General features: G+C 41.1%; 94 protein-coding genes across 94 annotated transcripts in view; 45 read left to right on the top strand and 49 right to left on the bottom strand. All coding sequences in view use genetic code 12, as the record gives it.

The window, feature by feature from the left end:
• Positions 1-1,114, top strand: part of ANP1 (Mannan polymerase II complex ANP1 subunit (M-Pol II subunit ANP1) (Aminonitrophenyl propanediol resistance protein)) — a 2,459-nt gene extending 1,345 nt beyond the window's left edge. Inside the window, exon 1 of the mRNA XM_001384513.1 lies at positions 1-1,114. This exon is cut by the window's left edge and continues 1,345 nt beyond it. Within this exon, the coding sequence (XP_001384550.2) occupies positions 1-733 (733 nt within the window). The 3' untranslated portion in view covers positions 734-1,114.
• Positions 1,115-5,643: 4,529 nt separating this feature from the next.
• Positions 5,644-7,325, top strand: YWP1 (Fasciclin and related adhesion glycoproteins). Its single transcript, XM_001384512.1, has one exon. The coding sequence runs from the start codon at positions 5,677-5,679 to the stop codon at positions 6,856-6,858; it is 1,182 nt and encodes a 393-aa protein (XP_001384549.1). The 5' UTR covers positions 5,644-5,676; the 3' UTR covers positions 6,859-7,325.
• A 1,346-nt stretch (positions 7,326-8,671) lies between these two features.
• On the top strand, positions 8,672-9,463 carry RBT12 (repressed by TUP1 protein 1; the record flags this gene model as incomplete). Its single annotated transcript, XM_001384511.1, has 1 exon — positions 8,672-9,463. The coding sequence occupies one exon, from the start codon at positions 8,672-8,674 to the stop codon at positions 9,461-9,463; it is 792 nt and encodes a 263-aa protein (XP_001384548.1).
• Positions 9,464-11,860: 2,397 nt separating this feature from the next.
• Positions 11,861-13,591, bottom strand: PICST_59093 (signalosome complex subunit 2; the record flags this gene model as incomplete). Its single annotated transcript, XM_001384168.1, has 2 exons — positions 11,861-11,955; positions 12,436-13,591. Coding segments are annotated over 2 exons (1,251 nt in total), but the record flags the coding sequence as incomplete, so codon positions are not given.
• A 3,188-nt stretch (positions 13,592-16,779) lies between these two features.
• Positions 16,780-17,274, bottom strand: CYB4 (outer mitochondrial membrane isoform; the record flags this gene model as incomplete). Its single annotated transcript, XM_001384167.1, has 1 exon — positions 16,780-17,274. The coding sequence occupies one exon, from the start codon at positions 17,272-17,274 to the stop codon at positions 16,780-16,782; it is 495 nt and encodes a 164-aa protein (XP_001384204.1).
• Positions 17,275-18,795: 1,521 nt separating this feature from the next.
• Positions 18,796-20,133, top strand: AGE2 (zinc finger protein; the record flags this gene model as incomplete). The annotated part of the gene is made up of 3 exons (XM_001384510.1): positions 18,796-19,335; positions 19,363-19,747; positions 19,826-20,133. 3 exons carry the CDS (start codon positions 18,796-18,798, stop codon positions 20,011-20,013), a joined length of 1,113 nt encoding a protein of 370 aa, XP_001384547.2.
• Positions 20,134-20,405: 272 nt separating this feature from the next.
• Positions 20,406-21,326, bottom strand: PIC2 (the record flags this gene model as incomplete). Its single annotated transcript, XM_001384166.1, has 1 exon — positions 20,406-21,326. The coding sequence occupies one exon, from the start codon at positions 21,324-21,326 to the stop codon at positions 20,406-20,408; it is 921 nt and encodes a 306-aa protein (XP_001384203.2).
• A 960-nt stretch (positions 21,327-22,286) lies between these two features.
• Positions 22,287-22,772, bottom strand: PICST_31629 (predicted protein; the record flags this gene model as incomplete). Its single annotated transcript, XM_001384165.1, has 1 exon — positions 22,287-22,772. The coding sequence occupies one exon, from the start codon at positions 22,770-22,772 to the stop codon at positions 22,287-22,289; it is 486 nt and encodes a 161-aa protein (XP_001384202.1).
• Positions 22,773-23,353: 581 nt separating this feature from the next.
• PICST_36010 (predicted protein) lies at positions 23,354-23,839 on the bottom strand (the record flags this gene model as incomplete). Its single annotated transcript, XM_001384164.1, has 1 exon — positions 23,354-23,839. The coding sequence occupies one exon, from the start codon at positions 23,837-23,839 to the stop codon at positions 23,354-23,356; it is 486 nt and encodes a 161-aa protein (XP_001384201.2).
• Positions 23,840-24,502: 663 nt separating this feature from the next.
• On the top strand, positions 24,503-25,630 carry FLX2 (mitochondrial carrier protein; the record flags this gene model as incomplete). The annotated part of the gene is made up of 1 exon (XM_001384509.1): positions 24,503-25,630. The coding sequence occupies one exon, from the start codon at positions 24,503-24,505 to the stop codon at positions 25,628-25,630; it is 1,128 nt and encodes a 375-aa protein (XP_001384546.2).
• An 886-nt stretch (positions 25,631-26,516) lies between these two features.
• On the top strand, positions 26,517-29,016 carry PICST_67636 (predicted protein). Its single transcript, XM_001384508.1, has one exon. It carries the CDS (start codon positions 26,555-26,557, stop codon positions 28,862-28,864), a length of 2,310 nt encoding a protein of 769 aa, XP_001384545.2. The 5' UTR covers positions 26,517-26,554; the 3' UTR covers positions 28,865-29,016.
• DCT25 (dynactin subunit P25) lies at positions 29,015-29,572 on the bottom strand (the record flags this gene model as incomplete). Its single annotated transcript, XM_001384163.1, has 1 exon — positions 29,015-29,572. One exon carries the CDS (start codon positions 29,570-29,572, stop codon positions 29,015-29,017), a length of 558 nt encoding a protein of 185 aa, XP_001384200.2.
• A 603-nt stretch (positions 29,573-30,175) lies between these two features.
• PMI1 (mannose-6-phosphate isomerase) lies at positions 30,176-31,587 on the top strand. The gene has a single exon (XM_001384507.1). It carries the CDS (start codon positions 30,204-30,206, stop codon positions 31,521-31,523), a length of 1,320 nt encoding a protein of 439 aa, XP_001384544.2. The 5' UTR covers positions 30,176-30,203; the 3' UTR covers positions 31,524-31,587.
• Positions 31,588-32,436: 849 nt separating this feature from the next.
• Positions 32,437-32,901, top strand: PICST_45495 (predicted protein; the record flags this gene model as incomplete). The annotated part of the gene is made up of 1 exon (XM_001384506.1): positions 32,437-32,901. A coding segment is annotated over one exon (465 nt), but the record flags the coding sequence as incomplete, so codon positions are not given.
• A 1,349-nt stretch (positions 32,902-34,250) lies between these two features.
• Positions 34,251-34,947, top strand: PICST_77674 (predicted protein; the record flags this gene model as incomplete). The annotated part of the gene is made up of 1 exon (XM_001384505.1): positions 34,251-34,947. One exon carries the CDS (start codon positions 34,251-34,253, stop codon positions 34,890-34,892), a length of 642 nt encoding a protein of 213 aa, XP_001384542.2.
• Positions 34,948-35,127: 180 nt separating this feature from the next.
• PICST_36005 (predicted protein) lies at positions 35,128-36,018 on the bottom strand (the record flags this gene model as incomplete). Its single annotated transcript, XM_001384162.1, has 1 exon — positions 35,128-36,018. The coding sequence occupies one exon, from the start codon at positions 36,016-36,018 to the stop codon at positions 35,128-35,130; it is 891 nt and encodes a 296-aa protein (XP_001384199.2).
• Positions 36,019-36,587: 569 nt separating this feature from the next.
• Positions 36,588-37,019, top strand: PICST_44918 (predicted protein; the record flags this gene model as incomplete). The annotated part of the gene is made up of 1 exon (XM_001384504.1): positions 36,588-37,019. One exon carries the CDS (start codon positions 36,588-36,590, stop codon positions 37,017-37,019), a length of 432 nt encoding a protein of 143 aa, XP_001384541.2.
• A 2,070-nt stretch (positions 37,020-39,089) lies between these two features.
• Positions 39,090-39,677, bottom strand: PICST_45674 (predicted protein; the record flags this gene model as incomplete). The annotated part of the gene is made up of 1 exon (XM_001384161.1): positions 39,090-39,677. A coding segment is annotated over one exon (588 nt), but the record flags the coding sequence as incomplete, so codon positions are not given.
• A 2,202-nt stretch (positions 39,678-41,879) lies between these two features.
• Positions 41,880-42,959, top strand: YEA4 (golgi uridine diphosphate-N- acetylglucosamine transporter; the record flags this gene model as incomplete). Its single annotated transcript, XM_001384503.1, has 2 exons — positions 41,880-42,347; positions 42,423-42,959. The coding sequence occupies 2 exons, from the start codon at positions 41,880-41,882 to the stop codon at positions 42,957-42,959; spliced, it is 1,005 nt and encodes a 334-aa protein (XP_001384540.2).
• Positions 42,960-43,108: 149 nt separating this feature from the next.
• On the bottom strand, positions 43,109-44,611 carry PICST_45928 (predicted protein; the record flags this gene model as incomplete). Its single annotated transcript, XM_001384160.1, has 2 exons — positions 43,109-43,966; positions 44,156-44,611. The coding sequence occupies 2 exons, from the start codon at positions 44,609-44,611 to the stop codon at positions 43,109-43,111; spliced, it is 1,314 nt and encodes a 437-aa protein (XP_001384197.2).
• A 782-nt stretch (positions 44,612-45,393) lies between these two features.
• Positions 45,394-48,911, top strand: ERF2 (elongation release factor; the record flags this gene model as incomplete). Its single annotated transcript, XM_001384502.1, has 2 exons — positions 45,394-45,589; positions 45,656-48,911. 2 exons carry the CDS (start codon positions 45,394-45,396, stop codon positions 47,581-47,583), a joined length of 2,124 nt encoding a protein of 707 aa, XP_001384539.2.
• Positions 48,912-50,465: 1,554 nt separating this feature from the next.
• Positions 50,466-51,350, top strand: PICST_45972 (predicted protein; the record flags this gene model as incomplete). Its single annotated transcript, XM_001384501.1, has 1 exon — positions 50,466-51,350. One exon carries the CDS (start codon positions 50,466-50,468, stop codon positions 51,348-51,350), a length of 885 nt encoding a protein of 294 aa, XP_001384538.1.
• Positions 51,351-53,909: 2,559 nt separating this feature from the next.
• On the top strand, positions 53,910-54,965 carry AAD3 (aryl-alcohol dehydrogenases; the record flags this gene model as incomplete). Its single annotated transcript, XM_001384500.1, has 1 exon — positions 53,910-54,965. One exon carries the CDS (start codon positions 53,910-53,912, stop codon positions 54,963-54,965), a length of 1,056 nt encoding a protein of 351 aa, XP_001384537.1.
• Positions 54,966-56,013: 1,048 nt separating this feature from the next.
• LEU6 (Alpha-isopropylmalate synthase/homocitrate synthase (LEU4)) lies at positions 56,014-57,949 on the top strand. The gene has a single exon (XM_001384499.1). The coding sequence runs from the start codon at positions 56,128-56,130 to the stop codon at positions 57,853-57,855; it is 1,728 nt and encodes a 575-aa protein (XP_001384536.2). The 5' UTR covers positions 56,014-56,127; the 3' UTR covers positions 57,856-57,949.
• A 196-nt stretch (positions 57,950-58,145) lies between these two features.
• On the top strand, positions 58,146-58,352 carry PICST_58235 (predicted protein; the record flags this gene model as incomplete). Its single annotated transcript, XM_001384498.1, has 1 exon — positions 58,146-58,352. A coding segment is annotated over one exon (207 nt), but the record flags the coding sequence as incomplete, so codon positions are not given.
• Positions 58,353-58,672: 320 nt separating this feature from the next.
• INP51 (Inositol-1,4,5-triphosphate 5-phosphatase) lies at positions 58,673-61,804 on the bottom strand (the record flags this gene model as incomplete). The annotated part of the gene is made up of 2 exons (XM_001384159.1): positions 58,673-61,300; positions 61,355-61,804. The coding sequence occupies 2 exons, from the start codon at positions 61,802-61,804 to the stop codon at positions 58,673-58,675; spliced, it is 3,078 nt and encodes a 1,025-aa protein (XP_001384196.2).
• A 636-nt stretch (positions 61,805-62,440) lies between these two features.
• Positions 62,441-63,265, bottom strand: PICST_83260 (predicted protein). The gene has a single exon (XM_001384158.1). It carries the CDS (start codon positions 63,251-63,253, stop codon positions 62,549-62,551), a length of 705 nt encoding a protein of 234 aa, XP_001384195.1. The 5' UTR covers positions 63,254-63,265; the 3' UTR covers positions 62,441-62,548.
• A 760-nt stretch (positions 63,266-64,025) lies between these two features.
• PICST_59274 (predicted protein) lies at positions 64,026-65,657 on the top strand (the record flags this gene model as incomplete). The annotated part of the gene is made up of 4 exons (XM_001384497.1): positions 64,026-64,167; positions 64,204-64,377; positions 64,543-65,351; positions 65,394-65,657. Coding segments are annotated over 4 exons (1,389 nt in total), but the record flags the coding sequence as incomplete, so codon positions are not given.
• A 111-nt stretch (positions 65,658-65,768) lies between these two features.
• Positions 65,769-67,640, bottom strand: PICST_72073 (purine-cytosine permease). The gene has a single exon (XM_001384157.1). It carries the CDS (start codon positions 67,445-67,447, stop codon positions 65,912-65,914), a length of 1,536 nt encoding a protein of 511 aa, XP_001384194.1. The 5' UTR covers positions 67,448-67,640; the 3' UTR covers positions 65,769-65,911.
• A 2,752-nt stretch (positions 67,641-70,392) lies between these two features.
• PICST_89256 (transcriptional activator of amino acid biosynthetic genes) lies at positions 70,393-71,742 on the bottom strand (the record flags this gene model as incomplete). The annotated part of the gene is made up of 2 exons (XM_001384156.1): positions 70,876-71,742; positions 70,393-70,758 (listed from the first exon to the last, which is right to left on the bottom strand). Exons 1-2 carry the CDS (start codon positions 71,341-71,343, stop codon positions 70,393-70,395), a joined length of 834 nt encoding a protein of 277 aa, XP_001384193.2. The 5' UTR covers positions 71,344-71,742.
• Positions 71,743-73,004: 1,262 nt separating this feature from the next.
• On the bottom strand, positions 73,005-74,447 carry PICST_31606 (predicted protein; the record flags this gene model as incomplete). The annotated part of the gene is made up of 1 exon (XM_001384155.1): positions 73,005-74,447. The coding sequence occupies one exon, from the start codon at positions 74,445-74,447 to the stop codon at positions 73,005-73,007; it is 1,443 nt and encodes a 480-aa protein (XP_001384192.1).
• Positions 74,448-75,133: 686 nt separating this feature from the next.
• Positions 75,134-75,568, top strand: PICST_45467 (predicted protein; the record flags this gene model as incomplete). Its single annotated transcript, XM_001384496.1, has 1 exon — positions 75,134-75,568. The coding sequence occupies one exon, from the start codon at positions 75,134-75,136 to the stop codon at positions 75,566-75,568; it is 435 nt and encodes a 144-aa protein (XP_001384533.1).
• Positions 75,569-76,504: 936 nt separating this feature from the next.
• On the top strand, positions 76,505-77,917 carry PICST_44442 (predicted protein; the record flags this gene model as incomplete). The annotated part of the gene is made up of 2 exons (XM_001384495.1): positions 76,505-77,467; positions 77,549-77,917. 2 exons carry the CDS (start codon positions 76,505-76,507, stop codon positions 77,915-77,917), a joined length of 1,332 nt encoding a protein of 443 aa, XP_001384532.2.
• Positions 77,918-77,926: 9 nt separating this feature from the next.
• Positions 77,927-80,659, bottom strand: PICST_59113 (predicted protein; the record flags this gene model as incomplete). Its single annotated transcript, XM_001384154.1, has 1 exon — positions 77,927-80,659. A coding segment is annotated over one exon (2,733 nt), but the record flags the coding sequence as incomplete, so codon positions are not given.
• Positions 80,660-81,314: 655 nt separating this feature from the next.
• Positions 81,315-83,686, bottom strand: AVO2 (TOR2 binding protein). The gene is made up of 4 exons (XM_001384153.1): positions 82,343-83,686; positions 81,900-82,300; positions 81,815-81,819; positions 81,315-81,705 (listed from the first exon to the last, which is right to left on the bottom strand). Exons 1-4 carry the CDS (start codon positions 83,219-83,221, stop codon positions 81,359-81,361), a joined length of 1,632 nt encoding a protein of 543 aa, XP_001384190.2. The 5' UTR covers positions 83,222-83,686; the 3' UTR covers positions 81,315-81,358.
• A 981-nt stretch (positions 83,687-84,667) lies between these two features.
• On the top strand, positions 84,668-86,500 carry PICST_59682 (predicted protein; the record flags this gene model as incomplete). The annotated part of the gene is made up of 5 exons (XM_001384494.1): positions 84,668-84,911; positions 84,970-85,019; positions 85,046-86,147; positions 86,190-86,390; positions 86,430-86,500. 5 exons carry the CDS (start codon positions 84,668-84,670, stop codon positions 86,498-86,500), a joined length of 1,668 nt encoding a protein of 555 aa, XP_001384531.2.
• A 624-nt stretch (positions 86,501-87,124) lies between these two features.
• Positions 87,125-87,301, bottom strand: PICST_59544 (predicted protein; the record flags this gene model as incomplete). The annotated part of the gene is made up of 1 exon (XM_001384152.1): positions 87,125-87,301. The coding sequence occupies one exon, from the start codon at positions 87,299-87,301 to the stop codon at positions 87,125-87,127; it is 177 nt and encodes a 58-aa protein (XP_001384189.1).
• A 4,720-nt stretch (positions 87,302-92,021) lies between these two features.
• BED1.1 (zinc finger protein) lies at positions 92,022-94,473 on the bottom strand. Its single transcript, XM_001384151.1, has one exon. It carries the CDS (start codon positions 93,943-93,945, stop codon positions 92,314-92,316), a length of 1,632 nt encoding a protein of 543 aa, XP_001384188.2. The 5' UTR covers positions 93,946-94,473; the 3' UTR covers positions 92,022-92,313.
• Positions 94,474-100,020: 5,547 nt separating this feature from the next.
• Positions 100,021-100,974, top strand: PICST_35989 (predicted protein; the record flags this gene model as incomplete). Its single annotated transcript, XM_001384493.1, has 3 exons — positions 100,021-100,485; positions 100,541-100,542; positions 100,590-100,974. The coding sequence occupies 3 exons, from the start codon at positions 100,021-100,023 to the stop codon at positions 100,972-100,974; spliced, it is 852 nt and encodes a 283-aa protein (XP_001384530.1).
• A 360-nt stretch (positions 100,975-101,334) lies between these two features.
• PICST_77777 (predicted protein) lies at positions 101,335-104,665 on the bottom strand. The gene is given in 3 exon segments (XM_001384150.1): positions 101,335-103,001; positions 103,044-103,380; positions 103,396-104,665. 3 exon segments carry the CDS (start codon positions 104,111-104,113, stop codon positions 101,432-101,434), a joined length of 2,625 nt encoding a protein of 874 aa, XP_001384187.2. The 5' UTR covers positions 104,114-104,665; the 3' UTR covers positions 101,335-101,431.
• A 762-nt stretch (positions 104,666-105,427) lies between these two features.
• On the bottom strand, positions 105,428-105,817 carry PICST_44648 (predicted protein; the record flags this gene model as incomplete). Its single annotated transcript, XM_001384149.1, has 1 exon — positions 105,428-105,817. One exon carries the CDS (start codon positions 105,815-105,817, stop codon positions 105,428-105,430), a length of 390 nt encoding a protein of 129 aa, XP_001384186.1.
• A 513-nt stretch (positions 105,818-106,330) lies between these two features.
• On the top strand, positions 106,331-107,378 carry PICST_83198 (predicted protein). The gene has a single exon (XM_001384492.1). The coding sequence runs from the start codon at positions 106,524-106,526 to the stop codon at positions 107,355-107,357; it is 834 nt and encodes a 277-aa protein (XP_001384529.2). The 5' UTR covers positions 106,331-106,523; the 3' UTR covers positions 107,358-107,378.
• Positions 107,379-107,576: 198 nt separating this feature from the next.
• Positions 107,577-108,413, bottom strand: PICST_59512 (predicted protein; the record flags this gene model as incomplete). The annotated part of the gene is made up of 2 exons (XM_001384148.1): positions 107,577-108,110; positions 108,147-108,413. The coding sequence occupies 2 exons, from the start codon at positions 108,411-108,413 to the stop codon at positions 107,577-107,579; spliced, it is 801 nt and encodes a 266-aa protein (XP_001384185.2).
• Positions 108,414-109,529: 1,116 nt separating this feature from the next.
• ADA1 (probable zinc finger) lies at positions 109,530-110,021 on the top strand (the record flags this gene model as incomplete). The annotated part of the gene is made up of 1 exon (XM_001384491.1): positions 109,530-110,021. A coding segment is annotated over one exon (492 nt), but the record flags the coding sequence as incomplete, so codon positions are not given.
• Positions 110,022-110,504: 483 nt separating this feature from the next.
• PICST_58324 (predicted protein) lies at positions 110,505-112,023 on the bottom strand (the record flags this gene model as incomplete). The annotated part of the gene is made up of 3 exons (XM_001384147.1): positions 110,505-110,957; positions 110,982-111,794; positions 111,931-112,023. 3 exons carry the CDS (start codon positions 112,021-112,023, stop codon positions 110,505-110,507), a joined length of 1,359 nt encoding a protein of 452 aa, XP_001384184.2.
• Positions 112,024-112,640: 617 nt separating this feature from the next.
• On the bottom strand, positions 112,641-113,558 carry DFG10 (possible roles in filamentous growth, cell polarity, and cellular elongation; the record flags this gene model as incomplete). Its single annotated transcript, XM_001384146.1, has 1 exon — positions 112,641-113,558. The coding sequence occupies one exon, from the start codon at positions 113,556-113,558 to the stop codon at positions 112,641-112,643; it is 918 nt and encodes a 305-aa protein (XP_001384183.2).
• A 991-nt stretch (positions 113,559-114,549) lies between these two features.
• Positions 114,550-116,419, top strand: ASN1 (asparagine synthetase). The gene has a single exon (XM_001384490.1). It carries the CDS (start codon positions 114,640-114,642, stop codon positions 116,359-116,361), a length of 1,722 nt encoding a protein of 573 aa, XP_001384527.1. The 5' UTR covers positions 114,550-114,639; the 3' UTR covers positions 116,362-116,419.
• Positions 116,420-116,506: 87 nt separating this feature from the next.
• Positions 116,507-119,490, bottom strand: AAP1 (arginine/alanine aminopeptidase). The gene has a single exon (XM_001384145.1). It carries the CDS (start codon positions 119,219-119,221, stop codon positions 116,549-116,551), a length of 2,673 nt encoding a protein of 890 aa, XP_001384182.2. The 5' UTR covers positions 119,222-119,490; the 3' UTR covers positions 116,507-116,548.
• A 1,153-nt stretch (positions 119,491-120,643) lies between these two features.
• Positions 120,644-122,344, top strand: PICST_31589 (predicted protein; the record flags this gene model as incomplete). The annotated part of the gene is made up of 1 exon (XM_001384489.1): positions 120,644-122,344. The coding sequence occupies one exon, from the start codon at positions 120,644-120,646 to the stop codon at positions 122,342-122,344; it is 1,701 nt and encodes a 566-aa protein (XP_001384526.2).
• A 424-nt stretch (positions 122,345-122,768) lies between these two features.
• Positions 122,769-123,227, bottom strand: PICST_22536 (predicted protein; the record flags this gene model as incomplete). Its single annotated transcript, XM_001384144.1, has 2 exons — positions 122,769-122,948; positions 122,976-123,227. Coding segments are annotated over 2 exons (432 nt in total), but the record flags the coding sequence as incomplete, so codon positions are not given.
• Positions 123,228-123,650: 423 nt separating this feature from the next.
• Positions 123,651-124,022, bottom strand: PICST_59170 (predicted protein; the record flags this gene model as incomplete). The annotated part of the gene is made up of 2 exons (XM_001384143.1): positions 123,651-123,890; positions 123,912-124,022. 2 exons carry the CDS (start codon positions 124,020-124,022, stop codon positions 123,651-123,653), a joined length of 351 nt encoding a protein of 116 aa, XP_001384180.1.
• An 886-nt stretch (positions 124,023-124,908) lies between these two features.
• On the bottom strand, positions 124,909-127,964 carry MCM7 (DNA helicase and DNA replication licensing factor (CDC47)). Its single transcript, XM_001384142.1, has one exon. It carries the CDS (start codon positions 127,344-127,346, stop codon positions 124,959-124,961), a length of 2,388 nt encoding a protein of 795 aa, XP_001384179.1. The 5' UTR covers positions 127,347-127,964; the 3' UTR covers positions 124,909-124,958.
• A 277-nt stretch (positions 127,965-128,241) lies between these two features.
• Positions 128,242-129,891, bottom strand: STB3 (DNA-binding proteins Bright/BRCAA1/RBP1 and related proteins containing BRIGHT domain; the record flags this gene model as incomplete). Its single annotated transcript, XM_001384141.1, has 4 exons — positions 128,242-128,335; positions 128,462-128,663; positions 128,685-129,522; positions 129,577-129,891. Coding segments are annotated over 4 exons (1,449 nt in total), but the record flags the coding sequence as incomplete, so codon positions are not given.
• Positions 129,892-132,900: 3,009 nt separating this feature from the next.
• PICST_83457 (sulfite reductase [NADPH] flavo protein component) lies at positions 132,901-136,396 on the bottom strand. Its single transcript, XM_001384140.1, has 2 exons — positions 134,414-136,396; positions 132,901-134,368 (listed from the first exon to the last, which is right to left on the bottom strand). Exons 1-2 carry the CDS (start codon positions 136,343-136,345, stop codon positions 132,974-132,976), a joined length of 3,327 nt encoding a protein of 1,108 aa, XP_001384177.2. The 5' UTR covers positions 136,346-136,396; the 3' UTR covers positions 132,901-132,973.
• Positions 136,397-137,413: 1,017 nt separating this feature from the next.
• Positions 137,414-139,252, top strand: DLD3 (mitochondrial D-lactate ferricytochrome c oxidoreductase; the record flags this gene model as incomplete). Its single annotated transcript, XM_001384488.1, has 1 exon — positions 137,414-139,252. One exon carries the CDS (start codon positions 137,414-137,416, stop codon positions 139,250-139,252), a length of 1,839 nt encoding a protein of 612 aa, XP_001384525.2.
• A 1,497-nt stretch (positions 139,253-140,749) lies between these two features.
• Positions 140,750-143,200, top strand: PICST_59314 (glycerol-3-phosphate acyltransferase; the record flags this gene model as incomplete). The annotated part of the gene is given in 2 exon segments (XM_001384487.1): positions 140,750-142,624; positions 142,640-143,200. 2 exon segments carry the CDS (start codon positions 140,750-140,752, stop codon positions 143,198-143,200), a joined length of 2,436 nt encoding a protein of 811 aa, XP_001384524.2.
• Positions 143,201-145,804: 2,604 nt separating this feature from the next.
• On the top strand, positions 145,805-147,756 carry PICST_83423 (predicted protein). Its single transcript, XM_001384486.1, has 2 exons — positions 145,805-147,282; positions 147,367-147,756. Exons 1-2 carry the CDS (start codon positions 146,329-146,331, stop codon positions 147,628-147,630), a joined length of 1,218 nt encoding a protein of 405 aa, XP_001384523.2. The 5' UTR covers positions 145,805-146,328; the 3' UTR covers positions 147,631-147,756.
• A 125-nt stretch (positions 147,757-147,881) lies between these two features.
• PICST_59559 (predicted protein) lies at positions 147,882-148,805 on the bottom strand (the record flags this gene model as incomplete). Its single annotated transcript, XM_001384139.1, has 1 exon — positions 147,882-148,805. The coding sequence occupies one exon, from the start codon at positions 148,803-148,805 to the stop codon at positions 147,882-147,884; it is 924 nt and encodes a 307-aa protein (XP_001384176.2).
• Positions 148,806-149,171: 366 nt separating this feature from the next.
• STM2 (stomatin family protein) lies at positions 149,172-150,564 on the top strand. Its single transcript, XM_001384485.1, has one exon. The coding sequence runs from the start codon at positions 149,420-149,422 to the stop codon at positions 150,521-150,523; it is 1,104 nt and encodes a 367-aa protein (XP_001384522.2). The 5' UTR covers positions 149,172-149,419; the 3' UTR covers positions 150,524-150,564.
• Positions 150,565-150,587: 23 nt separating this feature from the next.
• On the bottom strand, positions 150,588-151,740 carry PICST_65617 (predicted protein; the record flags this gene model as incomplete). Its single annotated transcript, XM_001384138.1, has 1 exon — positions 150,588-151,740. The coding sequence occupies one exon, from the start codon at positions 151,738-151,740 to the stop codon at positions 150,766-150,768; it is 975 nt and encodes a 324-aa protein (XP_001384175.2). The 3' UTR covers positions 150,588-150,765.
• Positions 151,741-151,888: 148 nt separating this feature from the next.
• On the bottom strand, positions 151,889-154,006 carry PICST_67615 (predicted protein; the record flags this gene model as incomplete). Its single annotated transcript, XM_001384137.1, has 1 exon — positions 151,889-154,006. The coding sequence occupies one exon, from the start codon at positions 154,004-154,006 to the stop codon at positions 151,889-151,891; it is 2,118 nt and encodes a 705-aa protein (XP_001384174.2).
• An 845-nt stretch (positions 154,007-154,851) lies between these two features.
• On the bottom strand, positions 154,852-155,241 carry NUO13 (NADH-ubiquinone oxidoreductase; the record flags this gene model as incomplete). The annotated part of the gene is made up of 1 exon (XM_001384136.1): positions 154,852-155,241. A coding segment is annotated over one exon (390 nt), but the record flags the coding sequence as incomplete, so codon positions are not given.
• An 864-nt stretch (positions 155,242-156,105) lies between these two features.
• Positions 156,106-157,104, top strand: PICST_35975 (predicted protein; the record flags this gene model as incomplete). Its single annotated transcript, XM_001384484.1, has 2 exons — positions 156,106-156,783; positions 156,904-157,104. 2 exons carry the CDS (start codon positions 156,106-156,108, stop codon positions 157,102-157,104), a joined length of 879 nt encoding a protein of 292 aa, XP_001384521.2.
• Positions 157,105-157,140: 36 nt separating this feature from the next.
• Positions 157,141-161,262, bottom strand: SKY2 (serine kinase that phosphoryates SR family splicing factors). The gene is made up of 5 exons (XM_001384135.1): positions 159,835-161,262; positions 159,780-159,807; positions 158,835-159,629; positions 158,097-158,708; positions 157,141-158,063 (listed from the first exon to the last, which is right to left on the bottom strand). The coding sequence occupies exons 1-5, from the start codon at positions 160,984-160,986 to the stop codon at positions 157,333-157,335; spliced, it is 3,318 nt and encodes a 1,105-aa protein (XP_001384172.2). The 5' UTR covers positions 160,987-161,262; the 3' UTR covers positions 157,141-157,332.
• Positions 161,263-165,133: 3,871 nt separating this feature from the next.
• Positions 165,134-166,660, top strand: GIT1 (permease involved in the uptake of glycerophosphoinositol (GroPIns); the record flags this gene model as incomplete). Its single annotated transcript, XM_001384483.1, has 1 exon — positions 165,134-166,660. The coding sequence occupies one exon, from the start codon at positions 165,134-165,136 to the stop codon at positions 166,658-166,660; it is 1,527 nt and encodes a 508-aa protein (XP_001384520.1).
• An 800-nt stretch (positions 166,661-167,460) lies between these two features.
• Positions 167,461-168,246, top strand: PICST_26415 (predicted protein; the record flags this gene model as incomplete). The annotated part of the gene is made up of 1 exon (XM_001384482.1): positions 167,461-168,246. A coding segment is annotated over one exon (786 nt), but the record flags the coding sequence as incomplete, so codon positions are not given.
• A 427-nt stretch (positions 168,247-168,673) lies between these two features.
• Positions 168,674-169,828, top strand: PICST_72128 (predicted protein). Its single transcript, XM_001384481.1, has one exon. The coding sequence runs from the start codon at positions 168,769-168,771 to the stop codon at positions 169,777-169,779; it is 1,011 nt and encodes a 336-aa protein (XP_001384518.2). The 5' UTR covers positions 168,674-168,768; the 3' UTR covers positions 169,780-169,828.
• Positions 169,829-174,931: 5,103 nt separating this feature from the next.
• Positions 174,932-177,913, bottom strand: PICST_67610 (predicted protein; the record flags this gene model as incomplete). Its single annotated transcript, XM_001384134.1, has 1 exon — positions 174,932-177,913. The coding sequence occupies one exon, from the start codon at positions 177,911-177,913 to the stop codon at positions 174,932-174,934; it is 2,982 nt and encodes a 993-aa protein (XP_001384171.2).
• Positions 177,914-178,231: 318 nt separating this feature from the next.
• On the bottom strand, positions 178,232-180,182 carry KRE30 (ABC transporter). The gene has a single exon (XM_001384133.1). The coding sequence runs from the start codon at positions 180,162-180,164 to the stop codon at positions 178,335-178,337; it is 1,830 nt and encodes a 609-aa protein (XP_001384170.1). The 5' UTR covers positions 180,165-180,182; the 3' UTR covers positions 178,232-178,334.
• A 1,427-nt stretch (positions 180,183-181,609) lies between these two features.
• Positions 181,610-188,062, top strand: PICST_44887 (predicted protein; the record flags this gene model as incomplete). The annotated part of the gene is made up of 2 exons (XM_001384480.1): positions 181,610-184,616; positions 184,836-188,062. The coding sequence occupies 2 exons, from the start codon at positions 181,610-181,612 to the stop codon at positions 188,060-188,062; spliced, it is 6,234 nt and encodes a 2,077-aa protein (XP_001384517.2).
• Positions 188,063-189,443: 1,381 nt separating this feature from the next.
• On the top strand, positions 189,444-191,510 carry ARN1 (iron-siderophore transporter). Its single transcript, XM_001384479.1, has one exon. It carries the CDS (start codon positions 189,578-189,580, stop codon positions 191,423-191,425), a length of 1,848 nt encoding a protein of 615 aa, XP_001384516.1. The 5' UTR covers positions 189,444-189,577; the 3' UTR covers positions 191,426-191,510.
• Positions 191,511-192,120: 610 nt separating this feature from the next.
• Positions 192,121-193,012, top strand: PICST_31565 (40S ribosomal protein S10; the record flags this gene model as incomplete). Its single annotated transcript, XM_001384478.1, has 2 exons — positions 192,121-192,172; positions 192,699-193,012. The coding sequence occupies 2 exons, from the start codon at positions 192,121-192,123 to the stop codon at positions 193,010-193,012; spliced, it is 366 nt and encodes a 121-aa protein (XP_001384515.1).
• Positions 193,013-193,861: 849 nt separating this feature from the next.
• PICST_31564 (calcium ion binding protein) lies at positions 193,862-195,082 on the top strand (the record flags this gene model as incomplete). Its single annotated transcript, XM_001384477.1, has 2 exons — positions 193,862-194,358; positions 194,443-195,082. The coding sequence occupies 2 exons, from the start codon at positions 193,862-193,864 to the stop codon at positions 195,080-195,082; spliced, it is 1,137 nt and encodes a 378-aa protein (XP_001384514.2).
• A 1,532-nt stretch (positions 195,083-196,614) lies between these two features.
• Positions 196,615-198,266, bottom strand: MRS4 (RNA splicing protein and member of the mitochondrial carrier family (MCF)). Its single transcript, XM_001384132.1, has one exon. The coding sequence runs from the start codon at positions 198,084-198,086 to the stop codon at positions 197,115-197,117; it is 972 nt and encodes a 323-aa protein (XP_001384169.2). The 5' UTR covers positions 198,087-198,266; the 3' UTR covers positions 196,615-197,114.
• Positions 198,267-200,178: 1,912 nt separating this feature from the next.
• Positions 200,179-201,240, bottom strand: MDH97 (alpha-ketoisocaproate reductase or hydroxyisocaproate dehydrogenase; the record flags this gene model as incomplete). The annotated part of the gene is made up of 1 exon (XM_001384131.1): positions 200,179-201,240. The coding sequence occupies one exon, from the start codon at positions 201,238-201,240 to the stop codon at positions 200,179-200,181; it is 1,062 nt and encodes a 353-aa protein (XP_001384168.1).
• A 735-nt stretch (positions 201,241-201,975) lies between these two features.
• On the bottom strand, positions 201,976-204,092 carry APE3.1 (Aminopeptidase yscIII Transferrin receptor). The gene has a single exon (XM_001384130.1). The coding sequence runs from the start codon at positions 203,778-203,780 to the stop codon at positions 202,179-202,181; it is 1,602 nt and encodes a 533-aa protein (XP_001384167.2). The 5' UTR covers positions 203,781-204,092; the 3' UTR covers positions 201,976-202,178.
• Positions 204,093-204,518: 426 nt separating this feature from the next.
• On the bottom strand, positions 204,519-206,594 carry JEM1 (Molecular chaperone (DnaJ superfamily)). Its single transcript, XM_001384129.1, has one exon. It carries the CDS (start codon positions 206,522-206,524, stop codon positions 204,590-204,592), a length of 1,935 nt encoding a protein of 644 aa, XP_001384166.2. The 5' UTR covers positions 206,525-206,594; the 3' UTR covers positions 204,519-204,589.
• Positions 206,595-206,934: 340 nt separating this feature from the next.
• Positions 206,935-208,209, bottom strand: RPT6 (protease regulatory subunit 8 homolog (SUG1 protein) (CIM3 protein) (TAT-binding protein TBY1)). The gene has a single exon (XM_001384128.1). It carries the CDS (start codon positions 208,167-208,169, stop codon positions 206,961-206,963), a length of 1,209 nt encoding a protein of 402 aa, XP_001384165.1. The 5' UTR covers positions 208,170-208,209; the 3' UTR covers positions 206,935-206,960.
• Positions 208,210-214,760: 6,551 nt separating this feature from the next.
• On the top strand, positions 214,761-215,102 carry PICST_58749 (predicted protein; the record flags this gene model as incomplete). The annotated part of the gene is made up of 1 exon (XM_001384476.1): positions 214,761-215,102. One exon carries the CDS (start codon positions 214,761-214,763, stop codon positions 215,100-215,102), a length of 342 nt encoding a protein of 113 aa, XP_001384513.2.
• Positions 215,103-216,416: 1,314 nt separating this feature from the next.
• Positions 216,417-218,076, top strand: TIF4631 (mRNA cap binding protein eIF 4F; the record flags this gene model as incomplete). The annotated part of the gene is made up of 1 exon (XM_001384475.1): positions 216,417-218,076. A coding segment is annotated over one exon (1,611 nt), but the record flags the coding sequence as incomplete, so codon positions are not given.
• A 168-nt stretch (positions 218,077-218,244) lies between these two features.
• On the top strand, positions 218,245-219,339 carry IF4F1 (Eukaryotic initiation factor 4F subunit p150 (eIF4F p150) (eIF-4F p150) (mRNA cap-binding protein complex subunit p150); the record flags this gene model as incomplete). The annotated part of the gene is made up of 1 exon (XM_001384474.1): positions 218,245-219,339. A coding segment is annotated over one exon (1,095 nt), but the record flags the coding sequence as incomplete, so codon positions are not given.
• Positions 219,340-219,820: 481 nt separating this feature from the next.
• Positions 219,821-222,317, bottom strand: MGS2 (replication factor ATPase; the record flags this gene model as incomplete). Its single annotated transcript, XM_001384127.1, has 3 exons — positions 219,821-220,240; positions 220,286-220,539; positions 220,631-222,317. The coding sequence occupies 3 exons, from the start codon at positions 222,315-222,317 to the stop codon at positions 219,821-219,823; spliced, it is 2,361 nt and encodes a 786-aa protein (XP_001384164.2).
• A 518-nt stretch (positions 222,318-222,835) lies between these two features.
• On the bottom strand, positions 222,836-224,689 carry PICST_11238 (predicted protein; the record flags this gene model as incomplete). Its single annotated transcript, XM_001384126.1, has 3 exons — positions 222,836-223,728; positions 223,804-224,290; positions 224,561-224,689. Coding segments are annotated over 3 exons (1,509 nt in total), but the record flags the coding sequence as incomplete, so codon positions are not given.
• Positions 224,690-225,724: 1,035 nt separating this feature from the next.
• PICST_31552 (predicted protein) lies at positions 225,725-226,912 on the bottom strand (the record flags this gene model as incomplete). The annotated part of the gene is made up of 1 exon (XM_001384125.1): positions 225,725-226,912. One exon carries the CDS (start codon positions 226,910-226,912, stop codon positions 225,725-225,727), a length of 1,188 nt encoding a protein of 395 aa, XP_001384162.2.
• A 363-nt stretch (positions 226,913-227,275) lies between these two features.
• On the bottom strand, positions 227,276-227,971 carry PICST_44738 (predicted protein; the record flags this gene model as incomplete). Its single annotated transcript, XM_001384124.1, has 1 exon — positions 227,276-227,971. The coding sequence occupies one exon, from the start codon at positions 227,969-227,971 to the stop codon at positions 227,276-227,278; it is 696 nt and encodes a 231-aa protein (XP_001384161.2).
• Positions 227,972-228,492: 521 nt separating this feature from the next.
• Positions 228,493-229,161, bottom strand: PICST_31550 (predicted protein; the record flags this gene model as incomplete). Its single annotated transcript, XM_001384123.1, has 1 exon — positions 228,493-229,161. The coding sequence occupies one exon, from the start codon at positions 229,159-229,161 to the stop codon at positions 228,493-228,495; it is 669 nt and encodes a 222-aa protein (XP_001384160.2).
• Positions 229,162-231,376: 2,215 nt separating this feature from the next.
• On the top strand, positions 231,377-232,177 carry GAL83 (Glucose repression protein GAL83 (SPM1 protein); the record flags this gene model as incomplete). The annotated part of the gene is made up of 2 exons (XM_001384473.1): positions 231,377-231,676; positions 231,731-232,177. Coding segments are annotated over 2 exons (747 nt in total), but the record flags the coding sequence as incomplete, so codon positions are not given.
• Positions 232,178-232,610: 433 nt separating this feature from the next.
• DDR48 (tress protein (DNA damage-responsive protein 48) (DDRP 48) (YP 75) (Flocculent specific protein)) lies at positions 232,611-233,186 on the bottom strand (the record flags this gene model as incomplete). Its single annotated transcript, XM_001384122.1, has 1 exon — positions 232,611-233,186. One exon carries the CDS (start codon positions 233,184-233,186, stop codon positions 232,611-232,613), a length of 576 nt encoding a protein of 191 aa, XP_001384159.1.
• A 1,178-nt stretch (positions 233,187-234,364) lies between these two features.
• On the bottom strand, positions 234,365-236,000 carry PICST_89309 (predicted protein). Its single transcript, XM_001384121.1, has one exon. It carries the CDS (start codon positions 235,988-235,990, stop codon positions 234,410-234,412), a length of 1,581 nt encoding a protein of 526 aa, XP_001384158.2. The 5' UTR covers positions 235,991-236,000; the 3' UTR covers positions 234,365-234,409.
• An 840-nt stretch (positions 236,001-236,840) lies between these two features.
• PICST_31546 (predicted protein) lies at positions 236,841-238,481 on the top strand (the record flags this gene model as incomplete). The annotated part of the gene is made up of 1 exon (XM_001384472.1): positions 236,841-238,481. The coding sequence occupies one exon, from the start codon at positions 236,841-236,843 to the stop codon at positions 238,479-238,481; it is 1,641 nt and encodes a 546-aa protein (XP_001384509.1).
• A 33-nt stretch (positions 238,482-238,514) lies between these two features.
• Positions 238,515-239,246, bottom strand: PICST_35960 (hypothetical protein; the record flags this gene model as incomplete). The annotated part of the gene is made up of 1 exon (XM_001384120.1): positions 238,515-239,246. The coding sequence occupies one exon, from the start codon at positions 239,244-239,246 to the stop codon at positions 238,515-238,517; it is 732 nt and encodes a 243-aa protein (XP_001384157.2).
• A 105-nt stretch (positions 239,247-239,351) lies between these two features.
• PICST_58454 (predicted protein) lies at positions 239,352-241,781 on the top strand (the record flags this gene model as incomplete). The annotated part of the gene is made up of 1 exon (XM_001384471.1): positions 239,352-241,781. One exon carries the CDS (start codon positions 239,352-239,354, stop codon positions 241,779-241,781), a length of 2,430 nt encoding a protein of 809 aa, XP_001384508.2.
• A 2,048-nt stretch (positions 241,782-243,829) lies between these two features.
• On the top strand, positions 243,830-246,652 carry PICST_10382 (predicted protein; the record flags this gene model as incomplete). The annotated part of the gene is made up of 3 exons (XM_001384470.1): positions 243,830-244,133; positions 244,482-246,428; positions 246,474-246,652. Coding segments are annotated over 3 exons (2,430 nt in total), but the record flags the coding sequence as incomplete, so codon positions are not given.
• A 7,684-nt stretch (positions 246,653-254,336) lies between these two features.
• On the top strand, positions 254,337-255,409 carry PICST_31542 (predicted protein; the record flags this gene model as incomplete). The annotated part of the gene is made up of 5 exons (XM_001384469.1): positions 254,337-254,342; positions 254,446-254,487; positions 254,750-254,792; positions 254,827-255,291; positions 255,348-255,409. The coding sequence occupies 5 exons, from the start codon at positions 254,337-254,339 to the stop codon at positions 255,407-255,409; spliced, it is 618 nt and encodes a 205-aa protein (XP_001384506.2).
• Positions 255,410-275,797: the final 20,388 nt, after the last annotated feature.

The following is a 275,797-nucleotide window of genomic DNA, read 5'->3' as shown; positions in this document are numbered from 1 at the left end:
TGACGCTGACGTCGAAACAGTGCCCCCTACTATTCTAGAAGACTTGATGCACCACGACAAAGACGTAATAGTGCCCAATGTATGGAGACCGTTGCCTGACTGGTTGGGCAACCAGCAGCCATATGACTTGAACTCGTGGCAGGAGTCAGACGGAGGGCTTCTGTTGGCAGAAACGTTGGATGAAGACGCTTGTATTGTAGAAGGCTATGTAGAGTACCAAACCTGGAGACCACATTTGGCCTACTTACGTGACCCCTATGGAGACCCAGAGGTAGAGATGGAATTGGACGGGATTGGAGGTGTTTCCATCTTGACCAAGGCCAAGGTTTTCCGTACCGGAGCTCATTTCCCAGCGTTTTCATTCGAGAAACATGCCGAAACGGAAGCCTTTGGCAAGTTAAGTAAGAGAATGGGCTATTCGGTGATCGGATTACCGCACTATGTGATCTGGCATATCTACGAGCCTTCCTCTGACGACTTGAAGCACATGGAATGGATGGCCCTGGAAGAAATCCGACAGAAGGAAGAGGCCAAGATTAAGAAGGTCTACGACAAAGTATGGAACAAGGCGTTTGAAGATGTCCAAGATGTCTGGAGACTGGAGAAGAATATGTTCCTCAAGAACACAGACATGTCCAACGTTAGACGTATCCAAGTAGACTGGTCAGGTGTAGATGACAATCTCGATAAACAGTCCAATGACAAGAAGTTGGCTGATTTCTCACCAGAGTGATCGATCGTATAGAAACAGAACTTGAACTCTTCCGAGACCAGCATAAACTCTACAGTATAAACTTCTCACACGCAAAGGGTACTCTTTAGCACAGGTAACAGTAAAAAGTTAGTACAGGCATAAGAAAACTTCAAGCTACATAAAAATCAGTAAACCTTCGGTAACTACTACAGTAATCCAGAACCAGCACCCAGCACCAGCACCTAATCAAAAGCTGGATCAGATCCACTGGATTCCAGTCATACAGCCCGATGGCGCCTCACTTTTGACGTGGCAGCCGAATCAGCAGCTACTTATTCCACGCAGCGAAATCATATGACATCACTGCTTCTACCTCTTGTGTATTATACTTGTGTAATAATAAACCAGCTCGTAACCTAGCTTCTTTGCTTGCTTGTACGATTCTGTCAAAACTGGTCATTTCTGAGGCCGCGGCACGCCTCAAGCGCTCATCTGCTGGATCTATCTGTTACAAACGGTAGATAGCAGAGATTGGCATTGTAAGAGGTTGGTATTCTTGTTATCTGCAGCTTACGAAACTAAAACAGGCACCTTAACGCCCGCAGTTCCTAAATAAGTCTGTCGATCCAAAACTCAAGAAAGTACCTTGACTTCGGGGGCGATGACGAACATTACTAATGCTTCCACATGCTTCGAGCAATCAAAATTGGGAAAGAGAGTCAGAATTAGGACTGGCTACGAGAACTAATGGCAGAACTTGAATTAGTAGAGAATAATATGAATTAGATACGAAACCGGAGACGGAATAATATTCCTAAGCACAAGCAGATGGTGGAACAAGAGCCCGCCCGTAGATTTACATGGCCTATTAAGATGTTGAAGGCATTTCTCCACCTCTTGCAATTTTTGCTGGTGTCTACTCATTCAAAATATTGCCATGAAATCTAAACAAGAAACTCCGTTAAATGTTAAACGGTTATGGCCTCGAGGAAAATCCACATTGTTGTGCCTATTCTTGTAGTTTCAGAAAAACGTGGACCTTACAGTAGCCTGAATAATAGAAGCTAGACCACGAGATCGAATGTGGCGTCCGCTATAATATTATTACTGGCGTTTATTGTTCCTCCTGGGCTACATGAGCAAGGAGTGGTTGTTCGGTGAAACTCGCGTTTCTGGCCCTTTCAACATTGAGATTCTCAACACATTGTACATACGCGTGCAATTTAATGCACCAAGATGTCATAATGGAAGAATCAGTTACAAAATAGTGAGAAGAATTAGACGCTATGCACCGGAACGTGAAAATTTCACCAAACATCGATTCTACCTCCATCCTTGGGGTGGCTGATAATCCATGCGATTTGATATTTTCCACAGAGGCATTACGGCAATGACAACAACGCCGCTTCCACGACAACTAACGATACATCCATAAACAATAGTGCAACTCTCGCAAAAACATTGTCCAGTTCCGGCTTGACTTAGCAATCGCTAGGATTGTCTATTTATAATCTGGCGATGAGACAATTTAACTCCTTGTGTGTACATCCGCAAGAAAATTCTATCCGTAGGCTGCACACTTCTACTGGGTCTCCCGCAGTATCTAAGGGCATAAGGACAGAAACGCACCCCAGTTGCGAGTCAATTGAAAAAGGTCATCAGTCCAAGACTCATTCAAGTTCATACGGAAGCCGTACATTCTGCAACGCATGCTACGCCCACCAGTTCGTTGAGCGCGGAGCCCAGATATGAACGGTACTCCAGGAGCTGGTGGATTATACTAAAGAATATTTCGCGATTTAAGGGGGATTTAACCACTTTGGAAAAAAATATAAATTAATATCCTGCACTCGCCATGCGCTTCTATAGACTATAAACAGGAATACATTGAAATTTGAGAATATTATTTACGGACTAAATTGGTTACGAGCACGGAAACTGCACTACAAGATTCATCTTGTGCACTCCGCCTTGTTCAGGACATCTTGTGCCTCCGCTGGTTAAAGCCATGGTCCGTACTTGACGTCGAAGGGGTGGTTTGAGCGAAGAAACCACTAACTAGGTAGAAAAGTCCGATTTCAGTTTCAAATAGGGCACAATGCAAGATATACATGGCATTGACTTCGACATGAAAGTGACGCTGCCAAAAACTGTCCGGCTTGTGCCGCAAGATTTCCTTCGGGCGCGATGAGCTGCTTATCTGAAGCCAGCTCCAGGTACAGGACCAAAATCTCACCATGTTTTTTGAGCCAGCATTACCTGCATAAAGTGGACGTACTTTTCCGTTAACTCATTCTCCCCACTTTGTGCCCATAATCTTCACTTTTTAGTACGATACATTTCTTCGCCCTCCTTGATAAGAATTTTCTAGCTTTCTATCTATAAGGAATTTTCTTACAGTCGGTACATATTTTTTGTAGTGGAGGAGTTCACACTAATTCTGTTTACAATTGTCCCCTAAAAGATTAGCTGTAGACCTCTTTCGTAATTAATTTAGCACCAATTAAGAGGCCAAAGTCACTTATGGGAGCTTTTGCTTGGTCTTTAGTTTTCTGTCTAGTTCTGAGTCTATAATTTTACACCGTAATGTGATCTGGTCGCCCCTCTGTTGAGTCCAATTTGAACGGATTAGTTCAACCACAATTATCTGCTATTATCTAGTTCGATCTCTACGCTTCCTAAAATCCCTAACATATGGCTATTGTATTCTCTACTCGCATTTGCAATTCTAAGCTTACGATTGCTACGTTGTTGTTGTTATCTTCACGCTTGCTCACATGCGTTCAACACATGGGGCCTAATCGAGCCGATAGTTTGTTTTCAGACCCACGTTTGTTTCGGTTAGTCTGGAGAACCAGTACTATTCGGGCCAGAAATAGAGATGGCTCCAACATCTACAACTTTTTAGCACCGTAAGGCGTGTCTAACTACGATTCTGTAGCGATGTCTTAATCGGTAGTTTCACTTTCCTTACCGGTCCTAGTACATCATGAGCACATCATTCGATTCAGCTTATTTTGTCAACCATACCTTGTCAAGTAGGGCTATACTTAGGCTAATGCATTCTTCATTGTCCCACCTTGTCATGGCTTCTGGTAGCTTTACATGTAAGTTTCACTTCGGTAGTCCTCTAAAAGTTCCGTGCCTAACTTCATATATAATAGTCATCAACATATGTATGTGCTTGCTGCGGTCTCGTTATCTCCGTAGCCACCGATTGAACCATTCCTGATCCAATAACAGACAAAGGATGCTCCATTTCATCTTTCGTCAAGTTCCATTTGAGCTTCTGCAAGCCCTAGTTGATGCAAACGTCCCAGTACTGAAACTTCACAAAACTAACTAGCGACAGATCGGAATTTTCACCATCAACTTGTGCAGTTGGGGACAAAGTAGTCACTCATGTTGTGTATGATGTGAACTTTGAGAAATGCCTCTACTCCTTACATACCAAAAAAAATATAGAAGAAAATGGAGTTCTTGCTCTGTGTATCTAGCTTCACTTAGATTACTTGGAAGTCAACCAGGCCGTTGCATTCTCGTATAAATAATCTAGACATGTTGAAATTATATCATTTGTTTTGAATATTCTCGATTTGTCAATGTAAGTAGACTGTAAATAATTTCAAAGTAGTCTAGACAGTTGCAAAAGAAGTTGTTAAACCATCCTGTGTCGTTCTCTCATCATTGATGGAATAGCAAAGTCACTCAAATAATATCGATATTATTGAAGAATACAAACCTATATGGTACCTATGCTTCCTAAAACGAAATATTTTTCGATCTCTTATTATACTATTCGCTCAATTTTGTGGATCACAAAATATTTTGAAAGATCGAAAAAATCGTACTTCCAAATAATTGCTAGATAACCAAGTAGGCCAATATTGTAACCACTACCTAGAAAACATTGCAACTTCTAACACCAAACAAGTACCTGTCAATGACTCAGACCCCGTAAATAACACCAATGGATGCACCTTGTTTCCGCACCGTAATTCTGGTGCTTGAAGCCATCTAATGGCAGTCATCGATGAGATGCCTAATTCATACGTTGTAGATCCCAATTAAGCACAAGAACCTATAAAAGTTAGATCCACCAAGTCTCAGCACTTCACAACGATGGCGCGGAAAACAACCTATGATTAAATTTAGAACTCTTCTAGTTGGATACCAGAGTTATCCCTTCTACGATCCCTTACGAGAACTTGCGATCTTTTGGGAAAGTGCAAGTGGAATAATTATTATTAGAAAATATGTTGAAGCTGTGGGCCTCTCTCTGTAAGTGAACCAAAATTCAATGTCAATTGTGTATCAATGACATTTCGTGATTATTTTTTTTATTGTTCAGGATATGTTCCTCATCCATTGAGCTTTTCCCAACACACTAGTGGGCATCACTTTATTAAGGACCGCTGTGTAAAAATCCACAATGTAAGTGTAATCTTCGTAAATTGATGAACAGGCGGGAACGATACCCAATTAACTAGTCTCTTTATGAGAACGTGGAACTAGTTTCATTTTCTGGGGAGATTTGAAAGTAGATGCTCATGGTATCTATTCTTAGTCCTTCAGCACGCATTGTCAGCTCCGTTCTGTAAACTACCAGCCAGTTTCTTACTAATGAGTTAGCCTTGAAATTTAACTAGAAGTGTACATTAGCTTTTCTCCTGTATGGATATTTTTTATGTATCCTGCAAGTGCGAGTTGCATGTTTCTTGCTGCATCTGATGCAAATGCAGTCTGTCTACCAGGAAAAAGCTGTAGTGTTTCTTTTTGGGATCTTATTGTTGAATTTGAGGAAGGATGCGAAATATTTTTTTTGTACCTTTCTCTCATAGTAGACAAGCTAATCGCAATTCCCATCTACAGCCAATATTTAATGAACGGAATCCCCTGGGTTGTAATTGATTTGTAAAATACTTTTTTCTCTTCTTATAGGCTTTACAATTTAACCTTTACTCTCGCTTATATTAATAAAAATGGTTAGACTCGGATCTATCGCTGCTTTCACAGCCTTGTTGACTGCCCCATTGGCTCTCGCTCAAGACGTTGCTTGTCAAGTTAACGGTGTCACCGTCCAAGTTGTTGACTTGGCTACTGGTGTCTGTACTTTCCCAATTCCAGCTGAATTGCCAACTATCTTCGAATTCAACTCTATCCAAGATTTCAACGTTGAATTCTACTACACCATCGTTAACAACATCAGATACTTCACTGACATTGTCAACGCCGGTAGAACTATCGAAATCCCAGCCATCGAACTTTACGGTGGTGCTAACGCCCCATTGTACCAAGTCCACGTCGAAGAACACCTCGCTTCCAACACCACTCTTTCTATCAGAAAGAGATTGTTGAAGCAAGTTGAACTTAACGAAAGAGATGCTGCTTCTGACTTCGCTGATTCCTTGAAGACTCTTGACGGTACCTTGGTTAGTGACACTACTTTCTCTGTTGTTGACGCTACTGGTGCTTCCTCTTCTTCTGAAGGTACTGGTGCTTCTACTGGTGCTGGTGCTTCTTCCGAAGGTGGTGCTACCACTGTCACTGATGTTGCTACCACTGTTGTCACCATTACTTCTTGTTCTGAAGACAAGTGTTCTTTGGCCACTGTCCCAGCTACTCCAAAGCTCACCACTGAGACCATCAACGGTGTTGTCACTTCTTACACTACTTACTGTCCTCTTACTGAAGTTACTGAACTCTCTACCACCGTTGTCACCATTACCTCTTGTAAGGAAGACAAGTGTGTCTTGACCACTGTCCCAGCTACTCCATCTGAAGCTACCACCACCGTTGAAGGTGTTGAAACCATCTACACCACCTACTGCCCAATTTCTGAAGAAACTCCATACGTCACCGTTTCTGGTACCCCAGTTCCAGCTACCCCAGCCGTTGTTTCTAAGACTACTGAAGGTGTTGTTACCTCTTACACCACTTTGGTTGCTGTTACCGAGACTGTTGCTGCTGCTGAACAAACCCCAGCTGCTCCAGGTGCTCCAGAAGTCACCCCAGCTGCTCCAGCTGCTCCAGGTGTTGAAACTGTTGCCTCCGCTCCAGGTTCCACTGTTGCTCCAATCAACACCTTTGAAGGTGCTGCTGTTTCTAACTACGGTAAGTCTTTGCTTGCCATTGCCTTGATTCCATTGGCTTACTTGATCTAATTTTCGTTGTGAAAATTCTACAAAACTTTAATAAAAGATTATTACATGTTGATTATAAAGGTGTAATTAACGGAATAATCTAATATTAGGCGGTTATGTTTTCCTTCATTGTATCACTTGTTAATTAGTTCCAAATGTTGAGTCCGAACAATCTAACGTCAGGTTCTGGTGAACTCTGAATTTCAGTCCGGGCTACGTTCCAAAATCATCCAGGGTCGGCGTTGGAGTTACTCTCCATTAATTTCACAGGTGTTCTTTCGCACCACATACCTTTAACTTATTTCATCCTCATGATTCATGATTTTGCTGGGTCTTCGCCTACTTTCGTGGCTTGCATATTTTCGGTTAAATTAAAAAGTGCTTACTTTTTACCGGTTGTTTTATACATCTTCACTTCTCCTGTTCACTTAGTGTCTTGGAATATAATTACATGACCATAGTAGATTACATATACGTTTAACTGGTACACACAAATTCTGTAGAGAACTGTAAAGCATATGACATTGTCAGAAATGGCAGGGCGCTGTGGTGCAAAGTTGTGCAAAAATTTTTTGGCGTGCCGTGATTTTAGATTTCGAGAATTTGTGATTGGCGTCTCGGAGAACGTTGCTTGGGCATGCTGGTTAGGGGAAAATGCTGTCAGCCAGCGTCACTTTCTGCTGGGCGGAACGCGAAAATGATCGCACATACAATGAGGCGGGAAAAAGAAGAAGTCAAACGCGATTCACAGACACGGAAAACAAACAATAGTGCACAATGGCGCCCTTGTGAGGTGGACGAGAGTGGTTCCAGCCATTATTGTACGATATCGTATTGTTGGAATTATTGATTTTTTGAAAGGGCTTGTTCTCGCCATGAGCATCGATTGTCTGCGACGCAGATTGTGCCACTTTTCAGTCGTGCTCCCCGTCCAATAAGCAATCAGCACAGATCCAAAGCCGACTTTGGCCCAAAGCCTACAGAGCCCATTGAGCCGACGGATCAAGTGTCGGTACAAGGTGTTTTCCACATACACGACGTTTTAGTTAGACGGTTTTTTTACACGCCCCATTATTTAGTTGGCGGCTACCGTGATTTAAGTTATCGTGCCCGGCAGCCGAGTGTCCATTCCTGTGTCCTGACGTGTAGGAGATAGCGCTTAGGCGAGGACTACAAGGAGCATAGAGGTTTCAGAATTCGACCCCACAGGTCAACACATTAGATCGCAGCTCGCTGCTCTACTGAAGGTTTCCATGGAAAAGCCGTTGGCTGAATTCAGTTTTCGAGACCTGCTCTGCTGGTAGGGAGACCTTCTTGCTATCTTCTGCTGGATCGTTCTCCAAAACAACCTTTTTGTTTGTCTGTAGCTTATTTGGGCGCTCTCCAGACAATGAGGTGACGAAGTGCGCCAAGTTGGTCTGTTTTGGGTACATTTTTCAACTTTAGTAGACGAACCGTAGTGTATGGTTTCGAATCGCTATAGAAATTGCCCAATTGGCATCTGACAAAGGGCCCCAGCTTCCGAATTTGGTGGTGTTGCAGCATTTACCAGACTTCTTTGACCGTGACACCCAGCCTGACGTGCAACTTTACTAGTCTTATTATGTAAATACCGGTTCTGTATTATTGTTTTGTCTCTGGAGAAGGTCAGACGGCTCTGTTTTCTGAATAAACATCGCCCAAACCGTCTGATCTCCGCATGGATCCTTCTGCTTGTTCAGAATATATAAACAAGCTTGCTCCCCTTATGTACTTGTAGCTATTTTCATATCTTTTCTCTCTAACTGTTAGTACTCAAGTCCAACTCTATACATTCTTTAATTCTTTACTCGAGATGGTTAAGTTAACTCCAATCGTAGCCGCTACCGCCATGGCTGCTTCAGCCCAGGCCGCCTATGTCAACTCCACTGTCACTGTCTCAGAAGTTACTGTCATTACTATCACCTCCTGTAGCGATGAAGTCTGCACCTTAACCTCTGTTCCTGTTACTCAGGTCAGCACTGTCACTGTTGAAGTCATCGACACTTCCACCACCACTTACTGTCCAGAATCTGACACTTCTGCTGCTATTCCACCACAAACCGACACTGTCAGCGTAGTTGAAACTCTTACCACCACTACCTGTCCAGAATCTGACACCACCCCAGCTCCAGCTCCAGAGACTCCAGCTCCAGAAGCTCCTGCTGCTCCTGAAACCCCAGCTGCTCCAGTTGAAACCCCAGCTGCTCCTGAAGCTCCTGCCGCTCCTGAAACTCCTGCCGCTCCTGAAGCTCCTGCTGCTCCTGAAACTCCAGCTGCTCCTGAAGCTCCAGCTGCTCCAGAAACTCCTGCTGCTCCAGCTGCTCCAGAAACTCCAGCTGCTCCAGTTGAAGTTGAAACCCCAGCCCCAGCTGCCCCAGCCGAGGGAAGCACCATCACTGTTAACGAATTCCTTACTGTCTACACCACCATCGCATCTGCTCCAGCTCCACCATACGGAAATGCCACCGTTCCTGCTAGCGTTCCAACTGGTATTCCAAGTAACGGCACCCTTTCCACCTTCGAAGGTGCCGCCGCCGGCAACAACGTTGTTGGAAACTCTTTCCTTGCCGTGGTCATTCTCCCATTGGCTGCCCTTTTGTTCTAGGCTGGCAATTTTAAAAGGATAATATAATATCTCTTTTAGTGCAGTTGAGAATAATATCTTTTTTCGCAACCAATAGTTTCTTTTTGGTTGCAACCCTGATACCTACTTATCTTTTAGATACGATACTCTGCTCTCCATTTTTTGTATTAGTATGTATGTCGCCACGTTAGTCTAGCTAGCTTGTTTCGTTGTATAGTTCTACAACTTCTTGCCTGATTATCGAGAACTACAATCACACACCTTTGACACCCTTCTACTGTAACAGCTGATGTGTAGGTACAGGACATATAAACATGATACAGCAGTAAATGGACTCATAAATTAACGGCAAGTCAGCCCCTATCCATGTCAGAACTTAAACAGGGGTCACGTACTAATGGCCATTGGTTTAAGGGGAGATATTTCTTAGTGGGGAAACTTGTTCGGCTTTGGTTTATTGATTTTCTGCGTCTATTTCTAAATATTTTTATCCCTTTCTATAGAGAATGCAGCTTTCTCTAGGGAATGCGTGTTTGTCTTGGACATCAATAAAAAATACAACTGTAATCCATAACTCAACTTAACGAGCATTGAAGTGCATTTCCATGTCCATTCAAGTATAACTGGAATAACTTATGCGGATTGTATGGCCAGCCATTTTTCAGAAAATACGAGCCTGCATTTGGTGAGATCTGCCATTCTGAAATTTCACAAAGTACTCCACCATTATGGGATCAAAACAAAACAAAATGAAACAATTCTTATTGTTCTAAAACATGCAACCAGTTCTGCTGAGTTACTTTGATCTCCCACGTTCTTAAAGACAAGTATCGTCTAACAATCTTTTGAATGTTTGATTTGTACAAGATTGGGCAACCCCCAAAGTATGGCTGCATATGCATTACGATAAAAACGAGTGGGCTACAATTTGTGGCACGTGACTTTGTACATTCAAAAAGTCAAAGTAATGCCATCAGTTGCAAGAATCCCAGCCACAGCCATAACAGCTGACAGATTCCACAGCTTGAAGTCTACCTAGTTGTTGATTGTTATTCTCCGAGTACGGCTTATTCGAATTGATTTCTAGAACATAGGAGGCTGAGTCGTTAGACTTAGTAGATCTTTTCTTGTATAGAATTAAACAATTGACAATCTTTGCAGGAAAACCTTAGTGTGATCAATAAATATTTCTCTGTTCCATACTAGATGTTAGATTAAACCCAAAGGTTAAGTCTTCTAGTTGAGCTAGCACCTTGATGATACTCCTTTTTCTTAACGTAGTGGCATACATTGAAATATATGAAAAAACTAAAGTCACGTGCATATCACGCGTAATTCAGCACGTGATTTTTTGAATTCACATTGATATACAGTATGATGTTCAACAAGAAATGGTTGCGTGGTCTAGTTGGTTATGGCATCTGCTTAACACGCAGAACGTCCCCAGTTCGATCCTGGGCGGAATCATTCCTATTTCTTGTTGCGCAAATGGTTTAGTGGTAAAATCCAACGTTGCCATCGTTGGGCCCCCGGTTCGATTCCGGGTTTGCGCATCTTTTTTGCCATACTAAAATACGTCAGGGTTTGAATAGACTCTCTACTGTCTGGAAGTATTCTTCGTTTTTTTGCTTACGATACTAAGAGTTCAATATCAATGAAGAAGTGAACTCTTTGTTGCGAAGGTTTTTAAGTGAATCGTTATATGCAGAACTCCAAAGAACATTATACAGAAATTTAGGAAGAGGTAAGATCTACAGCAGAAGAGACCGACACTCAATTCTGACAAGTTGAAGATCTTTCCTACCAGTTTGCATCTGCTTCGTCAAGAAGAAGATTGTCAAGTTGCTTCATATCCAATTTTGAAACTACTTTTCTATGGAACAGAGATGGAACAGGAAAATCTTCCTAAGAACAGAGAGTAAAGGCTGTAGATCAGAAGAAAATTCTACAAAATATAACAACTTTGACATGCTATCTTTCATACCTATTGTTGTTAGTAATCCTAGTTCCAATTATCTGAAATATAAATCGAAAAGTGCTTGTCATTTCATGTAGGTGTTAGTTGATTTCAAATTGCGCCCTAAGACATTGTAAACGGACGAATCATGACGATAACGCATGTAAATTTTAATCATATTGACGTAGCACTCTTCTTTTCTGAATCAGCTACATACTTTTAGAAGTATCTATGAAAGTTCAAAGTACTTTTGGAGAATAATGAAAAAGACATGAAAAAATCTAACGCTAAATTTTTTTCAATTTGGTGTCCTCGATGGACGTGCGCTACTCATTTTAGATAAAGTCGGTTAAGATTAGGGCTCTTGATATCAGCAAAAAACCTATGGAATAACAACTATAGACCAGTAACATCATGAAAAAAGACAAATGTAGCCTGTAAACATCCTTTCCGTATATTTACTATTTACTGGCGATGCTATTGTAGTACTTTTGTAGCTCTTTGTACCAACTGGTGAGGAGGTCTACTTTACTTACGTTTTCACAGTATTCGTCGTCTTCACCATCATCAATGTCACCGTTGATTGTAGAACTCAAGATGCCCGCATTTGTACTCTGGTCGGCAACATCGTTTTCGATGTCAGTCTTTGTATTTCCTGGATGGTTGACTGATTTTTCAGCCCTTTGCTCCGAAAAAATCTGATCTTTCTGACTCAATTCAGACTTCACTGCCGGCGGTATAGCACAGACCAAATAACGATACCAGGAGTCAATTGCTTTCAACCAATCTTTGTCGCTCTGATAATCTGAAGCGAACAAAAATTTGGTGAGAATGCTTTGTTTGTTGGCCTCATCTAGAGGTTGCAGGTATTCCCTTTCTCTTTCATTGTCTACATCCATTCTATCTTCGTGTGCACTGTTTGCATCGCCTGGATTTCCAACGCTATTGCTATTGAAGTCCAACATATTGATGGCCTTCAAGTTGTAGTATATATCTTCAGAACGCAAACTCAATGGGAAAATCAGGTTTCTTTCACTCGTAGACTCTACATACCCATTGACGAAATCGATCTTGATATGGGTGAGTTTTCCAGAATTTACTAGTTTCATTATATGTGTTTCAAGGTCTTCCTGGCTCAAATCTACAGCTTGCCTTATCGACTCGAACTTGATAGTTCTGAAGGCGCTGAAGAGGTTCATTATAGCTTTTGATTTCAAATTAAGCAAGATCTTCTCATGGGCATTCAAGAAGATATCGTCGTTCAGCAACTCGTCCTTGGATATTAGGATATGTTCTATAATCTGTTTAGTTCCTTTCAAATCCATATCGTCGTAAGATTGCATTAATAGCAATAAATTGGAAAATTCTGGAAGCTGTGCATATGTTTGTGTTTCTTGAGACTCAAACGGATTGAATTCATTCCCTGTCAATAAGGAGCATAAGGTTAGATACTTTAGTATTTTCTTTTTCTTGGAAGATCCAGCTTCATCATAATTCTTAAAACATTCATAAAACTCAGTTCTAGCTTTTTCGTAGTCTCCTCTGTAAAACGAGACTTTTCCTCCACTCTCTCGTATCGTCCCAAGAATCTTTGGATGTGTTACAGCTGTTGTTATCTTCAAACTCTTTCGGTATAATTGGTTTAATTTGAGGAGGTTGACATTTGACATGTGCGATTCATACTCAATCTCACAAGCAATAGCTTCTAGCACATATGACTTCATCATTGCTTCTGAGACTTGGGCGAGTTTCTCATTGATAGACTTTATTAATGGTGGACATTTAGCATAGTCACCATTTTCAAGAAAGTAGTTGAGTTTGCTAAGAGAAATCTTCAAGAACAATCTATCATTACTTCCAGAACTCGATTCCAGAGTATATTTCGTTATCATATCATACAAAGATGTCACAAACAGATTATCACCCACGATGGAGTAATTCATGACTATCTTGATTAAAGACTCTTCAGAATAAATCCTGCTGACTTTTGGAAGTAGTTCAATCAACTTGCTGAGCTGCTGCAATGCTCCATCGTAATCCTGAATATCTACACTGATCTTCATGATCTGCTTGCATGCTTTAAATCTCCATTCATTGTTCTCTTCATTATCCTCCGATTTATCTACGACCAGCTTCAATTCTCGTATTGCAGCAGCTTTATCGTCATATTTCAATCCCTTAGCAGCATAGTACTTGTTTTCCTACGACCTTTCGTTAGTAACTTGTAGATCATATCAGCTTAAAAGCAGATTCACATACGATTCCAAGGTCCTCATCTTCTTCTCTATCCTGAACTTCGATGCCTTCTTCTCCATCTTCTTCGTCTTCTTCAAATTCAAATTCATATGATTCCTCGGAATAGAATTCTTCGTCTGACATCACCTTTAGTAGTGTCTATCTGGAAGTATCATAGATAGTACTGGAGAAATTGATAAACGCTTAAATCCACTGAATTTTATGTTGTCACGTGCCATATATCACGTGATTTTTTATTTCCAAAATCGCCTATTATCCTTGCTCCAACGTCGACCTCAAGGGTGATGCGGTGGCTCAATGGTAGAGCTTTCGACTCCAGATCGAAGGGTTGCAGGTTCAATTCCTGTCCGTGTCAATTCCTTTCTTTTTGCTTCTTACTGCTCTCAGATGTGTTACAAATAAGACTCTTCTTTATATGGCAGAAATTTCTTTGAAATTGCTTCACCTTCTCGCACAATTTTTTAGTTGCAAAATTTTCTTCTTTGCTTGAGAGTCTTCAAACTCGTTCATTTTTGAAGACTACTGGTCAACTTTTCTATGGCACTATTCTCATCCACATATACTAAAGGTATATAGTATCCTATAATTGTCAAAAATTTTCATATATTTGGAGTGGTTGTCATTCGCCTAAAGTTCTGAAGTGTTGTAGAAACTGAGATTGCAAACCAGTACCAGTTTTCTAACACCAACCAAATAACAAAATAAAGTTCTCCTAATACTATTGCCTAATTGCCTACTATCATAACATCATATGCCTACAACATCAACAAAGTTATGATTATAGGGTCAATAAAAAAATAATTCCGATACCGGGAGTCGAACCCGGGTCTGCTCGGTGAAAGCGAACCGTGCTAGCCGTTACACTATATCGGACTTTGTTGAAGTCTTAGACAACCTGTTTTATATAGAGGTTTGTTTAACACGTGCTATTTATTTCTATTATTTAAAATTGGTGCGCATGCCAACAAGAAATGCCTGGTTAGCTCAATCGGTAGAGCGTTTGACTCTTAAGTTAGACATCAAAAGGTTGCGGGTTCGACCCCCGCATCGGGCTATTTCTCCTGCCTGGTTAGCTCAATCGGTAGAGCGTTTGACTCTTATGTTAGACATCAAAAGGTTGCGGGTTCGACCCCCGCATCGGGCTTATTTTTTGCTTACTGGATACTGTAAGACCATATTGGGCTCCATAGATGGTTCTGTTATTTTTGTTGTGTATTAGTGAGAGTGCAAATCCTCCTAAAACGAATTATGGTTGCGAAAACTTTAGATAATGAAACTCCCTTGCCCTATTCTAATTTTTTTAACAAGCTGTAAATCAAGTTCTATAATAAGCACTAAGAGAGCTGCTGTATCAACAAAAGGATCTCACACAAATAGAGCATTATTGGCTCACAGATCATGGCCCAATTTTGGCATCGAAAGAAGAAATCATAATTACATGAACTTTGCGTATCCAGAAGAGTGCGGATAACATCTATAATCTTTATAAAGGGGAGATGATGTATATTTAAGTGATTTATTGTTGCTGTATTGTCCTCCAAATTCATTCACCAGTGCTACTAAGTGAAACTACTACTGATCTTGTTGAAACTCTCATTGAATAGAGCTTTCTGAAGACAGAACAAAATTCATTCCAAATAACTCAAATTTTTCGTGGTGTATCCTTGCATGCTGAACTTCGCAACTGCAGCTACTTTCGATTATTATAGTGATTTTCGATAGTGGACAATTGGCACGAACATCGCTATTAGAGAGTATTCTTCATCTTGAATCAGTCGTGGACGTAATGCTATTCTCTATCCGTCAGTTAAAATTGGAAGTGTAACTTAAGACACCCAGAATCAAGTGAAACTTCAGCTTCTAAGTACGACATTTAATAAAGAAATATGTCAAATTTTATAATATTTTTCCATCACTTAAAATTTATATATTTTATTTCAATCAAGTTTCTACTTATCTAGATGACGAACCATGTGGATCACGTCATAGTATCGTTTTCAAGCATTTTATAATAGTCATGACTCGGAGAGTAGTTTGCTCCAATTATGTGCTGCGAAATTTGATTTTTACGAGGCATGCATAAAGATTAAAGTAGAATATATTTACAACGAAGTATATAAATCTTTCTTTAATCTATATTAAATGGGGAATAAACCAAAAGTAGATACCTTCTGATGATATTACCAAATACCTAGCTGACATCCTAAAGGAACTATTCCCTTGAAGGCGGTATAAAACAAAAAACGTGGACAAAATCACGTGACACAAAACAAAACTTATGTGAGAGCACTGATTTTCCACACAAGAAATGCCTGGTTAGCTCAATCGGTAGAGCGTTTGACTCTTAAGTTAGACATCAAAAGGTTGCGGGTTCGACCCCCGCATCGGGCTATTTCTCCTGCCTGGTTAGCTCAATCGGTAGAGCGTTTGACTCTTATGTTAGACATCAAAAGGTTGCGGGTTCGACCCCCGCATCGGGCTTACTTTTTGCTGTTTGATACTTTCAATCAAGAGTATCCATTTGGAAGTGTTTTATTTGGTATAGATTGAATTAATTGTATTGATATTTTCGTATTTAATTGCTCATTAATTTTTGAGTGTTAATTTTTTGTACCTACGTTCAGGTATTAATATCGCGAAGCCGTGCCCCGTACTAAGGCCGTCAAGAGCACGTACTCTGAACTAGAATAATGTTGAATGTCAAAGTTGGAAGCTGGAATTACCTTTAATGAGTAGAAATTCTCTAACTCGCAGCCAATTCCATTTTAGTGCAGTGCTTTATTGTACGGAAGTATAATACAGAATATGAAATTTCAATTAAACCATTAGATATATAAAGTTTCAATGAAAGTTATACAACATAGACGATGCAATGAGGCTGAGAGAAATGAAGAATGACAATCAGAAGTGATGACAACAGCAAAAAGTAGCGGTAACAAAAACTAGTCCGTATAGCCTCTAGATTAGATTATGCAACCGGCACTCTCTTATGATAACAACAGCAGCAGCTACAACAACAATAACATAGTAGCAATAAATAATAAATAGTCTATGACAATGACAATGACGATAGAAGTGCGGAGAAGTGAAGCACCACAGTTCAAGAATTGGAAAAGTTGAGCTTTTATGGCGACCACTTAAACTTCTGAAGACTGACATAGAATGCGAACGACAAGACGGCAAGAAAGACCAACAATACCACAGTGAGTTTCTCGACAAAAACTTTGTCAACTTTCTTTTTATTATTGCGCTTTCTTCTAGGAGACGAAGACGGTATAACTTTGCTTTTCATGTACTGTGTGACTGGGTTTCGCTCGTTCGCATATTTGCGATGCTCTTCTGGAACTACATCTCCAATGAAATACGGCGCCAACATGTTAACAGCGTCGTCAGAATGAGCTACATCTTCAAAAGCTTCGGAGGCATCAACTCCTCCACAATCAAAGAGCACTTCTACTCCTCCAGGATGGTCAGCAGCAAATGATGTTACGTCGTAGACTTTATTGTAGAAAATCATCCAAAGATCTTCGGGAGTATCGTGTTTCTTGACTTCAGCTGGGGTGTAAAATCGCGGAGATACTTTCTTCGATATCGAAGGCACCGTTGTGATAGAAGACATGATGCTGAGATGAGTTGAAGATAAGATGAAATAAATTATCTGAAAAGAGCAGATAACAATAGGTATGAATGTCTTTTATGATAGTATAATGGTTTGGTCCGGGTATACTTAAACACGGATATGAACAGAAATAATGAGTTCTGTTCACAAAAGTTTGATTCTGGTGAATTTTCTGGTGTGTTATAAGGTCTGACAATTCTTGCTGGAAATGTTCACCAGTCTTAACAATGCCAAAAAGCCTACCAGACAAAAGGAAATCAACAAGATAAACAAGCTCCAAGCACTGTGTACTAACAAATTCAAATAAATGTACAGCGTTTCACCCAATTTGTCCTTAAACTCGAGACTTGATCATGAAAACTTAGAAGTCAACAGGAGACTGAATCTCAAACAGAAACGGCCAGAAATGAAGCGAATAAACGGACAACTGACCTTCAACAAAGCGGTCGTATAGATACCCAGAAAAAACGAGAAAAAAGGATGTCTACACTTCTCTAACCAGATGTTTTCAGCGGAAGAAGATCTTGAAAAAGACACAATCGATAAATTAGTTTAAGAAGAAATTGCGGAAGTGGAGACTTCACATGACTAGGCACGTGACTAAAATGGAAATGCCAAACACTGAAGAGAGACAATGCACCCAGCTGGAAACTTGCAAAATCCTCACTATAAGTTCAGCTTGATCTACCTCATCGAATTACCAACTCGTTTTCTCGGCCAATTTCTCACTAAAAGAGATACAAGTCGTAGAGCCTGTTGCTGTTTTTTAATCTCTTTAGGATCAAAAGAAACAAATTCCTGTATATGGGTCTACATGAAGGATACGTTGTAGCGATAAAATAGAAGAGTTGGAACCCGTTCTTATCACCGACGACGAAAATTTGAACCGCCTCAGAATTACGCATCCACGATCTACACACATACCACCAATGTTCTATTTGGTTATGAGAATCATAAAAGAATGTGGTTGGTATCTTCTTCTAACTGCACTATTGAATATTATACTGCAAGTGCTATATAATATATCAGATTTCGCTATTCTCAAGCTTTTGCATACATAAAATATACTAAACTTGGTACAATATTATATATGTGCGGCACTACAGAAGCAAGAATATGCTTAAATCCATTGCAGGTTATTCACGTCATGTGACATATAACGTGCCGTATCACGTGCAAGTCTCATCAAATTTCCTCGATTAGTTTTTCTCCAACACCATTAGCGAATGTTGATTTGTGAGGGTATCTTTTCCTGAGAAAGCCATCTTTTCTTTTTAGTGAGACGACATTCGAGGTTACAGATAGCTTCGGTAGACCTACCAGTCGCATCTTAACTATTCGAATTTCTTTGCTACCAAAAACGCGTAGTTTTGGACACATTTGTAACATTTGTAGATTTTGATTCACACTTTTGTTGAACAATTTTTCAGTTGGTTTTTCAGTGATTCCTTTCTTTTTTGAATCAGAGACTTCAGTTTCCATTTTAACTACCAACTTCGTTTCCATAACATTCCATTCGTAATGAGCCACCGATCAAACGCGTTGCCTTCGTCGAAGAAAACTCATTCTGAGAAACATAAGCAGATTTTGAAGCAGTTGTTAAAGGAGACTCCAAATCGCTCGTGTGCGGATTGCAAAACTGCCAAGAACCCACGTTGGGCGTCGTGGTCGTTGGGCTGCTTCATATGTATCAGATGCCTGGGGATTCATAGATCTATGGGTACTCACATCCTGAAGGTTAAATCTGTAGATCTAGATGCCTGGACCGATGACCAGATTGAAAATATGGTCTTGTGGGGGAACGACAAGTGCAATACTTTCTGGGAAGCAAAGTTGCCGGACTCGTACATTCCTGATCTGCTGAAGATCGAGAGCTTCATAAGAACGAAGTATGACATCAAGAAGTGGGCTGCATCATCCCACATACCCGATCCGTTGTCAATAAAGGTATCTAGTGGTACAACTAGTACAACTGCAGTACAGCCACAGGCTTCTAAAATGTCACAACAGTCGAGCCAGACATCGAGCATCTCCGACTCATTTGACTTGTTGTCGCTGTCGGTTTCTACTCCTGTGGTTTCTGCGAAGAACCACTCCGGCTTGCTTGAAGAGGATTTTGGAGCCTTTACCAGTTCTCCTTCTCCAAAGCCTCAACTTCCAGAAAAAGCTAACAACAATGGTAATAACAGTAATAATAGTAACAACTCACTAAAATTCCCAATAGCCACGGTTCAATCAGCACAGTCCACTGGTGGAAGCATAAACGGACGTCCGGATCTTAAGAAGTCCATCTTGTCGTTGTACTCTTCTCCTTCTGCTTCCACCAGTTTCATTCCGCAGCAACCTCGACTTCAAACCCCTGGCCAGATACCATCTTCAATCAACGGCTTGGGAAACTCGCTCCTGGGTTTGAACTTGGGCTCGCGCAGCACGCCGGCATCGCCTCCTCTCAGCTTAAAGTCGGCAAACGTTGGTGCCAGCTCTTCCAGCTCGTTCAATTCTCTTAACAACTTCCAAGGTACTTCCTTTGCGAGCCAGAAATCTGAAAGAGCTTCTGGCAATTCTGGCAACATCGCTGGCGCTGGCTCTGGTGTTTCTGCATCCACCAACGATTGGAAGAACGAATGGAGCGACTCGAACTCGTCTGTGTCCAACAAATGGAACCAACCTGCAACCACGGGATCGTCGTCTTCGGCCAACGACTTGGATAATGAGTTGTTCAAGAATGTTTGGAGCTAGACTTCCACCAGCATTAGCATATTCAGTTCTTCATAGTCTATATCTAAATAGCAGGCATACAGTAAATGCTTATAATAATAAGCAAATCTACAAGACAATAAACTGGAGAAGTAATTAATGAGGTACGTACTGTTTGAGTTTGTACACCAAATGAACATTCATAAGAATATATGCTAAATGAAATAATTGAGTTTATACATTATTTGACACACTATACGAGACAAGAACAATCTAACTAGATGATCTAGATATTATTATGGGCTAACTTAGTCAAATGCTAGATGAGCAATTGGTACTAGATTATTGCAGAATATACATATCCAGTAAATGTGCTTTCCACTCGAAGCAAATGGCGTATACTGAGGAATTTAAATTACATAAAAGACAAAAGGCTAATGGCCAGTTGTGGGCAAACCTACATAGACCTTGAACGAGTCGTAGATCAACCACTGGAAACCCGTCAAAGTACCAATCATGACAATTCTCACAGGCAAACCGTTCCAGACGCCTTTAAATCCGATTTCTCCATAGATTCTGGACAATGCAGCACCTACTGATTCCGATGGCTTCTTACTGGAGTTGATCTTGGACACCATGACATCGGCTGGGTGCGAAATCACGGCACAGAAGATACCGGCAATGTAACCACCGAGGAAAGACACTCCAGTTTGTTGCAAAGGAGAGTAGGAGGTCACTGGCTTACCCAAATACTTGTAGATCTGTTCAACAGTCTTCTCGAAAGTAGCGAACTTGACCATGGTGTATGGAATTTGTCTGAACCACAATGGCACCAAACCCTTGTACAATCCTCCGAAACCTTCAGCCTTGGTGATTTTGGAGTAGCCATCAAACACAGAATTGGCAAAAGGTGGAATTGTCGTTTGGGTCTTGACTTTAATTGTTTCTAAAGGACACAATGCAAGATCGGCCAAGAACTCAGCACTGGCAGAAGCCGACAAGTAGATACCAGTCTTGTACTTGTTGGCGATATCAGGACCGACCAAGTCAGAATAGGTCTTTTTGAAGTATTCATAGAAACCATACTTTCCGGCACCCTGCAAGGAATAACCAATCAATGTGGCACCGAAACCAGTGAGAATGGAATCACCCAGGGTTTTCATGATGGTGGACCAGCCCTGGATGTTGGACTTGTACAATTTGGGATCGACTTGACGACGACATTTGACCAAATCCAAGGGCGTAACAGCAGAATGCGTAGGACCACAGGCTATGATACCGCCGACGGTACAAGCGACGTAGTAGTCTCTCGAGAACAACTCGATCTTCTTGGGGGATTTAAGGGAGTCTGTCATATTTGAAATATTTTATAGCGTACTCGTAAAAATGCTTAAGAGGCTATAGGGGGTAGCTGCACAGGGTAGAACGAGAAAGGCAACCAAGAATACTAGAACGCAACAACAAAGACTCTATCACTCTATAAGAACAGTACAGCTCAGAACGATCAGAAAAGCATTTTCAATTGCAGAATCTCATCCATGGAGCCGATGCCGTTTATTTATACTCCCTGATTCCCTATTTCCTCTAGATAGCGCACAATGGATTTTATTTTTTTTGAGGCTCAACTACGACTTATGGAATTTTCCCCGTAATTGCCGTAGAATAGTCTGACTTTGGATGCTGGCACTTGTAGTCTGGGAGGGGAAAGGCATTGAGGAAAAGTCAATGTGGAAAAGTTGATGTCATCTCGGTAGCAATTTTCGCTGTGATAAACAGTTTGCTCATCGCGAGCGCAGGGCATCGACAATAAACTTCAGCAAAACTACCTAAGCTTCTTCCGTATCTAGACTCATTTCTTTTCTCCGTATCCATTGTTGTGGTATTTCAGTATCGGACTCTTACAGAATTTCGTCACAAGTGACGTCGCTACATCTTATCCCTCAAGTTCCGCTTTTACCACCGACCCCTATGGAGTTGACTGCACAGAGCTCACTTTTATTACCGATGCCAGCGATACCAGCCCATTATAGGAACAGCAGAGACGGAATATGGGACTATGGGATTATCGAGAGTCGGTAGCTACTCGGAACTAATGGTTTTGAATGTGATGGTCAAATCTGCAATTTGCAGTGAGAATTTGAAATCCAATTGTAGGAGAATTGTCCGACGATAAAAGCCAATTCTCTCGGAGCAATTCTCAATTTTCCGTCTGATAACGATTAGGGTGCAAATTTCCTCACTGGTTAGCGATATAGTTAGTTACAATTTCAATTAAATACACTACAACACTTTATTGCTATTCTAAACTTATATCTTCATCTTGATAAAACAATCTCCCACTTGACGTCGTGAATTCCAACGTCGCCATTGCCTTCCTCATCGAAGTCATACCACTCTCCTTCTTCTAGTCCGATTTCTTGGATCACTCTTTGTGAGAGACTGCTCTGGCACTCGAATTGGTCGTCTGGTATAAACTCCAAGAGCTCTATCCCATGAGTGGAAATTTTCAATATTGGTGTTTGACATCCGTCTTGGTCTATTTTGTTGGGGAGTCTAGTAAGCGTAGCATACCTCTCTCTTCTGCATTCACGGCACTTGAATAAGAAGTTGGCTTCTCGACGAAATCCAGTAATTTCAAATTTATCAAAACGATTCATCTCAACAGGGTTATTGTGTTCGGTCTTACAACCAGTACATTTCACAATGAATTTGTAGTCAAAGGGATACGCCATCGTATCCACTGGCTGGAGACCAGTGACGTTTTTCAACACAGCAGAAGCTTGTAGGATGTAGGTTAACATTGAAGTTGATGATGAAATGGAAGACAAAGTATCAGAAAAGAAGTGGATATCTATTCAATTTATAATCTACAATTATCCACAATTATCCATATGTTTGGACAAGCTAAGTGAATTGAAAACTAGTCAGAATAGCTGCGAAATTTTGACACTTTTTCGTTTTTAGTTGCCCAATCGGGACGTAAATCCGCGCTATCAAGAGTCATAGAACCTTGTTAACGAGAAAGGAACCAACTCCGAGTTCAACCCTACGGAAACCCACAAGAGTAATCCTAGTCATCCGGGCGTAAAATCCCAATCGGGACAAGAGTCATACTACCGACACAAGCTACCTTCACACAGCACCATTTTTTAAATCTTTGTAGTAATGAGAATCACTAGATCCAAGATCAAAGTAAAAACTGCCTGGAGTAGTACTGAACATTGAGCCACGAATAGGCTACAATTAAGCTAATTTCTTGGTAAACGTTAAAAGAATTAAAGTAGAAAGAATTATCTCAATTCCTACAGTGAATCTAAAGTAATTACCAAACTAAACTTATACTACACTGAAGCTAACATTACCATTCATTTCTATGCTAAAACTATGAACGTGAAATCTCCCATTTCACATCAGTGATGCTGACTTCAGCACCTGCTTTATCGTCGTAATCGTACCATTCGTCATCACTTAAATCTACGTCTGTGAATTTTGTGCCTGTTTCAGCACCTACAGCTTCATAGCGACCTTCAGGATGAAACTTCTCAAAATCAAGACCTCTGGCATCGATCTCTAAAATAGCCACGGGCTTCTTGTCGTCAACAGTTAACTTGGAAGAAGTTCTCGTGATAGATGCAGAATGCTCAGATTTACATTCCTTACATCTGAACACAAACGAGGCCTCTCCTCTAGATCCCAGAATTTCATGTTGTTCAAACCGGTTGATGTTCACTGGCTTATCATGAGTGGTTCTACACTTTGTACATTGAATAGTAAAGATATACTCTTGGGGAGAGTCGGTGGTATCCACAGGCTCAACGTCGGTTACACCCTCTAAGGTGGCATAAATCTTGAGATAGAATTTGACCATTGATACAGAAAGATAAATATTGATACAGAAATAGAGTAGTTGGTTTAATGAAAAATTCGAGAGGCTATTTAGACAATTTTGATATTGACTCGAGAAGGCACGTGACCAGGCAGACGAAAAGAAGGTTGATAGATGGGGAATACTCGGGAGGAGGGGAGGTGCAGTTTCAAAGAGATAAGTAAGAGAGTTATCTTCCAAATGGCCCCGATGAAATTGTATAGCGAATATGTAAGAATTTTACGTTTTTGGTTATCTTAATTTGCCGGCTGTACTTTTCTCTTTCATCTCTCTTCATCTCTTCTGTTCTCCAGTTGCAATTTAGTTCGGGAAGCGGTAAGCGATCTGTTTTCTCTGCAGGATACACTCACTAATACATCCTGATAGAAGAGAGGGCCAAATTCCCAGAATCATACTCGGATTCTTTCTCGAATCAGCTGGTATCCCTACTTGTACCATATTTATATTGCCTAGAGCACGCCCATAAGAGCCAATTTGACCGTAGATAGTCGTCTGATAGTCAGTGCCGTTTTTGAGCCGAAACTAGCCGGTCTTTTATCACATTTCCCTGAACTCAACATCGTCAAATTTCACATCTTTTTTGTAAAACAGAATTTTCAGGACAGCCAAATTTCCACCACCAGCAACAAATCGACATCTCCCAGCATGGCCGATAGAGGAGAAAAGCACAATCTCGGTCGTCCGGACTTCTCCGATGTAGTACAAGGTGAAGATCTCGAGTTCCGGGGATCGAAAGAAAGGACTTTCGAGATCCACCGTAAGTTTTCCATTCTCAGCTTCAATTCACCACAGCTTCTTCAGCACTGTCTGGCCAATCAGATCGTGACAATGGCAGGAGCAGCATCTGGATTTCTTGCCGGAGTCATTGTGTGTCCTCTCGATGTAGTCAAGACTCGTTTACAAGCACAGGGAGCTATGCTTCGTTCCGACTCCAATACGACCATCAAATATAAGGGATTTTTAGGGGCTTTCAAGACGATTGTACGAGAGGAAGGTATTAGGGGACTTTACCGAGGTCTTGTTCCTATCACCATCGGTTACTTACCGACGTGGACTATCTATTTCACAGTGTATGAGCGCACGAAACAGTTGTATCCATCTATATTGCATCAGTATCTTGGCATTGAGCGAGACTCGGCCACACATTTCTTGTCAGCTTTGACTGCTGGAATAACATCGTCTTGTGCTGTGAATCCGATTTGGGTAGTCAAGACGAGATTGATGATCCAGACAGGAAAGGGCCATACGATCTACGATAGTGTCAAAGCTAAGGCCAGCACTGACAAGGTCAAAAGAACATACTATAAGGGCACAATAGATGCCTTCAGTAAAATGTACCGCGAAGAGGGAATCAAAGTCTTTTATTCTGGACTTGTTCCGTCACTCTTCGGTCTTTTGCATGTGGGAATTCATTTCCCCGTATACGAAAAACTCAAAAAGTTTTTGCATAGTGGTGACATCACCCATTCCAACACACTTTTGGGACGTCTCATAGTAGCGTCGGCTCTCTCCAAGATGATTGCCAGCACCATCACCTATCCCCACGAGATTTTACGTACGAGAATGCAGATACAGACGAAGTCCAATAAGCCAGAAAATGGTAAAGGAAAGTTGGCTGCAGCAATATTCAGAATATACAAGACAGAGGGCTTGAGAGGGTTCTATGCGGGTTACGGAATCAACTTGCTCCGGACGGTGCCCGCGAGCGCTGTGACGTTGGTAAGTTTCGAGTACTTCAAGACGTACTTGTTGGAGATCAGCCATAAGGTGTAACAATAGAGCATCAGCATTGATAGAGCATCCAGCATAGAGGTATTTATTCATTAGAGTGCATTGCACATAGCATACATATTCATTGGGAGACTAGAACGAATATAGAATGGACGTATAGAAAGATTGTGGAGTACTCAGTGTAGAGTGAAATAGAGATGGTGAACTGTAGATAGAATTGAGAGAGGACAGAAATTAGAGTCCGTACCAGAATAAAAAAGGAAGAACGCACAAGATTTACTTCAAATTTAGATATGTTTAGATTCCATGGGAATATATGATAAGATAGTGGATAACGGATACGTTAGTAGGAAATTCACTAATATATTCTATAAAGATTCGGGTTGCGAAGAAAGAATCGTATGAATTTGGGATAAAGAGAATAGACAGAAGTAGAATATACGTGGAGTATGCCAATTGCAAAAAAACAGTATATTATGGAAAGAAATTAGTTCATTAGGATACGTAGGACACTCCACATGTAATGCCAGAGAAAACTATACGTGGCAACCAGATTAAACCAGACGTTCAAATCTACTAACATCCACAAAATAAGGAGCACACACACTTGATGAGCTCTAACTTCACGATTTTGTTGTTCATTTTCATTCTTCAAAATTAATTTACATCAATTCCATACCAATGAATTTTTCTATCTATTCTAAACCCAGCATACCCCAGTCACAATTCACCAATAACTCAATTCGTTACCACTACCACCTCTTTCAATTATGCCCTTTGTCATTTCTCCAGACCTTCACCTAAACTCGTGCGACTATTTCGCCAGGGCACACAACCGAAAATATCTCCAGGCTGTTCTAAAACAATTAGTAGCTCCAGTTTTTCATAACTTTCTTTCTTCTGATTCGATCCTCACCTCGCTTTGTAGGCTAATTGATATTCTGGAGATACACTTGGCATATCAAAATGAGGCTCCTCAAATTGGCCGTGGCTTCACTTGCCTTGCCAGTGGTTCTAGCTTCCCCGGCTACTATACCCAAAATTGAAAACGAAGTACAGAAAGACGACGGAGGAATCAGCGATCCCGCCGAATTGATTGTAGATGCCAAAGCTAATAGCAACGACAACAACATCAACAAAAATGACAGTGGTAATCTGCCAGACTCAGCGATTTCTAACAGCGAAAAACTGCAAGAGGATACGAAGAAAAAGACAGACGAACAGGAAGGAGAAACCAATGATTCAATCCAAATGCCGTCGCAATTGACGATGGCTGATTTCGACTCCTCTACCAGTAAACAATTGTCATTTATTGAGTTTTACTCACCCTACTGCCATCACTGTAAAGCTCTAGCTCCAATCTGGGAGAGGGCATATAAAAGTATCTATCCCGAGTTGGCCAAGTTGAACATCCAGATGAGACAAGTGAACTGTGTAGAAAGTGGAGATTTGTGTGAAAGAGAGGATATTGCTTACTATCCCAACTTGAGATTGTATGCTCCAGCCAGAGATAAGAAGACCGGAGAGTTGATTCCAGGTAAGCTGAAAGACGTAGACGGCTTTCCTCGTTCGCTTACCAGAACATCAGAGAACTTCGTCAAGTACTTGAAAAAGTCTGTTGCAGAGTACAATGCTGGAGAAATTGATATGGACAGTGCTTCGGAGTTAATTTCCACTGATGCTATGCTTGATATCATGGCTGGAGACATTTCTGAACCACACTTCGTCACTTTTTTTCCAGCTACCGATAAGCAATGGACAACAACTGAATCGACGGGAAAGAGCCAGTTCGACAAAGCCTGCTATGACTGCAACGAAGTAAAGCAATTGTGGGACAAGTTGTCCAACCATGTGTTACTGGTAACTAAGACTGGCCATTTCAATTGCCAGTCGAATCCTTCAATCTGTAAGCTGTTGGGTTTCAGTGAGTTGTCCAAAGTAAACTCTAAGTATTTACCAAAGTTTGCTATGTTTTTGCCTAAGAGAACAGGAAAGATCAGATTCGACTACAACGGAGAACTCTCTATTCCCAAGATGAAGTCTTTCGTTACGAGGTTGTTTGAGAACTCTCAATACGAGTCGTTATCTGCTAGAGGGTTGGCTGATGTTATGAGCTACAGAAAATCTTTACCAGCTGAACCTTTGGAATCGTATCCAAAGGATGGCGTAGTTTCTATAGTGTTTTACTACAACGAGAAGACGATAACGGAAGAAGACAGAGCCGTTCTTCCTTATTTGTTGGACTATGTCACCAAGTCCCCATTCAATGTCAAGTTGTATACTTCTAAACAAGACAAGATCGAGTCTAATGTGCTTGTACAAGCAGAAAGTTTGGTTCAATTCATCAACTACGACCATAACGAACCACATAAACAGTTCAACAAGGCTATGCATTTGGCTACTACTTTGACTTCTAAGCCTACCTTGTTGGTATTCAAAGACAATTCGTTGATCACCACTGTTTTTCAGAGCTTTGCGCCAGAAGATATCAGAAATGAAAAGAAGATCAAGGAATTTATTGAGGATAACCAGTATCCTTTATACAACGAATTAACACCAGAGCTTTTGCCATACTACTTCAGTGACAAGACAGAAAAGAGAGCTGATAAGATAGTAGTAACGTTTATAGATTCCAACGACGCAGTAGCCACCAACAAGGCAATTTTCAACATGTCTCTTGCTGCGCACGAATACAACTACTTGAAGAAAACGTTCTACTTTGACGATCTCTTGAAGAATAGATCAGCTAAAGACAAAGTGGTAGCTAAATTGAAACAACTGAATGCTGACAGTCTCAAGATAATCGCTGCTATGAGGAAGGAAATCCCCCACCTTTTCACCAACAGTGAAGTTTTGTTCACTTACGTAGATATTTCTAAGATAGACCAGTTCAAACACTCGGCATTCAAATTCAACCCAGACCACTACAAGCCCGGTGACTCTATTGTCATCAGTAAGGATAACAGATACTACTGGGACGAAAACACCCAGGGAGCCCAGTTGACCAACGATCCACACATGTTGAAGCCGGTTCTTCTTTCTCTATTGGATTCTTCTCGGGGACCCAGTATCAATACCAAGTTGGTGAGTAGTCCATATGGAGGTCCACTTAATTTCATGAACAAGATCCATGACAGAGGCTTCATAGGATACATTGGCTTCTTTGCTTGCATATACTTTATAGCAGTGATAGCGAGAAGAATCGTCAAACAGAGAAGATTTGCTTCCAGACAGAGCCGAGGCATAATAGGAAATAACGTTCCCAAAAAGGATTAATCCAGCGATTACTCACTATAATAATGAATAGCTATTCCCAGTAAGCTCTACCAGCTATCCACTGTGCTCTATAGCCATAGTACTGGAGTAATCTATATAACAAGTTAACTAATATAGTACACATCATGTCCCAATATAACTAATTTAACATCAAGAGCCTAATATCTGTAGCTCTTTGGCTTCTATTTCAATCAATCTCTTGTAGCAGGAATTCAAGCTTGAGATCCTAAAGTCCTTCCCTGGAACTCCACTGACTTCGCTGTACGGAGGAATTATTGTTTTGGGAGGAACAACCGTGCCCTTTCGTATTACGCAACATTCATAGATTATTGAGAGGTTTTCTAGAACGCAGTCGTCTTCAATAAGAACTCTGTTCCCTACATTGGCCAGCTTTACTACAGTATTGCTTCCTATAATAGTGTAAGCTCCTATAGTCACAGGACCATGGTATGTAGTAGAGTCCAGATCTGAGCACTCCTGAAGCACGGGTGGGATGATCTGGCAGTTTGGACGGAGGTAGCAGAACTTGCCTAAAGTAGCAGTGGTAGTATCTGTGCTGCTTTTGTTTGCTAGAAGTTGAACATCACCGTGGATTTGTACGCCAGGATGAATAGTAGCATTTCCATTTATGACGATCCGGTCCGAGCCTGAGATATGAGCGGACCGTGAGATCCGGTTGCCAGAGGACGTTTCTATCCAATCAGCCATTAGAGAGAAAGCTGTGAGGTATACGGTAGCTAGCAATTACCTATTCAATTGATCTGGTAGGCTGAAAAATGGAGATTTTCACGTGATACGACTTTTGTTGGTTTTTGTTCACTTCGAATTTACAATCGAGACGCGAGTCGCGCAGCGAGAAGAGATGAGCCGCACGGGCGTGGGGGAAACTTTCCCTTTAAGGCTGATACCAGCCGCACCGTGCCAGCATGGCATATCTGTCACTTTGAGATGTTCTAGCGAGAGATACTGAGATACTGACAACGAGAATTAGATAGAGATATTTATAGAGGACAGCAAAAAAAGAGTTTCGAAGCCTGCCCTAACAAGTGAACCAGGAACAGGGCCATTGAAGACTTGTACAACAACTCCATCAAAACTCATTAAGTAGTAATTCCCGGTAAATCCACCAAATTCTACTCTATCTGTCAAATTCCATCTCAGCACGTTTTCAGGAACCGCGCTGGCAGCGCGCGAAAAGTTAGGGAGAGCTTCCACGAAAAAATATATTCAGGTGGTTGATATAAATAGTGCCGATGCTCTTGTGTTTTTGTTTTTAGAAAAGTCTGGCTCTATCTTCATCCTAGCAGCCAGTCATACCAGACTATCCGTTCTTTCACCAATGTCACTCTTCAGAATCAACTGCGGCTACCAAAACTACGACTGGGGTAAAATCGGGTCTACCTCAGCAGTAGCCCAGTTTGCTTCCAGCTCCGATGCCTCTGTCTCTATCGACAACTCCAAACCTTATGCTGAATTGTGGATGGGTACACACCCTTCGGTTCCCTCTGTCGCTGTTGATGGAGGTGCAGACGTCGAAGGCAAGACCTTGCGTGACCTTGTCTCTGCGCATCCACAGCAGTTGTTGCACCAGTCGATTATTGACAAGTTTGGCTCCAACAAGGAATTGCCATTTCTCTTCAAGGTTCTTTCCATTGAAAAAGTTTTGTCGATTCAAGCTCACCCCGACAAGAAGTTGGGTGCCATTTTGCATGCAGCAGACCCCAAGAATTACCCTGACGATAACCACAAGCCTGAGATGGCTATTGCTGTGACGGAGTTTGAAGGTTTCTGTGGCTTCAAGCCTTTAGAGCAATTGGTCCAGACGCTAAAGACTATTCCGGAGTTGCATGACATCATCGGGGCCGAGCTCGTTGCTGAGTTTGCTTCTGGAGTGAAGCCTCTGGCCACTGTAGGTTCCGAGGAAGACGCTTCTAACAGAAAGTTACTTCAGAAGGTATTCGGAAAGTTGATGAACACTGACGAATCTACAATCGCTACCAAGGCAGAGTCGCTTGTTGCCCGTACAAAGTCTGAACCAGAACTTTTCACTGCTATTGATTCCAGATTGCCCGAGTTGATTCAGCGTTTGAACGGCCAGTTCCCTAAGGACATTGGCTTATTCTGTGGCTGTCTCTTGTTGAACCACGTAGCCTTAAATGCCGGCGAAGCCATGTTCTTGCAGGCTAAAGACCCTCATGCCTACATTTCGGGAGATATCATCGAATGTATGGCTGCCTCCGACAATGTTGTCAGAGCTGGTTTCACACCAAAGTTTAAGGACGTCAAGAACTTGGTTGAAATGTTGACTTATTCATACGACTCCGTCGAGAAACAGAAGATGCCACTTTTGCCTTTTGCCAAGTCTCACGGTGAAGCTGTCAAGTCTGTCTTGTACGATCCACCTATTGCCGAGTTTGCCGTTTTGCAAACTATTTTTGACAAGAAGGCTGGCAAGGTCCAACACTTTGACGGCTTTGATGGTCCTTCTATCGTCATCGCCACAAAGGGTAACGGTACCATCTCTGTCAAGGGCAGCTCCGACGTCAAGGAAGTCAAGACAGGCTACGTTTTCTTCGTTGCTCCTGGTGTTGAAATCGAGTTGGTCAGTGGTTCTGATGACAACGAGTTCACCACCTACAGAGCCTTTGTGGAAGCCTAAACGTACACTCAAATACAGTAATGTCTACATAACACGAATATATTAATAGATAAGAACAAAACACTACGGTAGTTAAAATCAATAAAAGCTAAAGAATATTACTTTAATGTACTTTTAGTCTACAAAATTCACTCTCATATACTCTCATGTACTCTAAATTGCAATTGCCTTTATCTCCACCTTTTTCTTTTTCTTTATCTGTATCTATCTATTCTTAATCCATTATCTGATTCCATATCGCCTGCATATATCGAATTAATATAATCAAATCACAGACCGTGGATTATTTATCAAGTAACTGATACTACTCAAACTGTGCCTTCAGTCCAGGTTATAAGTCCGAGACCGTAAATGAGCTTATACTGGGGCTCTTGACAATTGGAACTGTCTCCAAAAAAAAAAATACTGACGTCGCAAGTGGACTCGGAAGTTGGCTACAAGCGTGGGGTACAGAGGAAACGAATTCTCGAGTCCATTCAAGAAGATTCATAGAGCAATTTTTAAACACCAGCGAATTATGTCGGAGATTAAGTCGAGGAAACAGAAAATTCATATTCACACCACTACGAAGGAACAATCAAATCAGAGGTCAAACCAATGAAAAATTACTATACAAAAATTACTGTGAGTAAATGGGTAGCAGCACTAATTTCTGTATACCGAGCTGTTTCACAAAATCACATAACTAACATAGTGGGAACGAGAAAAAAAACCACAATGTTGAAATTTTCACCAACATGTTGTTTTAGCCACCCAGCCGAACTAAAGAGCAAAAGCACCAGAAGCAGCCAGTAGCCGTTCCCGTAGGTAGACGAAAACCATGAGTGACGCAATCGAAGAACAACCAGTTGCAGTAGAAGCTGTAGCTGAGCCAGTGGCCGAGGAAGTTGCTGGAGCCCAGTCAGACTCCGTGCAACAGCAACCGGACGAAACCACTGAGGTCACGAGAAGTGCTCCTGAGACCGAGGAAGAACGTGCTGCCAGATTGGCCAAGCAGGAAGAAATCGACGGCCGTTCCATCTATGTGGGCAATGTGGACTACCAATCGACACCTGAACAATTGGAAGAGTTCTTCCATGTCGTGGGAGTCATTGAGAGAGTGACAATTTTATTTGATCGCTACTCGGGATTGCCCAAGGGATACGCCTACGTTGAATTTGAAAAGACAGAGAGTGTAGAACGAGCCATCGAGGATTTGCATGGCAAGGAATTCAGAGGCAGAGAAATAAGAGTCAGTGCCAAGAGAACCAATTTGCCAGGGTTCAAGAAGAGAGGTGGATTCAGAGGAGGATTCAGAGGAGCCTTCAGAGGTAGCCGTGGAAGCAGAGGTCCCAGAGGAGGTTTTAGAGGAGCCAGAGGTACCTTCAGAGGTCGTGGCAGTTTTAGAGGAGGCAGAGGAGGATTCAGAAGAGAAGGAGATGGTGAAGACGGACTTCCAGACTCTGGAGCCGAACCAATAACTTCTTCGGAAGCTGCTTCTGAACCATCACACGAATGAAGGAACTGGATCAAAAAAAGAAGACCATATAGTGAAATATCGGGATTAGGCAAATAGCCGACGCGAAATTTAAATCCAGAAACTTTTCACGGGCTTAACAGACACCGTTACAGGGCTAAGTTCCGGTGTTGCCATTATTTATTTTGAAGTGGTGCAAAAATGCAAAACCAAAAGTACTTGCAATCGTAGCAAATCCAGTTGAGTTTGTGTTGGCCAGGTTGCTGACACAATTCTAGCATTGTTGCAATCTGTTCTTAAATGTTCATTTTGGTATCCATTATTTTTTATATATTTATTTTTCACATTTTTCAATTTTCAAATTTTCACATTTTCAATGATACTATATTACTATGCCTTTAATTTATTGCAATATAAAACAGATAATCATGCCACGTCGTATGTTAGTTGAAGTGTTGGAATGAGACTGAAAGGAAAGATATCCGTTTTGCTAATAATGTGGGCTTATTATCTAGAATATCTAGTGGTCTAATATGAAGAACATGTTCACGAAGGTATACTGAATTGGAGCACTAAAAGTTGAAGCAAATTTCATTTGATTGCAATAAGCTTCTACTTGCTTGTCAAAGTAATCGACTAGCTTTGAGACACTTGAAATTCTTCTGCCTATTGCAAGAATCCAAGGCACCAGTGGGAAATTGGGCTAGTCCCGGTTGAAGGGGTGTACCCCAAACTTTGAAGCGATTAGTGGCTCCTGCAGCGATAAGAGAGGTGGCTGATCTCACGTGCACCTATAAAGTGAATAAGCCCACCGATACCGGCAATTTTTCCGATCTAGAAGATTAAGATCACAGCAAAGATTCAGAGAGCAGGATCATGATGCAGAGCTTCATGATGAAATGGGACTTGGGAAACTATAAAGCAGTTTTTTTACAGACTTGAGGGTTGGGTTGAAGGGAATACAAGATTTAGAACAGGAAAGGTGAATTTTAGCTAGCAGCAACGTCAGTCTAAAACAGTCTGTATCATTTTAAATGAATTCGTCTGTTCCAGAAACTGTTTCATGCCTTGATCTTCTTGGTTTGCTTAACATTCAAATAGTTAAGGTAGTTTGTCAGAAATCTGTGCAGCACATGATGAATCACGTGAAAATATTCACTTCGCAAAAAAAATTGGATCTCATCTCTCTACAATGAAATATTTAGAAGTTTCTCAGCTTAGAAAGACACCTATAGACCACCACCAAATACAGAGAGGCACACATAGCAACCATGACGTCCGTAAGAAAGAGAAAGATGAACCGTTCATCGATAAAGAAAGCCACCAGAAGGTTGAAAGACAGACAGAGAAATATCAATATCCATTCCAATCCCATCATAGCAGCTAACTGGGACAAATCTTTGACATTACAACAGAACTATAAGCGTTTGGGATTGAGGGCCAAGCTCGGATCTATGGCCGGAGGTCAAGAACAGAAAGTTGAGACTTTGACTGAGATAAGAGCCAAAAGAGAAAAAAGTGCTAGTAAAGTCAAGCCCTCAGATATTGAGCAGACCGAAGATCCAGCCCAGATTCCTGAGGGCGAAGCTCGTTTGATCAGAGATGAAGATACAAATGAAGTAGTTAGGGTGATCTATGGTACTATGAAAGTATCAAAAGATAGTGAAGCCAGTGAAGTGGAAAACACTCTGGTCATAAAGCAGTTGGAAGAATATGCTCAAAAGAACTCACAGTTGAAGAGAGAAAGAACTGCTTCAGACAGGGAAAATGAGTGGTTGAAAAGCTTGTACGAGAAACACGGTGATGACTACGACAAGATGAAGTGGGATAAGAAGTTGAACGTGCAGCAACAGAGTGCTGGTGAGTTGAGAAGAAGAATCACAAAATGGAAAAAGGTCAACAGTATTGAATAGGCATATCATATAGCATCAGACATCATTTGCATTTCCTAATGTACACTAGTTTCACTTATATTGTTTTAAATGTAATGTTCATAGTTGTGGTGTATTAATGAAGTTTTAGAAACTTGATACTATAAATTTCTATCTATGACTACCATACCTAAATTGACTATTATACAGTTGCAATATTATTATATGTCCACTATCCTTCTACACGTTATTTCCTTCTTAATTCGTATATCTCGTATCATATTCTTGAAGGTAAATTCTTCTCCAAGACTTTATCAATGATGGAGTTCATTATGGGTTTCAATTCAGAGTCATCGTACAAATGTATCAACTTCTTCTTGCCGTGAATTTCCTCATTATCCTGACTTTCAATCATTTCTACAAACGTGGGATCTATAGGAATATTGCCCAAGAATGTCAAGTCCAACAGTTCACACAACTGCTGCCCCCCTCCACTCAGAAAGATGTTGGTACACTCCGCACAATGAGGACAGATGAAGCCACTCATATTTTCGACTACACCCAAGACATTGAAGTTAACCTTTTTACAAAAGTTTATCTCTTTTCTGACGTCAGCCGTGGCTACCTGCTGAGGTGTTGTGACTATAATGGCTCCATCTATTGGTCCGGCATATCTCAACTCTTCCGCTATGGCTATATGCTCATCTGAAGTCCCTGGAGGTGTATCTATAAGCAAATAGTCCAAGGGGGTCTTTCCATCTCCGCCTGTCCAAACTACATCTTTCAAGAACTGTCTGATCATAGCCGTCTTTTTGGGTCCCCTCCATACAACAGAGTTGTTTCTGTCCCCCAACAAGAAGCCTAGCGACATAAGCAGAAGGGATCCTCGCTGTTTCTTTCCTTCTACTATGGGATCATTGGCATTACTATATACGGAAACGGGAACCCAACCCGCAGTTGACTGATGAACCTGTTTATACTCCACACCGAACATACGTGGTAACGAAGGCCCTGTCAAGTCGATGTCAAGTACTCCGACGTTGTAGCCATGGTTTACTAAAGTAAGTGCAGTTTGGGTGGTGACAGACGATTTTCCAACCCCCCCTTTTCCGGAAAGGATGAGTACGATGTGTCTGACACCGGCAAGCGAACGAGGAGCCTCTTCCATGTGAATATGAATATTAAATGAACGCAGGGATAAAGAGAGATGATGAAATGTAAAATGAAAAATTAAGAACGATTGCGAAATTAGTAATACTATCTTCAGAGAAAGTCACCTGACCACAAACAAAATCGCAGCCCACTATCTGATTCTCAACTTTGATTGTCAAGAGCACTTGTTGAATTCTCTCGCTAATTCTCTCGTTATTTTTCTCGCTAATTCTCTCACTAATCTCTCACTATTCGCTAATATTCCTCACGAGTACTCACCCTAATATCCTCACTAACAAGTCACTAATTTTTTGTACTACTCAAACTCTCTCGCTAATTCACCATTCTGATTCTCACACACTCTGATTTCCATGTTTGACATGAACATCTTTTTTCTGCTGTTAACTATGTGAACACTTCACTAACAGAGTCTATTCATTATTTCAATACCCTGTCTTGTAAGATAAGCAACTATCTCGATCTCAAGAATATACTCGACTTCGATTCAAATCAGAACACTTCCATAATTTGAATCTCTAAGCAATTCAATATCCTTCATTCTTATTTACATCTTCAATTACAATCATGAGCTCCCGTTACTCCGCTGCTGGTGCCCACCAACGAGATCTCCGTACCCAACTCTTTGCCTCGCCCAACGGAAACAGAACGCCACCCTCTAGAACAGCATCACCATATGAGCCATCGGCGCTGGTCTCAGCCAAACACAACGAGTCGTTCTTGCTGACTCTTGAATCTCAGAACAACGACGAAATGGAATCTATGGGCCACAAAGTGGCCATGCTCAAAACGTTGGGTCAGAAAATGGGAGTCGAAATCAATAAGGGAATCAAACTCAACGATGAAATCACAAACACCTTCGAACAAGGGAAGGTCACCTTGAAGAACACATACAACAAGATGGTGGTGATGAGCCAGCGTGCGGGCATCACCTGGCGAATGTGGCTAACGGTGTTTGGACTTGTCTTTGTTTGGTTCTTCTATATCTGGATATTTTGACGAAGAAAGCAGAATAAGACGTAGCAACGTATTACTGAAAGATCATTAGAGAATAACTCATTCTTAGAAACACCATAATAACGACATAATTGATTGTAACAACTACAATATCAGACAATATTACTTCAGTATTAGACTACGTCATCGGTACATTAAAACTATTACGTTGTAATGTTCTTCCTTCCACATCATTACAACAGCACTACAATATAATGAGTTCTACACCATGATTTCAGAGTAGTGATTACAACGTGATAACTACTACACTATGACCGTAATGTCACTTCTTCATTGTATTAGTACTACGCCCTTACAGCGCATCGTAACTTCACATCATATCTTCATTCATTAGACTTTACCACTCATTCAATGTATATAGTTTTTCAAGAGGGATATCAGCCGGATGCTATGTACATCTGAATTATCCTCTGGTGAATGGGTTCCATTGTTATGGCCATTCCATGCTACAACCTCGGCACCTTCGTACTCGTAATTATGGTCAAACTGCTGTTCCTCCTCTGCTTCTTGGGCTATTGGAGAAGTCGGTGATGCGACAGAGATGATGGTTCCACTAACAGAAAAGTCGCTGACCAGATTTTTGCTCTTGGAGTCGTAGGCTTTGTTGATAGCCGACAATGCACTTCTCCCATTGCTGTACTTCTTGTCGAAGTTCTCGGTAGTGAATGCAGCGTTCTTCTTAACAGCAGCATCGTTAGCTGCTGAAGACTTGATGCTGTGTACCGTAGTTTTTAAAATAGACCTCTTAGGCTTCAATATATGATGCGATGGTTTATGCTTAGGTGTAGGTGAGAAGTCTTTAGATTGAAAGCTCCTCGTTCTTCTTCTACTTCTACGATGTCTCAACGTCCCTTTGTCACGGAGTTTCTTCTTTTTCTTCTTCAACTCAGACTTCAAAGTATGGTAGTACTTGTTCGTACTGGCGATGCTGGTTATGTTTGCATTTGACTCTTCTTCAGAAGAATCAGAATCAGAAGTATCTGACGAAACCGCATCACTGTCTTCTTCTTCTTCTTCTTCATCATCTTCTTCTGTTTCCGTATTCAAACCAGAAGAGTACCATATTTCATCGTCACTACTGAGTCGTAAATTGTCTAGCAACGATTCTGTAAGAATCCTACGCGATGGAGACATACCTCCTTCAGCAACATGAGTACACTCACAATTGTCAGTCTTGTTCTTTTTGAACGAGTCTGATGTGATAGGTGAACCATTGATCCGTAACTTCTTAAAGTGAGACGTTTGCAACGTCAGCTTGATCGTGGCAGGCGACTTCACACTTAGTATAGAAGAAAAAGGTGATTCCTGTAAAGGAGTAGCCTCCAAGTAGTTGGGATTGGACAATAAAGAAGAGTACAAAAGATTGATAGGATTACTTGTGACATGGAAAGGCAGACTGTTCATGTTACGCGAGTCGTCATTCTCAAGAGTAAGCATTCCACTTCCGTCCATAGCCTCAGATGTTGACCCCGTCTTGCCTTTGGCAGAAAAGGGATCAGATCCGGAAAACTTTTTATCTTGAAGTTCACGATACTTGGAGATGCTGTTGGACATGAATAGTTCAAATTGTTCCAGGTCCATCTCCTGACTGTCGTTATCATTATTGATTTTGTTGGCGTCATTGTTATTATTTGAAATGTTGTTTCCATCGATATTCTTATTGATGCTGATGTATTTATCACCATTTTTACGGTTATCAATATTGTAGTTGGCATTTTTAATATTGTTAGTATGCTCCCTATGCTGAACAGACCTAGGCAGTTCGGGCAGCGGCAGCATCACAAAAGCAGACTCTGGATGTGTGGCTACACCTTTCGGTATCACACCTAGTGGATCTGGCAGCATTACAAGAACAGGACGGTTAATAACATCGTTGTCCATGTCTTCATCTTCATCTTCATAAGCGTCCTCTTCATCTTCATCTATATCTGCGTCTTCTTCTTCATCTTCGTCATCATTCATGATGCGACTGTTATTTGTATAATCCTCCACGATGTTGATCTCATTCGTAGGACTTATATCCTCGTCCTCATCTGCAAAGTAGCTGCTCGGATCTGTACGGCGAACTATGCGATAAACGTGTGGATACTTGTTCTTACTTTCTGCTCTGGAATTTCCCAATTGATCCAGAGGCAGATTCACGATTTTGTCGATTTTTGCCAACGAGGAAGCGATCCTTGTGATTCTTTCAGAAACGTCTACAGAACTTCTGAGTAAGTCGTTGATCTCAGAGTCGATCATATTGGGCGGTTCATGGCTTCCTTCCAGAGCAACAGAGGTCGATGTCAAAGCCCGCACCAATTTTTTATGTTTATGACTGATGCTCTTGTTTAAACTGTTGGCCAATTTAGCAATCTCTATATTCTTGAACTGGATTCTTTGTTCAATCGAAAGCTTGTGTCTGATTTCTAGACGGAGATCGTTCTGGAAATTGGATGTGACATTGAGAAGCTGAGTGACTACTTGGTGAGCTTCTTCCTTCAAAGGACCTCCAACAATTGAATCTAGCTGAAAAGCTTCTACAGCAGGCAATTGTGGCTGCGCCTTGGCGATACGAGGCTGGTACTTTTTGAAGGACTTGGATTTAGACGAGGATGACTCTTGAGGTGCTGGAGCTGTCGGTAGACTTCCACTAGGCATTATGATATATTATTTATATGATGAATGTGAAGATCAGATATCGCTATCGATTCGTATTGAATGGGAATGGAATGCAGACTTATAGATGATATACTAGAACGTATGGAGTAAAATCGATTTAAGGAAATGGGCTTATAGTGGTATACCAATAATATGATGAGATCTATAATCTATGTTATTAAAATGGGCTGTGATGAGATGAAGTCTCTATGATTTGATAATTTGAAAATTTGAAGATATGATTACAAGCACAATGCAGATGCGGTGGCCCTTGTAGAAATGAAATACTGAAGAAACAGATTTGTTGTTATGAATTGAAGTTGAAATGGTGACCAGGAGTTTGAAAAATTTATCACAGGAAATCAGTAATTAATAATAAGGGAATTTATTTCATGTATGGAGTGCAGACCCAGAACCAGAAATGCCTATCTCCACAGGTCTGGAGAGAAAATAGGGAGATTTTGCGAGCAGGCGCGCAGCGAGGTCTGGAAGTCAGTTCTGTTAGGGAGGAGACCCAGAACGAGAAATGGTGCGAAGAATACCGGAAGCAGCCACCGATACTGCTGATCGTGGGTCTAAAAAGTGGAAACAATGACAAGTTTAGTGAGAAAATATCGATTTACTGGCACCAGAAGCAAAATAATGAGAAATCTGGCTATTTGAGGATCAGGGGCATGGAAGTAGCCCTGTGTGAAAAATAATTCTAGGGACCAGTTCTAGCGAGGCCAAGTAAGGTACCGGAAGTTACCAGAAAGCTTGATGAGAAGTAGTCACAAATCAGCTAGGGCTTAGGCTGAAGTCTCGGCTGTTTAAATATATCCTAGTAAGTGCTTCAGAGTAAGAAATAAGGGGGAGGAACCTGCTGAAATTTGCTGGAGCTAGCGAGACAAACAAAGAGACAAAACAGAGACAAAACGGAGACAAGTGAAATACCGAGAAATAATACCGACAGGAAGCAACATGAATAAGCATGAAGACGCTGGTGTCTGTTCACTAAAATGACAATACAATTGAAACTATACGTGAGCTAGCGGTACTGAAACAACACCAACAAGTTCAACCTGGCCAACTGAAGATATACATGTGATTCAATACAGACTTTACTCTACAGAAATGAACAACTCTTCCGGTGTTTCTACAAACTCATTTACTAGACGCAATTCTCGGTATTCCATTTCTCGCTAGCTATCTCGGGGTTTCCTGCTGCAGATTTATCTGTACTGCGATTAAAATCACATTTTCAGCCAAAGATATCGCTTCTTTCCCACGAGAATCATGGGAGACAATAAGCATTGGCTGATAGAATACTTGTTGTAGCTCTTGCTTATTGCAGTTAGGTTGATATGGTCGTTCGTGAATTGAGCTCAGCGGTCAGTTACTTCGAACCCCTGACTACAATTTCGGTACCTGCTCGTACAAGTCACACGACCGATTTCCCCATTGGTCTCCACTTATGAGCTCTCTCCACGATTTAATCCAACAATACACGAATAAACTCCAGGGCAGAGGCATCTTGGAACTTTTCTCGAGTTCAATGTCACGGTATATTCCAAGCAGTCTAACAATACAAATGAAAGCAAACAGAAATCTACGGGCTGTGGTTCGTAATTTTACCTTTCTCTACTAATAGGATAATTTTTCACTCTGTAATATTATTTCGTCCTAAGGACAGCTGTACCATCTCCAGATGCCTTATGCCATCCACTTGCCATGACACCAGCAAATGTCACAACCTCCAAGTTGATAGCCTTACAGGAATCCATAGCGTATTCGTGGTTTGACGCCAATTATCAGAACGAATCTGTCCTCGCCGCACTGTCAATTGTGCCACATTCAGGTACAATCGGTGATCAAGCCTCAGTTTCCGAACCATAGACTTTTTAGGATTTTTCACCAACTCATTTCTGACAGCACAGACACAAGAAACCCTGCATAAGGACAACACCATAGACTCCATCTAGATGACAGATAGTCCCACAACTTCACTTCTTCTTTCAATTCTTTAATATTGCCATAGCTGGATCAATGAACAGATATCGTCTTTCCAGTATAGTTGATACCAAAGCTTCCTATCTAACATTCAACATCTATTCAGCAATCAGGTACAACAGTTTCATAAATTTCTATTAAATCCAACATAAGTCTTCATCTTTGTATAGCATATCATCCACTGGCAATAATCTTTCAACAATTCGTCAACATATGAACATCCTATTCTTTATCTTACCTCAGGTATTCGGAGGATGCTGCTCCAACGTCTTCGTTCTTGAAAATATTCTTGCCAACAACACCCTGAACCAATCATTGGGGACAATCATCACATTCAGTCAGTTCCTATGTGTTCTGATTTTTGGTTACTATGCCAATATAGACGTTAAGAACTCTCACTGGTACTTCTTGTACCTAAAGAAACCAGCTATTCCACTTCACAAATGGTTCTTCACTGTAGTACTATTTTTCTTCACTTCAGTGCTTAACAATCTTGTGTGGAAATTCAACATCACCGTGCCCTTTCACATCATCTTCAGATCAAGCGGAACTGTAGTAACTATGATAGTGGGCTATTTGTACGGAAACAGGAGATATACCCGAAGCCAAGTTCTCGCTTGTATAATTATAACACTAGGAACATTAATGGCTACTTTGCCAAATACTGGCAAAAACGATAGCGTGGCTAAAGTAACTTCAACAAACACTTCTTTAGTAACGGCGTTTGCCTCAGATCTTCCCAAGAACCAGACAAAGCCAACCATTGTTGTTTCTTCTAGTTCAGACGGAGGTTTCACTACTGGGATCACATTGCTTACTGTCGGCGCTGTACTTGCTTCTTTCATGGGGCTCTATAACGAGCAGCTCTATGTTCAGTATGGAAACCACTGGCAAGAAGGTTTATTTTACTCTCACTTCTTGGGGTTACCATTATTTGTATTTGTGGCTTCTACTATAAAGTCAGAGTATCTCGCTGTATGGAACGACAGAAGTACTATCAGTATTGGTGGTCATTTTACTGTTCCCAGCCAATTGGCTAGTTTAGTCATAAATGTGCTAACTCAGTTTGTCTGTATTAGAGGAGTGAACATGCTAGCAGGAAGAACCACAGCTTTAACAGTTACGGTAGTTCTTCTAGTTCGCAAATTTGTAAGTCTCTTTATCAGCATCTTATGGTTCAAGAATGAACTCACTAAAGAGGGAATGGTTGGAGCAGTGGCAGTTTTTGGTGGAGCAGCCTTCTATAGTATCAGCTCCAACTCCCTTAAGAAGAAAAAAGTGAAAATACAGTAATCACATGTACAAATAACTGCATTGACGTTTTTATAGCCTAGCCTATATGGTTTTACACTTGTGTCCAATCAAATGTTTAATTGTCTAGTAATACACGTTTTGATATCTAGTCAGACACGTTAGTCTATCTAATAGTACAGGATCTTATTCTAATCGTATACAGATCTTGTAACAGCATGTGTATCTCCAAAAGGATCTGCTTCAAGAGTATCGGTAGACTCAGTTTTGGCCAATTGTTTAGGCTTGGAGTGTGGTCTTTGCAACGCTGAAGGTTTAACTGGGCGTGGTGGAGGTGGCGATTTGGCTCTAGAGGAAGGGCCTTCTATCGTAGCCTTTTGCAATCTCCCAGAAATCAGCTCTTCTTCAGGCTCACTCTCTGATTCACTAGAGTAGTAGCTTTCGTCACTAGATTCTGAAACTCCATTATCTATATCTCTTTGGTCGTAGTTGGGTGCTGGATTTGCAGCCGAATACCCACACTTCAAGTCGAACTTCTTAAAAACTTCAACCAACTGCTCGTTGGAGTTAATCAAACTGCCTAAGAACTCTTCATCCAATGCCAAAACTTCCTTCGACTTGTTGCCATCGTCACCAGCACCTACATACTGCAAGTATCGTAACACTTTTCTGCGGATAGATCTACATTTGTCAAACTCCTTCATTGCTTTATCATCATCGTGTGGAGAGATGTCTGCTGGAAGAGTCAACAACGAATTGCTCAATGCAGTGGTGTGAGTGTAGCAATCGGCAATAAGCGTTCTAATCCTTGGAGCCTCGATCTTGTAGTTGATCTGAGGAATCTCAAATTGCTCGTCAGCATAGACGATACCCTTCCTCTTCTTTTTCTTCTTGTCCTTCTTGTCTTTCTTATCTTTTTTGGAATTTGATTCAGAATAAGGAGAAGCAACTCTGGGCCTAGGAGGAGGCGATCTGGGAGTTCTAGGCGACGACGAAAGAGGTGGAGACTGTGGACGAGAATGGGCTCTATTTCTCGAACTACCAGAGTACTCATCACTGTTGTAGTTGTCATCGAAATCATCCTCTTCGTATCTTCTACTACCACGATTACTACCGCGATTCACATTAGAATTACTTCCATTGCTGTCTTCAAACTCATCGTCATTTCTCAGCAGATGGTTGTAATCGGGCGATTTATGGCCAACCGTGTTCCTACGAGATTTCAGCTTCTTGGGAACAAACTGCCAGAGCAGAGCCAAATACTTGTAGCCATCCAATTCAGCCAATTCCAGCTTCCAGCCGATAGCCAAAGCCCGGACTTGGTCGAAAATCTCCTTATCGTAACTAAGACCAGTTCCAGTCTTGCCGTTACCGGACAAAATGCCTTTCAACACATCAATCAACTTGTCGTCTCGAGCCAAGGTGGGACCGACATTTTTCCCTCCGTTCAATACTAACAACTCCAAGATGGAAAGAGCCCGCAATTGCTCCTGAACAGTATCGCCATACTTGATCTTTTTTCTGACGGCACGAGCAGCCTCCACGGCACCAGAATTGGGCTGTAGCTTAATCAATTCGAGCAAGTCCGAGAGGTAGAGCTCGATGGAGTCATCAATGTCGTCGTTTTTGTTCAGGGCCAACTGATTGATTTTGACCGAAATGGAGGTATATGGTTTTTCACCAAAAATGGGCATTTTGAAGTTTGAGTAGCTTTACAAAGAGGTACGATGGATTTGGAATTGAAAATAGTGATGTTTCTTGAAGAGTGGTATAATATCTAGAATCGAGCCCGAGAAAGGAGAAGGGTGAAAAATGTGGATGGGATTGCTTCGATGTCGCGATGTCGAGATCTGGGGGGAGGAGATCTATAGGCAGTGACAGATGGGGACGGGAGATAGCGAGAGATAGTGCGTATCAGAAGATAGCGAGAGGGGGAGATAGCGAGAGCAGGTGACACTGAGAGAGAGCGTGAGAATGCGGACGAAGAACAAAAGTGAGTGCAGAGTTTGGGAAGTTAAGGAAGAGTTAAGGGAAGAGTTAGGGGAAGAGTTAGTGGGAATAGAGATGATATAGGGAGACCTCTAACGTGATAGGGAGAGATTGCGTGAAGACTCCGTGCGATGACCTCTCCCTAGAATCCCCATTCCCCACCACCTCACTACAGCCTTCTCACTACAGCCTTCTCTGCTCCCACGAGCTCTCGCTACTACTTAGCTCACTATTCACCGCTAAACGCCCTATCTCTGTACGCATCTTAGCACACGTGACCCAACGAAGAAAATTTTTCTACCACCGTGATTCGTCTCCAAGTGGAAACCTACTGGACCTACCCTTACGTGTTCTTCTCTTTCTTCTTCTCATCTCCATTGAACTGTAGCCCGTGTGTGTCATTGTAACAGCCAATTTCGACCGTCAAATTTGCACCAAACAGCCAGATAGCTCAGGAAATCAAAACCGTACCAAAATCAAAAGAGAGATGTCTGAAAACTACGACCAGGACAAGTTGGCCCAGGACCTCCAGAACTCCTCCATTGGCGGAAACGACCAGCAGCAACTGAACCAGTACAAGCCTGGTAATGCCCAGGCTTTTGTTCCACAAGGGGGCTACCAACAGTTCGACCAGTATCAACAGCAACAGAACTACTACAACCAACAGCAGAACTACAACCAAGGTGGTTACCAGCAGTACCAGCAGCAGCCCCAGCAGTATCAAAACTACAACAATAACAACCGCGGAGGATACAACCAGCGCGGAGGATACCAGAATACTCGTGGCGGCTACAACAACTATAACAATCGTGGGGGATACCAGAACTACAACAACTATAACAACAGTAGAGGAGGGTACCAAGGCTACAACGCCAACAACTATAACAATAACAGAGGCTATAACCAGTACGACAATGTCGATGTTGACGCTTCTGGTGCTCCTGCAGCCCAGGGGATGTCTTTGGCAGATTTCCAGAAACAGAAGGATGCCCAAGCATCTTCATTGAACAAGCCAGCTGTTAAGAAGACGCTCAAGTTAGCTCCTTCTAGCGGAATCAAATTGGGCAATGCCACCATCAAGGTTGGAGCCAAGAAGGATGATGTTTCTAAGGAATCCTCACCAGCCCCAACTTCTTCTGCTACCACTGCTTCATCTGCTTCTAAGGAATCGACTCCAGTAGCTGAAACCAAGGAAGAAGTAACTACTAACAAGACTGAAACCAAAAAGACCGAGGAAGTCAAGAAGACCGAAGTAGTCAAAAAGGAATCTACTCCTGTAGCTTCTACTGGTTCTGTATCTGCCAGGGAATCGACTCCTATCTCCACTGCTTCTTCTGTAGCTAAGGAACAGGAAGATGATGTTGACGAAGAAGTCGTTAAGGACTTGTTTGGTGGTAAGGACCATGTTTCCATCATCTTCATGGGCCACGTTGATGCTGGTAAGTCTACAATGGGAGGTAATATCTTGTACTTGACTGGTTCTGTCGACAAGAGAACTGTGGAAAAGTACGAAAGAGAGGCCAAAGATGCCGGTAGACAGGGTTGGTACTTGTCGTGGGTGATGGATACCAACAAGGAAGAAAGAAACGACGGTAAGACCATTGAAGTTGGTAAAGCCTACTTCGAAACAGAAAAGAGAAGATACACCATCTTGGATGCACCAGGGCACAAGATGTATGTTTCCGAGATGATTGGTGGTGCTTCTCAAGCCGATGTAGGAATCTTGGTGATTTCTGCCAGAAAGGGTGAATATGAAACTGGTTTTGAGAAGGGTGGTCAAACCAGAGAACACGCTCTTTTGGCTAAGACTCAAGGTGTAAACAAGATCATTGTCGTTGTAAACAAGATGGATGATCCTACTGTAGGCTGGGCTGAAGAACGTTACAACGAATGTATCACCAAGTTGGGTGTGTTCTTAAAGGGTATTGGTTATGCCAAAGAAGACATCGTGTTCATGCCTGTTTCCGGATACACTGGTGCAGGTTTGAAAGACAGAGTTAACCCCAAGGATTGTCCTTGGTACACTGGACCAGCTTTGTTGGAGTACTTAGACAACATGGAGACTGTCAACAGAAAGATCAACGGTCCTTTCATGTTGCCAATTTCTGGAAAGATGAAGGACATGGGTACAGTAGTAGAAGGTAAGATTGAGTCTGGTCATATAAAGAAGGGTGGCTCCTTATTGTTGATGCCTAATAAGGTCAATGTAGAAGTCTTGACAGTCTACAACGAAACAGAACAAGAGTGTGAAACAGCCTACAGTGGAGAACAGGTAAGATTGAGATTGAGAGGTGTCGAAGAAGAAGACTTGCAACCAGGTTATGTATTGACCTCACCCAAGAACCCAGTCAAGACTGTTACCAGGTTTGAGGCTCAGATCGCCATTGTCGAGTTGAAGTCTATCTTATCTAACGGTTTCTCGTGTGTAATGCATTTGCATGCTGCCATTGAAGAAGTTAAGTTCATTCAGTTGAAGCACAAGTTGGAAAAGGGAACCAACAGAAAGTCCAAGAAGCCTCCAGCATTTGCCAAGAAGGGAATGAAGATCATTGCCGTGTTGGAAGTTGCTGAACCAGTCTGTGCCGAGACTTATAATGATTACCAACAATTAGGTAGATTCACCTTGAGAGATCAGGGTACTACCATTGCCATCGGTAAGATCACCAAGTTGTTGTAGAAAGCTTCTACGTGTACATAAGTGCATATTATATACGATTGTAAGACTTTTTATAAGTATTAAATGCATTCCTATTGTCATCTATTAGTAGTTACTATTCTTTTTTATACTATGGTACAATGATTTCCCCTAGCACTAAAATTCATTGCTGGTTTCCTCATCTATTAATGATTCGAATATTTCAATAAGATTCTCTAAACCCTCAAGAATGTTCTCGTCGTGACCCTGGCCATGAACAAACTTGGCATGGGCAAAGTCTATCATCTTCAACGTACTTAATGGTGCTAGAAGCTCTCTTTCTCTTCCTTCATCTTCGCTATCCTCTTCATCTGAATCTTCACCAAGAAGAGGTTCAAAAATGAGTGGATCGGCCTGATAATACGAGTCGTCGTCAAGAACCTTACCATCTCTGTCTAGCCACCTAGTCAAATCGTTTTCGTATATAAACAAGAGAGAACCTGAAAACACCCTGATTTCATAGTCTAGCAAACAATTATAAAGCAATTGCAATCGCTTAAGAGTAGATTCCAAAAGTCTCTGGAGAATCTTTTTACCGTGTGGCTCAATGGTATGGAGGTGGTGGTTGAAAAATAGAAGTAGCCCTTGTTTTATGTTCCTCTTGTCAAGCGATCTGCCGAAGAACTTGTTGAACTCAAGATAATTGGAATTATCGCTATCATGAGAGATGACATTTACTGAAGTCAGGTTCATATTGGGATACAATTCTGTAGTTGGTTTCTTTTCTGAATTTCCACAATAAACCTTCATTCCACATATTCTGAAGCTTAGAGAGCCTGTTGTTGTTGATTCGCTGACTTTCTGTAGTCTGGCAATCTTTTCTGGTGCTGTGACAGAATCGTCCGTAAGTTTCGATCCAAGCTTGATATCCAAGATACTTGGATAGGTGAAGCCATGGTATAAATTCTGAAGCACAATGTACTCTTTGTCTGTATCATTTGTAGTGAGTTCACTAACTGATTTTTGAATCACTAGTGGATCCAGAGGGTTTAAGAAGCCTCCCTTGACATTTTCGCTAGTGGTTTCGGCATGTCCTTGTATGATCGCATTCTGATTGCTTTCATGAAGCTTCCCCATATATACGGGGAGCCAATCAACAAGTTTAGAACCTACTGGCTTTTCTTCTAAATCGGCGCCGTCAGCAGCATCGTTATTGTAGGTATCGGAGTAGAAGTCTAATTCTTGTTGAGAAGTGGGTTTCACAAAGAGAGAGCCCTCCTGAAGAGTCATTGAACCAGCATGGCCTGCTGCTTGGTGTAATGATGGAGTGAGTCCAGAACTGTAAGGAGGACTAGAATGATTTACGCTAGACATTTATGGATGTTGGCAGGAAAGAGCATAGAAAAGTGAAAAATTCAAGGCAAAATAAAGACGTTGATCTGAAAGATGGGGACTTCCGGATTAGGAAACAGAGAAGCAACAGGTACGGGAAGATCTACCAGAAATACTACATGAAACAATACAATTGGCTAGCACAATATTGAGCACTGACTAGACGTAGTTATCGAGAGGGACAATAGGTGTGAATCAAAGAGGATTCTCTCGTTAAAGGTGAACGGATAAAGTGAAAAATTATTTGGTGTGAAAAAAAAAAGTTAACAGTGAACAGCAAAGGCTACTCAAAGAAATGGTAATTCAAGCCATTGAAATCTGAAGCAGGCACTTTCCAGGATCTTCTAGCCCCAACGAGATGCAATTTTGGCTGATATCGAAAGAGTAGATGACCAAATATTCTGTTGTCATCTCGTTCAGGTACAGCCTCTTCTAATTATAACTCTACCTCATTGAGCAGAGATGGCACTCACAACTGTTCAGGTTACAAATCAAGTGTTCCGGCTAGAAAAAAAGCGAAAAGATGCAAATTCTCTAGTAGACGACGAAAGACAACGGTTCCCAGAGATCATAGATGCTGTAGACAAGCCTTGACCCTTACAAACACGGAACTAGAATCATACACGGTAGAAAACCGAAACCTAAACAGTACACGATCTGTCGTGCCTGAGATCTTTCGTGGAATTGTGCGACACCGAGAACAATCTACGGAATTGTGAGAATACACACATTGATTCCAGCGAGGATCTGCGTATCACGCTATAGGGAGAATGTCAGGAAGTGTACACTATGTTATCTACACCGTACAGTAAGAAATAGATACAATATCATACGATCAAAGGTGTTTCTACGCTTTTCTCGTGTAGAATTGTAAAAGTAGTACGAGCTGCCGCAACATTAATGGTAGCATCTTCTCTCCCTGCTTCTCCCTAGCTCTCGCTGACTCTCACTATTTTACTCCCATTTCCTTTTCCACGTTCTCACTAATTTTGCCATTTCCAGCGCCTTGCACTGTGCCCTTTTCCCATTATTTCGCTATTTTCATCAACGATTTTTTCGGCGCACCGCCTGTCGTCTAGGGCCTTTTTTTTCTCACCAACTTGACATTTTCAACTCTTGTTTATCTTCTTTTTACCGCCACACCGTCCATCACCACCGCGTCTAGTGTAGCTCTCGTGTCACCAGTCCGTCGTATCATCTGTCCAGACTCCGTTGTGCAATTCCGCCCGAAAGATTCTGTTCCTAACTCTCCATCGTATCCGATAGGAATAAACACATAGACAATAAGTAGCGATTGTTTGATATATTCTGACTTATATCATTCTCATAAACAAGAATCGTTCTATCAGTATACAATTGTATCATTGTACTGTATCAATCTTCAAATATTGTCATCAATTATACCACCATCAATATCAATTGTCGCCGAATTTGATTTTTCTCATTGGTTTCAGATCTCAATTCTCATTAATTATAATCACTAATTTCACACTTTCTCATACCTCTACCCCTATATCCATAGCATTGTCACCATGAGCAACCCTTACCAGAAAAGCAACACCAACAACAACCCGAACTCGTACGAGATGGGTAACTACAACAAGTACTCGTCTGGCTCCAACGAAGATGACTTTGTCTCGTTCATGAACGAGGTACAAGACATAAATAACTCGTTGGACCAGTACTCAAACTTGATCAACTTGATCTCCAACAAGCAGAGAAACTTCATCCAGGAGTTGGACTTGAACGAGGATGACACTGAATACAGCTCCAAGCAGATTGATACCCTTGTTGCTGAGGCACAGTCGTTACAGTTGGACTTGAAGAAGAGAATCAAAAACATCCAGACCCAAGCTGCGCACGCCAGAGACCAGACCAAGATCGACCAGGCTGAGAACTCGAGAAAGAGATTCTTGGACTTGATCCAGGAATACCGTTTGGTGGAAGTCAACAACAGAGAACAGACCAAGGCTCAGGCCGAGAGACAATATAAGATCATAAAACCAGATGCCAGCGATGCTGAAATCAAGGCTGTGGTTGAAGACGGGTCAGACACACAACAGTACTTCCAACAAGCTCTTTTGCAGTCTAACAGAAGAGGCGAGGCTAGAACCGTTTTGAACGAAGTCCAAGTCAGACACCGTGAATTGTTAAAGTTGGAAAAGACCATGGCCGAATTGACTCAGTTGTTCCACGACATGGAAGAATTGGTCATTGAACAAGACCAACCTATCCAACAGATCGATGAACAAGTCGCCAATGCCCAGCACGATATCGAACAGGGTGTTGGTCACACCAACAAGGCTGTAGCCTCTGCCAGAGCTGCCAGAAAGAAGAAGTTGTGGTGTCTTGCCATCTGTGTTCTTATTGTAATTATTCTTGCTGCTGTTTTGGGTGGATACTTCGGTTCCCGTTAGACATGAGGATATGTTAAGAGTTATCGTATCATTAGAATCATATCGTAAGAGCATTATGTGATTCTTGTGGTACTTTCTATTTTTTCCTGGCAAACATTTCGCAACCACTGTGAAAATGGTTGTTTTTGTTTTTTGTACTATGTTTTACTAAAATTTAGTTTTGCTTCTTTACCTTGGCAAGTGTCTCTAGCATCTAATGGGTACTTTGGTGCCGTTTTTGTCTTGTCTTCTGACTTCTTATTATATATATTTACACAGATTGATATTAATATACTTGTTCCTGGATATAGGCTATGTAGTGAAAGAGGATGAAGTACTTGGTTCTTTTTGAGATGAAGGTTTAGCACTGGAAGAAGCTGTTTCTAGAATTGGCTGAAATAACTTCAACTGAATTTGTGTGGGACTGAATAAATGAACAGAAGAATGGACAAACGGACGAATATGGGCTAGTGATCAAATGAATAAATGGATAAGTGGGTAGATGACTTAAAGAAATATGGGTGCGACTTCAAGTTACATTGAACATGGAAAATACAGTTGGGCTAGAGATATTGAAGTCTCTGGCTTCGATGTTGTCACAATTGAGAAGAATGTTCTTTAGCTTTTACGATTTGCCATAGTAGTCTTCGAGTTTCCAATTGCCATATTTCACATATTTCGCAACTATTCCGGGAATACATTCAGCAGCTCTACAAGATCCTACAATAGTATTGACAATAGAATAAGCTGTCCACACACTTGTCATACTCTTTTAACACCTCTTGCGAGTCTCAACAAGAATGCCCTAGAAAAACGAACACCACCATTTTTTAAAACACAATGGGTATTTCTAGTCATGTCTCCAACTGCCAACAAGACAAATGCAGCTCGAAGATGGAGAACCTTGAGAGCAAGGCTAAACATGACGAAGGTGAAAGTCGCTCAGCACAATTTCAACAATTTGTCGAATCGATGAAAGTGTTAAGTCTTATATATAGTAAAAATTAAAGGTAAGCACTTATCAAATCTGGCGCTAAGCGATAGCAATCTAGACGTCAAAAGTGAACTGCCGAGAAATAAATAAGCCCCCACTAATGCCAGATACATTCTAGTTAAAGCATGTAAATATGAAAATATAACCTGCTGCAAAGAAGGTTCCAAATTTAGTGAAAATAGGAAATTAGGCTAATGATTTTGGAATTTTCAGGAGTTTTGGTTAGTTAAAAGTTGTAGAAAGTCTAAATGCATATCGGGCCTTAATGTGTGAAATAGGAAAGCTTGCAGGGTTTATCAATGGGGCTTAATTGTAATTCATCCAGGAAGAATTCATTTCCATGGAAAGCCTTCAGGTAAAAAGGTATTCAAAATTTTTAGAGACTTGTGTTGAAAGACGTTGCAGTAGTTACCAAAGGAGCCTTCAATTATTCTTTTGCTCTCGAGTCCTTTCTTGGTTGGGCCGCTTGTTCTTCCACTATACGTTTGTCATTTACCCCAGCAATTTAGTTGGTCGGTCCGAACTCCCGTGCAGGCAGGAACTCCATATTTGTGCAGAAGATGGACGGATTTGCAAATGCAAGGAGGATGCAGTGATAAGTTTGCAAGTGACACAGTAGACAGCGGAAATATATTTTATTTTCCGAAAATGAGTTACCCCCACGGAGGAAATCTCTTTGAAGCGGGCAGGTGTTCCTTCGTGTTTTAGGCGAACTGTAAGGAATCCAATCAGGAGTCAGCTGGAGATTCGTGCTTTGTGTCTTGGAAATTCATTGGTCTAACAACTGAAAAACCTAGCACTGGGGAAAGAATAGTGTTAAGATAAATTGTTGTACTTCTAAGCTAACAAATACATGAAACCCTTGAAGAACTGTTCCTTCAATTAATATTTAATTGAAGAATATCGAACGAGTGCAAATAGATATTAACTACCTGAAGGGCGCTAAGAGAGATGTACACATTTGTGAAATCAGTAAGTTACCAGAGCTGTATAACCTACACAGTTTTGGTGTGTGGGGAAATTTTTCAGCATTCGAATTTGTGCCAAATAATTGAAGATGAAATGCAATAGTCGAGGTCAGGAACTTCCCTGACAGTGAGTGGATCCATTCGACTTCAGTAGCAGTTTTACTTCTAGATTTATTAACGTCTGGAATAGAAGTTGCTCACGTGTGCAAGATCTTCAGAATTGATCAAAGTTTGATCTGGTCGGCCCCTGCGGTATTTTTTGGGTTCTTTGGGGGTCTACGATTATCCCTATTTTCAACCAACATTGTACGATTGCCCATCAGCCTCTTAAGTGCTTACTAATCAATTAGTAGAGTTTGGGAATTGTCTGAGAGACCAGTTCTTCTACACGATTTTGGGGGCAAATTGTATAGCTGTGACTCCCCGGTATTAACTCGGTGAAACAGCTTTCGAAGAACTAATTACTTGATTGGGATCGGCCGAGTACCAAATCTGGAGGTTGAAAAATTCGGAAAACTATATAAGGAGCCCACCCCAAAACTCCTGGGAAGTGCCTCTCATTTGACCAAAGCTACTCAATTGTTTAGTATAACTCATTCACAGTAAATTTCATTCAGTATGTCTTCTTCAATTGAATACAAAAAGCTTGGTGCCTCTGGTTTGGCTATTTCTCCTATCATTGTGGGATGCATGTCCTACGGAAAGAAGGTTTGGGCCGACTGGGTTATGGAAGATGAAGAAAAGATCTTCAAAATCTTGAAAAAGTGTTACGACTCTGGTATCAGAACTTTTGACACTGCTGACATGTATTCCAACGGTCAATCGGAAGTTATCTTGGGTAAGTTTTTGAAGAAGTTCAACATCCAAAGAGACAAAGTGGTTATTTTAACCAAGTGCTACAACCTAATTGATACAAATATTCCTACTTTAAACATGGCCAACCAATACGACTACCCATCCTATGAATTTGCTAATAACCAAGGTTTGTCGAGAAAACATATTTTCGATGCTGTCAAGGGTTCAGTTGAAAGATTGGGAACCTATATCGATGTGTTGCAGATCCACAGATTGGACAAGTCTACTCCAAAGGCTGAAATTATGAGAGCCTTGAACGATGTCGTTTCTAATGGCGATGTCAGATATATTGGTGCTTCTTCTATGAGAGCTGCTGATTTCGTTGAATTGCAATTCATAGCTGAAACGAATGGCTGGGCTAAGTTCATCAGTATGCAAAACTTCTACAACTTGATCTACCGTGAGGAAGAAAGAGAAATGATTCCATTCTGTAACGACAACTCCTTAGGTAAGGTTGGTTTGATACCATGGTCACCAATTGCCAGAGGTCTCTTGGCTAGACCTCTTGGTGTAGAGTCCGAACATAACAGATCTGCCAAAACTGATGGAGCAAAAAAGATCTTTGGTTTGGAAAACTTGACCGAAGCCGACAAGGAAATCATCAACAGAGTTGAAGAAGTTGCCAAAAAGCGTGACGTCAGCATGGCTATAATATCCTCTGCTTGGGTTTTGAGCAAAGGTGCTTTCCCTATCATCGGTCTCAACTCTGAAGAAAGAGTTGACGATGCTATTAAGTCTCTCAGTGTCAAGTTAACTGATGAAGAACTTGCGTACTTGGAAGAACCTTACCAGCCTAAGCGAGTATACGGATTTGTTTAGTTTTCATTCAAGGTAAACTGAATTAAGTTGGATACTTCAATGCTTGTAGAGCTATACGTCCCCTGTATTCCGGAAAGTATAATAGTTGCAAGTGAATTGAAATGACTGGTAAAGAGTGATTTCTCATTATGCTAGACACATTGATACTGGGCACGTTGAAATCTACAAAACTAATGAATAAATAAATAAGTATGAATATATGAGTATGAATAAATATGAGTGGAAGTAACTATTACCTTGTTTTCTCTGGTCCTATCAATAAAACAGTAATAAGGGGCGGAAACAGTGTACTCCAACATATTGGCGAGATGTGGGGAGCCAGTCCTCGAAGTCCATGTAACGTCTTACACATTAAAGGCTTCTCCAAATACTAGGAAAAGTAGAGAAGAATCCCATCAATCGGGATTGACAAGATCCACAGACTTTTCTACCAGAATCTCCATCTATTCCGCTCCAATGGTGAACGCAAAGTCAGAAGAGGAACCATCTGTTACCCATTGTATATGACAAAGAACAGAGAAAGTCCCCCAAAAAGGGGCCCCAAAATTCAACAGGATATGACCCAGATAGAAGCAATCTCCAAAAGAGCTGGAGCCACTTCCTATTACGTCTGTAGAACTGATCTCCGAGCCAAATGAATATAGCGATATACACAGCAAAAAAAAAACCAGTTCTCCAGTATGGGTGCAAATATTCTCTACCCGTTGGTCCGCCGATTGCAACCAAATCCTCTAACCGCTCCTAACCGAGACCATCTACGCAGACTGCCAAATTCAGAAGTCTCCCTGAAGGTTCGGTACTTAGCCAACTCCGGTCCGTCGCTGACAGCGGTACAGGAGAGATATACACAGGCGATGGCTTATGTAAGGGTGGGTCCACAGTCCAGCTTAGGAAAACCTGGAGTATTCTAGATGGAAAAAACACCCGTGCCGCAGTAGTTAATAGCATCATTTGCGCATTGTGAAACTTTTCAGTCGGATTTTTTTGGTGTTCGTGGGGTCGAAATTTTTCACTCAATATTCTTCCGCTCTTGACTCATAAGTCTGATCATTCTTACTTTTGCATAAAAAACATATATAAATAGCATTAGTGCCAGTTTTTGACCGAGACTGACTTGAATAATATCATCCTCTTCATCTCGATCACATCTTCACCGCCCATCATGCCTATGTTAGCTGATCCATCCCAAAAGTACAAGCCTTTCCCTCCTGTACATTTACCCAATCGTCAATGGCCATCTCGTACGCTTGAAAAACCACCTAGATGGCTTTCCACCGACTTGAGAGATGGAAACCAGTCCTTACCAGATCCCATGTCAATTGCTGAAAAGAAGGAGTACTTCAAGAAGTTGGTAGATATTGGTTTCAAGGAAATCGAAGTGGCCTTTCCTTCGGCATCGCAGATCGACTTTGACTTCACCAGATTCGCTGTGGAAACAGCTCCAGCAGACGTTGCTGTCCAGGTCTTGTCTCCCTGTAGAGAGGACTTGATCAAGCGTACTGTAGAGTCGTTGACCGGAGCCAAAAAGGCTATTGTGCACATATACTTGGCTACGTCGGACTGCTTCCGTAACGTAGTCTTTGGATTAACCAAGGAAGAGTCGAAGGCTCTTGCCGTAAAATGCGCCAAGTTGGTCAGATCTTTGACTAAAGATGACCCCAAGCAACAAGCAACTGAGTGGGACTTTGAGTTCTCGCCAGAAACCTTTTCAGACACCGATATGGACTACGCTGTAGAGGTCTGCGAAGCCGTCAAGGAGGCCTGGGGCCCTACTGAAGACAGACCTATCATCTTCAACTTGCCAGCTACCGTGGAAATGGCTACTCCAAACATATATGCCGACCAGATCGAGTACTTTGCTACTCACATCTCGGAAAGAGAAAAGATCGCAATTTCGTTACATCCCCACAACGACAGAGGATGTTCTGTTGCTGCCGCTGAGCTCGGCCAGTTAGCTGGTGCTGACAGAGTTGAGGGATGCTTATTTGGAAATGGAGAAAGAACAGGTAACGTTGACTTGGTCACCTTGGCTCTCAACTTGTATACTCAGGGTGTTTCACCTAAGCTTGACTTCTCCGATATCAACTCTGTTATCGACGTAGTAGAAAAGTGTAACAAGATTCCTGTTCATGCAAGAGCTCCTTATGGAGGTGCCCTTGTCGTTTGTGCCTTCAGTGGATCGCACCAAGACGCCATCAAGAAAGGTTTCAATGTGCACGAGAAGAAGGTCGAAGCTGCTGCAGGAAAACATGTCCACTGGCAGTTACCCTACTTGCCATTGGACCCTCAGGATATTGGCAGAACTTACGAGGCCATCATCAGAGTCAACTCGCAGTCTGGTAAGGGTGGTTCCGCTTGGGTCATCTTGAGAAACTTGGAGCTCGACTTGCCCAGAGGATTGCAAGTGGCTTTCTCCAAGGTGGTTCAACAGCGTGCTGAAGTCAAGGGTCAGGAGTTGACCAACGAAGAATTGTGTGACTTGTTCAAGCAAGAATACTACATTGACTACGAGGGTGACAACTTCAACGACCAGACCTACAAGTTGATCGACTACTCCATCCTGACTCCTGCCAAGGGCCAGAAGGAAATTGAAGCCGAAATCCAGATCGATGACAAGATCGTCAAGATCAAGGGCCAGGGTAACGGTCAGCTTTCGGCTTTCAATGCTGCCCTCTCCAAACACCTCAACATCGACTTAAACGTCAAGCACTACCACGAACACTCATTGGGTGTAGACTCGAATTCTCGTGCAGCCACCTACATCGAAGTCTCACTCAAAAACGACAACGTCACCAGATGGGGTGTGGGTATCCATGAAGATGTCTCGCAAGCTTCTTTCTTATCTCTCATCTCCATCTTGAACGGCTTGCACAGAAACAAGGATATTTAGATATCTTAGTTTCCCTGACGATACTATTTATTCAAGTCTTATTGTTACGACACCTCTTTAGTTCACCCAAAAAAAATTATGATGATTACTTGACACGCTGAGTAGATTACTACAAATACGTAATAGTAGAACCGGTAGAGAATTTGTAGAATATCAAGCAGTACTGAAATACTTCATCAAGATTCAAGGAATTCACGTGACCTTATCATCTGTGTTTGGTAGACAACATTACAATTCCATTGTACTTCCACTCTTCTACGCAACAAAACTACAGATTAACATATACTGAAATGACACAAGAAAAGGATGCTCTGAGTATCGCCGAAGCATATAAGCAGATAACTGAGGCCGAAAAACAGGCTTCTCAGTTGGAGAAATTGTTGGATAGTCTTGAAGCCAAAATGGATCTGATTCTACAAGAAGCTGAAAGCATAACCAAGGTTCCAGAAGAGGAACCAAAAGAAGAAGAAACAGAAGAAGAATCAAAAGCAGAAGAAACGGAAGAAAGTACAAAAGAAAAGGAAACTGAAACTAAAGAGAACGATTAAACTTCGAATAAATCATATCACTACTATAATATCCAAAGAAGATACATTCAACCATAAAACACAATACTAGATATATCAAGAGAAATCACAATTGTGAAAATATCATTACACAGTTACAATTGGTTACAATTGATTTCATTTCGCTAATTCAACTTAACTAATATTTCATTCGTAGAGAATTTACTTTAGCCTTTCATCTATTGGTGTATGATATCTATGTATACTACTTCAAAATAGACGATTCCTAACTCACATTAATGTATTTATGACTATGCTTTGCTCAATAATTTCAACAACTCGCTTTTGTGAATGAATTCAGGCTCCGTGGACTCTTCAAATGGGTTCAGTGGTAGCTTTGGGTTGATCACATTGACATCTCCATCTTCCACCTGTTCGTTGTTGAGTTCTGAAATGTTGATTTTGGCAGGTTTTCCTTCCAACCACCATTTCTGTATTTCAGAACTTGGTGGTGGAAGTACCTTGTCTTCTTCAAAGAACTTCATGACGTTACTGTTGTTGCTCAAGATGTCGTTAATATCACCTATGTTCTTTCTGTAGCTGTCGTACAACTCGTTGGCCAAGTTTTTCTTGATTGTCTGATTTACAATGTGAACTTTAATCTTAAAAACAGCAGAAACTGGACGATGATCAGAAAAGATAACATCTTCACACGAATTGTAGTACAATTGCTTGATGATTTTTTCTCTTGACATGTTTAAAATACGATCTGTCCAAGCAGGTATTCTTTGCTTTTCACTAGTATCATAGGTTGTAGTTCCATTATCGAATTTATACGTTGGTGCAAACTTGATTTCCATTTCATCGAAAAAGGGGAAACTCTCACCGTTAGCCATTTGCCTGTTCAACTGATCATACTCAAACAATTTCGTGAACTGTCTCTGTTCTATAAGTGGCTTCACCTGGTCGTTGGGTAAACCAATCCGGAAATTAAAGTCCCCTAACCAGATAACACCATCGTGATTTCTGATTTTTCTATTCTTAGAAAACAACATGCCCTTGATAAGTGTCTTATAGTTATGATGTCTTTCTTCAATGTTGCTCATTCCAGCCGCGAAATGAGAACACACGAAACATAAGTCTGTATTCGAATAGTTGAAGCTTACAGCAACGCCCCCTTTATTAGCTGTCATTCCACCCAAACCAGTCTTCTTGAACGAGCCTTCTACGTTGGAAATGCTTTTGATCTCATCTTCTCTGATAAAGAGGAAGAGAGCTATACCACCAATCTGACCACTCCACAAAGAAACGTACTTGAGACCTTTAGCATTGCTGGTATCCAAAACCTGCTTGATCTTACGTTCCCACATAAACTTGTTGCCTACATTGATATTCACCATCTGGGAGGCATTGAGCTCTACAATTTCTTGCATCCCTATGAATACCAAGTCGTAGGCTTTGTCCACATCTGCATCAGATGGAAATAGCCATTTGTTAATATCTCCATCATTAAACGTGCCGTTAACATTGAACGTAGAAGAGAACACCGAGATATTCTTATACGAGCTGTACTCTTTAGTTCTCTTTGTCAACTCTCTGGCTACGTAGTCATGAATAGGGTTATGTAAGGTAATGCTCACTTGATCTTGTAGTCGTCCAAGTAGCTTTAAGATAGCCATTTCATTGGGTTTTGTATCAACCACCCCACTGAGATACTTCTTTGTGAGATGTGACTTGACGGTACTCTTTGTAGAAGTTGCACTCGACGATTGTAATTTCGAACTGGTAGATACGAAATTAAGCGTGAGTTTGGAAAGAATGTCTTCATTTTCTGACCAAAGCTTTGCATGTTTGATGTATAAGTCAAGATCTATAGTTGAGCCGATATCTCGAAATGCTAACTCAATAACTTCTTGACTGATAATCTTCGAGATATAGTTGGCTTTTCGTAAACTGTCGAAAGAGTTCACTCGAAACACTCCTAACTGTTTTCCCGTATACGTCTTCTTTGAAAGATCAAAAAACAAGGCTCCATAGTCTACGATCGATTCCACCAACAAGGCTACTATGTCATGAGGATTCTGGGCTCCATATCCCAATTTCTTCATCATTGATACAGTTAGTGGTACTCGTGTGTACTCTAGATTGTAACTGAGGGCATTGTAGGCTCCATTGTCTAGATCTGGAGCAGTGCTGTTGAACGATTCTATATGTTCTTCAAATGCCTGATTTAAATCTCCTTTATATGTAGTTTTATCCGTAGAAAGAGCACTTAGTACGTGCACTTCACCATACTGATTGGCCAATCTGTCGAAATGCCTCGTGAAAGCATGTTGAGAAGCTTCAAAAGATCGCAGATATACGATCTTCCGGTTGTTTTTGTTGGGGAGAATGTTCTTTTTTGAGAAATAATTATCTAGTTCCCAATAGATGGGCACATTGCCTCGTACTATCACGTATGCTAGACAGTACTTAGCGGTGTATATCACCACTTCCGTCTCCACAAAGTTGGAAACAGCCCCGTCATCATCACATCCCCAGTCACCAAACAAGGGCCCATTCTTTATGCACGATTGTTTAGAGATAAGTGTCAACAAAGCGTCTTCGTTGTTTACAGTGGCATTTACAGTTTTTGCATAGCCTCTTATCATCGTGATGAGAAAACCAGAGGAATCGAACTGCTGCTGTTCAAAGAGTGATAGACGGTTACGGAATTCTATGAGCTCGGCGTTCATGAACGAGTTCCACATGAATCGCTTGAAATATGGAGAATCTGCCATCAACAGGAACTTCGGATTCGCTGTATCGGGTATTCCTCTTTCCTGGATGTTGGAGCATATATCGAAATTACGGGAGTAGTAGAAAGAGCCACTGGATAGTAACTTGCGAACAGAACTGGCAGGGGACTCAGATCGTAGTTTGTCTCGTTCCTGAGATTGCTGAGAATAGGGAGACATCATCAGCGAGAACTGAGAAGCCATAGCAGCTGCAACATCCGGCTCTTCGTCAAATTGTCTGTTCAAAAGATGGTCGTATTCATCATTATTGAGACAGTAAAAGTCAACTGTTTTAATCTGAGACACCTTTTCGCCTATGGTCGGCAGTGCTATTGTTTCTTCACTGGTGATGAATCCCAAGTAGATGTTACTTTTCATATTGAGCAAACCTATGAATGCCAATATCTGTTTCCGCAGCTTTGTCTTGCTCGGAGTGATGTCTTTGAATTGGCTGAGGTCCAAGTCGTCCTTTCGTACGAATTCTACAAGTACTTTGTTCGAGAAGTTGGCCCCAGATGGATCTTTTTTGTTTGCTCCATTGTGAATATGAAGATGCGAAGCAAGTCCTGAAGAACGATACTTCGGTCTCGGATGTCGGATGATGAGTGCGTAGCTATTGCTGATCACAAGGAACGTTCGCGGCCGCTCGTTGAGATATAGCTTCATATTGATACGTTTGTAGTTCTTTCAAAAGGTATGGTCTATATCAGTGCTGAGTTGTATTTGGAGAGTTTGTTAGGCTAAAAAAAGGCTGTGCAGCAGAACGGCAATTGTAGAGTGTATGGAGCTGCTTTTGATGATCTGAAAAATTGAGTACACAGCCAGATACGAGAATAATGAACTGAACAAGTTACAGTGCAATAGAATGAACAGCAGACGCAATGGCTCTGTCTAGTGGAAAGAGAAGGAAATTACCAATCTTCAGAGAGTCTGGTTTGAGATACTTTTAGCTGGGTACTGCATGAGAGCAATCGTAAAAAAAGGCTGAGAACGGTGCGCACAGAAAATGGTAATTATAGAGATCAAAATTTACTAGCAAATTAGCTTAAACAAAAGACCTGCTAAGGCAGACATTTTAGGAAGAATATACGAGAAGATGAAAAAGTGATATTGTATTCCACAAATAGAAAATGTAGCGTGGCTCCTTTCCAAGTTTCATAAACCGTACTGTCACAAGAATACGCCAACTTCTGAAAACGAGATCTCAGTTCAAGATTTCAAAACCACACTGATTATACTACATATAGATTCTGGTTTTACATTAATGTATTAACAATACTAAAAACAGACAATAGAATTAAAGCACCAGGTGACGTCACCTGACGTAATGATTTCGTCCCACTACCGAAGAATACAGCTCGATAGCCTACCTAGCGTAGATACCTAGTATCCCACACCTTGGTAGCTAACTTAAGCAGCCTTCTTGGTCTTCTTCTGCTTCAAGTGAGCTTCAGGAATCCACGATTCATCGTAAGCCTTACCAGAAGCAGTAGCTGAAGAGGGAGAGGCAGCCCTCTTGACCTTAGCGGCAACAGGAGCAGTGCCCTTGAAGTATTGCTTACCCCAGAATTCGTAGACAAAGTAGCCAAAGCCAGCAAAGGTAGCAAGCAAAACCAATTCCAAGAACAACAATTGTGGGTTGAAGATAGAAACATTAGGTTCGACAACAGTAGCCAATTGGCCCCTGATAGCAACATGCTTCACCTTTTCTTCATGGGCAACATACACTTGTGGAACAAGCAAGTAGTGATCTGGAAGGACGTTCAAAGGAATGTTCTGTTCAAACACGTGAGATTCGCCAGGTGCCACAACAATAGGACCAATAGTAGCAGCAGTCATGTTGACCTTGACATTTCCAGTGGAAGGTTCAATGAAAGTACCGGAAACTCCAATGATAGTGACCTCTTCGGCCTCATTGTTTTGTGCGTGGTATTGCAAAGTGATGGTTTCGCCGTTTGTCCACTCAGCAACATCAGCCTGAGTCAACTCTGGCTGTTGCTTGATCTTGTAGTCAACGATAAATGCGATTTCATGTTGCCTTCCTTCGGCAGGTTCAATGGCAGAAACAGCAGCAATGGAGGCAAAAACAGCAGACAAGATAGCAGAAAACTTCATGGTGGTAGGGTGGGATTTTTCAATGAAGAAGTAATTTTCCAATCTGAAAAAATCGGAGTGGAGACATTTTTCAAGTGAACAACTGGCCGTGTATCACGTGTAATTGCTCATGTGGTAAGATTATAGTGATTTCAGATATCTTGTCTTTTATGTATCTATAGTGCTTTCAAAAATATGAAACTGAGCAACTTGTACTTTCAGAACATTCACAATATCACAATACAGTACAGTATACTGTTATTTATAATACTGGCGCTGGTTTATGAGTTGATTATGTGATTTGGTGTCCGTTACGATAAGAATCACGTGGATGTAGTCACGCGATAATATCAATTTTTCAAACCGAACCACTTTTCATATATTTTCAACTTTTTGCAATTTGATATTGCATGCCGAAACACTCCAGTCTAGTCCAACCCTTGCGGTGATGTTTCTGCTCATAAACTCGGGTACTGTGCGTGCAGTCTCCCGATCGAGCTATCGCAAACTCCACATTCTTCAACGCAATGTGGCTATACGACGAAATTCACCAAGTTTCTGGTCGTCGTTTTCTCACCCCTGGCACTTGCTATTTCTTTCCACGAATGTTGGAATGCTTGTACAATTGAGAATGTACAGTTTGAAGAATTGTAATGAAAACTTGGGGGAGTTCGACTTGGAAAAGGTGGAGAACGACTCTGATCCACAGCCTCAACGGCCTCTTTCTCCCGGCAGAATAGTCTTAAAGAAAGATGCAATAAAAGAACGTAATGACAATAAACGAATTCTTCGAGTACAGAAGCGAAGCGCTGAAAAATCGAAGGAGATGACGGAAAACTACTCATTAGCACATAAATTCTCAGATCACAGGAAGAAAATTGTTCATATCTTTAAAGACGACGATAACATCAATGCCTTGTTCAATGGATATGGAAGTACCAATTCATCAATGGCTAGCGAGAGAACTGTAGAGAGCATAAGTTCGTATGAACAGCTTAAAAAGAAACTTGGAGTTGCTTATTTGAGCTACTACAATGCGCAGATGAAGAATTCGCTTCTTCTCTTGGTTCATTCATTTGTCAACTCAGTTTTGATTGAAATTAACATCAAACACATGCTCTTGCCAAATACTGATAGTACACAGCGTAGAAGCTCATTGTATATCCATTTACTTCGAAACCTAAAGGACAGTCCTGAGAAGATCGAGATCATCAAGCAACTAACGCCTCTCTACAAAACCAATTCTTCTAGTCCTAACAATTACCAGGAGTTCTTCCAGGGCCTCGACTTTGCCAGTGTGACTGATTTAGTTGAGAGTTTGCGTAGTTCAGACAATTTCAATTCCATTGAATCATATAGGGCATTTTTCCAGTACTACAAATCTTCCCAGCATCTCAACTACGACCATTCTGATTTGATCAAATCTGTTTTGGCAACGAACTACTTGCAATTCAACAATCCTCGAGTCAATGATACAGAGTTTCTCAAAGGATTGAAGAGGAATTTTGAGTCTTTCAACAAGAATGACGAGTTGAGACATATCGACTTGATTTTGGGCATTACCCGAACTTTGTTAACAAGCAAGAGTAACATCCCCAGCTACGGTATTTTCAAATTGTTGCTAGACAAGTTAGGCGACCTACAGTTATACCACTACCAAACCCTTGTATATCAGACATTACCCAGATTCTCACACAAATCGACGGTGTTGAACGGCTGCAAACTTTCTGCTTTGCATTTCCAGCATTTGATTGAGCAAACACCTTCGATACTTGATAGTCTACTAAGGTACCAGGTCCCGCGGTCTGATGTAGAAACATTAAAACAGATGCTATCATTCTTTAGGTTAGACGAAGTTGCAAAACACGAGAAGGTCGTAAACCGAAGCTACTTGGCTGATCTCATGTCGAAGTCTCGTTTCTTCCGTCTGCAACTGCGGCAGTTGGGGATCGCCCCTGTGGTGTTTGCTTCTGACTCGCCCATATATGTATCCAAGGAAACGGTGTATCTGGGTATGAGGGCTTGTATCGAGTTGGGCCAGTTTCAGTACCTTGACTCACTCTTCAACAAACTCGTAGTTCACTCTGTAGACGATGCTGAAAACGAAGCCTTGAAGGTGGTTCTTAGCTTCGGAAGCAGACCGGACAAGATCTTGAATCAGTCGCTCATGATAGAAGACAGAGAAGTGGTTGAGTCTCGCATTTTCGACAACGACCTCTTCAAGATACTCATACGAGCGTCACGTAAGTCCGACGACTTGGGCCGGATGATGTGGTTGATGCCACATTTGGATAAGTACCTTACGTCCAATGGAGAACATATTGACTCGTCGCTTAAACGAGAAATCTTCCTTGCATTGACGAAGTTTGGTCTCGAAGGCAAAGTGTTAGCCTATGAGAAGATGTTGAACTTCGGTGACATGTAAATAGTCGAACTAATATGTATATAGCATTATAATGAATATGACACGATGTTAAAGTCTTAGAGTTTAGTGGCATAGATAAAATACTGTATGCTCATGTAGTTACCGTGATATCGATATGAATATTTTGATTAAAATATTGAATGTTCTATAAATACACTGAAGAAGGAAAGATTAAGATAAATCAAGCTGTTGGGGGAATTAAAAACAGATTGAATAAATATCACAAGAGAAGATAAAGTCAAGCAAAGTGAAGCTTAACGTCCAATATATTTCTTTTCGAAAGGTCTGGCGAGGTTGTAGCCGACAAAAGCGAAACCCAAACCCATTTCAAAACCAATATCACCACCAAAGTCTCCGATTCTTCTACCAATGACACCAGCGTACCAAACTTGGTCCATACCGAGAACGACACCAGCGACACCACAGCAGAAACCAAAGGTACCTGCGTAGCCAACTGGGTACACAGTTTTGTCGTTAAAGTGCACGTAGTCGTAAGCAGAGAACTTGCCTCTGTTGTGGATAAAATGTTCAGAGAAAGCGATGGCTTGGTAGATAGCCAAGTAATAGGCAATCAAGTTCATGAAGTTTTCCATGACACTTTCAAAGTGGTAATAAGCTGGAATACAAATAGCCAAGGTGACGAAGTTGGCTGCAACGGTCCAGAAGACACGAGGAATCTTAGAAAATTGAGACCAGGCAGCTTGAGCAGAAAGAGCAAGCGAATACATGTTTGGAATGTTGTTGGCGACAGTGGAAAGAGCCAACAAAACACATAAGAATTGACCAAAGCCGTGCAACGAATCTTCCACCAAGATAGCGTAGACCAAACCACCAATGGATTTTTCCGAGTACAACTCATTCCATCTAGTGTTGGTCAAAGTACCGGTGGCACAGGCTGCACCCAAGATCAAAGTGAATAAGAGAGGAAGCATCAAACCCACGTAGATGTAGAAGAAGATCTTCCATGGGTTAGCGTTTCTTGGTTGGTAGACAGTGTAGTCTGAAGCGTAAGTAGTCCAACCCGTTGCGAAACCATAGATGGCACCACCATAAGATAAGACACCACCTGCAGTGGTTGAACCACCTTCAAAGTGACCGGCGGTGAAAGTACCAGCTTTGGCCATTCTAACGATAATTGCAATGAAGACAACGACGTTAGGAACCCACGACCATTTCTCGTACATGTGAATAACGTTGTAACCAAAGAAGGTAACGAGAATAGTACAGATAACCAAGATCAAACAACCGGCCCATGGAGGACAGGCACCGTTGTTAACAATGTTCAACAATTGGGCAGATGACATAATGTTCACAGCACCCCAACCGACACAAGCAACAACGTTGATGACAGAGAAAATTCTAGTGGCCCAGTCACCAACCAAAAATTTCGACAAAATCATCTGTCTCAATCCCAACTTGGGACCAAAGGTGGAGAAGAAAGCAACAGGGAAGGCACCTAAGAGAGAAAAGAAGATGATGACCAACACACATGTCCAGAACGAAAGTCCAAAGACAGTGACACCAATGGTACCCAAGGAGAAGGTAGCGATGACCAAGTTAGCGGACAACCACATGGTAAAGACATTAGCGACAGAGGTATCAGTCTTTTCTTCATCGGTGACCAATTCAATACCCTTGGTTTCGGCATTTAACTTAGCAGCTAATCTGTTGATGAAGCCCAAGTTTTCGTTGCTGACTTCAGCAGTGCCGGAGCCACCTTCGATGGACTTTTCGAACGAGTCTGTGGACTTCTTGAAGTCGGCAGGGCCCTTTTCTGGATCGTAACTCATTTTACAGCGATTATTGGAGAGTTGTAGGTATTGAAAGAAAGCTCAAAATTTTCAAATTTTCACTTTCCAATATTTCAAAATTATTTTTTTCAGACACAAGATTGGATGCGTTGACAGATGAGACAGCAGTCAGTCAAAAATCAAAAGCACAAACGTGAGGTAGAACACACAAAACGTTCAGAATCAAACTCAGCACTTCGATCAAGCACGGTACCAAAAGTGAAAAAAGATGCAAATGTCCAGATCTTGATATTCTTATATAGACAGAGGACTCCAACGGGTGGAATGCCATCTGAAAAATAAAAAATAATGCACTAATATTAATCAAAAGAAACCCACAAATGGCCGAGTCTAATTACTAGGAAAAGCAGTGCCAAACTGACATGGAAACCTGCAGTAGTGTACGATGCCGTAGTTAACTATGGGTAAAATCGCCTTGCCGCGGAGTGTCCATGACATTTCAGCTCATTTCAGCAGACTGCAGACGACAAAGATAACGATTATTGAGCATTATAGCCGCAACAGAGGTGAATTCGACGATCCATTTGGGGGTGAATTGATAAGCTGGAGAAGGGGTTGGAATTGATTTCGTAGATGGCTTTGGTAGTTTTGTATTTGTACATTTGTACGTTATTGTGATGCGCTTCCATGTTCATTTAGTTCATTGACTATTATCCCAGTGTTCTCGAAGCTCCACGGCGGCTAATTCATTTTTTCATTTTTACCTTTTCGTATTTTGCAAGGAACGAATTCTCACTGTCAAAATCCAATACCAAGACCCATCCGACGCTGGTCCCTGATAGTGGAAGTCTCGTCAGAGCTGCCGAGGCCAAGAAGTGCTGTGATACTGACACACCCGTACCGCAACGCTTGGTCGTCTCCGCCTTGCTAAGACAGTGCCGTTGCCGTTTATACGGTTTGGGCTCGCGCTGGCCAAACTACGAACTGCGATAGATAACGCCCAATCTGGTGTATTTTTATTGGGAGCCGCTTGAGTGGCACAGAAAATTTTCATTGTTCCACTCGCTACTGTGAAAAATTTGTGCCCTACTAGTTTGTCTAAATCCACGCTAACCCAGAGTACTCCACATCACTGTAGAAATGCTCGCGGTATAGACGCTGGAGTCAAAGATCAATTTGTCGGTCATCAATTTCTCTACCTCGCGTTCCTCATTATGTTACTGTAGCAAATTCTTTCAGCAGTTCCATAGGCATTTCTGGTGCGAAGGGGCTTACCGAATTCTGTACTCTGCTGGAGTTTCCCACCCCCCTTACAATACGAACGCTGCGATGCTAGTCTGGGTACAGGACTTGGATATGTACAAGTAGTGTAGTGCCAATTATCCTGGCTTCACTACTGCTTCTTCAGGCTTATCGCTGATGATGGAACGATATTTTCTGGCTAGAGGAGAAATGGGATCTCACCAACAATAACCATATTCTGCATCCCTTCGGCTCGTATATGTCACCAATAACCATAATAGTTTCTCCCAATCGTAGTTCTGCTAGCCATTGGCTCCCCGACGCAATCCCTAGCTTCAGCCTTCGCAGCGGGCATCTCACTCTTCTTTCTGCTCAAATCTGGTGATGCATCGCGTGCATGGAACGAGTCAAAATCTAATTTATCGTGGAAATTACCATCGGACGTTTCTGTCGAAAACCCGCTGTTTCTTGCCTGTTCCAAATGGCATTTATGGCCAATCCAACGGCTATGGGAGTACACTCCCACTGAAGTCAGACAACTCGTGCTACAGCCACGCCTACTTACGCTACTATACCTCTACGACTGCTACTGCTACATCTTAAATTAAACAGCGAACTTTAGTACGTGACGGGCTCACGGTTTCTTTTCTTTTTCGTATTTTGCTTTCGTAAGTGTATGTCAAAAGTGCATCGATCCGACGGGGTCATTGTAATATCGCTCGAAACGGCGGAATGACTATCATGACTTTGCAGAGGCATGGGGTTTTCGATATACTAGTGAGCTGTACTAATCCAATCTCTTCTTCCTAGGCCAATACTCCAGATTCTGGCGCTAAAAATCAACTCTATTATATTATTAGTGCTATTAAAAATATCACGGAAAATATTTAACGCATTTAGATACCGGAAAAGTGAATCTATCAGAAACACCAGCACCGCAACACTAATGGTCTAATTTCCCAATCCCTTCATCCTATTGGCCAGACAAGAAGAGAAGCTGATATTTGGAGGGACCTTATTACTGTCTTGTCCTGTACATGCCTATCAGAGTGTATATTTTCTGTTCAATTTGCCTTAACAGTGATATTTTACACCCTATAGCGTCTCTAATTACAAGCGGAGAACGCTAACTAATTTCCACTCATACAGAATGCTAACGACGTATCCATATAATTATCTTCTACAAACTCGTATGTGCTTGGCAACATCATAAGCTCCGGTATTAAATTTCAGTCCGAGATCCCCTCTCCTGCAGACGATAAAGGCTATCTATATTGGTAGAGTTGTAAGGCTGTGAAAAATCACCAAAGCTTAATTGGCTGCCGTGGAGCTCCGATGGAGAAAGGCACTGAACCATTTGGGTTTTCCAGTTGAAAACCATACTATACTTATGTCACAGCCGACACCAAGCAGTGCACTGTAACGTGCTATAGGAAGAAGATCGCGGAGGTGTCCGAATGGGGTGAAGTCTTTCTTTTCTAGAAGGGTCGCTCCATTGGAACAGTTCCCGAGTGCATTATGTTGAAGGACAAACTCCATTCATGCAGTTTTGTAGTCTTTCTGAAAATCGTTTTGCAGACCGACTACAAGGGTATTTGTGAAACTTTAACTATTACGTATTCCCGATTTTATTATTTTCATATATTAACAATCATTTTTTTTTGGTTTTCAAATATATATGAAATAACTATTTTTTAAAGTTAAAGCAAGACAAGAACTGAAATCAATTAAATTCACAATGCCTATGGCTTAATGCCGTTGGCCAACAACATCTCCTTCAATCTGAGTACCTCCAATTCCAAGGTGGACTTTTCATGGATTAACTCTTCTACCTTGGTCTCCAATTGGTTCATTCTTTCCATCTTTCTAGCACGAGACCTTCTAGCAGCCTCAGTGTTCTTAGCACGCTTGAGAGTGATAGGGTCGGCACTATCGTCGATATCAATAGGAACCAAAGGCTGTGTTCTTTGCTTTTTGGAGTAAGTGACACAACCCAAATGGTCGACCTTCTTTGAAGGAGCACTTGTTCTACTCTTACTATGGGAATCCAAAAGTGGAGTAGGCAAGTTTGAAGAGGGGTTGGGAGTGATTAGCTGCGACTGTTCGGGCTTCTTGTATGAGAACTCGAAAGTATCTTCAACTTCACTGTACAACCTCTTGGTAGCAGCAGTAGTGCTTGTAGCGATTGTGGAAAAGCTAGGAGCAGGACTGCTAGCCTCGGTTACTGGTGCAACCGAAGGAACAGACAAGTCCAAAAGGGCATCGTCCAAATCTTCCTTCTTGACCAAGCTGTCTTCAATGTCTGCATCTAAAGAGATTATCTGTGCATCCGAGTCGGCAGCAGGGCCAAACAAGGACACCCAGTCATCCTTCAGGTTGACCTTGGCTCCATCGACTATGAAGTCGAGTTCGTCAAACATAGGAGTATGGTCTTGGATGTTGTCATGCTCATCCAACACGTTGGAGAACACGGAGTCCAACACGGCTGAATGGATGTTAAATGGAGACGTCTCTGACTGTCTCTCATTTGGCAAGGCCGAACTCAAGTCGAGTTCAGCATTCTTGCGACTGATTGCGGCAACCTCTTCTTCGAAGGGGTTGGCGACTTGCTCGTTGTGGGGAATAAACATATCTGCAGATTCAAACATGGAATCAGCAGACATGATCATAGGAATAGTAGTAGAAGCGGACATTGTTAATGTAACTTGTGTATATGTAGCAGGGGACAATTTTAAAAACTGAAACGTAGTGGGATATTCTGGTGTAACTGGATGTAAACTGGACTTGTAAAAATTCAAATTTTTAGACTAGGGCAGTAGATAAGCTCGTATAAACGGAGACGTCATATTGGACGGTAAAAACTGGTATCACGAATACATGGTGGACAGATTGGATGGAAACAACTCGATTGGTTTTATATCTAAGATTGATAAAACTAATGTAATTTATTTTAATTAACTAATGTAATAAAATAATTTTCAGGGGGTATATAACAAACGCTAGGGGAAATAGGTTTAAGCACACATTTTGAAATTCTTTGGAATCAAAAAACTAGGGGAAGGGATAATAATAAAGGTAAATATGTGTTTGTTATAAAGTTGTTGTTGATAAGAAGAAGAAGAAAAGTGTATCTACAATTTCAGCGGTCGAAGGAATCGCACTACTTTTATAACTGAGAAGGGCAGAATAAAAATTTTCGGTTCTCCTCTTTAGAGGTCCGAGTTTTACGCAGCGGCTTTACTTTCACTTCCATTGCGCTGCAGTACAGGTGCGCTAATTGTTGAAAATAAATTTCACGCGTAAACCTCATACTCTTTATTACTAATGAATCCCAGATCCACCTTCATACAGACAGCCCTTCCCTTCATATAGAGCGTTTTCCCTTCATATAGTGCCATTTCCCTTCATACAAACACCATAGAAGTTCCATTTTTATGACTCATTTCTCACAGGGTTTCCCCCTCTGTGCACCTCTCCAACGTGCTGCTAATAGTGTAGATAGGTAGCATTTTATTGCTCTCAAACACGAAATCACAAACACAGAAGAAGATAAAGATAAGATTGGAATTGTAAACTGAAAAATTCAATTGAAAAAGCAGTCCCAATTTTACCTTCCCAAAACGTATATCGCTATTTCCTCATTCCGCCGTATCGTATATTGGTTGTAGACTGGCAATACCGGAGGGGAGGTCATTGCTTTTGCAGTGGACACCGGTACCGGGCTAGGAGTGTGAACAGTGAGATCACCGCGGCAAAAATTTTCACTGTTGCTGGTTTAGGCAACTGGCCCTAAAGGAACCATGGTAACCATACTAATTGGAGCTTTATCTGTGTCTAGTCCAATTTGTGCCAGCGAATGAGGAATTGCATGGAACCACTTTCCAGTTACGATTAATACAAGCGGAACTCGCCTCCTGCCTATTTGGGCGATTCGAATTGCAAAAAGTTCGTAAATTTCACATTCTCTTGACTTTTCGCTATACACTCTGCTTGGAACCGATTTCTCGTTATGTATTGTTTAGAATTTCTACGGCCTTCTGTGACTGTTTAATGTCAAGGTTACACCGTCAATTCTTTCCTTACGTAGACTCTAGAACGGTACAAGGTAAACTGCACGGCAATATTTCATGATGACTTCAAAACATGCTTCCTGTCGGAGATCAAAGTTTAGACTACATAGTTGGCGTTTATTTGGCGAACGTGAAAGGCATAAGTAACTAGAATGAACATTTCTACAGACTTTCGTTTTCAGCAATTTAACAATTATTGTTATCTTAAGGTTGTTGCGTCGTGTCCTCCTTCTCTCATTATTGATCTGTTCATAAACATTCATTTTACTCTTTTCACTTAAACTTCACTTAAACTTCAACCACTTAGGAACTAGTTTACCCTTACTCTCTGATTTGGCCTCAGATCCTTGTCCAGAAGTTCTTGTTTTAGTATGCGCATCATCAGGTAATTCTCCCCTATGACTTTCAAGAACTACTTCAGGTAAATCCGTTGATGTCTTAACATCCTCAATAAGCTGCTCATTCAAGAACGGTCCATTCTTACTAGGTGCACCGTCCGAGAGCTCCCAGATTAACACGATTCTCTCGCTCTGAAAATCGGGAATATCTACCAAAAACGTATTGTTGTTTTCAAAGTTCAATGGAATCGTTTGTGGGGGGTATCCCGCCTTAATATTATAATGATTGATATATTCTGGTTTCAACAAGCCATCGATTTTCTTAACCAAATGTCCCAACTTTATGGTGTCGACATCATTTACAAAATTAATCTGTAAAATAGACCGATCTGGAAATTTGACTCTAATTAAGAGCCTCACAGGTTTATTGATTTGCTTGGCTTTTCTCTTCTTTCCAGAATTTTGGATTAGCTGCTGGTACGTCTTTGCCTGAGATACCGTCATCTCGTAATCTTCATCTGGATTCTCATATAAGGCAGAATTGGAGTTGCCGGGTACAAAGAGTAGCGGAGTTTCCTCAATTTGTGGAGTCTGAAATTGGTACGATTCTTTTTCTAATATAGAATCAGCATTAATAGTAGAAGAAGGAATTGAAGGCTTCTCTTTTGTTTCTATGATACTTTCAGTAGGTTCCGGAGTCTCTTCCTCTTCCTCCTCTTCCTTCAATGCCTGATCTTGCTCTTGCTGTTTCTGTAATTCTAATTCTTTTTGTGCCTTGGCTCTTTCTTCCTCTCTCTGTCTAGCGATCCTTTCTTGCTGTTGTTTCAATTGCAACTTTACTGATTCCTGCTGTTCCTGCTGTTTCAATTTTGCTGTATCTACACCCATAGTGTAGTTGAATCTGATTACTACATTCGACACATTACCTACAAGCGAACCTAATCTGGTAGAAGAGTAGCTATCAGAAGGATACGTCACACTCAAAATACCCAATTGACTTGGTTTCGTCAACAATTGGATATTTTCGCTCGTTTCAAATTGCTGCAATAACTCAAGAAGAGTTGCATTACTGTCCACTTTATTGATAATCTGTTTTGTACCTTCAGAATCGCTGGAAATCATCAATTTTACATTGATTTGCTGAGCAGATGCAGCCAAATTCGTCGTTTTAAGCGTCAATTTGGAGTTGTTAATCAAATTTGCGAGACGAAGCGATAAAGACGATTCTAGCAATTTATTGTTGTGGTATAATTGGCCCCCATACTTGCCTGAATTGATAGAAAACTTGTCCAAACTCACGGCAATGAGCTGTTGAACAGTATTGGATCTCGGAACAGTCACTTTTTTCGTAATGGAATTGTACGAGACATTGAACGAAAGCGACGACATTACGTAATGGAGATGGAAGCGAACTTTGGCGAACTCTGGCAAAAAAGTGTAGTCGAATCTTGCTTTTGACTTTGATATCGATCTTCAATCTTTTGCCGTCATACTAAAAGTGCATGTGACTAATATCATGCGCAACAAATCATATGACTGTATGACCCAAAGTCAGCTTCAGTTGCGACCGGCGCACCGGTTGTTAAAAAGAAAAAGTGTGATCAACAGAAAATCACTCCTATATAAGAAGAAGAAATCTGCCGGAATTCATTTAATTAGCAGATGATCTCCAGTTTAATTTCATAGACATTCTGAATCTACTATTTATTTGACAATTATAACATCGTCGCTAAGAGAACAAGACCGTCGTTGTTGTCATATCATCATCATTAATTCAAACTAAGACTACTAATTACTACGTAGTCAGTTAATTGTCTTTTCATACGCATATAATTGCCATCTTTGCACAAGCAGAATTAAAAGATCAACATCGTTTTTGATTCTTCTTTATTAATAGTTATAGGCTAATAGCAACTTCAATTGTCGTTCTATAACTCGTCAGTACTAGTATATCGACCACTTATCCCTGCTAGTATCAAACTCATCACTCATATCTACTAGTTGCTAATTACTCATCACTAGTACTTAATTACATAACGTTGCACAACATTTACACCACATCGCATCACTCCACCATGTGCTACTGTATTTCCGACTGTGTGATGATCGTTCTTTCGGTCTTATTCCCTCCCTTGCCGGTATGGATTAGAAGAGGTTTCTGTTCGTCAGATTCGCTCATTAACATCTTATTATGTATCCTAGGCTATTTCCCTGGTTTGATCCACTCGTGGTACATCATCGCCAAATATCCGCCTTACAGCTCTGAAACGAAGGTGTTCTATGTATATAGGAGCGACTTGGAAAACCAGACGCCCAGAGGTTCTGATCACCATGTGCATATTCACCAGCACTGCGAACAGCAACCACAACGCCAGCAAGCCCAAAAGCCAATCGTCAACCAGCCCTTATGTGTAGAAACCCCTCAACCTCAATATGGTGCTGTCACAGAAGGTTCGTCGTCTGGTGCCCCTCCTGCTTACACAGAATTCGACAACAAGAACCAGCATTGATATGATATTCGTGCATTATTCTTGTAGTTTTTGTGTTTGTTGATTTTTCTTTTTATGGGTTTCACTTCTTTTTAATAGACGTCTATAGTGAGTATATAGATCAATCCTAATAATGAATTAATAGTAGTATGTTTTCGGATATCATAGAGGAGTTTTTACTCTCTAGAATTCAAGTAATTGAAACTTCCATCTCATTTATTTTGGGATACTGAGATGGCAAAATCTACCAGATTTGTTTATCCAAAAGCATAATATTCTATTCTTTTTCTTTTACAATTCACTTTGGTTACATTTTTCGAAGTCCAATACTTCATTCGAGGTTCTTCTGAATCTTACACTATTCTTTTTCTAAACACCTCTGCCATTTCTGTTGTCTGATTCGGCTATGTAGCAGCGGCGGAACCTTCTAAGCGAGATTCAGCCGTTGACTCCACAAAGACGGAAGCTACTTCAGAAACTGAAAATTGTCGAAAGAAACCAATTTCAAAAAAAAACAAACGTGTCCAACAAGATCAGTCCCTTCTAATCACTTTCTCGCTATCCACGACTTTGCCAGTTATTCCCACCACACTTCATTCACACCATTCGCTACATCTCTTACTGTTCTTATCTTATTTGATGACCACGTGACTGATAAGGTAACGCTCCGTGATAAGGATTTTGATCCCTGATTTCGTAATACTCGAATTGAATCATTTTGTGCTACTTTTCTTTTCATTTTCTCCATGAAAACTGCTGAAGATGACTTCGTTGATCAAAGATGCAATTTCTACTATGGGGCAGCCTGAGAGCACGAAGCCTAGGTCCATGAGTGCCAGCGAATCGACCAGTGCTTCCAGTTCCATGGAAATCAATTCCATTCCCTTAAGTATGTCCTTTCGTGACTGGTGGTCTTCTTGTTCTCAACTCATGAGACATCTGACATCATGTAGCCAGATGCTGGAAGCTGTTCGAAAGGCACGCTTCAAGAATACTGTCATCGAGTACGATCTTTTTCGGGCCATTCTTCTGGACGACATCTACATAGAAGAGCCTATAGAGGAAAAGAATGCAGAAGAAAAAGGACGACAGCCAGAAAATGAAGTGCAAGATGAGGAACCACATACCAGGAACGTTCCGCTTTATGCTGAACTTCTTGATATTGAAATCGACGAAGATGTCTCCATTCATGAGCTCTATCTAGTTAATAATACAGACCCATCTGTGACGGAAACTCATCTCGTAATTATCCATGGGTATATGGCAGCCTTGGGGTATTTTGTCAAGAATGTCGAACCGTTGCTCAAATCTCAACCAGGGCTTCGTCTACACGTCATCGACTTGCCTGGCTTTGGAAATTCCTCTAGACCTACTTTCCCTAAAGAGTTCTTGACAGAGCCAAAAACTAAAGCAGAAAAGATTAAACAGATTGTAGATATCGAAAACTGGTTTATTGATAAACTAGAGTGCTGGAGAAAGAAACGTGGAATCAAAAAATTCAAACTAGTGGGCCATTCCATGGGTGCGTACTTGTCCTGCTGCTACTTGATGAAATATAATAAGGCACTGGATAAAGTAGTAGACGAATTTATAGCTGTCAGTCCTATGGGCACGGAGTCAAGTTATAATAGTTTGCTTAATAACAAAAAGCACCAGAAGAATTATCATGGAGACGAAATCGATCCTTTCAGAGAAATTGTCGATTTTGACGAAGAAGATGTAGTGACAGATGAACTTAGGTCACTTTGGGAGAGCTTGGGACAGCCTAAGTTTCCCAAAAATTACATTCTCGAGAAGATATGGAAATACAACAAATCACCGTTCCAAATTCTCCAAAATTTCGGACCCTTCTACTCAAAAATATTATCCTATTGGTCCTATAAACGATTTAGAAACCTTAAGACTAATGAGGATGAGGCTGTAGACGAGGATGTCGATACTCTAGTCACTAATGCGAATATAAAACGCTCGTATCTGGAGTCCTCAGCAGCTTCGGTAAAGTCTAATTCTTCCCTAGACTTAATTCTTAAACTTCACAGTTATTCATATTCCATTTTCAACCAATACCAGGGCTCAGGAGAAATAGCCATTACCAAATTCATTAACCATGAGATCTTGGCTCGTTTACCTCTCTGTGATCGTGGTCTAGTCGAGTATTTGAACGAAACATTAGTTAAAAGTTTATGGGTATATGGCGACAAGGATTGGATGAACCAAAAGGGTGGGTTATATATTCATGATAAACTAAAGGAAATAAACCCAGAGATTTCAGACTTTAAAATTATCGAAGATGCGGGGCATCACATTTACTTGGATAATCCTGAAAGTTTTAACAAGACGTGTATAGATTTTTTTCACTTGTGTGCTTAACTAATTAGTTCAGATGTACAGAAATAGATTTTCAAGCTCGAGAATATTGTTGGAGTTTATCTCGTCCTTCTTCAACATCTGTAATATAGAGCCGAACTTCATAGTAAATTGTTCCTTCTGCTGAATCTCTACTTTATACTTGAGCAGCTCGCTGACTCTATGAGCACCAGAAATTACCGATACTGGTAAACCTGCCAATTTCGCTACATTCAACCCATACAGATTATTGATAACTCCTTTGACCAAGTTGTACAAGAATATGATTTCAGGAAAATCGTTATCGTCTTTATGGATTTGTTGAAAGCCCATATGGTAGTTAGTCACGACGGTAGGGAAGGAATCTTCAAGCACATGAAGGGAAGGATAATGTGTAATGAACAATACCAATGGCCGTAGTGGAGATTCTATTAAGTAACGAAGAATTGAATACGCTAAAGCAATCCCGTCACTTGTTCCAGTACCTCTTCCGATTTCGTCAAGAATTACCAACGACTTATTGGATATTCCATGAATGATATTACTACACTCTAACATCTCATTCATGAATGTAGAATTACCCTTCAAGATGTTGTCGCTAGCTCCCATACGAATAAAAATAGAGTCAAATACTCCTAAAGTGGCCCTGTCACAAGGAATATAACAGCCAATCTGCAGCATAATAACAAGTAGGGCAACTTGTTTGACATACGAAGACTTACCTCCCATATTTGGTCCGGTGATGATCAAGACCTTATTGTCATAACATATGTCGATATCATTAGGTACATAGTCGTTCCTGTTGTGCAATGATTCAATAATCGGATTACGACCTTTCTGAACTTCAATTAACTGCTGATCCACCAAAATTGGACGAGTATTCTTGGATGCTAAACTTGCTGCTGTGAGAGATAATAAACAGTCGAAGACAGACAAGTTTTTGACGATCTTACTGAAGAACTCATATTGTTCATCTATTTCCTTCAAGAAATCATTGAATGCTACGTTACAATTGACAAGAAGTTTTTCCTTGTGATATTGCTTCTTGATATACAATTGCGCAGTCCTCTCTGATCTGAATCTAGAAACAGTGGTTGTTCCATTGATACGATGAAAATCTGTTGGTAGCTCATCTACCTGCTTTCCGTTTCTTACCTCAATCAAGTAAGGCTCCTTGTTGTTTGTAATGTATTGTAATTGTGGTCGTTTTAGCACCCGTCTAATATTTAATAATTCTTCTTCAAATAATTTTTCAATCTTATCTAGTTCGGAGAACTCAGATCTTATATCCTCCCAGTTATGATTGTCAAGGTTGAAAAACTGTGTCACTTGTTCCTCGGGATCTTTTGACTCGTTCATTACATAGGAACGGTTTATTTTGTTCAACAAATTGGAAACGACTGTAGTTTTGGACATTTCCAGAAGCTCTAGAAGTATATTCGTCAATAACGGTGACTTTTTGGTTTTGGAAAATTCGGTAATCCCTTTTTCAAATCTATTCATTGATTCGAGTACGCTCTGGAAACAATCTAACATATTGTAGATATCTCTTCTGTTGATCTTGTCTAAATTATATGTTGCTGCATAGTGAGTCTTCATGAGCAACTCCTCTAAATCAAGCGATTTGCCCATTTTATCCAATTGAATCTTGAGGGCATCTACAACGTTGTTAAAATCTCCTGTCAAATCTTCAATTGCAAGCAATCTTTCTTCTATTTTCTCTTTTTCAATTAAAGGTTTTGATACCCATTTGTTGAGCAATCTATTGCCAAACCTCGTTCTCGTATGATTAAGCAACCATATCAATGTTCCCTTTTGGCTTGCGGGATTAGTATAGTTTTGGAAGATTTCCAAGGCATAGAGGGTATTATTTGGCAAAACCATGTATTTTCTTGAGTTTGTAAAGTTGCTAATATTGTCAGGAATGGTGAAAACATTACTCAACTTGAATTCCAGAAGGTAATTAATAAGTTCATAAAAGCACGATTGAATGTGTTTGGAGAAATTAACCGAAAAGTAGTCTCCCAAATGTTTGTACTTGCCGTTATCTATTGAGTCAAAGAACTCAATGAGTCCATTGAATACTTCATCTTCTCCCTTTCTCTTTCTGGGAAGTAATTGGACGTCACTGGCTACAAGCCTTATTGTTTTCAAGGTCTCTACACTCGGCTGTTCGCTACTAAGTACAATAACCTCACTAGGATTGAGATACATGAGCCGTGTTTCCAATTCGTCTCTATTGAGACCGTCTTTAAAAGTGTCTTGTACGATATCTCCTGTCTTTGGTTGAACTGCTACCATAGATAGTTCTTTCTGATTAATCTCATTTATGCAAATGATGTAATACGGAGACTCTGTATCTGCTGAATTACCAGAAGATTGAACATATTCGTCTCCCATATACGTTCCTCTCGTGTAAACTCCTGTAATTTCTCTTTTCATCAAATCAGAAGACTTTGACGACTTTTCTACAGTCTTTACAATGGCGGACTCCAATTGTTTGACTACGCCTATCTTGAGCCCATGGGTAAGAAGCCGCTTGAGATTGATATGCAATTTGAAGTCAGGAAAAGAACAATACGAAAATTCATCTCTGGTTCCATCATCTCCACCTCTGATATACATAATGTCCAATATTTTAGATCCAAGTTTGGCATCATCACCAAACATCTTGTACTTGTACCCTATTTGTATTACTAGCACTTTGTCTTTGTGACTTTCGCGCAATTCACGAATTTGCTTCTCGAGAGGGGTCAAAGTCTTGGATCTCTTTTTTGTCGTTTTCAGCTGTATATCTATGTCAGGCTTTCTTTTCAGAACACTAGAGATTTTTGGATCAATTTCCAGATTGCTATTCACCACTATGGAATCTGAATTAACAACTGAGTTGACTGATTGTCCTGGTAATTCCACATGAGATCCAACTATGTGTGGTCCCTCTGTGTCTTTACCACCTTCAACTACGTTTTCTTTGTTGTTGTATGAAAATTTCAGCATCACCCCTGTCTTCTTCGGGATATGCTGTACGGCAGGCTCATTTTTCGCAGAATTATTCGATTTTGTTGATTTGAAAAACCGACTGATAGAAGCCTGCTTCGAGCGATACGACATCGTATCCGTGATACTAGATTAGGGCTAGCGATCAAGTTGATTAAGGTACGGAAGTAGAGGCTCTTTAGTTTTTCAAATTCTTGATCTGATATGGAAGTACAATAAAGACGCGCTTGCTCATTTTTGTGCCACTTTTTGCGACACTTTTTATGCGACTCTGAACAATTTGCAATCACCATGAAATACCTGGATAATCCGTTTTTACTCAATGATTTTCTGTTCTACCTTTCTTTTGCTTTTCCTCCACTACTACTACTACTACTACTACTACTACTACTACTGCTGCTTCTTCTTCTTTACTGATGGCTAGATTAGATTTATTGCGTTTCCTTACGCTTTCATATTCTATCCTTCCTACCTTATCCTGCTGAAACTAATACTATTGATGTTGGCTCTGCGCCCGCTTTCAAGATTGACCGAAGTCGAGCTGTTGTTGTATGAAGAAGAATCAAGAGACCCTCCCTGCTTTTCCACCGTAGGAGTTAACAGCGCCGAGGGTAGCTTACCCGACGATTTTGTCTTCCGTAAATGATGCGGCGATCTCTCGTCGCTTCCACTTCTGCTTCGACTTTTACTACTAGCACTGGAGTGCATAACGTCATTGGTGGAAATAGAAAGCGAGGGCCGTCTTCGAGGACTGTTCAGCGTTTCTAGCGAACTTCTGCTGCTGTTAAAGGCCAATTTCGCAGCAATAGACGAAGCTGACGACGATCTACGCAGTTTTTCCGGGTGCAGAATCGATGTTGGGGTAGCAGTTCCAGAAATATCAGCAACATATCCAGTTTTGGCTGGTATTATCATCTCTTGTACCGGAACTAGCTTGAGGTCCTGAGGCAGCTGTGATGCTATATTCGATGCGATTATGGGCCATTGGTCGTTTTCTTCAATAGATGACACATTCATTGACGTCAATTGGTATGAACCACTGGGTTTCGAAAACGAATGGCTCTTTTTCCTTGTCCCTCCACCATTACTGTGGTTAATAGGAGAATTATTCGTAGAGGAGTTACTAGAGAGCGCAGATTGTGGCGAAGTGGGAACGTCCTGGTTGTTTCTGATAGAAGGCGATATTGTTACAGATTTCAACGAAGGTGCTTTGCTGACTTTGGGAGTGTTTGGTGGTAGGGCAGTTCTCGGTGATACGACCATGCTATTGGTGTTTATGGGGTTAGGTGGTTTGTAGGTATATGTTGTGTTTGATCTAGATCTGTTTGCTGCAGATTTCTGTTTAGTAGAAGTGAATTCTGGAACTGTTGCAGATCCTGGAAGTGACTGAGAATGAGCTCGAGCACCTACCTTTGTAACTGAAGGCTGTGTAGACGAAATTGTAGGAAACACGGGGTAATCTGAGGTTGTAGGAGTCTCTGGATCCTCTTCTGTTGTCTTTAACAGAGACTGAGAAACAGGAACAATTGGGCTAGATAAGATCTTATTCTCAGTAAGAGACGTTTGTGACCGATTTGGCAAGTTCAAGAATGAAGAGTTGGATGAACTGATATCAGTAAGAGCAATTGACTCCTGAAAATCGAAGTTAAGTGCAAAGAGTTCACGTTTTAGCAGCTTATACTGGCTTAATAAATCGAAACTGGATGAGTAGTCCTGGCCGACCCAGCCTTTTTTGTTTTTCATTTTTTCAAACTCAGTGAGTTTGGCCAGAGACTTTTCTTTATCTTTGTAGTTTAGAACAACAAACTTGTATATGGCACGGATACACTCAAAATGGCCATACTGAAAGCACAAGTGTAGACAAGTATCACCGTTTACGTCCTGTAACTCCCAATTTGCACCGTAATCCATGAGTAAATTAACTCCTTCTGTGAATCCGTGAATGCAGCAGTAATGAAGAGGTGTTTGCTTCAACTTTCCCCCTGCAAAATTGAGCCAGAGCCTGCCTGGAAACTCCTGTAGGAGATAATGAAGCGTTTGTGAATGGTGATTTACGACTGCTAAGTGAAGTACTGTGAGCTCGTCAAATGTGAGCAAATCTAGCAGCGTGTACTGGCTTTGAAGTGAGCCTAAATGGTTGTTGATGTAGGATATCAAATGAAAACAGATAAGATAATTTCCGTTATAGGCCGCGTAATGGAGATTGGACCAGCCATTATGACCAGAATCGACATTTAGCCAGAGCTCGGGAAACCGGCTCATGAGCCTTCGGGCTATGGGTAGATTTCCCTCGATTACGGCATTTCTTAGACGTTGCTGTGGCTCTAGCATATTTGCATTGTGGAATGAGGATAAATAAGTAAACAAATGAAAATGTTACGAAAATGAAAATGAATGTATTCAAATAACGAGGAATACGATGACGATATCGAAGAAATTATGAAGCGATAAGAATCTTTTGCTGGTGATGGGTTGCAATAGTCGTGGAGGAAGATGTGAAGAATACTGGTAGTGACGGCGATGTGAATAGTATGATGAGATCGATAATGTAGAATGAAAAATGTGTCTGGTAAATGAAAAATGGCTATCGCGGGCGAATTGAACTACTTAAACAAGTTGAAATGGAATTGGTATTGCTAATGATACGATAATCTTGAATCTTCGATTCTCTATAATGGCTCTGAGGATTCCGATAGAGAGATATGCCCTGGCAGTGACGAAAGTCAGGTTTCACAAAAAAACGCGTAAATGCTCTTTTGATGGGTATCCTACAAGCCTTTGACACGAACTCCGAAGGACTATCTTCTCGATAAAGCTACTGGTTGCTAAAGGATGCTGGAAAATGGTAAATATGGAATTTCACTCAGGAGACAAAGATTTAGATACTTCGCTGTGGGAGCCATCTGCAGGTATCGAATGTTGTGGGGATATCAGCGTCTGGCAAGACGGGATAGGGGAACTAACGCAGATGTGAGCCGATTTGAAGATGTAAATAGTACGCATCGATAGAATAGGTAGGTAACGTGTTTGTAGAGGTTGTCACGACCGGAATTTTGGCTTTATTTTGGCGGTTTTTTCAACTCATCCGGTGCTGTTTAGGGGACCTAGCTGACTCTGATAGCGAGCCTTCCTTAGTGGAAAAATCCGCGAATCTTGCCCGAGTTAGCGAGATCCTCCAGATCCTGAGAATGGCATGATTTTATGGGTCCCTTAAACCAGTAGCAGTAGTACAAGGGCAAAAGATAGGACCACTTAGTATGATAACTTTATATGTAATGCTCCACTTTATGCTACTTTGCACGAACTGCGCTTATTGTAGAAAGATGTCTTAGTCTGATCTCTTAGCCAGAAATATCTGGTCAGCCTCTCCCTCCCTATTTGCGCGTCCTGATCCTCACTAGATCTTGTTTCTCTCGCTATTTCTCGCGACACCTTTTCTCGCTATTTCTCTCTATCGCCTTTTGTCTCCCCACGACATCTCAAGGTCCTGTTCCTTAACACCACAATAAGCCAATTATGACTCCATAACCAGCTCTTCACGGTATCCCATTCTATTGCGTATCCATACGATTCGGTTGAGAGTCTCCATAGTATCAGTAGCTTGCCATCGTGTAGCTGAGGCCACGAGGATATCTTAACTTCAAGAGTATCGTTTCAGTTTGCTATTCATCCAAGATTACATTTTTCATAGATACTTTTCATTGGTACTTTCAGTATCAACACTTTTGAGTGTTATTATTCAATTACATCAACAGTTCAACTTTAAGCGCCCCTTTGATGACCGATTCGTACCGGATATTGACTATCTCCGATATCCAGGGCAATCTCCATGCCATTCCCGAGCTCTATAACCAGGAGCTCCAGAAAGGGAATCCTATAGATGCTATTATCCACACAGGCAATTTCGGGTTCTGGGACAACGACACCATTGACGAGTATAAAGACCTCAGCTATTTGAAGCAGATTGTGGCGTTTCTGGAAGTGCTAGAGCCAGAAATCGTAGAAGAACTCAACAACATCAGTACCATCTCCAACTCCATCTCCAATTCCAACATCAATTCTACTTCTTATACTTCAAGCAGCAATAACAATTCCAGCACCAACTCCAATGCATATTCCAGCACTAATGGTGCACAAAACGACGAGTTCCACCAGTTTCGGCTGAAGCTCGCTGAATCGCACAACTCCATAAGTCAATTCTCGATGTACTTGAAAGGCGAATTTCGGTTCCCCTGCCCCGTTTACACCATTTTTGGTCCCCTTGATGACCCTAAAATCGTAGAAAAGATCCACAGCAAGGAGTATGTAGTTTCGAACTTGTTCTTGATTGACCATACCCACAACTGGGAGATCGTTACTCCTCTTGAGTCGCAACCTAACATCAGATTGTACGGAATTGGGGGAACTCTCAAGATCCACAGTCTCTTTGACAATGGCAACCTCAATTACGCTTCCTGTAGCGGTAAAGTTGGCGAGTTGTGGATCACGTTGATCCAAGTAGCGGAATTGTACATCAACTTCATGAACACCAGCACTTATGATCCTACATCTAATTCGCCTACATCTTCTGGTACGATCAATATCTTTGTGAGCCATGCTCCCGTAATTAAGATGCCTCTATTGGAGCATTTGGCGATCATTACCGGTGCTGACTTCACCATTAGTCAAGGCTTACATTTCAGGTATCCAGTTATGGGGAACGGTATGAGTTTTGTAGATAGTATGGGAGGTTCAGCTGGGTATATCGAGAACTACCGGTCCAAATTTTCTCGTCTTCGTATGATTCTTGGCGAGTTGTGGCTCATCATAAAAGATGAATTGTTGGAGTTATTGGTATCCAACGAAGTTCCCATCACAGCACAGCGAGAAACGCTTCGAAACCTAATAGAAGTAGGCCTCAGTCTTTTCGACAAAATCCCCATTTCCATCAACGATTCAATTGACAAAATCATTCCGTTAAGTTTACAGCAAGAATTTGAAGAAGACCTTGCAACCAACAAGCGTATATTGAAGAAGATTAACGATTTCTACTTCCAGGCCTACTACAACTTGTGGCACTTCAACCTCTGTGACCATCTCTCGACGCCTCATGCCAGCATTCGTCTGTCTCCCCACGAGTATAATGTAATGATCTTCAAGCTAGATAAGGCTGGGAACTTCAAGCTAGACCATTCAAATAGTCAAGGGTTCAATTTCAACTTCAAGGTTCAGGAAAACAAAAATTCCGCAGGAGAAAGCGACGTACTCGAAGAGGATAGTGGTTACTATGATACTTCACATGATGCTAGCTTCAGCGAAGACCAGTACGACAGGGCCAACTCCAGTTTCTCAGGCATAGAGTACTCGCCCAAAACAGGCATCAAGAAACCATTACTAAGAGCATCTGGCGATTTGGATCCAGACGCTGAACTAGACGAGGACGAACTCAGAGATGAGGATAATATAGAAGACTACGAGAGAACCAAACAGTTTATCAACTCAACAAGGTTCTACAGAGGCAGTTCCAGATCAAGAGGTAAAGGTAACGGCTCGTCTCGAGGAATACGTGGCGGCGGAGGAAGAGGTAATTCGTTCCGCGGGAACAAGTTCCGTGGCCGTGGCAGACCTTAATCAAAGCTTGTACTATAGATGGGATCTCTGCTCTGAATCGAAGAAAATTAATTGTACCATCAATGACGATCACTATCATAAAGAAGAACAGTCTATGGCATTTCAGCATTCAGTCTAATCTTATTGAAGAAGTCTAAACCTACGACATCATTGATAAGAGACTCTTCATGATTTCAAGTTCAGTCTAATCATAGATTAAGTTGAAATTAGGCATAAATTCGATAATTTGAATGAATAGAACTATCAGATTATGAAGATACCTTGTATTATGTTAAAATTCAATTAATATTTGAATGGTATCTGACTTACTATCTGATACCATCAACTTTCTGGTTTATGTCAGATTCTAATTATTTCTTAATCTTATATACTATCTACAGACTACATTCCAAATGGTCCATAGACTCCAATAAAAGAACGTGTATTACCTTTATGATATGAAACGTAATGAAATAGATCGTAGACCCGACAGAGCCAATGTGGCATACAATGCTCAGCTTGATGATAACTATTATGGCTATATTATGCGTACCAGAATTAGAACATTCAAGAAATCTTCTCAAAAGACCAATTCCAGCGATGAGAAAACTCCATAGAGCATTCTTGCTTGTTTTTGTACAATTTCTAATGTTCAAATGGCAACTTTTGGCCAAACATTACAGGTCCATCTTCCTTGATTCTGTAGAAAATGTAAAACCACATGGTACCCCCCAACAACTTGGAAGCCCATTTGATCTTCAAGTCAACGTGGGGTTTGGCTACAGGTGCATGACGGAGATATTTGGCAATGTGTCCAGCCATTTTGGTCCAGTTCTTGTAGGATTTAAATGGTGCAAATCTGCAAGCATATCTATCTGTATTTTGTTAGTCAACAATTTTTACAAAAGACTGGCTGTGGTTGGTTGAGAATCACGTGTATTTTGACGTGTGCCAGATGCAGCGACTACAGAAGTGATATTTGTCACGTGATAGATGACGGACAGGAATTCGAGTCCATATACTGTATACTTCTATTTATCCGTTATTTTCGGCCGTTGGTGCCATAGCCCGACACTCACTAATGACCGAGAGGTTGCAAGTCAGGGTTGACAGCCACAATACAATGAGGGTTCAATCAAAATTGGGAGCGTATTTTCAGCATTGACTAAACTGAACTTTTTAGTTTGCAAATGCGCTGCGAGATCCCATTTGCGCAAATCTATTTGGTTCTGAACAACCTACTTCTGTGGTACAGCTTCGTTATTACTTAACAATGACACCAAGTCTTAAAGGGAAATGTAAAATACATGGCAATTCTCCTAGGCTCTTTCTGACAGATCGAGATTGTTCCGTCCAGTTTCAGTTGCTCCTGAACACAAATCCGTGATAAGCGGCTTTTGATTTTGACAACGGACTTTATCGAAAGGCGCAACGAACAATGCGATTTGTCATGTCTACTACCAAAGAATACTTTGACAAGCGACTCCGTCGAAGTTTGGAAGGTTTCTGTGCTGATACACCAGCGGTTTGTGTCGCAGCCGGTGACGTAATTCTTGGACACCATACCAGACGCTGCTTGGAAGCGGATTTCCAATAAGAGAGGTGCGGAAATAGAAAACTGACAGCGTTCAAAAAGTTTGGTTTGCAAGCAGTTGCCTCAACTCGTATTTGCTCAGGCGACGTTCGCCTTGAACCAGCACCTTCAAACACCTGAAGCCTTCGCTGGCATATACCTTCAGGCCCCTGAAACTAAGTCCGCCTTACGCCACTGCATTGGAGTCTGCACCAGTTACTTCCTGTAAACAGCGGCGCGAATCAACAGTATGCCCTGATGATAATTGAGTGTCAAACACCACTAAGCCCTACTCTCGAGGCGCGTTCGGAATACTGTGCTTGCCAGCGACATTGTTGGAACTTCTGTATTTCCGTGTGTAACAAAAGGGATCGCTAGGTGCATAAAGTTTAATTCGACTTTTTTCTTCCGAAAACGTCAATATGCAACCCCCTAAATGCCGGGATGAACACGAACAGGCGTTCACAATAGGATGTGTAATTAAAAGTAACACATCTGTGAAGTTCCATAATTGAAAACAAAATAGGGCCAGGTAGTGTCTGGCTGCGACACAAATATTGCCAGCCATAATTTAAGGTATAGACCAAGCGTCTGCCTCCCTATTATTATATGCAACATTTTTATTTTCCTTCTTATGCCACTACATATGCCATCCACACCTGCTGGAATTATTCCAATATGTGATTCGCAGATCTTCCACTATTTCAAGATAGTAGTCCCGACGATATTTCTCAAAGTGGAAACCAACAAAACATGCCGCTGTACGCTCGGAACCGCCTATTCCCCCAATTTTTTAAAGTGGTGTCGGGAAGTTCCGTTATCAAACAAGGATGCCATTGGTTTCGTCGACCGACTCTCTCTCTGTCAAGTTTCCAATTCCAATGCATAGAATATTCTAATATATTTTACCAGCACTACACCAAAATCTCCATAGGGCCAGGTATGTGGGTTTGCTTTCTGTAGTTTCCTTCGGTTTCAACCCACTTTCAAAAACTTGCCAATAATGAAACATATTACTAGTAAATAGACCGAACGCTAGTATGACACTCCCATGTCAAACTTCCTTGACATCATGGTACACAAATCGTACTCTGGCAATTCCGTTTTCCTAAATGGCATTCAATGTCAGGTAATTCGAGCTCCATAATTTAGAATATAGAGTTTAAGACTTCTTCAGCCTTCTTGGATTCGTTTACTGGTTGACATTATGAACATTTATTTATTTTTGAATGGTACAACGACGTGTTCAAAAATACCCCAACAGTCACTGAAGACGGAATAATTTCGGTAGAATTCTGTCTGTCTAGAAATTGATGTCGAAGACTTGAATTAATTTGAAATCAATTGCTTGTAATTTTCAAATTCTATTTCTTCTTTGGAAGGTTTTTCTGTATTCCGTTAGGATACAATTCTGTGAATTCAATTGACGATTTAAGTTCAACAATGATGTCTGTTCAATCATGAATACTTTGAAATCACATTTAATTGAAATAATAACCAATGAAGAGTGCTTGTTGATGAGAAGACCATCGCGATAAGAAATTTCAAAAATGAATTATTCAATCATCAAGTCAATCAAAAACAATCACCACCGACGTTGTTTATTTTCATTTGTATGTAATGATATCTTGGTTAATTTGATTGAAGACAACCAATTATTTTTTGGAGAATTATTGGTCCAGTGTATTAGATATGTTAGTAACCAATAGTCTCTTCAATATATCTTGAATTTCTAAATTAATCAATTGGCTCAAGACTCCGGATTGAAGACTTATTAAATTGGTACAGTGTCTAATGATTTCATCTTTGTATCATCATTGTATCTCGTTCGAATACTTTCAAATAAAAATCAGATGGCTATCCAATGGATCACTCTGAAACAATTATAATGATACCGTTTGCAAGAATTTGATATTTTTGATTAATTGTTCTTGATATATTGCTTCACATATATTCCAAAGCAATTCAATGGCACTTAAAGTGACCTAATCTCCTATTTCAAACCAATCAGCTTTTCAAAGGTGAACAAAATAATTATTGGTTGAAGAAACTGGGTTTGATAAATTTATAATTCCCCAATAGTAGCACTTGTATCTGATAGGAAGAATTGGAATTTTGTTTGACGATTGTTCTGTTATAGATGGAAGATCAAAAGCATTCTAATGAAATTGAATGATTTTATTGATAATTGATAGTCGGTATGCTGTGTCTTAATATCTTGAGAACCCACGACATCGATATCAATTGGTTGCATAAAAGAATCGAACAGGCTTTTCTTTTAGGACTCACCTCGTTTGATATGTGTTCCATTATTGAGCACTCTTCTAATGACCAGGCATTGCTGAACAATGTCAATTCATCGAACAAGAACATTCAAATTAGAATTTGACTTATGCTGGTTCTGATAATGTTCAACAGAAGGAATGGCTTAGAACTGCTGATTCTTTTTCTTTCTTCAGCATTATCGCAATGTCAATTTAAAATATGTGTGGTCAATAATGCAACATCAAAGCGACGACTTCAATATTGCAAATACTCTTATATTTAATTAGAAGTTCAAGAAGACTTTCGCTATTTGTTCGTGGCCGTTAAATTGCAATTTTCAATAAAAGACGTTAGAATCAGTTCTCGATATCCGATATTCAAATATTTTATTTTGCCGAAAAAACTCCCTAGCAACAGAATTGAATCACTTCTTGACAGTAGCACAATCCCCAATCTGCAATATTAAGCATATTTCTTTGAACGTTCTACATTCGTTCCTTATAGAACAACGAATTCACGGATAAATGCGGGAACAACGACTTTTCTTCACCTTCTTGTCGCACTTGGAAACTGGAGTGAAGCCTTGATTAGGAGGAGCACCATTATTAGCAATCAGGTTTTTGACGAAGGATGACGGTTATAAGAGGCGATGAGATGGTATGAGCTCCGGACCCAACGATTAATAATAGTATTCTACAAGTTTATATTGCACACTGCAAATTTTATATAGGTTTTTTTAGTTTCTTTTTTGTACGGCGCCCCAGCGGAATTTCAGAGATCTACAGTTGTTTTGAACAACTGCCGAAAGTTCATAACCTCGGAATCTACACAAACTCTTAATTTTCAGCACCAAAATACTTGAAGCTCTGGCCACCAAAAATATAGGGAATGCTAGTGCTGACCGATAATACGAAATGATCATCGTTTGCCACTAGTCTATTTTTGTAAATCTTCATCTATTGGAGAAGTCTAAGACACTTTCCCGATTTCTGCTCTTAAAACGGTTTGTAGAACCTCTGACAGAGAATTAAAGAGAGTTCAAAGGGAATTTCACAAGACATGATTGTTGGGGGATCATCCATTAGCCGGGACAGACGGTAGGTTACGGAAATAGACACACGAGAAAACTCTTGAATGTAACATTTCCAACAGTCTGGAGAGGCGAAGAACTGAAAGTTTCGAAAACATCCAACAAAAATACTGTAAGTTTCCTGAAAGAAAGCGAAAGGAGAGGTCCAAAAGCAGACGAGATGACATCAAAGTATCAACCAAAAATACGGCAACAATCCAAAAATAAACGCAAGGATTAAGAAAAAAATCAATTCTTGGAATACAAAACAAAGAAATAGTGTGATCATCATATGGATTCCTCGAGGATTGTTGAAAAGCGACGATCATTTGACAATACGTGCAAGGTGGTGAAATTCGTGTTTACATTTTAGAAAAAGCTTGCAATGGATTCTGGCATCGTGTGGATGCGTTGATGATTCTTCAAAGGGAAAGAATGTTTCATGTAATAAATTTGATAAACTCCGGAAGAAAATAAGCAGAATAGGAAGGGCGTTCGTTAGCTCCGTAGAATCCAATGTTAAGAGAGAATTCGAAGCCCAAAGAGAATTGACTAGGCTTAGTGTATTGTGAATCTGGGTTAAGCTTAAGTCGAACTCATACGAGACAAAAACAATACTATGTGCTAAGTTGTTTAGGAGAGATAATTCAGGTTATTGTATTATTATACACTAATGATACATACATTTGACCCATGCAGAATGATGCCGGTCGCTATCATCCTAGCTATGGGCTAAGTTCGAGTAGTCGAAAGACTATTCTGTATATTCCCCAGGCGATATGTTTCTGTCTTTACTCTATTTTCCTGTCAGACAGTAAATACCTTTTTTGAGGGAAATAGTTCTATTGGCTAGAAAAATCTCTTCAACACCAGCTCTTTCGTAGTCCTGGGGTTATAAGATGTTGGCAGTAGATTTTTCAATTTTGATTATTCCAGTATTTGTTTTTTAATGTTAGGCTGTTGATAATTGTAGCTGCCCTCCAATGCATTATTATTAGCAGTAGTAGTAGTTGAAGTAGGATTGCTAGAGGACAGGATTTTGGAAGGATATAACTCTAGATCCCGGGGCAAGGTAGTGGGGTTGAGTTCCTTGTCGTTCTGTTTGTTGAAATCTCTTTCGTGAAGTCTGTAGTGTCTCGTCATATTTGACTTGACAGAAAACAATCTCCCACAACCGGGCCAGGGACATTTGAAGATCTTTTCTCCCGTATGTGAGTAGTAATGGGTTTGAAGTGATGAAGGTCTCTTGAACTGTTTGTTGCAAATTCTGCATCGATTTCTCTCGGCTGTCTCTGGAGTCATAATGTGGGAAGACTTGCTGCTTCTTCTCCGACCTTTTTTTGGTATGTCATTGGCTGAAGATGAAGCAGATGTTATAGATCCGTCTACATTGGGCATTACAGAAAAAGAAGATCCTGTAGCACCGCTGAAATCGTAATCCATTTTTACGTAGGGAGGTGCTTGACCAGACATCTGGCCACTTCCAAGACCCAAGACTGGCTGCTGGGCATTTAATGGAAATGACACGGTGGGCTGTTGGCCCAGTTGCAGTGTCTGGTACCTCTGCAGAGGACCCTGTTGGAGATTTCCTGAATAAATATTTCCGTAGGGAGTCAATGGCGGCAACGACGAGTTCATATAATTCAATTGGTCATTAGTCAGTCCGACAGCAGATTGATCTCCAGAAATTGAAGAAACTGAGCTGCCCAATACATTTGGTGTAGAGATCTGTCGTTTCTGAGTCGGTACCAAAAGCAATTGCATGTAATTACTTTGCTGGTATGAACCTTGAGCTGGCGCCTGGTAGGTGGGATTACTAGGAAGCAATGGAGATGGCTGTGCCATTTTTTGCAATTGTTGTTGTTGTTGTTGTTGTTGTTGTTGTTGTTGTTGTTGTTGTTGTAGTTGTTGCTGCTGTTGCTGTTGCTGTTGCAACGTTTGTAATTGCTGGGATTGTGAGGATTGTGAGGATTGTGTGAGCTGTGCTTGTGCTTGTGCTTGTGGCTGCAGCGTCAGCGCTTGCTGCTGTTGCTGGAAAGCGTCGTACTGCTGCGTCGCAACAAGGTACGGTTGAGCTACTGCCGGAGTAGAACCCATGATCTGAACTGCCGAGGGTGCATATGCGTAAGAAGAAAGGTCGTGAAGCGACTGTTGGTAGAACGAGTCTGACGTGTTTGTGGGAGGAGGCGCATAATAATGCTGTTGTACTACAAGAGGCTGGAACTGTACCGGCGGCTGTTGTATTTGTTGTGGCGGTTGCAGCAATTGTTGTACATTCATATTTTGCTGCTGGGGTACCATTTGAAGAGTCGCTCGCTGCTGAAACCCATGGTCAATGTAGTGAACTGGAGGCTGTTGGGTGTTCTGCAGCGACTGGGGGTAGTAGCCAAGTGCTGATGAAGTCTGTTCGTTCGGGGCGCTTGTCGCCTCGGACAGAGCGGTTGGTTGTGGAGCAGCAAAGACATTTGAATCAAGATATTGATTAGCCGTGACCTTGGTTGTGGAATTGGATAGTGTGTTGTTATCGCTGCCAGGATTTTGTTCAGGTACGGAGGACATCCTTCTACTACAAGTACATAGTGAAGTCAATTTTCCAAGGCGATAATAGACACCGTGTGGAGGCTAAAATTGAACAGTTCCACTTAATACTACCACGACAGTGTCTGTGGAAGACGTGTATAATTATTTCACAGAAGGGTAGGGACAATTGCCTCAGACAATAAGGGAAAGACAGGTTGGATCACAATTCCAAGACTTGGGTGTGATCGCTTGCTTGAAATAATGGTGTAGATATCGAGCAAATGCCGAAAATGCCGTTGGTTCTATCAGATGGGCTGTGGAAGAAGGTGCTCGAGGACAAGGGTGTTTCCGTTTGCAACGATGTTAGATGTCAATTGATGTAATCTAGTGAAAAATAAAGATAAAATTGCTGTATAAGGGAAAAAAAGTCGAAAAAGAATGAATAGTAGTTCTGAAGTGAAGATCAATCTATGGATTCTTTAATTAGGGTTGGAACTATGCATAAGTGTAATAATGAACAAAAATCTTTGGAAAAACACAAGAATTAGAATTGAATTGTAAGCTTGTATGGATAGGTGTGTCTTAATATGTCTACATGATATCTTTCAGATATCGGTGGGCACTACCTCTATTAAAAGTATATGTAAGAGCACATAAAGTCAGATTTTTTAGGGATCTGGGACTTGAACTTTTTTATTTTTTTTTTTTGCTTCCAGTAGTTTAATTTTGTTGTTGATACCTTATTTTTCCTATTGTAAGCACAGTCGTGCAACCCTAAATAATCGGCAGTTTTTTTGTATTGTAGCGTGAAATTTCTTTCACGGTTAGGACCGACGCTTGGGCTTGTGACTGGGAATCTGTTCGACAGGACTGTCACAGGTAGCCCTCGACAAACAAAACAAAAAAATTGCGTGTTAGAATAGCCAACGATATTTTCCTTTCTATACATGAACTTTACTCCCAGCGTCAAAATAACAGTCTCAAATAAAAATAATACTGATTCCGCAATATACAGTTACTACAAGGGAACCATTGATCGCCCAAAAATTACTTACAAAAAATCCCCCTCTCAAAAAAAAATTGAATGCCGTATATTACAAAGGGATAAACTTGATTTGGAAATGCCACGCCGAAGTTACGTAGCATGGCGAAAAAGAATCTGATGCGCATAGAGAGCCAAAAATAATGTAATTGCACCTCTCCTATCAGAATGAACCGCCAACGTACAGGATAGGGAAGAAACTCAAAACCTAGTTTCTTCATATAAGGTTGACAACACTTTAGCAAAGCTTATAGGGTTTAGCAATTTTTGGATGTTATAAGCTCGAAATCTGGTCTATTTATGCTAAACGGGCATATGGTGTCTGCTCACAATGTATGTGCTGGAAGCTACCAATACTTGGGAGTTTTCGGGTCGATTTCACAGCAAAAGAGGGAGGTGCAAACATAAGTAAATGCCCAAAAAATAGATGAAATTCAGCTCCACATTTGATACTTACAATTGAGCACTGATCATATGTTGTGCACTCGACGCCAAAGCACACAGGCTTCTATTACAGTACACTATCCATATGATAGTAGCAAAACATAAGCCGAAACTCCGCTTTGCCAGAAAATCTTATCACGAGCAAGGATGCTTGTGTGCATTGACGAGAATGAACGTCAGAAAGGGGATGCTAATTCTCGTATACGAAAATCTCCTCGGAAATCTACCCAGTCAGTAAGCCTATACAAAAGCGCTATCAAGTGTCTATTGTATGCAACACTACTCAACCAACTGGTACAAAATCGCAAACTACTGATCATACAAGGAAATAATTTGAATACCAATTTCATACGACATCAACTTATCAGGTTGAATTTTAGTATGATTCATGTGAATAATCTACAATTCCGCTTTCCTACTTGTGTCAGTGACATCGCTGAGTTTCTTCAAATCTACGTTTTTTACAAATAGGCTCATTGCATTGTTCCAACTGAGGACGATAGTTGTCTCATTTGCTACTTATAGCCCACAAGAAAAGAGGCATATCAGGAGTTTGCAACCGGATACACTATTTTTTTATTCCACATAATTTGCTTTGTTTGAAATTCCGCGAGGTCCAAAGTACAAACCGACCAGTTTTATTAATCTCGGCCTTACAAAGTATTTTTTTGCCCTGTATGGCTCTGATCTACCGTTATTGTCACTGGCTGGCGTCTATTTTCGGAATAAAGAGGTGTATTCAGATTGATAACCAACAGAGCAACTTATGTTCCATTAAGAGAGGTGTTTCCGTATATTCCTGTAACTTAAAAGTTACAGCTGCGAAGATCATCAGTACACACTCTTGCATGGGTCGAGCGAAAAATTAGAAAATGGTAATATGCACTATGTGGAAAATAGTTTAACCATAACGTTTCCTTAGAAAATTATTGCGACTTTCAATGTTGCATTTTGAGCTCGAAACTATTGTCAAGGACAGGGACAATATTGACATTTTAAAGTGAGCACACAACTTTTTCTTGTATTGTCTATTTAGTTTGAACCTGGATCAAAATAGTTTTCGCCGTTGTTTCTGATGTAAAGGCAATGTAAACGAATGATTAAGCATCTGGACCTACATTTGTCTTTAATGGATTTACAAGTGTTGCGATTGTTCACAAGTTCTGTAACTCCCAGAACTTGTGTGTATTTTTTTTTTTTGTGACTGCAGACGTGTGTTACCGACTAAGCAAATTGTCGTCACATTGTTAGGTGAACGTAGACTGTGCTCGGAGTTATCATGGACTCGAAGAAGATGGTGCCAGTCTTCTGCAAAACGTGTAGTGAAGGTGCCGAGGAAATGAAAAGTTGGTATTGTACATATCCACTGGAAACATTCACAAACTGAGAACGAAGAAAATATCCTCAGCAATATTGATATCTGCGAGACCCTAAATCTATGAAGCCATTACATGTGCGGATGACTCCGTCGCCTCCAAATTTATGAATAATACCCCAAGACTCATAACAGAATATGAACCCTTGTGTCATTATTAGTGTGCAATCTTATTCTATTTCGAAAAAAAAACTTCTTGACAGCGGTTTAGATGCAAATGCATGTTGAACCTACAAATTCCCTTGTCTGGTCCTTTTCACCTCGCCTTTATTCTGTACGTTTTGTTGGTATACTCTTTAGCGAAGTCAGCTCAGTATCTGTAAAAAAGCTATTCCGGCGTTTTGCCGTGTACATAATTTGATAGCACAAATTTGGGGTAATAAAGGCGCTTAAAAATATGAAAACCCAAAATTAAGTTTTAGAGTGTAGTGAAGGTCGATTCAATGATGTAACCACGTCCGGCCAGGCATGACCTTCGCTTTCCTTTGGTTGGTTGTTTTCGGTTCTTTTTGGACGATACGAAAATTGGATTTTTAATTGCAAGAGTTTCCCTTCTAGAGCTTTAGCCTGCGCCATTCATGTCGAGTGGATCCCACGATAGCTGAAAAACCCGTATTTACGCACTGATATATACATGCCAAGAGCCAACGTGATGTCATGTAGAGTACATGCACAAAAGTGCATTTTTGTCCTGTGTGTAACACAATTAATCACATTTTTCCCCTATCCAATACAGCGGAAATCACCAAAAGGTTGGGTATGGATGTGATATAAAACAGTATTATTACATGCACGCATAAATTATTTAACTGGAGTACCAAGAGTATTAAAAAATATTAATATGGTTACAATTCCGGCCAGGTCACATTAATATTGTTATTTGCTGAACTAGATGCTTAGAAAATGAGCACCTAGCCGTCAATAGCGAGGTTCAATCTCAAATATTGGTGCCTTCCTGAGTATAGTGAGACTTCCTGCTTTAACTGATTTCAGATTTGAAGGAGATCCAACCACCTACTAGACAGTCTGACCCCCAATTCCTCCAACTGTCTGCATATGCATAGCAAGCTTATTTCAGACATGTGCAGAATCTCTCGCATTGCCATAAAAAATATTATGTCTTGTCGATCACTGAATTTTACAGTATGCCCCTATGTATTGTAATAAAATATTCTTATTTAGCCCCACCACTTTTAGACATAAACGGAGAGGATGTCCACATCAGGAAGTACTTTTTCATCTATATCCGCTCCTTTATCGCGAATCACAAAACTTCTAGCCTGTCCAGCATATGAAATCGCTACCATTCGCGTCAAATGAGGCTGTGATCGAATTACGACGTTTCCAGGTAATGCAGGACAGGTTCCATCTTTTCTTCTGAGCATTGTTTCTCGTAGCCATGCATAACTGCTTACTAGGTCATTTCATCCGACTATTTTCCTATGTTCCACAAAGCGGATGTCATTATTTAATATAACCGTTGACATGTAATTCTTAGTCATTTTCTGCTCTATAGTTTCACGGTTCGGGTTCTATTTTGTCTGTCTAGGTTAGTCGACTTCCGCTTTGAACCGACACCAAGTAAAACAATAGACTTAAATGTACGTCCAGTTCAGACTCTGTTCGGCAGCTCCAAATAAACAATTGCTCTTGTAAATAGGCAATTACTGCTGTAAGAGGGGCGCAAAGGGCCATACAAGAATTTTTTCTACGGGAGTCCTGGTAATGGTCTAGGCGTCTTTCAGGTCATATATTCAAATATTCTGTAGTTGCAAATAAGAAAAGTTTAGTTACTATCAAACTTTTCAGGATTTTGACTTTCGTACTTAATCCAAAATTAAAAGTAATCATAGCGCTTGATTTCATTAGGAGAGGTGCGGTTCTTGACAGTTTTCTATAATTGACCCTGTTGTGTGTCAGTCATATTAGAGTTTATTGTTTCCTAGAGACAGGCAAGTCTCTTGCAGTAGTCTACTTTCAACAGGTGGTTTAAAGCTTATTTGATTAATTTTGTAGTTATTTTTTCATGCTATTGTCTCCTGAGGCTTTCACCCTAAATTCGTCAGCTTGATTTTATTCTCGGAGCCGATTGCATCCATGCGGCAATCGCTAAGCACTGCGTCCGCAAATTTGCCTTGTATTTCACTTGAGTTTGCCCACTGAAGCGAAGCATGCAATGAAACTGAGTTCAATGCCTTCCAACGTATTCATTTTTCCCCAGAGTTCCTTTGCAGCTTGTCGCCCCATATTGCCTGTAGGTCTGCATGTGTTATCTTCTCGAAGTATTGTCCTGTCTTGAGGATGCTGACTGCATTTGCACAATGCGGGTGAACTTGGCCAATATTAACTTTTATAACTTTTCCAACGTATGAACTAACTTGGAGCTATCCTAAAACAGGTAGACCGAATCGAGAAGTGGAACATTTCCACCATGCACAAGAAGTCGGCCATCTTTCGCTAAGACTCAAAATCGTAGAAGCATCTTAGTGAAATTCTGCTAGTCGTTTAGACTAGTCTAATATGATCTGAAAAATTTGCGAATAAAATCACAACAAAACATCTTACGTTCCTGCTCTTTTCGGCAAAGAACACTGCACACATTGTGGGTATTCGTTTTGCCGAGATTTTAACTTTTATGTGTGAGACCATGAGAGCCATTCCACCATATGGAGTTGAACCACGATAATCTCCATGAGGCAATTTCTCTATTTCCGCAGAGCAACATCCATGCCGCCAATTTCATTTCATTTCATTCTATTTCTTCTTTGCATAAATAATATTGTTCCTCGCCCTGCATATACACGTTCTTTTGCAGCCAACCAGCACTCGAGTGTAGCCAGCCATGTAGCTGGCCAAAGTACCAAATTGGTACGTATATTCAGCCATTCAGAGTAGATCAAAAGTCACGAGAATATTTGCCCCTTAGTAGATCAATGAAGTACTGGCACTCAATCAAAAAATTTTCTCCACCCCTTGATCTGTTTCTATTTTTGGGTTGATTCCAGCTCAGCACGATTGAGTAATTCTATTGTTCCAACATCATTACCCCTTTCACTTTCCCGTTGGAGGTTTTATGGCAAGCATTTAATGCAAGATTACTGGGATCTTTGATTTTGAACATCATCCAACGTCATGAATGATCCCGGGGTCTCCGCTTGGATTTTCACTATTTAATTGACAAGAAATCGTTAGATCACTTCAACTTTTTTCTTGTTTCTTTATCAATCTTGAAATAACACATACAACTATAACAATGAAGTACTCTAGAGTTCAATTGCTTACTGCCTTAATTGGTTCTTCTTATGCTGCTACAATTCCTTCGGAACCTTGGACTGCCTTGACGCCCTCGGACGCCCCACCTTCAGGTGCTACTACCGATCACACTCACACATTTGGTATTCAAATTGTGACTGTCACAACGTCTTCTGAAGTATCTGCAACTTCTGCTGTTGCCAAGAGAGATGTTGTCAACCAAATAGGAGATGGTCAAATTCAAAAGCAAACATCTGAAACTTTAGCCACTCCAACCCCAACTCCATCTGTACAAGTTATTAACCAAATCGGTGATGGCCAGATCCAACATCAGACTACTACTGCCGCTGAAGTTATCAACCAAATCGGTGATGGCCAGATCCAGCATCAGACTACTACTGCCGCTGAAGTTATCAACCAAATCGGTGATGGACAAATCCAGCACCAGACTACTACTGCCGCTGAAGTTATTAACCAAATCGGCGATGGACAAATTCAACACCAAACTACAAGCTCCGCAGAAGTTATCAACCAAATCGGGGACGGCCAAATTCAACACCAAACCACTAGCACAGTTTCTATTGCATCTCAAATTTCTGATGGTCAAGTTCAACAACCCACTGACGCATCTTCCGGTGACGACGACACTCCAGATGCTTGTTTGACTGACAACAGTTTGGCTATGGTATTGGAAGGTTCTGTATTGAGAGATTCTCATGGCAGAGTTGGAGCTATTGTCGCCAACAGACAATTCCAGTTCGACGGTCCTCCACCACAAGCTGGTTCTATTTATGCTGCTGGATGGTCTATCACTAAGGAAGGTAACTTGGCATTGGGTAGTGTTGATACTTTCTACCAATGTTTGTCAGGAGACTTCTACAACTTATATGACGAAAATGTTGCCGCCCAATGTTCTCCAGTAAAGTTGAACATTGTGGATTTGGTTGCTTGTTAAATGGTACTCTGAGCACTACATCATTTCTTCATTTCATTTCCGTTTTGCTTAAGGACTAACATACAAAAGAGGGGCAATTTTCGCACCCAGCTCATTCAGTTGAAATATTATATTGGGAATTACTAGATTACAGCTACATACTAAAAAATAAAGGATTGCATTTACTGATAAGGTAAGATTCCGGATTATCAATGAAGAGATAACGGATAAATGCCTGATACAACAGGCTATGGTCGATCTTTTAAACGGTCGATCTTCCAAGCGTAGAAAATCGCTTTTTTCGAAGTTTGCATATTTCCGCAGCACAGTGGAAACGTGCAAAATTCGTTCGCAATATCCGTGATCTACGATAAAGCATTATGCACAAAATCAATATATTCTTATCAGCTAAGAAGACTACATCAATAGTTAAATCTAATTATAAATAAGGAACAATGTCAAGACGATATCTTTAAAATTATCTTTTGAGAAATCCTTTTTGTTTTGCATTTTTCGATCCATTTGTCATGGTATATGCAACACTGGTGTAGACCCCATTTTGGGCATTGAGAATCACCGATTCAACAGTGGGGTTTGGTTCTACATTGTTGCCAGATTCGCTATAATGCAAAGTAACCGAGCTGAAATTAGCGAAAGGGTCGTTTGTGTCGTCCTTTTTACCGGTTGTAGAATTCTGGCTGTTGTTTTCGCTATTCAAGAGATTTGAAGCCTGGTCATCACTCTCCTTGAGACTCGTGTATTTTTTTGTTGACTTTGTAAGCACAGGAATCATAGGTGGCTGTTGGTGCCTTAATAGCGCCCATTGGGTGTTCTTGAAAAAAGCGTGACTTTTGATTTCTGAGGCTCCAGTGTGAGAGCCCAAACGTTTAGCCTCATCTTTGATCAATAATTTTTTAATTAAATTTCGACAATTAGAGGAAGCAGGCTGAGAGTCAAGAAATTTCACCTCCTTCTTCAAAACGTTTGCAAATGTCTTCTTTCTATCTGACCCCTTGAATGGAGTCGTACCATACAACATCTCGTAAATGAATATTCCTAATGTCCACCAATCAACAGCACTGGTGTGGCCCTTGCCTCTGATAACTTCTGGAGCGATGTATTCCTCTGTTCCAACAAAGGAATTGGTTCTGAAGCCATCGATACAAGCCTTGGTATCGATTGCAGGGCCGTTATGGTTACCAGAAGAAGAGGTGAGGTGTGAACTTTTGTTGAAGAAAATCTCAGGATTCTTTGCGCTTTCGCTCTGCTTAGATAAATCGAAGTCGCTCAACATGATGTGACCCGACTGATGTAATAAGATATTTTCGGGTTTCAAATCACGGTAGATAAACCCCATTAAATGCAAATACTCTAAAGCAGCTGTGACTTCTGCAGCATAGAATCTGGCATCGTTTTCAGATATAGATTTAGTTTCGCGAGTCTGTAAAGCACGGAAAAATTCGCCTCCCATACAATACTCCATACACAAATACAAGTAGTCATTCGATTGGAACGAATGATAAAGCGTAACAATGAATGGGTGGCTACTTGTAGCCAAAATTTCCTGTTCTGCCAAAGCTCTCTTAATTTTATTTCTTTCGATCATTTCCTTCTTGCTTAGAATCTTCATAGCATAGAGTTTGTTGGATGCCTTTTCACGAACCAAATATACTTTACCTACATCACCTTTTCCAAGTAACCTGATTTTCTCAAAACAATCCGGAGTTACTTGAACATCCATTACTTTTGTAGATGCTGTAGAGTACATTCTTTCCAGAGTATATGTTCTAGGTCTTCCAGTAATCTTCAATTCTCCGATATGCTTGTTGACGTCGAACTCCTCTTCGGAGCTGGGAGTCGCAGAAGGTGAAGTTTGCTTCGAATCATTCAACAAACGATGCACCAAAGGTGCCGAAGCTACTCTTCTTAAAGTTCTTTGAAATGGAGATGTTGGAGGCTGGAGATTGGCTACAGGTATTGCTAGCTTGTCGTTAGAGCTACCCTCATTGCTAGGAGTTTTTGGAGATGTTTGGTTCAGTACTTGAGCTCTATTTGGCGAATATACCTCAGGCACTTCCTGGGTATCGGACTCTTCTTCAATTTTCTCTTCTATTTCAGAGCCAGATTCTTCACTACTAGAAAACTTAGATAACTGATGGACTTTTGGAGGCTTCAAGGTGCTCTGTTCACCCAATGAGAGGATTGACTCGTTGTGTCTCAAGGAAACAGAAAGGTCGTCACTATGAGTTGCTGCTTCGTCTAGTCTTTGAGATGGTGCGTGTCCACTCGCTTTTAGATGAGGGGGTAAGCCCTGGTAAGCAAAGTACAAATTCGACGAAACTACAGGACTCTCACGGTGTTTAGAAGAAGTTGGTGAAGATGGATAATTGGTGATAACGGCAGGAAGCGTACGATCCGATTCCGCAGCTGAAGGTTGACGACGTTCTGGGATCACTTGGTTTACTGACCCACTGCGATTGCGATTTCTAGGAGAACAAGCTGGGCTGGAAACCGATCTCTTTCTACCTATAGTGAAATCAGCCAGAGAAGTAGTTTGAACTGGTTTTTGATGAGTTTGAGTCTCGGCAGTTTGTCCATTTTTCAAAGCTACCTCTATTTCCGAGTTTCCCTCCTCCCCATTTTCGCTTCCCTTAGAGTAAATGGTAGGTGTACCTGAAGAGTTGGAAGTATTTGCGGAATGGTGTTGGCTACTTTTCTCTGAGTTATCGAGTTGTCTTATAGGCAAAGATGCTGACGAGAGACGGAAAAAGCTCTTCAATTTGGACAAACTGTTCTGTGGTTTCAAATCGTCGTGCTCTACAAAAGAAGCCGTGGAACCATTGATTATGTTGTTGCTGTTATTTTGGCCGTTATTGCTGTTACTATTGTTGTCGTTAGACTTGTTACTGATGGGTAAATCTCGAGTATCGAGAGCAGCTGGTGCCAGGGCTTCTTTGTTAAATAGAAATTTCGATATGGAGATGGACCTGGCCCTGTTGCGCGAGGCTGAGCGAGACGTTGGAACCGCAGAGCCAGCTGCGATGTCGTCTTCTGGCTTGAGCTTCGGCGATATCTGGAGCAGATATGTGTTCGCAATATCGCCGTTTCCCAAGTCCACAAACGGGATTTCGGGCGAGTTTTTAAGTGGAGAATTGGCCATAGTATGAAGTGCAATCAGACATAAAGACTGAAAAATGACAATATGATATGAAGATGAAGATGTGAACTGCTGAAGTTACGAAGACTGTAGTGATCCTATGGTATTTTGACCTTATGAATAACTTCTGAATATCGTATGGAATGGCAAAGGCGTAGTAATGGTGTGCACAACTGTCGATGGGCTGTACTCACTTGATTGTAAATCAAAGCAGCACAGAAAAGAGCCCAAGACTAAAACAAATTTCACCGCCAGCGAGAAGCAGAGATGGCAGTAGAGACACTGGTGATGATACGACGACTATAGCTACGACGTCGACTATGATATCGCAACAACGGAAAAAGTAAGGAACAGCGAGATGTCTTCTAAGCGTTCGTAAATTCTCCGTGGTGAAGAATCGTGCCGTGTACGAAGAAGAAAGAATGAGGAGTCAAATACTTCAGTACAGACCGCTTACTATTAATAGTAAGTCTTGTATGCTAAGCCACGGAACAAATCAAATATAAAACAAAAGAAGCGCAAGCGTTACGGATCTCTCAAGCAGCCCAATCCAAGATGCCAGTCGAAGCTTCCCCAATGCTGGCACCTCGATCTTTGGGTAGAACACGAGAAATCGTCATACCACTAAGGACTCGGTCGTGTTGGTGCTAAGAGTGTATGTGGAGAGAGAGAAGGGCAGGCAGGCGACTGCAACAAGTAGAAAAAAGAAAAACGGAACCGAGCCACAAACGCTACAGATTATCAACTTGTGTCCAACTAAGCTGCTCAGGCTGTGTTGTAAATAAAAGATCTGAATTGTTTCTTCAAACTGTCTCGAAGTATATCTGATAAATCTCCCCACCAGGAAGAGTAGTCGGAGTTGTGTCGTATGTGCAGGTCTCGGAATTTGATGATATCATGTGATCTGCTTATCTGATCTGACCCCTAAATGGTTGCAATAGGCTGGAGCTTGAAGATGTCAATATGGGCTTGCTGTGGCCGCGGTTCTTGCCGTAGTTTTGAGGACGATAGTGGGTGCGTTTTCATTAGGAGATTTTTTAATGTTTTTAGTTATTTTGGTAAATTAACAAAAAAATTCAGAAACTATAAATTGGACATACAAAGCGTTCTTCTACAATTCGTAATACCTTCTCTCTACTTACAACACACTATGTTGAAGAATCTTTTGCTTCATCTCAGCTACTACTTGCTGTTAGTGTAGCCATTTATTTCATCTAACATTACAGCTCACGTGACTTTCTACATCCAACTACTCTACCATTTTACAAGATTAGCATTTATTGGCCATATTGAGCATTCTATAGTACAACACACTCGCTAGCACAAATGAGGAGGGAGCAAGAAGTTAGGGATGGAGTTTTTGATGTGGTAGACGTGCTGGCAGTTGTTGCACGTCATACGTCCTTCGACTATTTGAGTTTCCACCAACAAGGTATGCAAGTCTTTCAAGACAGCCTGGTCTTCTTCCATGATTGGGTCCAAGCTGTCAGGCTTAGTTGGAGGTAACGAATCGTTGCCCAAGTCTCTGGCTACTTGTATAACAGCGTTCCAGTCTAGTCTTTCCAACATATGTACGAGAAATTCTGGGTTATATTCTTGTTCTTCTTGCACCAACTGGCAGTCTGAATATTTCAAAGGGAATGATTCAGTAGAAGATTGACATCCTTTGACGGCACATTTGACAAAGTTGGTAGTTAAAAACTTCATGATTTGCTATGTGAAAAATTCTGAGATGCGATAAGAATGGATGGAGGGAATGGTGCTGCGAAAAGCGGATAAGCGAACAGTGACAATACGAATATGCGAGAACTACACAGTTCGGCTATGAGTTCTGGAGAAGTGTAAGTTCAACGTGGGAAATGGTAGAATCCAGTAAAGATGATTTTATATATTTCGAGATAGGCGAAGAGCACTGAAAAATTATAATATTATGTTAATATTTGGATCCTGTATACTGTGTCTCTTACTTAGGCTTAAGTATTAAGACAGACTGCGGGAGCTGGTCTAGTGAAATCCCTCAGGACGACATTATACGACATGTTTATTTCAATTTTCGACATTATTCTAACACGTGACACAGAACACATGTCTAAGGGCACCTGACGCTGATCCCATTTTGAACAAAGGTGGCAATGTAGACGAAACTCCAGAAGTTCTTTTGATAAACCAGTCTACTCAATTCAGTCGTTATTAATATATTATATTGTATATCGTGTATTAATACGTGTCACTCATGGTCATAACGTATAATATAACATATAACATACATTTAAGACACTGTCATATATTATAGATTGTGTATTTTGAATTATAGACAACTAAAACTCACCCACAGCTACAACAACACCTCTATCCACAGCATATCTAAGTTATTGTTTAACTGCCACCATCCACAACTATAACTATTACAACCATGTCCTTACAAAAGCTTACTGCCGAGTTGTACCTGTCGTTTGAACGTGGAGACTACAGCCAATGCCAAAACATTTTGCCCCCAATCAAGATCGAGCTCATCAAGCATAACCTTCTTGTTCCCGTAGCCTCCAATTCTCAAACCAAAGACCAGGTGAACGACTTGAAGATTGCACAGAGGATATTGGAGATTGGAGCTTTGCTGTCGCTTTTGTCCAATAACTACCAGAGCTTTGAGAACTTCGTAGCCCAGTTGAAACCGTTCTATGCCAACATCCAATTGCATCCCAGCTCCAAGAAACATGCAAACTCCGATGCCACCAAGATCAAGTCGTTGTATCTCTTGTACTTGTTGTCCCAGGGATTGATTTCGAAGTTCCACACCGAGCTAGAAGTCATTTACAACTCCAACCATGACGACATAGAAAACGACAAGTACTTGCAGTTCCCAATTAACTTGGAGCGTAACTTGATGGAGGGTAACTACAACAAGATCTGGAAGTTATTGAAAGAGGATAAAAACTTACCCTGCCAGGAGTTTGCCCATTTCATCGACACCTTGATCCAGGCGTTGAGATTCGAGATTGCCAAGTCAATCGAAAAGACCTACGAGTCTATCCCTATAAACAACTGCAAGAACTTGTTGTACTTCCCGCAAGAACAGTCTGACGCTGTGTTCGAAAAAGAATTACTGGAGGAATTGGAAGTGGAAAACTGGAAGTTCGAAAATGGCATCATCTACTTCGACAAGAACGAGACTGTATTGAATGCTGACAATTCTAATGTTATCCACAACGTCTTGAACTATGCCGAACAGATCGACTCCATTATCTAGATAATACATATTCTGCAAATGAATTGTGTTGATGTAATTGTAGATATACTCAAATAGGTATAAAGATATAAACAAAGAAACTCAATGTAGAAATACGAAAGATTTTAAGAGAGATGTATATGTATATGTATATGATATATGCATATGTATGTAGTGTGGCACAGTATACTATACGATTAGATCAGCATTGTTGTAGAGGTGCAATACATGGTACATGGCCTACAAATGCTCTAACGAATCATAGAATGCCTTGTATCCCGAATCCAAATCCTCAAAGAACGAATCAGCATCTTCGCTTGACAACTCCTGGCTGTCACCCAAATTATTCAACTTGATCAACCATGTGATCAACTTTGATTTTCCTTGGAAATCAAACTCCTTGTGGTTACCATTTTCTACCAAGTCGTTGAGATTGACCACCAAATCGCTTAGAAGCGGATGCAATTGTTCTTTAGTCCTGTAGTTCAACTTCAAGGCATCCATAACAGTGAGAAAGTTGGCTGTGATCTGTACAAGTAAAGTGGCGCTGGAAGATGTAGGGATAGTGGTTGTTCCTATGCTGGCAAGTCCGGTTGTTCCTGGATGGCTGGAGCTGTCTACTTGACTACTCATCTGTTCTATGGTGGCTGGTATACCTACTTGAAGACGTTTTATGGCTTTCGGAGTATTGAGATTGAACTTATCAGCGAAACGAGGTAAGAAATTTGACAAATCGTCCAGCAAGTCTGGCATGGCAAGAACTTCACGGAGCATCTCTAGCTTTTGTGTGTCGTCCAAGAAGCCTTTGACGATGATCTGGTACTGGTGTATGAGTCTGTAAGAAGTCTTGGTGAACTTTTCTTTGTCTGTGATGTAATCTTTAACATACGAGTTCTCCAACATATCCAAAGTTGGAAGTATGGAGAAGATCTCTGCAAGTGCATCATATGTTGATTTGTGAATGGAAGACTTTATTAACGATGACTTGGTTACTTCTTCGTGGTATTTGGCATCGTTAAGTGAAGAGATCGTGAAGGATGTGGCGGTGGTGGGAGCATACGCAGGCGGTGAATTCATGTTGGTGCAATAATAAGACGAATAGGATAAATGACGCAGAATTGACTACGAGAATGGATGCTTTCTGAAATGACTGATTCGTCGTGAATGTTACTAAAATCAAGATCTGTGAACTGGAATTGCTTAGTAACTCCCAAGTGGCTGTGTAGGATCAATGAGTAACGTTTATGATTTATGATTTATGACTATGACTTACGGCTCCTGATTCCGTCCGATATACGAAATTACAGCAATTGAACAAAACAATACGGTACCACCAAAAGAATACGATCCAGTTCATTCAGAGCCCAACAGCAGCAGACTCTAATCTAGAAAATCTGTATGAGGATAAAGTGCGACTTTGTGTAGAAATTGATTCGGACGGGACAACTGAGATTTTGAGCCAGAGCAAAGAGTTGGATTACAATAATAATTTCTAATAATAATGTCGACTGCCAAGAGAACGGACACAGAAAGAAACAGCCGTGTTCAGAGAGTAGATGTTTCTAGATCCTTCGGCAATCAGCCAACTGAAAAAAAAAGTTAGAATCGTAAATGGTCTCAAATTAGTCATAGTTCTTATTTTACTCTCCCACAAAGTCTCACTTTAAGACTCATAGTTAAGCAGGCAGCATGCTCCGTTCGCGTGCATTAATTAGACATTGAAAGCAATAAATTCGCGTTAAATTATAAAAGTACAATACTCTTCTTCTTATAATACCATCGAGTTTATTGTAAGTCCTCAAGATTAAAACTTGAACAGCCAGCAAACAGAGCCTTTGCAGCCGAAAGAGAAGCTGGAGGTAGCTCACGCTCATACATATTCAAAGCGCAAACCTAGAAGCGCAAAATTAGGTTGCAAAAGGTTGCAAATTCAAAAAGTCAAAAAGTCACGAATCAAAAATCCAGATTTTCCATTTGGCATTGGCAACGACGTGAAAAATTTCTAACATCTGCCATCGGAACACGATAAAAAGTATGTCAATCGACACATTGACGTTGAATAAAGTTATAGATTTGATTTCTAAAAGTAGGAAGTGTACACTGAAAATTTGAACACGAAATTAACTATTGGTCACCACTAAGACCTCAATTCACATACCTACTAAAAAAATTCTTCATGATACTACATCTATCATGTTTGACACGGACGATGAAAAATGGCAAGCACTTGTAAACCGAGACCCCCGAGCAGAAGGCGAATTTGTTTACTGCGTGCTTAGTACGAAAATATACTCTCGTCCTACTTGCTATTCAAGGTTGGCATTGCGGAAGAACGTCAGCTTCTGTAAAAATTCAGATGAAGCAAGAGCCATGAACTTCAAGCCGTGCAAAAGATGCAAACCTAATGTGGAAAGGGGCAGCAACACCACGAGGGAATTGATTATCAGAGCTTGCACAGCCATTTTCAAGACCGCCAGTGCTTCTAAGCCTTTTGTCTTGGATGTCTTGACAGCACAGCTCCAAATATCTAAATTCCATCTATGTAGACAGTTCAAAAACTACACCAATATGACACCCCGGAAGTTCTATCTAAAATGCAAAGAGATAAAGCAGAACCCTACAAATCTCCTTCCCGTGCCCATAATAGAGACGAAAAAGAACTTAGCCCGTAAGAAAATGTTGAATATAGCACAGGACAACGAGACGGCTGCAGTGTTAAATTCAACAGACCCATTGGATTTACTGTTGGTTTCAAGTCCAATGTCTGACAATCTCAGCTCCTCAGTGACAGATTCGACGCCTTTGCAAAATCCAACGCTGTTGTTGCCATTCGAACTGGACTCCGAAAATATAATAAACCAGAGCTTCTTACAGTCAAATATGGAAGATGAGGACTTCTATTCTGATGACTTGGATTTCAGCTGGTTGGACGATTTTATCAAGAACCAGATTAATGGTTAGAGTACTTTAAACTAGACTGTTATAGAATTGTATAAACTTAACTAAAATCAAATGTTTGTCTTTCCATAAGGAGAAGTTTCCATTTTAAGTCAATTGTTGTACTCTTCTGTAAACTCTGAATGATTCATGATCCGTTATCAATTATACTACATTGTAATTATTCTAAGCTATCATTATGTTTCGTAACAATCTCGACGTCATTACCATCTATTCTATTTGAGCTGCGTCAGCTACAATTTTCTTGCTGTTTCCGTATCCATCAACAGTATACCCAAGTCTCTGCCACTGGCTTCTGTTGTTTCTATAAGCCAACGGTGGAGCACTGAGACGCTCTAAGTGATCCACCAAATCCTTGTACTTCGCCGTTGTCACAAGGTCTGTTAAGTTTCTACCGAAACGACCACGGGCATATTCACACTCCTTCAAGATCCACTGGAGCAAATAACTGCTACTGATTCTATCAAACGGACTTACCGTTATAGGCAAATGTATTTCAATATCTTTGGAATTAATGAGCTTCACCTTGAGAACAGCTTCATATCTTATGGAGTAGAGCTTTCCTATGGTGGTGAAGCCCTGAATGTGTGTCAACGGTATTCCCTCCTCTAGTTTGTCTATGGATTTCTCCCGAGCAAGATTGTATGACTCGATATACGGGGTCTGGTTATGCTCGTGGAATCCCACTTTATCCGACAGACTTCCCAATGTCAGATCCGATTCGTTCATCTTGTTGTTGAACATCTGGAGGTAGTCGTTATCCTCGGGAAATTCGAATCTGAACTTGTACAGAATACCCTGAGTATTCAATTGGTTTTCTTCCGGCTTGAACTCCTTAGTGGTAGTATATATTTTAGTCAACTTACTGGGCAAACCTCCCTCGTGGCATTCTAGCAATTCTTTGATCTGCAAAGTCAACTTGGCTAGCCGTAAGTTCTTCTTAAGTCTATTGTTGTGATGATTAGCCATGACTTTCGTGAACAACACAAATTCGTCCCGTGGACCAACTGCAGACACAGGCATTGACAATTCTACTAGAATCTGTTTGTCATTAGAGGTCCGTGTCTCAAAAACTGGCTCGTTAAATTGTCTGTACAAGGGTAAGGTGTCGTATAGCTTGATAGCTATAGGGAAGCCTTCCACATAGTTGAGCTCATTATCTACAGTATCTCCGCATGCTACACGTACAAAAAGTTTATGTATGGTCATCGCCTTCCAATTTTCCTGGGTGTTGTGGTGATACCCACTGGCAACAATGTCACGGGGAAGTGGGATGAGCACAGGAATATCAAGGGCTATCAATTCCAGATGGAACTGGCCAACGGGAGGACGGTAAGCCACCGGATTATCGTAGATCTTGAATTCTCTTACAGACTCCGTGGAACCCAATTTGGAAGGAAGCACCACTTTCTGGATGGTCCTGAGTTCCAAACTGACCGTTCTGACTTTGAACGGACTCCCATTTGAGGATCTGATTTCTACTACCGTTTCTATGCGAGGCTGCAAAAATGTTAGTAGACGTCTTCAGAAACAGAGATTATTTTGGAATTCGGGCGAATTGGTGATATTGTCATACAAAGTTAACGAAAGTTCAAAACTTCAAGGCGAAGTCTTGATTCTCATTTCTCATACTTACTAAACTTCTCGGTACTCCGGAACAGCCATGAACCACGCTGGAATTTGAGGCCCGCAAAGATGCCGTTAGCGGCGAAACAAGCTTGGGAGCCATATTTGCAACAGTTGCCAGCCAAAAGTCTTCTGACCTGAAGTCAAAGGAAAAGAAACGAATATTGTTCCACCGATCATATATGGGCTTAGACTTGCTACTGATTTGGATAGAAGACTGCGTACAGCCCCTAAATAAAAAACGCAATCAGAGCGCGTTTGTACAGAGAAGAGAAACAGGCGATGGAAAATCGCTAGACTTGAAAGACAGAAATATGCCAATCTGAAGACATTTTCATAGAAGCAGCCGAAGAAAATATAACCAGAGGAGCTTACAAGTTGCTTTCACTTTTGTTACTAGAATACATTGGCACTTACTCTTAGATTTGGATATTTGGCCGGCTTTGCATAGCTAAAGTGCACATCATCAACTAATTATCTACTATGACAATTTATCTACAGAAACAGACACTACTCAACTCCATACAACTTCTCTGAGTCGAATCTCTCATCCGAAATGTCCAAAATCGTTGGCTCTTTGTCTTCCACCAGTACTCTTGCTACTTCAATTGCTTTCCTGCACCCAGAAATGGTTCCAGATTTTGCAATCACAACCTTATACGGGAACGGTCATGAACAGTAAGCACTTTCAAGCTCCACGTACAGTTAATAAACTGGACTCTACAATATTCCTGGAAGAATAGCCCATTGGAGCTTGAACTTATCTCCAAATTTCTGCTGGTAGTACTTGTATGTGTCGACGGAGGTGACACTAAGATTGACTACTGTGAAAATCAAACACAGCAAGTAGTTGATGCTAGCGAAGCTCGAAAGCAGTTCTTTGCAGCTAATTGCGGCCACAACTGAATATATGATAATTTCGTCGGTGTAATGGGGAGAGGCAACTAGCTTAAATTTATACGGTATAGTGTATTTCACGAGAGTAGCCAAATGGTAATGGTTTCTGAACTGATCAAACAGCGCAGCAAGGAAAATGGCAAATAAAGCGACATCTGCCGTGGTTATTAATTTCCAAACTTCACTGAAGGCGATAGGATGCAACTCCTTCAAACTGACGTAGGAATTGAGCGATACAAGTGCATAAAAAGCCATCCCTACGATGTAATGAGAGAAGTTGATCTTTGAATTGGCTGCAAACTTGGTGAAGGTGAAGCATTCAAGTGTACGTCTCGTACTCTGAATCCAGAGCATTATATGAATTAGTTTGTTGGATTTGTACAACACATCATTACTGGCCAATTCTGTGACTGGAGCAGCTTTGTAGATGTCCACAATTTGAATGAGAGTGCAATAGACAAAGAACAGCACATAATAGTGGGAAAACCATGCTTTTGGCACCGTCAAATTAAAAATATCATCAATAAGCTTTGAAAGTATACTTTTGGAGTTTTGGGCATTTTCGCTGCTGTCTCCAGTAGTCTGAGCTCTGTTCTTCCCATAGAGAAGAAGTGAATTCAATGGCTTGATGAATTTGACCAACAAGACATTCGCAGTCATGAAAACATATCCACCCAAAACAATATGATACAACAGCACATCAGGGAGTTGACCCCAGCGTTGCCAATTGCTAGAACTCATCCTCAATTGATCGGTAAAGAAAGAACACTGCAAGAGTATTGAATTGCTTCACAAACCGGCTGGAGCGCGTGAAATATTTACAAGCAGAAAGAGAAAATCTGAAGACGAAGAGCCTCGCGTTTTTATTTCGCTTCAATATTTACGCAAAGAAAGAAAACGAATCATTTGCTATGTTTAAATCTCAAGATACACCAGTCGAAGGATTCGACTCATTCACAAGACTGTAGCCTTTACACATGCTTGTTTCTGTAAATATCACGTGACTCAACACGTGACAGATCCTCCACTGTCCCCCACACATTGATCTGGTAGGGTGACGAGCTGACTTTGTCTTTGTGTCACCGTTAAACTACAAGTGAAAAGTAGGTTTAGCACGTCTTGGCAGCTGTGAAAAATCGCGATGAGCTCAGACGACGAGTTCTGTATTCCCGGAGTTGGTTGCCCGTAACAAAGCCGGTCAGGACAAAAACATTCATATGGGTCCGTTATTTCTCCGAGTATCTTCAGTTTGAGAAAACCCTGTCGAGAAAGGCTGATTGAGTCATGAGACAGATCCGGATGTGTGATGCGCACAAGCCACTTCCGACTGGGTGCGGACCGGTTGCGGTGAGGTTGCCGGAAACAGCGACTGATAGGGCGAAAAGAAGGTGCTCAAATTTGTATTCCAAAATGAACGAAATTGTACGAAAAGCAGATGAAGAGGTTTTCATAGCCAGGGGTACAACCTTGAAGTCTTCTGGACTCTTTGGCTCAATATGACCTATTCTGGAATTGCCATACACTCATTGCTCTGATATCGGCCTGCGGAACATATTCCTGTATACGAACTATCATTTTCGTATGAGGCAGCAAAATGTATGTAGTTACCCCGGAAATTCCCAAATGATGTTAGCCGGATGTTCTACTTCCGGGCCTGACTCACAAATTTTCCAAATTTTTCAGTCTCCATGTTGGACGAAGTTATATATAAACCTCTTCTTAACCAGAAGACCAGAGTTCGAGGTATTTTGCCGGTTGTTTCATATTCCATCCCTTTTCTACCACCCTCTTCCTTGTCTGTCTAAATTAGCATATTTCCAACATGTGTGGTATATTTGCAGCCTATAAGCAACCTGAGGTTGAACTTTTCAAGTCGAAAGCTTTACAGTACTCCAAAAGAATCCGTCACCGTGGTCCCGACTGGTCAGGTAACGTGATCCAGAACTCTACCATCTTGTGCCACGAGAGATTGGCCATTGTCGGTTTGGACTCCGGTGCTCAACCAATCACCTCAGAAGATGGCAACTACACCTTGGCCGTTAACGGAGAAATCTACAACCATATCCAGTTGAGAGACGAGTTTAACACCTACAAGTATAAATCGTTGTCAGACTGTGAGCCCATCATTCCACTTTACGAAAAGTACGACGTCGATGCCCCCAAATACTTAGACGGGATGTTTGCCTGGGTTCTCTACGACAAGAAAGCTGACCGTATCGTAGCTGCCAGAGACCCCATCGGTATCACTACTTTGTATCTCGGAAAGAGTTCGAAGAACCCCGAAACAAGATACTTTGCCTCAGAGTTGAAGTGTTTGATCGACGAATGTGACGAGGTAACGGCTTTCCCACCTGGTCACGTCTACGACTCCAACACTGATCAGATCACGAGATACTTCACTCCAACATGGTGGGACGGTTCTAAGATTCCTTCGAAGCATGCTGACTTGAAGGAAGTGAGAGAAACCTTGGAATTAGCCGTGAGAAAGAGATTAATGGCCGAAGTGCCCTACGGTGTGCTTCTTTCAGGTGGCTTGGACTCGTCGTTGATTGCTTCGATCGCTGCCAGAGAAACAAAGAAGGCTGCTGCTTCCGTTTCGGATGAAGGTATAGATGCCAACAAGGAGTTGTCTGGTGTTGATGAAAAGGGTTCGTTGCACTTTTCTGGCTTCACCAACTCCTTGCATTCGTTTGCTATTGGTTTGCCAGGTGCCCCAGACTTGATCGCTGCTGAAAAGGTAGCCCACTTCATTGGAACTATTCACCATTCTCACACTTTTACAGTGGAAGAAGGTTTGGATGCACTTGACGATGTCATCTACCACTTAGAAACCTACGATGTCACCACCATCAGAGCATCCACGCCAATGTACTTACTTTCTAGAAAGATTAAGGCCCAGGGTGTCAAGATGGTGTTGTCTGGTGAGGGATCGGACGAAGTATTTGGAGGCTACTTGTACTTTGCCAACGCCCCAAGTGCTAAGGACTTCCACCAGGAATGTGTCCAGAGAGTCAAGGACTTGCACTACGCCGACTGTTTGAGAGCCAACAAGTCCACCATGGCCTGGGGATTGGAAGCCAGAGTTCCTTTCTTGGACAAACAGTTCTTGGAAGTGTGTATGAACATCAACCCAGAAGACAAGTTGATAAAACCAGCTGAAGGCAAAATTGAAAAATACGTCTTGAGAAAGGCTTTCGACACCTCGGATGAACCAGACGTCCACCCATACTTGCCCAAGGAAATCTTGTGGAGACAAAAGGAACAGTTCTCCGATGGTGTTGGTTACTCCTGGATTGATGGCTTAAAGGACGCTGCTGAGGCTGCTGTCTCTGACGAAGAATTTGCCAACCCTAAGCCTGAATGGGGATCAGATATTCCAACTACTAAGGAGGCCTACTGGTATAGATGCAAGTTTGACCGTGTGTTCAACAACTCGGCAACTGCTGCCTCCACTGTCATGAGATGGATTCCAAAGGCTGAATGGGGCTGTCATGAAGATCCTTCCGGAAGATACGCTGCCACTCACGACCACAAGGTCATCTGAGAGATCTATCTTTATAGATTGTACATATCACGAACCGTAAAATAAAACAAACATTGAGAAACTTGAACTTATCTTTATCATAGATATATATATTTGAGACTCATCGCACTCTCGCTGTGTTGTGTTTTTCATATATATACATACTATCGTATTCTTTTCATTGTATTATGTATTAGAGTATATATGCCTACAAACCAGCCAAGAAGTCCTTGACCGTCTGGTGGTCTCTGTTGAACCAGTTGGCATTGATTCTTACATTATCCAATGCTTGCTTGAGGGCTCTTTCGAACCCATGGATATCCTTGCCCTTGAAGAAGGTTTCCATCTTCTCAAGAGTGTCCAACGACTGGTAGTTGACAAATGTGAACTTAATGAACCTATCCAAAACAACCATATTGGTTGACATCAACTTGTAGAAATCAGCATAGTGCTCAAAGAAAAACTGAAGAAACTTTTCCTTGGTGTGAAGGTTGGACGATAAAGGTACACCCAAAAAGTGCGAGTCCATCGTGGGAATAACTTCTGGGTCCACCAAGTAGTTGAGCAACCTAGCGGAAAGCTCGTCATTGTTGACGTTACCCAACGAACGTAAGGCTACTTCTCTGGAGTCCAACGAGCTTGGGTGAGTCACTTCCTTCAAAATGGAATCAAACTGCGTATTAGATAAGTCTGGAGAAGCAGCTACGGTGCCAAAGACAAACGATCTGAGCGATGGGTGAATTGGGGTACCTTCCAACCATTTCTTGAACAATTCAGAGGCATATTGAGTCACTTCTGGAATTGACAACAAACCAGCATGGGTCAACACTTCCGATCTAAGCTTAACTTTCAAAAAGTCGGAATTGTCAATAGAGGAAGAGTTTCTCAACTCGTCAATGAAGGCAAGAGCCTTGTCTTGGTAGACGAATCTCAAGAACTTATTCAAGTTATTAGTCAACTCTTCATCAACTCCACCGAATGCGGTAAACAAATCATCCAATCGTTTGCCCAATTCCAACCACACTACGTAGTCGTCTCCGAGCTGGTGTACAATCGACTTGACCAACTTCAAGAAGGTCTCTGTCAGATTGTTACCAGAAACAGCAATGGATGCAGTGTCAGCTATGAGTCCAACTCTGTCTCTTGGGGACATTCTGTTGAAGTGTGGAAGAATGTTCTTCTCCAAGATAGAGCTGGAGTAGTTAACTCTGTAGACTCCGCTCGTGTCCTTGTTCAACTTGAAAAAGTCATTTTTCAAGGCAAAATTCTCAATGATCAACTTTTCCGAGTCAAAAGAGTCAACAGAAATGTCTCTTACAGAAGTGGAATCCGTCGTGATGTTAAGTGGAATCCACCACTTGGTGTCATTCTCAGCATCGGTTATGTCTCCACTGTTCAAGAAACGCGATTGGTTAAGCACTAAGTTGTTTTTGTCTTCGTCTACGCTAACAACTGGGAACCCAACCTTTTTGATCCAGGATTCCATCAAGCTGTCGATGGGTTTACCACTCACTTCGCCTACGGCACTCCACAAGTCGTGAGAGCTGGCGTTGCCGAACTTGTTGCGGTTCAAGTAGAGAGCCACACCCTTGAGGAATTCTTCCTTTCCCAAGTAATTAGAAATCATTAGAATAGTAGAGGCACCCTTCAAGTAAGAGATAACATCAAACAACTGGTCGATGTCCAATGCGTCGATAACAGGTACTTCGATAGGATGCGAGTTTCGCAATCCATCCAAGTTAAGAGCCTGCTGCAACGACTCAGAGACAAACCCGCTGAAAATATTCCATTCTGGGTACAAGTACTCTACAGCTGCAAATCCAACCCAGGTAGCAAACCCTTCGTTAAGCCAAAGTTCATCCCACCACTTCATGGTAACCAAATTACCAAACCACTGATGGGCCAATTCGTGGGCTACAACATAGACTACCTTCTGTTTGTAAGAAGGATCTGACTTCTCCTCTGAGTACAACAAGGCCGTTGATCTATAGGTGATAAGCCCCCAGTTTTCCATGGCATTGTGCGAGAAGGAATGCACCGCTATCAAGTCCAATTTGGGCAAGGGGTACTTGATTTCGAAAATCTTGGAAAAGTAGTCTACGATCTTTGGAGCAATTTCAGAAGCTAACTTCGCATCTTCAAGATATCCCTTTGTCGTATAAATACGAACAGGCAAAGGCTTGTTGTCCACGTAGTTTTCTTCCGTGAAAGACTCGATATACTCGAATTCACCCGTAGCCCAAGCCAACAAATATGTGGACATGATGGGTGTCTTTTCAAATGTGACTTTCTTGAGGTTTTTATCTACAATGTCTTCGGATTCAGCTACAGGAGTATTACCCAAAGCAGTCCATTGACCAGGAACAGTGACATCCACAATGAAGGTGGCCTTCAATGAGGGTTCATCCAAACATGGGAAAGCTCTTCTGGCATCAGTAGCTTCGAATTGTGTGGACAACATGAACTTTTCGACGCCATCTTCGGTATAACCTGATTTATAGAAACCTGCCATGTTGGTCTGGATGATAGCATTGTAGTGAAGAGTAACTAAGAGTTTTGCACCAGCAGCTGGTTGTACCTTTTCAGCAAACTTGATGATGAAAAATTCCTTTTCCTTAAATTCAGTCAATGAGACGATGTTGACAGAGGAAGATTTGTCATCGCTGGTGATCAAGGTGACTTCGATGTCTTCTTTAGTCACAGTCAAGTCTCTGTAGTTCAAGTGTAACTCATCAGTTTCTTCTACAATGTCCAAGTTGATGGATACTTTGCCTTTGAAGGTTTCAGCAGCTACGTCGATTGCAGAAATAGACAAGTCGTAATGGACTGGCTTGAGGCTGGCAGGAAGAGCCTCATAGTATGGCTTCGTAGTTGCGCACATTAGATGAGAAGAAGCAAAGCAAGTACGAAAATACAAGAAATACCTCTTTGATTATACAATATCAGAACAGCGAGACTTTAATACTGTGGCAATTAGATCAATTGACAGTAGGGCTTCAAAATTCTGTTGGTCAGTTACTTTTAGTAATAGACTTGCTATAGATGAATTGAAGATTTGACAAATTCAATTGCAACAAGTTTACGTTCAGCTTTTGCTAGCGGCTTCACAGATATGAGACTCAAAACAAAGAAACAGAACTATGCGTTGCTCTACTCGTCAAACAAATGAGGAAAAGGTACTTAGCAAAATTTCAATTTCCACCCAGTATCGAAAAAAGAGATGCAGCCCTCGATCCAAAAGGCTGCGATCTTTGAAAAGTCGCCGTGAGGTTACTTTGACAACGCCGTTTTTGTGTCAGCCGGCTGGTACACTATATAATAGATGTATTGTCGGTCTTATTATCGTTAAAGGATTGTTGTAGGTAGTAGACAGAAGAAACTTGCAGCTTATAGAAGCATAAATCAAAATGGAATGTAGATTCTAAATTTCTTTCGGAGTTTTCTCGAGAACTCCGAACGAGATTCGAGAAGAACAGAAGGAGATGTTCTAGATAAAAAATGGAGATTAAACGAATTTGTTAACTTGAAAGAGGAGGCTTACTCTTGTATATATCTACAATTTCTAGAAGCTTGCTGAACACTTGTGATTAGAGATTGTAAACTGCTTCTTCTATACGTTTGAGCATCTACATCGCCTACAAATCTACCTGCCAGCAATATTAAACTTATTTATCTTACAATAAGATCAAAGTCCAACTAACACAACCCAATTCTTCTTGTTTGGTCCTCTCAACTTCTGCAAACTTCTGGTAACTTCTTATACCCCTTTTTATCTTCTGTACCCTTATCTGTTACAGCCGTCGTCGAACGGCTCCAAATCAGGGCACAATTTCAGCACATGTCATTCCATATGCACCCATCGGCCAAAGTGCCAAACATGACCGATTATAACTCTAATTGGACTGGAAAAGAATCCGTGGAACCAACAAATTTGTCAGCGGCAACCGTGCATAGCAAACCATAGTCATTCTACCTGAAATCCTCCGTCTTTCTTAGTCTCGCCAAAATCCTATTCTGGATATTCTTATATACTCCACAAATTCCCCTGTCACCAAAACAACTTAGAAAATTTTGACACAATAGGCTTCCCATTATCCTACTCTGGCTGCTGCTATATATACCGTCTGTCATACTAAGCCAAGCCAACTAACTTCATTGCCGAGTTCATTGCCATCTTCTCTTATCTAGTCGGGGTAATCAATCAATCACGTGACAATATATCTAATTATAACCAATACTTAGAATCTATTTTCAGAATTCATCCTGTTTTCTTCATTTTAACTTAAAGTGTTCGTGTGTCTCGATGAATTTGTTGTCTTATATCAACATTGTCGCAATTTCCATATTGTTGACTACGGCGACAGCAATTGACCAACTTGGTCTAGCATCCAATGCTCCCACCATTGCCCACTTCAAGAATTCAGGGGCTGTATGTCAATTGGTAACGCTGAAACCATCTAGACCTGGCACGATATCTTTGCTGATTGGTTCAGTCACCTCAGACAAATCTAAAGATGAAATCTATAAGGTTCCTGTCTTAATCTTCAAATTTAGTGATTTAAGAAATTTCACTAATCTCGGACCTGCTGAAGCGTACAATGAGCTCTACAGTCAAGGCAAAGATGGCAAAATTGAAGTTTACAACAATTTGGTCAACTTCAAGGACCTGAGGTTCGATTTAAATTTATATAAGGACTACGAGTCGATTGATGAAGCAGAAATCTACAACGGCTATGTGACTACAGACAAAACTGATAAAGACCACTATCTGATTTTTTTCACCCCACAGAGATCTGGTTTCTACTGTGTCTATGTAGCACCACAGGTTGATTTGGAAATCTCTGATTTGGATATTCCAATCGTCTTCAAGAGCTCTACGGGCTACTTGAACCCTATTCAGTATCTTGTTTACTCTCTGGAAAAGATACTGGCGGTGTTGGGTATTTTCCTTTTTGGCTATCTTTTGAACTATATATTGAAATTCAAAATTGGCCAAGATTTCAAGAACATGAATTCGATCTCGTTGATTTCAAGAGGGATTATTTTCTACCTATTGTTGCCTTATATATTCTTAGTCATCTGTTCAGTGTTTGTGTACTTTCTTCAGAACAACTGGTATACCTCAGCGCTGGCAGTTCTGGTCCATTTGTCGAGCATTTTATTTGCTTTATCTTTCCTCTTTGAAGTCGTCTTCAGGTACTTTATCTTATTGTTTTCTATGGGTTACGGTGTTATCTATTACCACAAGGGCAACTCGAGAAATTACAGAGTGATTCCAGCCCGTCTGTTGAATAGAGCCAAGTGGTTGTTAATCATCAATTCTGTGGCTGGGTTGATTTTTGCTATATTGTCGGACTCGTGGGGTGATGTGAATTCCAGCCCCTTGAAACAGTACAGTGGTCTGTCAGTGTCGAATTTGCCTACAAACAGTAGTTTTATCAGGTACTTGACCTTGGTTGTAAGTACTATTGTTGGCTTTGCACCATTGGTATGGTTTTCTTTGTCAATATATTACTACTTTCAGACGAAGAAGGTGATCGCAAAATTTACTCCTGTTGAAGAACAAGGAGGATTTAGCAACGATCAGATTACCAGTGCATTCAGAAAGTCCATCTTGGTTATCTTTGTTTTGCCTGTATTTGTTTTCTTGCTTGTGGGTCTGCTCTATGTCTGGAGAGTCGTGAAGATGGTCAAGGGTCACCCTATTGGCGATTTCCCAGAAGAAAGAGTGCCTGCAGAGGTGCTTGCCTATACAATTCTCCTTACCGAGCAGCTATTGTTAGACAAGAGGTCGTGGTTGGGACTTATCTGGACCGGTATTCTTTATCTCTATTTCCAGATTGTTCTCGTCTACTTCATCTGGATCAAAGGCAATAACGGTATTATTGTAGATTCTGAGGGACAGGATCCTATTGCGTATGCTGATGTTTCGCAGTACGAAATAAGCGAGGATGAAAACGAAGAAGAAACTCCATTGAGTAATGGAGTCACACCAAGCAGTTAGTTAGAGAGTTTATTGAAGTTAGTGAATTTTTTGAATTAGTATTACTATGAAAGTTTGAAAGAAATGTTTTATGTTGGTTGTTTTATGAATTCTGACATTATTTAGAGATCTTTTTGTAATAGTAGGTTAGTTTGGTTTCCAGGGAGTTTAATTGGTATAGAACAGCTACGAGGAGTCTAAATAGTATATATTGTACAAATATAAAGGCTTTTAGTGTTTTGAACGGATTTAAAAACGAGAAGAGATTTCCACAAGGAGAAAGGATAACATTACAATATAGAAAGTATAACAATACAGAACCAGGCTACTTCCTCTTGTTATGTTTTGGCTTGAAGTTCTTTCTGTTATTGTTACTGTTATTGTTGCTGTTTCTGCGTTTGTTGTTGAACTTTCTTCTGTGGCCGTCTCCCAAGGACTTGTCGACAAGTCCGATTTCTCTGGCCAAGGCAGTGCCGAGTTCCACACCAAACTTCTCGACTCTGACCAAGTCTTTTCTGGCAGCTTCTGCTGCACTTTCATCACCGAATTTCACAGCTCTCTGCACCTTTTTGTTCAACAACTCGATGGCTAATTGCTTCCTTTCTTCAGCAGACAACACCTTTGGCTCTTCCTTAGTAACAGGTTGGACAACAGTCAATGTTGCATCTTCGTCAGCAACAGGTGCCGAATCTTCAGCGATGACTTCAGTAGCTTCGTTTTCAGCAGCAATTGGCGCCACTACAGCTTCAGGCTCGGCTTCAGCTACTTCAGGCTCTTCCTGTTTGGTGGAATCAGCTTCAATTAAACGGTTGACCAAGTCAGCCTTCTTTCCGTCGGTGGTTAAGCCTCTTTCTTTTAACAAGTCTTTCAACTGGGCAACAGTGTTGGAGTTGTATTCGGACATAATGCGAAATAGTGAATTGGCGGTGAATAATTGGAAAACTAAAGAAGAGTATGATAGTTGTTCACATTGATTGTTGAGATTCTTAAGCTGGTGAATTTTTCAGTGCGCGTATTTCATTTGTGTGGAGTCTGGGATCGTAGATTTGGATGAAAGAGTCTATGAATATGGAAAAGCTCATAATGAGAAGAAGCAATATGGATGAGAAGATAGGCGTCTGGATAGATTTAGAAGAAATGTAATTATGAATTTTAGAATGGGTTCCAGAATATAAATACATGCAGAGGTTTGATAAAGAAGAATTTACGAAAATTAGCGAATATATGGTCTGATTTGGTTATATGAGTTACTACCGAAGATGTGACTATGCTCTTTTTGTAGTGTTTCACACCGTAAGTATGATAGCTTTAGTTCTATACTGTATCGTTATATACTGATCTTAATATCAATGGTAAAGAGCAACACAAACAAAGCCACATTGACCAAAATCAACACTGCTATCGACAACCTCGTTGCTGGATAGTAGCTCCTCATCAATAGGCTCTGAACCTCAAAGTACCGATAGCCACCAAACAACACCGTGAAGAGTCCAAGCAATATACACATGCCTGCAAGTGGACGGCTCATGCCATGGATGGTTCTCGTTTTTTTGTCGGCGATATCGTACTCAATTCCTTCTTTCTCGACCTTGAAGTTGGATTTCTCTTCGAGCCTGAAGAACTGAAGAAACATGATCCCAAACGTGACAAACGTCACCGCTGTTCGAATCCAAGAGAGAAGAGTTCTCTCGTTAGCCATCTATAACTGTTAGTATTGCAGAATACGAAAATACACTATTCTACACTGAAATGACTATTCTTAACTATTGTCAAATCCGGGGACCCAGCTAGAAGAACAGTTGGCTAAGCAACTGAATATGACTAAAGTCAACATATTCAGAAGTTACAGTCAACTTAATTTCGCTCTTATACATACATGGTCTCTCGCTACAGAGCCCGTGTTTTCCAATTGAACCAGCAATTGGAACCAATTAGCCACCAGTTGTGCGATGGTAGTTTGCTCTTTTTCTTCACTGAGCTCGTTCTTGATCTCATTCTGCCCGACCAAGCCAGAATCTACAATATCACTTATGTTCTCCTTCGCTCTTTGTCCAAGTGGATCTTCATCGTCTCCGTCTTCTCTTATCCCAATATCTCCCTCGATTTCATCCACTTCTTCAATCTGTGTTTCTCCTTCTCTATTTCTTTCTCTGTCTCTATCTCTATTACTTTGTCGTTCTCTACTTGTGGGGTCAACTGTGGCGTCAAGCTCCAGAATAGGCAAACTAGTAACGTCTACAGAACGACTTCGACTACGCAAGTTGGACCTGTCTATTTCTCTGACCCTATCCATTGTCCATGTTCTGAGCTTGTAGGACTTCAAGAAAAACGTGGTTCTCCTCAATTGCAAACTTTTTTTCTACCTTATCTTAACTAAGCACATGGACCAGATCGGGGAGAGCTCTAGGAACACCTCTGAAAATACAACTTTCTAGAAACATATTTCTATTGCCGATAATTCGCTTAGACTTAATAATAATATGTAATTATAGCTATGCTGATCACTCTAAATATAACTCACATTGAATGGGCAACTTCCTCTATGCAATCAAAATTATACCTTTAGACCTTTAGCTACATTTTCTCTACCTTTTATCTATTACTAGTATACATAAGAATACAGATCGAGCTAAAACTATACCATGTCTTCGTCGTCGAAGTCGTCATCGTTCTCAATGAACATCAACGTCTCGCCGTTGTCGATCTTCTGCCACACTCCAATGTGGTCGTACTCCAAAATACAGTCATCAAACTGCTGGATGGTGTAGCCCTTAGCAATGATACGTTCACGTAAATCTCTCAAAGACAACGTTCTCGTCAACCTCTGGCCATCACCCAAGGCCATGCCTCTCACGATCTGATAAATCTTAGAAGTAGCAGAATCATCTTCCCGTAATCTGTCGTCCTCAGAAGCCAACGACGACTTGGACACCTGTATCAATCTGAGCGCCTCGTCGACGTCTTCAAACGTCACATAGTTGTCGAATCTGAGTCTGGCTGAAGCTTGTGCCATTCTCAATATACCCAAGAGCGTTCTGGGAGTGATATGACTGAACTTCTTGACAGAGCCTTCGTTTCGATGGGATTCCTTTCTCATATTAATATACGATTGTACAACGTAGTCTCCCACTTCCTTAGGAACAGTAGGTCTGAACGTTCTGGCACGGCTGATGAACTCTCTGATCGTTGTAGAGTCAAGAGGCTCAAAGTCCATTTCTGGCTGCTTGTTGTGCATGTGGACGTAGGCTACATGGCTAGCTAATCTCTCGTCGTTTTCTCTAGATGGTTGGTCCAATATCAAGTACATGATATCAAATCTAGACAATAATGCAGCTGGTAAGTTGATGTTCTCGTGGGGTGACAATCTTGGATTGTATCTTCCGTAGAGAGGATTGGCGGCTGCCAAAATGGAAGTTCTTGCATTTAATGTGGTGGTGATTCCAGCCTTGGAAATGGAAATAGTTTGCTGTTCCATGACTTCGTGGATGGCTGTTCTGTCGCTTTCGTCCATCTTGTCGAATTCATCGATGCAGCAGATACCGTTATCAGCCAAAACAAGTGCACCACCTTCCAACACCATTTCGTCTGTGATGGGATCTCTCATCACTGCAGCTGTAAGACCTACACCAGATGAACCCCTACCAGTAGTATACACAGAACGAGGTGCAATCTTGCCAATGGCCTTCAACAACTGCGACTTGGCTACACCGGGATCTCCCATAAGACAAACGTTGATGTCTCCTCTAATTTTGAGCCCATCACCGATTTCTTTGGTGACACCACCACACAACAATAATAACAAAATCTTTTTGATATCCAAGTGGCCGTAAATTTCTGGTGCAATTGACTTGGCAAGCTTGTTGTACACGTCACCACTACGGAGCAACTCGTCGATCTTCTGTTGAGCTTGGGCTGAGATCTCAGAGGCATCGTACTGTTTCTTGTGTTGTCTTACGTGTTGTGTTTCCAAGTAGGTTTCGGTGAGAAGACCAGCCTTCAATGCACGGAAACCGGTGTAAGGGGAAGGCATGTAGATACCCGAAACATCGACAGTATCACCCGGGTTCATGGATCTAACCAAGTCACCATTAACATGTATCGTCAAACTACGAGGAATATGCCCTACAGGTACCTGATGCGACATTTCCTGAATCTTGACTTCCTGGAAACTAGAAAACTTGGAAGCTCTGGTCGACATAAACAATTGACCCTTGTTATTGTCATTTTGACAACTGGGTGAAGTACATTCTGACAAGGGAGTGAAAGTCTTTGAGTTGACCTCCTGGAAAATCTCAAACCCACACTTGTCACAGGTATATGCATTTACTACAACAGAAGGCTTCACATCCGATACTCTTGTGACAATGCCTCTCACTGTTATGTAATGTCCCACGTGAGCACCCTTGATTTCTCTAACGGAAAGTGACTTGTGGTCGTTTAAAGGAGCGAAGTAGAGACAATAACGACGAGTCAATTTAGAGGGAAATAAGAAGTCAGCAGGAGCATTTCCGTTATTATTGTTATTGTTGAGTCCATTTTCGCCATTATCATTTTGAAACCCGTCTCGCAAGTGGTTGAACTCGTCGTTGTTTTCCTGTTGCAAACGATCGTTGCATAATCGTCTCTGGTGCAAGATCACATCGAGGACATCGTCGTTGATGTCGATTCCGTGCTCGGGCTTTGGCATCAATTCATCAATGACGTCGCTGAACACGTCCAAATAACGGTAGGTGTTTCTTAAGACATTTCCGAGGAACTCCTGGTTGGTTCCTTGAGAAGTAGAATAGTTTCTCAACCATTGCTTCAAATCTTCAAGCTCAATAACAATTGTAGACTGCTGCCTGTTGGCAACTTTCTGGAATATATTCATGTACTTGGCGGCAAACTGAGCACCTTGGAGATCAAGATCGGCTTCATCTACGGCGACATCTTTGAAAGTCTCGAGGAAGTCCTTGACAATACTCCTATATTCGGAGTAATTGACTCGCATCTGAATAGCAGGCAAAACTGCTGTAGTGGACATGATGAATTTTGCAAAGTCAATTCAAATGGGGCAGTGGAACAACAGACTATTGCTGGTAAGAAAGATCAACTGAATCAAAGAAAAGTTACAGAAAAGATATAGAAACTGGAAGAAAAGAGATGAATGAATTCATTTCATCAGCTCTTCGTAAAGAAGTGAAAAATGGCTGGCGCGCCATACGCGTATCCTTCTCGTCATTTAACTCTTTTGGGGAAAAGTCGCGCTAATATTGTGCAGCGTGCAGCGACAGGCACGGTGCAACTAATTTGCAACCTGCTAATGCAGATTTGGTCCAGATAATGAAATCCTATTGGCATTCGAATAGTTCTACGAGATGGAATGGCTTTTTGTCATGGAAGCATTCTACAGAAAATTGCATAAAGTTGTATAATTTTGAAATTGTATCGATTTCTTCCATGGTGCAAAAATTTTGTACAAATTTTGATCTGTTTCTTGAAAAAATGATCTTGTCTCTCTTGAATTCACGTAGATTTACATCTCATTACCATATAATGAATTTATATAGTCTTATATGGGAAAGTGCCACATATAGATTTTAAATCTCTTTGGTGTTGCCTTACAAATCTCATATACATAGGTTTTAATTGTCAGCGAATCAAATTACCCGGTCCATTAGTCCAGGGAAACTGTAGTATTAATGGGCCTGGCCCGTATCTATATAGTTCAGTAAGAATATTCGTTTATGAATAATTAGTATAGAAAACATATTACTAGGTGGATTTAAACAAAAAATCCGCAAAAAGAGCTAAAGTCATACATCAAGAACTGAAAGTGCTTTACCAAAACATATAGCAAAGCTAAACCTATCCTTCATCCCATACCTATTACAAACCATTTTATTTTTCCACTAAGATCTCTAGGATCTAGTTCTCTGTCAGACAGACATCAAGTCTACCAAAGCAAATGCAGCTGATTTCTCTTCGTCGTTGAGTTCACCAGCAGAAGAGGCATCAATGCTGGGTCTGGTTCTAGACCTAGATCTCGATCTGACTCCTCCGTTCAGACCAGAGTGTGCAAGGGGTATGGCTGCAGGTTGGTGTCTTTGGTGATGCGAAGGATGCTGGTGTTTACGAGGGACATTCTTCTTGCGCAACCCTGAAACTGCTAGATGGTGTTTTCTCAACGATTCAGCACCGATAGTAGCCCAGTCTTCTTCATCAGTGTCACTGGCATTGCCATTGCTACTGTGAAGAACAGAAGGAGTGGAGTTGGCATACGCCAGATTATCGTATGGCCCAGTATTATGTTGGGGTTGGTGGTGATTAGATTGCTGTGTTTGTTGGATATGTTGTGCGTCTCCCTGAAGTGCTGGAGTACTATGTGGATACAAAGAAGCTCCCATGGGGAGAGAGGAAGATAAGGTAGATCTGATGTGAGACTCGTTGAAAGAAGATTTGCGATGGCCGTTCTGGGCGTTGACGTTGTTAGCATTGTTTATAATAAATTCGTCATTACTGGTGGCATGAATGTAGTTGGAATTCCAAGAGTTAATGGGAGACGTTCCCATGTTTGGAGGAGATTGAAAAGAAGAGATTGGAGGGGGAGAGTTTATGGAAACCTGCGAATTTTTGGCAGAAGAAATGAGGTAGTTGTCAAGATTGTCAAGTGAATTGAGTCTGGATCTGTTGAACAACTGGTGACGGTATGTTGATGGCTTGCTTATAAACGAAGAGGCCGGGTTAGAAGAAGAGCTCTTTCTTCTATTTCTAGAAGCTGAAGTTGAAAGTACAGCATCCAGTGGTGGTGGACTAACTTTTATAGGCACTCTTTTGGCGAACTTGATAGGAGGGGACCTCTTAAATCTATTGGTGTTGTTAGCGGACTCATCCTGGTCCTGGTCGAAAGAAAACATGACATTATCGTCTTCTTCTTCAGATTCTGAGCTTGATTCAGGTGTATCCTCGTTATCTTGTTCCATATTGTCTGACAAATGGTCGTATTCATCATCTTCAGAATCACTTGCAATAGCAGTAGAAGCAGCTGGCTCGTTGGGCAACTTCAAATTGTGCAAATTCTTGACATTGTTGGTTATCGACTCTCTTCTACCCTTTTTGGCCAGGTGGTTTTGAGAGTTTTGTAGCACATTCTGTTTCTTGGACCAGCCGAGTTTTAAGTTGGTTTGGTTTCTCAAGTCGTTGACATTGAGTAGAGGCTGCTTTCTGTCTTCTGCTGTCATGTTCTTGATTTCTGCCGCGGTCTTGCCGGCGACTTCGCCTCCAGTCGATTCAGTTCCTTCTGTAACAATGAAGTCAGAATCTACTTTACGCACAGCCCATTGGCCCCAGCCAATTTTTTCAAACACCACGTTGTTGGAAGGGTCTGTCTGCTCCATAGCAGCCATAATTAGCCGTCTTTGTTTGGAAAGTGAAAGCTGGTCAAAAGAAGGAACTTCTACAGCCAAGTGGCCTGTGATGTGACGAATGGGAAGTGGACCTTTGCGGATAAGCAAGTTGGCCAATCTTGTGGGGGTAATTTTCGAGGCGACCTGGATGCCTTCTGGCGAGGAAGTGGAAAGTAGTTTCTTGGGAGTTGTCGACAAGGAGCCATTGTTAGGATTTATAGCAGCAGAATTATCAGGATTAATGATATTTGCATCAGTAGTGCCACCATTCGTATTAATAGCGGAATTGCCATTGTCAGGGTTGCTATCGATAATAGCACTGATATTCATACTGGCATTACTGTTGCCATTGCCGCTTATACCATCCTTGTTGCTTTGTGGAGGTGAAAAATTGGAGCTATGAATGGGTCTCGCTGGAGAGCTTGAGACTGAAATATTAGTGGTTACGGGATTGGTGGAGAACGGTGGCTGAACATTTAGTCCCACGTTCGGTTTTGTCGTGATGGGTGGCATCTGGTGTATAGAGCCGTCTGGAGGAGACGACATTGCTGTTTTAATGAAGTGTGGAGACTGTCTGGTATGGCTAGTGGACAGTGCTCTGTTTGTGGAGTGAAAAATGTGGGCCAGATAAGGTCGAAATTAGTGTGAGCGTGTGGAGTGAAAAATCGGTGATTATTCAGATTTGTGGTGTCAACAACAAAAGGCTGTTAGCTATTGGTCAATGAGAGAGGGTATCAAGCGGGTGTGTGAGCAGAACTAGTCGATGAGAATAGGGTTGGTCAGTGACAGTTCTGTTATTCAGTTATTTATAGCTGTACTGTTGTCGACTGTGCAATATCTGTAGTCCGTTGCTACCGATTGTCTTGTAGAAATTAAAATGACTCAGTGGCTCAGAAATGGCAAGTAGACTGCAGTGACGGAAGTGGTGCCGCGATAATGGTGCTGTTACAATCGGATAACTTCCAGAAAACTCTCGCTATAACCTGGCTGTTGTTGTCTGTGAATTTTCAGTGGGAAGTGAAAAATTGGAAACGGTGCTCAATATATGCGTTAAGCGAGACGGAAGTCTGAGATCGCGGAATTGGCCTGGGTGAAAAATCACAGTGAGATCGCGATTCTGGAGAGGTTGTTGGTGTGTAAAGATATCCACAAGAAAGAAACACCTCTATATACTTTATGTTCTGTTTGGTTACTGTCTGCTCCCTTTCTTGGCCGAATACTAGAGATTGTATGGCGTTTCAGACACGTATATACCCAACTGTGATAAAATAGACTTAATCTGGTGGAACCAATGCGGCGAGGTCAGGTGGTCTGGGAAAATGACTCTTCTCGCTACTGGTTTTCTCCCAAAGCGGAGATGCAGCCTGAAATTGCAGGTGGTTCTAGCTGGTGTCAGTACTGTGAATTAATTTAACGCGTGGGGCTGCAAACTGAGGGCTATGCCTGGTGGGTCTTCCAATATCACTATCTAGCTGAAATTCCCTTATTTCGAGATTCTTCCCGAGTCGTTGCGGAATGGATGTAGTGGCGGATGCTGGAGAGTGGGACTCGCAAGTGGCGCTGTGTAGATTCAAGTTCCGGCTTGTGAGGTTCGGGCCCTTATCGGCTAGACTGTTATCGGTTATGCTTATATGCCGGCTATTTCACAATCCGTGGGGCAGTGAAAAATTCCTATAGCCTGGTCACCTGTTTTGAACAAGCTCAACATCTGATAATTGCCATTCGCTCCAGCTATTTATATCGAGGCCCCTACACTGGTGTCTCCTCTCCTGCACCCGTTGGACCTTCCTTCCCGGCCGTTGTATGACTCTCCGGTGGTGTTATGGCTGGTAGGTCATTGATCTCTGTGTACAGGAGCATATATGGTGATAAATGTTGAGAGTACAGCAGATCTACCGAAGCTACTAGTCTGTGAAAAACAGCTACTGATCGGTCGGATCTTGTGTCCAATTGCGTAATGTAGCTACATCTGTTCTACGAAGAAGTTCAACGTTAATAGTGCAATTTGTCACTGCCATTGCGCGAATAAGCATATAGTATGGAATGGCTGTGAAATTCTCTACGATTTTTCACTCTACCAAAAACCTCAGGGTAGAACTTTTTTAACTTCATGGTTTAGCCAACATTTACCGTAACGAGACGATCTGTTCTCCGGTCGCTCACGTCCACTTGTCATCCTACTTTGCGCCTATTTTTATTTACAATTCCGCTCCCCCTCCTTCGCTTGCCCCACATTTCGGGCTCGCAGTGAATTTTTCACTTGAGACTATATACTATACTGACCGTTTTCACTCTTGCACTTCCTTGAAAAGCTGGCTGCTGGGCTTGTATGTCCTGTCTTGACCTGGACTGAGCTCTATTCGACTGACTTCCCACTTGTAGCTACTGATGCTAGTCCGTGTTTGGATTCTTTTCAGCCAATCACACAGTTGCTACGTCGCTGTATCTCATTGCGACGACTCTCAGTAGAAAACTAAATTTTTCAGTTTCAAATATCCTGACTAATAGCATTTCTACTCTCCTTCTCAATTTTTAGAATCTACAAATACCAATAACATAGCAATGTCGCTGTATCCTGCCCTTCCGCAATCATCAGTAGATACAATTCTCGACTCAGTAAAATACTATAGTCTGGCACAAATAGAACTGGTGGTGGTTGCTTCGGCAGGGAAATTAGTAGGATCTCTTGAGTTGCTGACTTCTCAGCCTTTGGAACAATCCATTGTGGAAGAATTACTCTTACTATTGGCACTTCACGCTTCCGAAGGTTCCACGATGGTGAAATCTGTTTTTGATGACTACACCACTATACTATATTACGCCAATGGCTTTGAGGTAGCGTTCTTGAATAAGAAGTCGTAGGCATGCTTCGTTGTTTTTTCAACTTTCACACAATTGTCATAACGGTTTTTCGCAGCTCTTCAAAACGGTTCCAAGTTTTCATCTGTAAAATAATGCCATAGCAGGCTTGATCTGATTGTTGGATCATTCCTTCAGTGTTGGATCTATCATTTGAAGAATAGTCTGTTAACGCGCTATTTAAGTTTCATCGTCCAACTTTGAGTCTGGGTTAGACACTCGTTTGACTCCTTAAGATGATGAGAAAAAGCTCAAACTTACGAGACTGATATACGATAAATATATCAATAATATCAGGTCTTCTTTGTAAACTTACAAATGGTTAAAAACGATATATAATAACTTCTAATCTGATAAATAGTTCATATTTGCATACTTCTAGAGTTCTATATAAAGCAACTACCGTCTAGTAAACTTCCAAGATGTAACGGCCGTCTTCCTTCATGTCTTCAACAACCTTAGCGACATCTTTGATTTCTTGACCGGCTCTCTTTGCACCGTTTTTAACAATATCTTCAAGACAAGCAGTGATATCAGGAACGGGCCATGTTGGACCACACAAGTAGAACGAACCTTCCTTCAAGCACACAGCATCAGTCAAGTCTTCAATGCTCTCTCTGATCTTGTCTTGAATGTAAATCTTCTGAGGCTGGTCACGAGAGAAGGCAGCACCAATGTGAGTCAAAACACCAGCACTCTTGTAGGCTTCCCATAATTCACCGTACAAGTATTCTTCTTTCTTGTGTCTGGAACCCAAGAATAAAAAGATTTCCCCAATTTCCATACCCTGTTCCTTTTGCCAGATCTTTTCTTCGACAAAAGCCTTGAATGGAGCCAAACCAGTACCCAAACCAGACATGATGATTGGTTGGGTTGACAATGGAGGCAACTTCATAACAGAAGGCTTGACGCTGACAACCAACTCGTCGCCAATCTTCAAATCACTTAAGTACTTGGAACAGTGTCCGTATCTGATTCTGCCACGAGGGTCGACCCAGTCTACAACAACGATAAGCAAGTGAACCGCGTTAGGGTGGATTCTTTGAGAAGAAGCAATAGAGTATTCTCTTCTCTTCAAAGGAGCAATAATCTTGACCAAGTCAGCAAAAGGAGGACGAGCAGAGGCAAATTCTTCCAAGATATCAACATAAGAGTCAAAATCGACTTCTTGTCTCTTCTTCAACTCCTCAGCACCTTCAGCATTGGCTAATGTAGTCAATTTCTTCTTGTCATCTTCAGTTTCAGCATACTCAGCCAAGCTCTCGTAGAATCTCTTGGGAGGCTTTCCCAAGAAGTCAACGCTGTCAGTCAAAGCCTGTCTGGCAGTTCTGGTCTCAACAAGAGAGGTATCATCCTTGTTGGAGATTTCAACGATTTGGTCACCATCCACACCGTAGAACTGCAAGAAGCTTTCAACAGCTTCGGCATTGTTACGGCCGTGAATACCAAGAGCTTCACCAATATCGTAAGTCAAGCCGGTGCCAGTGACATCGAACTCAATGTGGAAGATATTTCTAGAATATTCTTGAGGAGTGAGTCTCTTGTTTTCTTGCACCTTCACTACGAAATTCTTGACTGGCAAGTCTGGTCTGAGAGCTTCCTTCGTATTATATGCTTCTGGGAAAGTCAACTTGCTAGCCAAATGTTTATAGCCAACCAACTTGGTTTCTTCGGCAGCTTCTTGAGGAGTACGTGGGTTGGGGAAGATAGAAGTTTCCGAAACGAAGAATGGCAAAGCTTCTGGAATTTCTTCTTCAGCGGCCTCTTCGTCGCCAGCTTCAGCGGCTTCAGTTTCTTCTTCCTTTTCGCCTTCTTCTGCTTCTTCTGCTTCCGTGATTTCTTCTACAAGTTCAGCCCATTCTGGCAATACAGCCACTTCCTTCAAACCAGCCTTCTCGTCAGCAATGTTGATGAATTTGTCTAAGACAGCAGCCAATAACTCAAACGAGTTACCGTTAGCCTGTAACAACTTGTTGACGATAAAGCCATCCAATTCAGGCAAAGCAGCCCTCCAGAAAGCCAACTGGACTAAGAAGTCTGCTGAAAATCCTTTGGTGGAAGAGTTCAACTCGTCTAACTCGTCAACAATGCTGAAGTCAATAATAGTCAACTTGTTGTGGTTTCTGGCTAAAGTCTTTCTGAATTCTATAGGCAACTTTTCCACAATGTCGATATCCACAGACTCCTTAATAGTCTTGAAGTTTCCCAACAAAACTGTGCCTCCTGGGGCAGCAGTGGCGAGGACGTCGTAGCTGGCCAACAAAGACAGATCTTCGATAATGACAACGTCGGCAGAATCTACGGTAGCGATAATGTTGTTGTTGAAGTTTGTAGCAATCGAAGACTGAATAACACCACCCGCTCTGGAGTTGTCGTACTTGTTTCTGATGCTGACGGTCTTCGAATCGTCCAACGATAACGAAAGAGCCAATTTATCGCCGGTTCCTACGAAAGAGCCATTGTCCTTGCCCCAGATCAAGTACTTTCCTACGGGAGAGGTGTTGGCAGTGATCTGTCCAACAAAGCTCTGGAGAGCACTAGGGGCCAATACCAGCTCGGGGTTGAAATCTGGAACAAACTCACTGATAATCTTGGAGATAGTAATAGGCGTCCAGTCGAATTTCAATGGGTAGGAGAACTCGTCCAAAGACAAAGCACTGTATCTACCAGTCAAGAACAAAGCAGCAGTAGCATCGGCCTTCAAAGAACTAGTAGCAGAACCATCAGTTTGAGACAAGATAACTAACTTCCTGGTGGAAGCTGGAATGGCTTCTACAAACTTGGCCTGATTGAAAGGCAATGGCACTCTGACTTTGATCAAACCTACGCCTGGGACACCGGCTTCAATTAAGGCACCAACTTGTGTCGATTCATGGGATCCGTAGACTACGAAGACAGTGGTGGCGTTACGTGCACCTGAGTATTCGAACTGGGAGTAAGTCAGACCTGTCAATCTGTTCAAGGTATCAAAGGCAACGTCAACAGCCTCATCTAAAGAGGTAGGAGTGGCAGTAGTTGCAGTCAATAACTGCTGGTACAATCTGCCAACATCTTCTACTGAAAGCAAGTGCGAGAACTTAGAGAAGGTCTTGGAGAATTCAGGACCGTCAAACAAATTCAACGAAGGCACACCCATGAGCGAAACCAAGTAGTGGTTCAACACCGTCACGTGCTGCAACTCCAAACCAGATTGAGAGTTAACAGGAGTAATAGTAGCGTAGCCCAAAGAACGAGCAACACTCAAAGGAGTGATATAGTTGGAGACCAACGAATCAGAAGCGGAATCATAATCAATAGCAGATACATTGAATGCTAAAGGTAAGCTTTCAGCTGTCTTTCCGGCCAATGAAGTACGCATATACGTTAAGGCATTAGCACCAACCAAAGTAGCGACCGGTTGACCACTGGTTCCGTTCTTCTTGAAGTAACCCAAGATCGCATTGGATGCACCAGATCTGACCTGTAACTTGTGGAAGAATGGAACTACTCCAAACGAATTTTCTCTATGGAAATTCTGGGCCCAGAGTTGAATATGAGAGTCCAACAAGTTTTCAGCACCAACAGTCTCGTAGGAGAAGATCTTAGTGGCAATGGAGTAGATGGCCTGGTTTATAATAATGGAAGGCGAAGTATAGGCAGTTCCTTTGACCAAGTTGGGGTCGACAGTAGATCCAAAAGGACTAGCATTGAGAATAGCACTGCTGGCGGAGTCCAATTCTACAAAACTTGCAGTTTCGCTTCCGTTGAGCGACTCGGCTGCTAAAGCGTGTGGAGCCATAATGATATGAATCCAGGGATAGTACGAGTCTTGAAGAAAGAAGCAAGAAAACAACAAAAAATGGAAAAACTGAATTGAAATGGCTATAGCTTTTCACAGCCAAAGCCCGTAGGAAGTGAAAAATTTCGATATTGATGGTGCACGTGATATGCACTAATCGTTGACAGCGATTAGATTTGTTGCATGCTTACGTAATAATACTGGGGTGATTTGAGATAGTGCTAAATGTGCAAAGTGGTTTTCGAGGGAGAAGTAGGAAAAGAAGAGATTTTGAAGGTGAGGTTTGGATCTTCCTGGGGGTCTTATTCGTAGAGAAGAAATGCGGTTATTGGCTGTGTTGGCATTATAGCCAGAGAAATCTGCACCAATCTCACTCTAGATAAGTTTGGTGAAAATAATGAGTCGCAGTCGTGTACATAGTTAATAGATTTGAGTCAAACCGAGAACCGAAAATCGCGTCCCCATAGTTAAGAAATCTCCACTGAAAATTCTGGCATAGTTAAGAAGTCTTAGTCAACTTTTGTAGCGAATATTCACCTATTAGTTGCTTTAATTACCAGTAATAAGGTACTGGATTATTCGATGTAGAAGGCTAGATACCTGGTATATTTTAGTATAGATAGTGCTTTTGATCAGTTCAGTGCTCTCTCGGTGGCTGAAAAATTGGCTCTCGAGAATCCTGTCTGACCTACAGAAGTGCCCCATACAATGGAATATTCTATTCTATGAATTTATCCTCTAGAGTTCTCATGACTCCAGTCATTAGTGCTTTATAATGTGTAATTTCTGTGTTTCTGAGAACCGACCAGTATAATTGCTCTCTTCTTGATACTTCCAGGGCAGTCCATTCTCCCCCCACACTACTCAATGCGGCAGTGGAATTACGACTAGATAACGTTCTCTCACCAGCCACAATTACTTTGATAATTGTTGAAGTATTATTAATCAACTTCAACCAGATCTTATATAAATCGCCACTTTGCTATCCATTTCTCGAACAGACTCTTCTGGCTCTTCTTTCTATATATTTGTCTTGTATCATCGCAGGTTCTAGAAATCTGGAGAATCATGTTCTCGAAATTGGCGAATATTCCTCGACCAGGAGTCTCGAGATCATTTTTGAAAAATTTAGCCAAAAACTCATCGTTGAAACCATTTAATGTACCGGTTGCTAAATATAGTACCACCTCAGTCAAGTCTGCAACTTCTGATAATCACAATGGCTCTCAAGAGTCTAAGTCATCTACATTTGGATATGCTAGTGTAGGAACTGTTTTCCTCGCGGTTGGCACCTACATTGGCACGAAGTTAAACTTCGATCCAGACTCGCCGGACCGTTCTACGACTCCAGTAGACGCATTGACAAGCCCTCAGTACGCCAACGACGACGAGTTCAAGAAAGGCTTGGCTGAGATCGTAGCCATAGTTGGTGCTGAGAATACCAATCTAGATAAGACAGTGCTTGATGCACATTCAGACACGTTTTATTCCACCCACCATCCACCAAAGCCGCATCTCAACCATCCGCTGGCTGTAATCTATCCAGCAGGAACCGAGCAGGTTTCGGCAATTCTCAAAGTAGCTCATAAGTATAGAATTCCAGTTGTAGCCAACTCGGGATTGACTTCTTTAGAGGGCCAAAATATGCATACAAGAGGACCCAACTCGATCTCTCTTTCGTTTGCTCATTTGAACCAGATATTGGAATTCCATCCCGAGGATTTGGATGTAGTTGTACAGGCTGGTGTAGGTTGGCAGGACTTGGATGAATTCTTGAAAGGTAGGGAGGATGGCAAGCATTTGCTCTTTGGACCAGATCCAGGTATGGGCGCTACCATTGCTGGAATGGTATCGACTAGTGCCAGTGGAACCAACGCTTTTAAGTATGGGACCATGAAGGAGAATGTCGTTAATTTGACAGTGGTTTTGGCCGATGGGACCATTGTCAAGACAAAGCAACGTCCTCGTAAATCTAGTGCTGGTTACGATACGACGAGGCTCTTTATTGGTGCGGAAGGTACTTTGGGAATCATCACTGAAGTCACTGTGAAGCTCCATGTAAAACCGGTTCATGAGCTTGTCAGTATTGCTACATTTCCTACAATAAAGGACGCAGCAGCTACAGCACAAGAAATAATTTCTCGTAGTGGACTCCAGCCCAATGCCATAGAGATCTTGGACGACACTATGATGTCGTTTGTCAATGAGTCTGCAGATGCTGCCGGTAAAAAGTTCATTGAAAAACCGACACTATTCTTCAAGTTGGGAGGTCCTACTAAACTGTCGATTGACGAACAGATCAAAGTAATCAAAAAAATTGCCAGCCTGAACAGTCTCATCAAGTTTGAGAATTCCCACAACGAGGAAGAGAATGCTATCTTGTGGTCTGCTAGAAGACAGGGCCTTTGGTCTACGTTCCAGTATGGGTCTAAAATCCTAGAGGACAAGAATGATGTTCAGATATGGACGACCGACATCGCCATACCGATTTCGAACTTGTCGCAGGTGATCGCTGAAACCAATGACGATTTGAACAACTCGGGCTACTACAAGAGATTTTCGGTCATGGGCCATATCGGAGATGGTAACTGTCACTTTTTGATTTTGTACAACTCCAAGGACTACCGCAAGACACAAAAGGTTATCGATAGAATGGTAGAACGGGCACTCAAGTACGAAGGTACGTCAACGGGAGAACACGGAGTAGGCGTAGGCAAAAGACGGTACCTTAATCTCGAATTAGGCAAATCTACGGTTGATTTGATGAGACAGATAAAACTTTCCCTCGATCCGAGACGGATCTTGAACCCGGACAAGATCTTTATAATCGATCCGAACGACGATTTAGACCAGCTCCTTGAAGCCGGGCATATTGCAGAAGTCAATAAGCACGACTGCTGTCATTAGTTCATTAGTTGCATCCCAATATCGTTAAGTTACTCAATCTGACGGCATGCCAGTAATCGTTGATTGTAGCACGAGGGATTCTTTACAATATTTGTGAGCAGGCTACAACGTGTTGAAGGTACAGTTAGAAGAGTAACTAGAGCAGGTAGAGAAAGAAATTTTGCAATCGCCTGTGAAAAATCGTACGTATAGAAGTAATAGAAATAAAAAATAATGTATGTTGCGATAATTTTCTATGCGTCGTACGGTTTTTAGATTTTTCGCATCCATCCAACAAATTTGTTGGCTTGAGCCTACTACTTTTACAAGGATGTCTCTGTCATGTGAGCTGGTTGCTTCTGGCAACTACGTGGTGGCAGTGGAGAAAGGTGAATATTTCCCAAATTAGAAGTTTCAGCCAAGCACTCATGTCATGCAGGTGAAGGAAATTACTCGATGAGCCCTAAGTAGTAATAGAGTTGCACAATTGTGGAGTCGTAATTTGGCCGTAGTTGGTAGAAATACGTAGGCGACAGCTGGGAAGAAGTGCTGCATTTGCTCGGATCCAAAGGAAGATAGACGTCATGGAACATACTCTGTTTCATTTTCATTTATTGTAGTCTCGAACGAGCCTCTACGATCCCATACAATGAGATGTACTTTTGGTGCGTCGAAGGTGAAGAAGCACATATCGAAAGATGATGATCTAACAGAGTGGTAAAGGGGTGCAGAATTAAGAATAAGCAGACTGACAACTTCAATAGAGACGCCTGAGAAGAGAGACTTATATCACAGCATTTTAATGAAGCGTTCAATAGTGGTACTATTTGTGCCGCGGTTTGACACTTTTGGTGCAGCGAAGCTACCATTTAGCATTCCCACATTTGAGGGAGAAGCCTGTGATACTGAAACCGTTAAAGCAGCAACAAATCAAGCAATGCAGCCGCATTTCCTATTGCCTGACTTGCCGTATGTGAAGGAAAGGATTCAGTGTGACGAGATGACGTGGGAATAAGTGGGAATTGAGAATGAGTGAGTATTAGCCAATGCTATCAAGGTTCACATCCACCAAAGTGAAATTGCTACCTATGGAGTTATACTGCTGCTGCTACAAATAAATAGCCGAGTATGCTTTCCCAGGTACTCGATCCTCTGATCCTCGCTGTCTCTCCATGTTACCCCATCCTTCATCCACGCAAGATTAGGAAATAGTGCCAGATGGATTTCCTGTCTTTGTTCAGTTACCCAACAATTTCCCACACCTAAAAAGGCAAGACACAAAATCTTTTAGCGAAATCCATATGCTTCTGATAGTTAAACCTGGAGAAGGCATATTTTATAGTGAACTTATTTTCGAGCAAAGTATAAAAGTTGATAGATTTTCAAATTCACGGCAATTGCTGACATTTCAGTTCCATACTCTCTTTATTTCAAGTTGGATAGTTCAGTTCAGGCTATCGTTGGGCTATCTATTTATTATTATTGCTCTCATCTCGTACTGCCCCATAGTCTCCCATCATGACACTGGCGAATTCAGACATCTCGAATTCCGATTTCGACATCAACATCTTGGACGATGCGTTCGAGACTCCCGACATCGAATTGACGTTTCCATTGCCTACAGACAAAGAGACCTACATCGACATAGAGGGAAACGAAAAAGCTAGCAAGAGCATCGGGATATTATTCTCGGCTTTCAAGCTCTTCTCTGGCATTCCTGTGGAGAAAGTGTATTCTAACAATGAATACCGTTACTTCACCAATAAGCACAGCGCTGCCTTCAAGAAGAAGTTCGAAGACTACATGAACGACAAGTTGGAAAAGTCCGACAAGAAATTGGATGAGTTAATCTACACTTTAATCAACCAGGAGTTGAACTTGAAGTTGATCACGCCAGCCGATTTCAACCACCGGTTCAAGGAAGTCAAGAAGTTCATGGTTGCTTACTACAAAAAGGAAAACGAAAAGAACTTGCCCACCTTCCACTCTCACAACTTCGTTAGAACGGCTTATATCACCGTTATCATGGTCTTACGCAAGATGTTCCCCAGAGGTATCTGGGTTAGTAGACAAGATTTCTCCGAATTGTACAGAAAATACTTAGAAGACCCAATGTCCATCATTTTCTTGCCCTCGCATCAGAGTCATGTTGATTACATCATTCTCCATGTGTTGTGTGTGAGATTCCAGATGGCTATACCTACTGTTGTTGCCGGAGAAAATTTGAACGTAGCCGTCTTTGGTAAGTTCATGAGGAACTTAGGTGCTATCTTTATCAAGAGGTCATTCAACAACGAGTTGTATACTGAAAGAAACTTGAACAACGTGATTGAGTTCATGTTGGTGAACAAAATCAATTTTGAGGTGTTTATCGAAGGCACCAGATCCAGAGACGGAAAATTGTTATTACCAAAATATGGCATTCTCAAGACGTTGACCAGCATCTACTTGAAGCAACGTTACTTAGAAAACAACTCCAACTTCGACTTGTTGTTCCAGCCAGTTTCCGTTAGATATGAGAGAATTTACGAGACTGACGGCTACTTAAAGGAGTTGACTGGTAGTGATAAGAAGCAAGAATCTATGCTCAACATTGTCCAAAACGGTGTTGGTAACTTGTTAGGTGCCGAAACCGCAGATCCTGTTGTGTGGGGCAAAGATGGCTTCAATGACAATTCCGAACGTAATTTGAACGGTAAGATCTTCTTCAAGTTGGGAAATTCCTTCAGACTTTCTTCCTTCGTTGAAAGTGATCGTGAGTTCCTCAACGAAGTCACAGCTACTATCAAATCCAACCCATCGGCTAGTCTTGAAACCGAGCATTCAAAGGTGAATTTGAAGCGTTTGGGTTTCAAGATTTTGCATGAAGTCAATCGTATCAGTTACTTGCCAGAAATTGCTATCATTGGAACGGCATTGCAAGTGCATTACTATTTCTTCAAGAAAGATGTATTTGACGTATATGAAGTGATTCCAATTCTTAAGTTGGTAGCCGAAACTCTATATAATGAGAACTTGGACAGTCCTACCAACTCCAAGATACTTCACGACTTACTTAGCCTTTCGGACGAAGACATGGCTGTACTCATAAAAACACAGATTATTGATTTCTTGCGTTTAGTCAGAGTGAATGAACGTAAGAACTTGATAAAAATCGAGAATCCAATCGAATTGTTGTACTACAAAAATTTGTCTATTCATTTGATCATCCAGAGATGTTTGATCAGTTTCATTTTGTTGCTCTTGGAAGGACTCGGTCAGTCCAACTACCGTGTCATCAGCAAGGTGTTCTACATTGTCACAGGCTTCCTCAAGAACGAGTTCTTGTTTGACTACAACTACAACGAAAGAAATGAGCTTTCGTTCATTTTGAAGGACTTTGTACAGAGCGGAGTTATTGCTGTAGAGACTAATGACAAGGGAGAAGAATTCTACAAGGTGATCGATGTAAAGTATTTACAGTTGTTTGGTGACTTGGCTACTCCATTTTTGGAATCGTACTTGGTTCTTATTGATCACATCTTTGAACTCAACGAAAGGTTGGCCAGACATTATAAAAAGAACAAGGCCGCTATTCAAAAGGATGCCATCATCGATGAAGACGAGTTGAAATACCCCGACACGAAGTCGTTGTTGAAGTACATCACTTCTCAGAGCCGCAAACACCCTGAGCGTGTGGGGTCATTGGAATCTATCAACAAACAGTACTTGTTGAGTGATATCTACTATCTCGCCAACTTGCAAGTTATTCAAATCTTCAAAAATAAGGCCAAAACAAAAGCATTCGTCAAGATCACGAATGGCCGTGACTTGAACATTTTGCATGATTTCTTGTCGCAGATTTTGGGCAAGAAGTCTGAGAAGACGTTGTTGACAGATGAGATCAACATTAACTATGTTATTGACATTGTTGACAAGAGAGATGACAGGGACGTCAACCAGTTGAGACTCGGTAGAAGTAAGTTGTGATTGAATAATAGAATATAGGTAGAAAAGAAAAATGTACGCGTTAGCAGGTAATTTAGAAATGTGAAGCACTAGACGATATGGAAATTAGGCTGCGAAAAATGAAAAAAATTGATCTGCTTTGGGAAAATCCCGGAACAGCCGTAGACAAGACAGATCAAACTGAAGACATCTATGTAGACCTGACGCGACATCTATGCCGCAGCTAAGTTTCCCAATTACGGTTTCATCTCGGATGTCAAGGGAATCTTGAAAAATGAAGACGGTCGGCGAAACAGATTTGTCTCATGTACATTAGCCGAGCAAAAACACAAACATAAATACTCTGCAAAGACACAAACACGTACAAGTAAACCGCCGCCCACAGGTAAACAAACGAAATGTATACAAACAAACATAAGTTGCAAGATTTTTGCAGATTGTTTTCGGCGTCTGTCAGAGGAATGAAATGCTGAAGAATACAGTTTTGATTACTCGGCTAAACAATTAGGATTGGCTTGTGCACCAGCTTTGTGATTCGCATGGAGATCTTCGCTGGGGCAACAGGATAGTCATTTCAATTAAGCCTACAAGAGGATTAGTCCGAGAATTGATTGGGATAGGGGAAGAGAGGAAGACTTGCCAAGATCGCTAGGTTGGAACCGCATTTCCTAATTGGGCCTCGATACGCAGGGGACAGATGTCATTGGTCAAAGCACGAGAAAGCTCTACCTCCAGTAATTTCCTAGAAGTGCAAGTGGTAGTACGAGCAGATATGGCACGACAAAAGACAAAAGACAAAAGACAGAGGACAAAGGACAAAGGACAAATACGTCCGCCGAAATTGTCTTTTTCCCACCGATTGTCAGGTGTCTTTTTAACGGTGCCAGTTACTTTTTCAGAGCAATTAATTTCAACTGAATTGCAAAAAGTGACACCATACTATTGTGTCGTACCCAGCTTCTGCCAAGCTATTGCTATTGTTATGCCATGTATAGCACCACGACAAGAGAGCTGCTCCCCCATAAAATCCCGAAACAGGGCCAGAAAATCTTGCGGAGTGCGATAACGCTTTGACACCAGCACATGCCAGCCAGCAGATATCAAAGCAGTACAGGCTCACGGGATACAACCGAACGTATCATGTTGGGCTCCTTGTTGTAGCTCGCAACTTGGTATAGACACCACTTTCTTTCCTAGTTGTCATCGGTAGCAAAAACGGTTCAATTACGCTAGGGTCGCAGACAAGTCGTGGTCTTACGTCAGCATGCGACAATCACGCTTATTGTTGAAAGTGAGATGAGGCTGAAAACTCTAAGGCTTGTGCAGTAGAAGAGCTAAACAATAGTAAATATCAACAAAAGCAATGGCGCCAACCCGCAACTTTCACCAGCTAAACTGCAGATTTCAGCTTTGCATGTTGGGTGAAAAAAGACAATTGCTCCTGCATGCACTCCCCACAAGACGGGCAGTGCTGATGAGGTTCCCCATAGTTAGCGGAGGTAGTCAAGTATGGGCCGGACGTTTGGTGGGCCAAGCCTTGTCCAGAGCGAAGATAGTGACAGAAAGATAAGACTGAGCCATAGCTGTGACATCATCTCTGTCCAATTCCAGGGACGTGGTTCTAATAATGGCTGGACATACGAATCCACATTAGCGAGGAAAAAATAGAACACAGAAAAGAGAAAAGAGCATTAGACTCAGCGTAGAACTGCTACAATAAGCCTACAGCGCACGGCCACCACCAACAAGAGCAGACGGAGCAGCGTAGAATCCGTGCGTACTGTACAGTTAGAGCACTCTACTGGGCTTCAGAGTCCAGTCCATTGTATACGGATTTTGCAATGGTGCAATCGCTCAACCAGGAGCATATGCTACCTTCTTTATTGTAACTCTAAAGTTAGAAATGCGGCCACCACAATACATTCTCTGTCCAGCTCCAGCTGTAATGATCTCCCGATTCCTGCTACGGGCGTCCAGCCTCACGTCAGCGAGAAGAAGACGGCCGAAGCACCGGTGTCATGCTGGAGTTCTCTGTCTATTTTAAGCGTGCCGCCAAACGCAAAACTATTCGGCGAAGCCATCCTCTGCATTCTCTGCCAGTTATTTTTATGCTCTTCTCCCAGCGTAAGTGGATATTGATAAGTCATCTGCTACCAAAGCTGTGCTATCTATTTTTATACCGTTCTTTGGACCTCGGCCGCTCGCTATCTAAACTACATATTGGCTCCGTCCCTTTTCTGTCCGCTAAATCCCGTCGTGGAAACTGCCACTGTATGCCGCCAGTGCTTCCTGACGGCTACAAGCTGCGCTTGGACTTCTCGCAACTGCTTATCAGTCGTGGAATCCGACTCGCCAAATACGCATGTCGGCCCAAACTAAACTAAAACCGGTGACTTTTGTTTGAGACACTCGACCCAGCACGCACTGCAGATAACCGCGGCGCTACCAGCTTGCACTTCCCCTATTTTGCTAACCTGTAAATTTCCCGTCGTGCGTTTACACACTTCCAACCATCACACGGTGAATTTTCAATTTTGAATTTTGGGATCTCCATACTTAAATCTGCACTTTGCAAATGTATATAAGTTTGCTTTACAGCCCTTATAAATTTTCCACAGTGGTGGACTTTTGAATTTCGCCAACATACACGTTACACCTACGTCTCGTCCTCGAAGACTCTGTTTCTGCTTCTGCTAGAGCTTCGCTTCCCCACATCTGCATTCTGCTTCGCTCCGACTGCCCCAAGAGCAACATCCGTGCCGCAGTAGTCAGCGAAAGAAAACATCCCAGCCCAACCATCGCCCACAGCACGTATCATTGGACTTGGCTCTTCGCTCCAATCGCTTCGAATCTGCCATTTGTGTTCAACTGCAGCCCGTGAAACCCAAGAATCTGTTTCTGTTTCTGCTGCAAAGTATTTGAAATTGTATGCTAACATAGCCTGGAATTTTTGGTATTCTTAAACGCAATTTCTGTCTGAGCTACACTCAACCCTAGGGCTATCTATAAAGTATATATTGCAGTATTCCCGCTTATCCCACTATCCATATCCACACATAGCACACTGCTCATAACATCCATCACGTAACTCATACCATTCTCATTTTCACTTCGCTTCGCACCTGTCATTCTCATATAACAATTTTACTATGCGAAAAGAATTGAAGTACATCATCTGGGCCCACGTCGCTCTCGTGGTCTATCTCGTCCACTTGACCTTTGACTTGATCACCCTTCTTCACGACGACTCCTTCACCGATGGGCTTCTCGACGTCGAGCTCAATCCGGACAACGGCATTCTTGATCGTCCCATGTTGATTCCCAAAATCATCCACCAGACCTACAAAACTACAGCCATACCAGAAATATGGAAGCCTGGCCAACAGGCCTGTCTCGACTTGCATCCAGACTACAAATACATCCTCTGGACCGACGAGATGGCTCGTGAGTTCATTCTGGAAGAGTACCCCTGGTTTCTCAAAACGTGGGACTCGTATCCGTATCCCATCGAGAGAGCCGATGCCATCAGATACTTTGCTTTGTTCCATCACGGCGGTGTCTATATCGACTTGGACGATGGCTGCGAACGTAGGCTTGATCCTCTTTTGACTGTTCCAGCGTTTGTAAGAAAGACTGTTCCTACTGGGATTTCCAACGACGTTATGGGATCCATTCCCAAACACCCTTTCTTCCTCAAAGTGTTGGATTCTCTTCAGGCGTACCAGCGCAACTGGTTGGTGCCTTATATCACGATCATGTTCTCCACGGGTCCGTTATTTCTCTCGGTTATTTGGAAACAATACAAGCGTTGGGGAGTTCCTGAGGCCGGAAAAGTACGCATTTTGATGCCTGACGATTACAAAACCCACCCTTATTCTTTCTTTGCTATTGCTCCAGGTTCTTCGTGGCATTTGGACGATGCTAAGTTCATCAAAGGAATGGCCAACCACATCGGTTTGGCCGTTTTCGCGGGTTTTTTGATCGCTGGACTTGTCTTCTATCTTGAATACTTATTTTATTCGTGGATTATCTCGAATCACTTCAAGAAGTTGATGGTGAGTTGCACAAAATTCCTCTACACGTTGGCTAGTCCAGTAATCAACGTCTTCCACAAGCACACTCCCAAGGCTTCTGCCAAAGGAGACGGCGAGGAACGAGTCAACTTGCTCAATCTCATCAGAGGCAAGTTGAACAAAAATATCAAGAGAAGATCCAGAAAAGACTCCAATCTCCCTATCGAATTCTCGATCTTGGAAAAATTGGATAACGAGACAAGCGACGTTATATTTGTTAACGAACGAGGCTCGGCATCCCAAGAACTTAATGAAACCTATGAAGACAGTCATTTTAATCAGACTGCTCACGCAGAGCTTATAGACAACTCATCCTCTGCGGAGCAACATCATGATGGTGAATCGTACATTACTAAGAATAATGACGATATAGTGTGATAATTACTAATTCGACTAATGAACTAATGAACCAACTTTTCTTTCTTTCCTTCTTCCACAGGACTAATGTTAGATCACCATCTCATACATTATACACATACATGTTAATACATTAATCTCTTCTTGTCACGCTGTAGTTCATGAATGTAGTCTTGTAGTGCTTTACTGTATACTTATTGCGTTATGTTCGTATATAACTATTCATAGAATCCATTAATGTCTATCATACACTACGAGATATCTAATCCTTTTTATCTATCCGCGCCTACTTCCAACATCTTGAGATTCAACTCTTCGTATCTCTCCTTTTCATGCTTCAGAATAACCTTTTTGATTAACTCCGTCAACTCATCTACAATCTTCATCGACTTGAACGACAAATCAAGAAGAACATTGGCACTGATCGGTATTCCACCATTCTTGCTAAGCTGAATCAATTCTCTGTTTTTGTTTAATGTTACCACAATAGATCCTTCACGAACCTGTTCTTCAATTAAATTAGCATCTAAGAGGTAGATTTCATCATCATCTTCGCCCTTCAAGTTGGACTCTTTGTTTCCGGGATTGTAGAACGAATAAGTGAGACAAATCGGAACATGCAAAATACTCAACGGAACAGGCTGTCTCTCGTCAATGTCATGAACAATGATGTCTTCTCCGCCATTTACAATGCTGATATCAGGCTTCTTAAAGTGATGCAACGCCAACATGGCACCGAAACAGCCCACGTCAACGAAGTTGCCGTCGAAATTGAGGAAGTTCAAGTCGACAGTGATATTCCACACTTTTTCACCAGCTATAATACATAAGGCTTCCAAGTCAAGCGAGTTGGATCTACGGATGGCTTTCTCGATGATTCTTGCAATGAGAATTTCCTCGTTTGAGTTCTTGGAGTTGTCGAAATGGGCCCAGGCCATGGAGCTGATTTCACAGTTGATCTGGAAAAGGCCCTCGAATGGTCTATCTTCATATGGCTTCCCAATCTGTGCTGATACTCTCACAGCTAACTTGGTCAAGCCCCAGTCTAGTTCCACATAACCAAATTCTGTTTTGGATAGGCTGATCTGTGGTTCGCGGATTTCGTCAAATCTTCTAGAATCGAGTCTAAGTCCACATTTGAGAGCTTCAATGAAGTACGTTCTCTCATTGGTGGAGATCTCTGTGTTTCTAGACATATTTATGAAAGTTGATAATTTGTGAAAGATGAAAAATGCTAATGAAAAATGTAATGAGTATATTGAATTGATAATTCCACCAGAGAAAAAATTTTATATTACAGTGATGTGACTGTGCTGTAGTTATATCCGGACTCTATTCCATATGCAACAGTCTATCAAATGTGTACTCTATAGCAGTAACATATATCGTTCTTCTTATTCAAGATGAGCTCTTCTCTGATATTTGGTACTGAAAAATAGGATGCTCGCTCCTGCACAAACGGTCAACGAGAATACCACCAACTACGAAGACTAAAATGTCATACAAAAGTTGAGACAAGATTCTCAATTCTTCAACTTCTTTTAGTGGCGGAACGCACCAGAAGTACCAAATCTTCCCTCTAATTTTACCAAACTCGCCATACAGCATCTACCAGATTGTAGAAATTGGTGATACCTTATCGACAAAACCAAATAGAATTGCTACATTTCCAGACTGTACTCCATAGACTAGATCAGTTCAGAAATATTTCACCATTCTGTAAATCTGTAGAATTTGGCAGAATTTTTTACCCATTTTCCAGGCAAGCTTCTCTAGACTTCGCAAAATCCCCGTATCAATCCCCTACAAAATGATTTCCACAATCGCCAAGTCAGCTGCGATGCCTATGGTTCCCGTCAGAGCTATCTCCATTGCCACCAGAGCAAACTCTTCCAATCTCTTGACTGCGTTTGCCCGCGCAAGGTCCAATTCAGGCGCATTGTCTGCTAACTTCACCCGAAACCTCGGAGGCAATTCCAACGGGTATCTGTCGACGTTGAATTTTTTCCAAAGAGAGCAGTTACCCACCAACACAGTAATCCGATTCGTGCCACAACAGACAGCCTGGGTCGTTGAAAGAATGGGAAAGTTCCATCGCATCCTCCAACCAGGTCTCACTTTTCTTATTCCTATTCTTGACAAGATCACATATGTCCAGTCGTTGAAAGAATCTGCTATTGAGATTCCTTCGCAGAATGCAATTACGTCCGATAATGTATCGCTCGAGCTTGACGGGATTCTCTATATCAAAGTTATAGATCCATATAAGGCTAGTTATGGTGTAGAGGACTTCAAGTTTGCTATCAGTCAATTGGCTCAGACTACAATGAGATCGGAAATCGGGTCTATGACCTTAGATGCCGTGTTGAAAGAAAGACAGTTGTTGAATAACAATATCAACCACGTTATAAACGACGCTGCCCGTGACAATTGGGGTGTGGAATGCTTAAGATACGAAATCAGAGACATTCACCCTCCTCAAAATGTTCTCGATGCCATGCACCGTCAAGTCTCCGCCGAGAGATCTAAAAGAGCCGAGATCTTAGAATCCGAGGGTCAGAGACAATCGAAAATCAACATTTCTGAAGGTGAAAAACAATCGATCATTTTGGCTTCAGAAGCTAATAAAGAGGAACAGATCAACCAAGCTGCTGGTGAAGCACAATCGATTCTTCTCAAGTCTGAAGCCACAGCTAAGGGATTAAAATTGATTGCTCAAGCGATCAAAGAAACGCCAGGCGGTGCTGAGGCTGTCAACTTGCAAGTGGCCCAAGAGTACATCAAACAATTTGGTAACTTGGCTAAGGAGACTAATACTGTCATCATACCTCAGAATTTGGGAGATCTTGGAGGCATGATCACTTCAGGTTTGTCGCTTTACGAGAACTTGAACAAGGCCAAGAAGAATGTGTAAGTTGGTGTAATTCTACCTTGTATATACAATGAACGAAAATGAAGAATATGAGAATGATTAAGACTGTAATGGTTATGGTGTATTTCTATGAAAAATGATATATGCATTTTATAATGAATTGTTCATTATGACTTTTGAATTGTGATTATGATCATGATTCCAATCTATGACCATATTGGCTGATTGATTCTTCTGATTTATGATATTATCGTTAATCGTAAGTGATCTATATGAACAAACTGTTAGGCCTTCTTGAAGAATCCATCAAGCGCACCTTTGCCCACAGCTACCTTCTTCTTGACCTCCTTCTTCTTCCCTTTCTTAAGTTCGACCTTCTTCTTAGAAGCCGAAGCAGACGTCTGGGCTACAGAATTCATGTTGGATTCGACGATCTGGAGGTTCTTCTGCCTTTCCTGTAACACATCAAGGTACTTGTCAAGATCAGAGAAATCGTATTTGACAAAAGAAATAAACTCCTTCTTGAACTCACTTCCTATATACGAATCACAAACATAGTCAACAGCATACCGTAACACCATCGATTTCAAAATTGGCTCGGGAATTGTATGCTCTGCAAGAGTAGTGTCAGTTAATTTCCCCTTGATAGTCACCAATACAGAATTGTCACCACTAGCAAAATACGTTTGTAAACGTTCTACTTTTTTTTCAACAAACTCAAAACTCTTCTTCAACGAAAACTTGAAAAAGCTATCACCACTCTCATCTATACTTTCAGAGATCTTTGCTAAGCTTTGCTCATATAAAAAGTATGGAATTTTATGTACCCATTGATCATTTCCGTTTCCACTGAAGACGCCAGCAATTTTGTCCATGACATCCTCGGCAGAAATGTAGTTTTTCGAAAACTGATTATGCTTGTAGAAAATGGCAATTAGGAGCCAGGCAAGATCGAACTTGCTGCTCACTATAACGCTACTGGATTGTATGATGGCTCCTTCACCATTTTGTTCATCTTCGAAGATAAAGGATTTGACTGCATCGCCGTTTTTCAACAACGGCATATTCTCCTTCTTCACATATGGGTTGTCGTTTCGCACATCTCCAAGCTCGTATAAGGTGTCTTTGTCTAGCAAATACGAATTGTACAGTGTAAGATCTCTGGAAGTAGGCAAATCTACGACTTTGTATGTGACCGGCGTTTCCGATTTGGGAAGCAAAATTACACGACTGTTCGAGTCCACAAGAAAACGCGACATGCTCATGGCAATCCGCTCTATTAATGTTTCAAGGTGGCCTGATAAGATGTAATTATCATTTATAGATTTAAATCTTGATAAATATATTAACCATACTAATATCTGAAATTTTCAGACGCGTGTCACGTGATGAATTCTAGATCGTATACTATAGTCCTACCCAGCTCCGGATCATGTCTCTGACAGCACCCACGCTGGCCATGACGACCATGACAGTGCCAAAAACGCTGAAGCTCAATGAGCTCATGGAGGCTGCTCTTGGGTCTACGTTGAGCAAATGGGCTGTAGCAATAGCTCCACAATTTATTCCAAGACTTACACCTCGTGTGACGTAATCGTTTTTGGCGACGCGCAATAAGTCGAAAAGAGTATCTCCGATAAGCACCCCACAGATTCCACTGAGAATAGTGCAAACAGCCATGAGCGATACTGAACCTCCGAGTCCCTCTATCAACGGCGTGCCGAGTGCAAGAGTAACGGAACGGCCTATGAACCCTATCGACCGCTCCGACTCGATGCCGATATTGAAGCTGACTACGGGGTAAATGAAAAACGTAAGCGCAACTGATAAAAGTATAGGGGGCATCAAGACCCAGAAGTTGCGAACGAAGTCCTTTCTATGCGTGAACATTGGCAAAGATAACGAGACAATGGAGATATCCATGAGAGAACTGAGGACATCGCCGCAACCGGGCCAGATGGGTGTGGCTGTGAAGTTATCGTCTGGTATTGAAGACTGTTGCCCATTGTCAAGCATGATTTGGTTGTTGAACAAGTTTAAGTAATTTTTGCCAGTCTTATAGAAGCGCAAGTCATCGAGAAATCCTTTGAGTTCACCTCTATGGTAGATGAGAGAGCCTATGAAACACACGAAAAGGATTTCAAGCGTCAGGATCAAGATGGGATGAGCGAACTTTTTGGTGGAGGGCCATTTTTGAGGAATGAGCAAAGCTATATAGTAAGCCAAGATAGTGATACCCAAATGATACGGCAAGAACACATGTAGTGACGAAATGTAGTATAAGGGAAGCGAAACAACAAAGAGAACACAATACAATATCCAATCGAAATACGAAGTGATGAAGACTACAATTTTTTTCGACTTTTCACTGAGCTTGGGAGAGAAAATCTCAGAAGAAGCAACTGTATCTGATGACAGCCGTGCACTGTTTCTATCAAATTCAATTTCGTCTTCGCTTTCCGGTGAAACCATAATGGTAGGAGCCGAATCTGGGGAACGTAATTGCAAATGCGGGTCTGGTGTTGCAATGCTGTGAGCTCTTTGATGTATGGGAGCAGGATGAATGAGGTTTTCTGGAGTCAACTCGCTCAATGTAGAGACATTTCCTCCGTCGAATGGGTTTTCGGATACTGAGCTATGACGAATAACATTGTTACTAGGCTCAGTTCGCGTAGGATGCAAGCTCTGGATATCAATAGTGGTGATATCGTCTCTCATATGAGAATTGAAACCTCTAGAAGGAATAATTTCTAACTCAATATCCTCATTTTCACTCTCTTCGTCGTTGTTGGTTTCATCGTCTGAGTTTGTGGCCTCGGATACTTTCGTGTCGTCGCGGAAGATTCCAAAATGGTTAAGTGTCCATTTCAAGCCAATGATGGCATAGACGTCCACACAAAACAAAAGTAGAAAACCAAAAACAAACACACCAGCGATCTTGAGACACTCCATGAACGTGATAGGGTCAGAAAGAGGCAAGATGATAAACGAGGGAATGAAGAAAACGTTGATCCACTTCAACGAGAAGTTCATGGGCGGTTTCGTTATTGTCAAATAGTTTGTCAAGAGCCAAGCAGAACCCTTGCTGATGCTAGTGAGAACACCTCCTTTTTCCGGATGGTTCAGTCTAATGTTTGCTACCAAGTTGAGAACAACTAACACTACAAGATTAATCAACATGCCCAATACTGAGGCTGGAAACCGAATCCGGATTACGTTGGCTAGGATCTGGTTCAAACCGTACAATACTGCGAATAGTACAATGATCCCAAGAGGAATGATAAAGTATGAGTGGAATAAATGCTGCCGTGAGTAATAAATCCCGTATATTACTCCACGGGTGATGTCCGAGAGTTTGAGGTTGTACCAGAAGGAAGTTTCTGTATCTTTTTGATCTTCTACATCCTCGTATACTGGCGCTATTCCGGAATCAAACGAGGGATCTTGTCTCTGAAAGACTGCTGAAGACTGAGATGTCTCGGTCACTACCACCGATATCGAATCCGAAACATCTGTAAGCGACATTGTAGAAAATTATGAAATTATGAAAAGGAATTGTGTATTCATGAAATGACTGAAATTTCAAGGAGTAGAAAGTGAAGTAAAACTCCGGGGCAATTATAAAAGTCAAAAGAAAGTCCGTTCAATTCTTGTTGCAAGCTTGGAAAAAATAATAAATACTAATAAACGTAAACCTTCAAGTAACTTGTTCTGAATCTAGAAAGAATAAGTGATGTAAAGAGATAAAACGAAGGGATAATTTGGTGTTCTTGCTGTGTGACTCCATATCCGATATCGTATTTTTCAGACTCCGTTCTTCCGTAGAAATACGTCAGTTGACTCTGATGACTCTGTCCATACGATGACACATTAAGCGGATACGACTATTCCAAACGAGTCGTATATGGTAGCAATACGAGATTTGTATTCTAATCTAATGATAGTATCCTGTGGGGTTATATAGTAGTAAATGCTTTGGCCTTGTTGTCTAGACTCACTCTAGAGTATTTACTTAAGGCTAATCTTGTGCGAATAAATATTTCGTGCAATATTTGTATAAAAAGAATTGTGAGAATGTTAAGCTCCATATGATCAGGAGTGGGTTCAACTACTTCTATATAATGATTAGAAACAGCTATGATAATGATTTTGAAATGAATAACCATTCTTGCAAATCGGCAATTAGTGAATTAATAGAAGACAATCTCTTGGAATGCTGTGACATTATAACGATACCATAAAATCGATACCGATATAAAGCGAGCATATTGATAGCTAACAACAATATGTCGATGTCATTATCTGCAATTTCATCCTTGTTTTTTCATCTATAATCCAATCCTTGTCGACTGCTTTAGAACTTCATAATATTAGGCTTCTGCTTCGATTTGTGCTTTGAACTCATCCTTAGCGTATCTCAACCCACAGTAGCCACAGGTGTGAGCCTTTGGCTGGTCTAAATTGATAAACACCTTAGGATGGCCTTGCAATGTACTTCCTCTGTTTCCGTCACAGACAGCTACGTTACCTTCGTCGTGAGTCAAGTATCTCACTGGCTCCTTGGCAATCAAGTCGATGGCCGCATATGGTCTAGGCTGTGCTTCCAAGTCTCTTTGCACAAATCTGTGTGGATATTTGCTGATGATCTCTAATCTAGATTCCTGGGTAGGCGACCAAGTGACGTTTCTATTGGGAGCTTGATTCGCAACCTCTTGGCTCTGCAATTCTTCTCTGGATAATCCAGTAGATGTCTTCTTGATTGCTGGGGCAGCAGTGGAGTTCAAACGAACAAATGCTAAACGTCTTACGGTGTTTATTCTCAACATCTTGGGTTTTATGCGAATTTGGTGATTATTTGATGACTTTTTGTATGCTAAGGAGTTGGTACGAGTCTAGAAACTTTACCGAATAATTCTATACCTTCGTACAAAGTTGATAATGGTGACAAAAAGTAAAAACAGTACTAGCTGAAAGTCTGGATATGGAAGATATTCGATATCAAATTCTGCCACACGCTACGGTTCGAGTTCAGCTCAATTCTATTGGGTTATCTTTTGAACTCTTTGTATGGAGTCCATTATACATTATGGTGAAATCAAAATTTCTCACTTCATCATTGGTTGGTTGTGTGCAGGTGTTACCCGGATTGAAGCATAATATATAGCTGTTGAACAGAGAGATTGATCTGTAATAAAAAGGATATTAATATACTTTGAGGGGCCTAAGATGGATTGGATGCTTCAATTAGAGTAGTTTCTTTGAAAGTACGAAAAATAATTGATATTCCTCGAGGAACCTGGTGAAATGCAAAAGAAACTGTGCAAAATCATAGACTCTTCAGGAATTCATTATTTCACTGACTGAGAAAGCACACCATAACCTTTGAGTCTTTCTGAACTTCCCTGTTTGAAGAAACAATTCCATTTTTCCCTTTTTGAACCCTTTTTGCCGCTGATGGAATCATTTTTTGCAATTCCTCTGTAGCTTGTAACTCCATACAACAGCCTCGTATACAGGGCCCAAATACAATCTACAAAAATTAAGATGTGAAAAATTGTAGATTTATTCACAATCAAATAAGGAACCAAGATACATTAACAACATATTAGTAAACACTCCTACAAATGTCGTTGGAACCGCCTACGACAGCAAAAGTGATATTCCAAACTTCCAGGGGACCAATTGAGATACAGCTTTGGGCCAAAGAGATTCCCACTCTCAGTCGCGCATTTCTTCAGAGATGCGTAAATAAGAAATTCAATGGCCAGAAGTTCACTTCTATTTTGAAGCTGTTGGTGCAGCTTGAAGTTCCACAAGATGCACAATTTGACATGAGAGATGAGTTCAATAGTCGTATTCGTTTCGGTCGAAGGGGCCTGGTTGGTGTCGCTAGGAAAAATGAAGATCTGCGAAATAACCATACTGTAGCTTCGTTCTTCATTACTTTGGTAGAGTTACCCCTGTACAACGATAAATACACTATTATCGGCCGAGTGGAAGGTGAAACATTCTACAACGTGATAAAGATTGCTGACAGCGAGTTGGACGAGAACAACGTGCCGGTTTATCCTGCTGTAGTTAAAGATGTGGAAATAATAACTCCTTACTTTGACGACTTAATAGCTGATGAAGCAGAAGTATCAGTACAAGATGAACCACTGAAAAAGAAATCTAGAAAGGAAAAGAAACCTACAATAAAACTCTCATACAATGAAGAAGAAGTGGACGAGGAGGATCATGAGGATTTTAAAATGAAATCGGCTCACGAGTTGCTCAATGACAAGAGATTATCCAAGAAATTTGTAGGAGAAAAGGAATCCAAACAGAAAACTCCACCAAATCCCGAAAAGATTGATGATACTAACGACAATAATGACAAAAACGATATTAATGATGTGGATGATACTGGTGACGATAAACAGAAAGCAAATGTCCCCTCTGCTGTAGAAGAATTTCAAAAAGGCTCCAGATCAGACAAAAGCCAATACACGCCTAAGGCACCGATCAAGAGGGATCCTACAATCGATTCAGATTATGATTCCTATGTTGATTTGTCTTCTGACGAAGATTTTGAAATACTGACTCTACAGAACCACAGATTTATATGTAAACCATTACGATGAGTCTGGGTGCTCTATTAGTTTCTACGACATAGTATAGTACTTGTAATGTTGTATAATAACCGACTATATTCTTTCGCCAAATATAATATAACTAATAACCCCCCTGTAATTGAAATAAATGTAAGAAATGTAATAAAAACAATTTGTTTCGCTCTGGTGACAGCTGGAAACAACAACTTTTTTGTAATATCTATAGTAATGTTTGTTATTTGCATTGTGCGGATAAGTTTATTCTCCTTCTTCCATGTCTTCGCATGTCACGCAAGTGTAGCCAGGGAAATCGTCATGAATGTTAAGCATATTCTGAAGTTCTTCTTCTAGTGGCACATCAAACTGATCAGCATTCATAAAATCAGCATCATCACGTAGCCATGGATGATTAATTAAGGAGCGGCAATCGTATCTATCGTCTAATCCGTAACGTAAGCATTTTAAAATCAAATCACTTATCAATTTAACCTGGATGTCGTCCTTCTTGAATTTATACTTCTCGATAAAGACTTCTTCCAAGCCCCAGAACTTCAAATTATCAATATTTTTGAAAATTATCTGATTTGTCTTCGGATCCAATTTGAAGTATTTTGATGTCAACTTACAGTCAATGAGGTACTCGTCGGAAGGAAATGCGCCCAACAATTCAACTATTTGTGCCAAATGATCTTCATCCTTATCAAAGTACTTGCCGTCGTGAGGGTCAAACAAATAATCACCTGTAATCAATTCAAAAATGATACACCCAATAGACCACAAGTCTGTGGACGAACCCCAGGTTTTGTACTTGAGGATGATTTCCGGAGATCTGTATTGACGAGTCTGGATTTGATTCGTAAAATGGTGATGAGTGAAGGTAGCATTTCCTAAATCTGCAATTTTGATCGAAATCTCAGGCTCGTTATCTTCTTCTGATTGAACCGAGGATACAAGCGATGCAGCGCCAGTTAATTCTACTGCTGTCTTCTCTTTAGTGATGGAAGACGTTACATTCTTAGGACTGATAGTCTTGGGTAAAGAATGGGTCCTACGATGTTGAGTGTCAGAGTTTTGATCATCTTGGAATTCAACATCCTTGAAGAAGATATCGCTCGAAATAGAAGAACAAAGCGGCTTTGAAGATCTGATGGGAGATTCATACTTTCCCAAAGCAGAATTCTTTGACTTTTTATAGTAGAAAGAGTTGCTCACAATGGAGTTATTAGAAGCCAATGATTGGTTTCTAGGTGTGTTGGATAACGATGTAGAAGTCACCTTTTTGATCACCTTCGTAGAATTGGAAGAATTCTTGCGGAATAAAGAAGATCTTCTACTGTTACTGGCAGAAGCCGAGTTCATTTTCGACACTTTCTGATGCTCGATCAGTTTAATAAGCTTGTCGATGTCCTTGATCTCAATAAGAATGTTTTCAGGCTTCAAGTCTGTGTGAATAACTCCACAATGATGCATATAGTCCATCCCCAATAAAATCTGCTTCACTATTTGTCTGACAAGATTCAATGGGATTCCACTCAACTGCTTAGACTTCTCGATCAACTTCATCAACGACTCGGAGTTCATGTTTTTGATCTTCTTGTCCAAATCTTCATCGCTCTCAGACGCAAACGAGGACTCTACATGTTCCAAGATGTTAGCAGGAACTGGAGCCGAATACGTAGTAGAAGGAGGTCCAGTAGTCAGAGGTGCATTACCATTACCTAAAGCAGTAGCATTGGATCCGTTACTTTTGGAAGAGTTACTCTTGAGGTTTAAACCTAAACTCAACATTGACTTGGAATTCTTCTTCTTAGAGAAGATCCGGGTGTCCCATTTGCTGAATTTCATGCTATTAGACTCAGGATTGGAATACTTTTCTTCTTGGATACTGGGGCACTCTGAATTCTTCTTTATCTGCAGCTGAACATTGTTGTAGAATTGTTTGTACTTGTAAATCAAATTCAATACGTTCTCGCCCAAAATCTCAAAAACCATACAAATATGGTTTCCATGAGGTCCAACGATCTGGAAATCGTCTATCAAAGTCATGATATGCTTATATCCGGGATGAGCCTGTGGATGTGTGACAGTTGTGCTGAAATACTGTTTATGCTTGAAACCAAGATGATTGCCATATGTGATAGGATCGTTCAAGCATTTGAGGATTTTGATCTCATCTTCAGCTGCTTCCAAGTAGTTCTTGTTGGACTTTACAAACTTGATGGCTACATAATATTCGCTAGTATCTACAAGCGAAGTTGGCATGTCTGACACGTTGGCTAAACCAGGATTGTATCTTGATTTGGCTAGCCATACAGTAGAAAAGTGGCCCCAGCCAAGTTTACGCAATATGATATACTCTCTCTGGGGAAAGTTCTTCAGGTAGTATGTTTCCCCTTTCGTCACTGGATGGTATCCTCCTACCTTGTAGTCAAACTCGTTTTCTTCGTTTTTCGGGTCAAAATTCAAATCCGACTCCAGCTCTGAAAGATACGCAGCTGGATCGCTGAAGCTGTCGTACTCGTCGAACTCGTCTGCTTCTTCGGAATCTTCCGAATCTTCTTCAGAATGACGCGAACGATGCTTACGATTACTATTACTATTATTGTTGTGAGGATTGTTACTGTGCGTATTGTGCCTCTGTGAATGTACAAGGTTGTTTGAACCTCCAGTGAACGTGGCTAGACGAAGCAAGTTGCGCAAGTTACGCTTTGGAGCAGGCTCCAGATTGGGCTGCTGCGGTGGAGAAGTAAGATGGGTTACAGAGCTAGTGGCTGTTGAGTTTGTGTTGAAGCTGTAGACACCTCCAGCGGTCTGAGAAGGATCAAAAAAGCCATCTCCAGGAGGTGTAGCAATGGTGTTGATGATCATCAGCTGGTTTTCGCTGTCTACATCGAGATGTGAGGTCATTTCGCTGTTCTGCAACGAAATGCACTCCGCTGTGAACGAAGTGTACCGCTCCTGGTCATTGATGTGGTGGGTATAGTTGTTAATGTAGTCTGAGGTGAGAAGATTAGAGTTGTTCACGGAACCAGAAGTCAAGGTGCTAGAAGCCGTAGACATTCTCTTTTTACGATCCTTGATGGTAGAACCAGGAAGGTTGAGATGTTGGTCATAATAATTATCGTTGGCATTTTCATTAGCAAAGTCATTTGAATTTTGTTCTTCATCGACTTCGTCTTCGTCTTCGTCTTCATTTTCCATGATATCTTCATCCTCATCATCATAACTGGGGATGATGGTAATATGGTTAGCGTCATCAAGAATCGACTTGGGTGTAGCTACAATGTTTTGTTTTTGATCAAAATCGTCCGTAGCTGTTGTCGAAGACGAAATAGACGTAGCATGGCTCTTGAGTTTAGATTCTGTATTAGAGCTTCCAGCACTGGTGATGACTATGGTGGCTTCTTGGTTCCTAGCGTCAGATCCAGACGACGACTCATTGACAATTTCATCGTCTTCAGCTGTTGCTAAACGAAAAGTATCATTATTGATATTGACATTATCACTGGGATGATTATTTTGTTTGTGATTTGTGGAGCCTACATTTAGTACAGAGCCTACATTATTTCCATTGATGTTGACGTTAACGGAGCTGGCATTTGTGCTGTTTGTGTTGCTCTGTGAGCCGCCGAGCCGTTTGAACAAGCCGCCGAAGTTGAGCTTGGGCATTAGTTTCTTCTCTGGTGGATTATGGTTATGGTTATGACTGGGATTGGACAGTGTGATGGAAGACACCGTCGATAGTGGTGCCGATGCCGGAGTCTGTGTTCCGTGTTTCTGGATGTGATCGGAAGATGCTGTGACTAGTGGAGTAGGATGCGTTGAAGCTGGCGTCAACGAGGGCTCACCCACATGTTGGCGCGACTCCTGAGCCAGCAGCTTCGAGTTGGAGTTTCTGTTGATCAACAACATCACGGCTTGACAGAAGAGGGGCTATGATGTAGTTGCAGACAGTGGTGTAGTTGTAGTAGATATAGATGCTTGCTATAGGCTGTGTAGACGGTGTAAAAATAGATAGTGGTCTGGAGTAGATAGTAGTATGGCTAGTCTAGAGTAGATACGCAGGAAATCAGAGTGATGAGGTAGAATCAACGAATGTTCTCAGATCTTTATCCACTTGTTCGTGGCATCCAAGATGAGCTCGCACTAGATACAGAGACGGTAGCTTGAGTTAAAGAAGGAAAGACGATGATCTGACCGAAGAGTGGAGTTTGAAAAAAACTGTTTGCAAATCCTCTGATCTAATTAGTGAAAAAAAAAAAAACTATGGCTGTAGCTGCACCTCGTGAATATTAGACCCACAGGTTTATTTTGTGAGGGAGCTTTCTAGGGAGATTTAGTAGGGATCTTCGCTGTAGGCAAGTTTACTAGCGCGGCACCACTCCTATTGTATGGAGATTAGAGCTGATAATTGGTGGGAACAATAACAAGGAGCCTACGAACGTATGACATCATCATCTATATATATTCGATCTGAAGCTGTCTGACAAAATGCAACTCCGTCTGTCGATTACTAAATGTAGCATGACTGGTATGTGAGAGGAAATGGTCGAATCTGGTAGAACACCCTCGAATTCATTTGTCTTCCTACAATTCCTACACTCAACATCTACTCCGGTTCTAAGCCTAAATCCACGGCTCCCCGAAACCAATGGGAGTCGGAAATAACTACGCTTATGTCACAACGCCGTCGCCAGTCGTTACGTGGTCACAGTACCGTTTCGCTGTTGCCACCGGCCCAAATGGGAAACCCTCGAGATCACGGATCGAACCCAGCTCACAGCTGTCACCATCTCCCGACCGTCACCTGTTGGGACCATTTGTAATTCGTGGAGAAAGTGGGGCCGGAGGTTCACAGTGGGGGCAGAAAAAGTTGGGCTCGCTCGGGCTCGGGCTCGGGCTCGGAACTGGGCAGCGGCGTAAATATGGTGTGCCCGTGGTAATGCTGGTACCGCCTAGAACTGAATGCCCTACATGCCTATATACTAAAAACAGGCTAACGAGGAGGGCGGTGGAGTAGAGTGAACTCGCCATTCACCTCCTCCACATCCTGGCCCAACCGGGGGTGCCCTGAAATGTTTCTACTTGCTATGTTTCTACTTGCTATGTTTGTCGCTGTGTTATAGTGTGAGTTTTAGTGACACAGATTTCGAATTCTTCAGCTTTTCGGGAGCTCCAAGCTCTTCTAACCCACTTTTCTCTTTGTACAGACCGTTTCGAGCCAATTCTAGACGGTTACTCCGTTCTGGTCGTATTCGTCAATTTAGGGATACTTGCCTCCATTCTGGCTCTATTTTCTCCATGTCTCTGGCCTTTGTGTCGTGGCTCATCTCCTCATTAATTGGCTCGATGAGCCTTGTCTCCATGGTGTGCACACAGCACATACCACCTCTCTTGATCTGAAACCTCTATGGCTGTCTTGTCTGAGTCACGTGTGGCAGCTTGCTTCTTGTAACCTGGCCGTCCGTGGGCAATTCTACGACGTTGCTGTTTTCTGACAAAAACGTTTGTCGAAGATGCTCTTGTACAATTTTTGATTCAATCTCGTGCTGTTTCCGATCGCTCATTTTCTCTCCCCTCTCCTTACTTATCTCTCGTTATCGGTCTAGCGTCTGTTGCAGAATCTGAGGCATCTAGCTGCCTCGCACGTGACATATTCCTTGGTATAGTGAATTATGGCGTCTGCTCTTAGTGTGGAATCATGGAAGAATCGGATACGAAGGCGGTTCCAAGATGATGTTCAATCACTTGTCTTCTTGCGATTGGATAGCTTCCTTGATTTGTTTTCTGGGTCGGATGTTGCACTGGAATTATCGCACGACTCCGATTTCGCAACCAATTCAAACTGTAATGGCACCACCTGTAGCGATTGGAGATTATGAATTTCTTGGAGCCTATAGATTTCTTGGGTAGGCACTTTCTTTCTTAAGAAAAGTATCTCATAGGATGGGTTGCAAATTTATTAATTATTTATTCAATTCAAATCGTCTCGACTTTCGTTGCATAATTCTCATTCTGTAGCAGTAACCGTACTTTTAAATTATGTGGTAATACGGTTACGATTTGCTGGTCTGTTAAAAATAGACCCACGGTGCCCTCCTGAAGTGCAGCAAACGTCTGATCTCCTAAATGAAGCATCCCAACGGTCGATTAGACTTTGGTCTGCATCTCAAGTGTCGCTAGCCAAGCTTCCAACAATAAGAAATTTCAAGAGCGTTCACGGTAACCTCTAAGCTGTTTGTGGGTCTACAATAAGCTATTGCAAAATATTCATATTAATATTCTAAGCATTGATTCTTGTTGGATGTCATCTCGTAAAATTTAACCATTACCGTTTTCTGTTCGTAATACTGTTTGCCGGAGCACGTTCCGGATCCCGAAACAATGAAGCATATTAATTACTTGTTTGAGACAGCGATTGGCAATGGTTTACATGGAGATGGCCCAGGTGGCCAAAGCACTAAGCGATACCTAGTAGATAACTAGTAGCTGCGGTTGTGATTATTATTTCGGCATTCGTCAAGGAGACCCCATTTTCTCTTAACGTCCACATGCTGATAATTAGATAGATATCTGAGCTGGTCCAGATTGTGATTTAGAATTGAGGATGTCCTCTTTTAGTTCCCGCCTACAGCCTTTTCTAAGACAGAAGAGGTTTTATAACTATATTATCTACAGAAATGTCGCAATTCCATTTCAGAGACAGTTCTCTGGCCAGAAGTTGACAGCCTGTTGTGCGAGTATTTTTCCTGGAAAACGACCACAATACGCACAGGAAACACCCCGGGATGGCTGTAGCATTGGTTCAGGTGGTAGCGACCAGCGGCAGGTATACACGGTAAAGAAAGAAGGGTATAATCAAGTTGTAACGACGTGTGTCACAGTTTGGGATCCTGTACCTTAAACCTATTTTTGATTAGAGCCGTGCAATAAAAGTTGCAGCGGGTACTCATAGAATTACCCCATATGGCAAGTGTTTGCACCACGAGCGGTTAGTCTTGCTTCAAGTTTCACATCCAACCGGCCCAGAAAATATCAGGCTGCCGCTAGCAGAAGCTCGGAAATGTTGTAGTGCACTGCGAAATGAAGCAATGAAATCGGGGATAGATGAAATCGGGGTAAAAAATCAAGGACATTTTTATTGTCATTCAAATTATCTGTAGGTTTCTCTATGTTTCGATTTGCGGTTGATTCATCCAACATGGTGCCAATTCTATGGCACTTATGGCCAAGACGCTTATCGGGACTTGTAGCCGAGTGATACTCTTAGATAGGCGCCTAGAAAAGCTTGCACTTCATAATAACTCAAACTTGAAGTATTATTTTTGTAGGGGGCTCTCGGCACGTGGGAACCCAAACCAAAGCAACTTCAGCTTTCCCATACAATTATCACACTGTAATTGGCTAGGCGACATGCTCCCAGCCAAGCCCAGGAATCTTGCGACATTTCCCTCCATAGGTCTCGGTATTTTTCATGGTTTCTTTTGTTAGACCAGGAGGCTTTTCAAGAGGAACAATGCATATGTGAGAGAGCCATCCATACAGGTGCAGGATTTTTAGCACCCATTATGCAACCCATATCAGCTGTTGGAGAAGTAGCTTTTTCACCCTTAATTGTGATAGTATCTCATCTGTAGCATGAAGTTAATCTGGACTTGACAAGAGCACGTTTTCCTTGCTTGTCTCGTTAACCAAGCCAAGGACATGTAGGCTTCAAACAACGTTGTCGTTTGCGGCATCTCCTCCGATGCATTAAGTACCTTAATTTGCAAATATTTTCACAATCAATCCGCCTTCCTTGACAACGTTGTATTTCAAAAGTCCTTTCTGTCGCTGCGGGACCAGCCGCTGAAGCATTGGTGAACGCGTGGATCAATTTTTTTTTGGGGTAGCTATTCCTCTACTAGTTTCTGTATACTACATTTTTCAACTTGCCTGGAGGGGTTCTACTTCACAGGACTAGTATATAAATGACTTCATTTCTTTCAATTCTGTCCACACCATGACTATTGTTCTCTAGCTTAACTATCATAGTCTCACTTGCTACTGCATTTCCAGAATGAACACCGACGATCTCAGAGACAACAAAAATACTTCAATTGTCAAGCAAGACTACATCGAGACTACTGAAATCCCTCAGCATGATGGAAAGCGTTTCAAGTACGATGCTGATTTGAGAAGGCAAAGATTGGCCGGTGGTGCCAAGTTGAAAGATGTCTTGATGATTCTTTGTGCTGGTTTCGCTTTGATCTCAGATGGTTATCAAAATAACGTCATGTCCATGTTGAACAAGGTATTCGCTATTGAATACCCCAAAGAATATACCGCATCTATGTCTACTAGTGTCTCTAACGCATCTCTTGTCGGTACTATTCTTGGACAGGTTGCCATCGGTCTTACCTGTGACTACCTCGGTAGAAAGTGGTCCATTATTACTGCCACACTCTTCTTGATTCTCGGTACTGTTTTGTGTGCTGCTGCTCATGGTGCTACTGTCAACGGTATGTTCTGGATGTTGATCATCTGTAGAGGTGTCACTGGTTTCGGAATTGGTGCTGAATACCCATCTTCATCTGTTACTGCTTCCGAAGCTGCCAATGAATCTGTTAGGAGAAGAGGTGGTGCCTTCATCTTGTGTACCAACTTGCCACTTTCCTTCGGAGGTCCATTTGCATTGATCATTTTCTTGATTGTCCACAAGATCACAGGAAAGCACTATGAAGGTCTCTGGAGAACCATGTTTGCCATTGGAGCCTTCTGGCCCTTGTCTATTTTCTACTTCAGATTGAAGATGTCTACCTCTGTGTTGTACAAGAAGTCCGCCATCAAGCAAGTTGCTCCATACTGGTTGGCTATTAAGTACTACTGGCCAAGAATGATTGGTACAATGGTAGCTTGGTTCTTGTACGATTTTGTTACTTTCCCTAACGGTATCTTCTCTGCTGGTATTATCGCCAACGTTATTCCAGCATCTGAAAAGAATAACTTGGAATTGATTGCCGAATGGAACTTGTTGATTGGTGCACTTGCCTTGCCAGGTGTTTTCATCGGTGCTTACTTGAATGATGTTATCGGTAGAAAGTACACTATCATGCTTGGTTTCAGTGGTTATATTGTCTTTGGTTTGATTGTTGGCTTGGCTTACAACAAGGTGAAACATATCACTGCTCTCTTCATTGTCTTGTACGGTTTAATGATGTCCTGTGGTAACATGGGTCCAGGTGACGGTATGGGTTTGATTTCATCTGAATCTTACGCTACACCAATCAGAGGAACTGCCTATGGCCTTTCTGCCGCAATTGGTAAAGTTGGTGCTGTTGTTGGTACTAAGACCTTCACTCCTATCCAAACTAACTTGGGTGACAGATGGACTTTCATTATCGCTGCTATTTGTGGTTTGGCCGGTGTCTTGGTTACCTTCTTCTTCATTCCTCACTTGAAGGAAGAAGATTTGTTAGAGGAAGATGTTAAGTTCAAGAACTACTTGCTTGAAAATGGCTGGAAGGGTCACTTCGGTATTCCATCTGAAAACAACGAAGAAGAAGACCTTGAATCTACCGACGATGACTTCTCTGTCAAGAAATAAACTAATCATGTTTATTCTTAAGAATCTACACTCTTTTCACTTCTATTTATAAAGTTTAATTTGAATTTAGTTGATATAATCTTGCTGTAGTACGATTGCGAAAATGGCTGCGAAAAGTAACTTCATACAATCTGTTACGAACAAAAAAATGTATTGCGTCAGCTAGAATGATTGGAAGTGGTGTTTGTATTTTTCCACTCGGGCATAGTACTAATAACCACTATATTTGGGCTCGGTTGCGCAAAACTGCCAGTTTAGCTGTAAGATGATAATACAGAAGTGAAAACTTTCTTTCTTTAGTTTATATGATAAGGATGTCGTAGAGAGTAAACTTCATATGCGACATTCTTCAAGATTAGTTGCTGGAGGTAATGAACATATAAACAGTTCTACAGTATTGTCTAATACTTCCCGGTTTGCATTGAAGTGTATAAAGCTATACAGAGATAGTGATAATATTTGTATTTGAGTATTAGATTTTTGTCAGTAAACTTTCTGTGGAAAGTTTCCTTATTAAGCTATCATTGGCAATTGAGTTATAGACTCTTATATATGTATCACGTGCATTTTACACTAAATCGACTACATGCAGTGTGTATATGTAAGTTGAAAAGTTTGGAGATGGAGATGAGAGATCGAGTTTGCTATTTAGTGCTATCCAATTTAATTGGGCCAAAATGACTGAAAAATCTGTAGAAAATGTATCGGCAGAGGTTAATCTGGTGGCTGAAGCTCCAGTCAAAACTCTGACGAAAAAAAGAAACCCACCCCCAAGTGCTGAAGAAATTGAAGCAGCCAGAAAGAGGGCCAGAGTCGAATTACCTGAAGGAATGTCTAGAAATCAATATAAGAAGCTCCAGCGTCAGAAAAAATGGGACGAGACAAAATCTGAATATCGTAAGATAAAGAAGGAAAAGAAGAAGGCAGCTGCCAAAAGAAGAAAGGAACAAGGAATTGTGGATGAAGAAACAAACTACCATATGGCTAGAAGGCCCAAAACTTTGCCTAAGAATCAGATTGCTACCAATGTCCATGTGATAATGGATTGCGAATTTGATGAACTTATGAACCAGAAAGAGATAGTTTCACTTTCAAACCAGATCGCACGCTCGTATTCGGCTAAGAGACACTGTGAGTATGAAGTGAGTTTGAAGATTTCCTCCTTTAACAAAACCTTAAAGCAGAGATTTGACAAGCTGGTGTCGCAATACAAATTATGGAAGAATATCGAGTTTGAAGAAAACGACAAATTGGCTGATATCTTGCCTATTGATTCGCCGGAAGAGTTAAGTAAGTATGTTTACTTAACGGCAGACACAGACGAAGTGATCAACGATTTGGAGCCTGATCACACATACATCATTGGAGGAATAGTAGACAAAAACAGACACAAGTTATTGTGTGTGAACAAAGCCAAGGAACTTGGGTTGAGAGTTGGGAAGTTGCCAATTGACAAATACATCGAGATGAATGGTCGTCAAGTGTTGGCTACGTCGCATGTCTACGAATTATGTTGCAAGTGGTTTGAAACCGGTAAAGACTGGGGGAAAGCGTTTAATGAAGTTCTTCCACCTAGAAAGGTCAAGAAAGGTCCTACTCCCAAACCAGAGGATTTCGAGAAGAAAGTAGTGCAAGATAAGGAAAATGGGAAAGATGAAGAAGAAGATGAAGAAGATGAAGAAGATGAAGACGAAGATGAGTACGAAGAAGATGAAGACGATGATGATGAAGATGATGATGAATACGAAGATGAAGGTGAAGAAATTCAAGGTAACGAAGAAGATGGTTTAAGGGATAAACGATAATAATGAAGACCATTAAGAAAGCTTAAAATCATAAGCGAATTGTTTTCGTTCTAGTCATTATGTGTACATAGTTATAGACACTCAAAATAGAAGCGCATATTACTACTCCTAAAGTTTTACTTCGCACTCCATACTTTAGATTTCTTGAGACTAATTATTTCAGATCAGAACGAGCAAGTATTATTTATCTACCATCTCCCAAATATGTCTTCAGTGAAACAGGACTACAAAAACTTAGCCGAAAGATTGATCTCTATCTATGCTCTGAACACATTAGAACAAGCCAAGAAGGCACCTAGGGATATGATGTCCTATCGTCTAAGAAAATTGCCCCAAAATGCCAGACAACTATATGAAACCATATTGGGCATGTCGAATATCATGGACAAATACAAAGATCCTTTGGATATGAATACTGTTTTGGATACAATTGACCTCGCACTGATTTACGAGAATGTAGATAAGCGGGAAAGGGAGAATGGGCCTCATCTGGAGTTGCAATACGACGACTTGGTAGTCAAGGAATTACTACATTATTTCAAGAACTCGTTTTTTAAGTGGGTAAACAAGCCAGAGTGTCCTCTTTGTCATAGCGAAAGTAATGTTGTCGGTCTCGGAGGATCTCGATTCAGTGGGAGCCTGAATCCGGACCAGGTTTCAGTCGTTGAAAACTATCAATGCCGTGAATGTAATAGTAGAATCCAGTTCCCTAGAGTTAATAACCCTGTTTCACTCTTGAAAACTCGTAGAGGCCGATGTGGAGAATGGGTCAATTGCTTCACCCTCATACTCAGAGCCATGATTGCAGAAGATAGAGATAGAGTCAGATATGTTTGGAACATGGAAGACCATGTATGGTGTGAGTACTATTCGTATGGGTTGAAGAGGTGGGTCCATTTAGATCCCTGTGAAGCTGTATTTGATGAGCCTCTACTCTACTGTAACAATTGGAATAAAAAGATGAGTTTTGTCATTGGTTACAACGACAACTATATAATAGACTTGAGTTCGAAATATATCACAGATTCCAACCAAATCGACAAAAGCACCATAATTCCGTCTTTGAAACAACTTCTGAGATTTATCAATGCAATAAATTGCAATAAATTGCTTAGGTATTACAAATGTTTGGATACCGCTTCACAGGATGAGAAATTAACCAAATGCTACAATGATGTGATAGTTGTTCTCAATCGTGAGCTTTTGCAACTTAAAGACCACAAAGTAACGCCCACAATGACTCAAGAATTGCCTAAAGGTAGACAAACAGGAAGTTCTGAGTGGACCAAAGAAAGAGGAGAGGACGGAAACTAACTGATGGTTCGCAGTTTTAAGTAGATAGATTAATAAATGACATTGCGACAAAATACACTCTCTCAGTAAAGGGTGGACAATGTATTCTCGATAATCTTTCATAATAGCAAATATGTAGTAGCAATAGTATCAAATAGCATACTGAATACATACATGATATATGGACATAGGTAGGTGACCAATACTGGACGATAATACTATATGTGGCACATATTTGATATTTGCTTCGTTTTTTTGCAAGTATCTCTATAAGCTTTTGACTGACTAAGGGAATAAAACTTTGGCAATCAACCACTTGATTGGGTATCGAAGTGTGATTCTGAAAACATAAGAGGTAGCTCTAGAGTTTGTTGATAATTAGTAGGCTCTTCTTCATGAATATACATTGTCAAAATAAGAAGTACAGACAAATATTAGTGATAAGAGTTGTTGCGCAATTCTTTGCTTCCGCAGTAAAGTGCATGTTCGTATAATAGGAAATGGTTGTTTTCAAATAAGTGGCACAATAAAAGAGAAAAGATTCTGTTTGAAATAATTTCACTCGTGTAACTGAAGACTAATGTGATTGAAATAGAAGCACAACTCTCACTGAATCAATTCCTTTTGACAGTTCATTCACATTTTAGATGTCGACGTCAACCTTAGGTTTTCTTCACCAGTTCTATGCTTTCATCTCGGGAATCGGTTGTCAAGTCTAGACGTCTTTTTTAAACATTTTTACAAGTCCGGTAGCTTTATACCTTTGTTAAGCCTTTTAGAGTAGTCCAAGCATATCGCCTATGTTCTTAGGTAATTTCATTTCGAGGTTTTTATCTTAGGATTTCCTCCCGTCTTCTATATGGATTGGAGGAAGATTTATATAATCTGTAGTAGATAGGTTTCACGTCGTAGACTCTAAAGAAGTGGGAACCATTTCACCATCATCATTTGCAGCCATTTCTTGGTCCTGTACCTGTCCAGTCACGTGAAAATGAAAACTTTTCGAAATCGAAGTTTCAAAACTTTCTGTAGTGGTGCTTAATAGGGTTCAGTTCTGAATAATAAATCCGTCCATGGATCTATCGCGTATTTAATCCGATTTCTTGGAAGCAGTTGGCATTTCTGACTTGAAATATGGCTCTAAGTTCCCGTTTTAACGGCATCTAGTGGACTCGCCAAGGAGGACCACCAGATTAGAGGGTGCGACATGGTTATGTGAATTTCGGTAAACACACAATACTTTTGGCTACTTTCAAGCATAATTTAAAGCTCCCTGTCCAAACTGAAACCTTTAGAGTCCCTTTAGTTCTCCAATTTACAGTGTATCAGTCATGATCGTAAAAAAACTTTTTTTTTTTTGACGAAATGGCATGTATAAAAACCTTTTTTTTACGAAATGGCATGTATTACGACTAAAGTCCAACCTATCAACTACAAAGTATATAAATCTTCCTCTAATCCATACCGAATGGTGAAGGAAATCCTAGGATAAAAACCTCCGGGTGATATGACCTAAAAACTAGGTGATATCCTTAGAAAACTGTAAAAAACTTGACAACGGTATAAGCTACCGGACTTGTAAAATGTTTAAATAAGACGTCTAGACTGCAAAATCGATACCCAAGATGAAAGCATAGAACAGGTGAAAATGTCCCTGTCCATTGGATTTCGCCGTCGGCATCTAAAAAGATGAACAGCTAAAAGGTATTGATTCCACGAGAGATATGCAGCCTGTGAAAGTGAAGAATTGCAAATGAGATTCTTTAAATTTAATGTGATTTCTGTAGGACGAAGTATGTCCCATAATGTACGGCTGATTGAACAATCTTGGTAAATATGGTGAAAAAACTGAGGTCTTGGTATTTCATTGAAACACATCAGGCATTCTGGCAGAGCCTCGGAGGACCCATGTCGGTCCCTGTGACCGAGGTGAACCCTGTGAATTTCCTCCACCCCTTTTGGATACCTACGTTGTACTTTAGCTATAGCTTTCCAAAACTGCTGATAGTCATCGTCTGTTAATTGGAAGTTCTCTTTCAAGGTTGCAGAACTACTGACTGGTTTGGCTTGAGCCAGTTTGGCCGAGCGACTTCGGAATGTGCTAGGATCAACCAGATCAATCCAATGTTGCCAATCATTTTTGATTGGTGGGTTTCTAACCATATATGCTTTCTCTTCAGTAGTGAATCGTTTGTAGACATCCCTGCGATACCAAGTTGTCCGTCCCGTAAAACGGTCCCTTATCCAGTGGAAGTTTTTAGCCTTCGTAATTTGGAACCAGGCTTTGAGCCATTCTTTCTCGGCATTGGTGAATTTTTCATAATGAAGATATTCAATTCGAGCTCGAGATCCTTCACGTACATATAGGTCCGTTAGGAACCGATACCATGGGACTATTTCCCGTTGGGTTTGGTTTACCGTTCGAGGTGGAAAGATGTAGTCCATAAATGATTGCAATTTATCGCGGAACACTATTAAATTCCAATCTGTCAGGTTGGTCAAGGTTTCATAGATCACTTTGGCCCGACGACCCTTTAGTTGCTGTTCCATGTCGAGGAGACCGAAGCCTCCTTTGCTTTTCAAATTGTATAGATGCTGTTCACCAATTGGAGGTAAGTGACCCTTTACCATTTTGGTGAGTCTCTTGATATCGGATATTTGCATGGGGTCATGGAGGTCCCTGAAATATACCTTTGAAAAGATATAAGTATTAAAACCTGTGCATCTGAGGTGAATCGGCAATTCTTTAATGCTATGGAGAACAAGTTGAGTAGAAAGGGACTTTGTATAAGTTTCCCAATTGAAACCATTTAGCGGTACCCCAAGATATTTGTGATCCGATGTCCGAAGAGCAAGTCCTTCGAAACCAAGGATCCGTTGAATGTCTTCGTGCGGAGGCTGGTCCCAGAATGCTGTTCTTGATTTGGAAATGCTCACCAAGGAGTTTGAGGCTTGCTCAAATAGAGAGAGTTCCTCTTTCAAGATTTCGTGGTCCCTTCTACAGCTTGTGAAAACAGTGAGGTCGTCAGCAAATGCTGAGTATTTCGCTGTAAGCGCTGGAAGGTGATCTAGTTGGATAGGAATGCCCTGGAGTCTACTATGGAGTCTGTAAAGGAGCGGTTCAAGACATAAGTTAAAGAGAATCGGCAGAACCGGGTTTCCTTGTCTCGTGCCTTGCGTAAGTGGAAACGTTTCGGATTTGGTATTGTTCGTAAAAATGGCTGCAAATTGTTGTGTCGTCACCAGTAATAGGATACGCTTAAACTTGGGACCTAACCCGATTTGGTCGAGTACGGCAGACAAATAGTCGTGTGATACTCGATCAAAGGCTTTGGTTAAATCTAAGATGATCACATTTGCAATTTTCAGCTTCTCGGGATCTTCTGCTACCTTGTCAATGATGGCCCGGAACCGTTGGATTTGAAAATCCATTTGGCGTTCGGGCATGAAGCCACATTGATCATAGCCAATGAGGTTCTTGATTACTGTGCGAAGGCGCATATTGAGGACCTGTGAAATCACCCTCAATGAGGTATTGATGAGGGATATGGGACGGTAATCGTCCACTGTGGGGTCTGCTTTTTTCCTTTTGGGAATCATGCGTATTAGTACTAGTGCCATCGAGGATGGTAAGAGTCCATTTCGCATGATGTTGTTGGCGTCCTTTACAAGCAAGGGGCCTGCTGTGTCCCAAGTCGCTTTGAGGAAGAGGAATGTTGCACCATCTTCCCCTGGCGTTGAGTCATTGGTGGTCCTTTGTAAAGCCGCAGTTATTTCTTCGAGTGTAATGGGTTCATCTAGTTTGGCCTGGTCACTTGCCGCTATTTTTTGCGGGAACATCTGAACATAGGTCCGAATGCTTCGCTTCGCTTCCTGGGGTTGGGAGTCCAGGTAGAGCTTGGCAAAGTGTTCCCTTTGGATAGCGAGTATTTGATCCGTGGAGGTGGCAGTTCTACTTTTGTCTGCTGTTTGTAGTGATTTCACTATTTTGGCAGCATGGATTGCCCCTTTGAAGCGGTCATTGAGATCTCTGAAAATGGTAGACTTTTCACTAACGCTGTGGTGAGCGTTGGCTGTAGGTCTCTGTCTAAGGGATGCTATTATCTTAGGGACACGTTGGATAAATTCAGAATAGTCTGAAAAGCGTGTGTGACTGAGGATGTTGAGAAATTCTAGGTTGTCAACCCAGTGGTCTTTAATGATAAAGCGTGGCCTTGCTACTTTTAGCGTTGCGTCCGGTAGGATGCTAAGGTCCACGTCTACCGTGGCGTGAGTTGATGTTACTATGTGATTGAAGCGGTGAGAATATCTCCAGATTCTTGCTTGGAAGGATCTGGGGAGATAGATTCTATCGAGTCTTCTGCAATTATTTGTGTTGGTATTTGTGGGTACCTTGATAGTCGGTTCTAATCCTCTAAGAGAGTCATGTAGTTGAAATTCGTTGCAAAGAGAGTTGAAGGCTTGTCGGGAGGCGTGCTCTCGACTGGAGCTTTCTCTTGCAGTAGAATCTAGTTCTGGATTTTGTATCATATTGAAGTCTCCCCCTATACAGAGGTGGAGCTTGTGATTGTTATTGTCAATTTCGAAATTTGTGATGAGTGTGTTAATCAGAGTATAAAGAGAGTGGAATAATTGCTCTTGAGAACGATGATTCCCACTCGGTCCGTACACTGAGATAACTAAGATATATTCTTTTGTTTCTTTGAGTTGAATGATTACGTCGGTCGCATACCGCGCGATTTCAGAGTCGAGCTGGAGGTTATTAGACGAAATCTTTTCAAAGTGTTGGTGTTGAAAATTAAGTATGATTCCCGAGCGAGCTAATGTATCTGTATAGATTAGCTCTTGATTTGCTTGGTTCAATTGTTTTTGTAATGAGGTAATCCAATCTGGGGTGGGATCCTGAGAGTAGTTTGGGGGTTGTTGTTGCATTGCCCGTCTTGCTCCCCTCCTGGCTCCCCGCCTGTTCTGGGAGTTGGCTGGTTGTTTTGAATTAAAATCAGTTTCTTGAATGAGTAAGACATCACAGTAAGTCGCGAGTTCTCGAAACTTATTGATCTGTGTGTTTTTTTGAATATTTTTAGTACGGATCTTGAGAAGATTAGTTGGATTTGCTACCCGGTGTTCCGTTAACAGCGGGTTGGTTATCCGAAAATTTACTAATCTAGACATCTTAATAATTAGTATTATCAGAATGAACGTTGATGTCCTCTATGTCCATACTTAGGTCCAGGTTGTCATCTGTTAATGGATTGTGACCTGGTGCCTGTTGTTGGCCTGGAGAATCTACTTGAGTTGCTTCCTCAATTTGAGTTTGTAGAATTAGTGAAGAGTCGGGGATGTTGAGGTTGGATGTCCTCATAGACTCAGGAAAACTAATGGTCGATCCCATTTGTGATTCCCTTAATTCACTATAGTTTGTTCTACTGTTGTTTAGGAGAGAAGGTAGTCGTATTGACGTGGTCGGAGTCCTTGCGGGGGACCCACTAGGGCCATTCGTGGTCCTGGGAGTGGGTGTCGGTGTCCAGGGTTTCTTACCTGTTGACGCAGGTTTGAGGACCTTGGATCCAAGCCGGGCAGGGGTTACCGGTTGAGATTTGGAACTAGTTATGGGAGCATGCTTCAGAGGGAGCATGCTAGTAGGCCGGGAGGGAGTTACCGGTTGAGATCTTGAATTTGATTTAGGTGCATGCTTCAGAGGGAGCATGTCAGTAGTGTATTGTGGAGTATTTGGGGTGGTATCCACTTTTGAATTTTTTTGTTGTTGCTCAATCAATGTAGATGGAGCGAGTTGGGTGTCCTCGTCATTTATAGTCGAGGGTTCTTCGTCATCGGTGTAGTACACCATTTCATCGTCTTGTGTTGAAATTTCAGGGGCTTTATCGTTGTTCTTGTTAATGGCTTTCGGGGTTTCGTGACGTGATGGTGCTTGTGGTGTAGATGAAACAGTGTTTGGCCGGTTGCGTGTGGCTTCGGTCTCCTCTGCTGTAACCTCTTGTGTTGTGAGGTCCTCTATCGGGAGCACCTCGAAGCTATTCTGTTGTTGTGGGATAGTTGGTGGACTGGGGGTTGTCTTTTGTCTAGATCTTTTCGTGGGTCGACTAAAGCCATCCCCGTCTTGATTTGTAGTTCTGGGACCCGTGGTGAGGGTTATTGGATGGTTCTGTTTGTTTGGGGATGGTACCTTAGTGGGCCATTGTGTTAAGGGCCGACTTTGGAACAATGTGGTTGATTTGGGAACTGGACATCTTTTGGTAGTGTGCTTGTTGTTGTGGCATCTGAAACAGAATTGGTATGAAGAGATGATGTCAAGTTGGACGTTTTCCAAGAAGATACTCTTTCTGTTGGGAATATTGTCTGAGTTGCTGCCAATCAAGAAGAACAGGACGTGTGTAAAGTCTGCTTTTTTGTCAGTGTAATTTAAGATTGGTGCCTTTCTTATGAATTGATGTAGAATTTCGTACGGGATTCGGTCCTGTCGTCTCGAGGGTTTACGAGAAGGTAAGGATGTATCGATGTATTGAGGAATTTCAAAATCTTTTGTGTGGAACATGATGTCTAGGATGTCTCGCGGATCTGGGAAGTCCGACGAAGCTTTTATGCCAACTAGATACATGTTGGATAGTTGCTTTGGCCTTACAAGACTGAGCTGAAATTCAAAGGTGTCTTCACTGCCCACGTAAGGTGAGTGGAAAAGTTGTTGAAATCTTTCAAGCCAAGTTGTCATGGGTGTTGATTTCTGTTGAGCCAGTTCTGGGATCCGATCCTGAGTTACTATGCTTCCGAAACGAAAATCCACATGAGTGTTATCTCTTACAATTGTATGGAACTTGTCTTTAACATCTCTCATTGTAGCGCTGAAACTTATTTCTCTAGACAATTGCTGCATTTTGTCTTTTATGTCCTTAGTGGCTTCAAATTCGTCATTTGAGCCGGGGTCGAATTGACTTTTTAAGAACTCCAAGGATTTATGGAGTTCATTTAAAGTTTTGTTATTGTTTTGGGAGACCATGGGCCATTTGTTTGGGATAGTCTCTGTAAGGTGTTTTTCAATTATTTTGGCCATTTCCTCGGCCCGCATTGAATGCCTTTGGTCGAGATGGTCATTTTTGTTATAGAAAGCGTCTATTTGAAGACGTACGTATCTTTTCTCGTTTGAATTTCGAGCAATCTCACCGAGTGCGGTAAGGCAGAAATCTTGGGGCACATTCCATGCCTTAAGTCTTTCTTCTTGTCCCGCCCAATTGAGATCTGAAAGGGAGTTGGCATATTTTTGGAGATAGTAGGTGTTTGCTAATTGACGGTATTGTTCTTCTGAAAGGTGACCGGTAGTTTCGTGTAGTTCGGTCAATTGCTTACGTCTAGTTTTTGCGTCTTGAAGAATAGGTGAGGAGTCTCTGTCCACAATTACCTTTTGGAGTTGGCTAGCAGATGGGCCATTTTTTGGATTGAGTATTGGGATTGGTACTTGTTTGGCAATATTGAAGGTACGTAAACCTGTTTTGGCTGATTTGCTGGCAGTTCCTAAGATAGGGAAGATCTGATCAACATTTGGTTGAGTTGTTTTTGAATTTTTTGAGTTTTTTGAGTTTTTTTTTGAGTTTTGTAAGTTTCCTGTATTTTTTTGGGAGTTTTGTAAATTTTCTTTGTTTTTTTGGGTTTTGGCGTTTTCATGTTGATGGTGAATAAGAAGAGAGTCTTCTTGTTCTGGTAAATCAGTTGATCTGCTGGTAGATTCTAAAGAAGTGGAAACCATTTCATTTTCATCATTTGCAGCCATTTCCTGGTCGTGTACCTGTCCGATCACGTGATCGTGAAAATTTTTCGAAACCGAAGTTTCAAAACTGTCCATAGTGGAGCTTAATTGGGTCTGGTTCTGACTAACCAGTCCGTCCATGGGATTATCCCGTAGTTGGGCTGGTTCCTCGGAAGTAGTTGACAATGCTGTCTCGAAAGATGGCTCTAAATCGCCGTTTTCATCGGCATCTGTGGACTCGCCATCGAGGTCCATCAGATCAGGGGGTGCGACATGGTCGTGTGGATTTCGGTCAATATCCGGTGGTTTTGGCTCGTTTAAGGCTTGATTTGAAGAGCTTTCACCAGAGAAAACCCCTAGAGGTCCCTCTGGCTGATTGATGGGTCGTAGGTCGGCCATTTTTTTTTATTTTTTTTTTTTTAAACCGAATATTTGGTAGCGCCGTTTACAAAATGGCACATTATAATGGCATATCCAGTTGCCTAAGAAGAGGTCCCTTGGCCCAGTTGGTTAAGGCGTGGTGCTAATAACGCCAAGATCAGCAGTTCGATCCTGCTAGGGACCATTTCTTCCAAGGGCGTGTGGCGTAGTTGGTAGCGCGTTCGCTTAGCATGCGAAAGGTCTCCGGTTCGACTCCGGACTCGTCCATTTCTTTTTATAATCTGTTTTTTTAGAACTTTCTGGAGTTCAGTGTACTTTTTTCAATGGATATGGAATGCAGTCAATTTAGTATTATTTATATATTAACCTTAATAACAAGAAAACAAACCGTTAAATAGAATACATAAGAATAGAAAGAAACATATGGATTTGAAGCTGTTTAAAGAACAACCTTGGCGGCCAATGTCTTCTTGTAGTCCAAGATGGAGCCTTCCCATCTGGTGGCTGTCTTGTCTTCAATGACGAAGATGTCCTTGGCGACCTTGTCCAACAATCTGAAATCGTGTGAGACGACAACAACACCACCGTTGAATGCGTTGATGGCTTCAGCCAAGGAGTCAATCGTAGACAAGTCCAAACCGTTAGTAGGTTCATCCAACAAGATCAAGTTGGGAGCTTCCAAAGCCAATAATGCAAAAACAACACGGGATCTCTGACCTTCGGACAAAGTGGCCATTTGGGAAGTCTGACCTTCACCAGTCAAACCGTAACGACCCAACTGCTGTCTCCAGTACTGGAAGTCTTCTGAGATTTTAGAGAACTTGTCACGAACAAACTCCAATGGAGTCTTCGTCAAGTCCAACTGATCAGCTGAATGTTGGGAGTAGACACCCAACTTGATGTGTGTGTGCTTGATGACTCTTCCCTGTTGTGGCTCCAAGATACCTTGGAACAACTTCAACAATGTGGACTTACCCACACCGTTGGGACCAACCAAAGCAACTCTGGAATCCATATCGATACCGATGTCCAAGTGTTCGTATAAGTTGTCTTCAGGTTTACCAGAGTACGAAAACGACATGTCATCGAAGGCCAACACTGGAGGAGGCAACTTTTCGACATCTGGGAATCTGAATGAAAACACCTTGTCTGGAACTACAGGTTGGATCAACCCGTCGGCTTCCATCTTGTCCAAGATCTTTTGTCTGGATTTTGCTTGCTTGACCAAGTTTGCATAAGTACCGGCAGATGCAATAAACTTTTTAATGTGTGCGATTTCTTCCTGTTGCTTGGCGTATTGCTTCATCTGGTTGGTTTCCAATTCGGCTCTGGTTTTGACGTAAGAGTCGTAGTTACCACCGTATAAGAACAACTGCTTCATTCTCATGTCGATCATGTTGGTACAGACACCGTTCAAGAAATCCTGCGAGTGCGAAACCAAAATCAAGATACGGTCGAATCTCTTCAAGTACTCTTCCAACCAGACACAGGCAGCCAAGTCCAAATGGGCAGTTGGGTCGTCCAACAACAACAAGGTGGGCTTGACGAAAAGAGCCTTTGCTAAGGCTACACGCATTCTCCATCCACCAGACATGTCCTTGGTCTTCTTCTGAATGGTGATGGGGTTGAAACCCAAACCAGTCAAGATGACAGCAGCTCTTGCTTCAAAAGTGGAAGGGTCCATTTCGTCAATCTTTTCATACAAACCTTCCAATGCTGGTGATTCAGGGCCATCCTTGATGATGAGGTCTTCTACAAGGTCTTCCAATCTCTTCATCTCGTGCTCAGCTTCTCTAACAACGTACTCCAAGGCTGAGAACTCTGTAGGTTCAGCAGGCTCGTTCAACAAGTAGATATCGATCTGTTCGGGAATTGGGTATTCTCTTGCAGCAAGCGACTTCAATAAAGTCGACTTACCACATCCATTTTCTCCCAACAACCCGTATCTTCTACCGTAGTTCAATTCTAAAGTAGTATCCTGGATCAACACCTTACCGTGGAACAACAATGACACTGACGACAACTTGATATCTCTGGAGGTCTGCAAAGATTCCAACACACCAGTAGTAACTCTGTCGGACAATCCGTCATCGTCGGTTTGCATCTTCAACTTGGCAATCTGAGCAGAGACGTCTTCTTCTTCGACTTCTTCAGCATCCTTAGCAGCTTGCTTCTTGGTCTTTTTCGAGGTCTTACCCTCGGCGGCCTTCTTGGCCTCTCTTTCCAAACGCTTTTGTTCTCTCTTAGCTTTCGAAGCAGACACAGACATGATAATGGGACTTTCGGTGAAGGAGAGGAAATTCGGGAAGAGTAGTCTGTGATCAATATGATTTTTTCAGTCTAAAAAAAAGATTCTCGAAGCATCGCTGAGAATTTTTTTGCGCAGTGCACATAACCAAAATTAAGTATGCGGTTAGGTTAGATAAGGTGGCTAGGAAAGCAGCGTAAAGAGGCTAATTGTGATAAATTTGGAAAAATATGAGTAGCTGGGTATGATCAAGGCAATGTGAATAGTGAAAGAAATTTGAGTGGATACAAATATGTGAAGAATTGATCGTGTTGCTTGTGTTACATTGCGTCGTGCAATCTGTACTGGTGCATTTTGGGGCAATTGCGGCAGGTAAGAATGTGAATAGGCAAACTGCAACTTCTGAAAATAGTAAAAGCAGGAAGATTATAGACTAGATGGTTGGCCCATTATAACTTTTGAATGCCATCCTTGTCTACTTTCTTAGATTTCTTGGATTTCGTAAAATTGTTAAAGCGGTGCTATTTCAAACTCTATGACTTTTGTGAATTAGTTGCAAAAAAAGTGAAATCAACGAATGAGAGCGCAAGAATATGTCAGAAAACCACGAGTAGTAAAAAGATGCAGCATCCTGAAGAGAACGACAACCTTACAGTTTTGCACCTATTTCAGGATAGAAAACATGCTATTCGCTATATCTAATATGTTCTATTATAATATTGGAATGGAGTAGAATTAGGTCACATGACTACAACTTCAAATACGAATAATACGTAGTATGGCAAAACGCAAGTCAAAAGATCAGAAATTGGCGGAATTAGGACATTTTAGGTTGTCATATTCGTTGGACCATATGAATACCATTCTCCTGAATCTGCTACCGTTTCTCGTTGTCGGCACCAGATTCTTGCAGCCATTAGACCTGCAAGATCTGGACGGGCGCCTGCACACTGCCACTCCGCACTTCTTCAGTGGCAAGATGGAGAGCGAGATTTGCCTGGTTAAGGGGATTTCTCTTTATAGAGGTAGAGACACAGAAGACACTGATTTCACCCATTGAGCCTGTTTATGAGTAGCAGCGCCTAGATATAGCAGAAAATATGGATCCCAAAGAGATCCCGAGCCCTACTTCGGCCGAAGGGCTGGCTACTGTCGAGTCCCGGTCTTCTCGTCATGAGAAAAACGACTCTAGAAAAGAGCCTGAATCTCATTTTCTTAGAGCAGACAAGTCTGGCGAAGTCAGAGCACCCATTCCCATCAAGTCAAACCACCATATTCCACGAGTATCATCACTGTACCAATTGAGAGAAACCTCTGATGCTGCTGGTAACCATAGTTTTGGCAGCAATGGCTTTGGGTCTGGAAGTGTGTCTGGATCTGAATCTTTTGGCAGTGGATTCGCAATTTCCAGTACTACTAGAACGTTTACGCCTACAGCGGCAGCAGCATCCAGAAGAAACCCGCACATGGTAAGGAGACCCTCGTATAGCACTATAGAGTCGCTGCGGGAACTGCACTACAACTTAGACTATCCCACGGACAGGAAGTTATTGTCTGAACTCCAGCTCGATTCCTCTTCTCGTTTCTATGCTCGTTCCAGAAAAAGAACGCTTGATCTTCCAAGCTTGCTTCCGTATGCAACAGAAAACCCACAGGACCAGGCCAAGTTCTTGAGTCACATCGTATCGCATCTCTATATAGCCATCAAGACGTTGGATATTCAGGGCTCACTTCTGGTGCTGGCCAAAGACATTGCTGCTTTGAAGGATATCGCTGGCTTATCGGATATTGACCTTGCGCTCGAAACGAATTTGTTCGAAATGAACGCTTCATCACAGGATTTAGCACAAACTGAAGGTGCAGAAGACGAAAACTACTTATCTGTAGAATATGATACAGATACAGACCACGAGGGGGAGGACGAAGAAGACGATGCCGATGAAGACGATGGTGAAAGTGAAGGTGCGGTGCAACACAAAAAATCGCCCAAATCAGCAGCTGTAGTCTCAGTCAGAACATGGACTCACGAGTTGCTTGTGTGGTTGAAGATGAAATACGACATGCCCGTAAAGTTACGCATGTCTTTGGCCAAAGTATACTATGCCATCTGCCTTTCACGTGGTCAACACATTGGACTCAAGACCTACGTCAAAGTCTTTGAGCTACTCACCAAAGATGTTCGTCTCTTGAAGCAGCAGCACTTCAAATTGGACTGGAAACAGTTACAGCAAGAATTGTCTTACCATTTTCCACCTGTAGATACGACATTGGACCAGTTTGAGAAGAAGGAACACAAGCAAATCTTGCGTCTCGCCGCCAGAGCTTCCCATTTCTTTCCGGAAGACTCATTGGCTAGCATATATAAGAAACTTGGTAGTCAGTTTTCCATAACGAACGCTTCTTTAGTGATGTCTTCGATGTCTTTGTTGCCTCATACGTTCGTTGCTGGTGGAGAAGACAACGAGAACGATATACGCCACTATATCCCTTCGTTCTTTTACATGTGGCAGAAACTTAGTCATGCTCTGGGATTTGATGCGCAAGTTACTGCAAGACTAGGAGTTGTAGCCATGTCTGCTTTGACAAAACTTAACGACGATGCGCTGGCTGGTGAATATTTGAAACTTGGAAAATTCGGAATTTTTACGGAGGATCAAATGGAATACCTCATCAACTCGCTTATTAACAGCTTGAGTATAATGGTCGAGAAGTATTCTTCGTTGAAGACGAAATACTTCCATGGATTTGCATCTGCTATAGTCTACTCTCTTAATGGTTCTAGTGCTTTGGAGCCTCATGGCCTAATATACTACTTGAGGACTTTGCTCAATGCTATTGAGAGTTATGTTCATCCATCAAATACTGGTGAATGGTCTCGTCCCATTTCGAAATTGGTGCTCAGCTTGATATACCAATTCCACAAACGTTTTAACACCGAAAATGAGAAGGCTGGAGTGTTGCATGATTTACCGGTCGAATTGAAGCTAAGTGATGAAGTGGTAACAGAATTTGTCACCATGTTCTTGCCGATCATCAGAACAGGCATTCAATCCAAAAAAAGTAGCGCTACGGACGACTATTTGTCTTCAGTACAATTACTTGCATTCTTGAAACCAGACATGGTACTAGAATATTTGTTGGTAGATATATACGAGTCTCTTCAGGGAGTGATTTCTACCCATAGAGTCATCATTGCACTTAGAACAATAGAATCATTGTCAAGATTTTTTGCTTCAAGACCAATTTTCCGAGTACACGTTACTACGATTTTGCAATTGGCATTGCCTGGTATTGATACAAATGATTTAGAGAAGACTATCCATACATTAGATGTATTTGCGTCCATTTCCAATTTTGCACCTTTTCACGATTTGACCAACGGATATGGTGATCCAGCAATTGCATCTCAATTTGTACAGGGTCATTTAGAGCACTTGAAGGCGAAGATGTATATTGAGAAGGAAGAGATTCCATTTGAGGTCAATCATGAACTTGAACTTGAAGCGCTCAAGTCATCTACTTCTGCATTTAAGAGAATTATGAACTCTCTTAGTGAAAGATTATTCACCCTTCTTAAGAATATCCCAGATCCATCCAAAAGTGATGGAATAGAAAAGGATTTGGCCGAGTCCTTACCAAAGTTCTTGTATGTACTTTTAGAGTCATTGTCTGACGATATATTTGAATCATTCCGGAATGAGTTCTTTGATTTTGTCCTTAACAACACTTATCATACCATTGCTGATGTTTCTGCGGAAATTTGTGGTGGTTTGATCAAACGTGACCCAAAGAGCTTCAAGAAGTATTCTTCTATCTTCATTGACAGAATTATCGAAGAAGTAGAAGAAAATGGAGCCGGAGTTTCTAGAACTGGTGTAGAAATCTTGCCTCGCGATCAAGCCTTATTTTGGAACTTGGTAATATTAAATGAATGTATTGGGAATGCCGGTACGTATGTTGTTGACTCTTCCAAAAAATTGATGAAGCTATCCTACTTCCTCATGGAGCATGTTAAGGGTCCAACAGTATTCTCAAGTTCTTATCTTGTCAATCAGATGTTGCAAGCAGTCACAAAGGTTAGACTTAACGAGAATAGAATCATCGCTCCCGCATACGAAAGTAAATACGGAGTTGATGAAAAGTGTTGGGGAGCATTTCAATTTGACGAAGATAGATTTCTGGAAGAAAAGACCAATTTTGACTGGTTTATTCCAACAGATAAAGAAATTTCATTTGCTGTGGAATGCTTCAATGGCCATGTGTCCAAGAGTTTGGATAACATTCTGAACTTGATGAAATCTTTTAACAAGGAGAGCCATCTAGATGCTTCGAAGTCTCTTCAACTATCTGACGAATTGAGGATGAATCTTTTATATTTGGGGTACTGTTTGAGTGGTGTCTCTTATTTGTTAGATCCATCATTCAATGAGGATATTCCAAAGTTGAACCATCAATCAGAGTCAATACAGCAACGTTTAATGTTGTTGAAAAATTTGAGGGCATTGAAAGGTGCCTCTCTTCTGAAAGACGATTCATATGGCGATAGTCAGCCAGAAAGTTTGGATAGAATTGTTGAAAACTTAGGTAATGATGATCTCTTAAACTATTTGTTAGATGATGATGCTCTCAATGACTACTTGCTTCAGGAAGAAGAAAATGTTAACTTCAACCATAATGGTGATCACGAAAAAGATCCAGATGATCAACAAGAAGAAGAAAAGGAGAAGATCACTCACTTCCAAGATCAATCGTACTCTGCTGTCAGAGAACATTTTTTCGCATCGCTCGGTAAGTCCGAGTCATTGGAAATGCCAATAACAGCAGATATTTCTGCTAGAGCCACTCCACAAATCGAGGGGGTTGATATGTCTAGTATGAATCCTGCCATTACTTTTAGAGAGAGAAAGTTATACACGTCAAACTACTACTTTGGAGATGACATGGAAAACAGAAAATCAAGTGACTTGTATTTGAAATTGCACAAGACATACCACTTGATTGGGAAGAGTTTACATATCATCTGCAAATTCTTGACTGCAAACTTTCTCGACAACACGAAGATTTTCAAGCATTTTATTTATGTTGCAAATATCTGGTTTGCTGATGTTGGAAGAGAGAGAATGCTTGACTCAAGTCACGCTAGAATCAACTACGGTTATGTTAGCAGCATCCAAAGCATCAATAGAGTTCGTAAACCGTTCACGCGTATTGCTATTAGTGCTAGACTCGAGGCTTATCATCTGCTCAGAGTTGCTTTGCATGCAACTTCAAGAACTCAAACAGATCTTGACCGGTTTCTTCTTGAAGATATTGTAAAATTGTCTGTATCCACATATATTGCTATTGCAAAATCATCGCAATCTTTATTGTTGGATGCGATGAAGAGATTGAATGGTTCATACAGTGTTATCGTCAAATCTGCCTTCAAATATCTCACGAGAGCTCTAGATGAGAACGACCACAAAAAGATCGAAAGTGGATTAAGTATATTTTCGTTAAGAAGAATTAAAACCCACATCAGAAACGATTTTTTCAATGTTCAGAAATACGTTGAGCTTTTACTTCGTTGCTTAGATGTGGATAGCGTCGAAGTTCACAATGTCGCACACGCACTTTACGATGGTGTCTTTAAATCAATCACTCCTCCAAGCAGTGTTTGTTTGATCGACCATTCCGAAATTGACACTATTAGGCCGCCTGATGAATTTATCGACTTGGAAATCAAAGCAGTAAGATTTGCAAAGGAAAGGAAGAGGAAATTGTATTTTGACAAGTTGAAGAAATTAGAAAACAGCGTACTTGCAAAAGAGAAATCCAATTCCCATTGGAAGACAACATCATTGAACTTGTCATTGCTCATTAATTTACAATCCTACTTAGAAATTCCAACTAGTGACGAAGTATTACAGCTTTTGGCAAAAGAGGCCTCTCGCGACCATCCTACCATCTCTCGATTAGCGTTGAAAGGTGTAACTCGAATTGTTAACAAGCTAAATTTGTTAAGTACCCTCGATTACAAATTGGAAAATGCTTATGATTTCAATTTCGTACCAAAGGGTCTCAAACTAGTCGATACGAGGCCTAAGAAGGGAGAGTCTTATTTTGTTGATTGGAGAAAGGAATTGAGGAACGTACTGGAACCAACTTATTTCGTTGATCATAAAGCAAGCACTGGCTGGTTATTCTGGAATGACGCAATGCCAGTAATAGCAGCCGGTCCAGTGATCAAGATGAGTTTGGAAGTTCTGGACGAGTTGGCATTAAAAGGATTCAGCAGCTATGTGTCTAAGGAGTGGTTTAAAAACATTGTAAAGCTTTGGGTCACTGATAACGATGCCAATTCTGCATACCAAGGTACTGACGTTTTTGTGACTTCTACGTTAGTCACTCTAATTTCAAAGGGATACATCGAAGGTATGACATTTGATGACTTACTTGATATCGTTCAGGAAATTTACGTGAAAGACGATAAAAGTGCACATATTGTTGTTTGTGAATTGTTGGCTGGGATCCTCCTTGGCTCCAAGAATTTAAGGCCAGAGCTTGCAAAGAAGCGAGATGAATTCGTCCCAGACTTTTTGAGAAACATTCTTGAGAGCGATTTATCTCCCGACAACAAAGGAATCTGGAATATATTTGCATGGTGGATTCCCTCTCATATTGATTGTAGAAGATTTCCTGAAGTTTTCGACGTCTTCACGGATATGACAATCGACCACACATCCGATTCTGCCTTCAAAGAAGCCACTAAGATTAGTTACATTAGATCTGTCGTTGCTGCAATTACTTGGTGTTCCCCTAACCCTGGTAAGATTATGGATCTATGCCTAAAGAACATAAATCACAGATACGAGGCAGTTAGAACACAAATTGGTTCACTCATGGCAGTGATGTCATTCCCATATTATTCTGAATCAGTTGCAGACAGCTCTGAATTTATTCAACGATGTAAGAGTCAATCCGGTTTGTCATTATACGATGTTGGCGGAGATAACAAATTGATATCCTTGGTGCCACAATTATTTGAACAAATTGAAAATTGGAGAAAGGAAGTTCGAGAATTACCTCCACAAATTATTTTGAGGTCGGACTATATTTATGCTGCCACAACAGTCCTCACTTGGTTGAGGCAGGAGCTAAATACGAGCATTTCAGTCTTGTTTCAACCGTACGTGACAAAGTATTTGGTGCCATTCCTACTCGAATTAATTAACATGAAGGAAGTATGTCAATTGGGAAATATTGACCCTATTTCAGTTGTGAAGAAGGTTTCTCAAATACCGTATTCAAAGAAGCACCTCGATGACATTGTGCAGATGCTCGAAAAGTATTCCAAAGAAGATTTGAATATAATTCAGACTATTATTGTTGGAGAATTTACTGAAACAATCTACTTTAAGAACTTATTCCTCTTTGACAAATCACAGAGGAAGAGAATCTTTGAAGTTACATACAAATTGATGTATCACAAGAATGTAGAAATAAGAGAATTTGAGGCATCTACATTATCTGGTTTAATCTACAGTTCACCACCTGACGAGGTTGAAGAAAGAGTGAACACATATACCAAAGCTTTCAGCAAAGAGATTGACATCATTAGAAAAAAATATAGAAAGTCTGGTTACAAGAATATTTCCCCAGAGGATACTATAATCCTTCATGGTGCAACGTTAGGGTTGGGAGCATTGGTACATGCTTTCTCATTTTCTTCTCCTCCTCCTAAATGGGTTCCTAGTATTTTAACAATTTTATCTAATAAAGCGTCTGGTATTCCTGGACTTGTTGGTAAGACGGCAAAGGAATCCTTAGGTAAGTTCAAGAAAAACAGACAGGACACATGGCACATTGATAGCAAGGTATTCAGTGAAAGTGAAATGGAAGATTTGGAAGGTGTTCTCTGGAAGAGTTATTTTATTTGATTTGGTACATTTCCTTCTTGTACAGTGACGAGCAATTTTTATCTGATAAAGTAGATCGCTGCATAATTAGCCCACTAATTTAAAGAAACAACATGGAGCAATTAGTGCTGTATTCATGTGAAAGTAATAAACGTACATTTCCAGTAAAATACACAATCCGACAAATAGACATACTTATACAATTACTTCCTTTGCATTAGTTACTTGACATGTACGTCGATTCATCAATCGATTTAGGATATTTGACTTTTAGCTTTATTTTTCAGGTGCGTTCCGATTGCAAAGTCTAAAACCAGAGACAAAGAAAAAATGAACTGTTGTGGAACAGAAGCGGAAATGTATTTTTTTCTTGAATTGCCATACAGGCCATGGAGGGGAGAATGTTTATCCCATTTTTCTTGTTAGGGGCAACTTGAGGAGACAATATGGCAAATTGTAAATAGAGTCATGTCGATACGAGCACACAGAAGCATCATTACGGTATTGCCTTCAAGAGTATAACGGCGCCGAAGAGAAAGGATAATAGCCTTTCAGAAAAAAGACGTTCAAAGGCGGAACCAGTTGCTAAGGTGATCCAGAACGAAATCGAGACCGATGATCCCGGAAAGAGTATGAGATACGATCGAGACAATATCATTCCCTGAGCCCTGATATTTCGGAATCATAACGGCAGGCCAAAACGAATTCCTAAAAGGATATGTGATACGAAAATAGGCTTTTGCAGGCCCCCTGCGATGAGCAGGAGATTGTACAGCCAATGAAAGCCGAGTACCTCAGGTTTTTATTTCGAGTTCGGAAACCATCACCAATAGGGACAATGGTTTGTGTATTAATTTAGTAAATAGAAAAAATTTCATGTTCTTGGCATATTTGGCAGTACAGCGCCGTATTCTCTGCTTGCATTCATCATACAGTGCGGCTTTGTCTGCCAGAATAGGGAAAGCCTATGTAGGCCGAACGGCCTCTGATGCACAAGCCCAGTTGTATTGTCACAAGCTAGCAATTGTCACTGATTGACGAATCAACCCCCTCAGCATCCTGAGATTAGTACATCTTGACAAGTACAACGAACAAGACCCCACTGTATGAATCGAATCTTCTCAGTGTTCTTCCTTGTGAGTCAATTGTGCGGGCTTTGATTCTCTTTACGATTGAATCTCAGGTGCTGCCGCAGACCCAAGAAATCTGTCGCAACGGAAATTGGTGCAGATTTCAAGTCCAAGCAAAAAAATCCACCGAAGATTATACCAGCTACAAAAGAAAAAAAAATCTAGAAAATAATTCGTGAAAATAATCACCTCAAAATTTTATATACACGGAGATGAGATTGATTAATCTGATAACTGTAGATGATCCTTATTCCACAGCTGGAGAGGCATCGGAAAAATAGTCAATTGCAGGGAATGCAAAATCTGACCGGTTCTATATAAGGAGCTTGCATTCCCACATAGTTGGACTTACAGTAGTAGCAAAGTTGTCGCTATAACTCTCATATCACACTACATATAACAGAACATGAGTGATATTCATAGAGACACCTTGGAACGTCACGTTTCTGCCGAGGTCCACAAGAGCTTATCTGACGATACAGCCACAAAGGAATCGTTGGATGTCAGCAATGACGTTCAAGATGCTAGCTCTGAAGTCGAAGAAAAGTCCATTGGGGTCTTGAAGGCTGAAATCATCGCAGCTCAATGGGCTGGAAAATGGTATTACCAAGCTATTTTGTTGTTCTCTGCCTTTTTGGTTGGTTACGGTTACGGTTTGGATGGTCAAATCAGATATGTTTTCACTGGTTATGCTACTGCTTCGTATGCTGAACACTCTTTGTTGACTACCATTGGTGTTGTCACTGCTGTTGCTGCTGCTGCTTGTCAGCCTGTTTACGCCAGATTGTCGGATGTGTTCGGAAGATTTGAGCTCTTCATTGTCTCCATCGTGTTCTACGTCGTTGGTACGATTATCGAATCGCAGTCTAAGAGTGTTCAGATATACGCTGCTGGTTCTGTCTTCTACCAGATAGGTTACACTGGTGTTATTTTGATCATCATGTGTATCTTGGCCGATTTCTCCAGTTTGAAGTGGAGATTGTTCTACTTGTTCGTGCCAACGTTCCCTTTCATCATCAACACCTGGATTTCCGGTGACGTGACCTCGGCTCTTGGAATGGACTGGTCGTGGGCTATCGGTATGTGGGCCTTCATTTTCCCATTGCTCTGTCTTCCAATGATCGGTTGCATGCTCCACATGAGATGGTTGGCTGGTAGAACTGAAGAATGGAGACAATTCAGGATAAGACAAACCAAGTTCCAAGAGTTGGGTCCTGTCGGCTTTGCCGTCTACTTGTTCTGGAAATTGGACATCATCGGTTTACTCTTGTTGATTGTCTGCCTTGGATGTCTTTTGGTTCCTTTGACTATTGCTGGTGGTGTCAAGTCCAAATGGCAGGATGGCTCCATCATTGCTCCTATCGTAATTGGTGGTCTTTTACTCCCAGTCTTCGGTTTCTGGGAATCCTATGGTGCCAGACATCCAATTGCTCCTTTCCATTTGTTGAAGGACAGAGGAGTGTGGGCTGCTTTGGTGATTTCATTCTTGTTGAACTTCATCTCTGCCATTGAATCATCTTACTTATACGCTGTTTTGTTGGTTGCTGTTGACGAAACTCAGAAGTCTGCTACCAGAATCACTTCCTTGTCATCGTTCGTTTCTGTCATCGGTGGTGTCTTCTTTGGTTTGTTCGTGGTCAAGTGGAGAAGATTGAAGGGATTCATCATTTTTGGTTGTGCCATTTGGATGGTTTCCTTGGGTATATTGTTGCACTTCAGATCTGGTACCAGTGCTACCGCAGGTATCATTGGTGGTGTCTGTTTGATGGGTTTCGGTACTACCTTCTTCTCATACCCAGTCAACGTCTCCATGCAAACTTGTACTACTCACGAGCATATGGCCGTGATCATCTCGTTGGGTTTGACCGTCTACAGAATTGGTTACGCCGCTGGTTCTTCTGTTGCTGGTGCTGTATGGACCCAAGCTTTGTACGATAAGTTGTTGGACAAGTTGGGCAATGCTGAATTGGCTTTGGCTGCATACACCGACCCATACACTTTCATCATCAAGTACACCTGGGACACTCCTGAAAGACAAGATGTTGTCGCCGCCTACAGAGAGTTGCAGAGATTGTTGATCATCATTCCTTTGGTGTTCTGTGTTCCAATGTTGTTTGCTGGTTTATTCTTGAGAGACCACAAGCTTAATGACAACCAGAGTAACAAGGACATCGAGAAGGCTGACAACAACGAATCTCTTGGTGGCTACATCAAAAACTCGTTGAACTTTAAGAAGAACAGCGAGAAGCAGTAAACACTGCTAATCGAAGCACTCAAACTTGAACCTAATTTAATTAATCTTAATGTAACCATAGTTAATAAACAATACTAATTGTAAGAACAGTTCACGTAGCAGAGGATAGAGTTAGGTAGTGGGTAGCCATGGCTGCGAAATTGTCGATCTGCAAGTATAATCTCGAGTTCGTCTAGAGTACCGCACAATAAATCAAATTATTATAGAATAGTCTTAGACGGATACGCCGACGACTTACAGAATATGAATAAACAAAAGTAGTATGTTGATACAAACAAAATACACTAGAACATGGTATTCACGAATCTATGTAGTAAATGAAGTCAAGTAATGTATACAGTGGAGGAGATCTCCAGCAGCAATTTTAGCCGTCGTTTACATTTATGGTACTAGGGCTTGAGCCCTATGAAGTGTACAACTCACGTGAAATCGAAATATTCTAATGTCCATCCTCTGTACATGAACACACAAATAACACTGCATATACAATTAATTCTGTACACACTCCTGTATTCTATACACAGTACACGTAGACCTCACTCAAAGAGCGTCTGGCGGTGGAGTCCGTTGTCTCACTCTGGGAGAGAGGAAATTTTCACCATAGTGAAAAAAATTTTTGACTTTTAGGAACATACATTAAAAGTTGTTTGAACCTCTTTTGTTTTAATCAGTTCATAACAGTAATAGTATCCAACATGCTTATTCCAAGAGAAGAAAGAAAGAAGATCCACCAATACCTCTTCCAAGGTATGTACCGCTGCTTTCAGAGCGTTGTACGGTTAAATGCATTCGAGAATGATGAATAGATGTCCAATTGAAATACAACAAAAAATCACTGAAAATAGAAGATTAAGTCCAGTAATCCTATATCCTTCAATCATAACAGTGTGGCCCCTACAATTTGCAAGTTATCCAGACAACATGGGCAGTTTTCAAGGCTCATCCCGGACTCAAAAAGAGTATCAGGACGTAGAGACAGATGTGAAGAATCCCCATACCAGGGAGACAACAGCGTAGACTAGTGTTGCCTAGAACATAATGGCCCTTTATATTCATCGTGAACTATTATCACCATCAGATTTCAATTTAAATGTTCAGTTTCCAGACGATGAAGTCTCTTCTACGAATGATCCACATAATTCTACTAATTCCAACAAGTATCCACCGTCATCAAGTTTGCTTTGTAAATCATTTTCATTTCATTCTCGAAACATCAAAAACCGTCCCCAGCTTTAATATTTGTTGATAGAAATAGTACTAACACATTTTATAGAAGGTGTCGTTGTTGCCAAGAAGGACTTCAACCAACCAAAGCATGAAGAAATTGACACTAAGAACTTGTTCGTCATCAAGGCTTTGCAATCCTTGACCTCCAAGGGTTACGTTAAGACTCAATTCTCGTGGCAATACTACTACTACACCTTGACTGACGAAGGTGTCGAATTCTTGAGAACCGAATTGAACATCCCAGAAGGTATCTTGCCTTTGACCAGATTGAAGACTGCTCCAGCTGAAAGACCAAGAATCGCCAGAGGTGGCCCAAGAAGAGTTGGTGGTGGTGAATACAGAAGAAGAGCCAGAGATTAAATTACTTAGTGCATTCTACTATTCAAATCATATCTTTATGATATTCTAGGTTAATTTTAATTTGTGCTTTAAATATTTGTATACTTTTTAATAAAAGGAAACACATTGTATAAGTGGGCATAGTAGAGTCTATCAGGCTATGACGGTAAGACGAAGCTATTTCCGATATTTGACGGTCCGGTGCTTGTCATAGAAATGGCCCATTGTTTGATTGCGCTGGGAGTAGGCATAGTCCACTATTCCATTTAGTCTCATTAGTTAACTATAGTTACCAAACCATATTCTGTTGTCCATCAGAAATGTCTCGTCTATCTCCGCTGATGTTCGTTGTGTTTGGATTGAACACCTCCATTATTCTTCTTTTTTCTCGTAAATCCTTCTATTGTCGCTTCTCGTCATATTGTTCATTCCATACCTCACAAATCAGATCATAGGGTGCATACATTTCCTCATGGGGATGGATACCGCGGCTCCCTATATACGCAGACAGCCCATTTTCCACGAACAAGATAGCAATTAAAGCTTATAGGATCCCCAACATATCCAACAAAGCAATAAGTATCTACAAGCTTGTACAGATTGTCTATATATACATACTTCTAGAACAGCCTTTACTGTTGGTTGCAATAGTCGCGGTCACGTGTTGGAATCACTGGTTTTTATTTAGAATTTTGAGAAGTAAGGGAACCTGACTCTTGTCAAAAAAACAATGAGTAACTACTCTTCTTTCTCAGAACCAACGGCTACCCAGCTACAATTCGTTTTGCGCCGTGAATTCACGACATCCATACGCTACGACACGTTAGACATCATCAGCCAATCACAGAACACCATTTCCTTCCTTGCAACATGCCAGTCGATGATTTGCCGACATTTCCTACTCCACAACAAGCAGCCTATGTTGTGGATACCCATCCCAAAAAGACCTCCAAACCACCTTCCAATAACTACCGTCCACCAGTAAAGTCTGCTAGCTCATATCAACAGCAGGGCTACCCGCCCCAGCACCAGGGCTATCAGAATGGCCATTCGACTTCACCATACCAGCACTCACAGTATGGAGCTCCCCCACCACCACAACAGTACTATCCACAGGCTCCTCCGCAGCCACCCGTACAACACTACCAGGCTCCGCCACCACAGCAGCACCACCAGCAACCTCCACCACATCAGTATGCCCCACCACCGCAACAACAGTACTACCAGCCTCAGCCAGTGCACCATCAGGCTCAACCACAGGTCTATCAACCTCCCCCACAACAGCAGACACATCACCAGCAACCTCCACAACACCAGCAACCTCCGCAGCACCAGCAGCCTATCTACAATCAGGATTACGGCCAGGAGTATGGCCAGAGCCAAAGTCAGAGCCAAAAATACAATACGCTCGGCACATCTCAGGCCAACACGCCTTCATCTGTTCACAAGAGACCCCCGCCTGTAAGCAGCAACAGCTCGCGGACAGTCGAGAAGTCTAATCGGTCAAGAGAATCTGTAGCGACTGAAGGAACGGTGAAGACCCTGAAGCAGAAGCTTGAGAGTGAGTTACGTTCCGTTTTTGAAAAAGTGGATACGAATCGCTCAGGAAGAATTTCGGCCAAGGAGCTTTCTTTAGCGTTATTGAACTTTGACAATACTCGATTCCAATCTTCTACAGTAATGTTGATGATCAAACTTTTCAGCAACCCTGATGCTCCGTCCAAGAGTTTGAACTTCGACCAGTTTGTGTCGTTGTGGAAGTACCTTTCAGCATACAAGAAACTATTCATACAGGCCGACTCCAACAAGTCGGGTGACATTTCCTTTGGTGAGTTCCAGAAGATCTTACTTGAGATCGGCTACAAACTAGAGATCGACGTGGTATTGCATTTGTTCCTGAGATTTAGCTACAAGGAGGGCAACTACGATAGCGGCACAGGTGTAGGAAAGCTCAAGTTTGATGCGTTCATCGAGTTGCTTGTCTACTTGAAAAAGTTGACCGATGTCTTTAAGAGATACGATAAGAACCTTTCTGGCGAAGCCACCATCAGCTTCTCCAACTTCTTGTTTGAAGTGAGTAACCTCTCGTGATCGACGAGAGAATATTTTCTTACTACATTGTGAGTAACTGTATTCTTAATTCCCCGGGACAGGTATATTTAATGTAAAGATTGCTTAATACACTAATGACATTGTACTTTATATCTTGAAGTTGAATGAAATCGTAGCAATCTCAAAGGTAGGCACCCACTCTTTATTTTTTTTTTGCATCCAGCATATGAAGATGAGCCCAACCCCTCTCGACTACTATGGGGTAATTTTTTTCCTTTTCTGGCTCGTCGCCATTTAGAACAAGACTGTAAATTTATTATAGCTTGGAAGGGTAGTATTTGTTGAGAATGCGCTATAAATTTCTGTATAGGTATCCAAATGGCAATTGTTCAGACGCAGAGAATAATAGAACCTTTCGCAGTTATTTGGGCTCTAAGTGTAATTTTTAACAAGATAAACTAAGACGGAAAATGACATAATAGCTTCCATGGTCATAATGTTTACTACTGTTGCAGTCTGTAGATTGCTAGTTTTCTGAATGGATACGAACTGGGCTGTGCTTCTTTCCTGCTGTTGCCACTATTCGTAAGAGATTGGCAGACTCACTTGACGGTATGAGAAGAATTGCGTGAATTCACTATCACGATTCTGAATAGTTTTCTAGTTCCTGAAGAACCTGAAAATTGGTAGAACCAGTAATTGCATAGGGGACATTTGATGAATAGACCACATTGAAATATGTACATATTTTGTTTTGCGAAATGGCACTTATTGCGATTGAAGCCTAACCTCTTTATCGCAAAGTGTATAAATCTTACTGTGATTTCATACCCAACGTTTGGAGAGTGCCCAAGGTTAAAATCTCCGGTTATTTCCAGTTGAAACTATCTAGAATCTGGGTGATAACCTTAAAAAAACGGATTCCATTAAATCGTCTCTTCAGTTTAAACTAGTATATTTTGCGACTCTAGAGCAAGTGGCATGTGCCGATCTGGCACAGTTGCTGTGGACTTTTCTCGTACCGTTTCGCGTTTACCAGCTCACAAAAGGACGTTTTCTCGCTAAAATTGTCGTCAGCGCTGGTGGGAAATTCGGTGGTTCTCCCCATCCACGGTACTTGCAACTTTCGTTAACGAGAGATTGTCGGTACCGACCAACTGCTCCTGAGAGCTTCCAGGCGTGTAAACGCTGGGCGGTGCCATCAGAAATAGCAATCGTAGCGGGCTTAGGCTCGCAACGGTTATGGGAAGGCACTGCGGATGGTTGGTCCTTCGCTAAGAGGAAGGGCTATTGAGTGCAATATGCGAACTTGGTTCTCTGGACCAGGCACCCGATACCGATCATCGTTATGAGTTAGGTTTTCTTTTTGGCAAACAAATTGGTTCTATAGTTGATTTGGTCGTTGTGGCAAAGACTAATCGGTCATCTTTGATACTGAACTTCTTGTCTTCCTAATGTTCTACATTTCCGTTCCTAACTTGGTTCGCGGTGCGGCTCAATCAAAATCAACTTTATCAACATAAATATAAAAAATCAATCTTTGTTCTTTTTGCGGCAGGCACCAACAACAACTTGACGGGCTCATGAGGATATACAAGATGATTGTAGCCAGCATCAGACGTATCTTTGCTCTGTTTCGAACAGAGGAAGAAGAACGTTTGTACTCAAGAAAAGCATTTTTCAATCTCTTAGGCTTCTTGGGATCTTGTGTGATATTTCTGTTTGTAGCCCAAAGACTTTCACGCCAGCCAAGAGAGATTGCCCATATTGCTCGTGCGAACGCCCTAATCCGGGCAATACAGACATGAATAGAAGCAAGAAAATGGATTGCGAATTGTGAATTAATATGAATTCGATCTGTGCTCATGGAAAAGTATACTTTTCATATCTCATGCAATCTCATATAATTTTACGAATTAACGACTACACGACTACAACGATGATAGACAGCTCTAAAGCAGCCCGAACGATTCGATTCAAGCAAACATATGTACAAGTAATACACAGCTAAATGTAAATGAGAGGTGTAGAGGTAGCATCCTTTTTCGTAAATCGTCAGCAGTTAGAGAGTTCACTTTCTCAACAATACTTCCTTGGCCATCTCATACGCGGTCCAGGAGATAGCAGTACTGGGGACGTTGAAGATAATTCTCGGCTTCAAACCCTTTGTGAACGACGATATACCCGCGTGTTTATATAAGGCTGTGGCAGCTGATTTGAAACCGTTGATATTTCTCAATGTCTCGCTTTGAGAAATCCCTCTAGTTTGTAAGGCCGTCTTGATACAGTCCAACGGGTTGGTCAAGGCGGCAGCCACACCACCGGCAATGCCTCCACTGACACAATGCAAGTATGGGTTGTAGGAATGTGACGGGTTCAACACCGAGGAACAATATTCATAGAAGCCAAAGTTCAATGCGGCAAAAGGTATGTTTGTGAAAAGCGTCGTAGGGTACGAGATGTAGAATGCTGAGAGCCCTTCTGTACGGTATATCTGGGCAGCTGTATGGAATAACTTGACGGAAGTTGATTGACCTCCTCCGCTCAAAGCTGGGCTGGCCTGCATTCTCTGTTTCAAAACATCGAACGGAGTCATCAAGGCATCGGAAGCTGTAGTTGCAGCAATCCCAGCAGCAGATGCAATCAACGGGTGGTTTTCGTCAGTAACTATTTTGGTGGAGTGAGGAGAATTGGTCAATCTCTGCACCAACATCGTCTTCGAAGCTTCAAACACTGAGAAATATACAGCATGTGCTGGACCAGCGCCCAAAACGACCGAGGAGACACCTCTCCATAAGGCATACGCACCTTCAGATGACGAAATCTTTGAGATAGCCGCTACAACACCTCTAGATAACTCCTGTTTCAGAGTGGCGATTTGCATTCTGGTCTTCAATGAATCGATGGGGAACATGACTGTGTGTTCCATGATTCCTGCCAACGCACCTGCCCCAAGATGGGCAGCGAGCGAAGCGTCTTCTGGCAAGGCTTCATAGTCTATTTCGATGGCTTCCTTCTGGAGGAATTGGATTTGGTGTTCCATTGCTACTGGAAATGATAATTTATAATAGCTCTTTTGGGATTCTTGTTTCAGAATGCTTTCTTGAATTGTTGAATTCGTTTTGAATTCTGGAGTGGATGAGATTGAAAAAGACGGACTTCTATAGTTTTGCAGGTTGGATGGCCCGAATTCGGAATTCGTCAAGGAAACAGTAGCAACGGGAATAGCACAGGAGCACCAGAACAGCGGGTGAAGCACGAACGGTGGTAAAAGCAACTAAACTAGTACGAACAAAGTTTCTAAAAACCAGCGGAGTGAAAGTGAAAAATCGGCCCTAGAAATTTCCTGTGAGAATGGCTCGCAGTGGAAAAAAATCTAAAAATTTTGCGAGTAATAAATGAGAATCTGAATATGAATTTTTCAGATGGGATGGGCGGCGGGAGGAGAATGGAAGCCGGTATGAGGCTCTGTACTAAGCTGCAGCCCGAGATAACAGTCTGTAGATACAGTTGTTGGATATTTTAGAGGGTTCTGGTAACGTTATCTGGCACTTGTTTCTTCTGGTCTAGGCTCTCCAATTTTTTGTTCGGTTAGCGCTTGAGATTCGGCGTGTGCTCCGGCTCCGTTATAAGATGGGGTAGACGGAAGAAAATAGGTTCAAATAGTGATTCAAGAGCAGTCGTTGTCTTCTAGAAACTACTGCTGTGCTGAGGTAAAGCTGTATTCGTAGCAATTGCTGTAGATATTCGTAGTCCGACCTAGTTGTAGCTTTGAGGAAGCTGAGTGAGATAGAAGGACAATGGAAACGCCGACGAGGGTGAAACTAGAGCACTTGCGCGTGGAATCTGGAATTACGGGGAATATCAAGTTTTGACAGAAAGACAAACTATGCAAGCTGCGCTTTTGTCAGGCTGTTGTTACAACGATGATATTGTTAGAAGATGCCGTAGAAGGATTGAAATCTACCTGTGTTCGTGGCTTCCTAATATAATAGAAAATTGCTAAATAAATATTATTCCAGGCCAGAGTGATGAAAAAATGCAATGTATATAAACTCCAGCCCAGGCCGAAATCCGGTATCGAAAGTATGAGTAAGTTTGAGATGAGTTTGTCATAACATGCTCGTAATCTACGGCACAGTGGGAACTTGGGCAGAAAACAAGAAACGTATGTACTTCGGTTGCAAGAATTGCGGAGAATTAAATTTTGCAACTATTTAATCCGAGGAATTCATCGACGATAAGCAAAAATCTACAGCTACATCTTGAGAACTCTACATCGCCATCCTTAAAAATCCAGCAACAGAATCCCATGTTTCGGAAACAACATCCCCATTAATTTCTGCTTTGTAGACCTCCACAATAAGAGCAGTTGGAGCCATAAATCTAGTCTTCATTGCTGACACGGCTCCCATGAGTTATGCACGACCGCTTAGAAACCCGAAATACGGACTAGGCTCACAAGTTGCAACCATTTGTAGACAGGCGCTTGATGACACAATACGCTACGTCACTAGCGAGCAAAGTGGTGATTGCTGTTGACGAGCTGGCTTGAACAGAAGCGCAGTCCTGGTGATACTGGGCTGCTTATTGTTCGGATATTTTGAAGAAATGCTTAATTGTGTGTAAAAAAGAGCAAAAGTACGAGGCATTAGTACTAATGTATATTAGTAGAAACTTGAAGAAGGATGGAGAAGGGCCGTTTTGTTCAGCAGGAAGAGAATATATACTTGCACTCATATAACTATAAGGTCATTAACTGAATAATATTCTCATATAAGCTTCAATTGAACTGTAACATCGGTTCTATATTTGGATCTGTATTGTGGTATTCCTGCAAGGTGAACGGAGATATGATAGCTTTGATACAGCACTCAAATACGAAACTGTGGATCTGCATCTCGTCTGTTCTGATTATGTGGCTACTGAATGTAAGTTGCAATTGCCGCAAAATATTCATGGCTGCAACTTTAATAGAAATCTGCATAAACTTGTATATTGTGCATATATCTATAATGTGTGTCTTTATCATGCTTATCTGGTGTTCTGCTTCGTGCATAGGTCTAGAAACTACTCCGTTAGTGCTGATATTGTAATACCTAATATTCCTGCCATTCTAGTAGGAGTTATGCTAACTATGTCTTGACCAATGGCTCCAAAGCAATATCCATGCTATACTGTTCTGGGACGATGGTCTTCACCTTCCCAGTTGTCAAGAATTGCAAGATATTGTCAACTACAAACTCTTCCATGTTTTTCATGGCTTCTACAGCATGCGTTCCCATATGAGGCAAACTGACCACGTTAGGCAAATCAAGCAATTCCTGAGGAACTTGGGGCTCGTGTTCAAACACGTCAGATCCAAAGGCTCCAATTTTTCCATCCTTCAATGCCTGAAGCAACTCGCTTTCATTGATGACGGCACCTCTGGCAGTGTTGACCAATATGACACCGTCCTTCATCTTGGAGATGACTTCCTTATTGATGCTATGTCTGGTATTGGCGTTCAAGGGAATACTGATGCAGATAATGTCGCTCTGAGAGATCAACTCGTCGTACGACACATAATCAGCTCCAGCCTCCAATTCAGGAGTGAGCTGTTTCCGATTGTAGTAGATGATTTTTTTGAAACCAAATGGCTTCAATCTGTCGCGAATAGCTCTTCCGATACCACCCATTCCAAGGATACCTACAGTCTGACTCTCAGGCAAATGGCCCAAGGCAGCACCACCACATTTTGCTGTGGGCCATTGGCCCTTGACAGCCAAGTCGTGGCCAATTTGGAAATTACGAAGTGTAGACAAAAGTAAGTAGACTGCGGTATCGGCCGTGGGGGCTTCCACCGGCACAGTAACATTCGAGAGCTGGATGCCTCTTGCTGTCAATGGTTCCACATCTACTTGGTCGTAGCCAGCGCCATTGTGACTCACAGATCTAACAGAGTCAGGAAAGTGCGAGACCAACTCCGCATCGAATCTTCCGGTTTGTTCTACGCTATAAAATGTTCTGGCGATGCTTACTACATCTGAGTATTTTGTCTTCAAGTCTTCGAAGAACTGTTCTCTATTTGGAGAATCACAGTCAACGATTTCTGCTACTTGGGCCAATTGAGCCCATTTTTCTTGAGCAAAATCGATTTTCCCTACTCGCAAGACCTTGGGCTTAGAAGATCTAGGTGTCGAAGTTGAAGTAGTCATTGATAATTTTGAGGTGGAGGTAGCTGTGGAAAAAATAGTTGAAGCTATACTGTGGCGGTGAGCTTTTGATGGGTAAATCAAACTATAGGAAGACAGCGAAGTTCGAGAACAGGCTGAAATACGAAAAGAGCCGTGCTTGTTCAAAATCATTCTTAGACCACGACTGATGTTACTATAGGATATCCTATCTCTTTTATAACCAATATTTCAGATATGGGGAGGAGATGGTGTGGATCCGACTCTGAAGGTACAACCGACCGCATTTACGAGGGTATACTATTCCCCCACTACTCAATATTATCTACTAGATAACGTGCGTAAAGCTCCACAGTCAGGGTATAGCGAATTATTCTTCAGCAATTGCACACCAGGTACGCGGGAAGGCTGCCACAAATGGATCTGGGGTTTTTCCGGTAATGTATCGAAGCTATGTACAATCACAATTCCTATTTGAAGTCAGGCTCTATTGATAGACATAGCTCAAGTCTACCTAAGTTGATCCGCACGAGCGAAAACATTTCCGACTGCTATTTCTTCAACTTCCGACTAGCTTCTGCCGCCGAAGATTCGGAAAGATTAGCACTATTAGAGTGGGGGATGCGTGGGGGATCTATATATGTAAGTACTGTTGTGGGGGATTCCCAGTTAAACTATATCTGGTGGAGGATTCAAGCACAGGGCTTCCAATCACTACAAATTACAATATATAATATACGATCTACTTACAATAGTATCCAAAATATACTTCACTAAACTTTCATAGTGAGCGTATATTCTTACTACGTTTTCATAAACATTTAGTTATTGGTCTGACTTATATCTAGTTGCTTATATTGTTAAATAGAGTAAAAGACTTAAATTTGAATGGATCGGACCACTTTTAAACAAGTAGGATTCTAGTAAATCGGATAAATGTCCACTTCTTTTCCAAAATACACCTACATGATCAAGTTGGAACCGTGGAACTTGAAGTTGGACTTCTTCTTGCCAGCTTCAGAGATGGAGGCTTCAGTAGCGTTTTCTCTTTCTGGGAAACCTTCGAAAGTTTTGGCATAGGTAGCAACGGAGTGTGCAATCAATTTAGTGTTGATCACCCAAGCTTCATAGTCTGGGTTCGACAAATCGTCACACAATTGATGGTAACATGGGTCAAACCACTTACCAGCTTCACCGCCAAACTTCTTTTGAGCCTCGGGAGACTTTACACCTTCAGCACCAGTAGCAATGCCGCCAGCTGGAATGCCGTTATCGATAAAACCAACATAGTCTGATCTGCCGTCAAATGGAACCAAAGAGTAGTTCAACCCGTGTTGGGTATACCAATCGATGTACAAGTCCTTCAAGGTTCCAGAACCGTTGGGGTGGTCCTTGTTGTTGGCATCGTACACTTCATATTCGTAGTTAGGAGATGCCATCATGTCGTAGTCCATGAACAATCTGAGCTTAGAATTTTCTTCGGGACTTAACGAGTTGGCATAGTGATCAGAACCAAGCAAGCCCTCTTCCTCGGCAGCCCACCAGGCGAATCTTACAGCGTTGTTGACCTTAAACTGAGACAAGTATTTTGCAACCTCTAACAACGAAATGGTACCAGAACCGTCGTCATTGATACCAGGACCTTCAGTAACAGAATCTGAGTGTGCTCCCAAGGAAACGACATTGTCATGATCGCCAAATCTAGTTTCGGCGATAACGTTTAAAGTTCTGATGTTCTTGACATACGAGTCTACATATAAAGTGGTTTTGAACTTATGATGAGGATGCTTAGACAACACTTTGACAAAATGTGCTGCGTCCTTTTCAGAGATAGAAAGCGTAGGAACCTCCTTACCAGTTGGAGATCCCAAGGTACCGTGCAAAGCTCCTTCAGGATCGTAGATGATGGCACCTGCAGCTCCAGCAAGTCCAGCATTGATGGATTTATCTCCGAAGGCACATTCTCCTCTCTTGATCAACGCAATGTTATCCTTGGTGTATTTGGGAAAGTCTTCGACGGAACAGCCGAAGTTTTCCACCAACACCAATTTACCGTGAACTGGTCTTCCGTTAGGAGTAGGAGGAGTCAAGCTTAAAGGAAGCAAGGATTTCGGCTCTGTGCCATCGACAAGCAATGAGTACGAGTTGACCTTTCCGTCTACAGCAAAGAATGCTTGGACGTCAAAGGTGAAGTAGCCTCTCAACTTGGCCAACTCGGCCTTGATGTAATCGATGGTTCCCCAATGACCAGCAGAGCCAATGACTCTGGTAGGATGTCCGTAGTCGGCTTTGGAGCGTTCAGCAATCGAAAACAAAGTTTCGGCACGCGACTTCAAACCAGCCTCGTTGATCAACGCCTGCAATTGCTCAGTGTCGATTTCTGGCAAAGCGTTGAAGTCTTGTTTCGAGAATTCAGGTGCATCCTTTAATGGAGTACCGTCTAATTCTAAACCGGGAACATTCAATTGGAACGATTGCTGGAGTTGTTTCAGGTCGAAAGGCAAAGAATTGATGGCTGTCAAGATCGACAACGAAGCTGAGAGCGTTAAAGTGTTGATCTTCATTTTTAAGTATAGTGATAAAGAATGATAACTATTCAAACAATTTCCAATAGGATCTTGAGAGAGACAAATAACAGTAATGATAACAACTAATAAAGACAGACAACGATATTAGAATCAACTGCTACAATGAACAAGAACAGTGGTTATCAATTGTAAGATTTCTAATTCCAAGATGACTCTTCTTCGAATTTGTGTCAGTACCAGACGAGAAAGAGCGACAATTAGTAAGAAGCAAAGGAGTAGTCAATGGTGAAGTCAAACAACGAAATTCAATCAAGCAACTTAATATAGAGAAAGAAAGGAATATTCAATTAGCAACTATTCTCGAAAATAGAAAAAAGAGTTGTAGAAAAGAAATAATTGAAATACAATTTCTCTGGATTGAACCACAGAGACCAAACGCCATCCCCAACAATCTGATTAGAGTGGCTGATAAGAGTCATGTGACCGTTAGACGTTGTGCCCCATCCCAAAACGGCGCTCGAGGATCTCAGATCCTTTTGTGACATAACTGTACATATAGCAGAAGAAGTTTATCGCAAGATTGCAACCACTTGATGTCAATAATATTATTTTCAAAATATATGCAAAAGAAGTAACTGTTTGACTTAATATTTGACTTGTTTTGTTAGACACTGACATAATTACAAATTGCTTGCATATTGATTATCAACAAAATCAATTAGCCCATGCTAAAAGTAGTAAATATGCACCATTCGGTTCCCATTTGGGGTTCGTAGATCTACCCATGTATTGTTACATTCCATTCTAAACAGCTATATAAATTTGCTGTGTCTATTATACTATGTTCAACTCCTCTTTTTCTTGTTCTTGCTGAATTTTACTTTGTGTCTGTGTCCCTTTCCAAATCCTCCAAACTGGCTTGATCCACCAAATCCGAAACCCCCTGCCCCTCCACCATTCTGGAAGAACTGGTGTGAAAATTGTTGCCCGAAATTGAAATTGCCTCCTTTGAAAGCATTGCCGAATGGATTTCCTCCTCCGGTTCCGGCTCCATTTGGAACATTGGGATCATCTCCTCTGTCGTATCTTTCTTTCAATTCCTTGTTGGACAACACTTCGTACGCTTGATTGACGTCTTGCATCTTTGTTTCAATCTCTTCCTTGCTTAATCCACTCTTCATGAATTTGTCAGGGTGATACTTCAACGTTTGTGCACGGTAAGCTTTCTTGATTGTTTTGTCGTCAGCATCACGCGAAATGTCTAAAATCTTATAGTAATCGTTGGCTGGTTTGGCGTTGGATTGTTGTCTTTGTTGCTGCTGTTGCTGGTATTGTCTTTGTTGCTGCTGCTGCTGACGGAAGTGTTGCTGTTGTCGTTGTTGCTGCTGTTGTTGTTGACTTTTCAATACTTCTTCAATCTTATGGTATCTGTCCAGAAACATCTTCGTCTGTTTGACATTAGCGTTGAACTGATCAAGAATTGCTTGCGCTTCTCCAAACTTCTTAGCCTGAAGCAACTTGTCGACGTCTGGTAAACTCTTGGGCAAGAAGGCATCTTTTACCTTCGCACAGTATGGACCAGCTCTCTTGACGTCATTCATTCTAATGAACGATTCGCATGAGATTTTGTTCAAATCATTGGTGAACTTGAGTTCACCAATCGCAACATCGCTTCCTGCATGTTCTACAAGAAACGTCGAAGCACGATGCAACAAGTAGTCGTAGTTGTTCTTGATATTCGGTGGTAATAGCCTCTTTTCCAATTTAGAAACCTTGATCTCAGAGTGAAACAAAAAATCATTGACAAACTTGAAATTTATGCCTGGATCTACGAGTTCGTCATTGAGATTCAGGGAACTAGACCCTTCCAAAGTCACATAATAATGGCCAATGATGATGGAATACTCTTCAAATAGCCGCAAGAAGTCTTGAAATTTAGTCAAGAATTTCGAAATGGATCCACAAGGTTTAAAGTCGTTGTCTATTCTCAAGCAATTTTTGATGTAGCTTCTGGCGATGTCAAACTGACTTTCTGTGAACAAGAAGAAATTCGATAACGTATCGTAGAGCTTCAAGTTTGCCAAAGGTTGTAGCTTGATAAGAGTCTGGATGTCCCTGATAATTATTTTTGCTACGGCAATCTTTTCTCCTCTACTTTCCAACACGAGTGTCGGATCATTATGGTACAAACGAAGAATAGACTGGTAATGCAATTCGTGAGCTTGGCCGTTCAGCGGGGTTAACAGCAAAACGTCTTCTTCTAGTAGTCTGACACAGGAAAGAAAGTCATTATTCAAAAAGAGTCTCTCGGCATCTTCTATCGATTTCTCCCAATGCTGAATCTTTTCAATAGTCTCGGAATCTTCCTTGAGATTAAGAAACTGTTTGAGAGTGACAACGTCACCTTTTTCAAGCAAAATCTCCACCAATTTTATCTTCGCTGGCTTCTTTGTAGGATCAAGTTGCAAAACTTTCTTCAAGTCTCCTATGGCTGCAGCATCTTTATTCAAATTGAGCTCTATTAGAGCCTTTTTGAAGTATAGCTGTGGGAGGTAATCTCTCACTATGGCTTCCAATTCTGGCAAGGCTACATCTCTAGCCTCCCTCAGCTCGATATCGTTTACCACCCATTGATATTCTTGAAGAACATTCGAAGTGGGACCTTCATGCGAAAAAAGCGAGTCTACTGTTTCGATTCGCTGTAGAAGTTCCAGCTTCGAAGCTCCAGCCAAATTCAATATGCTCAAGGCTACCAACACTATCAACGTGGACACCTTCATTTTTTTGTGCTGTTTTTCTGCTTTCACAACCAATAAGGTAAATGGTTATATGTTACAAACGGCTTAAATAATTAGAATTTAAAGATAGTCAAATGGTCAAACTTGAGAATGAGCCGGAATAGTTTTCCATTCATAATTGATTAGCTGGAACTTTTTCGCTACAGAGTGCGGCTCAGAGTCGCTAAACTAGACGTGTTTAGTGGTTTACTGCATACAATCTCAGTTGGATACTCTATTCTATTCTCATATTCACTAACTGTACTAGTCTAATTTATGAGACTACTAATCTATATGAGGTGTCAAAATAACTTTGTCTGTCGTAATTGTCAGCTTACAGTCGCTTAATTTTAGTTAATTATTTAAATAAGTACTCTGCTATGAAGTTTATACTCTCACCTACGCTTTCTTTTCGAGATAATTTATATTGATACATTGACTACTTGAATAACTTAGCCAACGACACAGCTCCCTCGTCGTTCTTCGACATCACCTTGGCAACAGCCAACTCAAAGTCTTCTTGCGTAATGTGGATTCTTCTTTCTCTCAATGCGTACATACCAGCTTCGGTACAAACACCCTTGACATCTGCACCTGAACACCCGTTCATCTTCTCGGCTATCTTTCTCAAGTCAATGCCTCTCGTCAAGTTCATGGATCTAGAATGAATCTTCAAGATGTCGGTTCTGGCAGCTACTGTAGGTGCTGGGAACTCGATCTTCCTGTCGATTCTACCAGGTCTCAACAATGCAGGGTCCAAGATATCAAGTCTGTTAGTAGCCATGATGATCTTGATGTCTTTGGAGCTTTCGAACCCGTCCAACTGGTTTAACAATTCTAACATAGTTCTCTGCACCTCGGAGTCTCCTCCAGATGAGCCTTCTACACGTGACGAACCAATGGAATCGATTTCGTCCATAAATATGATAGATGGGGCGTGTTCTCTAGCCATTACAAATAACTCACGAACCATACGCGAACCTTCACCAATATACTTTTGCACCAACTCAGAACCAGAAACTCTGATGAACTTACACTCGGTGTGATGAGCCACCGCTCTGGCCAACAATGTCTTACCGGTTCCAGGAGGACCGTAAAGAATAACACCTTTAGGCTGGGCAATTCCCAAACTCTCAAACAACTCTGGATGCTTCACTGGCAACTCAATCACCTCTTTGATCTCTTTGATCTGCTTATCTAAGCCACCCACCATATCGTAAGTGGAGTCGGGAACCTTCTCCACCATCATCAATGAAACCAACGGATCCACTTTGTTGGGTAAAATCTTGTGCAAGTCGTACGAGTCTGACTTCAAGCACACTCTGATAGATGGAGTCAACTTCTTGATGTCGATATCCTTGGTTACATTGACAATGTATTTACCCTCAGGATGAATCTTCACCAATACCTTCTTCAATCCCATCACTTTGACAACTTCCCCAACATAAGAGCCCGGTTCTTGCAACAATCTCAACTCGTCTTTTAACTGTCTTACTTTGTTATTCAACTTGTTTCTCTGTGCCTCCAACCGTCTCAAGTTCTGTGTCGTTTGCTGTATCTTGATCTCTGTGTCTTGTATCTGTTGTTCAAAGTATGGACGAATCCCACCTTCGTGCACGTAAGGCTTGCCGATTGATACGACAGACATTTTGCTTCTGTTCTTTTATATCGTTTATATATATAAAAAGGTTTATTTAGCCAAATCTGGTACTAACTATGAAGGCTTGATGGAACTGGTCGTGTTCATTTTGCCTCCCGCTCTCTGGAAACAGTTTCAATGTTGGTGTTGAATAATAGTACTGCATATTGTAGTACTTGTATCACGTGTTTTTTCAATCTTGACGGGAAACCTGTATATGGGTAGGCCGGTTTTCCTTTTGGACTTAGAAATGGATTAATGGATATGGAGTTATATTAATCACTGAAGAACTATTTAAAATCTGTTTAAACTAGAGGGAATCCTCTGGGCTTTATATATTCTTCATCCTCATCTCATCTCTGTAGTTTGTTGCGTTATTCAACAAAAGAAATGTAGAATTTCTGTTTCGGATATTTATCGGATCCAATCCGAGGTTGGTCACCTCGGAAACCATTATTAGAGATCCTGTATCTTATTTTCCATCACTCCCCTTAACGCTTTGTACGTGAATCAAATGTAGAAGCGTTTCTGACATTGGAAACTAGATGATCCCTAAGAGTAATAAATTGCGCTCTAGATAGCGCTTTAGTAAACATGTCAGCCGTGTTTACTGATGTCTTGACATAGTCAAGTAGGATTTCTTTATCCTTAATCAATTGTCTCAACAATTTGATATCGATGTCCACCATTCTCCTACTATGGGAGATATTTTCGTTTTTGCAATTGGCGATTACAGCTTGATTATCTTCATAGATTTGTACGCTTGACACTATGAATCCAAGTTCTCTTAAGATGTTCTTTATACGGATCGACGTCTCTGCAGTCAGCTTTAAAGCGACCAATTCGCAACTAGCAGAACTTGTAGTAATGTTATGTTGACGTTTAGTGGTCCAGCTAACCAAATGTCCGTTGAGATAAATGGCATTTCCAGTAATTGATCTTCTATCCTTCTCTGGAGCGAAGGAAGCATCTGTGTAAGCAACTATGTTAAAATCTAATTTCTTGTTTGATGATTGGTTGCTCTCATATTTTAATTCATAATCTATGTTCAGCTTGAGGTAACGAATGCAGTATAATAATTTCTGAAAATCATTTATATTTGGGTTGGCACCTTTGCTACCCAACTGATTGGCAGCAAAAGATATATCAGGACGAGTATTTCGATTTGCCCAAAGCAATAATCCTACTCCCTTTTGATATAGCTCTTTACCTTTTGCATCCAATAATGTTTGGTTGTTTATCGGATTGTCCTCGATAAAGTGATCTTTAACAGTGGTGGATGCATTATTGTACTTCGACTTGTCTTTGATCATTGGAATATACTTTCCATATGATTCTTCAAGTTTGAATTGCTTTACAATATTTTGTAAGTATTCTGTCTGGGACATAATATAACCGTTCTCGGTCTTATGAAATTTAACCCCAAGGTATTCCTTGATTTCTTCAAGGTACTTCATGTCGAAATGCTTTTGTAGGTCTCGTTTGAATTCTTTAAGCATCCTTTCGCTTGATGACACCATGAATAAGTCATCAACATAAACAGCAATGATGATTATGTCACCTTTGTTCTTTTTGTGGAACAATCCTGAAGCGAATGATGATTCCTCAAAACCGAAGTTTTGAATAACCTTGAGTAATGTGTGGTACCATTCGTACCCACTTTGTCGCATACCATATATTGCCTTTTTAACCAACCAGCATTTATTCTTTGGCAATTCGTATCCTTTCGGTGGACGGATGTAGATTGGCTCATTGTTCGATAATGGCGCGTTTAGATACGCAGATTCAATATCGAGCTGGTGGATAATATAATTGTTAGTGGTGGCAATAGAAACTAGTAATCTGATGGTCAATAGGTCTACAACGGGGGATGATATTTTTGATGGATCGAAATCCCGGCCGGGTTGTTGTAGAAAACCTCTAACGACACATCTGCTTTTGTATTTAACGCCTTTTATTCCTCCATCCTTAGATGTATGTACCCATCTGGTGGATATGGCTTTCCTGCCTTTCGGAATATCAACGACTTCAAAAACGTTCAATTTAATGAATTTGTCTATTTCACGATCCATGGATTCTATCCAATTTTTATCGTTGTAATCAATGTTTTCGATAACAGCATTTATAACATTGATTGGTAAATCATCCGAGTCTTCTTCAATTTGATCGATCAATGAGAATAAGCAATGTGCACCTTCGATATTTGTACATACGTCAGTTGATCTAGACTCAATCAAACTGGCCATAAGGTTGATTGTGCTTATACTCAGGAAGTCTGGTGATGTTTTCCTCTGTCTTTTATTGTCGCCCCCTTCTGTATCAGTTTTAGTTTTAGCTGATACAGAATAGACGCTGCTCTTTTGGCCCGGATGCGTCTTTGTCCTTGTTTTAAGTGTCTTACTTTCCGGAGTAAAATTGGGTGACCGCTTTAATTTAACTGATGGTTCTGGTGTGAGTCCCTCTTGCATTCTTTGACGTTTCAAAGCTCGGACGTCTCTGTTTGAAGGTGCTTGAATCATCTCTGGCTCATTCTTGATAGTTGTGCTCTCCCCTTGATTGTCAATCGGTTGAACAATGCCATGTTTCGTCTTGACGTTACCAGTGTCTTTAGACGATTTCGTATCTGAATTGAGTTCGGTAATTTCAATTGCAGCTGGGATGTGCTTATCATTTGCATTATCGCTTTTATTGTTATGATCTTTAACAATAATTTGCTTTGAGGCAGGATTTTGAGATTCTTTTAATGTTGCAACGGGTGCATCTTCATTAATGAGTTCATATTTGGTTTCATCAGCCTTCTGCTCTCTTTGAGTAGAAGTTATGCCTGAGTCGGATTTATAGCCCAGTGGAGTATCTCTCTGGATATCCTCTCCGGATACAGGAGCTACCTGTTTATTGACTGGGGTAGGTATTCGTACGTTTGTCCCCCCCACTAATGTGGACGAATTAATTGCAGTGCTCGTGCTCTCTCTATGAGTCTTATCTGTAGTAGTAATAGGTTTTGGATGTTCAGGATTTGTCATCCAAGGAAATTTGTTAGTAACGTTCGTGTACACTTCGGGATGTTTCTTGGCTAAGATCAGGAAAGAGGGTTGAGGATCAGTTGAACAATTATCCGTGGGCGACGGATCCCTCCTTGCTTCTGAAATACCACGGGTCATCACGGCTGATTTTTCGTGGATGCCCGCTGATGTGGAAGGTACATTTTCCTGTCGAACGGATTCAAAAGTATCATAGTCATGGGCTTCTTGATTAAGTTTAAATTGAGCAGCAGCGACTTGGGCATTCAAGGTCGCTTTAACTTCGTTCGCCTCCTGAATTTGAGAGAAATCAAGCGATTTGAAGTATGAGTTAATATGTGCCATGGAACTCATGAACTTGACATTTACTGTCTGAATAACTGGGAAGTTTTTCGTACTGACGAGGATTTTATATGTGTAGTTGTCTTCGCAGAAACCAATAAAAGTACCAAAGAATGTCATCGGGTATTGCTTATTATTTGGATTAGCTGGTGCATTGGGTAGAGGAATATGCAATTTTTTAAATTCCTCTGGCGAAGATGCTTTAACTGACACGTCCAAGCCAAATTGAATATATGTCGGTCTGTATGCATCGAGCTTATTAAAGACTTCATAAGGAGTCCTACCTTTGAGAGCCTTGTTGGGCGTATGGTTCTTAATGTACAGCACATATTCAATGATGTGGTCAAAAAGACAAAGAACCTTGTCTGTGTAATTCGGAAATTGAAGGATAATCTTGTATATATTTCGCAAGATCGTACGGTTGTGGGATTCAGCAAGTCCATTCAATTCCGGAGAGTAGCTAGCAATCTTATCTCGTTTTATGCCAAGTTTGGCAAGCAGTTCGGTGTCAGGTAGTTCTTTGGCATTGTCTGCTCTAAAATGCGCTATCCTTTCTGGAAATCTATTGTTCCATATGTGCAAGAGAAGGAGAACATCATCCATGACTTGCTTATGAGATGTAAAGATAAGTTCGGTAAATCGGGAGAAATGATCAATGAGTGTAGTGATAAAGTATTTTTTGTGGCCGATGAGGAAGGGTCCCATCGTGTCACTACTAACTCTTTCTAACCGACGTGTGGCAGGTCTTTGGGTGGTGTGGTTATGTGATGCTTGTCTAATGTTCACGGCGTGACATAGGCGACATTCTTTCACCCTACGGATACTCTCTTCCGTATCAACTACCTTAATAAATCCCATTTTTGCAAGGGATTGTAAATTTGAAATTGCCATATGACTGCATTGTAGATGGTGATAAAACCAGTCTTGGGGGCCGTGTAGTTCGGCAACTTCAGCAGGAATATTATGTATTGTGGAATATTCCTCTTCAAAAAAATGAAGTGATTCGATATTATTTTTGGCAGAAAGTTTAGAAATGAAAAGATTATTCTTTCTATTAGCAACTTTGAGCATGTGTTCACTATTGGCAATATAGGCTCCGTCGTCTGTGAGCACGGTTGTCCATCCTTGTTCAAGTAGTTGGCCAACTGATATGAGATTACAAGAGATTTCAGGGACGACCATAACGTTGGAGATAGATACCTTTGGGTCTAGATGTATGTCAAGCGTACCTTTTGCAATAGCTCGTACGGTTCTTCCGTCAGCAACACGAAATGATGTACCTTGGCCTTTAGGCTCATAGGTTATATCATGCAATAATTTTGTGGAATTAACACACGTTCTTGAACAACCTGAATCGTATAGAAATAGTACATTTGACAGCAGTGGTTCGTCACCTAAGTAAAAGATTTGACGATTTGGGTGACCACCAAACCATTAATTGTTGGCGAAGTTCTTATTTCCACTGTTCTTTTGTGATTCAGTGTAATTTTGGTTCTTTTTGTATCCATGTGTATGACTTTTCTTATTTTGAAGTTGTTTATCCGACGAATTCAGAGGCATATCAATAAAATTTGAATCGGATCTCATTTTAAGAAATGTATGTCTGAGTGGAGCTGCAACCTTTGATGAATCATTTTTAAAAGCTTGGTATTGTTCATTTAGTTGTCTACCTAAAGCTTTGACATTTGATTCGTTACTGTTGTTGACATATATGAAGTAGGCAATAGCATCGCGGGAGTTTAATGTTTTTAAGAACTGGGTAATCTGACGATCGGTAACGGAAGTTATACGTACAAGATGATTCTCAATATCTGAAGTATTGGTGAGTCTTTCGATCTTTTTAAACTTCTTGATATATTCAATGATCTGTGCTGAACAATCATTACCATCGTGAGTTTCGATGTATCCGATGATTTTCTTCAATGTAACATTTCCAGCTTCGTTTTCAAAAGCTGTTGCTGTGTTTTCGCTTAGGATACTTGCTATATTTTCGGCCACTAATTTATAGAAGTATACCTTATTGGCTGTACTATGACCGTCAAGAAAAACCGTATCTTTTGAGGTTGATTTGAGGTTAAAGTCATTCAATACGATCTCCTTTAATGGCGGAATCCGAGTGTAGACGCGTTTGAGTGTGGTCTTATACTTGGCTATAGTCTCAGGGCTTGTATCCAATTCTGGCAACTTTTGAAGTTGGTCTTCATATTTATCAATTAGTCTCCATACCGACCTTCTAATTTCTTCTTTAGAATTCGAAGTACTATATCCCTTACCTCTTTCAAGGGTCTCGGATATAGGAGTGTTAATATTTTCCAGCAGGTCTTCGTCAGAATCCAGCGATGACTCCGAATCTGATTGGGACTCTGATCCATTACCAGCATTTGTAGCATCAGCCTTTTCCTTACCCTTTGGTTCCTTGTTTGGAACTTCTCCGAGATTAAGCTTGTTAATTAAGTTCGTAAGGTTTTTGTTTACCTCATTGAACCTTTCGTCGATTTCGTTGAATTTTTTATCAAACTCACCCTTCAGGACAGGGACTAATGATTCATCAGTCAAGGCCTTGGGTTCAGTTGGAGATTGACAATCAACGAATTCATTTTCGAACTTGTCGTAAACTTCAGCAGCTAAAGTGGAGGACATTTTTGGGTTGGCTTAAAAATGGTTGCAATTTTGACTTCTAATCTGACGGGAAACCTGTATATGGGTAGGCCGGTTTTCCTTTTGGACTTAGAAATGGATTAATGGATATGGAGTTATATTAATCACTGAAGAACTATTTAAAATCTGTTTAAACTAGAGGGAATCCTCTGGGCTTTATATATTCTTCATCCTCATCTCATCTCTGTAGTTTGTTGCGTTATTCAACAAAAGAAATGTAGAATTTCTGTTTCGGATATTTATCGGATCCAATCCGAGGTTGGTCACCTCGGAAACCATTATTAGAGATCCTGTATCTTATTTTCCATCAAATCTTCAGCTTTTACATTATGGCATTTTATGGTTTTAGCCTCTCAGTTATGGAATTGGAGTATAGTCTTTGAGCGGTGTTGTAGATATCGTTTCAGCGTTAACTTCGAGACTCCAGGTGTCCATTAAATCTTACTATTCCAACGATCCAATCATTATTGACATCGAACCAATTTCAAGACCTATATACATATTCAGAACGGTACCTTTCAAGTCTTCTGTTTGTATTATTACTATTACGATTACCAATATTTGCATCACAACATTACATATGAGAGTCACAAATTATACCAATTTCACCTTAATGGTGCTAACATTGCTTGCTACATGTAATGCTTTCCAACAATATTGTCGTTGCAGCTGCAATGACAAGTCAATAGTGACCAAAGTCGATCGATGTGGACTTTGCACGAAAGATTTCTGTCTTGGTTTGGATAAAGCACTTTGTGAGAAGAAAGAGGATGAGAAGGGCATTCCTGACCCAACTGAGGGCCAGGTGATAATGTATTGTTTCCAGATTGAATCGTACAAGGACTCGTTGGTTATATATCTGTTTACAACACTAGTTCTTGGTTTGCTTGGCTATGCTTTATTCAGGATGTATAGTCAATGAGACTCTGGTCAAGAATAATAGTTAGAACAGTGAAGTAAATCATTGGCATGCTTGTAGACAACTAGTGTTTTGTAACACCACAAAAAAATTGTGTTCTGTGAAGCGCAGTGAAATTCAGTATACTTCCAGCGCCATAAAAATGGATACAAGAGTATAACAGTTGAAATCACAATTGCAACCAGCAGCAATCCAACAAATTCCATTGTAACCGCGACCTGTATGAATACAACCTCTACTAAATGGACTGAATGGTGAAGCTCTTCAAAGATGACCATTGATTTTGTGTAGCGATGAGTAGTGTAATAGAGATATAGAGCGGAACTGTTATTCGCAACTCAAGTGGGGAGCATTGGGAAGGATATCTAGAAGAGTCCAGAGAACATAGATAGCGGGTGTGTCTCCACTTTGACAGATAGATGTCAGGCGCTAGATCCAAATCCAGCTCCAGCTAGAACGACACTGTACTAGACAGTATCTTCGTGTACTGTGGACCATCTATATTATACTTGGTCGATAGTATATCTACTCTTGTGTGTATCCGATAAGTATCCTATTTGTAAATACATAATAGAGGGTGATAGTTTGTTGGTGCGTACTGTAGTGAGGAGAGGTTGTCGCTAGATAGTGCTCAGCCATGGGGATCTTAGGGAGAGATAAAGAGAGAAAACGCTGCACAAATTGGAAATAGCGAGGCTGATGGGAATGTGCAGACAAGAAATCAGCCAAGAGATGTACACTAATAGATGTGAATCTTCATTTCGAAGATACAATCATTCAGCGACTAGAATGAAATACAATGCCGCTGATATTCACATAATGTTTGTAGTCTAGTTCGCTGGATGGTACATTGTTCTCTATTGATTCTCTGAGTATACAAACTGTAGTTACATACTTTTAAGTTGAAAGTACGTATCCATGTAGTTAGCTTTATCGTCTCAACTCAGTGAATGCGATCTTGCACTCTCACGTTCTCACAATCATGCTGTATCACAGTTCTGTCTACCTCTAACTATTCCCGTATCCTATCCATGTTTGACTGGACAGTTTCGCCTTACGATACTTCTACGGCTGTTCATTTCTTGTCTCGCTAAGCTAGATTTCGCAGAAGTAAGAAACTGGGCAGGCGCTCTCCACAAACAGTCTCACTTCTCGCCAGTGCTCCCTAGCCTCCCTAACCTAATCTCGCAACGTCTCACATTCCCACCACACACTATGCATTTTTCACTGATTTTGATCCTCGCACTCTACAGGAAAATTTTTTTTGACCATGTCTCAAATATTTTTCATTCTTCCATTCGACTTTTGATCCTGGCCCTTTTTTCCTTTCCCCATTCCCAACCGTCATTATCATTCATCCGCAGGCATGTCTGATAATACCGTAGCTGCCGACACCTCGTCGGCTCCTGTCCGCACGGCTGAAGCCGCGGACGCTGCTCCAGCTCCACAGAGTCAGATCCAGAGTCAGACTGGAGCCACTCAACAGCCTACCGCAGCTGCAGACTCGTCCGACAATGCTGCCAATGTCATTGTCGACGCATCCACTACTGCTGGTGACAATTCTGCCGCCAATTCGGATGTACCAGCAGCTGTGAGCCAATCGGCTGCTGCCAACTCGAACTCCTCTTCTTATCACGGAAACCAGAACCAGAACCAATACTATAACAATAACTCCAATAACCCTAATTACCAGGGCAATTCCTCGGGCAAACACTACAACAAAAACTACCAGGGAAATAGACAGGGCAGTTACAGCGGCTCCGGTTCAGGCCCCCACACCAACAGACAACACTATGGTCAGGGCTCCGGGCCTCATCCCAGAAAGTACTCCAACTCCAACCCTTCAGGTAATCCTCAGAAGTTGAACCACCACAACAATAACAACCAGAACAACTATTACAACGCATACCAGGCCCAGGCCCAGGCTGCTGCTGCAAACATGTACCAGTACAGCTACATTCCCTACGGATACCAAGTGTTGCCCAACATGCCTATGACTTACAGTGCCATGCCTCCACAACAGTACGTGCCCGTTCCCCACCAGTTGACTCCGACTCCCACCAAGGTCAAATTGACCACCAAGGATGGAAAGCCTGTTGATTTGGAAGAAAAGAAGAAGAAGACCTCGTCGGAAACGCCTGTCTCTTCGCCTGGTGCCTCTGTAGCTTCTCCTGTAGTCTCTATCAAGTCTCCTGTAGTGACCTCTTCTTCCACTTCCTCCGATTCTGGGGCTAAGGAGACTACCACCACTGCATCTGCTGCCATAGCCCCAGCCAAATCTGCATCCTCCAATGCCGCTGTAGAAGAGTTCAAGAGAAAAATCGCGGAAAGACTCGCAGCTAAGGAAAAGGAAAAGGAGCTTCAGCAAAAGGCTGAGGAAGAAAAGGAAAAGGCAGAACTTCAAAGAGTAAAGAAGGAACAAGAAGCAGAGGAAAAAGCTAAACAAGAAGCTCAAGCTGCTGAAGCTGCCGATGCTGCGAAGATTGCTGCTGATGCTGAAGCTGAAGCTATTGCTTCTCAACAAGAATCGAAGATAGATAGTATAGAAACTCCTGAAGCTGAAATCAACGCGGAAGAAGTTGTTGGAGCTGAACCTGCAGAATCTGAACCTGAACCTGTTTCAAAGGAAGAAGACGAGATTAAAGATGATACCACTGAAGAAATTGCTTCTGCTGACACCACTGAAGAAATTGCTTCTGCTGACACCACTGCCACTGGCGAGGAAGGCGAAGAAGAATCAGAAGAACCACAGGAACCAGAATCCAGCTTTACTATTTCCAACTTTTTGACCAGGTTAGAGACTGCTGAAGTCATTGAAGATCCTTTTACCACTAAATATCCAGAGAACATTGTTGCTCCAGACTCATCTAAGAAATTGGAAAGCAAGAAATATAGATACGATCCAGGCTTCTTGATCCAATTCCGTGCAGTTGTTCAATACCCAATAGATGCCGAATTCAAGAGTCAATTGGAAAAAGTTGACATTAGCACCAACGTTTCCAAGAAGAGTGGGCAATCTGGTTCTTCAAGAAACTTGAACAAGTTTGGTGGAAACGCTTTGCCAAACAGATTCAACGGTCAAATGCAGGGGAGGGGCCAATTCAATGATGGCAGACAAAACTCCAGAAACAGCTCCAAGAGAAGAGGTACTTCTGGCTCTTCTAGAGAAAAATCTACTAGAAAGGGTAACCAATCCAAGAGAGGTGGAAGAGACTTCAGAGATAAAACTGAAGAAGAACCTCCTAAGCCTGCCGAAGACGTTAAGCCTTTGGAACAATCTGCTAACAGATGGGTTCCAAGGTCCAGACAAAGTAAGAAGGAGACTAAGGTTGCTGAAGATGGTACCGAAATTTTGGAACCGGAAGATGTAGAGAGAAAGGTGAAGTCCTTATTGAACAAGTTGACTTTGGAAATGTTCGCACAAATTACTGATGATATGTTGAAGATCGCGTTCCAATCAAAGTGGGAAAAGGATGCTGTTACCTTAAGAAGTATCGTTTCCTTGACCTTTGCAAAGGCTTGTGATGAACCATACTGGTCGGAAATGTACGCTAAGTTCTGTGCAAAGATGTGTACCAGTATACCGGCAGAAGTCGTTGATGAATCTATAACTATTAACGATGGTCATCCATCTGGTGGTGATTTGGCGAGAAGAATTTTGATCACCACTTGCCAAACCGAATATGAAAAGGGTTGGGTTGATAAATTACCAACAAACGAAGATGGATCCCCGTTGGAACCCGAAATGATGTCTGATGAATATTATGCCATGGCAGCTGCCAAGAGAAGAGGTCTTGGTTTGGTCAAGTTTATCGGTCACTTGTACAACTTAAACATGTTGAACGATCAAGTTATCTTCGTTTGTTTGAGAGATCAATGTAAGAACACTGTTGATCCTTCTGAAGATAGCTTGGAAAACTTGGTCCAATTGGTCAAGACTGTTGGTCCTAAATTGGATGCTGATGAAAGAAAAAGAGCTATATTGAAGATTGTTTTCGACAAGATTGATGAAATCTTGAAGAATGTCAAGCTCTCTTCCAGAATCATGTTCATGTTGATGGATCTCCAAGATTTGAGAAAGTCCAAGTGGATTTCTACCAAGGCTGACGCTGGTCCAAAGACAATCGAAGAAATTCACAGAGATGCGGAGATTAAGAGAATGGAAGATCAAAGAGCCAGTAATGAGAAGAAGCAAAGAAGAATAAATGAAGGCAGATCTAATTCCTCTAGAGGTGGATCCAACTGGAACAACAGTGGGTCTAGCAACTTCCTCAACAATATGAAGTTTTCTGCTGGTAGAGCTCCATCCAATGGTCCCAACAACAGTAACAGCTCTGATCAGGGCCTTCAAAGAGAGACTTCTAAAAGATCTGAATCTACCCATGTCAATAGATTTGCTGCATTAGGCGATGATGAAGATAACAACGACGGTGAAAATGAAGAGTAGGCGTGGCGATGGAAATAGACTAAAAAGAGGGACATCATATCCAATTCTTTCTTTAGATATTCATTCGTACGCTTGTCTTTCTTTCTTGCATAATAAAATCATTTCTGTACTATAGTAATCTTTCATCTTATCATTTTAACAACGGGTGCAAGAATTTTACTACGTATTCTCAAGGTGTAGTTTCTTGCTACTGTAATGGGTACCGTAGAGGTAATTTGTATTCGTCACTTTTATATACGTCCAGTTGATATTTATAAATAAATCATATTGATATTTATCTGTGTCTGTGAAACTTGAACATGGACGAAGTTCTCAGCAGAGGTTTCTTGATATTATCCAAAGAAAGGTCTGCTGTACTCTCAATAGGATCAATTTCACTTCTTGTATCTTGCAAATCTTCGAGAGAAGCTAGTCGTCCTTTGCCCTTTACAACTTGGTTGTATACATTTTCTTTAAATTGGGCAAAATCGGTCTTGATTTTGGAGTATTCCATAGATTCCATAGTTGCACTCTTTTGTTGTTCTACCCTTTCTTCGGGGATAAAAGAAGAGTGTGGAGTGAGATCAACTGATGAGCGTTGTATTTGAATTGCAGAAGAATACTGTGGGCTATTCTCTTGGTTGGAAGCGGCATTGATTGTAGCTGTGGATAGTACTTTCTTCTTGTTCCAGAATAAATCGTGAATCTCTGAGAACTGCCCAGAAGTATTAGAAAAATTTCCATTGGAAACAAGACACACCAACAATATATTCATTACGATAATGAATTCGATGAAGTACAAAACTCCAGATAAGAGTCCTCTAACTACAAAGGCAATCCCATCGTTAATTTCAAATAGGAGAATGATTTCATAGACGAGTAGATTAACGGCAAATCTTCCAATTTCCAGGAAAAGTATGGCACAGTTGTTCCTCCAGAATTGGATATGTTGACGAAGAAAGGAAGAGCGTTTCTTGGTAACCTTTGTTTGCTTGGTTTCATTTGTCATTTCATCTACCATAGTGTATAAGTTGTATAATAAAATTCAAATATTTACAAGGCGCTAAAATAGGCTGCGAAAATTATGTTTACCACAGTTCTATACTTTCAAAATATTCACCAAGACAGAAATCGTCCTCATAAGTGAATTCATCCATGCTAGAAATTACGAAGCCAGCATTCTGGCTCGCATTCATATCCATGGTCATTATATCTGTTTCAAGAGATTTGACAAGCTCATCATCATACGAAATATCGAATTCAATGTTAACACTATGTGGGCTCTGGCACTGATAGTTTCGTCTTGTTAGATATCTTTTGGATAGTCTCATCTGTTTGATGAGATCGTTATCTGCATTCGACTTCAATTTTGAATGTCTGGTGAGCCACTCAACAAAATTAGCCAAAAGCATATGTGTATCTAAATTGGTACTCTTGAGCGATTTCCAAAAGGACAAGGCTTTCCTAATCGTAAGAACATCGCAGTCCAAGAATAATACCGAGAATAAAAGCAATTGCTTACAGATAAAGATCGGGGATTCCCCTCTCTTCAAAAGCAACTCCATACTATATACTGATGAGAGAATACTGAACTCTTCTATTGATGATAGGACGGGGTTAAGAAGGGGTGTTTCATCTTCCGTGTCACTGTAAAGTGGGGCACTTTCGACATCGCTGTCGTCCGATACTTGCATTTGTTCTAAGTAATTTAGATTTGTATCACATGGGTCGAATTTCGATGTCTTAAACTGTTCCTTGAAAAAAAAATCGTCATTTTCAGCTTCTTTCTCATTGTATAATTTATTTTCCAAATCAGAAGTCATTCTTTCTGAGAACGAATTCGATTCAGAAGGTTCCAGTTCATCTATTTTCTCATGTGAACAGGGTAAAACCTCTCTTCTATTCGGAAGCTGTCTCATTGTATCAAACATGTTTAGAAGTAAGGATATATTTCGTGGATCTTGAAGACCAGACTGACAATATCTCATGTCCCTAATGTTCTTTTTGAGAGTCAAAAAGTCCATGACGATGGGTACGTCATTGTCACCCTCCTTGTAAGGACTATCTGTATACTTTGTGTTTAGCAACTCTATCAAGTTTATAGCCTTTCTCGTGTCTCCGCCAGCAGTCTTTATGATCAAAGAAAGACTTTGGTCGTCGAGGTCAATGCAACGAAGACCATGAACAGCTTTTCTTCGGATGTTCTCAAAACGCATTGCACGCTTCAAAACTTCAAGAACTTCATTATTATTGAGAGTATTCAAGCTGAAGCACTGTACCCGCGATAAGATGGCTCGTCGTATTCTCTTTCTTGGATCAATTGTAGTTGCTCCAATGAAGACAAAGTTTCCTTCCTCTACATAAGGCAATAAGAAATCCTGTTGGGATACGGTGAATCTGTGGATTTCGTCAATGAATACCACTACTTTCAATTCTTCTTCTCCCCGGCTTGCACGTTTCCTATTTTCTGCCATGATTGTAGTCAGCAAATCTCGAAGATCAGCAACAGTCGCAGCAGTAGCTGATAACTCTACAAATACATAGCCACACTCTTCTGCAATAATTGACGCCATGGTGGTCTTTCCAACTCCTGGAGGTCCATATAGTAGCATTGAAGGTAAGTATCTTAGTCTCATGAAGTTGGTGATGGCTCCATTGTCCGGATCTATAAGATGTTTCTGGCCAATATATTCATCTAGAGATCTTGGTCTAATGGCTTCAGCCAATGGAAGTGAAAGAATACTTAATGCATTTGATGAAGTGTTTGAAGTAGGGCTCTCTTCATTATCCATTTCCACTCATTTGAGAATAACTCTAATGTCGATTGTCAACTGTTCAGGAATAATTTTTTCTCTGGAGAATCAATACTCGCTTGGTGTGTATTTAAAGATAAATACATGTATATATATATATATATATATAATTTTACAATTGACAACGATGTTACTAGGATGTTGCTCAGTAGCAAACTTGTAGTTGTAGTTGTGAAGAAAAATAAAGCAACAGATAGTAATAATGCTAAGGAGAAGTGAAAATAGACAAGACAGATACAATCGTAAGTTTCTGGGGGGTAACTGTAAAAAGACTTGATACTTTGGAATTATATAACAGCAAACTTTTATGAACCAGGAATGGGGCTCTAATCGGAAATCGAAATCTACTTTCTCCTCTTGTTGCCATCAGCGCTCTGAACGCTGCTGAGTCTTCGTTTCTTGAGTTTTGGATCCTCGGAATGAACTGTGTGAGGTGATGGTGAAGAAGCTGACTTTTGTTGTTGCTGTGCCAGATGTTGCTGAACACCTGCCGCAGCTTGTAGCTGTCCCTGTGCTTGTTGGTTATTGGTAGCCAAAAATAGTTCTAATGACTTTAATGGAGAATTTATACTGTTTATGGTGGAAAACCCCATCAATGGTTTCAATTGAGACATCACGTCACCAACTTGTAAGATTCTCATTACATTTTCGTGCATGCCAGATCCCGGTGTGTTTCTGATAGCTTCTGCGGTTCTGTGAATCTGGGAAAGAAATTCCTTCAGGTCATATGGACCTTTGTTCATTTCTTTGGACTTGGACTCCATGTATAATTTCCATCCAGCCTCAAGGGCAGGAAAACTGATCGAAGGCTGGTAGCTCAAATACTGGATATCAACTGACTCTATCCTTAAATCACGATTCATGACTAGCTTTACATTTCCGGTGAGGTTGGCTATTGACCCATCGTTGTAGATGTACTGTTGTTGCAATCTGGAAATTAGGAAGATGGAACCATTGTTCATCACCTGGAATTTTAAGCCAGGCAATGCTACGTAGAATTTAGCTACATTTCCAATGATAACATTTGTAACAAAAAATCGAGCAGCAAATGCAGTAGTAAGTTCGAAGAACTTGGATGATACACCCGAAGTCGTATCTAAATTTGCATCTAAAAATGAGACATTGAATAAGTTCGGCTTCATGGCTGCTCCATGTGAAAAAATTCCAGAGCTTGACGGCAAGGTGGCAGCAGTGGAAATTCTGAAGATCGATGTGGGCATACAATAAGTATGGATTAAACGTTGCCAGTATTCTATACTAGTCAAGTTTTCAGGCGATTCGTTGCTGATTTGCTCGATAAATTCGAGAACCCTCATGGCGCCAGCATTTCCTAAATTGCGCTTGAGGACTCTTGAATTCATTTCATTCTGTATCTGGTCTTGTTCGTGGGCTAGTCCGGCATTGCTAGCAGGGATTGTTGACGGTTGCAGAAGTGGAGATGCAGCCGTCAGCTTTCTATGTGTACCCAGCTGTGGCAAAGGCGTCTGTTGTCCCTGTGGTCTCTGTCCTCCTATGGCTTGCTGACCAGCAGGCTGAAATTGGGACTGTCCTTGTGACTGCTGCTGGCTTATAAGTGCTGCTCTTTGTCCGCCAGGAGTTGGCTGTTGCTGCAGCGCCATTATCGGCGTTACGTTATTTGGAAGAAGTCCATTCACCTTCTGGCCAGGTTGCAACTGCTGTCCTTGTTGAAGCTGTGGGTTGAACAGAGTGGGCTGCAGCTGAACAGCCATCTGTGGAGTATGGCCACGAGTATTTCCAGCAGAAGTGCTGTTATTAGTTGGTAATGGAGCCGACGATGGAGCAGACATCAAGTTGGTATTATGAGGATCTTTCTGCTGAACAGGAGTTCCGCTTTGTAAAGTCGTCGCTCTACTTATACCAGGGCGTGGTGGCTGTTGTTGCAGTGCAGCTTGTTGGGCAGTCTGCTGTTGTTGATGCTGTTGTGCTGCTTGCTGTTGCTGTTGTTGCTGCTGCTGTTGTGCTGCTTGCTGCTGTTGTGCAAGCATCTGCTGATGACTTATCTGCTGAGGAATACCGTTGACATGAGTTGTACCATTCGGATTCATGGTCATTCGCTGCTGCTGCTGCTGCTGTTGCTGCTGTTGGAAAGGAATTCGGTTCTGACCAAACACTTGTTGTGGATTTTGGCCCGGTATTGATTGCGGTTGTTGTCCAGCCTGGCCCAGTGTCTGTTGGCTCTGGCCCTGGGGTTGCTGTTGTACCATGGGGTTGTTGAAGTTTTGGTTTTGTATCATCGCTGCCATTGCAGCCAGTCGTTGGTTGTTTAGTCCAGCCATATTAATGTTCATTCCAGTCATATTGACGACATTCATGTTGGTGTTACCGTTCATGATAAAGTCTATGAATAGCTATGATGACTGCTGTTGTGATATTAGTGAAAAATAATGATGCTGCTAATAAGGTTGTATTTTAAGTTTTTCTATTACCTTAGTTTTCGTGAATTTCAAATTGTGAAAAATTCAATAGTTGTGTGCGATAGAAAGATGGAGATGGTTATGAAAATGAAGATAGACGATGCGAAAAATGAAAATGACCTGATGATCCTATGTGATCTACGATAGATAAACAATGTAGTGGTTGTTTGAGGTTCCCTATCAGCTCAATGTCTTGATCTCTAAGCATATATATCTGGCTTCCTTGCAGGTTATCTTTGCAAAATAATCAGTAACTGGCTGTATAAAGATAGACAACAGAAGCTCGACAAGTCCAATTCTGATCTCTGCGATGGACAGATCAGGCGGAAGACAAAGCGGGGAGGCTAGTGACAGGTACTGTGGTGCGATGGTGGCTGTATGGGGTGACAGGATGGATTCAACTAACAACCGTATCGGTCTTGAAGATTATATATTAATGTTTTACACCAACTTACTCTGTGTGTTCTTCTACCTTCGAAAATCTACTTCAAAGTCCTTCGATTTCACTGAGGATTATCTCCTGCAGATAGAAGTGATTTTCTGTGTCGTCTAACTTCTAATGCGACTTAGATTTTCGACACTCTTATAACGCTCTCCCCTTTAGCATCTCTGGATATAGAGGGATCGGTCTACTATGACTCGGTTTTTTGGGATGGTATTTTGGGATGGTTTTTTCCTAAATCCGCTTCTGTCTCAAGTGATAGTACATATGAACAATATTATATAAGCATACAATAGACTACATGGCTCTGTGTTGTCTCTCTATCTCTACTTGTAAACACTAGCCCCATATTTCGTCGTAAGTACTTCCATACCTACCTACCTACCAACCTATTTTTTGCATTTGTCTACTTCTGTACAATACCACCTCTATCTAGCAACGGGTTCCAACCCTAATGGCAATTTCCAGGCACAAGACATAATTTTGCTTTCAAGGCTGCTTCGTGCTTCTTACGACGTGCTCTGATTTACTGCTAGAACAGAGTTTCCGCCCAATGTTGTAATGTTGCTGACATAGCGGAATAAGGCTGGATGCTGAAGGACAGGTCTCCGGGCCTTTGTGGCCAGCTTCACCACCTCCACTGTACCTTCCTTGTCTTGTACCTCTCGAGTCTTGGTGGCTCTTCTCTTCAATAGTTTGTTCAATGTGTCTCGTTTTTCTTCCTCTAATGCCTTCATCTTGTAGTCCTGCCTTCTTCTAGCACTCTCGGCCTTTTTTAATGCTGTTTGCTCTTCTGTCTCGGTCTTCTTAAGCCTACTCTTCTTGGCTGTGGTGTAGTTGTCGTCCAACTCTATGAACTGCTTACTCTCGGTCTCTTCTTCCAAGTACCTGGCTCTTTGTCTCTCTGTCATCTTCGACAAATCGGGATGCGCATGGGGATTGTACTCTTGCTCTTCGTCAGTTAATAACAAATCTTCATCTAGCTCTTGCGGCTGTGTCTTTGGCTGAGGGAGCTTTGTCTTCTTGGCTTTCTTTAAAGAAGCGTACTCTTCTTCTTCTTCATCAACCTCTTCCTCTTCTTCATCTTCCTCGTCCTCTTCATAATAAGTGAGTTGACGCTTTCTTGTCTCTCTCGTCGAAGGAGTCGGATGTCCCCTTTTGGGAGCTGCCTTTGTCACCTTCGTAGGTGGTTTTACAGTGATATTTATCTTTCTAGGTGAAGTCTTTTTTGGTTGTGGCTCCTCATCTTCATCTCTTAGTTCCAAATCTTCATCCATATCATCCGGATCTTCGATCTTGTACGTTCCTTCATCATCACTAATAGCAGGAATGTCTTCTTCTTCCTCCTCTGAGTCCAATTCTTCGTCTTCCTCGTCTTCCTCATCTTCTTCGTCCTCTTCGTCAGCATTATGAATAGTTCTATCTCCAGCTTCATCAACTTCACTGGATCCATCTTCTTCTTCTTCTTCATCATCGTCCTCGTCATCATCTTCATCTTCTCCAATGTCTACTTCTTCGTTGATATTTGGCGCGTCGCTTAATTCAGACAACATGTCTGAATCGCTGTCGTTGTTGTACCTGGAGTTCAAGTTATTCAACTGTTCACCCTCTTCCTCGTCGCTTTGGTTGCGGATGGCAGAATTATTACCTTCTGAAGAGCCCTCTTCATCACTGTCAACTATCATTGGACGAGCCATTGTTTTTTCTACTCTGATATATCGTACTGAATAGTAATTAAGCTAAAATATAGTCAAATCTCATTTCACTCTTCTATATCTGAAAATTGGTCGCACCTTTTTACTTGCGAAATGGCATGTACTTTGTACGGGCAAGTTTTGTTAAGTATGAAGAAATGAAAAATTCATTGCATTAGATTAGCAACCCAATTATGATAGCTATTGGCCGTGGGTGCTAATAGAGGACTAATTATTCGACTACATTGTTTGCCTACATTGTCCTTAGATGTAAATTTCCATAGTAAACTTGTTCAAATTTGCTCTTCTAATTACTCACTTGAACTATCGAGTGTACTAATTCTACAGTTCACCATACAACCCCATTCAAACCTGTCCACTCATATATAATCCCTTGATACTTCTGATCTCATTCTGAGTCTCGACAGCAATATTCTTCTTTCTGGCGGGCTTATCACCTTCAGCCGGTATCTCAGTGGAAATGAACTCGGAATAGTTGAAGTATTTCAAATCTGCCTTGTTCTGGAAATCCTTAATAGAGAAATTAGTACTTTTGTAGTAACTCAACTTCTCAGTCGAATAAGGAATGCATTCATTCAACTTTTCAGAAAGTTTATTCAACTTTTTCACCATTCTGTTCTGATATAACTTGTCCTTTGCAAGCTCTTCCTCTTCTTCTTCGGCTTTGTTTCTATGTCTATTCTTGTCCAAGAATGAATCGTCGGTCTGTATCACGGCATCAGCATACAATTTTCCATCATTATTCTTCTTCTTTGCTACTATTGGGATATAAGATACTCTTCCGATCAAATTGAGGTAGCAATCACGCAATTTTCCTCTGAAAAGCTCCAAGAGCTCTAAACGACGTACAGCATTGGTCTCTAGAAGCGGCTTCAACACAAAGAATCCCACCGCATAAGCAAGAACTAACGCTACGGCAGATCCATGAGTCAATTTTATCAAATATACCACTATTCTGGATTGCCTCAGGGCTGGAGACAAAGTGTATGCATTAGGATTATAAGCACCCTCTGGAATTGTGAGTATGGGAATGCCAGGCATGTCAATAGTAATAAATATGGATGTCCAATGGGATATGAAAATGAAAAGGAAAGTGTGAGTGAATGAGATTATATTTCTGGGGAAATAAATCTTCCTCGGTTCAAAGGCTTACTGTGCGAAATCTACACTGCTTATGTAAGTTGATATTATATAGTTTTGAATACAACGAAGTACAGGGTTAAAGTTTATGGATTTACTATTATCCGGGATTTTTCATTTGCATCAGTATTCTTCTTAATGTTCTTAATTGGATACTTAGAATTTTTCATAAAATTGGACAATATTTGTTAGAATTCTGATCAAAAGTAAGCAATTGTAGAAACAAAACTTAAAATAAAAGTTTGTAATGCATGCAAATATTAAGAAGACACTCTTTATGTGAAATACTGTTAGTGGAGACACTAACGCTTGTGCAGTTGAAGTTGTGCATTGTCAAAGTTTGACTTGTTCTATGTACTGTTATTTGTCTGTATATATACACATGTTGGATCTCGTTAATTCGTAAATGACGTCTGATTGATTTATTTAATCAAGTCCGCAACACTAGGAACGAAAGGCTTGTCTATTGTGGTCTTCATCTTTCCTTGTTTACCAGTCACCGCATGCAGCTGCCGCTTCGACGCTGTCTTTTTACTAGTATCTTTCTCATTAATTGCATCTGTTTCCTTGTATCGAACATTTTGAAGTTTTATAGTCTTGGCTCTGTGAATTCTTCTTACCCCATCCTTCAAGTCTTGTTCGGACTGTTCTTTACGTTCTCTACTTTCTGCCTTTCGTCTCTCCGCCCTTTTTTCAAGTTTCTTCATATCATTCTCCGACGGTTGCCACTTGGAGTTTAAGATTCTTCGTATAGATTCCGGTGAAACACCGAACATATTGGCCATATCTACCGTTTTCAAATTTGGCATTTGAAGTTTCAAACTTCTGATATCTTGCATTTGTACACGAGATACTTTCTTAGTAGGATTCCAAACTCCATACCTCTTTTTCAACGATATGTCCCTTTTCTCCCACTGAGGGAGACGGCTCCGAAACTCCTTTTCTCGAGCAATGAGCTTCCTCTTGAAAATTTCTTCTGCCTTTGAATTGTCTTGTGAGTACCAAAATCTCGGTGTTACCAACTTTGTTGACAGCAATAGTCTACAGGATAGTGACCGAAAACCAGTATTCAGCTGCACGAGTCTCAACATGATATTGTCAACTATAAGCTTTCTTCCGTGAATTTGGAAGTTGAATCAATTTGCTCTAATAGAGTAGAGAAGTATTAGTTGAGGCATCTGGTCACATGATTCAAATTCTGCGAGATTGCAGTATTTTCATATACTTGAGTAGACATGGGCGTCATGGCAATGAGACAAAATTTCAATTTTGTCTAGTCAGGGTGATCTCGAGGTAATAAACCTACATTCCATAAAATACCATCCTCGTCATGTACAAATTAGTTATTAATTTGGCTCTTTATGGCTAGTTGGGATAGATTGTTATCCAAGGCATAGATCTAACTTCACGAACTGCATAATATTTAATACGGTTAATTCACGTGATTATAAACACCGGAAATTATATGCTAGTCGTGTCTTCCACTGTGAACAAAACCGATTCGTTGCATTAATTAAGAAGTACTAAGATTCTTAAAAAGTAGGACACACGTATTCATCATCAAAGCAATCACATAGATATAAAATGATTACCGATACGCAATTGAACAACATCGTCTTGGCTTTTGGTTTTGCCTCAGTCGTTTTGATTTTGATCTACCATGCCATTTCAACTAATGTCAGAAACTATAACAACTAGAATTGAAAGTTGATTATACGAGCCCAGAAGCTTGCGACGCTGGAGAAACGATACATATCCCTTAGTTGACTATAGTTTTGTACGTTTCAATTGGTTTCATATTTGCCAATAAAGTGGTTTCTGCAATTTATCTAAATGTACCATAGTATGACGAGAAGTTGAATATACATCGCGTTTAAACGGAGAGCACAGAGTAAAGGAAAGCACTAGTGCAGTAGCAAATGTAGTATCAGAGTGATAAAGTATTAAGTTAGTCAGTCGATCGACACTATAAATCTAGAGAAGTGAAATATTGTCCTCACGGTTTCACTGAAACTACACCAAAAACTACACGAAATAGACAGCTCCTCGCTTGAAGGTGGTTTCTTACTTCAGATTAGGCTAGGATGTGCTCCACAAGCCATTAATATATTAGAAGCCTGGCAAGTAAATCATCACCGCAGACAATTTACAATGTAGGCTATATCTCAACCACTCGAGACCAAACAAGACCTAGTTCAACAGTTCAAATCGGTACACCACTGCTCAATTCACAGATTCACCTCATTATAGTAATAATATGTTTCTTAACTTCATTCATACATTGCTAATCATCTTGACCCCAGGAGCCCTTCTAAAGTTCTAGTTGATATCGGAAACCGCTGCCCCAGATGATAAATCTAGACTTCGCTCGGAAGTGCAGTATAACATGTGACCACATAACAGCATTTAACTTTCGGACCACTTTATACTGTAATAGATCACGTGTCAATTAAATCCCCATGAAAAACGTTAACGGCTCCAGAAAGACCTGAAGACCTTGAAGCTGCATGCAGGTAGTCAATTTCAGTTTTTCCTGATGTCATGTAAACTTTGGTTGTCGTGGTCGTTCAACGAGTGGAAGTTGGGGCTACCTTCTCTCTCAAGTGGTTTCTCTGACTCCATTCTTATTTTTAGATTGCTAGCATCCATATAGATCGCAACAAGCTCGCTATACATTCACTTTACAGTTCGGTTTACAACTTTTGAAGTGAATTCGCCTTCGTATTTTGTCCGCAAGCATTCGTGTCCTGAAAACAACAAGGCTTCTGTGCTTGGTGCCCTACTCAATATAAGGCTTTTGAAATCAACTAGAAATTAATTTCTATCTATCCTAGAAGTATTCCGCTACAAAATAACATCCTAGCAGAAACTATTATTGTTGGTCCTTTCTGCCTTTGTCGATACTGATCAATCCTAGATTTTGTTTTGCTTTCTCTACAGTATTTTTTTGCATAGGAGTATATCGAAGGTTATTGACATTGACTATTTATCAGAATGTTTAGTGCGCCGGATTCCACTTCTGGTGCTAAGGATGTATCCATGGTGGATGTATCCAATGCCAACAACCACGCCAACGGAGAAACAGAACAACCCCCAAGAAGAAAGTCTACGTTACTCTTAACCGATGATATCGATTTGGATAAAATGAACATAGACAAAAAGAACGGCGAGTTGGAGAATAATTCCACTGATCCTCTAAGTAGCAACGACATCGGCGACCAAATGAATGTTGACCAGTCTTCAACGCAGCTTTCACAACAGGCATCTCAGCTACCCCAGCAGCAACCCCAGCAAGTACCTGATCCGAACATCACGGTTCCTGTAGACATAAAGTGGGTCCAAGGTGGAGAGAAAGTGTACGTTACAGGGTCTTTCACAGGCTGGAGAAAAATGATTGGTCTCTCTAAGCAACCAGATAACTCCTTCCTTATCACTTTGGGCCTCCCAGTGGGTACTCATCGCTTTAGATTTGTCATTGACAATGAACTCAGATTTTCAGATTTCTTGCCAACTGCAACTGATCAAATGGGTAACTTTGTCAATTATGTGGAAGTGACTCCCGAGCATATCCAGCAACATTTATCACTGCTCGAGGACCAAGAGGCGGTCGATGAGCTGCAGCATGTGCATGAGCAGCCTTCTCAAGCATCCAGTCGTAAGTCTTCTGTTTCTCGTGGAAGAACTGATTCCATGTGGAGATTAACCAATGACGACGATGATATGGGAAATGGCTATTCACGATATCACGATGAAGATAATGCAACAAACGAAAAGAATTATCAATTCATAAATGATATTCCTCCAATTTTCACTGACTCCAAGGTTATGGAACAGTATTACATTGCGATAGATAAGCAATCAAAGTCCAATGGACAACAGCAAGCTTGGCTCCACCCTCCACAGTTGCCTCCTCATTTGGAAAATGTCATCTTAAACAATTACAACTCCTCCGATAGAGATAATAACGGTGGTGCCTTGCCAATTCCAAACCATGTGGTGTTAAATCATTTGGCAACTACTAGTATCAAGCATAACACATTGGCTGTGGCATCTGTGGTAAGGTATAAAAGAAAGTATGTTACTCAGGTTTTGTATGCTCCATTGCAACAACTTCAGCCTGCTACCCATACTTCAGCTCCTCCTCAACAAGAACAAGCTGCTCAGTAGAATCATTGTAACGATTCGTAGAATAGATAAAGACGAGATTTAGAAATAGGCATATCCTAGTCGCGTTGTATATTACGAAATGAAAGCAAAATCTAAGAAAAAGGTCGAAGACTAAAATATAGCATATGATGCTTGCCCAACTTAAGAGAGGAAGAGCCGAAGGCTTCAAGATACGTAGCAGTAATCCACTCACTCGGCAGATGTGCAAGTACATCAAATACATCAAATACAGCCGCATGGAACTGCTATCCTAGTGCAAATTTAGAATTTTTAAGCTTTACTAACAAATTATAACGCACTAAAAAACTGAAGTCCAAGACATCAGAAGTATCAAAATAGAAATGAAGTGTAGACTGAAATTAATGCTCTGGGCTTAATATCTGTCACTGTTGTCACGGTTAGAAGAGCCGTAAGAGTCGTCTCTGTTAGAAGAACCGTAAGAGTCGTCTCTGTTAGAAGAACCGTAAGAATCATCATTGCTACCTCTGTTAGAAGAACCGTAAGAATCATCATTGTTACCTCTGTTAGAAGAACCGTATGAGTCGTCAGAAGAGCCGAAGGTGTCCTTCTTGGAAGAGCCGAAGGTGTCCTTCTTGGAAGAGCCGTAGGAGTCATCGTTGCCTCTGTTGGAAGAACCGAAATCAGAAGATCCGTACGAAGAGTCCTTGTTGGAAGAACCGTAAGAATCATCATTGTTACCTCTTTTAGAAGAACCGTATGAGTCGTCAGAAGAGCCGAAGGTATCCTTCTTGGAAGAGCCGTAGGAGTCATCGTTGTCTCTGTTGGAAGAACCGAAACCAGAAGATCCGTACGAAGAGTCCTTGTTGGAAGAACCGTAAGAATCGTCGCTGTTACCTCTGTTAGAAGATCCGTACGAGTCGTCGTTGTTATCGTCTCTTCTGTTCGATCTGTCGTCGTCGTCCTTGTCCTTGCCGAATCCGAAAACCATTTTGCTATTTGTTCTTAACTATCAATGTAATTGAGGTAGAGAGTGTAGAATAAGGTCAATTGACATCCACTCAGTGATCAGATGGGATCTACCCATATTTATATGCTAACAGGTAAATTCCACAATTCCAATGGACGACTACTAAACCCCCTAAATTTAAAAAAGAAACTATCCAATTAGGGGCTCAACGCCACTGTCTCTGAACAACCAGAGAAACAGTCATAGAACCATTGTCATGGAGGATGAAACGAAAGCAAACCTTCTGAAACGGGAACTACTGCAGCCTACAGCCCCTCGACCATAGAGAAAGTTACAATGTCTCTACATGCCATATTATGTATTTGATTTGTGATCAACTTTCCACTCAATTGACAAGTACTTAAGAAAGACGGCCAATGGCATTGATAAACTCAGTTGTCCACGAGTTGCTACCTTATTTCGGTGGAACGGGTGCAATTGGTCGCACTCAATCAAAGTAGAAAAAACACCTCTGAATGGCAAAAATGTACATTGTCCAACCACGAATCTGGAGAAATTCGTTTCGCTATGACATGTGGTGGAACACGTTGAAATTTCACTAGCAAAGGTTTGCAAGGCCAGCGTTCATATTTCATTAACATACCCCCTCGAAATCAGGACTGCATGTGTCCCCATAGTACAGGTTTTGTGGTTGCAACATAGAGAGGAGAAAGATTTGAATGTTTTTTTTGGTTAGCCTCCTGTCTATCACGTCTATTTTGTGTATGAGTTTCACGTTTAGTTCCATGAATGATCAATGTAGAAACGATTTGTTATTGTATGGATCGTTCGGCAGCCCCATAAGTGGTACGAACACTCGCCTCACAAAAGTTTCCAATATTTCAGGTACATTATATCCTCAAATCCCTTTTCTGTATAGGAACCCTTCATCCAGGAACGGAAGACATTTGCTTTCGTGAGACGTATCACTGTTAAGAAGATGAAAGATGAGTGGTGTGACAATCTCAGACACACATTCGTTGCAGGAATCAATTGTTTGAGGTTGTCTTTGAACTAAAAGCCATCGTAATGCTCTAGAGGTGATTCCTTGACCGCCGCAGTTGTGAAATTTCCACATTGAATTTTGAACTTCGATATGTGCAGTTTACAAAGAGGCTTTTACATTCTGATGAAAATCAGTTGTTCAATCAACATCTGTTCAAGTTAAGTACTTCCAATTACAAGATATTAAAGGGTAATTCTATCTAATGGTTTCTATCGGATGTTCTTGGCTTAGCGCGAATAATGTTGTCTACTCTCAACAACACTTCAGCAGCCTCAGCAGCAGACGAGACGACTGCTCTCTTTAACTTGTATGATTCAACAATACCCAGTTCTCTCATGTCAGCGACAACACCGTTGTTCAAGTCCAATCCGGAAGTGGCCATTCCATTGTAGATAGCAGATCTTAGCTTGGACACCAATTCTGAAGAGTCAAAACCAGCGTTATCAGCCAAAATAGTTGGCAATTGTCTCAAAGCTCTAGCAAATGCCTCGATGGCCAATGACTTCTTGCCTGTTTCGTTGGCAGCTGTCTGGTCAACAGCTCTTGACATGATCATCTCAGAACAACCACCACCTAAAACAGTTTTGGTTTCCTTTGTGGTCTGAGACAAAACTGACAATGCATCGTGTAAAGATCTTTCAGCTTCATCCAAACCTTGTTCTGTAGCACCACGCAAGACAACAGTACAAGCTTCACCAGCAGCAACTCCCGAGAACTTGGTGAAGACGTCCTCGCCAATCAAGATTTCTTCAATGCTGTCACAGTACCCTAACCTAACCTTCTCTGGATGGTCGAAAGTGGAAGCAACCTCACCTCCTGTAACCAAGGCCAATCTTTCGATACCGTCGAAGTCAGCATGCTCAATAGAATTTATTTTTGCATCCGTAAATAATTGTTCTGGGTAGTCGTAGATTAATTGTCTGTTGATGAAGACATTCACGCCAAACTTCTTGATTTTTTCAACCTTATTCTTCATCTTTTCCTTCTCGGCCTTTTCTAACTCGGCCAACTTGGATGTAGAGTCCACCTTAAACTTAGCACCAAAAATTTTTACTTTATCAGTATCCATGGAAGTGTTCGCAATTAAGATCTTGGCTTTTTCTATCTTCTTAGGCTGGTTGATACCAAACTTCTTTTCAAGAATGAAACCTTCATCTAAGTAAGAGTCTGTTAATTTTCCTCCAGCTTTCTTGATAATTTGAATATTGTTTAAATTAGTAGATCCCTTCAATCTGAGAATTGCGCTAACGGCTAACTCGGCAAACAACTCCTTGTCTTGGGATAAAATCTTCGAAGAAAGAGTGGTCTTAGCAATGTTCAACAAATCAGCTCTGAACTTTTCTGGATCGGACTTGTTGTCAACAGAAGATCTGTTCAACGTTTCTATAGCAACATTGCGAGCAATTCTGTAACCTTCGATAATAGTTTGCGGATGGATCTTCTTTTCAATCAACTTTTCTGCTTCTCGCAACAACTCAGCTGCGAATACTGTGACAGAAGTAGTACCATCACCAACTTCATCATCTTGAACTTTTGAGATATTCACCAATACTTTGGCAGCTGGGTTATCAAATGGAATGGATTTTAAGATAGTGGCACCATCGTTTGTTATCATAGACGACTCCGTGTCAGTAGCACTTTGTAATAACTTGTCCATACCTTTTGGGCCCAAAGTAGACTTCACCAAGTCTCCGACTGCAATTGCACCGACAAAGGCCGACATACGAGCATTTTCAGCTCTTTCTTCCGTGGCTTGATCACCAAAGATTTGGACAGACATTGTTAACTAGAAGATACGTAACTTGATACCTAAACAGAAAGTCTTGGGATGATGATCGGATCAAAAAGGCATCCTTGCATTATTCATCAGTATACACGTCCTGATGTTGAAAAAAATGTCGTGTGTTGCTGATTTTATATACAGGATGGACGATTTGCAACTATAACCTGCAATTAGTATAAAGATGAGTCCTAACACCTACTACAATGTTGAAATAACACAGTTCTGGTGATTTTGTACGTGTTCTCTCTTTCTGCAAAGTTAATACTTTATTACACAAGTACAAAAAGACATCTAAATACTAGCAAGCTACAAATACTCAAAATTGACCTGGAATTCAACAAAAAACTAGAAATAGAGAAGAAGATGTCTATTCGAATATGGAACACAAAGTTTTGATCAGCTTAGTTGATAGTAAGCAATCAGAAGAAGCTCATACTAATCATCCGAGTAAGGACAAACCTTGTACCTTCTAACCCGGAGAGAATAGTCTTATGTCACGTGATTTAAACAATTCCGAACAAAAACAAAAGCTGACATGGTAAGCGAGAAGAAAAGATTTTAAAGGAAGATTGAAATCATATCGCTGTGGTTCTCGGCGATATATAAATCTAGTACCGAAATTACAAGTTGAAGTGCTCGATACAATTGGTCGTGTTGTTTTCGAGTGAACGACGTCTGTAACTTTAACTACTATTAACATTCGTCTACATAGGTTCGCACATATATAAGATTCTGCTTTCGAATGTCTTGAAGGTTAAGATACCATATTCACACTTTTGCATTTCATTCGTTTTCAGCATTAGCGGATATCCTGCCCAATAGGTTTCAGCTTACAGTACCATTCACTATGTCTTCTTCCAACCCTATCACGTCTGAGAGCTCTGGCCAACATCAGCCAGATAATGTGACATTATATAATAGACCCGATGATTACGAGGCCCTCTTCAATAAGTTAGATATACAACATAGTGGCGAAATAACTATACGAGATTTCAAGAAGGCGTTGAGAGCATTAAAACACCCTATGAGTGACAATCCAGAGTTGATTCAAACTATTTTTGATTCTTTTGATGCCAATATGGATAAAGTCATAGACTTTAATGACTTCAAGAAGTACCTTACTGCGACTGACGATCAGATTTTGAAAGGCTTCAACAAAATAGATCAGGATAATGACGGCAAGTTGAATAAAGCTGATTTTGTCCACTATTTAAAGCAATCATTACATTTGTCACCAAGTGACTATAATATTGATTTGTTGTTCAAACAAATCGATTACAAAAACGATGGTTACATCACATATGATGAATTCAGACAGTTTTTGCTATTGATGCCTCGTTTGCATGGTTCCAGAATCAAGACTGCTTTTAATTTCATCGCTGAAGAGTTCGATTTGTCATCTGATGGTGATGTGACCCTAATTAATCAATTCTTGAACGGTTTCGGATTTTTCTTAGCTGGTGGTTTGTCTGGTGTTGTGTCTAGAACATGTACTGCACCCTTCGATAGAATAAAAGTCTTCTTGATTGCAAGGACCGACTTATCCTCTACTGTATTACATTCCAAAAAAGAAATTGCCCGTCAAATAGCAGATGGTGCCTCGCAGAAAGTTATCGAAGAGGCCAGAAGAAATCTCTTGTCAGCTGAAAGAGATTTGGCTAGACAAGTTCAAGACAACCATCCCAAGACTATTAGATCTCCAATTATCCAAGCTGCTAGGACGTTATGGAAACAAGGAGGTTTCAAGGCATTTTACGTTGGAAATGGCTTGAATGTTGTTAAGGTCTTCCCCGAATCTGCTATGAAATTTGGTTCTTTTGAAGCAACAAAGAGATTTTTGGCACGAATTGAAGGAGTAGATGATACAGCCAAATTATCGAAAGTATCCACGTATTTGGCCGGTGGTATTGGTGGTGTATTCGCTCAGTTCACTGTATATCCAATTGACACTCTCAAATTCAGACTACAATGCTCTAATTTGGACTCTTCGCTCAAAGGAAATGCATTGTTAATCGAGACCGCCAAAAACATGTATAGGGAAGGCGGATTGAAGATGTTCTACAGGGGACTTTTTGTAGGAGTAAGTGGTATCTTCCCTTATGCGGCTTTGGATTTGGGAACATTTTCAACCATCAAGAACTATTTGATTAAACGTGAAAGTAAGAGAACTGGAATAAGGGAGGAAGATGTTCAACTAGCAAATGTTGTGGTCTTAACACTCGGTGCATTATCTGGAACTTTTGGTGCTACAGTCGTATATCCAGTCAATTTACTTAGAACCAGATTACAAGCCCAAGGGACTTACGCTCACCCATACAGATATGACGGATTTTCAGACGTGTTGAAAAAAACTATTGTTCGTGAAGGGTACCCAGGTTTGTTCAAAGGTTTAGTGCCAAATTTAGCAAAGGTTGCTCCAGCCGTATCAATATCATACTTTATGTATGAGAACTTGAAACGACTCTTTGGTCTAAACAACGCTTTGTGAATAATGTAAATAATAAACAATTGCATGTATACATTAACGGGTGTAGTACTCATTGTGAACGTCGAAATTGATCAACTGCAAATTAACGTCTCCAACAGGAACGAATTTATTGATAGTCGAAGTTGATTTTTGACTCAAAATTGAAGCTCTTATTCTTACCCAGCTTGCATTCACTATATTAATTGACTCCTCTAAATCCACGATGATCTTGAAAAATGTCTCATTATCTTCCAGAGGAATATACCTGGTAGCTTCTAATTTATTCAATTCTTGAATGTGATGAAACAATAACGTATTAAACTGGGTATATATTTCTTTCCAGTCTATTCCATCAAGATTGATATAAGCAGATTTGTCATTTTCATCTTGATTTATATCATCATCTAGGAAATCATCAATACCAACGGTATCTCCCAAATTGATAATCAACTCATTAAAGTTGATCACGTACTTGCGGAGGACTTTACTAGTCTTAGTATTGTAAATAACGCAAACAATTTGACTAGCCCCAGAGATTGTTGCACTCTTCGATTCCAGACTTCTTGAAGTCCTATGCAAGAACACGTTTCTTATGAAGTTGTTGAATAGGGAGATAATGTAATCGTCTAGTTTAGGATGTCTATTCTTATACACTATCAAATTAAAGGATTTGAATTTATCATAAATTTGCCTATCGTATATGTCATTATAATATAATATTTGATTAAGCCAAACTATTAGAAACTCTCGGAAAGTTAGTAATAGAGATTTTGATGTTAGCTTCATGGTAATAGAAGGAATGTGATCACAAGATTATATTTTTTTTTATGATATTTTTAGGATACGCGTTTCATAAAACATATCTTCAATTAGCAGATAGACACCGAGGTAATGGCAATCAAAAGTATTGATCAGAAGGACGTTTCAAAGATAACCTCTGGTCAGGTTATAATTGATTTAAAGTCAATAGTTAAAGAATTGGTCGAAAATTCCATTGACGCAAACAGTACTAAGATAGAGATCAATTTCCAGAACTATGGAATCGATTCCATTTCTGTCACTGACAACGGCAAGGGAATCAAAAAAGAAGACTTTGAATTCGTTTGTCTTAGGAGTCATACCTCCAAGATATCTGAGTTCGAAGATTTAGATAAACTATCTACTTTAGGCTTCAGAGGAGAGGCACTAAATTCGATATGTTCTGTATCATCCAAAGTCAAAATTGTTACATGTACTGACTACCCGAAAAATCACGAATTGGATTATGACAAAGCTGGAAAATTAAGCAAATCTGTGTCGAAAATCGGAGGAGGTTTTTCAAAACAGACAGGAACCTCTGTAAGTATCGAGAAGATATTCTTTGACTTACCAGTTAGACTTAAGAATTTTGTGAAGAATTCCAAGAGGGAATTTCATAAAGCAATAAATTTCCTTACCCAATACCTATTAATTTACCCAGAAATCAAATTCAGTGTTTTCAATGTTGTGAACTCAAAGAAAAGTTTGGCCTTGAGTAGCAGAGGTGGTTCTAAGTCCACGATTTTGGACAACATGATCACTGTTTTTGGTGCAAATGGTGCAAAGGGGTTGGTTGAATTGAAATTGTTGATTAGTGAGGATATCCAAATTGAAGGGTACATATCAAGCTATTCATTTGGACTTGGCCGCCTGGTGACTGATCGACAATTTATGTTCATAAATAAACGACCTGTTATGTTGAAAAAGTTGTCCAAAATTGTCAATGATGTGTATAAATCTTTCAACCATATGCAATATCCAATATTCATATTGAATATAGCTATCGATCCACTGGCCCTAGATGTTAATTTGACTCCAGACAAAGGGATGATAATGATCCACCTGGAGCAAGATTTGTTTGAAAAGATTCGGTTAGACTTAATTGGATTCTTTGAGAGTCAAGACAATGTGATTCCTAGGAATTTAGAGCGGCATGAGTTAAACAAATCCACTTTCACTAAAAGAGAAAAGAAGCCATCAGTTCAGAACATAGAGCCAGATTCTGACATTGAAGATATCAAATTACCTCTTGCTAAGGAAATGGGTGAAAGTAGTATCGCTACAGAGTCTGATACAATTGTACAAGAGAGCTGTGCTTCCGGACTTGATAACATCAAGGAGCATTACCAAGAATCTAATGTAGTGGAAGATGGACAGGAACACTTACTTCCAGAGCATGAGGAAAGCTTGCAAGTAGTTACAGTCGTTACAGATCCAGAAACCAGCAATATAGATCAAGAACAGAGGAATACTTTCGAATTAATCAACAAAGAAAGAGAACAAGATATCGGCAGCCCAGACGATGACGAGGATCAACCAATTGAAGGTAGGGAAGATGTTGATACTAAAGAAGAGGGAAATGATCAGATTATAGAAGACGATAGCAAGAATTTAGCATCTTCCAAATATTCGCCGATCAACACTCTTGCCCCAGAATATGATGATCATAGAAAAAACTATCAAATTACACAACAAAAAAAATGTTTGATTAGAATCAACGAACAGGAGTTCGAAGAAAGCCACAACAAGAGATTAAAGATTGATATGTTACACAACAGAGTAGAGTCGGCTAATAGCCATGCCATTGTATCTTCGATAAAGGAAGAGATGTGTCATACTTCCCTCAATAATAACGGGAATCGTAGTTTAAAACTACTAGAGATACAGGATGACCAGAGTTTATCATACACAATACTGAGAAAAGATTTTCTAAAGATGAAGCTCATTGGACAATTCAACCTTGGATTCATCCTAGTAACACTTGATGACAATAACTTGTTTATTATTGATCAGCATGCAAGCGATGAAAAATATAACTTCGAAAGATTAAACCAGGAGCTTTCGATCAAGATTCAAAGGTTGATTGTCCCTCAGACAATAGAGTTAAGTATTATAGATGAGTTACTTGTTATTGAACACGAGCAAATATTTATGTCCAATGGGTATCAATTCACTGTGGTCCTTGAAGCAAAACCAGGATCCAGAATAAGGTTGAACACTATGCCAAGTTCGCGTGGCGTCGTATTTGACTTGAACGATTTCCAGGAGCTTATCAACCTCGTCAACACTAATCCACGAAACAAGAACTTGAAATGCTCTAAGATCCGGAACTTACTAGCAATGAGAGCCTGTCGCTCAAGTATTATGATTGGCCAGCCGTTAACCCGCGGGAGAATGACTAAAGTTGTTCAGAATTTAAGTCAACTAGATAAACCTTGGAATTGTCCTCATGGCCGGCCGACAATGAGACATCTAGTAGAGTTCGACCATTGGAGAGACAATCGTGTAGACTATGAGATATAATAGGCGACGCTGACTGAAAATAGAATATTGATGGTATAGAAGTGCATCTGATCTTCCTTATGTGGTAGGCGATTGCTAAATTGCAGTGTATAGTACATACATAATATCCACAAAAGCTTTCTTGACCAACCAAGGCAGAATAGATCTGAGATCGATATTTAGATATCAAGATGAATAATGAATGACCTACCAGGATCTGAGGCACTATTGAAGAATGCAACCTAGATGGGTTTGGAGGGGAGCGCATCCTGAAAATAAGGCATCAGATAATATTCTTGCCGAGCTGTGGAGGGACCCTCTCCAAGTTCTGATTAGAGTCATCATATACCCCATGAGAGAGGGGAGGTACGAAGTGTGATTTTCACAATTGGTTGTAAAACAAATGCTTAGCTAGGAGATCTAGACAATGGACAGTTAATAAACGCAGTCGCCTCTAATGATAATCAAACTCAACATGGAAAAAGGCGATATTACTATCAGAGATTTTCACTACAAATAATATTGTCTAAACCTAGGAACACTTCGGCAGACATGATAAGAGAATGCGGCGTTGGCAAACATTTTAACGGGATTAGGAAACATCATGATCTGCACACAAACACCAATTAGGAATTCATACGACTCTCTTGTATGAACCTAGTTATGAAACTATGTGAAATTCTGCTGTATTTCCTATCCAGGTGATATGCAGGAGAAAACTTTCTCATGGCAGAAAGTTTAACGAATAGGGGTAGTAGCTGTTCTTTGGCCGTCAGAAAAATAACCGATGGATATATTCCATATTTTCAATTCAACAATAAGTGTGTATACTTCAATGTGTCACAACGATGAAATGCATATTATTATCCAGGATAAACGTCAATTGAGACTTCCAGGTCCTTCTTTTACGAATTTATTGACTGAGAGTGGAGAGAAACTCTTGTTCTCCATATCCGCTCACGATATTACAAGCTGCCTACTACAACTTACCATTGTAACATGAGCCTATCTTCACTCATTGTAAAGCTCTCTTAATTATTTTAATGCAATTGATTTGAAAAGGCATCTTCGGTCATTCAAGAGGATAACTAATTCAGTGAGAATCAACCACAATTTAAAGTTCTGAACGTGAATTTAACATTTATCTGCAATGCCGTTAGTGTTCAAGGATGCACGACCACTTTCATGTGCGCAACGAAGCCGCGAGCATTTCCGATAAGGTTCACGCTTTAAAATTTTAACCGATACACCAACATAACAAGAACCGATTCATGAATCTGAGACGAAGCTAAGTTTACAGAGTTCTAAAAATTTCCATTAACAACAGCAAGTCAAACAGAATATCTTTGTGGTGCCCGCATTTGATTTTGTGGGGCAGATTAGGCTACGGAGAGGCTCCATTCCTGTGGGGTTGCCAATTTTTCATAGAACAGATTATAAAGAACATCACGTGAGAGTAATAAAGAGCGCTAGAAAATATTCCACACCATCCCGTCTGGACCTTGAATCTCCCATTTTTTTGTTTGCTATTGGCCAAAAGGCATCATAAACCAACCTTAAATTTAAACCAATAGAAAATATACGAAAAAAAACTTACTTTAAAAATAACAGGAATGACAATTCACTGTAATACAGTACCTAACTTTGTTTGGGAACGGTGTCGTTATAGATTTTATTGAATCTCACAAGTTCTCATCTGAAGGATTGCGGCTCGAATACTTTCAGTCCTGTCACTAACTTAACCTCATTTGCTAACACTAATTCTTTTCTCACTCAAAATTAGAACTGAAACCCTGTCCTAGTTGTCTTTTTTCAACTCATCTACATTCTGTTTTATCTTCTTCTTCCACTTCATTGCACGTATATCACATCGGAAGTAGTTATTTTCACTGTGCACACCACCACTGAATTGTAACTGCATTGGCTACTTTGGAGCGAAAAAGTACTCCTTCACCGCTTATGAAAGGTCAATTCTTTTTGCTTGCAAATTATATTAAGACCGTGAAATTGTATTATATTTGAACTCAGCTGCATAGGTATAAATAAGCCATACAATGTCCTACCCTCCCTTTCCCCGAATGTCGGAAAGAAAAAGCAGGAGAACTCATAAGAATTCTAGAGACGGGTGTCCAAACTGTAAAGCCAAAAGGATAAAATGTTCCGAAGAACTACCGTCATGTCATAATTGTATCAAGAAAAACTATCGTTGTGGGTACTTGGATTTTCCCAAGGAGAAATTGGACCACATCAGAAAGAAGAATGATAAGAAATCTAAAGAACAAGACGAGAATACTAAAGAAGAACTGTCATCAAATTTACAAACAGATCCAACCACCTTCGCATTTCATAAACAAAATCACGGTTTATCATCCGGTCATGGCCAATCACAGACGCTGCTGTTGCATCAAATGCTGCAAGGTCAACAACTGTTTAATCAGTTCAACTATTCAAACCAGCCATCTTCATCTTCTTCATTCATGCCATCATCATTTTCAATAAATCAATCTCGAATGGGAGTTCCAGTATCTACTGCACTTGTGAGGCATTCTTCATCTAACCAATCATTAGAGAGCAGTCCTCCTCAGAACGCTACTCCACCAATTATTCCATTTACGCCTCTTTCTACGACCCCAATTCAGCAACCCAGTAATGAGAATAGCAACAATAATAGCACAAACTTTCTTCTGGCACCACCATCAGTTAACAATATTCACTTCTCAGACAACAACAGCACTTCCAGTAATGGTACATCAAATTCCAATGCAAATAATGCAACCAATCCTCCACATGATATTTTTGCAGATCTATCTCCATTGAATCAGGACTCCTTCGAAAATAACGAATTTTGTCTTACGAGGGATGACCTACGTGTTGCTTTGTATAGGGATTCCTTTCATAAGTTGACAAGTTACGATGTAAGTTCTGCAGGAGCCTTTGTCAACGAACACCCGCACTATGGACACCATGATGAGATCAATTCCAATGGTCAGCTGAAAACTTCGGATAATGACGACAATTCAAGTTCCAACAGCTTCGAAAATTCCCAACTCAATCTCAGCCGTCACATCAAGACCGCAAATGAAAATGTGGAGATTGAAGAATTAGAAGATTTAACTCCTTTGGATCATCATAGTATTTTTCATCCTTATCCACCACCCTCGCATCCTGCTTCGCCACCAGGAACTCCACTTGCGAACGCTATATCGCAAATTTTAACTGTAAACAAGTTGAAGAAGACTAAAAGACTTAGGAATGGATACTTGAAAAGGTATTTAAAACAACCTGATAGAAGTTTTAAATCCTTGAGCAACACCGAATTTCGTCTACCTCATTTGCCGGTTTGGCGAAGTGACTATGTTGACCAATTTTGGATATCAGTTTTTAATCAGAGTATCATTATTAAAGTATACTATTCATTCTTTATGGACAAATCCATAAATATACTTCTTAAAGTTTGCAATAAGGCAATCAACACTGGAAATAGCTCTACTTCATTTACAAAGAAGGATTTGGATATTTTGACCAAAAAATCATATACCTATTACGGTTTGTTAATACGAGATCTTCGTGAATCAATTACAGAGATTCATATAGAGTATCCTATTAAGATTTCCTTATACGCAGCATGGTCAACCTTTTTGCATTTGCATACTAATATGGAGACTTTGTGTTTAATGTTCACTGGAACTGCTTCTCTATTTGGGAAGATTGTTAATGATGCAAAATCTGTGAACGACATCACTCACACATTGCAAATTTCAATACAAGCATTCAATGATAACACGAATACTTGTTTAGTTCCCGATTACAAATTTGATGTCATTAAGGATTTGTATCAAGATCTTCTCCATTTCAAGTCCTTCATTGTTAATAATCAATCACTAACAAGCCCGAATAATGTCCACATATTAAGGAATTTCTTGGAGCTTGAATCGTTCATGAAGAATCTCATCGAATGCGTTTACCCTAGGATCATGTACATCAATAGTTACTACAAGCTTGTCAACAACGTCGACGATGATTCGGACAACATTATTTTCACTTCTCCAAGTTTGTTTTTTGAAATGTTGGCTGATTGGTTTGATATATTTCCTAGCGAAGCTGTCTCAATTGGTTCTAAAATGAAGCCATTGAGAAAAACTTTTTATTTGTTTTATGTTGCTATTGGAAGAGCATTACTTAATGTTTTCTCACCCATTAGAAGCATGCTATTGATTGATACTGTACATGTTATACACCCAAAAGTCGACTTCAATTGCAACCTCTACCGTATTGGCATTGATGAGGTGGAGTCAAAGGATCAATTTTTTTTCTTAAGGAATCTTTCCCATAAGCTTATGAGAACCGTTATTTTCTTCAACAATAGGACTGAATTGCTCTGCTATTATTTGTCCACAAAGACTGTTTTGAACCGTACAGACTCGCAATCCTATTTGATGAGCATCGACGCAAAGCACAACCTCTCTGAAGTTCATTATCAAGATATCGTGAAGTTTTTGCCTCAAAAGTTGGAAATTGATGAAATAATGTTGAGCAGCCTAGGTCCAGAAACTACAATTAATTATTATAATTATCCACTTTTGAAGAGTTTGCTATTGGGAATAGACGATAATCCAATAAATCGTACAAAGGTTTTAAGGGAATTGATAGAGAAGCAGGAGAATTTGCGTCAATCTAGAACCCAAACAAACAATACGTTTCGAAAGTCTGGAGATGGTTCGTTTAATTACAGAAGTGGAATATTTGAGCTGGATTTCGACATTTCGGAACCTATCGATTATTATAGACAATCACAGCAACCAAATTGGTCCATTTCGAATTGGTCAATTGAAGAAACAAGGTTGAGAATTTCGAATTTCGATTGTTCAAGAAGGCAAATTGCTAAAAGCGTCAATCAAGCCCGTAATGGAACGACGTCCTAGTATAACAAGTTGCATATGTTGGAAATTAGACATTGTATATTTATATCTAGCTATTGAAATGAAGATAAAGTTTGCATTCCTCTGGATTTTCAGCATATCTAAGTCATTTATATTCTTTTCCGCTGTGTTGTTTTCTGCTACAGTATACTCTGGGAATATTCCGTATTGTATGTTTGTAGAATGTATGCATATAACTATCAAAAGGCCGAAATTTCATTTTATATTCGGAATAGCGACCGGAAATGGTTGGAATCATCCGGTCATAATGCTCAAACTAAATCCCGAAAAATACTTATACCAGCTATTGGAAATTTTTAATACCAGTCAAAGAGATTGTTCACACTATCCAGCTAAGATAAAATTTTATTTGTCTTGTGGTTAAAATATAATAGAATTGGTCTATCAAAAAACTTTTTTGAAGAAACTGTAGCCAGTAAACACAGCAGAGCGCCCTACAGAGACATTACGATAACACTACCAAGGAAAGACTTCGGGAAATGGTTTGTGAAGAAGGCGTTTCAGCATACAGGGCAGCGAAGCATTCCTTTTTACACGTGGAAAAGGAATTGGAATAAGGCTGTTGTCGATGAGTAGAATGGCGAGACATCTAAGCCAAAGAAGCGTGGTCCTAAACCACTCCTCACAGATGAACATAAGGAGTTTGTGCAAACCATGGTAAGAGAAAACGCAACTGTAACTCTTGACGACATATTGAAGGGTCTCAAACAAGCTTTCGGGAATGTAAGATACGAAGCTTCTAAAGTATATAATTTCGTAACCAAGGTCTTTTTCAGTCTTAAAAGAATTTCGAAGTGGACAAGAAGTCTGTGAACTCAGACAAGAAAGCCTTCAATGGGCAAATAAATATAGATACAGGCTTGATTTTAACCTGAACTGCATTTTTTTAGATGAAGCTGGATTTAACATCAGCATGAGACATAAATATGGCCGGTCACCAGTGGTTGAAAAGGCAACTTTTACTGTCCCTGTGACTCGTGGTCTCAACGCTTCATTTCTTGGTGCAATATCTCCTCAAGGTTGTAATAACCAGCAGCGTCCTATAAAAAGAAAAAACTTGACGGAGGTAAGAATGTATCGCAAAGCCACCACAGCGAACCACTTATATTACTTCATCAAGTCTATCATTCAAGAAGTGAAAGAAAACCCTGAGTTAGGAGACTTGAAATACTTGATAACGGCAGAAGCTGTGATATGCAACTGCTAGTTGCTCTGAGTGGACTTCAACTTGTGTTTTTGCCTCCATATTCTCCTAGCTCGAATGCTATCGAAGAGTTTTGGTCGGTATGCAAAAGTAAAGTCAAGACATCATGTTTGGAAGAGAAGCTTTTCTAATGATCTGAGAAAGCATAAAATTTACAAAAATGTATATGAATAGAGTGCATAGGGAAGTTCATTTTGCATTCAAACTTAGCGGAGGTTTGCTATTGCATTATAGGATTTCCCGTTAGCTGCTAGAAATTCAACCCCCTAGTCTGTGCTAACAATCTCTTTGAGTGGTATTAAAAATCTCCAATAGCTGGTATGAGTACTTTTCGGGGTCTAGTTTGAGCCAATTCCGGGCACTAGTATTAACAATTGTGACTGGATGGTTTGAACCATTTCCGGTCGCTGTTCAGAATAAAAAAGAGATCACTGTACATCCATTTGATTCGAGAGCATGGGTACATTTTTTTAGTTACGGGCAAGTTAGATAATGTTCTCGATAGTTTACATAGTTACCTTGATGCCAGCATATGCATTTTGCAGACAGCACGACACAATTGGCTCTCGATCTCCTTATATTCCGAAGGCAATTTCTACGAGTCGATTATCTGTTTCGCTAGTGTGTACGGAGAGTGGTCAGTCAACAGGGAGACAGGGTTTAAGCGTATGAGTTTATTACCTTAATCACACGGAGCAAGCTTATCCTTTCTTGGTAATCACGTTTGATACGTTAGAACCCATTTCAAACGACGAACTATTTAACAGTGTCCTTCCGAAGGTGAATGTTAAGTTTGATTGCACTGTCGATTACTGTAAGGAATTGGATATGATCCTTACGATCAAGAATAACAAAGTGAAACATCGTGAATTACAAGCTAGGATCAACGAATACATTTATAACAGCGACAAGCGAGCCAATGTTGTATTAGACTGATTTGTCAGTACACAATGTGCCAACGAAAATGTATGTTCGGCAAAAGACAAGGACTGCAATGACTGTGCTGACTGAGGTTCACCGGACGGGTTTATGTACTCTTACGATGAAATAACAGAACATAACGGTTTTCAATGTTGGGTCTGTATTGGGTTAATTGGTATCATATTAAATTCACTGTCAGCAGGTAAGTGCAACCCTCTCATGGGGATAGGGCAATGTAGATAAGCAACCTCCCCTGGCTGGCACTGAGTATATTCAATTTTACATTTTGAGAAGCTATCTTCTCTTCAAATCAAAACTATCTAGCAATTAATTATTTTAAATGTTGACAGCGAATCCCAGAGGACAGGGAAATTTTCCCCTCTTTATTTTGCTTTCATCTTGGATAGACGTTAGTTTTATTTTCAACAAGCCAGATATATCTAACCGTTGGTAAGTGTCTTTACCCAAGGATATGACCGTCATATCGCGAGGATGTTTTTCCCTTTGAGTTTCCTCCAACCTTCAGTATGGATTAGAGGAAGATTTATGTACTATGTAGTAGAAAGGTTGGACTTTAATTGTAATATATTTAGAAATCACATAGTGACTTATTTCTCTACAAAAAAAGGTGTAGTCCTCCAACAGGTTAAATGTCAGACCCAAAAATGGAGGTTTTTATGATACTCCAATTCTATTGTACTTTAACAGCAAAGCAAATGAAATTATATCTTAGCTCATGTATTAGATTTATATTATTCGTGGTATAAAATTTGAAAGCTGGATAGTACGAACAATCTCTTTGACTGGTATGAAAAATTCTCAAAACTGGTTTGAATATTTTTGGGGATTTAGTATGAATCAATTCTGGCCCCTACACCAAAATTCTCCCGAGAGGTTTGAACAAATTCTGATCACTCGAATACAGTAAATTTGTACAGCTGGTTTGAATCAATTCCGGTAACTAATTTGAATAAAAAATAAAATCTGTAGAGTTGATACCACCATAGTGGTAGATTTATATGAATATTAAATTCCATAAGTAGAGAAACCAATCAGAGAAACTCCCTGATTACTTCGGCAAGAGCTATATACACTTAGCTGTAAGTAATGTGACTTTTTGCTGTTCCTTCGATTTCCATGGATTAGACTAATCCAAACCAAATTGCACAATCAATTACTGAATTTCTATCAGACAGCGAAGCGCATCAGTATGAGTCGACATACACCTGTACCACATTCTTTGCTCCTTCAAGGTAACGGAGAATTGCTGCAACTAGATGACTCTTCTGGGATTCTGGAAATGCAGGCTGAGCAATGTAGTTGTGAAATAAATGTCTCTCTTAATGATTTTTCTAGTCTATAGTAACCTTCCAACAATAGATCTGTAGATTGAAGGTGGTCGAGCATCTTGATTTGTCGAGCTGAAGGTTAGGAATTTTAGCAAATCCTACAGGGTTGCAATCTTCCATAGAGAATTCTTCCACCATCATACCATATAGTCCCCCAAATGCGCCCTTTCAGATTGATGGTTAATACCTAGGATTTCCTCGGCAAAACTGAGGTCTTTCATTTCTAATTATTTCTTTAACATTTCTTTGATGGAATTGGCAATATTTTTAATACTGCTTGCTGTCTATAACTCATCGACCTATAAGTCAGTCATGGTGTTCCTTTGTATGATCTGAATTCAGCCTATGACCTAACAACCTCACCTTTTCAAGAAACGCACTTTTTGTGTTGTCCCACATTGGAGGCTGCTTTTATTGAAATGTGAATTGTTGATATGATGGACTCTAGTTTATGTAGACCTCTTGATTGCCTATCCATGTTGTAATTTGTCTGTCTTCTTCTTTATCTTGATACAACTGTTTAAACAAGGCGCGCAACTTGTCTATATGGATACAGCGTATCCTACAGTTGTTCAATATGTTATTCTCTACATCTCTAGAATAACCTCCCTCAAATGAATCGTAAATTGATTAATTATAAACGTATAAACTTTTTCAAGACTTTGAGGATTTCAGCTTTCTTTTATACCTCAGAGTTGCCTGCACATCAGTGCGGCTTAATTTGCAACCTGTGCGTTTCTGAATAATGCTTCTAATCTGAAATATTATTTCTTGCATTCGCAGTTTCTTGCACGCTCAGTTTCTTGTTATATAACTAAACTTCAATCTATTGGATTACTCTAGATTTCCAATCTCAACATTCCCCCATAATCTAATGGTTATTGAAGTTTGCATCTGATCCAGCTCTTAGTTCAAATCAGTAGCATCTGTTTTGAAAGTATTTGTGAACTTTCACTCTTTGCACTTCCTGATAGACTGGTAATAATCTTCGTGATGTATAGTCCTTATTTTCAGATTCCATTTGGAGCATCTTGATCACTAGTGATTATTTCTTAAATTTCCTGTTAAATTTCATCCAGGAGTAGTATTCCATCACTTACGTGATGGTCATATTGTTGTTGGGTAGGATACCCACATTGTGTTGTGATTATCGAGATCAACATTATATCCGATAACGATGTTAGTATGGTATAATGTAGATATAAGAATGAGGTTATTTGTGTGTACGGCACACTGTAGACATAACCATATCTAACGATGAATCAATTCAACATTACTATTAGATTAGATCATTTGATATTTCCAATGTTCAATACTCCTGCTCTTAATCTAATAGTCGTTCATTTTACTCTTACACATTTTGTAAGGGCAACTGTGTAATCAAGTACTCTTGGATTAGAACAGCAATCTATTCACATTCCCCCATAATCTAAAAGTACAACATTCGTAATTCACAGATTTGTAGTTTGCACACGCAATGTTCACTATCATCCTCACAGTAAATAAAGGTAGTGATGATAGTTTCAGTCAGAACATAGACTCATGTTTCTTATCAGAACCGGTGAGTACTGCACCGCTTGTGCAGATTTTATAACAGCGCATACTATTCTATATTCGAGAATAGGGTTGCTATCTTTAGCAGATACTCCTTGAATTTGGAGTAGAAAGTAATTCAGATGATACACGTAGACTGCATGGGCCCAACAGACTGACGTGGAATCATATGGTTAATATGGACTCTCGGAGCACCATATTGTAGGTTAAATGGAACGCGACATAAGGTTCCAAATACCACCGCAACCATGGAATGACTGCGAGTGTATCATTCTAGGTAAGCGAGAACACAATCAGGTTTCTCGCAGAATACAGAGAATACAGTCACAGTAGACTGTAGCAATTAATCGTAAAAGAATTAAGAATGACCGGGTGTCACTTTAAAATACAGAAGGAATACCCAAGTTTGTTGGGTAAGACGAGAGGTAGTCGTAACGGACTACAGTAGGGAGCCACGGCAGGCTCAGCAATAAATAATAGGAGAACACTCGGGGATCTCTCATATCAGATGATATAGTTATAGAAGACTAGCATCAATAAATAGTGGCAGTCTTCTATAACTAGTCGCAAAGGAATAATAGTAAGTAGTAATAACAGACCGAAAGCAAGTAACCATTATGAGCTTGCAGTAAACAGATGGGAACGACCACTGCAAATGGTCACATAGAGCTGACAGGAAGTAATTACTCGTCACCCACAGTAAATGGTCCTACAGTACTAGCAGCATAGTCACAAGTGACTAACAATAGCAACTATTCACACAGGACTAACGAGAATCAGTCAGTGGATTGTCAAAAACTAGTTACTCAGGACCAGAAGGAATCAGCCAAGATAGTGGGCAGTAGGTAGTCACTCGGGACCAGAAGGAAGCAGCCTCGGCAGGCTGTTAATAAGTAAGATGTCGTTCGCGACAAATAGAGATCCGCCAAGAGGGCCGTCCATAAGAAGTAGTCGCTCGGGACTAGTAGAGAGCAGCCAGAGGGCCGTTCAGAAGTATGATGTCGCTCGGGACTAGTAGAGATCAGGCAAGAGGGCCGTCAATAAGAAGTAGTCGTTCGGGACCAGTAGAATCAGCCAGAGGGCTGTTAATAAGTAGGATGTCGCACGGGACAAGTGGAGATCAGCCAGAGGGCTGTCAATAAGTAAGATGTCGCTCGGGACATGAGGAGATCAGCCAGTGGGCTGTTAATAAGTAGGATGTCGCACGGGACAAGTGGAGATCAGCCAGAGGGCTGTCAATAAGTAAGATGTCGCTCGGGACAAGTGGAGATCAGCCAGTGGGCTGTTAATAAGTAGGATGTCGCACGGGACAAGTGGAGATCAGCCAGAGGGCTGTCAATAAGTAAGATGTCGCTCGGGACATGAGGAGATCAGCCAGTGGGCTGTTAATAAGTAGGATGTCGCACGGGACAAGTGGAGATCAGCCAGAGGGCTGTCAATAAGTAAGATGTCGCTCGGGACATGAGGAGATCAGCCAGAGGGCTGTTAATAAGTAAGATGTCGCACGGGACAAGTGGAGAGCAGCCAAGGGGGCCGTCAATAAGAAGCAGTCGCTCGGGACAAGTAGATATCAGCCTCGGTAGGCTGTCAATCAGTAGAATGTCACTCGGGACAAGTATTAATTGATCTCGTCAAACAAATGAGAGAACAACAAGCTCGGATTCTTGGTATTCGGCAATATACCTCACCGTAATACTACACAGATTATAATCTCTGTATATATATAAAAACATCGAAAGCATCGAAAACAGGACAAAGTGACTAGAACTCTTTGTGGTATTTGACACAGGAATAGGACGAATAGAATTTAACCGGATAGATTCATTCTTACACACAGGACATGGGTATCGCACATGAAATCGCACTGGAGATGGAGCAAAATGAGCCACACAGAGAAAGAAAAATTTTCACAAGCAGAAGGGGTGAATGAAACGCCACATGATATCAACATGGATAGAAAAACACTTCCACATCAACCGAATTCAGCAAACGGACAGAAAGCCAACGATCTGCTCAAAGACTAGAGCAATATCGAAGGATGACAGTAAAAGCAGACACTAACAGGGCTCATAACCTATTGAAATGTGAATTGTTGATATGATGGACTCTAGTTTATGTAGACCTCTTGATTGCCTATCCATGTTGTAATTTGTCTGTCTTCTTCTTTATCTTGATACAACTGTTTAAACAAGGCGCGCAACTTGTCTATATGGATACAGCGTATCCTACAGTTGTTCAATATGTTATTCTCTACATCTCTAGAATAACCTCCCTCAAATGAATCGTAAATTGATTAATTATAAACGTATAAACTTTTTCAAGACTTTGAGGATTTCAGCTTTCTTTTATACCTCAGAGTTGCCTGCACATCAGTGCGGCTTAATTTGCAACCTGTGCGTTTCTGAATAATGCTTCTAATCTGAAATATTATTTCTTGCATTCGCAGTTTCTTGCACGCTCAGTTTCTTGTTATATAACTAAACTTCAATCTATTGGATTACTCTAGATTTCCAATCTCAACAGCTTTAACCACACAGCAACTTGATAAGAATGGACACTTTCAAAAAGTCATTAGCCGCCTGCTTGAGTGCATCTAGTTGACTCATGAATGCCAGTAAGTCAATTTTCAGTCTAGGAATGCTGTTGTTACTGTTGAAATCCGGTATTAGATAAAGTTTGATAATGCATGAATATGCATGATCTAGAAAATATCGTAGATACCGGATATTGATAATCTAATAGATTTGGCTGCAACTCTTGTGAGAGCCAATCATATATCATAATAAGGATATGGTGGTAATAGAAAACACAATGGCAGGTACACAGAGAGGATAATAGAACCCCACACGGACATACGGAAATAGATGTGGAGAAAGGTTTCAATACCACAGCTATGAAACAAATGTGAAACATGAGAACAAGAATCCGTGGAGCATGTGAATGTGAGACAACACCATAAATAAGGGTGGTATCCTCTCAGAGTTAGATAGACTTTCTTAATGTTTTAATAACGATAACTAGAACAACTTACAAGTTCTACCTTTACTGTTAACAATTATTACACGTAAGACACTATGAATGCTTCTGAATTTCAACAGGTTATGAGCCGTCACCTGAAGTTCAACTACTCAATTTCGTTTCCTTCAGAGCAATTGTTGGCTTCAAAGAAGAATTACATTCTCATAAAGTAGTTAGCTCCAATCAAGTTTCGTTTGATGAATCGATCTACCCATTTGAAAACTCACCTGATCATGCGCCAACTACGTCTGCTTCGACTATTCCTATGGGCGTGTCCGGTGTCCCTCGCATTTCATCAGACGTTGCCACCACTTCACGAGCTGAACACATCTCAAGTGATGAACATGAAACTTCCTCGAGCGATCACTCACGCGCACAATCACCTGATATGCACAGGGAAGATTCTCCTGCGACCCCTGTATCTATTTCGCACAATTTGCAACCATTACATTCGTCCCCTGCTGCGTCTCTTCTGTCCTATGATTCCACGGACTCTGAACTTGCACGCATGCCATCTAATCTCCTCGCATCCGATTCTACGGGGGGTGAGGTTCTCACCAAACACTCATTGACACCAGTGATAAGTCCTGACCAAAATCAGAGGACTGGAAACAAGAGAAAGAAAGTGCCATCAACGAAGATGACAAAGAAAGTGAGATATGAATACATTGAAGATGACAATGAGTTTTGGAACGAGATTTTAGAATCGAATAGCGATGATCCGAATGATGATACATATGATGAAGCTAATATTTGCATCCAAGGTCATGCTTATCAAATGTCGGTTGAATCTACAGAGAGCAAGAAAGTACCAAACACATACGAAGAAGCCATTAATGCTCCAGATGCTGAGAAATGGATTGAAGCCATGAATACTGAAATGGCTGCTCATTCTGAAAATGACACATGGACATTAGTGGATCTCCCGGAAAAGAAAACGAAGGTCCTTGGAGTAAGATGGGTGTACACCATCAAGGACGGAGGAAAATACAAAGCTAGGCTTGTGGTAAGAGGATTCCAACAAAGATATGGAGTTGATTACAAAGAGACGTTTGCTCCAGTAATTAGGAGTGAGAGTGTCAAGTTGTTACTTGCACTTGCGGCCATGTATGGAAAGAAGGTACACCAGATGGATGTGTCGACAGCATTTTTGAATGGTAAGATTGATCTTAAGATCTACATGAAGCAACCATCTGGGTACCAGGATTGTAGTGCCTTTGAGAAGGTGTGTCAGCTTAATAAGTCCTTGTACGGATTGAAACAGGCTCCATTGATATGGAATGAAACAATGAATAGTTTCCTTGAGAAGATCGGTTTTAAAAGGTCTTTGTCAGAGTATGGACTATACACGAGAAGAAGTGTGATCATTGGACTTTATGTCGATGATTTATTGATTGCTGGAGACAATCAGAATGAGATAAAAGAAATCAAGGGACAGTTGAGTGCCCAGTTCAAGATGAAAGATTTTGGAATAGCTAGGAAGTTCCTAGGCATTAATATCACTCAAGGGAGTGATGGAATAAAAGCAGACTTAGGGGATTATATTGATAAGATCCTAGAAGAGTTTGGAATGGAGAACTGTAACCCAGTATCAACACCAGGTTTGCCTGGATTGAAACTTGAAAATAACGAGACAGCGTTATTGGAGAATCCTGTTGAATATGCTGATATCAAACCTAAAAGCATATTCTATATTCTATTTTTAATCCAATGCGTAAACTTTATGAATGCAGGATTTGCAGCCATTCAGACATAATTGTGCACAGTAATGTGATAAGATAACATCTACCAATGAGAATCAATTATGTCCGACTAACCTGAAATTCTGGTCATGTCGTTTCATTTCATCCCGATGAGGGGTCAGCCTGTGATTGTATTTGGCATCTATTTAAGGGGGTCTTACTCCCCCTTCTCCTTTCTAACTTTCTATAACTTTTCTTCTTCTATATGGAAATTATCTATCTTAAATAAGTTAATCAATATACTGTCCTACATTATGAATAATCCGATTCAATCTACTGAGCTTCCAAAGCAAACAGTTCAACAGGTTATGAGCCAATTAAATTCTGGCCTCATGGTCATTGATACTCTTCTTCTCAGAGGCCGTGAGAACTTTCTGGAATGGAAAGACTGGATGACTGGTATGTTCAGTAGCTGTGTCTTGGCTACAGAGATTGCTGCTTATCTTTCAGAGAAAGAACTTTCCATCACCTTTACGGACCAGCAGGCGTTGAGCCACAAGCTCCGTGAGCTTATTCTCAAGTGTATGAAGCCTGACGTTCAGTCATTGTTCACGCACTACTCTCTGGGAGTCGAAACTTGGAAAGCTGTCGAAACCAAGTATGCGATCGCCAGCTCTAGGGATGCGGTCGGTTATCTCAAGTACTTATTTGGTCGCCTTGCTGATCCGACCATTACGACTGAAGCTGGGTTCTTGATTGCTGAAAAGTTGACTGCGTTTATGACTAAGTACGATAACGACTCCATGAAAGCGCTCCTCTTCCTTTATGGTACGGGGAACTCCAAGGTTAGAGATCTATTCTTTTCTCAAGTTCGCCTGACTCCCACCGTGACTGCGGACGAAGTTCTCAATTTCTTTGCTTATCATGATGAGCTTACTCCACCTGCCACGTCCTCCGCCTTGCTTGTCCTGTCCTCGTCTCAATCTGCTTATGCCCTTACCTCCTTGTCTTCACCTTCGGGTCCTGTCACCAGGAACTTGATCAAGGCTAAAGGTACGGATCTGATTTGGCAGCTTGATTGCTACAACTGCTATGGGTGTGGTCACATGGCCAAGAACTGCCCTGCTCCCTATCGTGAGGGTGAAGTTCCTCGTATGGCTTCTCGTTTCGGTCCTGGCGGTCCAGGAAAGCACCGCAGGAAGCACGGCTCTCGTCCAAAGCCTGCTGCTCATTATGCTCTCGCTGATGATGCTCTGACCTTTGGTTTTGACCAGCCCGGTGCTTACTATGCCCATCTCGCCCACTACACCCACTATGCTCTCTTGGCTTCTTCTTCCTCTGCCAGCTTTATTTTTGATTCAGGTGCTTCTACCCACATTTGTAACGATAGAAGTCTCTTCCATGACATCGTTCCTCACTCTGGTTCTGTCATGAACGCCGGTCACGAGCCTCTCTCGATTGCCGGTCGTGGTACTCTTGTGTTTGATCTCCATGGTCAGAAGATTCGGGTGTTCAATGTTCTTTACGTTCCTGACTGTACTCAGAATCTTCTTTCCATCCTGGCTGTTACTACTACGGGCGACAAGCTTGTTATCTCTCATGATGACATTGTTCACCCTAAGTATGGCCAACTTGCTACCAGAGACCTGAGAAATCTTTACTTGCTGTGTCTCGAAATTGTCCGCCCCTCGACTGTCTCGCGGGTTAACCACTCTGCCTACTCGGCCCCCGCTCCTGTTACGGTCGCTGCTCCTGCTGCGGACGCTGGTGTGGCACCTATTTCTGCCTCTGCTCTTGTCCATGCTCGCCTTGGCCACCCTTCCCCGACTGTCGTTCGTCTGGCCTTGAAATATCCGAACATGCCTCGCACGGCTGTTCACGACTCGATTTCATGTGAAGCATGTCTTAGCTCCAAGAGCACTCGGGTTATTCCCAAAACGACCACCGGCCCAGTCACATCTGCTCCCTTGCAACTTCTTCACTGTGATTTGTCCGGTCCTCATGCCGGTGGTCCCTCCTCGTTGTTTTATTTTTGTATTCTTCTTGACGACTTTACTCGCTTCAAGGCTGTTGGGCCTCTTCTCAAGAAATCGGATGCTGCGGACTTCATTATCAAAGTTATTAAGGCATGGACAAACCACTTCTCCAGTCGTGGTGGCTACCGTGTCTGTAACTTTCGTTCTGACAATGGAGGTGAGTTTGTTAATCTGACGCTTACTTCATTCTTTGCGGCAGAAGGGATCCAGACCCAGCTCACTGTGCCTGGTAACTCACACCAAAATGGACGTGCTGAAAGAGCGATTCGCTCCGTTCTTGACAAAACGCGTACCATGATCACTGCGAGCTCTCTTCCTTCGCCCCTCTTCCCGCATGCACTCCAACATGCTGCATTTCTCCTAAACAGGCTACCAACACCTGTTCTCCAAAATCGCTCGCCATTTGAACTCTGGCATGGCGCGAGGCCTATCTTATCTCAACTTAAAGTGTTTGGGTGTGCTGCCTTTGTGAATGTTCCACCCAATCACCGTCAACTGAAGTTGGTCGCTCGTGCAATCAAGGGTGTTTATCTTGGATCTGATCCGTTTCGGAAAGCTCATCTTGTTTATGATCTCGCTACCAGACAAGTGATTACCTCTTCTCATGTTCGGTTCCAGGAAAATGTCTTTCCTTTTGCAAGACCTCTGACGTCTACTGTCGTGTCGGCTACCTCCATTGGTGGTGGTGGTAGTGGTGGTGGCAGTTTTCCTTCTATTCTGGCACCTGCTCCAGGCCTCACTCAGGGTCCTCGTGTGTCTCTGGCCCCATCTCCCTCGCCTCCATCCACGCCATCTGGCAGTACTGTTTCTCAATCGCCAGGTTCATCTGCAGCTCTGTCGTCTGCTTCGGCACCGGTCTCTCCTGCTGCATCTACTACTCCTCTGTCGCAGCCTCCGTCGACTCCTACACCGGTGCCTTCTCCTATTCTGGTATCTTCTCCTACTCCGGCGCCTGCTTCTACTCCGGTACCTTCTTCTGCTCCGGTACCTTCTTCTGCTCCGGTACCTTCTTCTGCTCCGGTACCTTCTGCTACTCTGGTACCTTCTGATACTCTGGTACCTTCTACTTCTGCGGCCCTAACTGCACCATCCCGTGCCGTTGTTCTGGCTCAGAGGTCCGATCTGCCTCCCTCTGACTCCTACGAGCTGTCCGACGACTCCTATACAGCTCCTGCTTCTTCTCGTGAGGTACCAACTCTTACTGCTCCTCGTACGGTACCATCCCTTCCTGCTCCTCGTAAGGTACCCTCCCTTCCTTCAACTCGTAAGGTGCCATCTCTTCCAGCACCTCGTACGGTACCTTCACTTCCAGCACCTCGTACAGTACCCTCCCTTCTTCCTGTTCCTCGCAATAGACCATCTGCTCCTACTGCTCCTCTCGGTCTTCCTCATCCTGCGGTTGAGGCTCCATCCCCTATCCCTGGATCTTCATCAGCCATACCCATGGAAATAGACTCTACGGATACTGAGCCTGAGCCTATGTCTGAAGATGGCTATGACATGGAAGTAGTCTCTGATCAGGAATTCTTCGATGCTCCTGACCAATACGGTACTCATCCACGTTCGTCACCTCTGATCTCCACACGCTCCTCTATGGATGTTCTGCTGGATCAGGAAGAATATCCAGATCCGTCAACCTATATGGACATCGTGGTGATGGATTCGGATGACCTTTCTTCTTATCATGACTCGGAAATGGAGGATGCCTCTGACATGGATCCCCTTCCGCTTATTCGTCCTACTTCTAATACGGACATGGAGGACGCCTCCGCCACTTATCCTCTGCCGCTCACTCGTCATACTCCTACTACGCAGACTGTGGTGTCCTCTACACCTCCACCTCCTCCTCAACCACTGCCTCGGGTCGTTCAATCCGACTCTCCTCAATCCTCTCCTATTATTGAGGTTCCTGATTCTCCCCCACTTCAATCTCGTCCTCAGCAATTCCTCCTCCCTCCGGGTCTTTCGCCTACTCGTCTCATTGAGTTGCCTGCTTCAGGGGGGATGGAACTCATCCTATCGCTGACTGACCGTGCCTTGGTCCCTCTGAATTCTGAGACCAACAACAAACTAACTCATCTTGTTGTGTCGCGTCCTCCTCCGGTGAATGGGGTTAAGCATAAACTCACCCCGGTTCCGTCGCGTGATGGAACACATCCACAAACACTCAAGAGGGCACACAGACCAATACTTGTTCCAACACGGTCACAGAGACAACTGAACAATCAAAATTTGATCAACTATCCACAGAGACAACAAATTGAGTACATCACCACCGATAGTGAATCGTTTTCAGAAGCAGACAATCCCAACGATCTCGACTATACTGAAACACATGGCCAACCTCTCATTATGGGTAGCAGTGCATTTATGGTCACCATAATGACTCCACAAGTGCCACGCACCTATGAGGAAGCCACTAACAGTCCTCAACGAGAACGATGGATTGAAGCTATGAACAAGGAATTTGGTGCTCAAATGGAAAACTCTACGTGGACTCTTGCTGAGCTTCCTAAGGGAAAACGAGCCCTAGGAATGAAGTGGGTATATACCATCAAAGATGATGGAACTTACAAAGCCAGACTAGTTGCTCTAGGTTTTAGACAAAAACATGGAATTGACTATGAAGAAACCTTTGCGCCTGTGATCAGGAGTGAAAGTATCAAACTTCTACTAGCCATAGCGGCTGTACATAAGATGAAGATTGACACAGAACTCTACATTAAGCAGCCTAAAGGTTTCATAGATGAACAATATCCACATATGGTTTGTAAGTTGAACAAATCACTCTACGGTCTAAAACAAGCTCCATTGATCTGGAACTCGACTATTAATAAATTCTTGGAGAATAACGGCTTTATTCGATCAAAATCCGAGTTCGGGATCTACAGAAGAAATAATGTGATTCTTGGCCTTTACGTCGATGACCTACTTATTGCGAGTCCTCGAGAAAATGAAATCTACGAGGCCAAGAAACTTCTCCTGAACAAGTTCAAGATGAAGGATCTTGGATTGGCACGCAAATTCCTAGGAATCAACATAGAACAGGGCCCTGATGGGATCACAGCAAATCTTTCTGACTACATCAAGAAAACGTTGGAGGAACTAAATCTTGAAGAGCTCAACAGCGTGAAAAGTCCTATTATTCAGGGACAGCATCTAAACCAGAAATCCAAACCCTGCGATGCAACAATTTACAGAAGCATAGTAGGAAAGCTTCTTTACGCTAGCAATACCATACGAGGTGATATTGCGTATATTGTTGGAATGTTAAGTCGGTACTTCAACGAACCAACAGAGGTAACTCTAACTGCCGCCAAACATGTTCTCCGCTATCTAAAGGGAACACAGAAACTCGGTCAGCACTACACAAACATAAACGATCTACAAGTGTTTGTTGACTCAGACTGGGGAAGTGATAGCAGTGACAGGAAATCAATCAGTGGGTATGCCATCAAGTATGGGGGAAGCCTAATCTCTTGGAAATCCAAGAAACAAACCACCACAGCGTTGTCAACCACTGAAGCTGAGTACATGGCTCTCGCAACCGTTATAAAAGAAGTTATCTGGCTAATAACATTCTTCAGAGAACTTCACATCCCAATATCACTACCAATAATGATTTGGGAAGATAACACCTCGTGTATCAAACTCAGCGAACATCCTGTACACCACGAACGTACGAAACACATAGATATTCGCTATCATTTCATCCGTGACAAAATCATAGACAATATTGTCAAACTTCGCCAAATCAAATCTGCTGACAACGTTGCAGACATGTTTACAAAAGGACTAACTCCAGGAACCTTCCAACACTTAATCCAACTATCAGGAATGCAACTATCATAATTAAATGACCATTGGATTAAGGGGGGATGTTGAATATGCTGATATCAAACCTAAAAGCATATTCTATATTCTATTTTTAATCCAATGCGTAAACTTTATGAATGCAGGATTTGCAGCCATTCAGACATAATTGTGCACAGTAATGTGATAAGATAACATCTACCAATGAGAATCAATTATGTCCGACTAACCTGAAATTCTGGTCATGTCGTTTCATTTCATCCCGATGAGGGGTCAGCCTGTGATTGTATTTGGCATCTATTTAAGGGGGTCTTACTCCCCCTTCTCCTTTCTAACTTTCTATAACTTTTCTTCTTCTATATGGAAATTATCTATCTTAAATAAGTTAATCAATATACTGTCCTACATTATGAATAATCCGATTCAATCTACTGAGCTTCCAAAGCAAACAGTTCAACAAATCCTACCTTATACCGATCAATAGTTGGAAAGTTGCTATATGCTAGCAACACGGTAAGAGGAGACATAAGTTTTATTACAGGAGTTCTCAGTAGATACTTTAAAGAGCCAAGAGAGGCACATCTTACAGCAGCGAAGCATGTTCTTCGATATCTCAAGGGAACCAGGTCTCTTGGGCAACGTTACTCAAAGACTGGACAACTTGAAGTATTTGTAGACGCGGATTGGGGATCTTCAACAGACAATAGGAAATCCGTCACGGGCTATGCAGTGAAGTTCGGAGGAGGATTGATTTCTTGGAAATCGAAGAAGCAAGCTATAGTCGCAACTTCTACCACTGAAGCCGAATATATCGCACTAGCAGAAGCCGTGAAGGAAGTGCTTTGGTTAAGAACCCTATTTGTGTTGAACTGTTTGCTTTGGAAGCTCAGTAGATTGAATCGGATTATTCATAATGTAGGACAGTATATTGATTAACTTATTTAAGATAGATAATTTCCATATAGAAGAAGAAAAGTTATAGAAAGTTAGAAAGGAGAAGGGGGAGTAAGACCCCCTTATATAGATGCCAAATACAATCACAGGCTGACCCCTCATCAGGATGAAATGAAACGACATGACCAGAATTTCAGGTTAGTCGGACATAATTGATTCTCATTGGTAGATGTTATCTTATCACATTACTGTGCACAATTATGTCTGAATGGCTGCAAATCCTGCATTCATAAAGTTTACGCATTGGATTAAAAATAGAATATAGAATATGCTTTTAGGTTTGATATCAGCATATTCAACAATTTGGTGAACTACAGATACCACTAACATTACCTATAGGAATTCATGAGGATAATGTATCCTGTATAAAACTAAGTGAACATCCAACCGTTCATCTGAGGACTAAGCATATCGACATAAGATACCATTTCATCCGTGAAAGGATAAAAGAGGAGACTATCAAATTAATACCTGTCAAATCTGAATTCAATATAGCCGACATATTCACAAAGGCGCTAGCAAAACCACAACACATAAAATTAAGAGCGTTAGCAGGGATTTCGTGAAGAGACTATTAGATTAAGGGAGGCTGTTGAAATCCGGTAATAGATAAAGTTTGATAATGCATGAATATGCATGATCTAGAAAATATCGTAGATACCGGATATTGATAATCTAATAGATTTGGCTGCAACTCTTGTGATAGCCAATCACATATCATATTAAGGATATGATGGTAATAGATGTTGAAGTTCAGAAGCATTCATAGTGTCTTACGTGTAATAATTGTTAACAGTAAAGGTAGAACTTGTAAGTTGTTCTAGTTATCGTTATTAAACATTTAGAAAGTCTATCTAACTCTAAGGGGATACCACCCTTATTTATGTTGTTGTCTCACACTCACATGCTCCATGTGATTCTTGTTCAATATCTCATGGATCCTATTCTCTGCATCACGTTCATCTCATAGCTGTGGGGTTGAGACCTTTCTCCACATCTGTTTCCATATGTCCGTGTGGGGTTCTCCTATCATCTCTGTATACCTGCCATTGTGTTTTCTATTACCACCATATCCTTATTATGATATATGATTTGCTCTCACAAGAGTTGCAGCCAAATCTATTAGATTATCAATATCCGGTATCTATGATATTTTCTAGATCATGCATATTCTGTTGAATATGCTGATATCAAACCTAAAAGCATATTCTATATTCTATTTTTAATCCAATGCGTAAACTTTATGAATGCAGGATTTGCAGCCATTCAGACATAATTGTGCACAGTAATGTGATAAGATAACATCTACCAATGAGAATCAATTATGTCCGACTTGTTGAAATTCAGAGAATTGAAACTATAATTGTAATCTAACAATCAGATAACTATGTGCAGTACTGGCTGCAAATTTACAAATAAGGAAGTTCCACTGGTCCTATCTCTGAGAATAGGAGTAACCCCTTATCAGACCCGCCTCAACGGAATAGAACTTATCCGTAATGAAATTGGAGGCGGGCTAGAGATAAGAATAGGGGGAGATAAGAATATGAATAAGGGGGAAGATAAGGGGATCTGAACAATATAAATATGGTAGGATATTCTCCAATATCAGAAGAATAATCAGAACTTGAAATTGAACTTCATTATCAAGAGTTAACTATATCTTTATTAATATACAATGTCTAATTTTCAACAGGTTATGAGCCAATCCGTCTCAAACATCAAGTTTGATGACTCCCAGAAACTAGTTTCGCGTTTCAACTATCGTGAATGGCGTACGCGTATGGAGGTCACTATTGGGACTCTTGGTATGGAGTTCCGGGGTTTCATATTGAAATGTGAATTGTTGATATGATGGACTCTAGTTTATGTAGACCTCTTGATTGCCTATCCATGTTGTAATTTGTCTGTCTTCTTCTTTATCTTGATACAACTGTTTAAACAAGGCGCGCAACTTGTCTATATGGATACAGCGTATCCTACAGTTGTTCAATATGTTATTCTCTACATCTCTAGAATAACCTCCCTCAAATGAATCGTAAATTGATTCATTATAAACGTATAAACTTTTTCAAGACTTTGAGGATTTCAGCTTTCTTTTATACCTCAGAGTTGCCTGCACATCAGTGCGGCTTAATTTGCAACCTGTGCGTTTCTGAATAATGCTTCTAATCTGAAATATTATTTCTTGCATTCGCAGTTTCTTGCACGCTCAGTTTCTTGTTATATAACTAAACTTCAATCTATTGGATTACTCTAGATTTCCAATCTCAACATTCCCCCATAATCTAATGGTTATTGAAGTTTGCATCTGATCCAGCTCTTAGTTCAAATCAGTAGCATCTGTTTTGAAAGTATTTGTGAACTTTCACTCTTTGCACTTCCTGATAGACTGGTAATAATCTTCGTGATGTATAGTCCTTATTTTCAGATTCCATTTGGAGCATCTTGATCACTAGTGATTATTTCTTAAATTTCCTGTTAAATTTCATCCAGGAGTAGTATTCCATCACTTACGTGATGGTCATATTGTTGTTGGGTAGGATACCCACATTGTGTTGTGATTATCGAGATCAACATTATATCCGATAACGATGTTAGTATGGTATAATGTAGATATAAGAATGAGGTTATTTGTGTGTACGGCACACTGTAGACATAACCATATCTAACGATGAATCAATTCAACATTACTATTAGATTAGATCATTTGATATTTCCAATGTTCAATACTCCTGCTCTTAATCTAATAGTCGTTCATTTTACTCTTACACATTTTGTAAGGGCAACTGTGTAATCAAGTACTCTTGGATTAGAACAGCAATCTATTCACATTCCCCCATAATCTAAAAGTACAACATTCGTAATTCACAGATTTGTAGTTTGCACACGCAATGTTCACTATCATCCTCACAGTAAATAAAGGTAGTGATGATAGTTTCAGTCAGAACATAGACTCATGTTTCTTATCAGAACCGGTGAGTACTGCACCGCTTGTGCAGATTTTATAACAGCGCATACTATTCTATATTCGAGAATAGGGTTGCTATCTTTAGCAGATACTCCTTGAATTTGGAGTAGAAAGTAATTCAGATGATACACGTAGACTGCATGGGCCCAACAGACTGACGTGGAATCATATGGTTAATATGGACTCTCGGAGCACCATATTGTAGGTTAAATGGAACGCGACATAAGGTTCCAAATACCACCGCAACCATGGAATGACTGCGAGTGTATCATTCTAGGTAAGCGAGAACACAATCAGGTTTCTCGCAGAATACAGAGAATACAGTCACAGTAGACTGTAGCAATTAATCGTAAAAGAATTAAGAATGACCGGGTGTCACTTTAAAATACAGAAGGAATACCCAAGTTTGTTGGGTAAGACGAGAGGTAGTCGTAACGGACTACAGTAGGGAGCCACGGCAGGCTCAGCAATAAATAATAGGAGAACACTCGGGGATCTCTCATATCAGATGATATAGTTATAGAAGACTAGCATCAATAAATAGTGGCAGTCTTCTATAACTAGTCGCAAAGGAATAATAGTAAGTAGTAATAACAGACCGAAAGCAAGTAACCATTATGAGCTTGCAGTAAACAGATGGGAACGACCACTGCAAATGGTCACATAGAGCTGACAGGAAGTAATTACTCGTCACCCACAGTAAATGGTCCTACAGTACTAGCAGCATAGTCACAAGTGACTAACAATAGCAACTATTCACACAGGACTAACGAGAATCAGTCAGTGGATTGTCAAAAACTAGTTACTCAGGACCAGAAGGAATCAGCCAAGATAGTGGGCAGTAGGTAGTCACTCGGGACCAGAAGGAAGCAGCCTCGGCAGGCTGTTAATAAGTAAGATGTCGTTCGCGACAAATAGAGATCCGCCAAGAGGGCCGTCCATAAGAAGTAGTCGCTCGGGACTAGTAGAGAGCAGCCAGAGGGCCGTTCAGAAGTATGATGTCGCTCGGGACTAGTAGAGATCAGGCAAGAGGGCCGTCAATAAGAAGTAGTCGTTCGGGACCAGTAGAATCAGCCAGAGGGCTGTTAATAAGTAGGATGTCGCACGGGACAAGTGGAGATCAGCCAGAGGGCTGTCAATAAGTAAGATGTCGCTCGGGACATGAGGAGATCAGCCAATGGGCTGTTAATAAGTAGGATGTCGCACGGGACAAGTGGAGATCAGCCAGAGGGCTGTCAATAAGTAAGATGTCGCTCGGGACAAGTGGAGATCAGCCAGTGGGCTGTTAATAAGTAGGATGTCGCACGGGACAAGTGGAGATCAGCCAGAGGGCTGTCAATAAGTAAGATGTCGCTCGGGACATGAGGAGATCAGCCAGTGGGCTGTTAATAAGTAGGATGTCGCACGGGACAAGTGGAGATCAGCCAGAGGGCTGTCAATAAGTAAGATGTCGCTCGGGACATGAGGAGATCAGCCAGAGGGCTGTTAATAAGTAAGATGTCGCACGGGACAAGTGGAGAGCAGCCAAGGGGGCCGTCAATAAGAAGCAGTCGCTCGGGACAAGTAGATATCAGCCTTGGTAGGCTGTCAATCAGTAGAATGTCACTCGGGACAAGTATTAATTGATCTCGTCAAACAAATGAGAGAACAACAAGCTCGGATTCTTGGTATTCGGCAATATACCTCACCGTAATACTACACAGATTATAATCTCTGTATATATATAAAAACATCGAAAGCATCGAAAACAGGACAAAGTGACTAGAACTCTTTGTGGTATTTGACACAGGAATAGGACGAATAGAATTTAACCGGATAGATTCATTCTTACACACAGGACATGGGTATCGCACATGAAATCGCACTGGAGATGGAGCAAAATGAGCCACACAGAGAAAGAAAAATTTTCACAAGCAGAAGGGGTGAATGAAACGCCACATGATATCAACATGGATAGAAAAACACTTCCACATCAACCGAATTCAGCAAACGGACAGAAAGCCAACGATCTGCTCAAAGACTAGAGCAATATCGAAGGATGACAGTAAAAGCAGACACTAACAGGGCTCATAACCTATTGAAATGTGAATTGTTGATATGATGGACTCTAGTTTATGTAGACCTCTTGATTGCCTATCCATGTTGTAATTTGTCTGTCTTCTTCTTTATCTTGATACAACTGTTTAAACAAGGCGCGCAACTTGTCTATATGGATACAGCGTATCCTACAGTTGTTCAATATGTTATTCTCTACATCTCTAGAATAACCTCCCTCAAATGAATCGTAAATTGATTCATTATAAACGTATAAACTTTTTCAAGACTTTGAGGATTTCAGCTTTCTTTTATACCTCAGAGTTGCCTGCACATCAGTGCGGCTTAATTTGCAACCTGTGCGTTTCTGAATAATGCTTCTAATCTGAAATATTATTTCTTGCATTCGCAGTTTCTTGCACGCTCAGTTTCTTGTTATATAACTAAACTTCAATCTATTGGATTACTCTAGATTTCCAATCTCAACATTTCATTGAAAAATCTGAACCACCTACCGAGGCTTCGTTGTTTATTCTTTTTAACCTGACGCTTCAGCTGCTTATTGACAAGACGGTGTCTAAAGAGATTGTTGATTCTCTTCTTGCCGAGAATCTTTCTGGTCAGGCTCTTTGGGAGGCTATCCACGTCAATTATTCGGTTATGACGTACTCTGAGAAGGTCGAGTACGTTACTGGTTTGGTCGCTAAGATTAGTGACACGTCGGTCAGTACTACTGTTCAGTTATCGGCTGCCAAGCTGCTTTCTACCTACTTTGCTGAGCAGCCTCCTACTGACATTCCTGGTCTCCTCTATCTTACACACTGTAAGCTGGACCATATTTTGTCTAAGTTCAAGGAACTTGGTGCTACCTTGGATCTCACTGACCTCAAATCGTTCCTAAAACGGATCGATGCCTCACTGTCTTCCACGCCTGGGTCTGTGTTCACGGTGACTACTCTCTCCTCTGCTGGACTGAAGTCTCACCAGAAAGCTCCTGCCACCTCTCCTATCTGGAATACCCGTTGCTATACGTGCTCTGGTAAGGGCCACCGTTCGAATGTTTGTACTTCCCCTGTTCTCAAGTGTACCAATTGTCTTGGTAATGGCCACAAGGCCACTAGCTGTCCTTCTCCTGTTCGTACTGGACATTTCCTGTCGTCCCGTACCTCTCTGTCTCCTCGTGTTCATTCTTTTTCTACTGCTGCTGGTGATGCCTTTGCATCCACCCCATCCACCCAGGCGTATTCCCTCAATGTTTCCCCTTCTATGGTATTGGCCTCCACTGATTTCCTTATTGATTCTGGTGCTTCGTATCATATCTGTAATGATCCTACCTTGTTTTGGGACTTCAAGCCCACTGTTTCGTCGAAAGCTGGTTCTATTTTTGGCGCTAATGGCGCCCCTCTCCCTGTTTGTGGTTCTGGTACTGTCAAGTTTCTTGCCGGTAAAACTCCTGTTGAACTTCATGATGTCTACTACGTTCCTGGATGTGCCAGGAACCTCGTCTCCCTTGCTGTTGCTGCTGCTCGTAGCAAATCTAACTTCAACTTTCTGCCAACTGCCGTCTCCCATCCTGTGTTAGGACTTGTTGGCTCTGTTCTTCCTGACTCCAACCTTTACAAGTTTACGCTTTCACTTGTTCGTCCTCCTGCTCCTGTTCATGCTTTATCTGTACTTCATGATCGCCTAGGTCACCCTCATGCCGCATTGGAAAAGACGATTATCTCTAAATATGATCTAGCCTCTTATCTGCCTGCAGCATGTGAAAGTTGCAATGTCGCAAAGAGCACTCGTCATGTTCCTAAGTCTTCCATCGCTACGGTCACCACAGCTCCCTTACAGTTACTTCACTCTGATGTATCAGGTCCTCACTTCCCGAAGTCCTCCTATCCTCCTGAGAAGTACTTTCTTATCATTGTTGATGACTTCACCAAGTTAAAATGGGTAATCCCCATTGCACAGAAGTCCGAAGTCTCCGCTCAATTGATTCGACACATCAAGCTCTTTCATTCTTTCTTCTCCACTCGTGGTGGATACCGTGTCGGTAGTATTCGTACTGATAACGGGGGTGAGTATGTCAATTCCACGTTGACCAAATTCCTTCAGGACGAAGGGATTTCTCATCAGAGAACGGTGCCTTATAATTCTCATCAGAATGGTACCGCTGAACGTGCTATTCGTACCATTCTTGATAAAGCCCGAACCCTTCTGACTCATGGTTCGGTGCCTGCTGTGTTCTGGCCGTATGCTGTTGTCTGTGCTGCCTATCTTATTAATCGTCAACCCCTGCTCCAAGCTCCGTTCGTGTCTCCGTATGAGCGTTGGTTCCAGAACCGCCCCGTTATTGCGCACCTCCGTCCTTATGGATGTGCTGCTTATGCCCATATCCCTGAGTCTCACCGTCCACTGAAGTTTTCTGAAAGGGCCATCACTGGGGTGATGTTAGGGTACGATGGATCTCGCCATGCTTATCTCATCTATGAAATGCACTCTCGCAAAGTTGTTTGTTCTAATGCTGTTACGTTCAACGAACTGTTGTTCCCCTTTGCTTCTCTGCCTGGTCTCCCAGTTCCCCTGTCTACCGTGTCTCCCGTGTCTACCGTGTCTATGCCTATCCTGTCTATCTCTGTGTCCCTTCCTGGGGGTGTGTCTGCCCCACCTATTCCTGTTCGTTCTATGTTGCTGCCTATTTCTGATCTTCTGTCTGATGATGTGGCCATGGCTGATGACGCTGCCATGGCTGATGACGATACTATTGTTGATAATGGTACCGTAATTGATGACGTCGTCCTGCCTGTTGCTAGTAAACTGCTTGTTGCTAGTAGGCTGGCTGATGAAGGTGCTCTGGCTGATGATTCGGCCATGTCCGATGATTATGTCATGGATGATGAGACTATGTCTCTCGCACCGATACCATCTTGTTCCGACTACGACTCGTGCTATTCTTATGACTCGGATATTTCTCCTGAGGCGGATGATGATGAAACCCTTCCCATACAGCCTACCACCGTGATTTCTCCTGTTTCTCTGCGCGCTTCTTCCAATGCTTCTTCACGTCCGCAACGTCTTGCTGGCCCTGCACTTCCTCTTCTTCTCACTCATGAATCCAATTCTGGGGGGAAACAGATTCAGATCCACAGCAAGTCTCATGCATCGGGAAGAACTTACGATACACCAAATATGAATCAGGAAGAGATAAGTGAGCAAAGGCTCACTAAACATAAACTTACACCAGTTCCCTCTTATGACAATGCTGTGGCTCACAAGAAGGTTAGAATTGAATACATAAGTGACTACGAAGGAGGTTCTCCTGAGTCTTTAAATGATGATCCAAATGATGAAGATTACCAAATGTCAGAAGCAAATGTGGTAATTCGAGGACATGCGTTCACGGCTACAACAAGTGTTTTAGGTAGCCCCAAGATTCCCAGAAGCTATAGCGAAGCTGTCGGAAGCCAAGACGCTGGGAAATGGATAGAAGCAATGAACGATGAAATGTCTGCACATGAAATGAACCAGACGTGGGTTCTTGCAGACAAACCAAATGATAAAACAAAAGTGTTAGGTGTGAGATGGGTGTATACCATCAAGGATGATGGTCGATACAAAGCAAGATTAGTCGCAAGAGGTTTTCAACAGAGATATGGTGTTGATTACGAAGAAACCTTTGCTCCAGTAATCAGAAGTGAGAGTGTAAAGGTGCTACTCTCCGTATCTGCTGTGTATGGGATGAAAGTTCATCAGATGGATGTAACGACAGCATTCCTAAATGGAAAAATCGATTTACCAATATTCATGAATCAACCAGATGGATTCAAGCATACAAATGAACTTGGGAAAGTATGCAAACTCAACAAGTCACTCTATGGTCTAAAGCAAGCTCCGTTGATATGGAACAAGACAATAAATGCGTTTCTTGAGAAGGTGGGGTTTGTTAGGTCGCAAGCTGAATTCGGATTATACAAAAGAAAGAACACCATTGTTGGTTTATATGTGGATGACCTATTGATAGCAAGCAGTAATGAAAAAGAGATCAAGGCTATCAAAGAATTGTTGAAGAAGGAATTCAAAATGAAAGACCTCGGCATTGCACAGAAGTTCCTTGGAATAAACATACAGCAATCAGAAAAGGGTATTAGAGCCCATTTGGGAGACTACATTGACAAAATCTTGGAGGAATTCTCAATGCAAGATTGCAACCCAGTTGGAACTGCAGCAATTCCAAATGCTCAGTTAGATAAAGATGAAACCAAGATTCTTGCCAATCCTACAATTTACAGATCCATTGTTGGCAAGTTATTATATGCTAGTAACACCATTCGGGGAGATATTAGCTTCATTACTGGCATGCTCAGCCGGTACTTTCAGAATCCTAGAGAGGGACATCTAGTAGCAGCTAAGCATGTACTTCGGTACCTAAAAGGAACAAAGACTGTGGGCCAGGTATATGGAAAACTGGATAAATTCGAGGTGTACGTTGATGCAGATTGGGGTTCTTCGCTGTCAGATAGAAAATCAATAACAGGATATGCAATTAAGTTCGGAGGAAGTCTAATCTCGTGGAAATCAAAGAAACAACCAACAGTTGCACTATCTACAACAGAAGCCGAGTATATGGCACTTGCTGAAGCAGTTAAGGAGGTCCTCTGGTTGGTTACTCTATTTAAAGAATTGGAAATCCCTGTAACCCTTCCAATTATAGTACATGAAGATAATACGTCATGTATTAACTTAACGAATCATCCAACAACTCATCAACGTACAAAACACATTGATATCAGATATCACTTTATAAGAGAGCAGGTACAGAAAGAATTGATCAAGGTTGTCCAAGTTCAGTCAACAAATAATATCGCGGACATCTTTACGAAGGCAGTTCCCAAGCCATTACTCCAGCAACTACGAAACTCAGCAGGAATGATGGATATTGAATAATCCGATTATTAGATTATGGGGGGATGTTGAAATTCAGAGAATTGAAACTATAATTGTAATCTAACAATCAGATAACTATGTGCAGTACTGGCTGCAAATTTACAAATAAGGAAGTTCCACTGGTCCTATCTCTGAGAATAGGAGTAACCCCTTATCAGACCCGCCTCAACGGAATAGAACTTATCCGTAATGAAATTGGAGGCGGGCTAGAGATAAGAATAGGGGGAGATAAGAATATGAATAAGGGGGAAGATAAGGGGATCTGAACAATATAAATATGGTAGGATATTCTCCAATATCAGAAGAATAATCAGAACTTGAAATTGAACTTCATTATCAAGAGTTAACTATATCTTTATTAATATACAATGTCTAATTTTCAACACGACTAACCTGAAATTCTGGTCATGTCGTTTCATTTCATCCTGATGAGGGGTCAGCCTGTGATTGTATTTGGCATCTATTTAAGGGGGTCTTACTCCCCCTTCTCCTTTCTAACTTTCTATAACTTTTCTTCTTCTATATGGAAATTATCTATCTTAAATAAGTTAATCAATATACTGTCCTACATTATGAATAATCCGATTCAATCTACTGAGCTTCCAAAGCAAACAGTTCAACAGGTTATGAGCCAATTAAATTCTGGCCTCATGGTCATTGATACTCTTCTTCTCAGAGGCCGTGAGAACTTTCTGGAATGGAAAGACTGGATGATGTTGAATATGCTGATATCAAACCTAAAAGCATATTCTATATTCTATTTTTAATCCAATGCGTAAACTTTATGAATGCAGGATTTGCAGCCATTCAGACATAATTGTGCACAGTAATGTGATAAGATAACATCTACCAATGAGAATCAATTATGTCCGACTAACCTGAAATTCTGGTCATGTCGTTTCATTTCATCCTGATGAGGGGTCAGCCTGTGATTGTATTTGGCATCTATATAAGGGGGTCTTACTCCCCCTTCTCCTTTCTAACTTTCTATAACTTTTCTTCTTCTATATGGAAATTATCTATCTTAAATAAGTTAATCAATATACTGTCCTACATTATGAACAATCCGATTCAATCTACTGAGCTTCCAAAGCAAACAGTTCAACATATTCATGCATTATCAAACTTTATCTAATACCGGATTTCAACATTATCAAACTTTATCTAATACCGGATTTCAACAGCCTCCCTTAATCTAATAGTCTCTTCACGAAATCCCTGCTAACGCTCTTAATTTTATGTGTTGTGGTTTTGCTAGAGCCTTTGTGAATATGTCAGCTATATTGAATTCAGATTTGACAGGTATTAATTTGATAGTCTCCTCTTTTATCCTTTCACGGATGAAATGGTATCTTATGTCGATATGCTTAGTCCTCAGATGAACGGTTGGATGTTCACTTAGTTTTATACAGGATACATTATCCTCATGAATTCCTATAGGTAATGTTAGTGGTATCTGTAGTTCACCAAATAGGGTTCTTAACCAAAGCACTTCTTTCACGGCTTCTGCTAGTGCGATATATTCGGCTTCAGTGGTAGAAGTTGCGACTATAGCTTGCTTCTTCGATTTCCAAGAAATCAATCCTCCTCCGAACTTCACTGCATAGCCCGTGATGGATTTCCTATTGTCTGTTGAAGATCCCCAATCTGCGTCTACAAATACTTCAAGTTGTCCAGTCTTTGAGTAACGTTGCCCAAGAGACCTGGTTCCCTTGAGATATCGAAGAACATGCTTCGCTGCTGTAAGATGTGCCTCTCTTGGCTCTTTAAAGTATCTACTGAGAACTCCTGTAATAAAACTTATGTCTCCTCTTACCGTGTTGCTAGCATATAGCAACTTTCCAACTATTGATCGGTATAAGGTAGGATTCTCCAATAACGCAGTCTCGTTATTTTCAAGTTTCAATCCAGGCAAACCTGGTGTTGATACTGGGTTACAGTTCTCCATTCCGAACTCTTCTAGGATCTTATCAATATAATCCCCTAAGTCTGCTTTTATTCCATCACTCCCTTGAGTGATATTAATGCCTAGGAACTTCCTAGCTATTCCAAGATCTTTCATCTTGAACTGGGCACTCAACTGTCCCTTGATTTCTTTTATCTCATTCTGATTGTCTCCAGCAATCAATAAATCATCGACATAAAGTCCAATGATCACACTTCTTCTCGTGTATAGTCCATACTCTGACAAAGACCTTTTAAAACCGATCTTCTCAAGGAAACTATTCATTGTTTCATTCCATATCAATGGAGCCTGTTTCAATCCGTACAAGGACTTATTAAGCTGACACACCTTCTCAAAGGCACTACAATCCTGGTACCCAGATGGTTGCTTCATGTAGATCTTAAGATCAATCTTACCATTCAAGAATGCAGTTGACACATCCATCTGGTGTACCTTCTTTCCATACATGGCCGCAAGTGCAAGTAACAACTTGACACTCTCACTTCTAATTACTGGAGCAAACGTCTCTTTGTAATCAACTCCATATCTTTGTTGGAATCCTCGTACCACAAGCCTAGCTTTGTATTTTCCTCCATCCTTGATGGTGTACACCCATCTTACTCCAAGGACTTTCGTTTTCTTGTCCGGAAGATCTACTAATGTCCATGTGTCATTTTCAGA

The sequence above is a fragment of the Scheffersomyces stipitis genome, chromosome 4 (assembly GCF_000209165.1).
Source record: "Scheffersomyces stipitis CBS 6054 chromosome 4, complete sequence".
NCBI lineage: Eukaryota > Fungi > Ascomycota > Pichiomycetes > Serinales > Debaryomycetaceae > Scheffersomyces > Scheffersomyces stipitis.
Note: the sequence above shows the minus strand (reverse complement) of the source record. Positions and strands in the feature narration are given on the sequence as shown.